This window comes from Apus apus, chromosome 6, assembly GCF_020740795.1.
Source record: "Apus apus isolate bApuApu2 chromosome 6, bApuApu2.pri.cur, whole genome shotgun sequence".
NCBI lineage: Eukaryota > Metazoa > Chordata > Aves > Apodiformes > Apodidae > Apus > Apus apus.
The window spans coordinates 37,719,104-37,999,310 of record NC_067287.1 but is presented as its reverse complement, the minus strand read 5'-3'; the positions used below and the strand labels follow the sequence as shown (position 1 = coordinate 37,999,310).

The following is a 280,207-nucleotide window of genomic DNA, read 5'->3' as shown; positions in this document are numbered from 1 at the left end:
GAACACCCAGCAAGAGACCAGACACTGTCCCTGAGTTAAAAATAAGACTCAGCCTACAGATTTCACAGATGGCTTTTAAGTTCTGGTTTGAATGCTGGGCCACCAGACACTGTGACAGGAAGGCCAAGGAGCTGCTGAAGCAAGAAGGGAAAGAGCAGCTTGCACCACGATCCACCTCTAGACTGGTTGGCAGTCAGCAACTACAGCACAGAAGAACCTCTGCTTGGATATTGTGACTTTAAGAAAGTTGTGCTAATGGAGGCTGGTAATTATGGGAACTGGTATAAGGGGTGGAGCTGGGGTAATTGGAAACTGCTGCTCTCCTAGGTAGGATTTATAGGAGGCTTTATGGGTTGCTTTGATGAAGGTGAAGGACTCAAACGCCTTTAAACAACAGAAAAGTCTTAAAACACAATGATTATAAGGGAAAATTCCTTTCCAGCTTGACAAGAAGTATCTGGAGGCACGTGTCCAAGTGCTAGGGTGGTGTTGAGATGTGAGGAAGACTGCTGGTCCACAGCCACAAAGGCTCAAAGGCTGCAGCAATGAAGAGGTGCTCAGAGATGCCACCAGGTACCAGAGCATGACCAGTGTGTTTCATCAGTCGTCTCTGCAAGATCCCAGACTGGTTTGGGTGGGAAGGGACATTAAAACCATCCAATCCCAAGCCCCCGCCATGGGCAGGGACACCTCCCACCAGCCCAGGCTGCTCCAAGCCCCATCCAGCCTGCCCTTCAACACTGCCAGGGATGGGGCAGCCACAGCTTCCCTGGGCAACCTGGGCCAGGGTCTCCCCACCCTCACAGCAAAGACTTTCTTCTGAATATCTAAATCTCCCCTCTTTCAGCTGAAAACCATAATCCCTTGTCCCATGACCCTTGTAGAAAAGTCCCTCCCCAGGTCTCCTGATGGCACCATGCTGAGAAGCCCTGGGCTGATCTTCAGAGCATCAACCTGTGAATCCCAGTGGTGTCTTAGCTACAGCACCCCATCTTCAACCTCACCCTAGGACCATGGGGAACAAAGCAAGATGCCTCTTGTTTCAACAGATGAATTTGAGGTACCTCCCAGTCCAGACCAACCTGAGGCTACATTAGCAAGTTGAAAACAAAAAGTTATAGATTCTATAGATCATCTATTGACTCATGAGACTTTCCCCTCCAAGCAGTGTCATGGAATAACATCGATACGATCCAACAGAAGACTTTCAGAAGCTGTTTCCACACTGATGCCAAGTGCTCACAAGCCAAGTGCTCAGTTGCTGAAATCTGCCCAAAATTAAGCCTTGCTGGTAAAAAAACTGTGTGCTGTGGGACAAGAAATGAGGGATGACTCTATGATTACATTCCAACTGCAAGCAAAACCAGGCTCAGAAAGGGCAGGAACAGACACAAAACCACCCTTCTTCACCTTGTGTCTCCTTAACCTTCTGTGCCTCCAACCAGCACAGCTCCCAAAGCCCTAAATGGCACCACCACATGGAGCCAGCAGCCCTAAATGCTTTTAAAGCCGTTTCTTAACTTAATTATCAGTTTATGAAGGCATTTTTACCATCCTTCAACTCTCATTCGCCTTGAGCAAACGCAGACCCCGCTTCGCCAAACGTTTAAATAAACCGATGTCGCCAGATTTATTAGAATTGGAGGCAAGTGCAGAGTTGGCCAAGGGAATCATGGCTGGAAACCAGCTTCCAAAATTCCCTTAGCAGCTTGCAGAGGGTTGTGGAAAGAAGCCATCAAAGAAAATGCCATGTCTTGCAAGCATCCCCTCACCCTGCTATGTTCGGAAAGCTTATGGGAAGTCTGCGCCACGGGGAGTGGACGACAAGGATCATCCCACTACCTTCTGGTCAAAGCCACCAGTGACAATGACTGTCCTGCTCCACCTTATCTATCTTGGCTTTATTTTTCTCTCTGACTTCCTAGGGACAGGAGCATCCCGTGAAAAACATTTGGAGATGCTCATCCCTGGGCCTTCCAGGTACAGCACCACATGCCACCGCTCCCTGCTCGCACTGAGGCTTCCTGGAACCTCGTGGGACCTCCCAGCCTTTGCCAAACCCAGATTTGATGGGAAATGTGATTTTTTTTTCCAGCATTTTACCTGTAGCTTTTCACTCCAGTGCAGCCTGTTTAGCCAGTGCCTTTCTGGGTTTGGATGTTTTAGTACCTTTTCCATTCTTCATGCCTTCAGGATCAGGACGGTGTCGCACGTGAACTCCTGGCAGGATGATTTATATTTTTTTCTGCTGGAAAGACCCATCGTGCATTTTACAAACACCAGATGCTCCAGGATGGGAAAATAAAGCACATTTTCCAGTAAACAAAAGCAGATTTCATTTGTCTCTAAAGCATAAACAACCAGAAGAAACAAAACAAAACAAAAAAAAGGTGAAAAAAAGTGTGTAAAATTAGAACAGTGCAGATCGTAGGAATGCTCCGGAGGGGAAGGGGGAAGCAGCAGGAAATGCAGGTACCTGGAGATGGGTTAATGAGCTCCACAGGGCAAGGGTGGTCTGAGGACCTCTCCTCTTCCTTCCAAGGGACACAGAGCTCCTTGGGGAGGGAAGACAAGGCTGAAGGAGCTGGTAGGGAATGAAAAGGGAAAAAAATTCAACGAGTAGGAGCTTCCCCGGCAGCGGCTGGGAAGTAAGGAAGTGCTTGGAGACTGCCTGGGATTTCCTGCAGTCTTGGGGGGTTCTCAGAGCACCCCCTTCCAGCAAAGGTCTGAGCATCACACCATGTGAGGCCAAGTCCAAGTGCTGCAGGAAAAGGGAACTCCACGTTAGATCCGAAGATCAGATTGAGGAGTGTGGGTGATAAAGGAGAACGTCGCGATTCCCCCCCCCGTTCCACAAACCACCAAGGGGCCGAACTCACCCATCAGCTCTTCTCCACAGCCACACATGAAACTCAGCCAGAGGTGACCAGAAACCCCTCAGGGGGGACAACCCTGAGGGGACAAGGTGGACAGCCTGCAAAACCTCCAGCAGCCCCTGGGACAATTCCACCTGCGTTGTCCCGGGGTGTGCAGCTCAGACACGAGGATCTCTCCCAGCTGATGAGCAACCTCCTCTCCTTTCCAAGCTGCACTGACCCACCACCCATGGATTTGGGTTTGGGATGTGGCTACTGGGGGGAGAGGCTCTGGGAGGACAGGAGGGAGAGGAACACTGAGGCTGGAGATGTTAGGATTTCAAATTAGGGCTTGTTTTGCTTTGGTTTTCATCCCTCTCCTTGTAATTCCAAACGGTTTGATCACTCTTCCTCCAATTTAGGAGAAACTCTCTTTCTGCCTTTAGAGGAAATGCTGGGACAAACATTTCCCAAGTGAAAATAGCAGGAATCCTAAAAAAAAATAAAAAAGGGACTGTGACCTTGACTGGAAACAGCCACGGGGACTAAACCCTGATACCCAAAGTGGTTTTTCTCCTAGTTGAGCACAAGAATGCAAATTGTCCAGGTGTCACAGACACCTGCAAGGAGAACATCTAGAGGAGAACAGAGCAACCATCAGACAAGTCTTGCAGCTCAAGCTTGTAAGGAGTTTTCCACTGAAGATGCCAGAAAAAAAAAACCCAACAAAACAACAAACCCAAACCAAACCAAAACCAAGTTATAATTCCGTGGAATTACCCTGCACTTTTATGCCAGGCCAGACTTGAGGAGCTACATTTCCAGAGCTGGGGAGGAAGAAAGCTGGAGGAGAAATGAGAGGCCAGGTCCCTCCTGGGTATTGGCCCAAGGGGTGGCAAGGCAGGAGCTGGCCCTGGAGCAGGGAAAGCTGTGCCCAGCCCCTGCCTGCTTGCCTGTCCCCCCCTTGCAGGCAGCACGGCTCTCCGGCCCCCTCCAGTGGCTGCAGAGGATGAGGAGGAGAAGGCTCCAGCAAAGCTCTTCTCCTTCCCTGCCACGGCGAGGTAAATAATCAGGCAGGCACGGTCTTGCAGGGGAACATCTTTATTCAGCCACACATGAATCCAGGCCCACCACAATACCTCCTGTCTCCTCCCAGGTCTCACCTGCCTGCCCTTGCACAAGCGTTTCAGCCTGGGCAAACCCAACAGGTTTGGGCTTCTTAAAAGTGGGGACTTGGTCAGCCCTGCTCTGTCCTGAGTGGGTTCCTTCACTGGAAAAAGGAAGGGCTGAAGAGGTGCTGGACCTCCGAGCCTGGTTGTGGTGTAAAAAGTGCTTTACTTGACTTTAGGAATGGGAAAAAAAACAAACAAACAAAAAAAAAACCCCAAACCCAAACACTTCAACCCAACAGATGCTGCTCCTCTGCTTTTTGCACAGCCCCCCCAAAGAGCAGGAAATGGTATTTGGGTCCCAGCTACCAGCATTCCATGCTCTGGAAATCCCCTCTAGCAACAAAGCCCACATGAAAAAAAAAAAACAACACAACAAAACCTGCTTTGGATCTGCTTTGCTTATCCCAGATCTGGTTTGGTTTCTTGAACCATTTTCCAAATCTTGTTATCCCATCCCACCCAGGCTCACAGCAAGGCCACACAATGCACAGCTTTCTATACTGTGCAGCAAGAAAACAGGTCTCATTTCCCACCCGTGACTTCAGGACACTCATTTGTTCTGTTATGCCCCATGGACAACATGGAGAAACCATTTTGCCACAAGAAAATGCTTTGCTACACAGGAGGAAAAGGTGAAGTCTGAGCTAAGGCAAAAAGTAAATGCTGTTCCTCCAGTGGGAAGATAAATAATATGCACATGTTTACTCAGATTTCATTTTGGAAGACTGTTGTTTCCTGGGTTGAAAAGGACAAGACAGGCAGAGGACACTGGTTTTGGCCCTACAGGACACCAAGGTCTGTGAATGTCATGAATCTATTTTGGGATTCATGATCATTTCCCTAGGAGGAACATTCCAGATCTTCCAAGTCTAGATATTAAGCCCTGTCACTGGGTTTATGTAGCCTCAGCAACTGATGTGCACAGGGATTTAGGGCTCAATACTCTGGGAGTTGTCCCCCTGAGTTGGAGCCCCTCAAGCCAGAAGAAAGACCATCCAGGTTTAATACCAAGACCTCTCTGCACGAGGCACAGACCTGCAGGTGAGATGGGAGTTGGGTGGGTAGTCCAGGCAAAATGTCTCCTGCACTTCAAAGCTTTCATGCAGCAAACGCCCAAGTGACTGCTGAACTTCAAGCTTGCTTGCTGCTGGGTTGGGAGAACCATCCTTTGACCTGTGGATGGGGGGGTGGAGATATCCATGGTAGGGGGGATGGAGACATTCATGGTCAGGGGAGTCCTTTGGACTCCACATCTGTTGGGACTTGAGAACCCAGGTAGTCCTTCAAGCTTGAGGTGAAAAGAAATCCCCATAAGCAGAAAGTCCAGCACAAGGTTGGTGCACCACCATCACCAAACCCCAAATTCTGAGCAAAGAACAAACTGGCAGGGGCCAAACTCTCCACCCTGAGCTCACCCAGGGTGGAGGGAACTACAAAGGAACCATATCAGCACCAGGTACTGACTCCGTGCATGGCCAGAAGCTGCTCTTCAGTCTCTCAAGACAACCTCCCTCATTGTCTGCCTTTGCACAGCAGAGCCAGAGGGCACATTCCAGCCCGTGCTTCTGCAAAACATTATGGTTCCACCAGCAAGGTGACAAGAGGCTTTACAACCTGTTTGCATCTCTCAGGCATGTTCACACTCCTATAAAAGCAAGAGTGCAGCTCTCAGGCAACATGCTCGTGGGCTGCCCTGGCCTCCAGCACAGTGAAAACCTAAACCATCTGCAAGCCTGAAAGGGAAACAGCACCAAAGTCCTGCCTTCTCACCTGGAAAGCACATCTGCAGATACATATCCCTGCTGCTATATCTCACCTGAGGGCTTGGGAAGTATCCTTTGCTTTGGTATCTGGGGAATGGATTAAAACTGGAGGAGGGGAGATGGAGGTGAGACATCAGGAAGAACTTCTGGGCTGTGAGGGTGGTGAGACCCTGGCCCAGGTTGCCCAGGGAAGCTGTGGCTGCCCCATCCCTGGCAGTGTTGAAGGGCAGGTTGGATGGGGCTTGGAGCAACCTGGGCTGGTGGGAGGTGTCCCTGCCTGTGGCAGGGGGGTTGGAACTGGATGATCTTTCTATCCCTTCCAACTCAAACCACTCCATGATTCAATGATCTGAGCACTGAGTGTTCAGTCTGTTCTTAGAAGTGCAAATTTTGCCACCTTATCCTAAAATCAGTGAGCAGAGCAACACAAGGGGCTAGCTGGGACCTTCCAGGCCTGGCCATGGAATTGAAATAACAGGAAACAACCAGGGACTGCACTTTTCCTGCCCTTCCTCCTTCTCTGAAAGCATCCTGGAAAGCCACCTGCTCTTCAGCAGGTAGTAAAACATCCCAAGAAGTCCATCATTGCTCATGGAACTCCATCCTAAATACATCCCATGGTGGGAGGACCAGAAACTGAACTGTGACTTTCCACTCATTTATGCCTCTGGAAAAAAAACACTTTGGAACTAGTGCCAAGACCAATGGGGCAAATCTATGGGATGTGCTCCTACAGAGGCAGGATAACCAGGGCTGTCAGGCAAAGGAATTCAGAGCCAAACTGGAAGGCAGCTGAACCCCAGTTCCCTGTCACCCTGGGGCGTCAAGGAGATGAGGGACCAGAGCAAGACCCCATTCCAAGGAGAAGCTGACTCACTGTCCTTGCCATCCCACACTCAGCTCTCAACCACAGGTTCCTAGGCACTGATCCCATACAAGAAACAAACCCCTGGCACCTTTAGGACCACATCTGGAAAAAATACCCCACTGCACGGGCAGAACATCTGGCAAAGAAAAACTAGTCCAAAAAAAAATCAAGTTTTAACACAGGGACTAGAAAGAATCAGTAAGTAAAGGCAAAAAACAGTTATCACCTGGATTTTTACTCAAGATCCTGAGCAACCATCATCTCTGTCCTTCTAAAGTTGCTATTTTGAGAATGTCTACTTTGCTCTCTGAAGGCAAACAGCAATAGAAGAGGCACTGGAAATCAAAAGTGCTGCTGGATGCAACACTGCATTTAGAAGCACACAACCCTCTAACTCTTCAAGAAAAGGCCAACAGTCCTTTCCTCTCCCTTTTCCACACAGCTGGTAGAAGCAGCACGCAAACAGAAAGACCTGGGAGGGTTTTCTCTGGCCATGCTGCCACCATGGGTTAGGGAGTCAAAGGTATGTAGGAACTTCTATGTGCTGTGCAATGTCAGCTGCTTTACTGAACCTTCAAGAACATCCAAATCACTGCAACACTGCAAGCATCTAGGGACCATTCATAGTGTCTTTTTCTTCATGATCACACAGATGAGAATCATCAGCTGCCATCCCACAGAGCAACACAACAGTTTAACTCAGCAGCTGCTCCCCTGTTGCTCCTGGTCGCTCCCAAATATCCCAACCTATTTTTCAGTGAGCAGGAGATTCTTACTTTAAAAAAAAACAAAACAATAAGCAGCTCAGAAATCTTTCAGGTTCACGTGGTGGCTTCATCTGAGCATAACAAGCCTTGTCCCACCAACACACAGAGTGGTGACTCAATCATAGGGATCATGGGCCCACAAGAGGCTGTGAGTTTCCAGAGGTGACAATTATCTTTTCCTCTCTCCACGTTTTTCCACCTGTGCTAGGGTGGTCACCAGAATTCCTCCAGCCCCAGGCAGTCAGGAGGAGGACCAGCCAACTCCCACCTTGTCCATCACAGAGCTGGAAGGAGAGCCAAGCTGCCACAGCAGACCTGGTGCTCTGCAGGAACATCTTAGACAGGGTAGGATGACTTGTTCTGCTACTCTCCCATTAGGGCCTCTACACAAAGAAAGCCAAGTCAGCAGCTTGGAGAGACACAGATACAATTTTCCAAGCACTGGGCAGGAAACCTGGATGCATTTCACACCAGCAGAAGACAGAAGAAGATACAGACTTCATAGGGAAGAGAAAGGCCAGGCACTGACAGCAGAAGGAGAAGAGTGCTGCTGTAAAACCCTCAGCAAGGTGAGGAGGGACTCCCTTAGATGCTACAGGAAGAGGAAAGGCTTAAATATGGACGCTTTCCCCAGGCAGATGAGCAGCTGAGACCCAAGGTGTGCATAGGCAGAGCAATAACAGAGGTGGAGTCACACCTAAGAGTCATTTACCAAGAGCTATAGGATATCTTGAAGTTGCTCATGTAACAGCCACACATACCTTAGTGGCCTGATCACCCAACCAGCTGCAAACAAGGGATCACCACTTAAGATAACCAGTAGCTTAAGAATAGACACACAAAATCACTGCACCCTAAATCTGGAGGGGAAAAAAGTCACAGGGGCAGGGCGTGATGTGCACGTCATGAGCACCACAGCATCTCCCTGCGGGGGGGAAGGGCTGGGATGGGCACCTGGCTTTATCAGGGCGCTCGTTGAACAAATCCAGCTGTCTCAGAGAGCAGCCAGTTGCCCTTTTAACTGTGTTGGTGAAGTAAAAATTGTTTAATGGGGTCTGGGATTGGAAGGATATGGATCAGATCCAGGCGAGATTTGCCAAGCGCTCCTCGGACAGCGATGCGGCAGAGGGACAAGAGGCTCCGGGGGCGGCCTGCAAGGAAGCAAGCAGAGAAAACCTGGTGAGGGAGAGGGGCCTCAGGGGGTGTGGATGGTGCTGAGCTCTGGCTGAGGAGCAAAGTAAATAAATAAATAAATAAATAAAATAACCTCTTTCATATCCTGAGGCCACCGTCCTGCAAAGCCAAACCTTTCGGGCAAGGGTTTGGAGCGATGGCAGGTGCCACACAGGTGGTTTGGGCAAGATGAGATGGAGGTTCCATGGGGCTATGACCAGTCCCTCCAGGACAGGGTTCAAGAGATCACTGCCAAAGCCACCCCAGGGGAGGCTGGGAGAGGCTTTATACCGTTTGGGTCGTTTTAAGGTGGCATGGACTTGATTTTTTTTTTTTTTTTTGGTCTAAATCACCCTCTGTGAATCAACAGCACTGAAAGAGAGGCTCAGGCCTTATCTCAGCTTTCCTCTGAGGGCTTCTTTGCATTCTTGGAGAGCTCTTCCAGCACAGGGACAAGAGGATGATGCTGTCCACGTTGATTCAGGGACTGGACCTCCAAGGCATCACTCCATTATCCTGCACCTTCTCCCCAAGGAGTCCCATTTGCCTCCCAAACCCAGGCTTAACGGAAACCACCTGCCCCAGCTTTTGTGCACCTCTTCCCAGCACGACTCCAGGCAGGTTTAAAAACCAGACACGTGCAAAACTGAGTGACTTTGGGCTGGGGGGCTGTGTCCCACAGCCTGAATCCCTTTGAAATTCCTCTGGAGTTCAAGAGGGAAAAAGCCCACTTCCGAGCCTGCTGCAAAGCCCTGGCCTTCACCAGCTGAGAGCCTGGTGGTTTTATGAGGTGCAGGCCTGGCTGGAACGAGGGTGTGCATGGGATTGATGTTGGTTTTGTTGTAAAATGAAAGAAAGAGCAGGTAAATTGAGGCACGTTCAGGCCTGAGGCTCTGCTTTACTTCTGTTGTAACTCGTTTGCTTCCCGGAGGATCTTAAATTCAAAAAGCCTTTTCAATTCAAAAAGCCTTTTCCCCACCTTTGTCCACCACTAGCTGAGCTCTCTCCTGCCACTTGCTCCCATCATCCATGGCTTTACTTCCCAAGTAGCCTCTCCAGACACTACCACCTCTTGGATCCCTCCCTGGGCACCCCAGGTCACTCAAGGACTGCCTTTGTGCAGACAGGCTTGGGGAGATCCTAGACTGGTTTGGTTGGTTGGAAGGGGCCTTAAAGATCATCTCATTCCAATCCCTTGCCATGGGCAGGGACACCTCCCACCAGCCCAGGCTGCTCCAAGCCCCATCCAACCTGCCCTTCAACACTGCCAGGTTGTTGCAGGGCAACCCCCAAGAGCGAGATAAAACCAGCACCACTTCAGTCAGTCAACACCACTTACCCCTTGCTTCCTTGAACACCTCCATAGCCTCAGGGTTGACTCTGATCCTTCCAGTGGATTCAACTCCCAAGGCCTCCACTTTCACCAGGTTCAGATTGGCTCCAAAGTCAATCAAGAGGTGGACAAAGGCAGGTTCGCAGCCGTGCCGCAGGACAGCGTCCATCACACATACCGGGGAGCCCCTGGAGAAGCCCTGGATGTTGATGGGCCCACAGCAGTTAAAATCCGGGTTGGCTCCAGCCTGGAGAAGCAGCTGGAAGCACTGGAGGTTGTGGTAGGCAGCACTGATGTAGAGTGGACAGACCACCAGGGTGGTGAGGGGCCGCAGGGAGAGGCTGGGGTCCCGGGAAGGGAGGTGATGATTCACATCCACGTCTGCTCCGTACCTGGGTGGGGGAGAGAGAAGAGGTTTGGGGACATGGGCAACAGCACCACCACTGCAGCCCAGGGTGACACAAGGGCAGGGGGTGAGGCTGAAGGACACCTGGAGGGGGAGCACCCTGCTTGTCTTTGGCACCTCTGGACCCCACCACCCAAGAACCACCTTGTATCTCTCCTCAGATGGGCCTGGCCGCGATTTTGGAGCGGGGATGGTGTGTATCCAGCCTGGCCTGATCCTCAAGGAGCAAAGATGTTCCTCTGCCAACAAGGCTTCAGAGAGAGGAGGAACAGCTGAGGAACACCTTTCCTTGCCCTCCTGAAGGAGCCTTGGCACAAGAGACAGCTCAGCCCTGAGCCAGCACCACGTCATGCCAGATGCTAACGAGCTGGCTTGGAGAGCAGGGATGTTTCCAAATGGCTCCGTTGAAGAGCTGCAGAGAAACCACTTCCCCACCAGGATGAAACAGGCCAAAAAGCAATCCTGGGCTGTCACAGGCAGCAGGGAAATGGAAACAAGGAACCTGCCCTCAACAGCAAAACATCTCTGACAAAACCCTCCTCCTGAAGGAGCTGGGGTGGTTGAAATCCCACCAGAAGTCCCACCAGCGAGCCAAAAAGAGGCTTTTTCCCTGGCATTTATCTCAGTATCTGGAGCAAAGTGAGCTTGCTGTGGGGCAGAGAAGGGGTGCAAGGAGGCTACAACCCTGCTTCCTGGGCTGCTTCTTTGGAAGTAGAGGAGGCACCATGCTGTGAAGGAGCAGGAAACAGGGCTTAGTGGCTTTGGATTCTCTCATTTTTTGGTAGGAAGCAAAGAGCACGGCCAAATAAATGGGAGCAAAAAGGCCAAGTGCAGCTCTCTGGAAAAGCAGGAAGGTTTGAAAACTTCCCCTCACAGAGGGATAAAAGGTTCCTTCCCCCCTCCAGTCACCCTCCCAAAATTGAGCACTCAGAGAACTAGGTTTTTCTGTCTTCCTGGAGAGCATTCTATTCCCTTGATAAATAAGGGAGCCACCTGGGGACCAGTCCTGCCTCAAGGCAGGGACAGATTTTACTGAACCCAGAAGGGGCTGGTTCCTGTCTAGCCAACACTTCACCAAAAGCTCTCTTTTTCACCATTTTTGCGTGGCAAAAGGGTCCTCTCATCCTGAACACACTGGGTCAGGCCTCAAGCTACACTGGAGGCACAGTGGAACAGATCCCATCACAGCATGGTCACACCACGAGTCATCTCCACCCTGGCATCACACCACCAACAGCTCTGCCAGCCATCCCAGAAAATGGGTGTATTTACTATTCATGGAGAAAGTTTCCCCTGTTCCTGGTTCAGCAATTGCAGCAGCATTCAGGAATCCTGAGTGTGCTACCAAAAAAAATCAGGAACTAGGTGATGTTTAGACACCTGCAACCAGCCTGATGGGGCTGGGCTTTCTCTTCAGGACACTCAGGCTCCCTCGAGCTGAGTATGCTGAAATATTCCCTCATACCTCAAGAAAAGTGTCTTCCTCATTGCATTTCCCCCTGCCATATCCTTTAGATTAACATTTTAAAAACCAAAAAAAAAAAATCCCTGAGTGAGCTCTGGAACAGAAGGCTGTGTTTTCAAGTCTGAACAGAGCTGTGAAGTCCAAGATATTTGAAATTTTGGGCAATCTGACAATTGGGTATTAGCTTAGCAGCCTTGGGAGAGACATTGCCTAATAAAAAAATAAAAAAGATCTTGGACAAACTCCAGTTAATTTTTAATCCTGAATGTTTTCCAAAATCTTGCTTTTAATATTGCTGGCGAGGTAGACACATAAATCAAAGCATCAGCTCTCCATGTGCTGCTGAAATCCCACTTGCTACATCTGCCCCCCCCCTGCCTCAGTGGATGGAGCAGGGGAGATTCCTGGGAATGCTGCATGGAAGCTGGACCCTGTACCAAAGCAGCAGGTGGCAATGGGGACATTCTGCTCCAAGCTTGCTGAGAAAGGAGCAAGGAGGGGGGACTGTCTCCTTGTCTTTCTACTTGCCAGCTCCCTGAAAGCTGCACGTGTCTGAAAATTAACTTCCCCACAAGCAAAAAGGAGAAAATCCCCACGTTATTTTCAACTTTTTCTATTCCAAGCTTTTTGGCTGTTATTTTCCAGCACTCCCAGTCACCAAAGGGATTCCCTGGGAGAACATTTCTGTGTGGATCCAAAACCACTTTCTTCGACTATATCTTTCTACAACCTTTATTTTCCCCTTTTGATCCCTTATTATTTGGCACCAACAGCCCGTGGAGTTGTTCAGCACAGTCCCTGGCACCAAAAAACCTTTCCATTTAGAAGAAAGTCACACCACAGAGGAAGAAACTTTGCACAGAAGGAAGAAGTTTGCACAGCTAAACTTAGACCTTCACCCCTGGTGCTGCAGAAGCTCCTTGAGGGACAGGAGGTCACCCACCACCCAGATCTGGTTCCTGGTGATCACCTCCTAGCCAGGGCTGCCCCTCTCTGCCCCAGAAATGACACATCTTTGAGGGGTGTTTGGAAAGGGGAGACCAAATCAGATGACACCAAGGGTGTCCCAGTGATGGGCAAACCCCAGGCAGCCAAGAACAGCCAGTGCCAAACATCTCTCCCCTCAGTGACAGGAGAGGTGTGATTCCTAACAATTTTTGGGTAATCATTTGCTGGGTGATCCACCTCACTCCTCAATTCAGCCAGGAACATGGAGCTGGCAAGAAGGCACAGGGGGGTGAAGGCACTTTGTGAGCTTTGCATCCAGCTGAAATGGTGGGCTCAGAAACAGAAGCTGCTCTTTTGGGCCTCATCCTAGGAGAATAGGCATGGGAGTCCCACAGCAGGGCCCAGACCTGCTGCCTGGGCCAAGCAATGGGGAACACAAGGATGTCCATTTGGGCACTTCTCCACCCTCTCTCGTGTCCATCTCTTGGCCAGCTTCACCAGGCCTGTGGAAGCACTGGGCATGCAAGGAGGGAACAGGTACACTGAGCCCCACGGGGGGGAAAGATCCCAAGGGAAGAAGAGAGAGAACGACCTGAAGTTGCAGCAGGGGAGGTTTAGACTGAATATTAGGAAGGATTTCTATACTGAAAGAGTGGTCAGGCACTGGCACAGCCTGCCCAAGGAGGTGGTGGAGTCACCATCCCTGGAGGTATTCAAAAGCCATGTCCTTCAGGTCATGCTCTAATGGCCAAGGTTGTGGGGTTTATTTGTGCTGCTGGTTGGACTTAATGACTTTAGAGGTCCTTTCCACCCATGACAAATCTGTGATTCTGTGAAGGAGGCAGAGCCACCCCTCTCCCCACCAGGGACCTGCTGGAAAGAGTCCAGCTCAGAGCCACAAAGATGCTGAAGGGAGTGGAACATCTCCCTGATGAGGAAAGGCTGAGGGAGCTGGGTCTCTTGAGCTTGGAGAAGAGGAGACTGAGGGGTGACCTCATCAGTGTTTACAGATATGGTAAGGGTGAGTGTCAGGAGGATGGAGCCAGGCTTTGTTCAGTGATGTCCAGTGATAGGACAAGGGGCAGTGGGTGCAAACTGGAGCAGAGGAGGTTCCATGTGAATATCAGGAAGAACTTCTTTGCTGTGAGAGTGACAGAGCCCTGGGACAGGCTGCCCAGAGAGGCTGTGGAGTCTCCTTCTCTGGAGACATTCAAACCCACCTGGACACGTTCCTGTGTGATGTGCTCTGGGTGACCCTGCTCTGGCAGGGGGGTTGGGCTGGGTGATCTTTCCAGGTCCCTTCCAACCCCTAAGACTCTGTGACCCTGTGACCACCTCCAGCCAACACTCAAGCTCTCACCTGATCAGCTCCTGCAGGATGTCTGCCCGTCCCACCCGCGCCGCGTGGTAGACAGGGGTGCTGCGGTGGTGCCGGCTGCCGTTGGGGTCAGCCCCAGCTTCCAGGAGGATCTTGGCACACTCCAGGTGCCCGTTGACCACGGCCACATAGAGGGCAGTCTGCCCCTTGACATCCACCAGGTCGATCTCGGCCCCTTTGCGGAGGAGGAACTCGACGCAGGGGCCGTGGCCGGCGGTGGCGGCGATGCGCAGCGGCGTGCAGGGCAACCAGCCACAGCACCACACCGACTTCTCATTGATCCGGCTGCCAGAGGGGAAGGGAAAAATCATGGAATCCTGAGAGCAGCTCCAGTTGGAAGGGACCCCACACGATTCCCCACCCCTCACAAGACCACCTAAAACTAAACCACGCGACCAAGAACATCGCCCAGAGGCTCCCTGAACTCTGACGGGCTCGGTGCTGTGAGCGCTTCCCTGGGGAGTCTGTTCCAGGGACCCACCACCCTCTGACAGCGAAGGAACCTTCTGCTGATGCCCAATCTGGACTTCTCCTGGCACAGCTTCATTCCATTTCCTCATGTGCCTGGCACTGGGCACCAGACAGAAGAGCTGAGCACCTCCCCCAGATGCTACAAAGAGATCACGCAAGAGAACTCAAGCTCATAGCATCATAGAATCAATCACAAAATGGTTTGGGTTGGAAGGAACCTTGAAGATCATCCAGTTCCAACCCCCCTGCCATGGGCAGGGACACCTCCCACCAGCCCAGGCTGCTCCAAGCCCCATCCAACCTGCCCTTCAACACTGCCAGGGAGGGGGCAGCCACAGCTTCCCTGGGCAACCTGGGCCAGGGTCTCATCACCCTCACAGCCCAGAATTTCTTCCTAATGTCTCACCTAAATTCCCCTCCTCCAGTTTTAATCCAATCCCTCCTCATCCTCTCACTACAAGCCCCTGTAAAAAGTCCCTCCCCAGCTTCCCTTCTTACATGGGTCTCAACCTGTGTATTCTGCACTTTCAACTAATGGAATCCAACAGAACCAAGCTTAAAAAGGTCTGAATTTTGAAAAGTTACCACAAAAAAAAACAAACCACAAACCTTGAGACTTCTTCCCTTAAGCACATAACCAAAATTCAGCTTCTAGAAGCTCATTTCAGCTGAATTTTCTTAAACTTAGTATCATAACTAATATTGACTTGACTAACACTGACTAGTCCTTTCTTGGTTGCTGTCCCACAACTGGTCTTGGGAGCCTGGATGATGGGCTTTGTCACACAGGTAAGTGAGGGACAAACCCTGCCTCAAAACTCAGCCAGATACCCCAGAATTCCTTTCTACAGGAAGATGCCCCAAACCAGCAGTGGCAACCACAATCATTTAATTCAAGCTGCTCCAAAAGGGGTCAGAAAGTCACAGAAGCAGCAAGGAAACAGCAAGAGGACATCCAGACCTTGCTCAGCTGTCAAGTGTTAGGATAAAATTGCTCCCTTTAAGCTTGGAGATCTCCACCCCCACATGCAGAGAAGTCACTTTTCTGCTCATTCCACCACCTGTGTGATGGTGCTGCAGGTCCAGCCCTCCTCCTCTCTCCAAACTTTTCCCCTTTTCCTGCAGGAAAGGATCCCCAGCCCTGCCGCTTCCCACAGAGCACAGGACAACAAAGAAGGCCAAAAACTCTCAAACCAAGGGTCCAGAGAGCCCCAGTTGCCCAGAAAGAGGGGCTGGCTCGTTCTCATTTTTTGCTGAAAGGCCACTTTTTTTTTTTTGAGCCTGGGAGATGTTTTGCATTTGAAGCAGTTTTCTCCACAGTGCAGGAAAATTAATTAACAATCCCCAGGGTCACAAACTTAACAGGGGGTGGATTTGGTAACAGGGGGTGTTTCAGGTTTATATTCAACTGTAATCCCTTTTGTATGGTTTTTCCATTACATTCCATCCTTTTTTTTTTGGTGGAATCATGTTTCTGTCCTGATCTGAGAAGAGCTTGGTGAGCTGTGAGCTCCAGAACTGAGCAGAGGATGAGGGGATGATTTTGGGGGGTGAGGGGAGATCCTCCCAAGCTGACACCTCTCTTGAAAGAGAAAACAAACAACAAAAAAACACCCAATAAAACAAAAAGGAGGAAGATGAGGTCTCCATAAAGGCGGGGGGGAGTTGGTAGCCAAAAATAAAACCACATCCAGGTGGGACCTGGTATTTGGGTGTCCCCCTTGTCCCCAGGAGGGTCTCCAGAGCAGAGGGTGCAGGTGATAGTCACAGGATATTCATGAGTAAATTCAATAGAAATATAGCCAAATAAAAATGCACTAAAATAATGAATTTGCTACATTCAGGGGTGACTTCTGTGTGCTTTGTGAAACGGTCAGTCAGTGATGCCAAGCATCCTGCAGGCTGTGGTAACATCAAGTCTTCTGAGAACCTGTGGTGCCTGCAGACACTGATGTGGGTTCTGACCCATCATGTGGGTTCTGACCCACCTGGGCAACCTACCAGTGGGAGACTGGAGACAGGACCAGGACAAGAGACAGGACCAGGACAAGAGACAGGACCGAGATGCCAAAGGACTAGAATCAACAAAGACCCCCCCGCAGGAGACCGTCGAGCAGGCATCATCACAAAGACAGCCAATCCCAGGGAATAAAATGCCTATGTACAAGAATTCTGGGAACCCATTGACATGGAACTGAAGATGCCTGGTTTCGGTGTCTTTGAGTTGGGGTGTTTGGCTCCCTGGTCAGAGCACTCATGGTGGAGAATCCCCATATAAATCCCTGTCGCCAGCTGGTACTGAAACAAAAACTGGGAGCTTCCAACCCCCCTTTGCTTTCTAACAGTCCTCACCGCAGTGGGAGGCTGGTGTGGCTGGGTGAGGATTCCCAGACTCAGACCCAATCACAACAAAGAAGCTGTTGCTGAGCAGGGATTGTTTATTGCAGCGCTGGGGATTCTCCACCATGAGGGCTCCGACCAGGGAGCCAAACACCCCAACTCATAGACACCAAAACCAGGCATCTTCAGTTCCACGTCAATGGGTTCCCAGAATTCTTGTACACAGGCATTTTATTCCCTGGGATTGGCTGTCTTTGTGATGATGCCTGCTCGAGGGTCTCCTGGGGGGGGTCTTCGTTGATTCTAGTCCTTTGGCATCTTGGTCCTGTCTCTTGTCCTGGTCCTGTCTCTTGTCCTGGTCCTGTCTCTTGTCCTGGTCCTGCTGTCTCCAGTCTCCTGCTGGTAGGTTGCCCAGGTGGGTCAGAATCCACATAACTTGTCTGTAGGCACCACAGGTTCTTAGAAGACTTGATGTTACCACAGCCTGCAGGGTGCTTGGCATAGTTGACTGAGAGTTTCACAAAGCACCTTGTTTTAAAAGAAACCCTTAGTATAGCAAATCCATTATTTTAGTAAACTTTTACTAGGCTATATTGCTATTGAACTTACTAATGAACATCCTCTGATGTATCAGTACTGGGGGGCTACCAGCTGCCAGGATACTTTTGCGACCCCTCCCCCCATTCTGATGTGAATCCCTGCTCAACACCAGCTCGTTTGTTGGGTTTGTTGTCATCTGGGCATCCTCCTCCCACTGCCGTGAGGAGCGTTAGGAAGCCAAGGGGGTTGGGAAGACCCGAGATTTTTGTGCGTGTCGTGGGGGGTGAGGGGATCCCAACCCCGTTCCCTCACCTCTGGAAGCTCTCCTCCAGCACTATCCTCACCTCTGGAAGCTCTCCTCCTCCTGCACTATCCTCACCTCTGGAAGCTCTCCAGGACCATCCTCACCTCAGGAAGCTCTCCCAGCACTCTCCTCACCTCAGGAAGCTGTCCAGCAGCACCATTCTCACCTCAGGAAGCCCTCCTGCAGCACCCTCACCTCAGGAAGCCCTCCAGGACCCCTCTCCTCACCTCAGGAAGCCCTCCAGCACCATTCTCACCTCAGGAAGCTCTCTACCAGCCCTCTCCTCACCTCAGGAAGCCTCCTCCTGCCCTCTCCTCACCTCAGGAAGCCCTCCAGCCCCCTCCTCACCTCAGGAAGCCCTCCAGCCCCCTCCTCACCTGAGGAAGCCCTCCAGGACCCCTCTCCTCACCTGAAGAAGCCCTCCAGCACCATCCTCACCTCAGGAAGCCCCCCAGCACCACTCCCCTCACCTGAGGAAGCCCCCCAGGACCCCTCCCCTCACCTGAGGCAGCCCTCCAGCACCATCCTCACCTCAGGAAGCCCCCCAGGACCCCTCCCCTCACCTGAAGAAGCCCCCCAGCACCATCCTCACCTCAGGAAGCCCTCCAGGACCCCTTCCCTCACCTCAGGAAGCTCCAGCAGCACCATCCTCACCTCAGGAAGCCCTCCAGCACCACCCTCACCTCAGGAAGCCCCCCAGGACCACTCCCCTCACCTGAGGCAGCCCCCCAGCCCCCCCCCCCTCACCTGAGGCAGACCCCCAGGCCCCCCCCCCCCTCAGCTGAGGCAGACCCCCAGGCCCCCTCCCCTCACCTGAGGCAGCCCCCCAGCCCCCCCCCCCCTCACCTGAGGCAGACCCCCAGGCCCCCCCCCCCCCTCAGCTGAGGCAGACCCCCAGGCCCCCTCCCCTCACCTGAGGCAGCCCCCCAGCCCCCCCCTCCCCTCACCTGAGGCAGCCCCCCAGCCCCCCCTCCCCTCACCTGAGGCAGCCGCCCAGGCCCCCTCCTCACCTGAGGCAGCCCCCCAGGCCTCCTCCCCTCACCTCAGGAAGCCCCCCAGGATCCCCCTCCTCACCTCAGGATGCCCCCAGCCCCCTCCTCACCTCAGGAAGCCCCCCAGGCCCCTCCTCACCTGAGGCAGCCGCCCAGCCCTCCCCTCACCTGAGGCAGCCCTCCAGCCCCCTCCTCACCTCAGAAGCCCCCCAGCACCACTCTCCTCACCTGAGGCAGCCCCCCAGGCCCATCCCCTCACCTCAGGAAGCCCCCCAGGCCCCCTCCCCTCACCTGAGGCAGCCCCCCAGGACCCCTCCCCTCACCTGAGGCAGCCCCCCAGGCCCCCTCCTCACCTCAGGAAGCCCCCCAGGCCCCCTCCCCTCACCTGAGGCAGCCCCCCAGGACCCCTCCCCTCACCTGAGGCAGCCCCCCAGGACCCCTCCCCTCACCTGAAGAAGCCCCCCAGCCCCCTCCTCACCTCAGAAAGCCCCCGAGGCCCCCTCCCCTCACCTGAGGCAGCCCCCCAGCACCATTCTCACCTGAGGCAGCCCTCCAGGCCCCCTCCCCTCACCTCAGGAAGCCCCCCAGCCCCCCCCCCTCACCTGAGGCAGCCCCCCAGCCCCCCCCCTCACCTGAGGCAGCCCCCCAGCCCCCTCCCCTCACCTCAGGCAGCCCCCCAGCCCCCCCCCTCACCTGAGGCAGCCCCCCAGGCCCCCTCCCCTCACCTCAGGCAGCCCCCCAGGCCCCTCCCCTCACCTCAGGCAGCCCCCCAGCCCCCCCTCACCTGAGGCAGCCCCCCAGCCCCCTCCCCTCACCTGAGGCAGCCCCCCAGGCCCCTCCCCTCACCTCAGGAAGCCCCCCAGCCCCCCCCTCACCTGAGGCAGCCCTCCTCCTGCAGCAGGCTGCTGAGGGCGGGCAGGTCCCCGGCGTGGGCCGCCTCGTGCAGGCGGGAGCCGCGGCCGCCGCGCTCCAGGGGCTGGTCACAGAACTGCTCCCGCAGCCACTCCTTCAGCTGCCGGCCTGCCCCGAGCAGCCACAGAAACAACACAAAACCAAAAACAAACCCACACCCCCACGTTAACCACACACCACGCACCCAACCCCCCCCCGGAAAAGGGCTTGGGGTTTTGGTGTTGTTTTACCCCTTCTCTCCCCTCCCCAGCCCGGCGTTACCCGCCTGCCCGCCCGGGCCGCCCTCCGCCATCACCGGCCGCCTCCTCCTCCTTTCCTCCTTCCCTCCCTCCCATCCCCCCGGGCTGGGCTGATTGGTGCCCGCTTCCTCCGCCTTGACTCTTGGGTGGGGTTTGGTTGTGGTTTTATTTATTTTCCGGGTTTTTTTTCCGCCTCCTGACGCCCCGCCGGGAGCTCCATCCCCGCACCCCCCCCCCCCCATCCTCCATCCCCATCCTCATCCCGGGTGTCACCCCCCGGCAGCTCCTCAGGAGCTGAGTTTCTTCTCCCTGCTCCTAAAAACGGAGCCGGGCAGAGCTCGGGAGCTGTTAGAAGGGGCCTGCGGGGCCAAACCCGCTTTCCCCGCCGCCTGGAAGTTGTGGGGCTGGTTTTTTTGGGGTCACTGTGTGAGAAAACGTTCTGTGGCGCCAATGACAGCCCCGCACGGAGCCTTCAGCCAAGCACAGTTTATTGACATCCTTGCAAGAAGGGGTGACCTAAACAAGCAGGCACACCCACAGCCAGGTGAATAACGGTTTATATTCCCTATTCCCAAAGTTCCCTGCCCTGTTTCCCCCCTGGCTGGGCACTCCAGGGTTTCCAGCCCCTCCGACGCTTCCAATTATCCTCTAAGTTTCCCGCCCCTGTTTACACATTCCCTTCTAGCAGGTCACTTTTTACCTTTTAAGGTAAAATTTTGATCTTTTTTGCCCCCTTGGCTGCCTTCCCCATTAACAATCTACTGGTGTCATCCTGCCCTGAGGAGCAACATAGAAGTAGCTTTCATAGAATCACAGAATCCCAGGGGTGGGAAGGGACCTGGAAAGACCACCCAGTCCAACCCCCCTGCCAGAGCAGGGTCACCCAGAGCACATCACACAGGAACGTGTCCAGGGGGGTTTGAATGTCTCCAGAGAAGGAGACTCCACAGCCTCTCTGGGCAGCCTGTCCCAGGGCTCTGTCACTCTCACAGCAAAGAAGTTCTTCCTGATATTCACATGGAACCTCCTCTGCTCCAATTTGTATCCATTACTCCTTGTCCTATCACTGGTCATCACTGAGAAGAGCCTAACTCCATCTCCCTGACACTCCCCCTTTACATATCTGTAAACACTGATGAGGTCCCCCCTCAGTCTCCTCTTCTCCAAGCTCAAGAGACCCAGCTCCCTCAGCCTTTCCTCATCAGGGAGATGTTCCACTCCCTTCAGCATCTCTGTGGCTCTGCCCTGGACTCTTTCCAGCAGTTCCCTGTCCTTCCTGAGCTGAGGGGCCCAGAACTGGACACAATATTCCAGATGTGGCCTCACCAAGGCAGAACAGAGGGGGAGGAGAACCTCTCTTGACCTACTAACCACACCCTTTCTAACCCACCCCAGGATCCATTGGCCTTCTTAGCCACAAGGGCACACTGCTGGCTCATGGTCATCCTCCTGTCCACCAGGACCCCCAGGTCTCTTTCACCTACACTACTCTCCAGCAGGTCAGCCCCCAACCTATACTGGGACATCGTGTTGTTCTTCCCCAAATGCAAAACTCTACACTTCCCCTTGTTGAACTTCATCATGTTTCTCCCCGCCCAAGTCTCCAGCCTGTCTAAGTCTCTCTGAATGGCAGCACAGCCTTCTGGTGTGTCAGCAGACATGAACAGTAAGAAGCTTTGTTCGGCCTTATCTTGGGCCTTAAATCCTTCTCCATTTTCAGATCCCCCAGATGGAGCCCAATTAAGTCCCTCAGTTTCTTGGCCCATAAACCACTCCAGGTGTCATTGGAATGTGTAGATATCTCTCAAACAAACAATTATATTTCTAACACTAAAATATATATCTCAAACAAACTATATATCCCTATATGTGGTCCTAATATAAATGGGGTCAAACAAACTATATGTGGTCCTAACACTAGAATATATATATACATGTGAACCAAACCAAACACTACGTTTCTAACACTAGAATGCAAAATCAACACTACAATTCATTTCTAACAACTGCTTCCCACAGGATGGGTTGGGTGGGAGCTTTGGGTGAGACTGCCTTGCTCCAACACCTCCTGCCAAACCAGCAGGTTGCTCCCCAATCCAACCTGCCCTTCAGCACTTCCAGGGATGTGTGTCCCCCCCATCCACAGCTTCCCTGGGCAGCCTGTCCCAGGGTCTCCCCACCCTCACAGCAAAGAATTCCTCGTATCCCATCTAAATCTCCTCTCAGGACTGTTTCCCCCTTATTATAGAAATGAAATGCAATGTTGACTTTGCATTCTAGTGTTAGAAACGTAGTGTTGGGCTTGGTTCACATATATATTTTAGTGTTAGGAATATATAGTTTGTTTGAGCCCATACATAGATATACTTCAGTGTCAGGAATATAATAGTTTGTTTGAGGTAAGTGAGGTATCTGCACATTCCAATGACACCAAGAAGCTGAGGGACTGAATTGGGCTCCATCTGGGGGATCTGAACATGGAGCAGGATTGATGGCCCAAGATCAGACCCAACAAAGCCACTTCTGTCTTGCTCCTCGGGGCAGGATGGCACCAGGAGATTGTTAATTGGGAAGGCAGCCAAGGGGGCAAGAAAAGGTCAAAATTTTACCTTAAAAGGTAAAAAGTGACCTGCTAGAAGGGAATGTGTAAACAGGGGTGGGAAACTTATAGGATCATTAGAAGTGTCAGAGAGGCTGGAAACCCTGGAGTGCCCAGCCAGGGGGGAAACAGGGGAGGGAACTTTGGGAATAGGGAATATAAACCGTTATTCACCTGGCTGTGGGTGTGCCTGCTTGTTTAGGGCACCCCTTCTTGCAAGGATGTCAATAAACTGTGCTTCCTTGAAGGATCCGTGCGGGGCTGTCATTGGCTCCACAGATGTTTCTCACACCCTCATCATCCCAGAGCGTCGCAGGGGCTACTGATGTGGGGCTAGACTGATGTGGGGAAGAAAAGAAGAGTTTCCCACATACAGCTACGTGCCCGTGGCAAAAGCCCCAGCCCAGCTTTCCTTCAGGTGCTCTAAACTCTCCTCGTCCTCTTTCCTTTTCCCCAGCACCTCAAGAGGACACAGACCCCGTTTGCCACCGGGTCGCTGCTCGCCGGAGGCAGAAAAGGGCCCGTGTGAAGGAGGAGGAAGCCCAGGTGAGGGTGGACAGAGCTGCTGGGAGCAAGGCAGGAAGGAAAGACGGTCTCCAAAATGCCAGCAAGAAGAAAGGCACTCACAGCAGTATGTGAGGTGCCCTGGGATAATATGACCATGAGATTTTGTGCTACCAGCGTAATGTTGATGCTCTGCTGCTTAGCAAATAAGTGTGAATTTCCTAGCATGATCTGGGTTTTGCTGTCTTGGAAGGCAGCTGGACTTTGTGGGCAGCCACAGTGAGACAAGGTTGTCTATAAGCACATGATATGATTCTATGAAACAGCTAGGAGCAAAGAAAAAAACCAAAAAAGCAAAACCCCCAACATCTAGCTTTCCTGCAGCTCCCCTCCTCGTCGCTCCATGGCAGGATCTGCAGGATCTGCAGACACAAGAGTGGCTGCAAACAGCATCTCATGTCAACGTCGTTATTTGGGCTGAAGCAACCCAGGGGAGAGGGGCACCGTCTGCACATGGAACCCCGGTGGAACATCAACAGGGGAAAGGAGTCGATGGGGTTTTCAGGAGCCAGCACTGTCACCTTGCCCAGCCTGCAGTCCTTTGTGCCACGAGACCAGGCAGACCCCGAGCCAAGAAACATCCCCTGGAATGAGCTGGCTCCCGGTCTGGAAACCTGACTCAGTGTCTGTTTGGCCTTCCTTGAGTCAAAGGGACTCTGGAGACCAGGAGCTCCAGCCCTCAGCTTGGCCCCTGCTCCCCCAGGTTTGTGCAAGGCTTCCTAGGATCGGGATGGGCTTTGGGAGGTGGGCTGGCCCTACCCATCTCCCACCCTTTAGGGGCTGTTGCTGAGTTTGCAAGCACCCCGTGTTCCCTGAGACTACAGAGCAGACCCACTGCTCTTCAGGGGGCTCCTCTGTGAGCAGCACATTCCACCCTTGGGCTCTGCAGCCCAGCTGCCAAGGGGTACAGGGCACGTTAGTCTTTCAGGCACGTGGCCATAATGCCTGTGTACCCAGGGGGACAGGGGCTGCAAGGGACAGAAACCTCTGTGCTGTAGTGCTTTCCCACCAAGGACACCATGCCACTTTTCAAAGCTCTTCAGAACAGGCTGCTCCAGCTCAGCACTGCTCTTTAAAACAGATTTGTTTACCCCCCCTGTGTCCTTTGTACTCTCCTCTCTTCTCCCATGGGCAGGATAGGGGGGCAGAGGATGCAGCACCCTTTGCCTGCAATACGGGAGCTGAACCAGCCTTTTTTTAATTCTCTCTTCCTATTTTTTTTGGTTAATCTTTTTGGGTTGTTTTGTTTTTTTTTTCCTTAACTGCACGTGGCAACCAACCCCTCCCAAGCTGAGCTAAGGACTTCTTGCACAGGGGTGGTGGAAAGGGAGGGACTTCATTGCTCTCTCAGCCTTGGAGATGGCCAGCACTGGGAATCTGTAGGTGTTTGGGAGAAATCCCAGGAAGGAAGCCACGGTAATTTAACTCTGTTATCACTCCCAGTGCAATGGAGGAAAGTCAGTTTGCTAATCTGCATTTGGCCAAGCCTGGAGAAGTGAATTTAGGTCCTGCATTGGGGTGCTCCTGCCAGACACAGCTCTTACAAGCTGAGGGCACAGGCTGTGGGCAGCCCTGGCTGCTCTTCCAGCCTGTCCCACCAGGAGGTTGAACTAGATGATCTCCTGAGGTTCCTTTTAAGCCTGAACTACCCCAGGATCCCAATAATAACCGATGACTTGAGCAGTGCTGAAGACCATGGACTGTTTCTAAAGCCTGCAAAAGGCAGCTGCTGCCTGTTTGAGGAACATCAGGCAGACCCACCGTGGCACAAGGCAGCCAGTGGAAGAGGCACCTGCTGGCTCACTGTCTTGGAGCAGGTGGCATCTTACTCCTTGGCACCTGCTCTGTCCAGACCCACCACCAGAAGGGACAAGCAGCCAGGGCAGGTGGGCTCACTTGAGCTCTTCCCTCCATGCCCAGCAGCTCCTTACCCAGGGGCTGGCCTCTAGGGCTGCTGCACTGATCCCACCCCACGTGAAAGCTGATCAGGCCAGCAACTGGGGCCTGGGACTCTCCAGGAGAGCTTCCAGCATCTAAAAATAGCCAGCAAGGACAACACAGCCAACACAAACTCACTCGCTCAGTAGGCAAGACCTTTTTCTCCAGCTCTGAACACTGAAAAAGCAAGGAAGGCAAGGAAAATTCTACTGAGTCTTGGGAGAAGCTCTCGGGCACGGGCTGCCAGCTCAGCCACCCCCCCCCCCCAGTCACTAACATCTCCCAACCATGCTCCTTATTCTCCAAGTGGAACAGGGAGTTCCTGGCCCCATCCTGCTCCTGCAGACAGGGTGCTGGGTGCCCACCAAGCACCACTCCCATCAGAAAGGAACCAGCCCATCTCTTGGGGCACCACTAGAGAGCCCCAGGACCTGGGCAAGTGTCCTCTCCAGAGGCACCACCTTTTACATCTCCCCGAGGTTCCTCCCAGAGCTGCCAAGCAGCAAAGCAAAAAGCTGCATCAGGAAAGATCTTCAGAATTGCAACAGCTCCAGTGGCAGAGAAACGGTTGGGAGGAAAAAGGGGGGGAAGGAAGAAGGGAAAGGAGAAGGGAGGGGAAAGGAGAAAGGGAGGGGAAAGGAAAAGGGAGGGGAAAGGGGAGGAAAGGAAAAGGGGGGAAGGGAGGGAAAGGAAAAGGGAGGGACAAGGGAGGAAAAGGAAAAGGGGGGAAAGGAAAAGGGAGGAAAAAGGAAAGGGGGGAAAGGAAAAGGGGGGGAAAAGGGGAGGAAAGGAAAAGGGGGGGAAGGGAGGGAAAGGAACAGGGAGGGAAAAGGGAGGAAAAGGAAAGGGGAAAGGAAAAGGGGAGAAAGCAAAAGGGAGGGAAAGGAAAAGGAGGGGAAGAAAAGGGGAGGAAAGGAAAAGGGGGAAAGGGAGGGAAAGGAAAAGGGAGGGAAAAGGGAGGAAAAGGAAAAGGGGGAAAGGAAAAGGGGGGGAAGGAAAAGGGGGAGAAAGGAAAGGAAGGGGAAAGGGGGGGAAAGGAAAAGGGGGGGAAAGGAAAAGGAGGGGAAAGGAAAAGGGAGGGGAAAGAGGGGGAAAGGAAAAGGAGGGGAAAGGAAAAGGGGGGGAAAGGAAAAGGGGGGGGAAAGGAAAAGGGAGGGAAAAGGGGGGGGAAAGGAAAAGGGGGGGAAAGGAAAAAGGGAGGGGAAAGGGGGGGAAAGGAAAAGGGGGGGAAAGGAAAAGGGAGGGGAAAGGGGGGGAAAGGAAAAGGGGGGGAAAGGAAAAGGGAGGAAAGGAAAAGGAGGGGAAAGGAAAAGGGAGGGGAAAGGGGGGGAAAGGAAAAGGGGGGGGGAAAGAAAAGGGAGGGAAAGGAAGAGGGAGGGGAAGGGAAAAGGGAAGGGAGGGAAAGGGAAAAAGGAGGGAAAGGGAAAAGGGAGGGACAGGGGGAGGGAAAAGAAGCCATAACCAGAACTGTAATTCACGCTTAGCTCAGTCTATAAAACTTCTCCCCTTCTTGGATCTAAGCCAAGAGCTTGAATTTTTTAGTGAACTCTAAAGTTAAGTTGCCCTGGTGCATGTGTGGGGAAAGAGGGGAGGGGGGGTCGGATCCCCCATCTCCAAACTTCAACATCTTTCTGCAGAATTTGTGTCATTTGGGAAGTGGATGTGAAGATGTACATGAAGAAGGGCCTGCAGCAGAAAGCAGGCATGAGAGGTGGGAGGAGAACTTAATCCCAGCATCCAGAACTGTCATCAAGTCCAGGGCTGTGATCACAGAGAGGATGGAGCCCACCCCTTGGCCACAGCTCCCCAGTTCATAGAATCATTAAGGTTGGAAAAGACCTCCAAGACTGTCAAGTTCAACTGTCAGCCCAATCCCACTGTGGCCACCAAACCATGTCCCCAAGCACCAGGTCTGCACAGCTTCTGAGCACCTCCAGGGAGGGAGGTGCCACTGCCCTGGGCAGCCCATTCCAGTGCTTGACCACTCCTTAGGGAAATTGTTCCTATTCTCCAATCATCTAGTGGATCATCTGGATGATCTTGAAGGTCCCTTCCAACCCAAACCATTCCATGATCTAAAGATCATCTAGATCCAACCCCCTGCATGGGCAGGGACACCTCCCAGCAGCCCAGGTTGCTCCAAGCCCCATCCAACCTGCCCTTCAACACTGCCAGGGATGGGGCAGCCACAGCTTCCCTGAGCAACCAGGGTCTCACCACCCTGGAGCAAGTTGATGGGCATGTTCTCTCTGGGCTACATCTCTGTGATCAGGCCAGTATCATCAACAGCTTGAGGCACCATCAGAGCCATCCCCAGAAACACCAGGGGAGCTTTCACCACTGTTTTCCAGGAGAAATGGCCTCCTGGAGCCTTCTCCTGATGGCAGATGTGGGAATATCAAAGGCAAAGCAGGCGCCTCCCTCACCTCAGCCAACAAAGGAAACACCTCCTTGCAGGCAGGTTTAGAAAACAACATAAAACCTGTTGAGGACAAGTTTCCACTGACAGCAAAGAGCTGCCCAGAAATGAGTCAGGCAGGAACATTTCAGTCAACCCTCCCCCAGTCCCACCAGGGGATTTGCAGACAAAAGGGATTTATTTCTATTTTGTGCTCTTATTTAATTATTTTTTTTCCTCCCTTTGTTTTTGCCCTTTGAACAACTTCTGTCACCACTTGGGTGGAATTGTCAGAAGAAATCCTTCAAGGGAAAGCAAGAGCAGGGAAAAAGGAAGGAGCTGTAAGAGCCAGGGAGGAGAAAAGTTCGTTCCAACATAGACAACACACGTGCCAAAACGATCCTCTGCAGCCTTCCACAATTTCCTTGGGCAACCTGGGCCAGGGTCTCACCACCCTCACAGGAAGGAATTTCTTCCTCATGTCTCACCTAAATCTCCCTCCTCCACTTTTAATCCATTCCCTCTTGTCCTCTCACTATAAATCCTTGTCCCAAGCCCCTCCCCAGCTTTCCTGGAGCCCCTTCAGGCACTGGAAGCTGCTCTAAGGTCTCCCTGGAGCCTTCTCTTCTCCAGGTTGAACACCCCAACTCTCCCAGCCTGGCTCCAGGGCAGAGCTGCTTGGAAGTGTTGATCAGAAGATGGATATTGTCTCAACATCGTCATCAGGGACTAGACCCCAAAATCTGGACTAACACAACATGAGTTTGCAGTGTCTTGCTGAACTGGCTGGTGGCACATGCAGAAACCACAGAGAAGGGGCTGAGCTAGGACCAGTGATGGTACCTGCTATGGGTCTGTCCAGTGGGAAGAACTGCTGTTGAGGAAGATGGATCACACTTGCTGTGCCAACACCCATGAAGCCTCAGTTGAACTTTCCTCATTCTAATGTTATCCCAACACAAAAACCCACCTCCTGGTAAGAAGCCACCCACAGCTGGCCAGGCTTCAGACACTCCTCTCTGGGCATGCCTGGAAGCCTGACTCCAGACAGCTGGAGACTGGCACATCTCCACGGGACAGAGGGGGAGTGGAGGTGGGTCCAAGGAGGAGCAAGGTGTGCTACCCAGGATAAAAGATGGCTCCTTAGTAACCAAACTTTGAAGATCTTCCCCACCAAGAGATGACGACGATCGAAGAAGCAGCAGAACACCTGCTGGATTTGGGACCATAAGGACACCTTTGGACCCGTGGTGGTAGCTGTTGTCCTCCTCCCTCCTCCTTTTTACCCCATCTTTCCTATTTTTCTTCCTTTCTCTCACATGGTTGGAACTGGATCATCTTTAAGGTCCCTCCCAACTCAAGCCATTCTGTGATTCTATGATCTGATTCTACTCACAAATGACCACGAGTTCTTACCTCTCCCCTCAAAAAGAGGTCTCAGGCTGGAGATGCACTAGAAATGTCACCCTAGTGACTGAAAATAGAGCCAGTCATGCCTGAAGGACATGGAAATGTTTGATTTGTTATCAAAATAGCAATAAAAACCATCATACAGCTGCTGTTAATACTGGTATAATGGTGTTCTTTAGGCTTTTTGCCTTCAGCTTGTATCTCCACTGAGAAAGAAGAAGAGGTGACAAGAACTAATCAAAGCAAAAAACCCAACCAGATGTAATGGACTTTGCTGCAGGAGCTGGTGGGCAACATCTCAAGAGGCCACTCCACCACCACCATCTCCAGCACCTCAGGCTATCCCAGCCCACCTTGGACAACACCAGCAGCATTTCCATGGGTCAGGAGTATCCCATCACACAGCCCTTCTGGTGAGAGAAGTGGGGAGGAAGGACAGGAGAGCCCCTCAAGAATATTTCAGTTGGCCTATAAATACTGCTGGAACAGGCTGCCTTCCCTTCCTGATGCTTCATGAAGCTTCAACAACAGGAAACCACAGCAGGAAAAAGCTCCAAGCCCATCAGGCTGCAACATCTCCTCACCTCTGAGGGTCTTTGCCCAGGCAGAAAAAGGGGGTGTTGCAGCTGAGGCACCTTTTGCAAAGCTGGGTGAGGAGATTTGCAGAATTACCCCTAATTCTCTGAGCAGATTTGGGAGCACCAAGGCACCCTGCTCAATGCAGAGATGGAGCAAGACAAACTTTTTCAGGCTTTGCTTCCCAAACCTTGAGAAGTTAAACTCTTCACACGATGCAGTTCCCTCTTTGCTTCAACAAAAGCTAAAACCAAAGAAAAGGGCAAGAAAAACCAGTCAGCAGCACCTGGTTATTCCCAGAATCCACGGGGTATGGAACCTGATACCCACTGCTTTTATCAGCTCAAGGGCTGAGGAGTCAGAAAAAGGAGATGATGGTAGATTTTCAAAGCCCTTTGAGCTGGAAAGCTGAGCTCTCCAGTCTCAGCCTTATTACAGGTTATTTTCATAACCATAAAGCAGCAGAACAATGTCTCATTTTCTAATTAATACCTATTGTTATTAATAGAGTTAAACAAAGCTGCCTTTCATTCCTCTAGTTAGTGGGGCATTTGGTGAAGCACTTAAAGGGGGCCACTCCAGTTGTACACACACCAAACTTGTTTTAATTACATCCTGTGAATTTATTTTTCCAGGGAGGAATATTTCTCGGGGAAAAAACGTCTAGAAAAGTAACTTTAGAAGCAAAGTCATTTTGTGTGTGTTTCCTCTAGGAAATCTGTTTAGTTTAAAGCCCCAGGTTCTAACACTCTCTTTTCTGCAGCAGCCTGACCTGAAGAATGCTGCTGACAGCCCTGGTAAACCTTTCTATCTCTTCAGAAATTGAATTGCTGATGGATTTTTTAAGTCATCTTGGCCTGCTCCCTTCTCAGCTGGGTTTCTTTTTGCCTTGCAGGATGAATCCCCTCCACAAGAAACCCCACCCAAAAGGAGGACACCTCACCTTAAGGGGGGTTGATTTCTGGTGCCCACGTGGGAGCTGGGTTTTACCATCATTTATTCAAGCAAGGGGCAGCCCCACAGGAGCTGGATTGTAGTTTCCCAGATAGAAGAAGAAAAACTTTATGGATTTCCCAGCCATCAAAGTGAGAGTTCCCAGGAAATGTATCCTCCAGGAAGGGAGGCTTGAGTCTTTCTTTCTTTCCCCTGGGAAGTGGCAAAGACAGCTGGAAACTCCAGCCCACAGCCTCTCTTGTCACCCTTAAACTGCTCATTTCTGGGGCTTGCACCTACTGTTTCACCTTCTAACTTCATCCTGGCCTTGGGGAGTTAGACCTTAGGGACACTTCATTCCTCTGCCAAGAGAGTCCGTGTTCTTCTGGGTGACTGAACACAACCTACCAGGAACAAGCACACTCCAAGTCCTTGGCCCTGCCTGTCTCTTCCCAGGCTGCTCCCTGCTGGGCACAACTCTCTGCCCAGAGACTTGGCTTGGGTTCTGCTTGTGCTTCTGCTTGTGGCCAGATCTTCAGCAGCTCTGATTTCTAACACAAGGTGGTGGAAAACCTGTGAGAGAAAGAAAAGCAAGCCAAGGGAAGGCAAAAGCCACTTTTCCTCTAGGTAATGACAAAAAATTGGACAGAACAAGTGTGACCCTCTCCAAGCTTAGGAGACAAGGGTCTTTCTTCAAGATTTAGTCACACTCTGCTGCATCTTTGGTGCTGATTGCCATGGGCTGCTTGGGCACTGCCCTCCCAGCAGCCCTGCTGTGCTGCCAGATCCCCTGCCAGAAATGTCCTCTTCCTTCCTCTTCCCCTCCACCATTAGAGCAGGAGAAGTAAATGCAGTCCTGGCAAGTAGGTGGGATCAGTTCTCTAGGAACTTCCTCAGCTCCTGCTGCTCTGAGGTTTCACCACCTTGAAAATTACAGAATCAACCTGACTGGAGAAGACCTTGAAGATCATCAAGCCCAACCATAACCTAAATCCACCAATTACATCCTTGCAGAAGAGAGAGGAAAGGCCCTTCCTGGAGAGGCTGGTGGAGAAACCTCAAGACCCATCCTGCTTTGCAGGGACTGAGAACAAAGCTGTGAGGGGTCCAAGGATGATGGTGGGGTCCTGCATTTCTGCCAAGGAGATGGGGAGAAAGGAGCAGCCAATGGGGCCAAAGAACAGATTCTTTTTATCCCCTGGGTGCAGAGGAAAACAATCTGCTTCTGAAAGAAAAGACAACTTCCCACTCCTTTCTGGCTGGTAAAGACAAGGTCCCAGGCTTGGCTCTGTTGGGTGCCATGCTCCTTTATTCATGTATTAATTGATTTATTAATAAACCCTCTTTCCACTGCTACTCAACCACACCAAGTGGACTTTTACAGCCCTGACACTTGGTTCTCCTGCCTACACCCAGGAGCTGGAGGAAGCCCTTGCAGGCTCTCATGGAGCCCACCACTAGTTCTGGACTTCCCAGGGAGATGCCAGCACACACTCATTAACCAAGGCAGAGAGCAGGGAGAAACTGTTTTACCAGCTTCTTCTGCAGAGAGTGGAAAGATTTGCTGTCTAGTGTGAAAAGAAATAGTGGTAACTCTTAGGACAAAGAATGCAACTCTTGGCCTTGGTGGAGGACTAGATGATCCCAAAGGTCCCTTCCAACCATTCTGTCATTCTATGATTCTCAGGCAAGAAGCAAACTCCCCATGGCTGGTAACAGCCCTCCTGGCTCTGTGGGAAAGGCAGGGACACCCACCTGCCCTGCAGCAGGGCAGAGAGGAGAAGTCAAGGCTTCATCTCCCACCACTCAAGCTAATCTCTCCAGCCTCTGGTTTCCCTCTCCCTTTTTTACTCCCTGGGCAACAACCATCCAAGAACAGCGCTGGGAGTTCAGTCATTTCCTTCCCCCTTCTTCTCCCCGAGGGGTTTTAATTAGCATGGCCATTGTACTCCTTAATTTGACCATACTCCTGCCTCCCAGTTGAAGGCCTTTTTTCTCCCCCCTCCTTAGGAGGCCTTTAAGACCCAGCTGTAAAACTCTGCAGAGCACATCTCGTAACACTTCATAATCACACTCACCTTTTAGCAACACGACCAAAATCAGCTCGTTCCTGGTGCCACAGGGAGCCTGAAAAGCAGCACTCCAGGAACCCTGCATGTTGCTGCAGCAACACTGCTCCTGCCTCCCTGGGCCTCTGGGAGGACCTTGCTGAGACCAGGCAGAACCCAAGGGATATTGGGGGGGCTGGGAGCAGCACCTCACTCCCCAGCAGGTCCTTGCTGAGCTCCACCAGGTCTGCAGAAAGGTGGAGGCGATTCCTCTTTGGCAGGGGCTCTGAGGCCAAGGGGTGGGATGAGCTGGGCTCCCTGAGGCACGTCGTGGGGGGTCCTGCAAGGAAGGGAGAAGACAAAAAGGGCAAAAAATAAATTCCTTTGATCCTTTGAGTGCCTAGGAAAACAACAGGCCAGCCTGGAAAACTGAGCCCAGCATCCTTCAGAGCACGTGCAGGCACGGTCACCCGCCTCTCCCTCACAGATCGTTCCACTAATTGAACAAGCAAATATGTTTTCTTACTTACTTTAACTTCATCCACCCAGAAGACGTGTTCCTGAGGCCCTGGGCTCCAGCAGGAGCACAGCCCCTCGCAAAGAGCCAGCCACACACTGTGCTCCCTGGAAGCCACCCAGACCCCTGCCACCCCCTTCCCTGTGCCCACCAAGGCCAGCAGGGCACAGGGTCCCTCTCCTCTCGCCCGCTCCCACCGCCGAGCCTTGATGTCATTAACCCCTTTGGCTCTAATGACCCTGATAATGGCTGCAAAGCCTTCCCCCCTGATCCCTCAGCAGCTGCAGACCTCCAACTCACCGTGCCTTTCTTCTCCCCAGGCCCCCATTTCCACCTCCAGCAGCAGCCCCCCTGCTCCTCACGCCGCGGGGCAGCGCGGTTCTGGCTCCGGCGCCGCTCCAGCCCTCCCTCCACCCTCTCCTTTGCCTGGTTTTCCTCCTCGGCTGCACGTTTTTCAGGCCCTGATCCAACACCAGAAGTCCACAGAGCTCTCGCCATCCACTCCAAGCAGGTTTTGGATCATGGGGCTGCAAGGAAATCTTGGCCCAGGGTGCAGTTTTTCAGACTGAGTTTAAACAGCGAAGCCCGGGCCTGGACTTGGCTCCTTTGCTGACCTTTCAGAAAGTCTCTTCTCATTTTGTTTGGCTTCTTCACCAGCTCTGGAGCTGCCTGTGGGTTTGGTAGTGGTTCAGGTTACTTGCTCATGGCCTGTTCTTCTCCCCCTGCCTTTCAAGAAGAGTTCACTCGAGGATTTATAACAGGTCTTTGGTAGCACCCGCTGTACTTAAATCTGTAAAACCATTTCAGTTTAACCACCTGTTTTCACACGCTCGTAATTTCACAAAGCATCCACCTTTTGGGATACAATTTTCCATGCTTCAGCTCTTGCCCAAGGTGCTATTTTTATTTATTCCCCACCCCCCCCCCCCCCTTAAATAAAATTCCAAATCCATTCCACATTTCTGAGCTCGGCCCGAGGCAAGAAACTTCCCCCATTCGAAAATGTTTCTAACCACCCTTCTCGTCGTGGAGCTCAAAGGGAAAAGGTGATGCTTGGGAGCTGCCACAAACACTCCAGGAGGACAAATGGAGCTTGGCCATGGGCTGCAAACCCTAATCCAGCCCACAGACCTGGAAAGGAGGTGCCTCCCCTCATTGTCAGGCAGTGGGTGGGATACAGCTGATGGAGCTCCACCAGCTTGGGTGCAGCCAGCATGCTGGCATCATGGTGTGCCCAGGTGGCCAAGGAGGCCACCAGCCTCCTGGCTTGTGTCAGCACTGGGGTGGGCAGCAGGAGCAGGGCAGGGATCATCCCCCTGTGCTGGGCACTGGGGAGGGGGCACCTCCAATCCTGGGGGCAGGGCTGGGCCCCTCAGCACAAGAAGGACATGGAGGGGCTGGAGCGTGTCCAGGGAAGGGCAGGGGAGCTGGGGAAGGGGCTGGAGCAGAAGGAGAAGGGGCTGGAGAACTTGTGAGGAGCAGCTGAGGGAGCTGGGGGTGTCCAGCCTGGAGCCAAGGAGGTGAGGGGAGACCTGCTGGCTCTGCAGCTCCTGAGAGGAGGTTGGAGCCAGGGGGGTCGGGCTCTGCTCCCCAGGAACAAGGGATGGGACAAGAGGAAATGGCCTCAGGTTGTGCCAGGGGAGGTTGAGATTGGATCTTGGGAACAATTCCTTCCTGGAAAGGGCTCTCAGGCCCTGGAACAGGCTGCCCAGGGCAGGGGTGGAGTCCCCATCCCTGGAGGGGTTTCAAATCCCTGGAGATGGTGCTGAGGGACATGGTTGAGTGGTGGCCTTGGCAGGGCTGGGGTAATGGTTGGACTGGAAGATCTGAGAGGTCTTTCAACCAAAAGGCTTCCATGATTCTGCTATTCCAAGGTGGCTCCTCCATCACAAGAGCCCACAGCCAGGCTCTGACCAAGCCTCTCCTGGCATCAGTGGGAGCTTTTCCACCAAAATGGACTTTTGGGCACATTTGCAAGTGCCTCACTACTTACAGGTGGGTTCAAAGCCTCCCTGAAGTCAGTAGGAACCTCTCCAGTGACCTCAGCTTTGGGAGCAGCTGTGGTTCAAAGGGCCAGTGGGATCTGTGGGAGAAACCAGCACAGCTTGTAAAACACAGGCCAGGTTTTTTGCTTTCATTTCTCACTCCCTGCTCTTCAAGACACCTCAGGAAATGAAATGCCAAGAAATAACACCAGGGAAATACTCAGGCTGGAAGATCAAGTGGTCAAAGTCATCAGGAAATTGTTTAAAAAATCCTCACGTTGCTCCAGAAATGTTGTCTCAGCTTCCCTGAGCTGGTTCTGGTTTCCCCCAGTGTTAAAGGCAACATCTCACTTCTTTACTTGGACCTGTCCCCATTCCTGTCACCACAGAACAGTGGTCCCAAGCTACCCCCCCCAGCACCCCAGACATGGCAAACAGATCAGTCCCCACCCCAAAGTTGGGGTCGAGCTGCCTCCAACAACATTTTGTCCAACATGTTGTCCAAGAACATTTTGCTCCTCCTGTCTTGTAAGAGGAGCTGGAGAGTTGTCCTGCCCTGGAGAGCTGTCCCACTCATCACCCCCACAGGTTCATTTCTGGTGGCATGAGTCTGTCTTTCACTCTGAGCTCTGGTTTGGAAACTCAGATGTCCACCTTGCAGCTGCCAGAAGACAGGAGAAAAGGGGATGGGAGAAAGAAATTCCTGGTAGCACCACTTGATCAGAAGAACTATGAGGCAAGAACAAAGGAGCAGAGATAGAATGTTCTGGGTTGGACCTTAAAGATCCTCTAGTTCCAACCTCCTGCATGGGCAGGGACACCTCCCAGCAGCCCAGGCTGCTCCAAGCCCCATCCAACCTGCCCTTCAACACTGCCAGGGATGGGGCAGCCACAGCTTCCCTGGGCAACCTGGGCCAGGGTCTCACCACCCTCATGGGGAAGAGTTTCATCCTAATGTCTAACCTAGATCTACTCCCTTTCAAGTGACCCAGCTATTTTGATGCCTCTTCTGCCAAAAAGTGAGTTTTCTCACTTTTCCCATTCTCTCCTCCATCCCACCAGGTGGAGCTTAGTTGCCAGCTGGGGCTAAACCACTGGCCATGAGACACCTGACACAAACCTCCTCTCTTCTCACCCCATTTCAGCCTTGGTTGGGCACAGAAATTGACACTTAACAGCAACGAAACCTCCAGCTCCTTTTCTGCAGAAGCACCAGGAGGTGACTAGGACATGGCCCTACATGACCATGAAGCCATCTCATCTACATGAACCTGGGAAGGGCTTTACACTCTTTCTGGAGAGGCTCCTTCCCTCTCCAAGCACACTTTTCTCCCACGGGGGACACATCCTGGAGTACTGTGTTCAGTTTTGGTCCTTGCTGTAGAGAAAAGATGAAGACAGGCTGGAGACGGTCCAGAGAAAGGTCATGAGGATGATCTGAAGGACCTGTCCAGAGAAGGGCCATGAGGATGACCTGAAGGACCTGTCCAGAGAAAGGTCATGAGGATGATCTGAAGGATCTGTCCAGAGAAGGGCAATGAGGATGATCTGAAGGACCTGTCCAGAGAAAGGTCATGAGGATGATCTGAAGGACCTGTCCAGAGAAGGGCCATGAGGATGATCTGAAGGACCTGTCCAGAGAAGGGCCATGAGGATGATCTGAAGGATCTGTCCAGAGAAGGGCCATGAGGATGATCTGAAGGACCTGTCCAGAGAAAGGTCATGAGGATGATCTGAAGGACCTGTCCAGAGAAGGGCCATGAGGATGATCTGAAGGACCTGTCCAGAGAAAGGTCATGAGGATGATCTGAAGGACCTGTCCAGAGAAGGGCCATGAGGATGATCTGAAGGACCTGTCCAGAGAAGGGCCATGAGGATGATCTGAAGGACCTGTCCAGAGAAGGGCCATGAGGATGATCTGAAGGACCTGGCATATGAGGAAAGACAGAGAACTGGGTGTGTTCAGCCTTAGAAGAGAAGGCTCAGGGGTGACCTTATCACCATGTACATCAAGGGTGGCTACCAGGAAGATGGAGACTCCCTTTTTACAAGGAGTCACATGGAAAAGACAAGGGGTCATGGGTGCAAGTTCCTCCTGGGGAGATTCCCATTGGACTCCAGGAGAAAATGTTGCACTATGAGAAGATTTAGACATTGGAATCATCTCCCAAGGGAAGAGGTGGAGTCCCCTACACTGGGCAGTTTTAAGACAGGGTGCTGGGCCACCTCATTTAAAGGATATTATCACCTAGAAAGGTTGGACCAAATGATCCATGAGGTCCCTTCCAACCTGGCATCCTATGATTCTAGGACCCCCTTTCCTCCATCCCAGAGCCCAGCCACCAGCAGAGCCAGCCCTGGTGCCAGCAGACATGGATCCCAAGACCAGCAGGCTGTCCCACCACCACCACCAGGGCACAGGGAGCAGCTGGATGCCTTGGGGTGGTCCCAGGCTGGGAGTTGCTCTCCAGGTGTTGAGAGCCCACAAAGCCCCGTGCAAACCCAGCACATGATACTTGAGAAAGTGACACTGGAACAAAATAACACACGTTTTAACACACCTTCCCACCCAGCTTCTGGTTGCTGCCACCAGCAGATAGAAAACACAGCACAAGAGCACAGGATTTAGGTGTGAGAGAGGCTGGTCTCTCCCCCTCCCATCCTGGCTCCAAAAGACAAGTATCCTGTGCAACCTTGAGGTTCCAGGGAGATGGACAAACCCAGACAAAGCCAGCCCTTTCTTGCCACTTCCATGGACAGGGGTGGAAAGCTGACACAGCCTAGGAGGGGCTGGGATGCTCCTTGCTGCACCACGAGGCTGGCAGATCCTGAAGGAAGAAGCCACATCTGGCTTGTTCCCCCTGAGCAGTTTGGGAAGTTTACAATAGAGAAGGGCTGGAGCTGGGCCCACCAGGCAGAACATTTCTCCTGTGCACCCAAACCTGGTCCCTTACAATGCCAGTGACCCCAGGGCCAGACCCCTTCCCCTTGGAAGCCTGATGCTCCTCATGACTATCACAAAAACAGACCAAAAATGGGGGGGGGGAAACCCCACCTTGCAGGGACAAGCACAACCTCCCCCTCACATCTGAACACACACGGTGCCACCAACACACAACCCAGAGCTTCAGTGGCCCAAAAGAGCACCCAAGCACAGGAGTGACCTGCAAAAGCAGCAAAAAAAAATGGGGAAAAAAATCAGTTTTCAACCCATTCCCGGGCAAGCAACAAAAGTTGAGGCTGTGGGACATAAAACCAGGCTAACCCAGGCAAACCTCTGCCTCACAAGTCGTAAATCTGGGGTGGAATTTCTCTCCCTTTTCTCCTTGGAAAGGCTTTCCCTGCTGTGGCTGCCAGATGCAATTGGAGGCCAGGCTGCCACCTTCTCAGGTCAGGATTTGGGTAGGAGAAGGAGGGACCTAATCCCTTTTTTCACCACATTGAATGAAACTATAAACCATACCTTTTAATTCCTTCTAATTAAATTTCTCCCTGGAAAAATGGAAATGCTGGTGCTTGGTATTTTTTTCACCCAAGGTGGCAGGAAGCCTTTTGGAAGAGGCAGCTAGCCAAGGAGCTGAGGGACATGCCTGGGGTTCTCTGATGGAGGAAGATCACCCCAAGGCTGCCATGTCCTGAGCCCAGAACACACAGCAGGTCACTCACCTCCACACGTGCCTTCAGACTCTGAGAGAGTGCAAATCCAGCTGAGTGCAAGTCCAGCTCTCCACATTCTGGTTGGAAAAGACCTTTAAGATCACTGAGTCCAACCATAACCTAACTCTGCCAACCATTAACCCAGCTCTGCCAAGTCCAGTGCTTAAACCATCAGCATCTTCTAGAATCACAGAATCCCAGACTGGTTTGGGTTGGAAGGGAGACCTTTAGAGGCCACTTAAACTCCCTGCCATGGGCAGGGACACCTCCCACCAGCCCAGGTTGCTCCAAGCCCCATCCAACCTGCCCTTCAACATTGCCAGGGATGGGGCAGCCACAGCTTCCCTGGGCAACCTGGGCCAGGGTCTCACCACCCTTGTGGGGAAGAATTTCCTCCTAATGTCAAAGGGCAAGGAAGGGGGAAAGGAAGGGGACAAAGAAGGGGGCAAGAAGGTTGACACTTCCAGGGAAGGGACACCCACAACTTCCCTGGCAGTGTCTCACCATCCTCACAGGCTAAAGAATTTCTTTAATGAAAATGAATTAATTACAAATGTCTGTATTTGACATCCTAAATACTCACCCTGTTTTGCAGTGATCCATTTGGTAGGGTTTTCAAGGTCCAGATACCAGGAGAAGAAACCAAGAAGAATAAAACCAAAACCAAAACACCCCACAGATTTCCCAAAGAAGGGGAAAAAAAAATCAAAAAGGACACCAGCACAACCCAGACAACCCAAACATAGGTTTGGGTTGGAAGGGACCTTAAAAATCATCTTGTTCCAACCCCCTGCATGGGCAGGGACACCTCCCACTGGACTAGGTTGCTCCAAGGTCCATCCAACCTGGCCAACATGGGAGGAGATGTGCTTGCAGCTGAGAAAAATCTGGAGACAAGAGCTTTGCAGGGGCCTAAAGGCTTCTGTGCTCAGTGCAGTGTCTGACAGTTGTGTCTACACTAATATGCTTTGCAGGTTTAGGAGTAAGTGAGGCTGGACTCTGAGGTGCAGCACACTCCAGAGGTCATTAGGAAACCAGTCCAGACATCTGCAGTTAACTAACAAAAATCAGGGGAATTCTTCACATCCCCAAAAGTTACAGGAACGTGCATTTGGGAGGAAGCAGGTACTTAAATTAATCCTTTCCAAATGAACAGATGCAATAAAAATGGAATTAACACCCCGTGCAGATAAAACCACTTCTGCTCCCTTCCACATTGAGGCTTGTGTTGCATTTCCAGTTGGTCCCAGGAAGATTCCTGATGGCTCTGAAATGGCACAAGGAACTGCAAAAGTCACACGAGGCTTTACCTCTTGATCTCCTGGCATGCTCTGGTAGATAATGTTCCCTGTTCACCAGGATTCAGGAACCTGCCAGCCTGTGGAAGTTTGGAATCTGTTTTTTGAAGGGGGCAAAAGAAGGAGCTCATACTCACTTTTCAGGACAGGGTGTGTTCCTTGGTGGAAACGAGGAGAAGAAGGAGGTGCTGCAGGGAAAAGTGGCTCAGAAACCCTGCTCAAGCTGCCAGGGAGGGAAGGAGGGCTGTGAAGACCTGGTCAGTGAGTAACAACACTTCACATCTAAACAAACAAGTTCTTTTTAATAACTCTGCAACTTGAGCATCCAAATGAATATCATTTTAACCTGGGGAGTATCAACATCTAAAGAGCAAAGCAATAAAGGGATTTTAGAGCTTTTTTACACTTCTGGCCCCTGAACAAGGCATAGTTGAAGTTCTCCCTGCTATTTTCTTCTTACTTGGTAGAAAAGTCAGTCAGTCCCAAGGCTTTTTTTCCCACCCCCCACCCCCCTCTTCTTCTTCACCTTCTTGAAGACATGTTTCTGTTCAGGATCATCCTCCGGATTTTCTCTTCATTCTTTAAAGTATTGGCTTTTACAGCACAGTTCTTGTCTTGCTGGTCTTTAATCAACTGTTCCAGTTCAGCCAGTTCAGCTTTTAATGGTTCTACAGCACTGTCTGTGATGCTGAAAAGAGACACAAAGAACATGATGTTGCTGGACACCTCGTGCTGCTTCAGGTGACCTGAGCCTGCAAGGAGGGACAATTCAACATCTGAAAGGTCACAAAGGATTTCAAGCTGTGTCCATCCTTCTTGAAGGCAGGCTTGGAGTAAGAGGCAGAAAGCAAACAACAGGGACAGAGGAGAATATTGGTCCAGAGAAATCACAGGAAAACAGTCTATTTCTTAGCTAATCTGATTTTTTTTTTTCCTCCTAAAAACCTGCTGAAACCAGCTTTGCAGTCACTCCCCCCCACTCCGTGCACACCATAAGCACTTAGTTAATTCTGCCCAGCCAGAAGCTGCAACCACCTGGCCCAGGATGGGACCTGACAAGAACCAGAGAAGCTGTGGCAAATCCATGGAAATCTTTGGATTGGAAAAGACCTCTCAGATCATCAAGTCCAACCATTAACCCAGCACTGCCAAGGCCACCATTCAACCATGTCCCTCAGCACCATCTCCAGGGCTTGGAAACCCCTCCAGGGATGGGGATTCCACCCCTGCCCTGGGCAGCCTGGGCCAGGCCCTGACAACCCTTGCCAGGAAGGAATTGTTCCCAAGATCCAACCTCAACCTCCCCTGGCACAACTTGAGGCCGTTTCCTCTTGTCCCATCCCTTGTTCCTGGGGAGCAGAGCCCGACCCCCCTGGCTCCAACCTCCTCTCAGGCAGCTGCAGAGCCAGCAGGTCTCCCCTCACCTCCTTGTCTCCAGGCTGGACACCCCCAGCTCCCTCAGCTGCTTCTCACAAGTTCTCCAGCCCCTTCTCCTTCTGCTCCAGCCCCTTCCCCAGCTCCCTTGCCCTTCCCTGGACACGCTCCAGCCCCTCCATGTCCTTCTTGTCCTGAGGGGCCCAGCCCTGCCCCCAGGATTGGAGGTGCCCCCTCCCCAGTGCCCAGCACAGGGGGACAACCTCTGCCCTAGTCAATAAACAGTTCTAGTATTTAATCTATAAATCCTATGCCAATAAACCACAAGTCCAGAGATGGACCTGAAGTTCTCAACTCCAAGTCGTTTCACTTTCCCCTCCTTTCTACCACGTCAGCAGAAATGACAAACAGCACCACTAGACATTGCACCAACATTCCCCCAGTGGGATCCTCCCGTTGGTCTTCCACAGAAGAAAACAAAGACATGCATCCAAATCCCATTCCAAATGGGAAGCATTGTCTTCTCCACTGATACCCTGAAATGAAGGGGTGGACATGCCTCAGCAGTACACTGATCTGATGAGGATCTCATAGGAAACCTTGGGAAGTCCAAATGACTTGTTTGGCAAGGCTAAAGGGGATCCAGGGAGTAAGGACAGGCCTGGAGCAAGGCCTGGGACTTCCTGGCACTGGGTGTGGTACCAAGGAGAGTCAGTCAGTGCCTCAGTTTCTCCAACCAAAAAATGAAGCCAAACCTCATTTCCTTTCTCCTTGCAGGGGAGGTGTGTTCTGAGGCCAAGCACCGTTCTTAAAGCCTGTCAAGGTTTTGGGCTGGCAGGTGCTATGTTAAGTGCAAGGAATTAACATCCTTGCACCTTAAATGGGAACCAAAGCCCTTATTCCCAGCCCAGCCAGCAGGCTAAGTCAGGCAGCTGTGAATTTCCAACATTTAACACCTTGTTGCCTACCAGGAAAGGACTTTGCTAAGAAACCCAGCCCTACTTGCCACCACCCAGTCGATTCAGGGAGCAGCAAATCTATCCAGGCTGATTGTGAGTCCAAGAAGATCCAGATCTAGCCCAGAGGAAACAATCTGGAAGGGACACTGTTCTTTCCAAGTAGCATAAAAACACATTGGTGAGACAAATAAAGCCAAAGAAACCATCTCAACCACCTTTTTTGTGTCATGAGCATCACCTTCTTAGCTTTCCAATGTTTTTTAACCTTGCACAGGCAACAACAACAGTTATTAACACCACTACAGAACACCTGGAATTCAATGGCACAAAGACACAGGTTGTGATTTAGGAATCCCCTCCTAATCCCCATTCAAAATCTAGTTGGTTTACTGAGCTCTTCCCTCCATGTGTTTGAAACAAGATCCCACCAGCATATGCATCCCTGCTGCCACCACCTCAAGTGAAATTGAGCTGGAAATGGAGCTTAACCCTTCAAAAAACAATTCAGACTTCAAAAAAAATACATAAATAGACAACCCCAAACCACACACACAAAAATAATGGCTGTTGGCAAATCTCCTGTTCTGGTTTGGTGGGTTTTTTGGTAGTGGAGGAAGGGCCCCAGGGTGGCTCTGGTAAGAAGCTGAGGAGCTGCCCCTGCTCCAAACCAGCCAAGGAGCCATTAGAGGGACAATGGATGAACCTCTGCCATTAACATATGGAAGGACTGAGACAACACCTGAGCAGAGAAGGACTTGAGGGAGAAGAGCTGTGCTGGAGGAGAAGAGCTGTGCTGGGGAAGGAGAGCAGTGCTGGTGGTTGGTGAGGAAGGAGGGGAAGAAGGTGCCCAAGCAGCAGTTTCCCTGCAGCCCATGGCGAGATGGCAGCTGTGCCCCTGCACTCGTGGAGGAACGTGGTGGGACATTCCCTGAAGGTGCCAGGAGGGGTGAACTTGGCCACTGGACTTGGATGTTGTGGCCAGAGGATTTGCTGCCAGTGGCCTGGGATGGTGCAGCTGTGGAAGCCCCCGGGCCAGGGGAGGTGCCTGTTCCCGAAGCCCCCGGGACTGGAGCAGCTCCAGTGGGAAGGACTCATGGAGGAGAGGTTGGTGGAGGCCTCTGCCATGGGAGGGACCCCGTGGGGAAGCAGGGCAGGACTGTGAGGAATCCTCCTTCCTGAGGAGGAAGGAGCAGCAGGAACCACCAGCCTGTGAACTGACTCTAAACCCCATCCCCATCCCCCTGTGCTGGGGGGAAGGAGGGAGAGAAACCGGGAACAAAGGGATTTGGGTGGGAAGAAGGGAGGGGTGGGGTGACATGTGCCAGCCCTGCTCTGGGTGTGTCTGTGTCCTCTGTGTGTTTGGTTATGGTGAACTTAAATGGTTGGTTTTTCCCCAAGGTGAGTATGTCCTTGTCCTTTGTCTCAGCCCAGGAGCTTTGTCCTCCCCATCCCAGGGTGTGAGGGGGGAGCTGAGTGAGCAGCTCCGGGCTCGTTCTTTGTTGTCCTGTTGGGCCCAAACCACGAGCCAGGCAGGAGAGAGACAAGGAACCACCACATCTGCTCTGCAAAGTGAGCAAAACTCCCCCCTCTCCTAAAAGCAGAAACGTGTCTTGAGAGAGAAACCAAGCTTTCCCTGCCCAGCCTCACCTTTGCTCTTTCTGCAGAGCTTCTGCATGTTGCCTGTTCTCCTGCCTCCACGTCTGCAGCTCGTTCTTCATGGCATCCATGTCTTCCTGAAGGTAATCCATGATCCTGCCCAGGGAAAGGGCACTCCTGCACAGGGTCTGAATACACACCTGAAGCTTCTCAATTTCTTTGGCTACCAAGTCTCTCTCTTTCTTCCTTTCTGCTTCGGATACAAAAGGCTTCTCCTAGAAGAAGGGATGAAGAAGGCACAAGCATCAAAAGCAGGAAAACCTGGAGTTGCCCAGGAGGTAGAGAATGATCTTTCCTGAAGCAGTGGGTGTAAGGGGGGGGGGAATGCCTTCACATTTTGTGTTTTACTTCATGCTGTTGGGAAAGGGCAATTTCTGCAGCTGAAGGTGGTATCATTAAGCAGAAGTCCTCAACAGACATGTCATACTCAACCCCACTTCTGTGATCAATCTGCTGATGGCACTGCCTGCCAGTGTGTTTGCTGTGTAAATCATAGACTCCCAGACTGGGCTGGGTTGGAAGGGACCTTTAAGATCATCTTGTTCCAGCCCCCTGCATGGGCAGGGACACCTCCCACCAGCCCAGGTTGCTCCAAGCCCCATCCAACCTGCCCTTCAACACTGCCAGGGATGGGGCAGCCACAGCTTCTCTGGGCAACCTGGGCCAGGGTCTCACCACCCACACAGCCAAGAATTTCCTCCTCATGTCCAACCTCAATCTCCCCTCTTTCAGCTTGAAGCCCTTCCCCCTCATCCCATCACTCCCTATCCTTGTCCCAGGTCCCTCCCCATCTTTCCTGGAGCCCCTTCAGGCACTGGAAGGTGCTCTAAGGTCTCCCTGGAGCCTTCTCTTCTCCAGGCTGAACACCCCAACTCTCCCAGCCTGGCTCCAGAGCAGAGCTGCTCCAGCCCTCTGAGCATCTCTGTGGCCTCCTCTGGACTTGCTCCAGCAGCTCCACGTCCTTCTGATGTTGGGGACTCCAGAACATCCTTCCTTCCATCCATCCATCCATCCATCCATCCATCCATCCATCCATCCATCCCTGCATAACCTCTGGGGTAAGGCTGGGCTGTCACTGTGTCACTCCAGAGCCCTGCAGCAGGACTTGCTGGATGGGCATTTACTCAACCCTGACACTGGAATAAAGGGCCCCATTAACCTCTGGATTAAGATGATTATGAAATCTGAAAGGCAGCACTTTGGAGAAGCACAAGCAGCCCTGCTCATAATGTAAAACCCTGCAGGCTGCAGACGTGGCCTCTAGAAGCTCCACCACTCAAGAATGATCTGCTCTTGTGCAGATCCTGTCCCTCAGGGTCAGTCAGCAGCATCCCCATCCTCTGCAGCCCCCTGGCTCACTGGGAGCTAAACAGAGGGACAGAGTTTTCTAAAGGGGCAGAGTCACCAAGAGCAGGAGGATTAAAAGAGCCAAGTGATGCCACGTCACTAACCCACTGTAATCATCTCATTCCAGCAAAGCCTTCCCTGAAAACAATCACCATTCAAAGAAAGTCCACTGGGTTTTGTCTGCCCCATCAAGAAAAACAGTCTGATATTCCTTTCTTTCCTACAGGCCTACAGGTTGAATTCCCAAACCAAGTTTTTTTCCTCGAGACACACAAATCTTGAAGAGAACTTCATTGAAAGTCATTCTGCTCATTTAAGGGACGCCAGAAAACGAGGAAGGTTCTGCTCTCCCACCCCAGCTGCAGGATCATCCACTTCCTAAGCACAGTTCCTGGTGGCTACACCAACACAGAGGTGACAGTGTGCTCCTCTCTCCTGCTGGGACACCAGACCTGCCAGGCTGTCCCCTCCTGCCCTCCCACCCAACTGGCCTGGCTTCCTGTGCGGGCTGTTTGTTCAGCTGCCTTTGGAGGCAGCAGGGACTAGTGCCAAACACATTTCAGCAGCCCCTGGCTTACTGATGAACTCAAATAAATATCTATATTTTATATATATTTATATATATATATATATATTTTAGAAAAAGACTTGAAGCTGAGATTTACTTTGGGCCTGGTGCTTGTGTTTTTTTACCACACACGCGGCGCAGGAAAACTGAGGGATTTGTGACTTCTCCTGCCATTTTAGAAGGCTGAAGTTGTTTAATTAGGAAGTGACAAATGCTGCTGAACTCCTGACCTTTGCTTCCCAACCTCAATCCAACCAGTGCTGCCTCAACTGTTAAAAATAACACCCATCTCAACTCCTTCTCGCCCCACCCGTTCCTGCCTCACGGAAGCAGGTGTTTCATTAGGTGACATGACACAAAACACATTCTTCAGCTCCTTGCTGGAGCCATCCACGGGTTTGCCATCTTAGGCAAAGATCAAAATGCTGCTCCTTGACCTGTTTCACCCCCTGAGAGTGGGTGAGCAGCCCTGTTCTGAGCACATCTGCTAAGGGTTGGAGAGATCTTCTCCCCTGGGTCTTCTCCTTGGCCACCCTCTGAGCACAAGAGCCACCAGAGTTCCCATCAGGGCTGTCCAGCTTCTCTCCCTGTTGGGCTTCCAGCTCCCTAGAGAAGACAGCTTTTGCCCAGCTGCCCCCATAGGCACAGATCCCAGGACACTGTCACCACACCAGCCACTTACTGGTGCTCAGCACACGTCTGAGGTTGACACCAGTTTCTCTCCTGGAACGATTTTTTTGCCCCACCACCTTGCTTGTAAAAAGACGTATGAACAGATCTGGGTTCTCACAGGGTTTCATAGCCCTTTGCTCTCTATTCCAGCTCAGTCTTCCTTGTCCTTCCTCCAGGTCGTGCTCCACCAAAGCCACAGGCAACCCTCACACACCTTCCACATGTCATTGGGAATTGTCAAGAAGGACAATCACCTTCAGTTCAGCAGCAGAGCTGCATCAGACCCAACAGCTTCCCAAGAAATCCTCTTGCCTCATTTTTCCTCTCCTCCTAAGCACACCAAACCCTTCCCACTTCCCTCCCTGCCAGCCAACATAAGAAGCCACAGCCAAGACAGAAGGAATTTGTTTCAAACACAACTATCTCAGCAGCAGAAGCCAGTCCCTCATCTGAGGAGATGGTTCTGTGACTGAAAACCTGAAGGAGGCTTCCTTTTCATTTTTCAAAAGCCAAGTTCAAGGCTTTATGCTCTTGTAAGGCCAGCATGAGCTCCCCTTGGTACCTAGACAGCCCAGGCAGCCACACTTCTCAAGACCAGCCAGCACGGGATGAAAACAGGAGAAGAAAAGCTGTAATCCCACCATCCAGTGAACAAGCAAACCAGAACTGTGTCCTTCAACACACACCTTTTGAAACATTCCATGCTAAAATACACAGCTGCCTGAAAAGCTGGAGTGGAAATAAACCACCCTGGAGTATTTTCTGTGAATCAGGAAGATGCCCTAATAGTGAAGATTAATATTTTATATATATATATCTGTATATATATATCTAAAACTGAATCGTATCCCTGTCACTTACTCTGTGTAGTTCAGTGGTTCAAACTGAGATAAGAAGGACAAAATATTATCCCACCCCAAGTAATTTCAAGGAGTGAAACACATTACAATTACAGCTCTATAAAACACTGTGCAGATTCAGACAGGTACATTAACAGGCTTGTTAAAAACCCCCTTTGAAACACAGACTGTGTGACATCCAAGTGCTGGAAGAACTGCAAGAGGTCTTTAGTGTGTCCCTCTAAAGGGGAAGCACTTCAAGCTTCCCAGAAAACTTCCCCAACACCTGGAGGTGCAGTGGGCACATTGTTGTCCTTCCTCACAGTGTTTAAAAAGAACCATCCATCCCTTCTGTCATTTCAGGACCACCAAGATGCCACCTAAGGTGTCCTGCAGTCTCCAGGAAGCTGAGAATTAGCACCATGAAGCACTCAAGCTTGACTATAAGTAATTAAGAAAGGGGGGGGGAAGCCATGCTGCCTGCTCTCAAGTTCTTAGTTACCTTTTATGGGTTAAAATCTAGGTGGGACACACTTTTAAATCACTAGGAATGATGGCAGATGGTTTCTCACCACAGGCAAGGTGGGTGGTAAGAGCCCCGGGTGCCACCTCGGCTCGTTCTGCACGAGCACGGAACAGGATTTATTCTGTTTGAAGAGAAATGCCAGAATCAGAGCTGTTCCAGTCTATTTAATTAGGTCATAACACCTCGATGAACTCTCCTTTCACAAAAGCCCAGGAATCCATAAATCACCCCCCTCTAAAGGGCTCTGTCACTCCTGTGGGCCCAACACGCCCCCTTTCCCGCGTGTTTTGCTCACAAGGCACCAAGACAAATGTTTGGTTTGGATTCCTGGGGAGCAGTCTGCCTTTCCCATTACCTCCAGGAGAACACAACCCAACGTGGACCCCGGGGGCAGGGACCTGAGAAATTCAAAAAGCAAGAATGTTGGGTTCTTTTTTTTCATCCAGAAATTAGCAACAGGGCTCCAGAAACCGCCAGAATCTCCTGGTGGTTCGTTTTTACCTGGCTGAAGGAATTTGACCTTGCTCTGGCAGGGGGGTTGGACTAGATGATCTTTCTAGGCCCCTTCCAACCCCTAGGATTCTGTGATTCTATGAATGAAGTGTCAATATTGCAACCTGCACAGCTCCCTCCATCCAATGGCTCATCCACAAGACATCCCATTTCCCACCGCCGGGCTGTCGAGGGCATTTCCAACACCTGATACCCACAGAGCTCAAGAGGTGATGAGATAAATTCCCTCCCCCAAACACTTTTGGAAAAGTTTCTTTCTAGAAGGAGTATTTGCTTACTTTTCTATCTGATCCATCTATCTATCTATCTATCTATCTATCTATCTATCTATCTATCTATCTATCTATCTATCTATCTATCTATCTTCTCCTGTGCTTCCATTTTTTAAATCAACAGCTTTAAAATCAGAATCAAATCAGAACAAACATCCATCAAGGACTTAATAGCTTCTACAGCCCCTTTTTAACCATTGTATTATGTCCCATTCTGAAAACAGACCCCTGTAATCACAGTTTTATGGAGCTATACCCATTTCCCCTCCCCCCCCTGCCTATTTCTATAGGACAGGGCAGAAACTTCATTTTGGACAAGCAATTTTGATACGTTTGATGCAAAAAAAAAAAACCCCAACAAAATGGGTTGTTGTTTTTTTATGGTGCAAAATATTTTTTGATCATAAAGAATGTTTTCTTTTCCTGGTTTTTACAGAGTCTGCATTTTAAGTGGATTGTAACTATCCACTAGGGATCACCATAAGAAACTCTTTCACAGAAACACAGGGAAAAAAACAGTAAATGTTAAATCATTTCAAATGAACAGGATGCTTTTTTTTTTTTTTTTTCTGCTTATGCCAGGTACTGAGTTCAGTAACAGGCCAAGGAATCTGAGACAAAATGTTCTTTACCATGAGATTGAACAGTTAGTCTGACCTGCCTCAGAGCTGGAAGGCACCAACAAGAAAATAAAAAGGATAGCTCCTCACACAGGGCTTTTTTTGAGGGCTGGGGGTGGTTTTTCTTCTTCCCCCAGTTTTTCTTCTTCTCACACACATACCAAGAGACAACCCCAACAGTCATTAACAGCAGCAGATGGTATTAATCCAGCCAGAATGGCACACTGGGTGCCAGCCCTGCCCAGTTTTCCTTTTCTGCTCACACTGCTGAAACTCTGGGTCCAAAACCACCTCCCCTTGAACCAGCAGCCTCTTCCCTGCTCAAAAAGCACTTGCAAGGAACCTCTTCCTTGTGTTACCCAACTGCTTTCACACCAGCCTGTGCCCCAGATGAGCTTCTTGAAACAAGGGAAAGTCACCTGCACTGTGTCCTCCAACGCCCTGCTGCACCACATCCCCTCGGAGGGATGGAAATCCCAGCTGCCTCACTGCACTTTTATAGACCCTTTTGCTTTTAACAGATCCATCTGCTGCCTCACGCTGTATTTATACTGCACCCACAGGAGGGAACAGTTTGAGTTTTGGGCTGCAAAGGAGCCACGACACCAGGAATACCACCAGAGTGACAAAAATCCCATTCTTGTGCTCGCAGCTTCTAACACGATGACACGGGGCCCACGGGGGTTGATTTTCTGAGCCCTGGCAGTTGTGTAACAAGGACACTCATGGGCACCCTCGCTCAGTTGAAGCTCCTGTGGTGCTTGGCCACAACCAGCCTGCTGGGCACAGCTCTTGTTTTTCAGGAATTGCATGCCTGCCCCCAAAATGTCTCACTGCAGCTTTGTTCAGATCACTGCCTGAATGTCACATCAGCACGAGCGGAGCTGCCACACGGAGGTGAAAGCCCTTCTTCAGCAGGGCTGGATCATGGAATGGTCTGAGTTGGAAGGGACCTTGAAAATCATCTAGTTCCAACCCCCTGCCATGGGCAGGGACACCTCCCACCAGCCCAGGTTGCTCCAAGCCCCATCCAACCTGCCCTTCAACACTGCCAGGGATGGGGCAGCCACAGCTTCCCTGGGCAACCTGGGCCAGGGTCTCAACCCCTCACAGCAAAGAATTTCTTCCTAAGATCTCATCTCAGTCTCCCCTCTTTCAGCTTGAAACTGTTCCCCCTTGTCTCATCACTCCCTATCCTTGTCTCAGGTCCCTCCCCATCTTTCCTGGAGCCCCTTCAGGCACTGGAAGGTGCTCTCAGGTCTCCCTGGAGCCTTCTCTTCTCCAGGCTGAACACCCCAACTCTCCCAGCCTGGCTCCAGAGCAGAGCTGCTCCAGCCCTCTCAGCATCTCTCTGGCCTCCTCTGGCCTCTCTCCAGGAGCTCCATATTGGAAGGAACCTTCAAGATCATCCAGTCCCACCCCCTGCATGGGCAGGGACACCTCCCACCAGCCCAGGCTGCTCCAAGCCCCATCCAACCTGCCCTTCAACACTGCCAGGGATGGGGCAGCCACAGCTTCCCTGGGCAACCTGGGCCAGGGTCTCACCACCCTCACAGCAAAGAATTTCTTCCTAATATCCCATCTACATCTCCCCTCTTCCAGTTTCATTCCATTGCCCCTTGTCCTCTCACTATCAAGCTGGCAGGATGCTGAGAAGCTGTGGCCCTGAAGGGTGAACCTCAGTGGTGTCACATCTGGTTAACACGACACGTTGCTAAACGGCCCCAACTGGAGGGGACAACCAGGGTCGTGCAGCTGATGGATTCGTGCAAAAATCAACCACCTGAAGAACTTTAAACAAACAGAATCAGCAGTGGTTGTGCTTGTTCTAAGCTGAGAGGGACATACTTCATTTATCACGTCTGTAATTAAAGTTAGTATTATCCAGGTGCTAAGCTATTTAATCACACTTGCTCCTCACAGGAACCTCAAAGCTGCTGCTTTTTCTGAAGCCCATGAACTGTATTTACTCATGGAAAGATGGGAATTCTGTGATCCCACTTGCCTAAACTATTTAATAACCTGCCTGCATTTTCCACACATCAAACAAATGACGTGGAACACAAAATGTAACATCTGCTTCCTTCTCTGGTTAACATTGGAGGGGCAGATTTTAAACCAATACATTTAGGAAGTCTTTTTTAGGAATCTGTGAGGCTGAACACAGCTAATCAGGGCAGCAAAAATCTTGTGTATTTCCAGACTGACCCCTCTTGTTTGACCTGAAAATGGTGTGTATTGTTTTTAAGTTCCTGCACATGCAAAAAAAATCTCACTGATGAAAGTCCTGGTCTTCTTTCCTCCTCTCTCCTTTTTCTGTATTAAAAAGCAAATTGCAAAAAGCAAACCAAAACAAAACAAGACTTCTTAAAAAGCAGCTGGGAAATGCAGCACATAAAAGCACCATGAGATGTTCCTCTGCAGTCAGAATAAAGGTGTGAAACACCCCCAAGAGTTCACCAGGGCATGAAGTATTAATTCACCAGCATCACCTAATATCCAGTCGATTAACCTGTAATAAATCAGGTAGATCCATTGATCTCATTTGGGTTTTGTTTTTTTTTTTTGGCTGAATATTGGACTTCATAAAGAATTAGCCAAGAGTTCCAGTGCTCAGACTACAAACATAGTTTGTCCTCTCTTCATTTTCCCAACTGGCAGAAGAACAAGGCTGTGGAGACTAATGACCATGACTGGGAATATGATTCATTTACTTCGGACAGATCGAATAGTTGAACAAAATGAGGGAAGATGAACTTTCTTTCTGACAGGACAACCTTCATTTCATTGGACATCATTTCCCAAAGCAAGGATTCTTTCCAATTTTCAGGAGATTTTTGGTTGCCTTACCCCAGAAAACAGAAGCACAAGGACATTTTACTCTCCAGTGTGTAAGAGGTTTTGGAACACGGTTGCGTAGCGATGTAGAAGATCTTTCTTCTGGAGAGTTTGGTGGAAAACAAATTAAAGAGCTGAAAGTTTGGGGAGAAATGGTCAAATCCCAGACTGATCCTGCTTCCCAGCAGACTGCAGAGCTAGACCTGGCACAAAACCTCCAGCTGACTGAACACACCACACTGGCCAGAGTCCACTGACCCATTCGCGCCGTCCCATCAGCGCAACGGGACGTGGTTCCACCTCCCTGCCTAGACCTCTTGGCAGGAATAAAACTCTTCCCTCTTTTTTAATTACTTTTGCTGCCTCCCTCCAAGGAGATTCCACAGACCAGGAACTATTCGTCCCAAAACTGCTGGCCTGCAGTCTTGCAAGAATAAATCTTGCCACTGCCTTCCTCGTGATGTGAGGAACATCCCTCAGGGATGAGACATGCTCATGACTCTCGGGCCGCATGAGCAACTCCAGGACCCCACCTACTGCCCTCTGCAAATCTGCTCCCTGAAATCATCCCAGGGGAAACACCACGTTGGGAATGCATGTTTTACTCCTGCATCACAGTGTCTCTACCCTCGAAATTCCCAGGATTCAGTAACATCTCCAGCTCGTGTTTTCTGAGCTACATCTTCCGAGCCCAAATCATTAAGACTCTGAACATGTTTCATCACCTTTTCCATTGATATTTTTGTGTGTGTGTGTGTGTCCCCTCTGCTGCCAGGAAAACTACACTTCTCCTCTCCGACTGCAACAACATAACTGGAAAAGCAGTAGCAGCAAAGAAACCTCCTGCAGCAGCAGCAGCCAGCTGCTTGGATATGAGATCAGATGATATTCCAGGAGCTTAGTGTTGTTTGCAGCTTTTCACGGGATGGACTGGGAAGTCAGCACGGTTGTTTCCAGAATGAGTTGCCCATTATCAGCCCTGCAAACACAGCTCAGGGCTTCAAAGGATGCAACAAAAGACCAACAGGGTTGGATGAATGTTTGAGAGGCTGGAAACAGGCAACGGGGCTCAGTGGGTTTTGTAGGAGGCCACAATTGTCTGTGGGCATTTAAATATCAGATCGTCTAAGGGGGTAAACAATTGGCTGTGGGCATTTAAATAAAAGACCATCTAAGGGGGTAAAAGGGAATGGTTTTAGTTAGGGACTCTTTTTTCAAAAGCAAACCCAGAAAATTTAGCACAAACACCAGAGGAAACTTCCCGAGGTTAAAATCCAAGTGGTTTTGTAAACTCTCCCCTCCTTGTTCCTTCCTATGCCCAGTGCTTAAGTTGAGAGGCCACAGGAGCGAGCAGTACAGCTGAGGTCCCAAAGCCACCCTGAAATGAACAACTACCAACACTCAGTCCTCGCAACCATGATCCAACAGCACCATCTAGGAAGCAAAGAGGGAACAGGACCGGCTGCATCTCCTGCTCTCCCCAGCGCCACCTCGACCCGCTGCCCAAACACAGCGGGGGCAGCTTTTACCTCTTCTGTTCTCCAGATGGTTTCTATCAAGACAGAATGGATTCGAGCAGGCACGCTGTCACATCAGGAGGAACAGAATCACAGAACGGAGTTTCCATCTGCCCTTCAGATCCCAAACCAGCCTGGCAAACCAGAGCAGAGGGAGCTAGAGGAAGATCAGGCACCAAATCAATGGAGTGGAGAAACCCAGACCTGATCTGGGGACATAGAATCATAGAATAAGGTTGGAAGGGACCTTAAAGATCATCAGGTCCCAACCTCCCTGCCATGGGCAGGGACACCTCCCACCAGCCCAGGTTGCTCCAAGCCCCATCCAACCTGCCCTTCAACACTGCCAGGGATGGGGCAGCCACAGCTTCCCTGGGCAGCCTGTTCCAGGGTCTCACCACCCTCACAGCAAAGAATTTCTTCCTAATATCATCTCAATCTCCCCTCTTCTAGATTAAAACTGTTCCTCCTTGTCCTCTCCCTCCCTGCCCTTGTCCCAAGCCCCTCCCCAGCTTTCCTGGAGCCCCTTCAGGCACTGGAAGGTGCTCTCAGGTCTCCCTGGAGCCTTCTCTTCTCCAGGCTGAACACCCCAGCTCTCCCAGCCTGGCTCCAGAGCAGAGCTGCTCCAGCCCTTGGATCATCTTGGTGGCCCTTCTCTGGACCCTCTCCCAACAGGTCCATATTTTGTGCTGAGGGCTCCAGAGCTGGACACAGAGCTCCAGGTGGGGTCTGACCAGAGCAGAGCAGAGGGGCAAGATCCCCTCCCTGGCCCTGCTGGCCACACTGCTTTGGATGCAGCCCAGGACACAATTGCCCCTCTGGGCTCCAGCCCTCACTGGTGGCTCATCTCCAGCTTCTCATCTCCTCCCAGCCCCAGGTCCTTCTCCTCAGGGCTGCTCTCCAGGCATTCAATGACTGCTACACAGATGCTGCACATACATAATGAATGGTACGTGATTCAGCAGGTTGGATAAAGTTTTATAAGAGCAGGAAACTAAAGGTGTTTCTACTATTTTAAGGAGGATTCATCTTCTTCATGAACCTCAGCCAACAAAAGGAATATTCTGCCAGGCAAGCAGGCCTGGATTTCAGACAGTTCCAAACTTCAGAGAGGAAGATACTTCCCCCAAGGGTGTGATCAGGCTTTCCCAGCTTTCTCAGCTTGGTGGGAAGAAGTGGCTGCTTTGTGGGACACCCATTACAGAATGACAGAATGTCTTTGGCTGGAAGAGACCTCCAAGATCCCCCAGTCCAGCCCTAGACCTAACACCACAAGCTCCCCACTAGACCATGTCCCTAAGCACCAGGTCCACATGCCATTTCAATGCCTCCAGAGATGGTGACTCCACCACTGCCCTGAGCAAACTATTCCAATGCCTGACAACCCTCTCAGTGAAAAAATGCTTCCCAATATCTAACCTAACCCTCCCCTGGCTCAGCCTGCATCCGTTCCCCCTGGTCCTACCACACGTCACCAGGGAGAAGAGCCTGTCCCCCTCATCACTCCAACCTCCTCTCAGGTAGTTGTAAAGAGCAATGAGGTCTCCCCTCAGCCTCCTCTTCTCCAGACTAAACAAGCCCAGCTCTCCCAGCTGCTCCTCACAGGGTTTATGCTCTAGGCCCTTCACAAGCCTCGTTGCCCTTTTCTGGCCACGCTCCAGCACTTCTATGTCCTTCTTATAGTGAGGAGCCCAGAACTGAGCACGACATTCCAGGTGTGGCCTCACCAGTGCTGAGGACAGGGGGATGATCACCTCCCTATTCCTGCTGGCCACAGTGTTCCTCATACAAGCCAGGATGCCACTGGCCTTCTTGGCCACCTGCACGTGCTGCTGGCTCGTGTCTAGTCGATTGTCAATCAATACCCCCAGGTCCTTTTCCAACCTGCTGCTTCCCAACCACACATCACCAAGTCTGTAGCCAACCACAGGGTTATTATGACCCAAGTGCAGGACCTTGTTGGCCTTGTTCAACCCCATACAGTTAACCTTGGCTCACTGACCTAACCTGTCTAGGTCCTGCTATGGAGCTTCCCTACCCTCCCTTCCCTACCCACCTGGCTTGGTGTCATCTGCAAACTCACTGAGGAATCATTCAATCCCCACATCCAGATCATCAATAAAGATAGTAAAGAGAACATAACCACTGGGCATAAAAGCTTCTGGAAGTATCTCAGTTTAAGAGCACAGAATTGCTGATTTTACCCTCCCAAAGTCCCAATCCTAAATTAGCACTTGGGCTGCAGATTGCAGAGACCATTATAAAGTCACTCAAGTCCCAGACAAGACCAGGTTTATAAAACAGTCTTCCATGGTTTTAGTCCCTCAGGGACACTTCTTTTTTCCTGCTGTATGCTTTGCTCATAACCTTCTAGAATATCATCACTTGCTGCCAAATTACTACAGGTGATCAAGCCCAGACAGGCAGTCAAGTGGTCAAGGCTTCCAAAGTCACTACTGACTTCAGGCAGCTTGATGCTCTGGGAGAAGCTGGACTCTTGAAGGTCTGAGTTGCAGCATCTTAAAACAGTTTGCCAAATTAAAAAAAAACAACATTCCTGGAAAAGGATGTAGGGAGCAGAAACCTCCAATACTGAATTAACATGAAAAAAATGAGATGTCATTGGAACTGAAGATGGAAGAGCTCAAGAAGAGCCTTTCCCCAACATTTCATACCTGTATTTTTACCACACTCTGCATTGCACTCCTCAGTGCCTCCTCACCAGCACCTCAAATTAGGTCAGGGATTAAGGACCTTTTCCAAGAGCAAATGGATCAGAAAAGTCCACCTAAATGCTCTGTCTGTTGCTGCTGCTTCTACCATGAGCTCTGCAAGGCTGAAAAAGCAACAGCTCTCCAGTTGTACAAGGAAGACACAGCAACAAGGGGGGTTCAACACTTTGCTTTTGGTTTGTGATCACTGCTAGACCCTTTCTAGGCTCTTTATAAGTGATCAAAACAACAAAACTCAGCCAAAGAAAAACACAGCAAAGGAAACAACCACCCTGTTTTCCCTTTCCCAACTACTGATTGGGGAAAAAAATCAAGTCAAAGAACTTCACAGACTCAGACTTGAATGCTGGGACATTCCCAGGCCAACCTTTGGTGATATGAAAACACTTTACATGGTTAATTGCACCCAACATCCCTTCTTTTATGTTTTTTTTTAGACAAAAATGATTGCTGGGCAATCAAATGCTGCTCTTCAAATGCCCAAAAGCCAGCTAAGGTGGAAATTATAAAAATGGAGCTGTACAAATGCACAATGTGTCCTACTACAGCAGAGGGAAGGGTGAAATCAGCAGAGTTTGCTCTGGAAAATGAAAGAATAGGTTAAAGAGAAAAGGTTAAAGAGCAGGTAACAGTGTCAGGCAGCCAAATGGAGAAGAAAAGCAGCAGCACAATGCTTCAAAGAAGGAATGCTTGACCACAACTGGACAAAACCCACACATCTGAGGCAGAGAAAAAGGTAACTGTTACAGTATTTAATATTCACAGTTGTTGGAAGTGAATCATCTTACCCTCTCTGTTGTCTTGGATGATTTCTGTGATGCTTCATAATCTTTCTTTGTTTCTAGGAGTCTCTGTACCAGCCCATCTGGTGGAAAAATCAGTGTATGTCTCAGCATTGGTTGGCACTAAAAGGTTGCTTAAAACATCCAGACAATGAAATGAAAACAAAACTGCTTAATTTTGAAATTGAAACAATACTTAGAGCAAGGTGAGAAGCACTAGTATGTATTTCAATTACAGAGATACAAGGTGTTTGTTATTTGATCTGTTTTCTCCTCAAAATCAAACTGTAGCATCAGCAGCATTTACTGAGCAGCTCCTGGCACAGAACCAGATCCCTGAGCTGTCTGAACACAGAGGCTTTTCCTTTGCACCCCTCTTTTGGAAAAAGTCAAGAACTGCAGAGGACAGGTATGGATCTATAGAGAGGTATTCCTTTGGGAGGAATTTCTGGATGCAGACAAGTCTATCTGCCTAAATCACACCCAGTGTAGCCACCATGGAAGCCCCTGAATTGGAGATCTGAGGTTATGAGGAAGAAGAAATGTGAAGAACCAGTTGTCCTAAAAGATTTCCTGGAACTTGCCTTGAACAGCCAATCCCATCTCCTATCTCAGAGCTGACAAGCTGGGCCTGACACTCTCATTTGTGATTTCTAGGCAGGATTTTAAATCCTGCTGCCATTAAAGATGTGAATCTGTACTTAACATCAGCTGCAAATCCAAAGGAGGCTGGTTGATCAGTTGCTCAACCAAACCAGACTGCATCTGAGAAGTAATTTCTGGTTTTCCTGAAAAGACCACAAGCCCATCTTCTCAGGAGGACATTTTGCTGCTTTATTCAGCTTTTTAAAGTGTTCTGCAGTTGGTTCAACCCCCTGTTTTTATTCTAGATGTGTGTATATATATGTAAAAGAAAACATACCATGCTTTTCATCCTCAACCAGCTCCACTTCTGGCTCCTACACAAGCAAGGAGAGACCTTTAGTTACAGTACCCATTAAAAACACTCAGCTAGAAGCTGCTGAAACAAGCAAGTGACAAAGTGTGGGAAAAGGTTCTAAAATGTGCAAAATTCACAGACCATTTTCATCTCTGGCATTTCTGGCAGCAGCACTGCTGCCTCCACCACAAACTCCTCATCCTCATCCTCAGAAACCTGCTGGTCCATGATCACGTTGGAGACTGTTTTGCCACTGCCACTCCTGCAAGAGATGCAACCAGATGAAACCTTCTCAAGATCTGCCCAAACCTTTTAAGGTCCACCTAGAAAACACAGCAGCTCCCTCCCATCCTCCATAAAATACTCACTCTGTGTTTCACAGATAGATTCTAGTGGTAGCTTAATGTTCTGGGGTTCCCTATTTCAGAGTTCTCAAAGGCAAAAATAAATTCAATCCTGGTTTTGAACTTCCAGATGTGGCCCCCAACCACAATTTGTAGATCATTCACTGCATTTGCAGAAACAATGGAAAGAAGAAAGCAGGCTTGAAGGTCCTGCACATGGGTTGGGGCAATCCCAAGCACAAATATGGGCTTGAGAGCAGCCCAGAGGGGAAGACTTGGGGGTGTTGGGTGATGAGAAGCTCACCATGAGCTGGCCATGTGCTCTTGCAGCCCAGAAACCAACCATGTCCTGGGGTGCATCAAAAGAAGTGTGGCCAGCAGAGCTAGGGAGGGGATTCTCCCCCTCTGCTCTGCTCTGCTCTGGTGAGACCTTCCTGGGGTACTGGGTCCAGTTCTGGGGTCCTCAACACAAGAACAATGTGGAGCTCCTGGAGCAAGCCCAGAGGAGGCCACAGAGATGCTCAGAGGGCTGGAGCAGCTCTGCTCTGGGGCCAGGCTGGGAGAGTTAGGGTGTTCAGCCTGGAGAAGAAAAGGCTCCAGGGAGACCTGAGAGCACCTTCCAGGGCCTGAAGGGGCTCCAGGAAAGCTGGGGAGGGGCTTGGGACAAGGGCAGGAAGGGAGAGGACAAGGGGGAACAGTTTCAAGCTGAAAGAGGGGAGACTGAGATGAGATCCTAGGAAGAAGTTCTTCCCCGTGAGGGTGGTGAGACCCTGGCCCAGGTTGCCCAGAGAAGCTGTGGCTGCCCCATCCCTGGCAGTGTTGAAGGGCAGGTTGGATGGGGCTTGGAGCAACCTGGGCTGGTGGGAGGTGTCCCTGCCCATGCAGGGGGGTTGGACTAGATGATCTTTAAGGTCCTTTCCAACCCAAACCAGTCTGGGATTCTGTGACTGAAGTTCCAATCTGAATCCATGAGATGTGAGGTGGTCCCTTCTCAAGCTGTTGAGCAGCAAGTGAAGCAGAGAAGATCTGAGCACATTGTGGCACGAGTGCTAGAGACACCAGCTCACCATCTTCCCCCATTCCTTACCTTTCTGGAGGCAAGAGCTCTGCACTGCCCTGCCTTCTGCCTCGGGGTGGTGCTGGTCTGGCACTGCTGGGACGGGGAATGTGCCTGCAACAGAAAAGAGGCTGTTTTCATTTAGGAAGCTTCACATGTCCCCCAGAGGAAGAGACACGTGAGGTGAGTCACAGAATGTTGGAAGGGACCTTAAAGATCATCCAGTTCCAACCCCCCTGCCATGGGCAGGGAGCAAGTTGTGTATGTAACACAATGTTCTTCTCAGACTCTCCACACGTCCCTCAGATTTTAATAACATCACATTAAAGCCCTTTATGGGTTAAGCAACTAAGCCCAAAACACTTCACAGTGTTCAAATGTTCTGCATGGAAGGAAATGAAAGTAAACAATGTGGGAGAAGAAAAACCAAGAAAATTTGGGCTGTTCAGCCTGGAGAAGAGAAGGCTCCAGGGAGACCTTAGAGCACCTTCCAGTGCCTGAAGGGGCTCCAGGAAAGCTGGGGAGGGGCTTTTCATCAGAGAAGACAGTGATGGGACAAGGGGGGATGGTTTGAAACTGAGAGAGGGGAGATTGAGGTGAGATATGAGGAAGAAATTCTTCACTCTCAGGGTGGTGAGGAACTGGAATGGGTTGCTCAGGGAGGCTGTTGATGCCCCATCCCTGGAGGTGTTCAAGGCCAGGTTGGAGGAGGTTTTGTGCAACCTGGTCTAGTGGTGGGTTCCCTGCTCATGGCAGGGGGGTTGGAACCTGATGATCTTTAAGGTCCCTTCTGACCTTAGTGATTCTAATATTTAATATGTGGTGGCACGAGCAGAAACATCCTGCTCCAAGTGGCCTTGCTGGCTGCAAACAGGCTGTATTCCCACCAGACACATCAGAGTTTGATTCCAAGAGTTTAAGGACATGGACAAACCTTTGGATGGGCTGAGGTGGAAGATCAGGAGGTGCTTCACCATCCTCAGGTACTGCAGGGTTTTCAGGAGCCACATCCTCTGCTTCTCCTTCTATTCAATGAAACAAATAATTTTGGCTTGGCTGGAGAGGCAAATCCAGCTGTTTTTACAACAGTACTTTTTGGATCTCCTCAGCACTCTACCTGAAATGGGAGCTCATGAAATACATCATCACATGGCAAACTTTTGACAGGAGAAATCAAATCCTGTAAGCCTCTATAAAAGTCAAGCATCTCATGAACTTTTAAACAACCCAGAGCATTCACATCCCAAAAGGGACACTGCAAAAAAAAAAAACACATTTCAACTTCCTGCCTTTTTTATTTCTTTCTTAATGGGGTGAAATTCCCTCACCTGTGAACATGGCATCATCTCACTCAGTTCTTCCACAGTTGCAGGGTTAACATTTGCAATATTTCAAGTTGCCCATTTTACAAAAGCATAAGAAGGGGGAAAAACAAGACACCCAAAAACCCAACTATCATCCCTCTGCTGGAGTTTTTTTAACCCTAACTTCTCCTCCTCTATTGGTATTCTTAGTTGCCTCAGGTTTGAGCAGGGGGCTGGACTGGCTGATCTCCATCTGTCCATCCCTTTCAACATCAAGGATTCTGTGATTCCAGGACTAAGCTCTCCACAGAGCTCACCCCATTTGCAATTTCAACCAGACAGAACCAGTTTAACCACTCCTTCCCTGTGGATAGGTTTCCCACTAGTTTCTCTGACCAGACCAGTTAAGAGCAAGAACCTGCTAAGCTCAGGGTAGATGACAGAATCATAGAATGGTTTGGGTTGGAAGGGACCTTAGAGGTCATCCACTTCCAATCCCTTGCCATGGGCAGGGACACCTCCCACCAGCCCAGGCTGCTCCAAGCCCCATCCAACCTGCCCTTCAACACTGCCAGGGATGGGGCAGCCACAGCTTCCCTGGGCAACCTGGGCCAGGCTCTCACCACCCTCACAGCAAAGAATTTCCTCCTCATGTCTAATCTCAGTCTCCCCTCTTTCAGCTTGAAACTGTTTCCCCTCATCCCATCCCTCCCTGCCCTTGTCCCAAGTCCCTCCCCAGCTTTCCTGGAGCCCCTTCAGGCACTGGAAGGTGCTCTAAGGTCTCCCTGGAGCCTTCTCTTCTCCAGGCTGAACACCCCAACTCTCCCAGCCTGGCTCCAGAGCAGAGCTGCTCCAGCCCTCCCATCATCTCTGTGGCCTCCTCTGGACTCTCTACAGGAGCTTCATGTCTTTCTTATGTTGGGGGCTCCAGAACTGGACACAGTGCTCAGAATGGAACTTTTTTTACAAGTCAGAAGACACTGGAAGAGCAAAATATTTGCCCCTCAAAGTAAATTTGCAAAGTCCCAAATGTAAAAACGAAAGGCCCAGAGGAAATTCAGAAGCAGTTCACAGAACATAATACTTTTTTTTTAAATAGTCCCAAGTACCTCCCCTAAACCCCTGAAAACCTTGTGGAAGAACTATCTTCAGCTTCTCTCTGACTAATCACTCCTCTCTTCTATTTTATGGGTATCTCCAGCTCTCTGAAGATGGGTGGTGGGAAAGAGAGACATCATCTTAAGGTTACTTCAAGATGTTACTTCACAAAGGAGCCTGGCACTCCTCCTCCCCAGAGAAGTGGCACTCCAAGTAATTCCCAGAACTGTGAGAAGATAAACTGCACTGTAGTGAAACCCCTTAAAAAAAAAAAGCTCATGGTAGAATGAGCTTTCAGAAAAACCTCACATGAACATCAGCCTCTTAAAATGCCTCCTGCAGGTCTGCACTTTATAGTGTGACCATGAAACCCAACTGTTCCTCCCTTTTTGCCACATGGATGTGCATGTCCAAAGGAAGTGGAACCTAAGCAGCTTCAGGGATGTGTGAGCAAATAGCAGAAGGAGGCCAAAGCATCTTTTAAACATATAGTTCTTATTTAAGAGGCTGCCATGAGCTGGCCAGTGATGATTCCTAAAGGAGGACATGAAAGGAGAAGAAGGGATATGCTGACAAATCCTCACTTAGAAACCAACAAACCACCCATCACAATGGAAATGTTCAAAGCCTCAGTGCTCTGAACCTTTCAGATTATAAGACTGTAGCAGAATGTAGAAATCATACTCTAAAAGATCCAGGAAAAGAAGCTGCTATCTTTTTTTTTTAATCCCATAAAAGATTCCTCCTTTGGAACCCTTCCTCACTTTCATTGGCAGTTGAAGACAAGAATGTTCTCTGTAAGACCTTCAGAGAAAAATCAGGCTTATGAATGCACCACTATGTTACACTGGCTTACTGAATGAAGCTGAAAACTTGGAGCAACCTGGGCTGGTGGGAGGTGTCCCTGCCCGTGCAGGGGGTTGGATCTGGATGATCTTTAAGGTCCTTTTCAACCCAAACCAGTCTGGGATTCTATGATAAGAGTCAATACAACACTTGGTTCTCATATCAGCTGAGAATCTAGTGCAAACCAGTAATGAACCTTGGGGTACTACTCCACTTCCATACATGCAAATTAGAAATAGAGGAATATCAAATTATATTCCATAATAGATACAATCCAATAGACAAGAGAGCTCCAAAAGATTAAAAGGAATTAGCGTGGACCCTCTCCAAGTCGTGTAAGGTCACACAAATGTCTTGGCCAATTGTCTACATCTCATGAGACTGCCACAGCCATGAGGCCCTGAAGGTCCAGAAAACAGCCTTTGACCTCCCACATCCATGGTCTCCACTCTCCTAACTAGGTCAAGCATGTGGAGCTGGAGAAAACAAACCCGCAGCTTTTTTGCTTCAATCTTCCTTCTTCCTCCTCCATTTTGCTCTGATGGCTCCATGGCTGCTGTAGCTGGGTGCAAATACCTCATTAACAAGGTGTGTCTCAGGAGCTATATACAACTTGGGGGGGGGGGGGAAAAGGGAGGAATAAGGCTGCAGAGGTGGAATTTTCCTCTCAAATCCTGTCGAATGCAAACACCAAGACTCCCAAATCCTTGTAGAAGAAGGCAACGTTCAATGAGTCAGTTCTTGCACAGAACAAGTTACTGAGGGGTCCAGAGACAGCAGCCCCCCCACTTTCCTGGGGCCATGGGAAGCACAGGCCTGTTGGAAAACTTGCTAAGAGGAAGGAAGGAGAGAATACAAAGTACCTGTTCTAACAGGGAATGTACCTTTTTCAAACCAGGACATTCATCACAAGACACAATTAAAGCACGAGGCAGCAGTTGGATTAAGTGCAAACCACCCTCCTTAAATCACTTGGCTGCACAGATTCAAGTTCAACCCAAAGCCACTCGAGTCAGACTTTTCCAAGGCAGCCAAGTTTTTCTTCTCCCTACCTTTCTGTTTTGCTGCAAGTGCTGCTTCAGCTTTCTCTTGCAGTTTGGCAACAGTGTCCTCTGACACCTCCTCGGCCGCGCTCTTCGTTTCCTTCAGCCCTGTAACAAAAAGGTTGACAGCCAAATGAAACCAAAGGTACCATCAACATTTAAAATCAAAGAAGCCATCCTGAAGACCTGACACACTTTCTTGAAAGGCTACCCTAGTTTAATAAACCACCTTGAGTGTAAATAAATAACATGCAAAGTTCACAGAGACTTTTTTTACCCGTCTGCTGCCTGAACTCCTTACGTTACTGCAAGGTGATGGCAACTTCTTCAGCTCAGAAATCATTTACAGATATTACTTATTAGCTTGACAGCTGGCAAAACAATACAATATTTACCCAATACAGTGGAGGGGATTGCTAAAAATACACAATATTGTCTGGATGCTACTTGGAATGCATAATGCCCTTGGGTTTGTCTCAATTTACACACATTTCACGCGAAAGCCGTTCAGAAATTTCAAGCCAGCAAAGCTGCTTTTGCTGGCAGCTGAGCTCCACAACTTGCTGCTGGTGATGCCACAGGAGAGCCTAGTCCACAAATGCTGTTCATTTTTCATCCTACCTTAAACATTTTTATTTTTCCAAAGAAATCAAACACCATTTCATCTCCCAATTATCTTAAATTAACTCCCCCCGGTTACAATCGGACAACGGTGACAAAAAGCAAAGTGACACACACTGGAATGAAGTTGGAATATTGGGGCATAGAGTTGATTTCTAAACCATCTGCACAGGGAAAAGAGACATTCAGGGCTGAGGGAGGCAAAGGAGAAATGATTCAGCACCATTGGGACATCATTCCTGAAAATATACCTGTGTTTTTAACACCTGTGGTCAAAAGCAGTTCAGCTATTCACACAGTTGGTCACAATGTGTGCAGAATAGGTAGGATCCTTAGTTTTATCATTAAACATATAAATATACACACCCCCCTCTTCACTTGGAGTAATATGTTCAGTTCCCACACTCCATAAAATGCAGCAGAAGCAGAATAAGTTCAGACACAGAAGGAGCAGGTGGGTCTAAATCAGAGGTGCTCAAGGTGCTGCCCAGGAACTGAGCCCAGCACTTCCAAGACACTTTCTCTGCCAAGAGCTGATACCAAGGGACAGAACAGACTCCCAGAGCCCCTGCCTGCAGCTAGGACACCTCAGCTAACATTCCCAGCACCAGAACAGTGTGCAGTGTTGATAGCAGGGGAAAAGGTTGACTAGATCAAGCCATGCAGAGGGGTCGGAACTAGGTGATGCTGAAGGTCCCTTCCAGCCCAAACCATTCTATAATGCTTGGGTTGAAACAGCCAACACTTCCAAAACCAGTGCTGAAATTCCTGCAGACAGCAAAACCAGAAAGGTTTCAGGACACACAGATGGAGGATAAACTCTTCCACCCATGCCCTGGGAGCACACAGAGACACACTCCCTTGCAGAAGTGCTGAGTTCTACCAGTTCAGGAGGAGATAAACACTCAGCAGAGAGAGGTCAACCAGCACCTCCCTTTGCCTGACCAGGGCCAGGATCAACTGTCATTTAGTAAAACTGAAACACAAGTTTCCACAAGTTACCCACCAAGCCTGGAGTGTAGCAGGAAAGCCAAAGCAACAGTGCAAAGTGAAGCATCATTCCCATTTGGAAGGTTAATTCAGCGTCCGAAAGGAAACCTGCTCAGATCTCAATTAAGAGCAAAAGCAAGTTTTTTAAAGAATAAAAATGGTCCATTTAACAACCAGTGATTGCAAGTGTTGCTGCAAGGGACCTTGCAACTACAGAAGCAATCATTGCCTGAGCAGTAACAAATGTCACATTGACTTCAAAGAACAAAACCATTAGGAATCTGCCCACAACAGAGGGGAACATGTGCTGCTATAATTTGCTTTAATTAGTGGATAGCAAATATACCTGGTTTTGCTTAACTCGTCCCTCCATTCACCACTTCAGTTTTGTTTATTACATGTTTAGCCATGACTCTAGTCCTGTTGTCTTCTCCTGTTGTGCTTTTATTTATCCTACCCTCTGGATTATTTACTGGAGAACCCAGGAGCCCTGCTCACCTATGAGTTAGAAGCCAAAAATAAGTGTTGATCATTTTGGCAAAATGAAATTTGAAAAGCCTGCCCTGGAAAGGGGAGTATTTTTAAATATTTACCTTATAGCCAAAGCACAGGGGAAGTTGTTAAGTGTGTTTCAGTTATCAGAAAAAAAACCCTGGATCCTGAGTTTAAAAGCAGGATTTAAAAGGGGGAGTGTCTGGGCACTGCAGTTGAACACCAGCTCATGCTCATAAAAGAAATATTCAAATCTTGGGAAATTAAAAAAAAAATAAAAATGAGTTCTAGGATCAGCTAAGGATCAGTCAGGAGTAAAATCAGACTGTACAGAATGGAATCCAGCTGGTACCTTCCAGCTGCAAAGTGATTAAAAAACCTCACAGCACAGAAGTTGAATTTTTAAGCAGCCACTTGGATTCAGGTCCTGAGTCAAGAGACGTTCACATCCAAAGTGCCAGATCTTTTTCCAAGGTGCTTAAACATTTTTCATGTTGTTGGTTTTTTTTTTCCCCAAGTCCCTTTGAAAGTCCCTTTGAAGTCCCTTTGATTGTTCAGGGCTGAGATAACTCCAGGATTTTGCCCTGGACACATGGGAACCTCTTACAACAGAAAGCCAAGGAAAAGGTGGGTGCTTGGGAAGACACACAGCAACACACCATCTCTTCACCTAAATTAGTGACATGGGCAGATTAAGTGTGTGAAGATCTTCATGCTTCATTAGTCTTTAGCCAGAATTAACTATTTTAACATTCACAGATGTTATTGCATCTTCTGAGGAGAGATTTATGTCCAGTGTCTTCTCCATCAGCAGGAAAATATCAGAACCCAGGGTACAAAACCATTCAAACAGAATGGGAGTCATAGCAAATAACCAGGCTTCCACTGGTTATCACAGTAAATAACCACTGTGATAAAAGTACTTGGGATGTTCTGAAGAGAATCTAGTTTCCAATTAGTATGCAAATATAATCTTCAGTACCCTTACAGAAGCTGGTGACAATTGCTAAGGAAGCACCTTAACAGATATAATTAATTACTTATTTGCAAAGCCTGCCACAGCTATTAAACTCAGTTAAAACCATACCAAGACTAAAATCTCCACTTTTGTCCATGACTGATGGAGGTGTGAGGAGGAATGTTCCCTGATGATGGCACCATTTGTTAAACAGCTCTGGGCAACAAAGACTCCATCTCAGAAAAGGTGCCTTTTTTGCTTTGTTGGTTGAGTTTTCTTGACAAAACACCATCTTTTCACTTCTAAACCCCCAAATTCTCAAGACCAAACACTAAGGCTTCACATCCTTGAGCAAATGCAGAAAAGAAGTGAAGTTTGGTTTCCCCAGCCAAATTTGGGAGCTCTGAAGTTGTGGCTGTGTGATTTATCCCTCCAGGAAAGCACATCTTGTCTCACAAAACCCCTTCATCTGCCTAAAACAACCTTGAATCTTAGATCTGACTGAAACTGAATATTGCTCTGCTGGAAACACATTGAATGTATGGAAAGGTAATGTGCAATAATTTTGAAGACATACTGTCCACTAACTTGTCCCTAATCCTCAGTGACAGGGAAATAAAAAAGCCCCAAAGTCTTACAAGGCACATCGGTCTAAATGTGCCAGATTAATAAGCAATTAAATAGTTCCTGTGAGAATAACAGAAGAAGAAATAGTTGTGGACCAACTAATAAAAGCCCACGTAGAGAGAACATGGTGAAAACCAAGAGCAGGGTGAATTTATTCTACCTGCAGTTGTGCAGGAGAAACAACCTGAACTGAGAACCACTTTCTACGGATCAAATCCATGCAGAAAAATTGCCTGTTGGGTTAATAAATGCAGACTGGGAGTCTCAAGCAAGCACTGAGGAGAATAAACACAGATATTTCAGTAGTTATGCTATTCCAATGCAATAACCCTCCAGCATATTTAATAGACATCATATCCTCCCTCTAGTTACCTTCTCCTCCAGGCTTGGCACGTTGCCTTGATCCTTTTGTTGAAGGTTGCCTGGATATTCCTGCAGGGCTTTCACTCTTAAAAAGAAAAAGCCACAAACTGATATAATTATCTCTTTTAAATTATTTATTTCTCTATAAAATCCCCTTCCACCTGTTGCTTTTTTTTCTCTCTATGTATTATACATGAAAAATAGTCACTTACAAACTGACCCACGTATAGAAAGATTATGTCAAAGTCTGTTTTCCTCCAAGTCTGCAGGTATTTTTCCTGTATCAAGACCCTGGAAAACCTAAGGAATGGGGCCTGCCAGACTGTCCAGCAGACAAGGAATGGATGACCTGAAGGTGCAGCTGGCAGAGGAATGAGTGTTAAAGAGTTGAGAAGTGGAGAAGATCAAAACTGGGGACATTTCTGAGGGCTCCCTGATGTCATGAGCAACATTTTTCCCTGAAGAGGAAGCAAGACACAAGAGCTGAAGTGCTCGTGATTTCTAGAACACCATTTGATGCTTCTGTGCCCTCTCTCCCTAGAATCCACCTCTGCATCTCATTCAAAATCCTGAAATCCTATGTTGCACCTCACAGGATTTTCCCCTAGTGTGCTTTTTTTTTTTTTTTTTGAAGTTTGTGTGAATTTAACAGTTGCATCCAAGATTTACTGTCAACCCTGCTGATAACGACCACGTTGGTCACATCAATGAGAATGACAAACCCCTCCTCCATTTCTATGTTAAGAGTCTATGGTCCAATAACCTGTAAGAGAAAATTAATAGAATCATAGAAGGGACCTCAAGGATCATCTGCTCCAACCCTTTCTAGGTGCCAATATAGTATAAATGAGGTGGCCCAGCACCCTGTCTTAAAACTGCCCAGTGCAGGGGACTCCAACTCTTCCCTGGGAGATGATTCCAATGTCTAAATCTTCTTATAGTGCAACATTTTCTCCTGGAGTCCAATGGGAATCTCCCCAGGAGGAACTTGCACCCGTGACCCCTTGTCTTTTCCATGTGACTCCTTGTAAAAAGGGAGTCTCCATCTTCCTGGTAGCCACCCTTGATGTACATGGTGATAAGGTCACCCCTGAGCCTTCTCTTCTCAAGGCTGAACACACCCAGTTCTCTCAGCCTTGTAAAACATTCATTTTCCAGATCTTGTATGTAGGACAATGGACCATACAGGTCACAAAGGAAAATAACACCACAAGATGTTCAGAAATATAGGGTATTGGTAAGTAATGTTACTCAAACTACTTCAGGTGACCACACAAGAGAAACATCCCACCTACACAAGCCAACAACAATCTACCCACCTGGAGACCCACCTACATGAAGGAGAGGAATGAAGTTCATGGACAAACAGACAAGTGGGACTGTTGGGAGGTGCTGTATGGGAAAGGGAGCAGGCTACACAAGAGTCACCTTCAACAGCCAGAAACAACATCTCCTTCCCCACAACTGGAATATAACAGGCATGCTCAGAAGTTCAGGCACTCAGTCACCCAAAAGACAGCCCTACAACCCACCCTGCTCAAAAATCCAACACAAACTGGCTTCCACTTGCAACATTTTCACTGGATTACTACAATTACTCATTGACCCACCAGCAGAGCTACCAGCACTTTTGTTTTGCTGTTCAGAAAACACTGGTGTGTTATAAAACACAGCAGAGAGAAGTCCAAACTGCATAGCTGATATCGAAGCAATTAATCTTCATCTCAGTTCAACTTAATTACTCCCATCTTTCCCAACTGCACCACCATGCTAGGAGCAAAAAGGAAGCTCCCACACCAGCAGAGTCTGGCTCTGTGGGCCCACAGGCCACATCTGGTGCACTCCAACTTCAGCAGCTCCTGGGGTGATGTAATTATTAGCACAGGTGGGGAAGGAGCTGAGAAAAGGTGCTGAGGCTTCTGGAGGAGTGGGTTCAGTCATTTATTTATGTCAGGTCGTGACTACAACCAGTTTGGTAGAGCCACATGTGCACACTGGCAACAGGTGCAAAGGAAAAGCTAACATTTAATCACTATGGTAGCCCAGAAAAACATACATTCCCCCAATATTGATGATTTGAGTCCTTCCAAAGGGAGACAGAACAGGTCGTGGTTCTTCTCACCAGCTCCAAGACTTGGAAAAGCAGCCACTGGGGCCATTAAAAAGAAATCTTACACTTCATCTCACACCATCCTGGAAAAAACATAATAAAGTGGAGTCCAGGATGGATGGACAGTTTTGAAGTTGAAGGCAGAAAAAACAGCCTCACCCAAGCAAAGGAGGAGGACAATTGTATCCATCAGCCATGGGGATTCTTCCCCCCTCCAATTAATCCAATCCACTGGAGAGCTGGGTAGTAAGAAACAAGAATGAAGCCTGGGAATAGGAATCTAATTCAATTAACCCTTCACAATACCTTTCTCCTAATTGGGCAGGAGGCAAGAGGTGTATCTGCATGTGTGCTGCTTCAAGTTTTAGAGAAATAAAACTACATATACGTTGTAGAAAAATAAAATTACATCTAGAAACACATTTTCATATTGTGCCACAGACTATTCCTCAAGAAATAAACACAGCTCCTTTCTAATGCTTCTAGTGAAAGCCACATCTCATCCCTCAAAGACCTTCTTTGCTCTGCCCCTCAAACCATCCTTTATTTCTAATATTTATTCCCAAAATGGCTGTCTTCATTAACAAGCACAATTTATTAGTGTGCAACAGCAGCAAGGGAAGACTTCTCTTTGCTAAGGTCAACTGGAGTGCTGTGGTGGTGGAACTTCTTAGGAAAATATGGATCATTTACCTTTTCCTCAAGTCAAGGCTGGCAAGATGGTGATCTGTTGGTGTTACCTTCTGCTAATGAAAAGCTTTCAAACACCAAAATCACTCTTAGAAAAACCCCTGCTTTTGAAAATGGAAGCTTTAATGATGGATTTCTATTCTATGAGCCAGTTGTGAATAACCAACACCATAAAGAGAGTGTCTTTCACAGCACTGGATGGGAAATGTTTGAGCCATATCCAGCAGATTTCCATGGAATGAGTCTCTCTGCTGCTCCCAGGGCAGTTATGTCCTGTTTTTTCCACTCAGCAGTTGTTTCATTATATAGTCAAGATGAGTTCCAGCAGTAAGAGAAGCTCATTAGATATGACTTAGAAGCTGCTGCAAGTGACCAGTTCCAGAGCAATACAGCTTGCAGGGCAAAAAGAAGAGTCATTATTAAAAGTGACAGGATATTACAAAAAGCTTTAGCCAAGAGTTTCTGTGAAATGGAAGAGACTTTTTGCAACATGTTTGGCCCGAGGGGTTAAATGACATACCTGTTCTGCAGCCACTCTGATAGAAACAGCTTCCAGAAGCTCTGTGACCTGAATCACCTTTTCTCAGGTTCTTTTTATTATTTAGAAGGTCAACAAAGTCATGCTGGGAAGTGTCCATTTTAAACAAGGTGGGCTGAGAGTTAACTGACCTGATCACAAACCACCTGAAGCAGCAAGAAGACTTCTTCTGCCTGCCATGTGTTAGCCAAATGTCTCTTCTAAATTCCTACTTACACTTGGTTTATTTTAGTTCCAGAGGGCTCTGAGCAACCTGGTTTAGTGGGAGGTGTCCCTGCCCATGGAGGGGGGTTGGAACTAGATGATCTTTAAGGCCCCTTCTAGGACTCTATGAAAATGATCAGTAGCTATGTGATGACTACATGCTGGGTAGCATCCAGTTGCTTTAGTACCAGAAAAAAAACCAAAACATATAGTTTAAAATAAAGAAATGAAGTCAAAATTGATGTAGCATTTTAAAGCTAGTCCCTGCTAATTAGCAGCCAGGAAAAAAATGACAACTTGCCTGAATACAGATGGAAGCTTATTGAGGGTCCTCATCTCAGAAAGCCAGGAATTAAACATCAAGGAATAGCTTTGTTCTACATGTAGAGTATTGGAAAGAAAACACCTTAAATTCATTGGTTGTCTGAAGTAAATGTAGCATAGAAGCCACTCAGCCTGAAATTCCACAGGCATTTCAAGTGGAATCACAGCTCCCCTCTCCCCACTGCTTTCTCAACCCACTGTTTTCACATCCTTGTGCTGCCAAAGAGCATGTCTGAGGAGAAGACCTAATTCCAATGGTAATTTCCAAGGAGAAAATCAAGTGGAAGACAAAATAGCTCATTCCAGTGTGAAGCCACGTAAGACTGGGCTTGGAGTGTGAGGATGAGGAAGGGACAAAGAAGAAAAGAGGAGGTTAATTCTATCAGCCACTGCTTGAGAGAGGCTGCTTCACGTTGTTTCACTCATTTACAAAAAGCTGAAGGCAGTTGCTGAAGATTTATTAATTATGCATTAGTCTGCCCCTCTACTCTGGTGAGACCCCACCTGGAGTACTGTGTGCAGCTCTGGAGTCTCCAACAGAAGGAGGACATGGAGCTCATGGAGAAACTCCAGAGGAAGGCCATGAAGACGATCCAAGGGCTGGAGCAGCTCTGCTCTGGAGCCAGGCTGGGAGAGTTGGGGTGTTCAGCCTGGAGAAGAGAAGGCTCCAGGGAGACCTGAGAGCACCTTCCAGGGCCTGAAGGGGCTCCAGGAAAGCTGGGGAGGGGCTTGGGACAAGGGTTTGTAGTGAGAAGATGAGGGGAATGGATCAAAACTGGAAGAGGGAGATTGAGGTGAAACATGAGGAAGAAACTCTTTGCTGTGAGGGTGGTGAGACCCTGGCCCAGGTTGCCCAGGGCAGCTGTGGCTGCCCCATCCCTGGCAGTGTTGAAGGGCAGGTTGGATGGGGCTTGGAGCAGCCTGGGCTGGTGGGAGGTGTCCCTGCCTGTGGCAGGGGGGTTGGAGTTGGATGATCTTTGAGGTCCCTTCCCATACAAACCATTCCATGATTCTATGTGCATAAAGATACAAGTTCCCCTTCTTTTTCAATACATATGCTTCACTGCCATGTGGCTGAAATGGAGTTACAGGAGCTTAAATCAGGGTAAATCCCTGGAAATAAAGGCTGTGAAGCTACTGTGAGGACAGGGGAGATCAACCCCAGTCCATTAGATGTGCTTCCCAATCATTTCATGCTGAAATTCCCTCTGAATCACTATCTAAACTCTCCAGCTCTAAATATTCACTGGGAACACTTCAGTTCTTCTCTTCCACAACCTTAAGACAATGACCATTTGTCAAACAAAAGGTGTTTTCATCACCAAAAAACTAAGCAGCACCTACTGTTACACAAGCAAGTCAGGGAAAACATTTCATCCACATTTAAGGTAATAAACCCACATGCCTTGGAATCCCTCCCAAAGGCACTTAAGAAGGGAAATGAAACTTTTATTTGATTATTATTGTTTTATTGTGGTGCCCAACAGCACTCCAATAGTTTGGGATGAGGCTCAGAATTTCCATGACAGATCAAATTTGAAGGAAGTTTAACCTGGCCATGGACATTTCCCTCAGGCTACAAGTTATTTCATAAGCTCTCCCTCCCAAGTGCCAATAATCTGAAAAGTTTGTCTGGATTTCAGTCAAAGAATAGCTATAAATTTGTCATCTCATGCAGAAGACAGGATGATGTCAGTGGCCCATAGACTCTCAGCAGAGACTCCTGCTAGACTTGGGATCCTGCCAATTTTTTTTTTTTTGCCCCCCCCCCCACCCCAGTCTGAGCTGCTTGAGGTTAATTTATTGAAGTCTCACTCTTTAAATATTCAGCCATATGGCTCCATCATTCCCCAGATTGCCTCAGGTCACCAAGAAGCAGCAGATGCAGCCACAGTGGTATCACAAGCAACAGCTACTGCTCAGAGTTGCTGTCCTGGCCCACCAACATCCAGCTGCACAAGACAGGTCCAGGTGCAAAACTGCACTCCTTTTCTTTCCAAAACAGTAACTTATATAAAAGAAACAACAAGAAAAACCAGCAACCTACTTGCTTTCCAGGACAGATTCAGAGGAATAAACTGAAAACTTGGAAACATTTTTCCTTAATTACCCAACATATCAATACACAGACAGAAAATCAGGATAATTAAATAAACTGAGTAGACATTTTTTTTGCTTTTTGTCCAACTCAGAGAAACTGCAAAGAAATCCTTTCAACCCTACATTCCTTTCATGCAGACTCCCAAACTACTCTAAATGCAACCATCTCAATATTCACCTTCCCAGATCTTCTCTGCTACTCACCTCATCATCTGGCTGGTTCTTGCTCTCTTTGGTTGCCCTCTGGGTTTTTCTAAGTGTGGATTCCTCAGAATCTGCAGGCTGGAAAGAAATGAGTTGCTTTAGATTCAGAACAGAAGTAGCTTTGAGGTCCACTAATCCTGAATTTCTACCACAGTAGCACAGAACAGGAGAGGAGGGAGAGAGAAGATAAAAGAACAACCAAATGGAAGGCAGGGAAGAGATGGCTCTTCAGGCAGGTTAGGACTTCACACTGAGAAGGCCTGAAGTATGGGGAAATGGTGGAGGTGTTCCTCCTCAAAGATGTGACATGATGTGAAGAGTCCAGTGCAAACAGGGCACCCTGGCAAGTATCTAGATGGGCTTCCCAAGTGTTCTTTCCAGGAAAAAAACCAAAAAAAAGGTCAAGCTGGAAGTGAGCAGCTTAATCTAGAAAGCCAAAAAAACCCCACAGATGTGCAACTCCATCCTGTGTGTCCTGCTTCAGAAGAAGCAAGCTCAAGAGAGACTAGTTATGGCCCAAAGGAACTCTCTTCTTGCCTAAAAGCTGGTGTGGCTGCACCAGCAGCACACACTACTGGGAAGACACCTGAGGATCCAAGTGCACAGCTCCAGCAGGCACTGCCACTTCTCTGCCAAACATCACCTCCTGTGGTCAGGAGGATTCAGACAAGAAGCTGCCTATGAGGTGTTCAAGCAGCACAGTCAGATGAGTCTGATGGCTCCAGTCAAGATGCACCACGACAGAGACATGAAGTTACACACACAGCCTCAGTCATGCTCTTCCCAGATCAAACCCACAGGGACAATTTTACCTCCTGAGATGAATCACTGTCCAAGAAACTACTTAACTGCTAAAGGAGCAGAGGACACCAACAAGCCAGGTGATTAGAACGAACCCTTCAGTCCCTAGCACAGCACGTTCTCAGCCTCTGAAACAAGATTTTAGTTACCTTCTTCTCTGCTTTCTCCTTCCCATGCTCCCTGAAGTGCTCCCCATCCTCCTCTCTGTCCCTCTGCCGATCCTTTTCCCGCTCTCTTCCTCTGTCTTTCTCCCGCGCTCTCTCCCGAGCCTTATCCTTGTCTCTTCCTTTCAGTCTGTCCTTTTCCCTCCCTCCTTCATTTCTTCTCTCTCTCTCCTGTCCTTTCCTTCCACGCTCAAGGTCATCTTCTTGTTCTGTGTCTCCTTTTCCCTTGTTTTGCTCTGTCTCTCTCCCGTGCTTGGTTGTTCTGCTTTTGTTTCTTTCCCTTTCTTGTTTTTCTCCTTCCTTAGAGGTGTCTCTTTCAGGCTCTTCATGCCTGTTTTCATCATCCTTCTCTTTATCCCTTCCTCTTTCTCCACTCTCTTTCAAATCTCCTTTGGGTTTGCTGTCTCTGCTTGAGCTTCTGTCTTTAATTACAGTGTCTCCTCTATCCTAAAAAGAAAGCAAAAGCCAGTTCATCCCAATCCATGACACTTCATCCCACAGTCACTTTCACAGACAAAAACGCCAACTAAAAAAGAAACTGAATGCAGTGGCAGCTCCTCTGCCCCACAAAAACCCACCTCTTTGTGTCTACGGTTTCTTTGCTCTTCTGGTTTGGATTCTCTGCTTTCTTTATCTCGAGGTTTAGAGTGTGGAGGTTTCTCTTTAGGATCAGGTCTTTCCCCAGCTAAGACCCTTTTCACAGCCACATCACTGGACAGCTGCAGGGAGTGGAAAAACATGACTACAACTAGTGCCTTTTCTTATGAAACATCTCCCTTCTTCTTAACTCTGTAATCAACATGGCTTGGGGTTTTTTTTCTGTCTGGTCGGGGTTTGGTTGGGTGTTTGGTTTGGGTTTTGCTTTTTGGCTTTGTTTGGTTTTCAGCTTTGTTGGGTGTTTCGGGTTTGGCTTGATGGGTGTTTTGGGGTTGTTTGGGTTTGTTGGGTGTTTCGGGTTGGTTTGGTTTGGTTTGGTTTAAATGAAGTTTGTATTTCTGCTCTTTTGGAAATATTGCTTCAGAAGAAAAAAAAAACCCACCTAATCCTTGCTCAAAAATCACCTAATCCTTGCTCAATCAGCACCAGTCACTAAAGAAAACTACCTTAAGAATTACTGCAGCAATAAGCTGCAGTTACACTGGTTAAAAAGCTTCTCTATCTGGTTAATTTCTTAATATGACCAGCAATTATTAATTTGATCATTTAGAGAGGAAGTGAACATCGTGTGTTCATGTCCAAGTGGCACAGAGTTTGATGACATTAACAAAAAAAAAGGGAAAAAATAATGAGATTGCCAGGGAAGTCTCCTTCCTGAATCAGGACCAGCTTTAGGTCACTCAAGCTGATGCTGCCCCAGGGCTTGACTCCTGATTCTCTCCTGGTTTTTAATGCTCAATCCAGTCTTGTTCAACAACTTCATCAAGGACCTGGATGAAGGGACAGGGTGTATCCTCAGCAGGTTCCCTGGTGATACCAAACTGGGAGGGGTGGTGACACTCCAGAGGGCTTTGCTGCCATCCAGGGTGACCTGGACAGGCTGGAGAGCTGGGCAGAGAGGAACCTCATGAGGTTCAACAAGGGCAAGTGTGGAGTCCTGCACCTGGGGAGGAAGAACCCCAGGCACCCATATAGGTTAGGGGTGAACCTGCTGGGAAGCAGTTCTGAGGAGAAGGATCTGGGAGTCCTGGTAGGCAGTAAATGATCCATGAGCCAGCAGTGTGCCCTCTTCTTGCCAAGAGAAGCAATGAAATTCTGGGGTGCATAAGGAAGAGTGTGGCCAGGAGGTGGAGGGAGATCATTCTCCCCCTCTGCTCTGCCCTGGTGAGGCCACATCTGGAGAACTGTGTGCAGTTGTGGGGTGCCCAGTTCAGGAGAGACAGGGAACTGCTGGAGAGAGAGAGAGGGGAACAAAGATGACTGGAGGGTTGGAGCATGTCCCTGATGAGGAAAGGCTGAGAGAGCTGGGACTGTTCAGCCTGGAGAGGAGAAGGCTGAGGGGAGACCTTCTTAATGCCTGGAAGTATCTAAAGGGTGGGTGCAAGGATGGATGTAACTCCAAGCAGTGTCTCAGCTCAGCACTGCAAGTACAAAGCTAGAGACTGAGGGAGATCTTGTCCACCATGCCCACATTTCTTCACACTCCTTAATTCCAGGGTTTCAGATAACTTTCTATTTCAGAAACCTCTCTCACACCTATCAGCAAAGAAGCCCCCTAACTTTTAATGACAATTATTTTCAGAAAGCAACCATTCTTTTCCCAACTGCCCCTGCAGTTATTTTTTCACAACTTACCACATTCCTCCCTTGCTGCATTTCCATACTCTAAATAGATAAATAAAGCTGCACATTGAAAAATAAAATCATTTTCATGACAGAATTTGACTGAAGTGATAAAGGGGAAAAAAGCCAAAGGTGGCAGCATCTGATCATATAATTCCTGTGCCTGCATCCAGAAGTTTTTAAAGCTCTGAAGGTTCATATTTTTCTTAAATCCTAATGATGTTACTAAATGACCAATGAAGAAGGTGAAATGGATAAACCAGTACACATTAAAAGCACTGCATGTGTTTGTGTGGGGGCCTGGCTGAAACTCTGCTCAGGATGAGAAACTGTCTCTGTTCCTTTTGTGGATTATTATCCTAAGTGGGGAGCCAAGGTTCATCTGGGGTAATTAAAAGCAGCAGGTGAGTGTGAATAATAAGCTCTGATAACAAATCACTGTGTGTAAAAAATACACAGGTGGTGTCATACCTTCTTTAAGCAACACTTCCCAATGGCTTGGAGGAATTCATTGGTTTTTTCAGGTTCATGTCCAGCCACAACACGTGCTGGTTTCACTGACAGAGGTTCTCCTGTCACCATGACAACAGTGTCAACTGCCTTCTGAAGGAAGCTGATTTTGGCATCTTTATCCTGGGGAAAGAGCAATTAGGAAATGATCCTGAGGCTCCAAAAGAATTCCACGTGCCACCTGAAGAGGAGGAGGACTCTGGTGGGAGTTGGAGATGCAGAAAGCATCTGTGCAACAGGAGCAGCAGGTGGTTTGGGAGGTCAGGAAGGAGGGCTGCCCCTGATTTATAGTGATAGCTTCTATTTCTGATTAAGAAATGACAGCTTGGATGGACACTGAGCTGGAATGACCCAAGAACTTTGTCTTTTGAAGATGGTTATTGCTTAGCTCCATTCAGCTCTATTTTCATGGATTCCATGTTAAAGAAGACCAATTTTTGAAGAACAAATCATGCCAGGAGCCCTAAAAGAATCATTAAAGAGTTACCACAGGATTGTTGCAGCAGATCCTGATGAAAAAGACACTTTTTGCCTTGAGGATTTTCCAGCTGAGAAGTCCCAAAGTGATGGCACTAATGAGAGCCTAAATTGAGGGACTCAGATCCTTGTACACACACTTTACCAACCAGACTTCACAGTGAGGAAAGAAATCACAGGAAAGGGGGTGGGAAAGAGACACAGGCAGATATTTTTATCTCCACAATGACCAGATGGGGGTTAGTTTTGCAATTTTACTTCCCAAACAACTTCCCTCAAGTGCCCTTGCCTGACTAGAGATGATGGCTTTTGGCAATGATGCAAAATCAAACCAAGACAAAATAAACCAACTCCCACCAAGTCAGATTGTCTTGGAGGGCTCTTGGTGACCTCCTTCTATTAAAACAGTTCATCCTTCCCAGGATGCCACCTAGTAATGTAGGGAAGGAGGCAGCACACTACTCTAAACCCAACACAGCAGATCAAGATCCAGAACTACTTCTTATGTCCTCATCCTTTTCCATAGGTACATTCTCAGTGTGTTCTGTCCACCTAAGAAACCCTTGTGAGAAACACAGAGCCAATGAAATTCCATCAAAATAGAAATAAACACCTACAGAAAGGCTGGAGCTTGAGAATATTTTTTTTGGGGGGTGGATATAAAAATAAATGCTATCCAAGCAGAATGTATTGGGTAGATTTAGGTTGGACATTGGGAAGAAATTCTGTGCTGTGAGGGTGGTGAGACCCTGGCCCAGGTTGCCCAGGGAAGCTGTGGCTGCCCCATCCCTGGCAGTGTTGAAGGGCAGGTTGGATGGGGCTTGGAGCAGCCTGGGCTGGTGGGAGGTGTCCCTGCCCATGGGGTTTCCCCAAACACTACAGCATTTTGATCTCCTCTGTCTCAGCTTCTGGAAGCCATGACCTCATGGAGGTACTCAGGACTGGTGCCACTTCACACCCCTCGTGGTTGTAGATACAAATAAATACTCAGGAGCTGCTAAGAAATGTGCTTTTTTGATCCACAATTCACCACAGAACCTATTGACAAGATTCAACAGGGACAGCACCAACAAGCACAACAATTCATTGTAAAACAACTGAAAATTTAATTATCCCAACAACAATAAGAACAGTCAAGAAAATAACCATACATGTCAGACCTGCCATTAGCTGCAAGAAGTCCATAAAACATCCATGCAGTTTGAGTCACAGAATCACAGAACAGTTTGGGTTGAAAAAGACCTTTCAGATCATCCAGTCCAACTATTCCCCCAGCCCTTCCAAGGCCACCACTGCCCCATGTCCCTCAGCACCATCTCCAGGGCTTGGAAACCCCCCCAGGGATGGGGACTCCACCCTGGGCAGGAAGGAATTGTTCCCAAGATCCAACCTCAACCTCCCCTGGGCAACTTGAGGCCATTTCCTCTTGTCCCATCACTTGTTCCTGGGGAGCAGAGCCCGACCCCCCTGGCTCCAACCTCCTCTCAGGAGCTGCAGAGCCAGCAGGTCTCCCCTCACCTCCTTGTCTCCAGGCTGGACACCCCCAGCTCCTTCAGCTGCTCCTCACAAGTTCTCCAGCCCCTTCTCCTTCTGCTCCAGCCCCTTCCCCAGCTCCCTTGCCCTTCCCTGGACACGCTCCAGCCCCTCCATGTCCTTCTTGTCCTGAGGGGCCCAGCCCTGCCCCCAGGATTGGAGGTGCCCCCTCCCCAGTGCCCAGCACAGGGGGATGATCCCTGCCCTGCTCCTGCTGCCCACCCCAGTGCTGACACAAGGCAGGAGGCTGGTGGCCTCCTTGGCCACCTGGGCACACGCTGGCTCATACTCAGCCACTGTTGACCAGCACCCCCAGGTCCTCTTCCACCAGACAATAAAGTTGGCTGTGGGGATGACAAGCCAGGCCCTCAGAGCTCACCCTGTGTGTTGCTAAGTCAAACAACCACCCAGGGATGCAGCTGACTAGCAACACACAAACACTGCCTCACCTGCCCTGAGGAAGCCACCAAAGCTTTCCCTCAGGTCAGGGGCTGGAGAAGTCAGCACCAGCTCATTAAAGAGGCAGAGGAGAGCAGTAAACACAGACTAACATCCCCCTTGCACCTGTGCACAGTTTATATCCAGCAAGAAACAAAACCACACATCCCACTGAGACACCACCAGTCTCTTCACAAAACTAAAGGCAGGTGCTCGAGGGCACAGGCAGAAAAGACCAAAACCACCTTGTGGCAAGTTTCAAAGAACAGTGATATTAAAGCTAAAGAAACAAGGCAGTTTCACACCCACCTTAACGTTCTCTGATTTCAACTCAAAATCTGTGTAAAGTCCTTTCATAAAACCTGTCACTCTAATTACCTGCAAAAGAGAAGGAGTTAAGAACACTTGCTGGAGGCCTCTGGTCCAGGAAGCTTGTGTGGCAGCAGGAAATATTTCAGCCTTGCTTGTTTTCAGAGATGATCCCTTGTGTACCACTACTCCTGAGGCAGCTTCAGAGCTCTCCTGTGTCTGGGAGCAACGAGCCTCAATCCTTGCTCAGGGCTCAGGCCTCCCTTCCTATTCCATTCCACCTTTAACCTTGATGGGTGGTGAGATTCCCAACACAAACACCAGGATATGCCTTTGAAACACTGCTCCCTCTTGCTCCTTTACTGGCTTCTTTGCAGGTGCCTTTACCCAGAAGCTCAGTGAACATAAACATTAAAACTTTTAATATGATTTTAAAAGAGAAGGTGGAAAAAACACCTACTCTCAGGCTTCAAATGCCCTTGTCTGGTCTTCATGACTGCCTGAAACCTAAAACCCCTCAGATTTACTCACTGCCCTAAAACCCCCAGGATTTACTTACCACCCTAAAACCCCCAAGATTTACTCACTGCCCTAAAACCCCCAGGATTTACTTACCACCCTAAAACCCCCAAGATTTACTCACTGCCTTAAAACCCCTCAGATTTTTTGCTGCCCTAAAACACCTCTGGTTTACTTACTACCCTAAACCCTGAGATCTACTCTCTGCCCGAAAAGCCCTCAGATTGACTTACTATCCTAAAACCTCTAAGATTTCCACACTACCCTAAATCCCCTGATATTCACTCATTGCCTTCAAACCCCCAAGATTTCCTCCCTGCCCTAAAAGCCCCGAGACCTACTCACTACCCTAAATCCTCTGAGATCTACTCACTGCCCTAAAATCCCTCAGATTGACTTGCCATCCTAAAACCTCCAAGACATACACTCACTACCCTAAACCCCCAAAATCTCCTTCCTCCCTCAAACCCCTCAGGCTTCCTCACTACCCTAAAACCCCCAAGATCTCCTCCCTCCCTCAAACCCCTCAGGCCTCCTCACCACCCTAAAACCCCCAAGATCTCCTCAGTACCCTAAACTCCTCAGGATCTCCTCCCTGCCCTCAAGCCCCTCAGATCTCCTCATGACCCCAAAACAACCCAAGATCTCACTACCCTAAACCCCCCAATATCTCCTCCCTGCCCTCAGACCCCTCAGATCTCCTCATGACCCCAAAACAACCCAAGATCTCCTCATCACCCTAAACCCCTCAGGATCTCCTCCCTGCCGTCAAACCCCCCAAGATCTCCCCCCTGCCCTCAGACCTCCTCAGAACCCCAAAACCCCCCAAGGCCTCCCCTCTGCCCCCAGACCCCTCAGATCTCCCCCTACCCTCAGACCCCTCAGATCTCCTCACGACCCCAAAGCAACCCAAGATCTCCTCCCCGCCCTCAGACCCCTCAGATCTTCCCCTGCCCCCAGACCCCTCAGATCTCCTCCTGCCCCCAGACCCCTCAGATCTCCTCCTGCCCCCAGACCCCTCAGATCTCCCCCTGCCCTCAGACCCCTCAGACCTCCCTTCTGCCCCCAGACCCCTCAGATCTCCCCCTGCCCTCAGACCCCTCAGACCTCCCTTCTGCCCCCAGACCCCTCAGATCTCCCCCTGCCCTCAGACCCCTCAGACCTCCCTTCTGCCCCCAGACCCCTCAGATCTCCCCCCTGCCCTCAGACCCCTCAGATCTCCCCCCTGCCCTCAGATCTCCCCCCTGCCCTCAGACCCCTCAGATCTCCCCCTGCCCTCAGACCCCTCAGACCTCCCTTCTGCCCCCAGACCCCTCAGATCTCCCCCTGCCCTCAGATGCCTCAGACCTCCCCCTGACCTCAGACCTCTCAGATCTCCCCCTGCCCTCAGACCCCTCAGATCTCCTCACGACCCCAAAACAACCCAAGATCTCCTCCCTGCCCTCAGACTCCTCAGATCTCCCCCTGCCCTCAGATCTCCCCCTGCCCTCAGACCCCTCAGATCTCCCCCTGCCCTCAGACCCCTCAGATCTCCTCACGACCCCAAAACAACCCAAGATCTCCTCCCTGCCCTCAGACTCCTCAGATCTCCCCCCTGCCCTCAGATCTCCCCCTGCCCCCAGACCCCTCAGATCTCCCCCTGCCCTCAGACCCCTCAGATCTCCCCCTGCCTTCAGATCTCCCCCTGCCCTGAGACCTCTTCCCTGCCCTCAGACCCCTCAGATCTCCTCACGACCCCAAAATAACCCAAGATCTCCCCCTGCCTCCAGACCCCTCAGATCTCCCCCCACCCTCAGACCCCTCAGATCTCCCCCTGCCCTCAGATCTCCCCCTGCCCCCAGACCCCTCAGATCTCCCCCTGCCCTGAGACCTCTTCCCTGCCCTCAGACCCCTCAGATCTCCTCACGACCCCAAAACAACCCAAGATCTTGCCCCTGCCCCCAGACCCCTCAGATCTCCCCCTGCCCTCAGACCTCTCAGACCTCCCCCTGCCCCCAGACCCCTCAGATCTCCCCCCCTGCCCTCAGATCTCCCCCTGCCCTCAGACCCCTCAGATCTCCTCACGACCCCAAAATAACCCAAGATCTCCCCCTGCCCCCAGACCCCTCAGATCTCCCCCTGCCCCCAGACCCCTCAGATCTCCCCCTGCCCTCAGACCCCTCAGATCTCCCCCTGCCCCCAGACCCCTCAGATCTCCCCCTGCCCCCAGACCCCTCAGATCTCCCCCCACCCTCAGACCTCTCAGATCTCCCCCTGCCCTCAGACCTCCCCCCTGCCCTCAGATCTCCCCCTGCCCTGAGACCTCTTCCCTGCCCTCAGACCCCTCAGATCTCCTCACGACCCCAAAATAACCCAAGATCTCCCCCTGCCCCCAGACCCCTCAGATCTCCCCCTGCCCTCAGATCTCCCCCCTGCCCTCAGACCCCTCAGATCTCCCCCCTGCCCTCAGACCCCTCAGATCTCCCCCCGCCCTCAGACCTCTCAGATCTCCCCCTGCCCTCAGACCCCTCAGATCTCCCCCTGCCACCAGACTTCTTCCCTGCCCTCAGACCCCTCAGATCTCCTCACGACCCCAAAACAACCCAAGATCTCCCCCTGCCCCCAGACCCCTCAGATCTCCCCCTGCCCTCAGATCTCCCCCTGCCCTCAGACCCCTCAGATCTCCCCCTGCCCTGAGACCTCTTCCCTGCCCTCAGACCCCTCAGATCTCCTCACGACCCCAAAACAACCCAAGATCTCCCCCTGCCCTCAGACCCCTCAGATCTCCCCCCTGCCCTCAGACCCCTCAGATCTCCCCCTGCCCTCAGACCTCTCAGACCTCCCCCTGCCCCCAGACCCCTCAGATCTCCCCCCTGCCCTCAGATCTCCCCCTGCCCTCAGACCCCTCAGATCTCCTCACGACCCCAAAATAACCCAAGATCTCCCCCTGCCCCCAGACCCCTCAGATCTCCCCCCACCCTCAGGCCCCTCAGATCTCCCCCCACCCTCAGACCCCTCAGATCTCCCCCTGCCCCCAGACCCCTCAGATCTCCCCCTGCCCTCAGACCCCTCAGATCTCCCCCTGCCCCCAGACCCCTCAGATCTCCCCCTGCCCTCAGATCTCCCCCTGCCCCCAGACCCCTCAGATCTCCCCCTGCCCTCAGATCTCCCCCTGCCCCCAGACCCCTCAGATCTCCCCCTGCCCTCAGATCTCCCCCTGCCCCCAGACCCCTCAGATCTCCCCCTGCCCTCAGATCTCCCCCTGCCCCCAGACCCCTCAGATCTCCCCCTGCCCTAAGACCCCTCAGACCTCCCTTCTGCCCTCAGACCCCTCCCTACCCCTCAGGGAAGCTGAGGGGTCCCCCCCTTCCCCCCACGTGCCCCCTTCCCCCCCCCCCCCCCCGCGCCGGCCTCCCCGTTGCCTAGCAACGGCGGCCGGGCCGCGCAGGCCGGGCGCCCGGGGCCCACCTCGGTGATCACGTCGTGCAGGTAGCGGAAGGGCGGCTTGCTCAGCAGGCGGTCGGTGAGCGGCGGCTTGCGGATCACCCTGCCCAGGGCCTCCTGCGTCCTCCGAACCACCGCCTCGTTCATGGCGCCGACCCCGGCCCCGCCGAGACCCCCGCCACCGGCGGACCCGGCCTTCCCGGCCTGCCCCGCGGCACGGCCGCCGCGCTGCGCATGCGCCGAGCCCGGGGTGGAAGGGGGGGGTGCCGTTGCCATGGACGCCGCGGCCTTAGCAACCGGGGCCTGCCGCCGGCCCCCAAAGCCCCTGCCCACAGCTCCTCGTGGCTTCTGCCTGGGTCTTTTTGAGCTGTTCTGGGGGTAAAGGATCACGGGGGAGAGTCACAGGATCCTCGTTAGTCGATTCGATGGAAATGCAGCCCAATAAAAATGTACTGAAGTGATGAGTTTGCTGTACTCATGGGGTTACTTTTAAGGTGAAACTGGTCAGTGATGCTGAGCACCCTGCAGGCTGTGGTAACATCAAGTCTTCTGAGAACCTGTGGTGCCTACAGACACACTGATGTGGGTTCTGACCCATCCTGTGGGTTCTGACCCACCATGTGGGTTCTGACCCATCCTGTGGGTTCTGACTGATGCTCACAGGACATTCATGAGTAAATTCAACACAAATATAGCCAAATAAAAATGTACTAAAATAATGAATTTGCTATACTCAGGGGTTGCTTCTAAAACTCTGTGTGCTTTGTGAAAGGGTCAGTCAGTGATGCTGAGCACCCTGCAGGCTGTGGTAACATCAAGTCTTCTAAGAACCTGTGGTGCCTGCAGACACTGATGTGGGTTCTGACCCATCCTGTGGGTTCTGACCCACCATGTGGGTTCTGACTGATACTGACTGAACAGCACTGAGGCTGTCGGGTGAACTTCCTTTGTTTCAGGACTCCACCACTGCCCTAGGTGGAGTGTCCTCAAACCCTGAAGGTTTTAGGTACTTGTCAGGCTCTGCCTTTCACAGGTGCCATTTCCACCATGGCCAAGAGCACAGATGGGATCAGCAGGGGAGAAGCCCTCACACCAGGTGCTTTGATCCAAACCAAGAGCCAGGCTTCTGGAACAGCTTTTGCAGAGGCCAAAGCTCCACAGGCAGCCCCACCAGCAGCTCCCACCCCTACAGAGCCATGAGAAGTGGGCCAGGAGGCCATGGTCCCACAACACAACCCTTCTGCTGCCTGCTGTCCTGCCTGCAACTGAGCTCAGGCACAGGCAGCAGGTCCATCCTCTTCCTCCCTTCCCTCCCTCCCCACTTCCCCACCAGCTGTTCCTTTGCACCTTTTTGCTTTGGGGCTTTACTGGTGCCCACAAAGCACCCTGAGGGTCTGGACACCCTGAGGGAAGGTGCCTGGTTTGTGCCACCTGATGACAAGTGTGGCTCCAGCTCCCCGTTCAGCAGAACATCCACATGGACCAGAAAACTAACTAAAGATGCTCTCAACAGGCAGGCAAGACACACCTGGACACCAGCACTTCAGCTCCTCAAGGACCAAATGTCCTTTCACTTGACCAGAAACAAGTCCTCCAAGCTTCAAGTTCCACCTGCACATCACAAAGTAGTGCCAGATATTTACTGGAGTATTTAGAATCAACACCACGAAAAGCAGTGCTCTACATTTTCTTTTTTTCCACCCAAATAATGTCTTTATCCTCTCCTTTTAGCTTTAAAGAAAGCATATGCTTCCTACCCCATAGATCCAGCAGGTGGCTCAAGAGGACTTTTATCATCCTCAATCTGACACTGTGTTTTCCAGCCACAGGTCATGTTCTGATAAAAAAAGGGGGGGGGGGGGAAGGGATTTTTTTTTTGGGAAGCTGGAGGAATCACCCCGACCTCCAGAAGGATCAGCTGAGGCAGAAAGACCCAAGTGGGCCATATTTCTGAGTCCTTGGTTAGCAATCAGAGCTTAAAGCAGGTATCTAAAACCACTACCCAGCTTTCTAAAAAGCCTGCTCCTTCCAGATGGACCTTTCCAGCCACCAAAAAAAAAAAAAAAGCCAATCCACACCATTTTAAAAGGCTTTTATCCTCACAAAGTTACTCACCACCCCCCTCCTTCACAAAGCTGGAGTTGATAGTATCTTGGGGTTGTTTTTTCCCCTCAAGATCCTTCAAGGGCAGCTTGAGCTGATCTAACTGGCAAATACAGGAACACGATGTACCCTTAGGAACCAGGAGATATCTGGGAGTGAAACGGGCACTTTTCTGATCTCTTTTTAACCATCTCAAGTTGATACAAATGTGGTTCCAACTGCCCCAAAATCCCTGTCCTCCAACTGAACGTGGCTCTTGTGCAACCCTGGATGGGCTGGGGGAAACTTGTCACCCAGGGACTGGAACGTTAGGAACATGAACAAAGTAAAGCTGCATGAAGGTTGTGCCCCATCCCTGCCAACTCCCAATCCGTGGACCCGTGACAGACACACAGGCCAACCAACCAGCTTGGCTAGAAAGGGCTTTTTATTTTGTTGAAGAACACTTGTAAAATAAAGGTGAAAGCTTTTTCCAGGCTTTGGAATAGAACCATCATCAAACTGGGGAATCGCAAAGACTCCGCTGTTAAAAACGTGTTCCCTCTCCCCCCACCCCTGCTTTTAGTGAACTCTCTCCTTGTGGAAGGACCCACAGCAGTTCTAAGAAAACTGTTGAGCCAACACTGGAAACGAATCCAAGGTTGGTTCAGTGCAGGGGATGCTACATGACACTTGAACAAAGGCACAGGCTAAAAAAAAAAATCCACCGGGTTGGGACTCGTCAGCTGTACTTGGAAGTTCTCCCAACCTGGTGTTTTCAAGGAGAGTCTGTAAAGGGAGATGGGAAAGGTTGAGCTCAGCTGCCCAGCCAGGAGGAACTGAAGTGACAGCAAAGTGAGTGCAATGCAAGTGGAACCACCTGCAGACACAACCCTCCCTTGCTTACCCTCAGGGAGCAGCAGCATTTCTGGCAGCCCAGAAGAAGACTTGTTGATGGGGAAGAAGGCAAGGTGGAATCAGATGGGGGAAGCAGCTGGCTGCCCTCAGCCCTGCCAGAAAATTGAGCCATAAAACTAGGATTTCAAGGTGCACGGGGAAATGAAAACACCCCCTTTCTTGAATGAATCAGCCTAAGGAAGCACAGAAGCACCTGCTGAATTTTCAAGATGAGCAACCAAATGAATATTAACCATGTGCTTCCAGGTGCTTCTCACTGTCTGGTGGTTTGTTCTGCTTGGTTGGGCTTTGGGAGCTGAGAGGGTCAAGTTCTGGTCTGAAGCACCAGAATGTTGTTAACCTGTAAAAGGTAGATGAGAGATTTTCTCCCAGTAGCCAAAATTTTAGGGGTCTGCTGGGCTGGGATTTCCTACCACAACATCCTCTACACGTACATGAAACAGGTTAAATGGTTCTGGTAGGTCTCTAAAGTGACTTGTCCTTTGTCCTCTCATGATCACAGATGTCACTCAGGATATTCAAGGCTACAACCTCCATGAAGAGTCTGGGTTAATTTGTCAGTTCAAGCTGTGCCCAAAGGAACTTCCAAACCAGATGGGAAATAAAACTGTGAAGAGACACGTGCAGTGGGGAAGTCCTGGAAGTGTTAGAAAAGCTTTGATAAAGATGCTGAAAGGTCAGCTTCTAGTGAACCCTAATCCCCAGCCTCAGGGGTAAGAAAATAGGGTTTCTCCCTTCAGCTGGTTCCAAACATTCCCAAGCTGGAGATCCAACCCCACAAGCATCCAGTAAACATTGCCCTTCAGAACATCCTGAGTTCAGCTGGTTGTCAGCAACATCCCTCCTGCTGTGGAGGCTGGACATCAGCTTTGGGACACCAAGAGAAACTTCTCCTGAAATGTGGCAAAGAAGATCACAACAGTGGAAAAGATAAGACAGGAGGGAAAGTCCTTGGAGTAAGGGGACTGAAAAGGCACACGAGCCTTTCTCCTGAGTACAAGAAAATTCACTGAAGACCAAACATCACATCTGCCAATTTTTTCCCCTCTGTTTCGTTTGTTAAGGAGCTGATGGGCAACCAAAAAGGCCCAGCAAGGTTAAAATATAAGGTTACTGCACTGTTGGTCCATAGCACAGAAGGTCTTCAGGCACTACAGCCTGGCAGATTCTGAACTTGGGTCTTTTTCGAGCTGATTTTGTACACTTTGCCCAGAGATTCCCACATTTCCTTCATTCCTGAAATCTGCCTCGAGCTCCTGCAGACTTAGGTTCATATCAAGAAGCCAACTGTGGTATCCTGAGTCACCTCAGTGACCAGAGATGGAAAAAAAAACACCCTCTAAAAAGAGATGTTTATGACTGCATGAAGGAAACCCAACTGACTCTCTAGTGATGGTGCGAGACACCAGCATCTGACCAACAACCAAGAGCATCTGGGGTGATTTACAAACCAGTCACCCAAAGGTTACACAAGCTAGGGAACCAGTTTTCTCATGGATAAAGTGCATTTTCCTGGCCTGAGAAGAACCACCACATTGATACAGGGAAGCTAAAGCCCTTCCCCAAGAAAGAACAGAAGGAAACCAGTTATCCTGAAGCCTAGATCCAGTTTCTCTAGGTGCTTCTTGAAGACACTTTGGGAAAGCCCCTCTTGCTGGTCCAGCTGAGGGCCTCCGTGCCCATTTAGTACATCAGTGGTAGGGTCTGGTCAGCAAATCCTCTCCTGGTGCTATCTGAAAACACCCACGTTGATAGAAAGAGCCACTTCTGGTTTACGGTGCTTCACCTGCAGCTTCTCCTCAGAGAACACCTGGTCCTGGGAGCGTTGGGCTTGACGACTATTAAAGACATAATTAAGGTGCCTGATTAATTAAGTGTTGAGCCTCAGCACTGCCAGCAGGTCACGTTTCATCTCCAGAGGCAGGGATACATTTTGCAAGGGGAAATAAAACTGAGGCTGGGCCCAGGAACGTGGCACTTCATGCCAGGAACTGGAAGCAGCTGAGCACTTCCCTCAGGATTACTGGAATTGTGGGTCCTGAGAGTACCCAGATGCTCCTGGTAAGCCAGGTATCACACCAGTTTGAAAAGCAGCAAAGAACAGCTTGTATATTTAATAAAAAATGATGTAAATCCTCAATACCTTTTCTTCTTCTCTAATGCCAGCTGCCTTTGTCTCTCTTTCCCAACGTCATCTCTCAGTGTGCTGAAGTCCTTTGTGTCATCAAGGAGAAGATTCTGTGGTGAAAAAGGGATTTGGGAGATGAAAATTATCACCTCACACAGTTCCCCACCTGTTGCTCAGCTGACACAATTACTTCCCAGTGCATTTCCTCTGACAAGTTTTTAGAGCCACTAACTCCAAGTCAAACTAAGACTCAAAAAAGCAAGAGGAAAACGTTCCAGCTCCTCTGTTGAGCTCTGAATGTGCCCTTATCTGTCACCTAAAGAAGCCCCATGGCCAACTCACAGCACAGGGTGCTGCTGGGGAATTCTGTTTTAAACTGTAATAATTCTTTGGGAAATGTTCCAGGGTTAAACTCATCATCTGATTTTTCAAGGATGCTCTTGGATTTTACTGCACGTTGGAAGCAAAAAAAAAAAGAGTCAATAAAATGAGGGCAAGGAAAAAGATGCACTTTCTCCTGGGTAGTGTTCAGCACAGAGCAGGAACTGACTGCCTGTGCTGGCATGAAAAGTCCTTCAGGTTGATAATAAAGAGCAGAAGAACAAGAAAAAGCACCAGAAGCACCAAACTTGCTGGTATGTGCAGTCAGGTGCCAGTACTTCCACAGACACTGCCAAGGGGACAGTGCTTGAACCTGATCCTGCTGCACCCATCAAAGCCAAGTGAACTTACCTTCACCCCAATGGTATCTCCATCTTTCAGGTGGTAAGGTGCTGACTGTAAACTCTCCTGTTTCTTCTTCCTCTTCCTCTTGGAAATCTGCTGTGTCTGAACAAAACCAAAAGGCAGATTTCTTTCCAAAAAAATCTGCTGAGATACCTTTGCCAAGAACCACAACCCAAACCAACACCCAACTTCTCTCCGATTCTCTCCTTCCAGGTCTTACCCAGCTGGATATTGGCAGCCACTCAAATTTCTCTGGGAAGTATTTGGCTATTTCAATTTTATCTACAGGGAGACCATAGTGAGAAGCCACTCGTTGCCTCAGTGCCCAGGCTGTGCATTCCCTGGAGATATCCCACACCACATCCGTGGAGTCACCGTAGTCCCTCTCCCCTGGTATCCCCATCTGGACCCGAAGGAGCAGTTCATGGGGGCTGCCATCAGGAAGAGAAAACAGTTCTTGTGAGTCATGCTTCCAGAATCCCACCATTCCAGGTTTTCTCTCCCTCCTGCCCTCCCTAATTTTGGTTTGTGGAAAGCAAAGCGAAAAAAAAACAAAACAAAGAAGCTCCAAACTCTTCTCCCATCCTGGTATCTCTGGTCCTGACAAAGCACTGAAGTTAAAAGCTGCTCAGTTCAGTCTTGTCTCAAGGTGGATGGCTCTAGAATGGAACTATCCTGAGACCACAGAAAGGTCAGGGTTGGAAGGGACCTCTGGAGATCATCAAGTCCAAGCCCCCAGCCAAAGCAGGACCACCTAGAAATGCATCCAGGCTGGTTCTGAAAGTCTCCAGAGAAGGAGCCTCCACAGCCTCTCTGGGCAGCCTGTCCCAGGGCTCTGTCACCCTCACATGATGAAGTGGACCTTCCTGTGTTCCAGCTTATACACACTGTTCCTTGTCCTACTACTGGGCACCACCAAAAAGAGACTGGCCCCTTCCTCTTCACACCCACCCCTCAGATATTTGCAGACATTAATAAGATCCCCTCTCAGCCCTAAGACTAAACAGCCCCAGGCCTCTCAGCCTTCCCTCACCTGACAGATGTTCCAGTCCCTTCATCATCCTCGCAGCCTCCCCTGGACTCTTCCCAGCATCTCCCTGTCCCTCTGGAACTGGGCAGCCCAGAGCTGGACACAACACTCCAGATGTGGTCTTAGGAGGGCAGAGTAGAGGGGGAGGAGAACCTCCCTTGTCCTGCTGGACACACTGTTCTTAATGCACCTTTGGCCCTCTTGGCCACAGACATATTGCTGTCCCCTAGGACTCCAGGGTCCTTCTCCATGGAGCTGCTTCCCAGCAGGTCCACCCCTAATCTGTACTGGTGCCTGGGGTTCTTCCTCCCCAGGTGCAGGTCTCTACACTTGCCCTTGTTGAACCTCATGAGGTTCCTCTCTGCCCAGCTCTCCAGCCTGTCCAGGTCACCCTGGATGGCAGCACAGCCCTCTGGAGTGTCACCACCCCTCCCAGTTTGGTATCACCAGGGAACCTGCTGAGGATACACCCTGTCCCTTCATCCAGGTCCTTGATGAAGACAGTGAAAAAAACTGGGCCCAGTCCTGATCCCTGGGGAACACCACTGGCCACAGGCCTCCAACCTGACCCTCTGCCCCTGATCACAACCCTCTGAACTCTGTTCCTGAGCCAGTTTTCAATCCACCTCACAGATCTTACCCCAAATGCTCCTCTTTTTGCAAAGGTTCCAAGCAGATTTCCACCCTGGCACCCAGCTTGTAGTCCCTGGAAACACAACAAGGATTATCCACATTACCAGACAGGTTCTCCAATTTCCCCAGAAGAAAAAAACACTGAGAAAAGCACAAAAAAAAAAATGACATCTAAAACCCTTTAAAATAAAGCTTAGCAGAATAAGCCTGGCAGGATCTCTTCATGCTCCCAACCTTCCCCTTCCACAGCTCCTGAATTCAATAAACGTGCTCAGTAAGAAGTGAAGTCACCAGAAATGAGCTTTCTGCTGCCACCTGACTGAGCTCACTTGTTTCCCCACCACCCCATCCCACCAGCCAGGCTGTTCCAATGCTCCTTGCACCTTCCATGACAAACCTACTTGAGTTGCTGCTTGTTGTTTCTTAACAGCTTGCCTGGGTGCTTGCTGTCCACTGTCCATGCTCTGAGGAAGGAGGGCAGTGGGACAACCTGCTCCTGGCAGCATGGCAAAGTCAGAGCCTGCAAGAAGAAACATTCCCTCCATTATTTTAGGATCTAGTCTCTTGGGGGAAAATAAAAAAGCCACCTGATCAATCCTGAGTGCAACACTGAAGCAATCAGAAAGAGGGCAAGGTATTTAGATTGATTCTACACCAGCTGTTGCTTGGGACTTGGAGGGACTGGCCAGGATCCACTTTTCAACCTCAAAGCAAGTTGGACTTCACTTCCTCCCAGTGTTTCTCAAGTCAACTCACACTTCAAAAGCACTGAATTTCTTTTTTTTTTTTTTTAACCCAAATTGGTGTTGCTGGGAGGGAATGAGGCTGAGAGAATCAGTGCCCCAGTCTCCAGCCAGGTGCTGGGCAAGCTCCTTGAAGCCCTCAGCAAGGACACAACCCCCTTTCCATGCTGAGACAATTCTCCTCTGTTCACAGATGCAAATGGGTCAGGTCTTCACAGCAGTGATTTGCCAGAGACTGAGCCAAGTCACACCCAAAAAAAGACTCAGTGGTGGCAGGGGTCAGAATCAGGTGAGCCATCCTTCCCCAGGCAGGTTCAAGTAGAACAACCAACTGGCTAAATAATAAAAAGCCTTCTGATCAGACTGGGTGATGTCTTGTTGGGGTGGAGGGTTTTTTGGGTGGGTTCTTCCAGTGTATTAAAATCAGCCTTCTATGGCTGAAAAAACACCACCAAAACCCAGCATAAAAAAGGTACCTGAGTTTCTGGCCAAAGAAACTAAGCTAGACCTTCCTGAATGACACCTCATGACCTTCTGTGCACCAAAAGCTTCACTTGATTCAACATATATTCAGAAAAAAAAGAAAGAAAAACTGATACAGGAACAAGGTGGAAATGGAAAAGTGGCTTTTTAGGAAGGGCTTGTATGTGTGTGCTTCTCATGAAGAGTCTGGACACTGTGGAAATAAAGAGAGGGCTGCAAGCCAAAGTTCCAGATGAAGAGCAACAAGGCTTTTGCAGGTCAGGACACATGAGAGGTAGGATGGCAACTGCAGGGGATGTACTAAGGAAGTCTCTGAGCTCCATGCTCCAACTGCCTCTTGGTACTTACCACTGAACATGGCATATAAGCAAATGCCATATCAGAACATACTGGAGACAAGGGAAAAGGAGATAAAAAAATAGGTATTAATAGAGCTCAATTAATCACACTGTTGCTGCTGTACATTTCCAAGCCAGGAGAACATCTAACCTGCATCTTCAGATCTTCCAGAGCAGCATCTCCTGCTATTTCTACACTGCCAGCGTAACAGAGATCCATGCCTGGGTGGATGTGCTCTGCTGGATCTTCAGGGAGAAGGGGAGAAAGAAACAACACAACAGTCAACAGGACTTCAACATCCTAAGAGATAAGTCACTTCAAGGTGAGATTGCACTTGGAGAAAGGGCTTGACCTCTATTTATTTTTTTTTTTGAGGGCAGCTCAAGGAACATTAACAACACCCTTGATAAAACACATGGTCAGTTGTGGAACAAGAAGGGTTCCAGCTGGTTCTAGGCTGCAGGTTTTAAAACTAAGACCAGTTAACCACATTGATAAATAGTCTTGGTTTTTTTGGTTATGGCTCTGAAACCTAGAGCTTGTTGTAAGGGAAGTCACATCTGCTTTGGCTCTGCTGCTGGAATCACCAGGGAGAAAGTCAAACCCAGGAGAAGTTGGTGAGGAAAGGAGCAGGAGAGGGGGCCCTGCTCTGCAACACACCTCAGCACCAAAGGAAGATTATTATTTCTCCCCCTAGGGAGAAAAATCTCTTTGTTGTCCCCACTTCATCTTCTTCCTCCTTCTCAACCCTCCCTTTCCTACCCTAGCTGGTTTTTGATTTGGACTTGCCCTCTAGAAGAACACACACAGGTTAAAACACTGTAGGTTGTGTCTTTTATTCCACGTCAGGTTCCCTCATCACTCCTGGCAAGCTCACCTCCTGCAGGAGACACCTGCAAAGCATCCATCTTGCAGGTCACCCCATTCACTTGCTCTTGTACATTGTCTCCATGTTTCTCATGACCTGAAGGCTTGAGCCACCAAATGGGTATTTTCAGGAAACCCTGAAAAGTGAACAGCAAATACTGGGTAGTTCTTGTGTTCCAGCACAATGAGACATTTTACCTTCCTCTCAGGAAGGATGAGAAGACTTGATCAAATCTGAGCTTTTGAAAGACATTCAACAGAGATCACCCAGCATGAAGGAGGGTGGAGAAGATGCTCAGAGGGTTGGAGCAGCTCTGCTCTGGAGACAGGCTGGGAGAGTTGGGGTGTTCAGCCTGGAGAAGAGAAGGTTCCAGGGAGACCTTAGAGCAGGTTCCAGAACCTGAAGGGGTTCCAGGAAAGCTGGGGAGGGACTTGGGACAAGGGCAGGGGGTGACAGGACAAGAGGCCACAGCCCAGCACAACCAGGGGAGGTGCAGGGTGGTCCCTGGCCCAAGGGCAGCAGAAGGGCCCAGGGGGGTGATGATCCCCAGAAAAAAGTCCCCCCAACCCTCCTCCTTCTCCCACATGTGGCCACCTCCAAGACCCCCCCACCCCCCCCCAGCAGGTAGACCTGCCCACACGCATCACGTGATGTCACAGAAGCCACCTCCTGGCAGGGGCTATAAATACGGGGGTCCCAGGAGCTGGCCCACAGGTCAAGGTGACCTGCGAGGCAGTCAAGAGCCAAGATGTCTGGTGGAGTGATGTTCAGCAGCAGCCAGGTGGTCGGGCACCCAGCTGGGAGCCAGGGAGCACAGAACTGGTGGCAGCAGCCCTGGAGGCTGGGTCGTGCAGCTGACAGGGTTGAGCCCATGGAGGTGGACCCACCCCCAGAGGAGCCCATGGAGGTGGACCCACCCCCAGAGGAGCCCATGGAGGTGGACTCACCTCAAGACCAAGAGGAGCCCATGGACGTGGACCCACCTCCAGCATGGCACCCATGGAGGTGGACCCACCTCAAGACCAAGAGGAGCCCATGAAGGTGGACCCACCTCCAGCATGGTGCCCATGAAGCTGGACCCTCCTCGGGATCAAGAGGAGCCCATGAAAATGGGCCCACCTCAAGACCAAGGGGAGCCCAAGAAAGTGGGCCCACCTCAAGACCAAGGGGAGCCCAAGAAAGTGGGCCCACCTCAAGACCAAGGGGAGCCCAAGAAAGTGGGCCCACCTCAGGATCAAGTGGAGCCCATGGAGGTAGACCCACCTCCAGCATGGTGCCCATGAAGGTGGACCCACCTCAAGACCAAGGGGAGCCCATGAAGGTGGACCCATCTCAAGATCCAGAGGAGCCCATGGAGGTGGACCCACCTCCAGCATGGTGCCCATGGAGGTGGGCCCACCTCGGGATCAAGAGGAGCCCATGAAAATGGGCCCACCTCAAGACCAAGGGGAGCCCAAGAAAGTGGGCCCACCTCAGGATCAAGTGGAGCCCATGGAGGTAGACCCACCTACAGCATGGTGCCCATGAAGGTGGACCCACCTCAAGACCAAGGGGAGCCCATGAAGGTGGACCCATCTCAAGATCCAGAGGAGCCCATGGAGGTGGGCCCACCTCCAGCATGGTGCCCCTGGCCCCAGATCACCATGCCAGGGCTCCCCTCCTAGACACCTCACCAACCACAGAGCAGGAGCACCAGCCCAGCCTCCACGCCTGGAGTTACCCAGGAGGTCCAGCCTCTGTGCCTGGTCCTACCCAGGAGGTCCAGCCTCCATTCCCAGCCATCCTGGGGCTCACCCATTCCACCCTCACAACCAGCAGCTCTGCTGTTGGTGGCCTTGGGCAGCAGGAGCCCTTCTCTCCCGTTCCCCCACCCCAACCCCCTACACCCCTGTTGTTAAGATCCCGTTTTGTTGCTTTGTTAAGAGTTTTTTCTCATGGTTGTTTATTGCATAATTAAAAAAGACTAGAAAGTTTCTCTCGTCTCTTATTTGGGATGTGGGAACAACCCAGGGCTTGGGAATTGTTGAGGTGCCTAGGACACAAGCCATCCTGTGCCCTTGGCAGTCACGGCCCTAACGTGGGGCTCGTTGGCTCTGGACAGTGACACTGAGGGGACAGGTGGGTCAGGGGGTATCAAAGGGGCGAGGGCAGCAGGTGGGCCCTTCCCTCCTCCCTGAGGGGGGCAACACTTTCTGCCTGGGACACCCCCCTGCTGCGGACACTGGTGCTGGGACCCTGCCTGCCTGCCTGCCCCGGGTCCAGCCTGAGCCTCAGCACCGAGCGTGCCGGGGTCCCGAGCCCTGGGGTCAGGGCTGGAGCCCCCTCCCCGTGTTGCTGCCAGTTGAGGGGAAACCAACGGCTGGTGCCCCTGCTGCCTGGTGCCCCTGCTGCTGAGAGGCTGCCCCTCCCACACCAGGGGCTGCAGACCTGCCACCGACCAACCGACCAACGGAACCGGAACAACGTGACATCACAGACACACACATTCCTTTCCTCATCCTCCACACTCAGCGACATCTTAAGGACTGACGTCGGGTTTCCTTCCCTCCTCCCCTCCTCCCTTTGGTCCTCAACCCTCTCCCTTAAAAGCACCTTTGCATTGCCTCCCTAAAGGACACTTTCTGACCACATCCATATTGATATCCCTGGGAGCCATTCACACCTGCATTGTCCCTAAAACATCATCCCTCGGTTTGTGTTAACCCTCAATAAACTGATTAGTTTGTGGAGCAAACCTTGGCTTCAGAGGCAATGTCTGAGCGTGGTGGGGTGGGGGGGCTTTCTAACTACCCCCCTGAGATATGGTCCCCGTGGTGGCCATTCCTCCGTGAGAGGAACCCCTAACCCTCGGGCTCATTCACAAACCCTTCCACATCGGGAGGGGGAGTCGCAAAAGGATCCTGACAGCCGGGAGCCCCCCAGTACCGGCTGGCGACAAGAATGCCTCCAGATTTTAGACATCAGGAAGAAATTCCTCCCTGTGAGGGTGGGGAGACCCTGGCCCAGGCTGCCCAGAGAAGCTGTGGCTGCCCCAGCCCTGGCAGTGTTGAAGGGGAGGTTGGGGCTTGGAGCAGCCTGGGCTGGTGGGAGGTGTTCCCTGCTTTGAAAAGCATTACCTAAATCATCTCAATAAAACCATGATTTGTTATTGCCAACCAGAAGGTTTCCAGCTGAAATTATTTTTTAAGTAAGCAAGAGAAAACCAAGAAATGGTGATGACATCCAAGTCCCCAGACACTCTCAGCTGACCAAAGGATACCACCCTCCCTGGTCTTACCTTTGGTGGCAGCTTCCCTTCAGTGATAACCAAAGTGTCTCCTCTGCAGACATTGAGCTCCTTCAGCGTGGCATTCTGCAGGGACAGAAAGCACAGCACACTTGGGAAGTCCACACATCCTTGTTTCCTGAAGTAGATGTTTGGGGGCTTCTTCTATGCCAAAGTTCCAAGGTGTTTTGCATCCTCTCCATGAAGGAGGACAACCATTGAACAGCCACCCCTTGGAGACAGCTTTGCAGCAAGTAGTGCTCCTCCAGGAGTCTGCTTAAATAAACTACTGCATGATTCAAGGCCAAACCAGGACCCTCTTACCTCCTGACTTAATGCTTCCCCTGCTTCATAGCACCAGTCCATCCTCCTCAAATGCCAGTTGTCACCTACCAAAAGACAAAAAAACAAAGAGAGAAATTAATCAGCCACCAATGCTGGGTCAAAAAAAGACATGACAGAACTCTTCACTGGGCTTCCCCTCCCCCTGCTCCTGGGCCTCCCACCTCCCTGCTCCTGGGCCTTCCCACCTCCCTGCTCCTGGGCCTTCCCACCTCCCTGCTCCTGGGCCTTCCCACCTCCCTGCTCCCGGGCTTCACCAAACACAAACAGAATCAAGTCCCACCTTCGTGTCCTTCCCCAGAGCTTGGAAACACTTGGCTGCTTGGAAATGGATTTTCCTGGTTTGTATAAAAGTCTCTTCCTCACCTACCTACCTCATTTCTGGGGTTTAAACCAAGGAACTGGGTTGGCAACATGTAGTTAAAAAAAAAGCAGTGGAAAGGAGAGAAAATTCAAAATGTTGAGAGGGAGGAAAAATGTGTGAAAACATTGGACGTGGACTGAAGATGAAATCCCCATGTCAATAGATGATTGAATCCATGACAGGCTCCTTAAAAGGAAAACTAAGGAAAAATCCAACTGTCTGGCCTGACTTCACATTGGACCAAAAAAACAAAGGACTGTGTAGTCCAGAAACTATAACACTTTAGGTTTAGCACCTAGAGATGAAGCCCATCAGGCACAGAAGGAAGAAATACCATGGAACTTTATCATTTTACCAAAAGAACTGATGAAAATGCACTTTGCTCTTTGCAAGGAACAAAATTTGACTTCCACAACAACCAAAAAAACCCCAACACAACAGTAAAACAAGCCCAAAAGGAATGTGACCAAGAAATTCTGTGTGTGTGGGGGGAAATATCTTGCAGTCTTTTTAAACAAGAACAAATCCTCTGAAGTCTGGCATTTCAGACCATGAAACTCCACATGAGGCCAAATCCAGTTGTTCAAAAATGGCAACATAAAATACAGCCACAAAATTAATGGCCAAACTGATCTTATTTTGAGTAAGTTTCTTTTTGCCAAGCAACCAAAACAAGAAATATATTTGTTCCAGTTCATCTCAGGCAGTGGTTCCCACTACCACAAGAAACTTGATCCAAAGGAGCCAAACACCTGCACCCAAGGCAATAGTTTGGGATTAGTGTGGATTTTTGTCACCCTTGGATTAAAGAGGAAGTCTGAAACTGATTTTCAACTGCACAACCAGCTCTTTTCAGAGCAAGTTTATCACTCTTCCCCCTCATCACCTTACATAGATCAGTGTAGCAAACTTCTGAAGGTTAAGGTTTAAGGCAGCAAGAGCTTAGCCAGCTGGAAATTCCTTTAAAAAATACACAAAACCCACAAAATATTAAAGGAGAGTAAAACACAACTAACCTGATAATCCAGATTTTTCCAGCATTAAATTGAGACACTGAAAAAAAAGAAACATACAGTGAGATTTGTCACAAGGCACAAGGTGGGAAAGAAAGTTTTCAGCAAATTCACACTTGAATTTTCTGTTCATAAAGACTGAGTGACTCCTTCCTAAAACAACATCATTACACAGCCACAGTGTGCTTGAGCTGAATATTCAACTGGTCAAGTAGGAGATGGTTTTCAGGCAAGGCATTCAGTGTGTCCATCAAGTCAGCTTTTACAAACTGTTCAAACAAATCAATCTGTGCTGTCAGTTCGTTGCTTCCCTTGGGCAAATTGTGCCTTTTAGAAAAATAAACAAGCTTTTAAAAGCTCTTTGAAGACTCACCTCTTTGACTGAGGCAGTCTCTTCCACGACTATCTCCATCTCAGGGCTTGCACTTTGGTCACTCCCAACAAGAAAATACAAGAAGAGCTAGAAATGAGAAGTATGAGCTATCAGAATGTGGCTTTCGTTCTGGAAATAGGGGGAAATCACCAGCTCTGCAACTGAGGGAAGTTGTGTGAGAGAAATACAATCCTCAGTGTCACTGAGCAGTGATTTCCACATTGTTTACAACCAATGCAAGAGTAAAAAGAGGACTGCATGAAACCCTGGGCAACAGAAACACAGCAGGAAAGCATCACAAGACACTTCAGTCCCAGCATGACTCTACCTGAGTGGAAGTTGGAGCTTTTCCACGGCACAGCCCAAGCAAGCTTCCCATTTTCAATTCTGCTTCCTTGACAGTATAATCCTCAGGCACTTCAGGGAGGAGAAAAACAGAGAGAACATCAGAAACTGCTGCTTTAGAGTAAGAAAAAAAATGTTCAGTGGCACTCAAAAAACTTCATCAGATCTGGAAGCCTCCTATGGTGAGAGCAAAGCAGTGTCTGCATAAAGGTTCCTCTCCACCACCCCTCATGGCTGGGTGACAGGAGAGCTTGGCTTGGGAGGGATCTTTGTAGGTTGCCTGCTCCAAACCCCTGCTCAAAGCAGAAGCAGCTCTGAAGTCAGGTCAGATCAGCTCTGGGCTTTTTTCAGTCAAGCTCTGAATATCCAGTGCCTGAAGAAGCTACAGGAAAGCTGGGGAGGGACTTCTGGCAAGGGTAGGGAGTGGTGGGATGAGGGGGAATGGTTTTAAACTGGAAGAGGGGAGATTTAGATTGGATATTAAGAAGAAATCTTTGCTGTGAGGGTGGTGAGACCCTGGCCCAGGTTGCCCAGAGAAGCTGTGGCTGCCCCATCCCTGGCAGTGTTGAAGGGCAGGTTGGATGGGGCTTGGAGCAGCCTGGGCTGGTGGGAGGTGTCCCTGCCCATGCAGGGGGGTTGGAACTAGATGAGCTTTGAGGTCCCTCTAACCCAAACCAGTCTGTGACTTTATGATCGAGTTGGACTCGATGATCTTATAAGTCTTTTCCAACCAAAAGGACTCTGTGATTCTATTCCATGACTTAAGGTGAAGCTCTAGCTTTGTCTTGGTGCTGTTAACAAACAGTAACCCTGGAACAAAAAAACCCCATAGCTGCATCAGTTAAGTCTGGAAATCAGGGGAGTTAGGTGGGTGTACTTCTCCCAAGAAAGGTCCAAGGGAAGACTTAAAGTCTCCTAGAGTTTAACTTTTTACAGAACAATGATTAATTAAATAAATTCACCTGGAGACAGAAGCTTCCCATTTCCACTGACAGGTCTCAGGCAGCTGTCACTGGCTGTAATAAAAAGGGCAGGAAAGAGAGATGTATTAAAGAAATTCAGAAGAAAGCCAGCTGAGAAGTTTGGACAGGTAAAATAGTTAAAAATCACCAACAAAAACCTTCAAGAAAGAAAACTGAGGTGACTTAAAAAAATAACAAGGTTAGAAAATCATCTCCAATTCTTACTACACTTAGGAAAGATGACATGATCATTCCTGTGATCATTCCAATCAGATTCTGAAAAATCAGAGCTTCCTACAAAGCATTTGAATCAAGACTTACATGGATTTATGTTTTTTTTAAGCTGGGAAAAATAACTGTATTCAAAATAAGGGTTCTTTGCACCCTCTTTCTTCCCCCAAACAAGTCCTGACAGGAATGGATTTGCTGTGTTAAACAGAGTGATGCAAAAAGCAAAAAGCCAGACAGCAAATTATCAGACCTTCAAGTCAAGCAGCTGAGGACTCACCTAGTTCCTCCTCGAGCTGAAGCTCCCGAATTGCTTTCATTTTGATATCTGACATCACCTGAAAGAAATCAAGATGAACACCTTTAATTAAAACCAGTAACACACCTGCTGTTGAGAGGCCAGTCCACAAGAGGTAGCCAACCCTTGCAATGCATCCTAGTCATGTTCTTACTGTTAGGACTTGAGAGAGCTGAGAAAATATTGACTTAACATTATCTAATAAATATATGCACTGATATCATAATGGTTTCCTCCTCCTCTTCTAGGTTTTGTTTACTGACATGGCCTCAGCAAACAGCCAAGCACAAATACAGCCTGGGTGGAGAATGGACTGAGAACAGCCCTGAGGAGAAGAACTTGGGGGTGTTGGGTGATGAGAAGCTCACCATGAGCTGGCCATGTGCTCTTGCAGCCCAGAAACCAACCATGTCCTGGGGTGCATCAAAAGAAGTGTGAGCAGCAGGTCAAGGGAGGGGATTCTCCCCCTCTGCTCTGCTCTGGTGAGACCTTCCTGGGCTACTGGGTCTAGTTCTGGGGTCCTCAACACAAGAACAATGTGGAGCTCCTGGAGCAAGTCCAGAGGAGGCCACAGAGATGCTCAGAGGGCTGGAGCAGCTCTGCTCTGGGGCCAGGCTGGGAGAGTTGGGGTGTTCAGCCTGGAGAAGAGAAGGCTCCAGGGAGACCTGAGAGCACCTTCCAGTGCCTGAAGGGGCTCCAGGAAAGCTGGGGAGGGACCTGGGACAAGGGCAGGGAGGGATGGGATGAGGGGGAATGGTTTTCAACTGAAAGAGGAGAGAACTAGGTGGGATATTAGGAAGAAATTCTTCCCTGTGAGGATGGTGAGACCCCCTGCCAACCAGACTCCTTACTGTTTCAATGGTGGCAGTAATTTTAACATGTTTCTCTTCATCTTCCACCCTGCAGAAGTTTTTCACTTGCAGCCAGCTGATGTCATATGTAAAAGCAGTCAAATTGCCACTTGCCACATTGACAAAGCTGTAAAAAGAAGCAAAGGTGTCAAAGACAGGAAAACTACACAACTGCTAAATACCAAAGCTCTCAAACAAACCAGCAATGCCTCAGTCATTCATAGTGATGTCAAGTCACACAGTGAGAGGCCTCATGGAACATCCAGGCACCTCTGGGCTGGGTAAACCATTACAAACTCTTTTGGTAACTGGCTTTCAATGGGACTTGAGCTTCTGAAGGCACTTCAGAGTCCAATTCTCTTTCTGAGGCTGGATTTAATGCTTCTGATAAAAATATTGTCAAAGCATTCCTAGTCATAATGAAAATGTGGCCTTTTCTCTGTCTCTGCTGGTGTATTTTAACCATGGAAACAGTTCTTGGGGAAGAACCCTCTCACTGCTCCATTTAATCCCTGTTTTTCAGTACTGTTTCAACTAGGAAGTCAGAATTTATGCAGCAAGCACACAGACATGTCAGAGCTGCACACTACAAAATTAAATGAGACCAGAAATTTGCCCCTGACAACTTCAGGTTCAGCTGGGAGATGCAGCAGAGTCCCACCCTCCTCTGCTCCTGCTCTGCTCCCACGTCCCACCAAGTCCCTCAGAATAACCACACCACTCAAGACCTCAGAAATTCAGGTTATGCCAAAGATGGGACAGTGGGCACAGGTTGTTCTCACTAGGTTTTCCCCCTTCCAAAGTGCAAGTCAAAGGGTGTTACAGCTCTGCACTTCAAGAGCAAAGAAATATCTAATAGTTGGCAAGGAACTGATCCCCAAGGCTTAAGATTCCCATTATCTTGAATGAAAAAGCTCCAAAGAGACAATGAGTTTAAAGAATAGATATAAGCAAGCAGAAAGTAACAGAACAGGTTTTGCCAAATTTGCTTTTTTTGCTTAAGCATACTTATAATCCAGATGGTTACCTCTGGTCATGGCTGTCCAAGATCAGGACTGAGCATCCATCTGTCAGACCAACACTTCTGACCGTTTCCTTCATATCTTCTTCCAGAAAGACTTCCCAGTTCTTGGCTTCTTTCTCTGGCCCCGAGCTGTTCTTCAGAATGATTCCTCCTGAGGGGGCTAAGGCTCTGTGGAGATCAGCCAGCTTTGTGCTGCAGGAGAAGACCTGCTGGGACTCAGTGAAGTGCTGGCCCTTCCCTCCTTCGTTGTGCTCCGCCAGACGAAGAACATTGATGACCACAGGCTCGTGGTCAGGGCCTGTCATCACCTTTGTTCCAGCAACCTGAGGTGAGGAATGGAAGATCTATGCAGTAGGGATCAACAGAAGACAGACTGGACAGCAATCATGAGAAGAATAAAGTTGTTGAGACTAAAATATGGGCCCTGTCTCCTCATCAGCAAGTTTGCTAAGGTGGCTGACATCCTGGAAGGAAGGGATCCATCCAGAGGGACCTTGGCAGGCTGGAGAGAAGGGCCAGTGCCAACCTCATGAGGTTCAAAAAGGCCAAGTGCAGGGTCCTGCCCCTGGGTCAGGCACAAATACAAGCACAAATACAGGTTGGGGGGAGAATGGCTGGAGAGCAGCCCTGAGGAGAAGGACCTGGGGCTGGGAGGAGATGAGAAGCTGGAGATGAGCCACCAGTGAGGGCTGGAGCCCAGAGGGGCAATTGTGTCCTGGGCTGCATCCAAAGAAGTGTGGCCAGCAGGGCCAGGAAGGGATCCTGCCCCTCTGCTCTGCTCTGGTCAGACCCCACCTGGAGCTCTGTGTCCAGCTCTGGAGCCCTCAGCACTGGAGAGACATGGAGCTGTTGGAGAGGGTCCAGAGAAGGGCCATGAAGATGCTCAGAGGGCTGGAGCAGCTCTGCTCTGGAGCCAGGCTGGGAGAGTTGGGGTGTTCAGCCTGGAGAAGAGAAGGCTCCAGGGAGACCTTAGAGCACCTTCCAGTGCCTGAAGGGGCTCCAGGAAAGCTGGGGAGGGGCTTTTCACCAGAGAGGGCAGGGATAGGACAAGGGGTAAAGGTTTTAAACTGAAAGAAGGGAGATGTAGGTGAGACATCAGGAAGAAATTCTTCACCACAAGGGTAGGAAGGCACTGGAACAGGTTGCCCAGGGAGGTTGTGGCTGCCCCATCCCTGGAGGTGTTCAGGGCCAGGATGGATGAGGCTTGTGCAGCCTGATCTCATGGGAGGTGTCCCTGCTCCTGGCAAGGAGGTTGGAACTTGATGATCTTTAAGGTCCCTTCCAGCCTTCACCATTCCATGATCCCATGATCAGAAATAAAACACCCTTGACCAAACACCTACTGAACAACCAGCCAGATTAACTCAAAGATGTTGGGAAGGGAAAACAATGCTGAGTTCTTCTCCAAGTCTGCATGCAAATATATCATTCTCAGGAGCAGGGAAACCAGTGGATACTTGGTGTCCATCAGATGAAGAACAGACAACTTTAGCCCCTCAGGATATTAAAGAACTACCCAAAAGTGTGACTGAGGCAGGTCAAAAGAATTAGCTTTTAAAATCTGGCCTTTCTGGTAGTCAACCTAGGCCAAGAATACAGTTCCTCAACAAAGACAATCTGACCACACAGGAAGCTGATCAGTCAGGATAAAAGCTGATCAATCTGGAAGAAGATGGATCCTTTTACAACAGAAACATTTTTAAATTAGTGGGTTTATTCCATTAGAGAGATGGAATAAAAGCTGTGTTACCACTGAGGCAAGTAGCTGAAAGTTAAACAGAAGCCTCAGTATCAAAGGAAGATGCAACACTGGAAACCACACACAGAAGCAGCTCCTGAGAGGTCTGATTTCATACAAGGAATGATTTGCTACAGGGCACATGTTTGTGTTATCTCATTAGTAGCAACCAATCTCCTTCTAAGAGGCCCCAGATGTTTTCAGGATACAGCCCAGGGCAACTGGCACTGGGGATCTACACCTATCAATGTGACCACAGTCTAATTCTATTCCTAACTGTACCAAGCAGCAGACTGTGCATCCTTCAGGATGAGGCTGAAGAGGGGGCCTCAAAGCCAGCAGCAGCAGCACAGCTGCAGAACACACCAGCATTTCCAAACCTGTGTCTGGAGATGGCCTCTGATCTCTTCAGGACTGACAAGGAGAGAGAACATTTGGATCTTTTACCTCTTTCCCATTCCACACGAAGATGTCTGCTCCATCCACCAGCCCGATGCCATCCAGTGTCAGCTCATCTCCTGAAAAGGGGCAAAACATTCACTTCTGCTCCCCTGGAAAAACAGGGGCAGCAGGTAAACTGGAATACTCTGACACACTCTGGCTCAAGTTACAGAAGCTGCAGTGTGAGTGACCTCCTGTACATTCCAAGCCCATTCTGTGCAACAGCAACACCCATCCTGCAGCTCCTTCCTGCTCCAAGTCAGCTTTTTTTTAAGTCACTTGTTTACCAAACTGTACTAACATCTGCAGGAATATTTCCAGCAGCTGTGAGCACCTCTGTATTTTGATGCCAACAGCATGGGAAGCTGGGTTAGGTTTTGGTAGAACCCCAAGTTTCTGAAACAGATCACAAAGACTGTAAAATCTAAGAAAGGCTGAACAGGCTTTTGAAGACAAAACACTCAGGACTGAGTAACAACACAAAGCTGGAGACAGAACTCACGACTTCAACGTGCTCATCAACTCTTAATAAATCATTTTACTCTTGATGTAACCATTTTCCTTTGCAAAATTCCTCCTTCAGCCTGAATCTAACCTGCATTTTTCTTTGGTGTCACCCTGGCTCCTCTCCTCTACCCACCAGGTTAACAGTAGGAAAGCAAACATGGATAAGCAAGTCAAGGTCAAAAACCAGACTGATGTATTTTTGTCAGCAAATGTGTTTAACTTGCATAAGATCTGCAGCCTCACTGCACTTCACAACAAAGATTACAAAGAAAAGCCTCTCTCAAATCCCTCATTTCTTTAGTAAGTGTGTCCTAAATAACTCAAAAGCAGTGAACTTGCAAGGAAGTTTGAGTTTGAAGAGTGTTCAGTAACACACACATTTTACAAGTGAAATCCTCAATGAACAAAACACAAAGAACATGGAAACCTTGGATGTGGAAGTCTTACCATCAAGCACCTGGTACAGATGCAGTCCTGCTGGTAAAGGCTTGGCAATACTGAGGGTCATGTCTCCTTCCCAAGATTCCAACATCTGATTGGGAAGAATAAAAATGATAAATACACCTTTTAACACCAGCAGGGAGTAACTCACGTCACTCCAAATCCGTTGCTGGAAGCTGTAACAGCCTGGCCACTTTGGCACTTAACAAGTCCCTGCTCAATGCTTCAAGAAGCCCAGCTACACAGAAGACACTCCAGCACTTGGGCCTCCCAGACTAGTCACCAGGTAGACAAAAGTTTCACCTGGACACCAAGCAAAGGCTGTGAGGCAGAGGAAAAGCAAACAGTATTTCCTGACATGCACTTAGCTTTGACTTCAAGATCTGTGAAAAAATAAATTGCCATGTTCCTTTAAAATGGTAGACAATAAATGCAGAGACACCACACTGAACAAGTTGAACTGAAATATTTCTTTTAATTAGCTTTCCTTTTTCCTAAACTACCCTGATGACTTCATTAAAGGCCAAGCTGGCTCCTTGAAAATACCAAGACAAACCTGCCACAAGCTTAAAGGATAAGAATAAGCCTGGAGTTCTGCCAAGTGTTAACCCAGGCTCATGTACATGCTGCCCCAATTATACATCATTAGCTAATGAGCTTTCACAGAATCCTAGAATGGTAAGAGGGCTGGAAGGGACCTCTGGAGATCATGTAGTCCAACCCCTCTGCTAGACCAGGTTAATCTAGAACAGGTTGAACAGGATCATGTCCAGGCAGCTTGTGATTGTCTCCAGAGGAGACTCCACAGCCTCCCCGGGCAGCCTGTCCCAGGGCTCCAACACCCTCACAGGAAAGAAGTTTTTCCTCACATTCCAGTGAAGAAATTCATGTGTTCCAGTTTGTACCTGTTGCCCCTTTTCTGTCACTGGGCATCACTAACAGCCTGGTCCCATCCTCTTAGAATCACAGAATGGTGAAGGTTGGAAGGGACATTAAAGATCATCAGGTCCCAACCCCCCTGCCATGGGCAGGGACACCTCCCACCAGACCAGGCTGCACAAGCCTCATCCAACCTGGCCCTGAACACCTCCAGGGATGGGGCAGCGACAACCTCCCTGGGCAACCTGTTCCACTGCCTTCCTACCCACATGGGGAAGAATTTCATCCTCATGTCTAACCTAAACCTCCCCTCTTTCAGTTTAAAACCTTTACCCCTTGTTCTATCCCTGCCCTCTCTGGTGAAAAGCCCCTCCCCAGCTTTCCTGGAGCCCCTTCAGGCACTGGAAGGTGCTCTCAGATCTCCCTGGAGCCTTCTCTTCTCCAGGCTGAACAGCCCAACTCTCCCAGCCTGGCTCCAGAGCAGAGCTGCTCCAGCCCTCTGAGCATCTTCATGGCCCTTCTCTGGTCCCTCTCCAACAGCTCCATGTCTCTCCTGTGCTGAGGGCTCCAGAGCTGGACACAGAGCTCCAGGTGGGGTCTGACCAGAGCAGAGGGGCAGGATCCCCTTCCTGGCCCTGCTGGCCACACTTCTTTGGATGCAGCCCAGGACACAACTGCCCCTCTGGGCTCCAGCCCTCACTGGTGGCTCATCTCCAGCTTCTCATCTCCTCCCAGCCCCAGGTTCTTCTCCTCAGGGCTGCTCTCCAGCCATTCTCCCCAACCTGGATTTGTGCCTGGGGCTGAGCCAACCCAGGTGCAGGACCTTGCTCTTGACCTTTCAAGTCTACTTGAAGTTTCATCAACTTCATGGCTTGTTGAATACTTCAAGAACAGCCCTCAAACCCATGTCTCCTTCCGTGTCAACTGACATTGTTTATAGCCACCCAAAATTCCATTTGCTGTTGAAAAATCTCTCTGTGAGCTAAAGGAATTTGGCATAAACACATCTGCAAATGTTGTTGCAGCCCAAGTAAAAAGGAAGAGCTGAGATACAAGTACCTGGAACACTGACTGGCGAAGGTCTCCTAAGGTTTTTCTTCTATCAATGGTCAAATCCACAACACTCTCCTTCCAAGTAAGCAAAGGATGCAAAGCCCCATTGTGAAATTGGTAACGGGAGCTCAAATGGAGATGCAAATCGATGCCATTGTTTGCTGAGTCACATTCCTCTCTGGGAAAGAACAACACAAGAACAAACCTGGTGAACTTAGCACCTCAAAGAGCAACACCAGAACAAAACCGGTGAGTTTGACACCCTCAAATGGCTGGTTTATCTCTGAGATGCTGCTGTTTCACAGGAAAGTTGATCATTCCCCCTTCTCCCCATGGGGAACCTCCTCCCCACAAGCATCATTAAAATAATTTCTTCCATTCTCCTTCCAGAAATGCACTGAGTGTCACCAGAAACCTGGGATAACTTGAAACTATCAGTAAGTTTCCTTGAAGCTCTGTAGAATGCCTAGTTTTGCCCCCAGCAGGGAGGCAGGGAACCAGTAAAGGCAGGATCCCAACACACAAGTTATATTCATCATAGAATCATAGAATGGTGAAGGTTGGAAGGGACCTTAAAGATCATCAGGTTCCAACCTCCCTGCCATGAGCAGGGACACCTCCCACCAGACCAGGCTGCACAAGGCTCATCCAACCTGCCCTTCAACACCTCCAGGGATGGGGTAGCCACAACCTCCGTGGGCAACCTGTTCCACTGCCTTCCTACCCTCATGGGGAAGAATTTCTTCCTGATGTCTCACCTACATCTCCCCTCTTTCAGTTTAAAACCTTTACCCCTTGTCCTATCCCTGCCCTCTCTGGTGAAAAGCCCCTCCCCAGCTTTCCTGGAGCCCCTTCAGGCACTGGAAGGTGCTCTAAGGTCTCCCTGGAGCCTTCTCTTCTCCAGGCTGAACAGCCCCAACTCCCTCAGCCTGTCTCCAGAGCAGAGCTGCTCCAGCCCTTTGTCTATACTACAATAAAATACATAGATGTTATTGTATCTGTCCTGTCCCACATTAGGATGCTCTGCAGACCAATGTCCAAAATGAAAACATCAGAATATATCCCTCTGTAACACTGAATCACTTGAATATCTATACCACACTGACTCTACCTAATGAGCTCCTTTCCTTTCAAATCACTTTGGAGATCTGCAGATGAAAAATGCTGTTGAAAAAGACTGGTACAGTTACATGAATATACCTCTTTTTTTGCAGCTCAGTATTAGCAGCATTCATTTCATTCAGAAGGTGTTCAGGAATTTGGTACCTTGGATTTCCTCGAGCTGCAACAAATAATACAGGCTGGTTTGGCCTCAGCTGCTCCAAAGGTGTCTTGGCAAACAAGAAAAGCAATCAAGAGGAGACACTGCAGCACAGGCACCACTGACAAGTCAGAGCAAACATGCTGCATCCTTTTCTAACAGAGAAAAATTACACTGCAAACGATACAAAGAACAAAACAAGTGCTTCTTCCATCCTCCCATCAATCTTTCCCTAAGGGAAAGTGACCCAGAAATGCTGTCAGCAACAACTTCAATTGGTTCCAGTAGATCTTCTGCTGGAATTTGGGAAATGTAGTAAGAAAAAGTGCCAGCTATAGCCAGTTAACTGCTCACCACCTCCTTGGAGCTAACCTCTGTCTATCTTAGTTAACTCTTTTTCCAAATGATCACTAGATAGAGAATTTTATCTTCAATTCTTGGCCCTCTGGAGAATAAACTGGCAATGAAGGAAGCCCCCAGAATGTCAAGAAGAGCTTTGTGTACCTTCAGGTGGTCTTTTCAACTGAGATTTTCGATAGAAGAGCATGTAGGCACTCTCTTTACCCTGAAACTGCTTCTCAATATCCTTCTCCTTGATGGGCTGGACCTTGGAATCGTTCAGATCAAACCAATGGGGAGCAGCAGAACTCTCCTTTAGCCTTGGAGGGGTTTTTTCTGAATTCCAGTGGACATCATTCTCCTGAGGAGGGCTTTGGAGACCTTGTCCTTCAGAATCTGACTGAAACAGGAGCTTGTGTTTTTCCCTCAGGCCAACCTTATTTTCATCAGGACTGAACTGAAATATCTGAGGATGGTTCTGCAAGTACTAAAAGGAAAGCAAGGACAAGATGAAGAAGACACCCAGGTTTCAACAGAGCTACTTCACCTGGTTTAAGATGACACACAAACCCCATCCCTTCCAACTTGGTTTTATGATTGCTCCTCATGGATTCCCTCAGTTTAGACAGGAAAATGTGATTTTTCCTCCCTCACTTCTCTGCCTGATCTTGTATGTGCTATTCCTGGCTTTCTTTACCCACTCTGCTCTAAGCCTTCATTTTAGCAGCATGGAGATACTTCAAACAAGCTTGGTGGCCAAATTACACAATACAAAACTGTGACTCTTGAGGGAAGGCAGGGGAGGGTGGGTGTGGGCACCAACCATGCTCCAATCCCCCGACAAAACCACCCAATCCCCTCAAAAAAAAAAAAACCAACAACAAACCCAAAACAAAACCAACCCTCCTTACAATCTTTCCCTTACAATCATAATCAAAACCATATTTGATACTCCAACAAAAAGTGTAAAATAATTTAGTTGTACCAGTAAGGCAAGTCCTGCACTGCTCCATGTGCTGCTCTTACAGATCTGGCACTTGTGAGAAGTCAGCCTTGGTAACATTCCCATTAGCTCTCCAACTTGGAAATGGTTAGTACTGGGTGGCTCACAACTGGTTTCTATCACTTTCCTGTCCATCTTCCAAGAGCAGCTACCTCTGAGGAAGACTCAAATCCAGGCTGCACAACTCCTTCTAGCTAATTAGTTGTGAAAACTGCACAGTCAGACAAGAATTTTCTACACCATCTCTAACACAAACTTCAAGTTTTCTCCTGAAAGCAGCAAAAAATACACTAAACCAACTTGGCAGACAATATTTTACTGGCAGTGTTCCTTTTAGAGACATGCCTTCATCAACCAGGAAGTGGCACACAGAATCACAGAATCTTAGGGGTTGGAAGGGACCTGGAAACATCTCCCAGCCCAACCCCCCTGCCAGAGCAGGGTCACCCAGAGCACATCACACAGGAACGTGTCCAGGGGGGTTTGAATGTCTCCAGAGAAGGAGACTCCACAACCTGTCTGGGCAGCCTGGCCCAGGGCTCTGTTACTCTCACAGGAAAGAAGTTCTTCCTGATATTCACATGGAACCTCCTCTGCTCCAGTTTGCCCCCACTGCCCCTTGTCCTGTCACTGGACATCACTGAACAAAGCCTGGCTCCATCCTCCTGACACTCACCCTTTACATATTTGTAAACACTGATGAGGTCACCCCTCAGTCTCCTCTTCTCCAAGGTCAAGAGACCCAGCTCCCTCAGCCTTTCCTCATCAGGGAGATGTTCCACTCCCTTCAGCATCTCTGTGGCTCTGAGCTGGACTCTTTCCAGCAGTTCCCTGTCCTTCCTGAACTGAGGGGCCCAGAACTGGACACAACATTCCAGATGTGGCCTCACCAATGCAGAATAGAGGGGGAGGAGAACCTCTCTTGACCTACTAACCACCCCCTTTCTAACACACCCCAGGAGGCCATTGGCCTTCTTGGCCACAAGGGCACATTGCTGGCTCATGGTCATCCTCCTGTCTACCAGGACCCTCAGGGCCCTTTCTCCTACCCTGCTCTCCAGCAGCTCAGCCCCCAACCTGTACTGGTACCTGGGGTGTTCCTCCCCAAATGCAAGACTCTGCACTTGCCCTTGTTGAATTTCACCAAGTTTCTCCCCACCCAAGTCTCCAGCCTGTCCAGGTCTCTCTGAATGGCAGCACAGCCTTCTGGTGTGTCAGCCACTCCTCCCGGTTTAGTGTCATCAGCAAACTTGCTGAGGCCACACTCTGTTCCCTCATCCAGGCCCTTGATGAAAATATTGAACAACACCAGTCCCAGTACTGACCCCTGAGGGACTCCACTAGTCACAGGCCTCCAACTAGATTCTGTCCCACTGACCACAACTCTCTGACTTCTTCCTTTCAACCAGTTCTTGATCCACCTCACTGCCTGATCATCAAGCCCATACTTGATCAACTTATCTACAAGGATGCTGTGGGAGACAGTGTCAAACACTTTACTGAAATCAAGATAAACCACATCTACCACCCCACCATCATCTATCCACCTAGTTACTTCCTCAGAGAAGGCTATAAGGTTGGTCAAACATGACTTCCCCTTGGTAAAACCACACGTTTTTAAAGCTCCATTTCTGTGATGAAATTCTGCATTTCTCCTTTCATTCTTATCAGGGCTTCTGTGTTCAAGTGGTGCTGGTGTTGCTGCTTCATCCACAGGCACGAGTGGAACAAAGCTCAGTAGGTAAGGTTCATTCTTTTCCTGACCAGCCAGATAGATGGAAAATAAAAGATCCAAGCTTTTAGGCAGATAATCCTGGGAGAATCTGATCTGTGTTCCCCAGTCTACCAATTTATCTTGCCAGCCTCTCTTACATGTGGCTTTATCTTGCTAGTCCAAGGATCTGTATTTTCAATTACCATCCTAGTGACTAATCAATAGCACTATAACATTATCTGAACAGTAAAAGAAACAAAACAGATCAGTGTGCATGCAAATTACCTTTCTTAACACTCCATATTGTTTTCTGTATTTCTTATTCCACGAAACCCCTTTTTTCTCCAATAATTTCTGCCTTAATTGGTTCACAGGAATCTGTTGAGATTCTTCCTGCAGAGAAATTCAAATCTGTGATAACAAAAGCTACAAAAGTCAAGGGATAAAGACATTTCTGAAGTGCTTAAATTATTCCTGTTTGTTAATAAGCCCAAGTAACATCACCTTTTGCAAGAGCTTAGATAAGCAATTTAAAAAAAAAATACTCAAAAAGGGCCATTTTTTGGTATGAAGAGCCACTATTAGTATTAAAGTCAGGTTAAGTGACAAGTTTTATCTGCTTGACAATAATTCAGCAGTTTTGTACACTAAACCCCTTCTTCCAGGTTCCCTAATATCACAACCAAAGCAAGAAACTCCTTACATACCATACCTCTGCTAAAATCCCTTTCAACATCATCATTGGATTTTCCACTTCTTTGGCATTTTGGGGGTCTCTTGAAGCCTTATCTTCAATCAGCCTCTGCTCTTCTTCCTGCACAAGTAAAACAGGAGACTCACAAAAGCTGTTTCACACACAACTAGAGGTTCTTGATTGCAGGCTGTCCTCACTCTAGCATCCACCATCCAGAAAGGTGAAGGAAGTTTTTGATAAGCTGCCTCTGCCACCTGCTACAGACTGGTTCTTTTCATACAGAATACCCATTATCATTTATTTGAACAATTAAAAAAAAGGCATCTGAATTATTTACAGAATTACTGGGGCAAACAAGGCTTCTCCATGAGGGAAGAGCCCAAATGCCTCACTAAAATATGGATGAGTTGGGATGTGCATTTCATCCCCTAGCTCTTCATACTTTTCTGAAAAGTGAGACATGTCAAGCAAGGAAGAAAAAGCCAACAGGACTTACTTGTAACTGCCAGTTTCCTAATTCATCCACATCTCTGATATAAACATGATAGTGTCCTCCATAGCAGCCACCTTTGTGTATAATAACAGAGAAGAGCTCATACATGTACTCTGAATCATCCATTTCAGTCTTTAAAAGGAAAAACAATAACAACAATCATATGTATCAGTAAGTCTGTCACACAAGGGTAGTTCTACACCACCTGGATGGCTCCAGGTGTTTCTCAGTGTGCATTCACATGAGTAGAGATTGGAAAGGTTCTTCAGTGCCAGGGAATACACCCATGGAGTGACACAAGCCATGGACAGAGCACAAGCTCATTAAGCAATCTTTTCACCACAGAACAGTGAAGGTTGGAAGGGACCTTAAAGATCATCAAGTTCCAAGCTCCCTGCCATGAGCAGGGACACCTCCCACCAGACCAGGCTGCACAAGCCTCATCCAACCTGCCCTTGAACACCTCCAGGGAGGGGACATCAACAACCTCCCTGGGCAACCTGTTCCAGTGCCTTCCTAACCTCGTGGTGAAGAATTTCTTCCTGATGTCTCACCTACATCTCCCCTCTTTCAGTTTAAAACCATCACCCCTTGTCCTATCCCTGCCCTCTCTGATGAAAAGCCCCTCCCCAGCTTTCCTGGAGCCCCTTCAGGCACTGGAAGGTGCTCTAAGGTCTCCCTGGAGCCTTCTCTTCTCCAGGCTGGATTCTCAACAATACTGAAATTTCAAAATTTAAATTAACAAGCCATTGATGCAAGTAATAGAACAGATCAACCTGTTTGCTCATAACCATGCTTCTTTTGTTTAGAAGACTAGAGGAAAAAATAACAAGCAACACTTTTATAGACACAAACCAATGAAAAAAAATAAATCCAAATGCTTCCTCAAATGCAAACACTGAGAAATTTCCAAACTTGCTCTGCAAGTAAGAAAAATGCCTTTCACAAAAGCACAGCCTCTATTAAAGATGTTCTGTACTTTAAAGATCAAAAATTGTCATCAAGCAGCTCAGCTGGTGACCAAAATTAACGTGTATGAATGCAAAGACAGATTCTTAAGAAAACTGAAACAACTACAAGCCCATAAAACATTTATAGCTCAATTTATACACGACCTTATCAGACAAAAACAATCCAAACATAAACTGCAATTTCCAGGTGACAGTCTTCCTTTCAAGGTTATCATCAGATCAATTTTGTACTTGTAGCTGATACAAGGTATTTCCCACTCAGAAAGTGGCCCTGTGGAAGCAAATTAGCATTCCAAGAATTTGGAGTTAGAGACAGTGCAGAACCCCACACAGTTTCTCAGAGTTTCTCAGTTTGCCCTGACAAAATGCAGAACAAAACTGTCAACAGTTTGACCAGCTCAACCCAGGACAAGAAGTTGTCCCCGAAATCCAGGTTCTCTGCCGAGCATATAGAAACTTTAACAGACCTAACAGTACAAACCTGCTCACAGAAAGGCCTCAGATTGATCTGGATGGGGAAGGTGTAGCAGCTTGTCTCCTTGTAGCGTTCACACTTCTCAAAGTCAAAGTTGAATCTCAGGAGGGACACGGTGAGGAAGGGCGGCAGCTTCCGCAGCTTCGCCGACTGCAAGAGGATTTTAACAACCAACTGTGAGCACACAGCTCTACCAGAACTCTGTTTCCACCTTGCTATGGTCAACTGGCCTCCAACCAAGCCTTGTTACAATCAGGCATTCTCCATTTCCCTACCAACTAGACAGCCTAAAAGGAATTGAGATCCTCTGTTAAGCCCTACAGCTTCCCCGAATGGTGTGATCACACTTAATCCTCTTACAGAAAAAACAAAGGAGGATGTGGCTGAAGTTCTAGCTGGTGATCACATTCCCATAGTCCATGTGTTCTTTGGGAGAGGATGTCCTTGAACTTTACACTAAGAACCAGCTGTCTCAGACCCCTGAGTTTGTGCTCACAGGTGAAGTCAGACCACACTTTCCAAGTCAGGCTCCAAATGCTGCCTACACGCTTGCTTCTGCTCCAAGTCCTCCTGCTCACCTCCCTGAGGATTATTCCAGTGACTTCAGAGAGGATTCCCAGTTCTCTGGGGTTGCAGCCTGTTGCTGAGAGACTGTTGGGCTGTCTCCAACAGAAACGGTCTGAAATATGTCACCAGAATATACCACAATGTCACCTTGCTTACTATCTGCCAGGCTGCTTGAAGAAAAGGGCCTTGACTAAGGTCTGTGGGCTAAGTGAGCAGGATGCTGTGCCCAAGTGGCATGAGGTAGGTGTGTCCTGGAGGACCCTCCAGCCAGCCACAGGACAACCAAGCAAGAGTTAAAAAAGACCTTCCAAGGCAGGAAAGCCACCACAAGCCTTTTTAGGAAGGAAGAATATTAATAGAGATCAAAAAATGTGGTGTGTGAGCACATCAGGAACCTTGGCAAAAAGCAAAACCAACCATTTCAGCTGCCCCCTCCCTGGCAGTGTTGAAGGGCAGGTTGGATGGGGCTTGGAGCAACCTGGGCTGGTGGGAGGTGTCCCTGCCCATGGCAGGGGGTTGGAACTGAATGGTCTTTAAGGCCCTTTCCAACCCAAACCATTCCATGATTCCAGAGTCCAGTGGCACAGAAGATTTTGCACATTCTTCCACATTTAGGGTGGGGGGGAAAAAAAAAAAAAAGGACTGTACCATGAAAATTTGCTGTAGTTCTGGGACATCAGACTCTTCAACTCCTAATACCTCTAGAGGCTAAGACATGAAAGAGCAAAAAATAACATCCATGGAGTATTGAAGGGAGGGAGGAATGGAATGGGTAGGAATGGGGCACCTTCACTTTGAAATAGACCTTCCTAAAGCTGCCACCAAGCCTAGAGTGACCTACCTGGGACCTCACCTGCTGCAAGTGCTGACTGTCACTGCAGGCTGCTGTGACCATGCCCATCATGCCAGCAATTGCCCAGCTATGTGCCTTCTCACCCACATTTGAAGCTGCCAGTGTCTTATCTTGCTCTGGTGGCCACATTGAAGAGTTACCTGTTATCAACTGTTATCTCGCACTCTGCTGAACCCAGCTAAGTTTAACCCTTATAACCAAGCCATGTGAGGCAGTGGCAAATGTTCCTCAACTCCCAAGTCACTGATTAACTTTGCTTGTCCTCAGCTTGCTTTTGCACCCACCCCCTTCCACAGGAAGGGTGCTGCAAGCTTTGGATTGCACTCCTCCTGCTGCAGAAGAGGGTCAGACTAAGAGGCCAAAGAGCTTTGCTGTTGTGAAGGTCACAGAACGAGTTGGGTTGGAAGGACCCTAAAGATCCTCTAGTTCCAACCCCCTGCCATGGGCAGGGACACCTCCCACCAGCTCAGGTTGCTCCAAGCCCCATCCAACCTGCCCTTCAACACTGCCAGGGATGGGGCAGCCACAGCTTCCCTGAGCAACCTGGGCCAGGGTCTCACCACCCTCACAGCAAAGAATTTCCTCCTAATATTCAACCTAAATCTCCCCTCTTCATGTTTTGATCCATTACCCCTTGTCCTCCTGCTACAAGTCCTTGCAAAAAGTCCCTCCTCAGCTTTCTTGTAGACCCATTTCAGGTACTGAAAGGCAACTATGAAGTCTCTGTCCACAGATAAAAAATAGTGGGAGTAGCAGGAAAAAGAAGCTACTTTTTAATAAAAACCTGAAGACGTGAAAAATTAGCACAGAAAAAAATCCAAACATCACTTTGTGTCATTTTGGAAAAAGAGCAACTCAATGACCTACAACTCTCAAAGATCCCACTGGGCTGTTCTTTTGGGATGTAAGACAGGTAAAAAGTCTTAAATTCAATCACTATGTTGTGGAAACCAGTCCAAAGTGCTGCAAAGCAAGAACCAGGGAGAAGCTGGCAGCACAAGGATGCTGCAGAATGCCCTGGCAGGCAGACCAGTGTCACCAACACAAGCCCTCTGGGGAATATCAGTGTCACCAAGTGTGAAACATCTGAAGCTTCCCCTGTTTTTTTTTTTAAAAAAAAACAACCCAATCTCAGCAGTTCCCACCCTCAGCTGAGCACTGATCAGAAATAATTCATTAGCTAGAAGATTATGACAAAGCAGCACAACTCAACAGATAAACAGATTGGCTTCCTTCTGAAGTACCTTCAAGCTCCAGCCTGAAGGAGAAGACTTTCAGTCCATATTCTGACCACAGGAACATGACTTTGTAGCTTTGCTGAGCCTGGATTTTTGTCCTTCTCCTGCCTGGCCTCACAGATGGAGGGAAACTCCTGGTGGTGCCCATGGTTGGAAGCCACTGGCTCAGCATGCAGCAAATGGTGGAAAAGCTCACTGAGAGAGGACACGAGTGTGCAGCAGAGCACTCTGCCTCAGTGTCCGTCTGTGACTCAGTTCCTCTCTGTCTCTGTTTCACTCCCCCCAGCCTGGAGCTGATTTTTAAGGCCAAAAAAACCCAAACCAACCCCAAAACTCCATCTGAAATCCTGTTCTCTCTAAAACCAACCCAGAGCCTACAGCTGCTCAACAGGAAGAAACAATGATGGAGCCAAACTTCTCTGGGCAGCAGGAAAGAAAGAGCCAAACAAGAGCCACAAACTGCAGCTGAAGAGATTTGACCTGAACATTGGGGAAAAGCTTTTCACTTCTGAGATGTTGAAGGTTTGCCTCTCCAACAGCTTGGCTGACCTGATGTGGAAGAGAGTCCCACGCCCAGGACTTGATTGGAGATCCAAATCAGGTTGGTTCGAATGGGATTTAAGTGCCTAATAATTCCTGAGAACCTGGGCTGAAGCTGCAGCAAATGATGCCATGGATACCCAGTGGGTAGATGGGTGAATGAAATTGGTGCCTAAGAACAAAGTGGTGTCCCTGCCTCAATGTCCTTGCCTCAGTTTCCCTCTATGGTTCAGTTTCTCCCTCTGTTTCACTGCCCTCAGCCTGGAGCTGGAGGGATCCCAAGGGAAAGCAAAGCACACAAACCCTGAACTGGTAACACCCTTCAAATACCAGTAGAAGGCCAAGCTGTAGCTGTGACACCAGCTGCTCTCCTGTGTTGAAGAACACAGGGCCCAGCCTGGTCCCAACTAGGCCAAATGGAGGTACAAGAAGAACAGGTAGATAAAGACATGAATTTGCTTAGTCAGGAAAAGGGCTTTCCTGGTTCTTTCCTCTGTTTCCTTTTGTTCTCCAACAGGGAATTCTGGAGGTATGTCAGGTAGTTAAATGACAGCAGCCAAGCCCTTTGTTCTAGAAAAGCTTGGTCCCATCTTTGACCAGGGAAACTCCTGCACACTTTCCCTGGGAGGCTGCTGGACCTTCTCCCCTCCAGCAGGGTCATCTGCTCCATTGGTTACTCCTCAAGAGGCTGAGAGAAAGGAACACCCAACCAAAATCAAACAAAGGGTAAGAAATATCACATCCCTACAGATGAATTCTTGCCCATCTCTTCATTAGCTGGCTTGAACATCTTAGAGAAAGCTTCAACTTTCAAGCTTTGGAACTTTAAGATTTGTGATTCTTTTAAAAGATTGCAATCATTGTCTTATCACCTTGCCTAGCAATTATTTTAATCACTGTTTTAAATCCAAATAAGGCCTATTACTAAGTTGCTGGCATAGAAATGGTTAATCTTTATGTAATAGTTGCCAACTATCTACCAGTCCTGTATTTGATTGTTAAGATACCTTCTTGTTTTATTACCTTAACATCCTGGTTTGCTGCCCTAATACCCCAAAAAATCACATAAATCAAATTTATGACTTTTAGCTCAATCATTAAGATTATTTACAATAAATCTTGTTTTGTACATATACATGTTATCTGTTATCTTGCTCAGGGCAGAGCCACACAAGCTTTTCTTGACACATTTGCTGAGGTTTAAAAAAAAAACAGGTCAGATTTTGGCACCCTCTTGTTATCAACGGACTAAAGATGGGGGGGAGTGTGTGTGTGTGTTTATTTTCAGAGGGCAGACACAACAAAGCAAACAAAGTTTCTATTCCTTAGCAAACTGAGCACTGAGAATCTACCTTTGAAGCTTCCACAAGTTTATCACAGGCTCCACAGCGGTACAAGTTCTCATTTTCAAAGTACTCTTCTTCCACATACATATTCCACAGGGCCTCCTCCAAGCCAGCAACACCCTTGACTGCCACTGTTAGGTCTAGGAAATCTTCCTGTGCAGAAGTACAACCAAAAACAAACGAGGTAGTGAGTGGTGTTAAGTTCATGGTACATCAGAAAGACACTCATCCCATTCACCACAGTGGATGTGAGCTGTAGTTGTTGAAGAGAGGGGGAGAACAAATCCCATATATCCACCTAAGATTAATTCATTTAAACAAACCCAACCAAACTAGGACTGTAAAGGTATGTTCTCCTGTTGTCACCTCACTGTTTCAGCTCTCTGATAAATACATCTACCCAAAGCAACACTTGCTGACTCAGAAGATGCAACACCACTTGTTTTTTTACCTCTGAGTCACAGCCTGAAGTAGGTGGTTTAGAAAATGCCAGCCCAAACTTCACAGATTCATGCATCCTTTTCATGTTTTCAGGTCTGCAGCAGCCTCACCAACACACACTACCTGGATTCAACCAGGCCACCAGCAACCCCCAAGAAAGATGTCATGATTTTTTGAGTTTAAGAAAGAAAAGCACATTTAAAAGTATCTTCAGCAGGGTGAACAGAAAGCTACAGGAAATTCTTTACTGTGAGGGTGGTGAGAGCCTGGCCCAGGTTGCCCAGGGAAGCTGTGGCTGCTCCATCCCTGGCAGTGTTGAAGGGCAGGTCGGATGGGGCTTGGAGCAACCTGGGCTGGTGGGAGGTGTCCCTGCCCATAACAGAGGGTTGGAACCAGATGAACTTGAAGGTCCCTTCCAATCTAAACCATTCTCTGATTCTACCCTGGAGCACCATCCAGCTTTACCTGTCTCTCACTGATATTCTTGCATTCCTTGCAGACAATCTGGTTGACCACAATCCCGTGGTACAAACGGTTGATAAGGTCATGACCAGAAGTTCCCACCAGGGAAGTTTCCAAAGCACTGAACAGGATCCGATTTAACTCCTGCACGTCGTGCTGCCTCATCTCCTGCAGGAGACACCAGAAAAGAAGGAAGCTGAAGGAAGAAATAAACCAGTGCCACTTGCTTTGCTTATTGCTTAAAAACATGTATTAAGGGTGACAAAGACAGCTGCCTCCATGACTACTAATCTATTTACTACTTTGAGTAGTCACTTACTATCTTTATTATCCTTATTCTTAATTTAGTTGTGCTCTCTGAGCAGCTCAAAGTACATAAACTATAACCCACACAGACACTTTCACCTGGGTAGACACAGATTAAACTCTTAAGATAAGTTACACAGGTCAGTTTAGGTAAGAATCTAAGTATTTCAGAACAAGATCCCTAATTACTATTGGAAAAACCCTGCTGTAGGAAACAAAGTAAAAGCTACTGAAATTGTATCTAACAAAACAATGATCTTCTGCTGGTTGTCAATAATTGGCATGTCCTTCAAGTGGAGACACATGAATACACACCAACAGTTGACCCAAGTCAACGTCATCTCCACAGCTTGAAGTACTTTCAGATACTTCAGACTTGAAAGACATAAAAAAAAAAAACCAGCAAATCTTCTCTGTTCAGGAAGAAGTGTCACTGATGGTGATTGGTACCTCATGGCTGCTCCACCCAAAGCTCTCAGTCAGGTCAGCTGTAGATGCAGCCTGCTGGTCCAAGAGCAGAAGCTGAGCAAACAACCGTTGAAGCTGTAATGGAATTATTCGAACCTAGAAAGAAAACCCCCCAAATAAACCCAACAGGTTAGAAAGAGGCTTCAAACCCATCCTTTAAATAAAAATAAGTTAGTACCACACTTGTCAGAAACAAGCACTGTTTGTGGCTTTCAGAACACAGGTTGCTCAATTCACACCTACACGTCATTCCCAAAAAAATGGGACAGGGCCTCATGTTACTGCAGCCAAAGGACAGAGTTTTGTGATCAAAGCCTTTTGGCTTTATCACAAAACTGGAAGGATTAACATGAAGCCATCACCACAGTGAAAAAGGACACCTCTCTGCTTTTTTTGGTAATACTAAACCCTAAGAAACCAGCTACAGAAACTTCATGACATACAGATTTAAGTGCTCCTTGCTCAAGAGAGGGCTTGGGGGTGGAGAAGGGTGCAGGTTACAAGTTTCATGAGCTACCTGTGCTTATCTTTTACTTCTACAAAAAGAAATTAGGAAAAATTAAGAACAATTTCTTCCTCAGAAGGGTTGTCAGGCCCTGGCCCAGGCTGCCACAGGACAGGGGCGGAGTCCCCACCCCTGGAGGGATTTCAAAGCTGTGCAGATGTGGTGCTGAGGGACATGGGTTAGGGGTGGATTTGGCAGGGCTGTGTTAATGGTTGGACCTGATGATCTGAAAGGTCCTTTCCAACCAAAACCATTCTAAGATCCCAAGGAAAAAAAAACAAACTATCTCCAAGCAACCAGCTGTACCACTTTAACTCAAGAACTACAGAATGAAATTCTGTAGCCACCTATAATGAACACTTCTGAAACAACAATTAAATCCCACTCTCATCCCACCTCGTGCATCGGTGGGCTGCTAACCTTTCAGATCCAGGTCACCTTGGCTGCTCAGATCTTTAGACTCACTTTTTTTCTGGTAACAAATCTAAAAAAAAGACTGTACAGACTTTGGAACTGTTCCTGATTGATCCTGCAAGGTTCTCCACCTTCCAATTCAGCAGAAGCAGGCCCAATCTCTCCCTTTTGAAGCAAAACTCATTCAGACTCCAAGTCAGGCTTTCATTCGTGCTCAGAAGGGGCTTCATGCAAATTGAAAACCAATCACCTTCCAAATCAGCCTTCAGCAGTGCCTGAGGACAAGGAAATTCTCCATACCTTTGCATCTGGTTTGCTGCTGTCATCCAGAGTCCCCAGCTCTTCAGGTCCCAGCGAGAACAGCGCCTCTGTTATTGAAAAAAAGCCTTTTTAAAAAAGGATAATGCCTCCTCTTTAAAGATTTATTGTATTTGAACTGTCAAGCATTATGCTGATATTCTTTTGGCCATCATTCATCTTATTGATTTTGCAGACCAAGAGCTGAGTGTTCTGTAATAACCTACTTGAAGTGAACTGAAAGAAACTGTTCCTGAAAACCCTGGATGTGAGTGGTGATCCCTGAATGAATAACTAGAAATATCACCATAAAATATCAACTCCAACATTATCCTAAGGAGACTGGGAGCACATTACCTCTAAATTCAGGTGTGAAAAGCAGGGTCTGCAGAAGGGAGTTGAGGTAGCAGGTCCCACCCTGATTTTTGATACCACTTAGGTTGGTGAAATCCCTGGGGGCTGGAGGCTCAGAATCTCTGGGCTTTGATTTCTTCCCTTTCCCACAATGGTTGGTTGAAAGAACAGAAAAATCCTCTTCAAATAAGTCCCCAAACATTGTGAAGACAAAACAGTCCTTAAAAAAAAGATACAGAACAACCTATTTAGGACAAAAACTGCAATTGAATCCACCCACTCCTATACCTCTGAGATGAATCTTTCAGCCCTGGCTGAAGAATTTGTTTATAAACTTGTTTCAGCTTCTTCTGTTCATCCTAAAAATGAACGTCAGGTCCAGACAAAAGGGTGCTCCAATGTAAGGAAAAAGGATGAACTGAAAGCATTTCTGTTGGCTCAGGTCTAAACAGACTCTTAACTACAACCAACTACATCACATTTGCATTTTGCAGAAGCAAAAACCTGCATAGTGAAATCAAATGGGTCCTTCTAAACACCTGGCATTAACTAGTGCTCAAGTTGCACAGTTTCCTGCAGGAAAGGCCTCTCAAACTCATCAAAATCCCTGAACTGTCTCCAACAAGTCCATGTGCACAAATAACCCCTCCTCTGTATTGGCTAGTTGAGATGGGAAAAGTGTAATAAATGCCCAAAAATGCAGTGATATTTTACACAAATATTATCTCTGCTTCCAGACATTTGAGCCACAAACTCAGTGACTACTAACTCTTCTAGTGGGATTGGGTTTTTTCCAGTCCTTTTTGGAAGCCTGGTGACCTCTTTGCATTCCCAACCTCAGCTCCCTTTTGTTTGGTCCTCACCATCCCATAATTTCATTCTGTATGCTGCATCTCTTCCATCAGCAGGGAACAACCAATGAGTTATAATCAAGCAGGGAATAATCATTCCCCTCTCTACCTCCATTCCACTTCCAAGCTTACAGCTCATGTTCCCCTCCAACATCTCTCCCAGACAAAAGCCTGCACAAAGACACATTCACTCTCTATCTTTGATTATCCTTATTTCCCTCCTCTGAATCCCTTCATTGCCTCCTTTCCCTGTTTTAGAAGTAAGAGGACCACATCTGCCTACAATGTTCAAGTTGTGTGCAAAGCATGGACATACATCTTTATTAAAATGTTATTTCCCTATATTTTAATACCTTATATTAAAAAAAAATATCAAACCTTAAAATATAATCTATCACTATTATAATTTATGCAGTTATAAACAATAAAGTTCTGGTTTGTTCTCTTTCTGTACAGCTGCTGAGCACTAAACTACTTTAAGCAACATTTATTACTACTCCAAGGTCTCACTCCCAGGTGTTCCCTTCAAGCTCCAGCACTACACACACACAGCCACCCATCAGGACTCTAAAGCTCCACTGATGGTACTTGCCTTTTTTGCAGCTGATTTCACAGGAAAAATTTATCCCCTCAGCTGATTTATCTCCCTCATTGTTGTGGTTTTTTTTCCCTTCTTCATGATCTCCTGAACACAGGCTCCATGAAAGACACAAAGAACCTCCCCCCTCACTCCCCTCTGAGACAGCTGATCTTCCCTTTCCTACCTTTGAGCTAATTAATTCATCAAGCAACAACTTTCTCCTCCAGTGCCAGCTGAGTTTCTTTAGGAGCCTTCAGCAGGAGAGCTTACGGAAGGCCTTGTTTGCCCAGGGAAACTGTGGAAGCTCCATCCCTGGAAGTTCTCCAGGTTGGATGGGGCTCTGAGCAACCTGGTCTAGTGGGAGGTGTCCCTGCCCATGCAGGGGGGTTGGATCTAGATGATCTTTTAAGGCCCCTTCCAACCCAAACCAGTCTGTGGTTCAAACAATAGCTTTTCAGGCATCTCCTAAAACTCTTTGTATAAATCATTAAGATCATTTTAGTCCTTTCCACAGTAGAGCAGTTTTTGGGCAAAAGGCCATGCTCAGTGTTCCCTGTGCTTGCTCTGGAATGCTTCTTCAGCACTTGATACAACACATTTCCCCTTATAAAGCCCCACAAAAATCAAATTATTTGGCTGCAGATCCTTCTTAATGAACATAGGCAGGAAAAAAACCCATTTTGATCTCTTCAAATTAGGCTTCTTTCTCCTCTGAATGCAGCTGTTCACCTAAAAAACCTCCAAAAACCTGTCAAGGTCCCACCTCCCATGCTCCACAACAAGGTTTAGCACCCCTTCCAAACTGTCCCACAGCCTCAATTCCTTTTTTCCAGTCAGGCCTGCTGCACTTTAGCATTTCACTACCTAAAGACTATAACCCTTCCTGTTTTCCACCATCCTCATTCCCAAGACTTGCTCCCAATAGGTCTGTTCACCAGAAAAAGGTACATATCTAGGAGCCAGTGATCATCCTCCTGAGAGCTTGCTGTACCACCCACCACTCCAGAGCAGCACTTCAGCAGGATAGTGCCAAATCCTCCCTCGCTCCTTACTTCAGCATCCTCCAAGCACTGTTGCTAGCAGCTTCCTTCCCTTAAAAACCCCACAGCAATACAGATTAGAAGGAATCTCTGGATGATGTCTCTGGTCCAACACCCTCACAATGCAGGGCCAACTACTGTGAGGGTGGTGAGACCCTGGCCCAGGTTGCCCAGGGAAGCTGTGGCTGCCCCATCCCTTTGGAAAAGTTGAAGGGCAGGTTGGATGGGGTGTGGAGCAACCTCATTTAATGGAAGGTGTCCCTGTCCGTGCAGGGGGGTTAGAGCTGGATGATCTCTGAGGTCCCTCCTAACCCAAACCCGCCTGTGATTCTATCAACTTCCAACACATCACTTCTTAGGGTCTTGCCGAATAAATCAGAGTAACTCCATGAAAGGAGATCCCACAAACCCTCCAAGCCCCCACCGTATATCCTGTGTCTCTGACTGGAACCTCCCATGTGGTAACTTGGCTCTGGCAAGTTCATCCCACTTCAGGGCACCCACATCCCACCCCAGGGCACATCCCACCCCAGGGCACCCACATCCCACCCCAGGGCATATCCCACCCCGGGGCACCTCTCATCCCACCTCGGGGCACCTCTCATCCCACCCAGGCTGCACCCACATCCCACCTCAGGGCACCCACATCCCACCCCAGGGCATATCACACCTCAGGGCACCCACATCCCACCTCAGGGCACCCACATCCCACCCCAGGTCATATCCCACCCCAGGGCACCTCTCATCCCACCCCAGGACACCTCTCATCCCACCCCAGGACACCTCTCATCCCACCCCAGGGCACCCACATCCCACCCCAGGGCATATCCCACCCCAGGGCACCCACATCCCACCCCGGGGCACCCACATCCCACCCCGGGGCACCCACATCCCACCCCGGGGCACCTCTCATCCCCCCTCGGGGCACCCACATCCCACTCCAGGGCACCCACACCCCACTCAGGCTGCACCCACATCCCACCCCAGAGCATATCCCCCCCCCGGACACCCACGTCCCCCCCCCAGGACACCCACATCCCACCTCAGGGCACCTCTCATCCCCCCCCCCGGACACCCACATCCCCCCCCAGGACACCCACACCCACCTCAGGGGACCCACACCCACCTCAGGGCACCCACATCCCACCTCAGGGCACCCACATCCCACCCCAGGGTATATGCCACCCCGGGGCACCCACATCCCACCCCGGGGCACCCACATCCCACCCAGGCTGCCCCCAACCCCCTCCCCACAGCAGCCCCGCTCCCCACCCCTTCCTCAGGCCGAGCCCCCCCGGCTCTCCCTCCCTCCCTCCCACCCCGCTGCTCTCCCCCACCAACCGGCGCAGGGCCCGGTCTCACCGGCACCGAGGAGAGGCCGAGGCTGCGGCTCAGGGCGCGGGGACGCGGCGGCCCCGCCGGAGGGCGCGGGGAAGCGGCGCCGCTGCCTCCCGCCCCGGGGCCGCCGCCGCCATCTTGGCCGTGGCGGCGCGCGCAGCCGGGCGGGGCCGGGCGGGGGGGGCGGGGGAACCAGCGGGGGGTGGGCGGGGGGTGGGCGGGGGGGGGGGCGGCCCCTGGGGGGCCTGGAGCCCGGACCCCTGGGGGGGATGGAGCCCGGACCCCCTGAGGGACATCAGCTCCAGCCCCCCTGAGGGACATCAGCTCCAGCCCCTCTGAGCGTCCTGGAGCCCAGACCCCCTGAGCGACATCAGTTCCAGCCCCCTGAGGGTCATGGAGCCCAGCCCCCCTGAGGGACATCAGTTCCAGCCCCCCTGAGGGTGATGGAGCCCAGACCCCTGAGGGTCCTGGAGCCCAGACCCCTGAGGGTCATCAGTTCCAGCCCCCCTGAGGGACATCAGCTCCAGCCCCCCTGAGGGTCCTGGAGCCCAGACCCCCCTGAGGGTCATGGAACCCAGCCCCCTGAGGGTCCTGGAGCCCAGACCCCCCTGAGGGTCATGGAACCCAGCCCCCTGAGGGGCCTGGAGCCCAGACCCCCTGAGGGTCATGGAACCCAGACCCCTGACGGTGATGGAGCCCAGCCCCCTGAGGGTGATGGAGCCCAGCCCCCTGAGGGTCCTTAACCCAGCCCCCCTGAGGGTCCTGGAGCCCAGACCCCCTGAGGGACATCAGTTCCAGCCCCCCTGAGGGTCCTGGAGCCCAGCCCCCCTGAGGGTCATCAGTTCCAGCCCCCCCTGAGGGACATCAGCTCCAGCCCCCCTGAGGGTCCTGGAGCCCAGACCCCCTGAGCGACATCAGTTCCAGCCCTTCTGAGGGTCCTGGAGCCCAGACCCCTGAGGGACATCAGTTCCAGCCCCCTGAGGGTCATGGAGCCCAGACCCCTGAGGGTCCTGGAGCCCAGACCCCTGAGGGACATCAGCTCCAGCCCCCCTGAGGGACATCAGTTCCAGCCCCCCTGAGGATCATCAGTTCCAGCCCCCCTGAAGATCACCAATTCCAGCTCTCCTGAACAGCATCAATTCCAGCCCCTCTGAAGATCATCAATCCCAGCCCCCCTGCTGCAGCAGGAGCACCTGGGGCAGATCCCACAGGAACACATCCAAATTAGTCTGGAAAGTCTCCAGAGAAGGAGACTCCACAACCTGTCTGGGCAGCCTGTCCCGGGGCTGCTTCAGCCTCACAGGAAAGAAGTTTCTCCTCACGTTGAGGTGGAACTTCCTGTGTTGTCACTTGGTGCCGTTTCCCCTCGTCCTGTCACAGGCTCCACTGAACAGGGTCCCTTCCTGATGTTGGGAATTAAATTTAGTGTTGTTTTTGCATCCTGGTGTTAGAAGCAGAGTGCTGGGGGTTTTATTGTCTATCCCCTAGTGTTAGGAACACAATAGTTAGAGAGAGAAGGGAGATCTCTGCACATTCCAAGGACACCTGGGGTGGTGACAGTGCAAGAAGCGGAGGGACTGAACTGGGCTCCATCTGGGGGATCCCGACAGGGAGCAGGATTGATGGCCAAGCTCAGACCCAGCAAAGCCACTTCCAGCTCGCCCCCCCGGGGCAGGATGACACCAGGAGGTACAGATCGTCGTGGTGGTTGGGAAGGCAGGAAAGGTCAGAATTCCAGGTGAAAAGGTCAAAAGTACCTGCTGGAACGGAGGGTGTGAGCAGGGGGGGAACTGACAGGATCATTAGAAGCCTTGGAGAGGCTGGAAAGCCTGGAGTCCCCAGCTAGTGGGGAAACAGGGGAGGGAACTTTGGGAACAGGGAATATAAAGCCTGTTCTTCCCCTTGGTCTGGGTGTGCCTGCTTGTTTAGGTCACCCATTCCTGCCAGAGTGTCACTAACCTGGGCTTGGCTGCAGGACCCGTTTGGGCCTGTTTGTTGGTGACACAAACGTTTCTCACACTGACACCCACCCTGCAGGTTTTTGCAGACATTCATCAGGTCCCCTCTCAGTCTTCTCCTGACTCAACAGCCCCAGGCCTCTCAGCCTTCCCTCACCTGACAGATGTTCCAGTCCCTCCATCATCCTCGCAGCCTCCCTTCGACTCTTCCCAGCATCTCCCTGTCCCTCTGGAACTGGGCAGCCCAGAGCTGGACACAAGACTCCAGATGTGGTCTTAGGAGGGCAGAGTAGAGGGGGAGCAGAACCTCCCTTGTCCTGCTGGACACACTGTTCTTAATGCACCCCAGGATACCTTTGGCCCTCTTGGTCACCCATCCTGCACTTGCTTCTGCCCTCCCTTCCCAATGACCATTTTTAACCGTGTGCTATTCAAGTGTGGACATAACATGTTATAGTTATTATTCTTAGTTTTTCTTTTTTCCAACCCAAAATATTTGGAGTGTGTTTTTTATTCCTTTTTACCTCAGAGCATCCCCTCCTCCCCCCCTCTGGAGAAAATAAATCCTTTTCTTTTCTGCAAAGTTATCCTGCAAGAAAGCAGCTCTCTGCCAGATTTCCAGGGGATTCTCTACACAAGGAAAGAGCTACAGACATGTGTAAAGTGGGAAAAAGAAATAACACTGAAAGGAAATCAGGGAGAGGATGACATGCAATATCGTTGCAATCACCACAGTATGGAAAGGAGAGAAAAGAAGTTGTGTGCCAGAGGGACAGAGGCTGCAGGGCTACAAATGTGCTACTTTTCATTATATTTCCACGTCACGTTCCCAATTAGGCATCTCATCTCAGCATCAGTAACAGCAGAAAGCCATGCTGTGAAGCTGGTGGCCCTTGGACACCCATGGTTGCTCTGAAGCTGCTCGTTGGCTCAGGCAGGTCAATACCTGGACTCACCCCTGAATCTCTGCTGGACAGGCCAAGCCATGCAGGGAGCACTGGGCCTTAAAACACATTTAGAACATGGCTCTGGCCTCTCCTCGATGGTTGGGCAATTAGTGGTGAGGAGATTTCAACAGCCTGAGGGACATCTTGTATTGCTGCTCTGGAGCAAGAACCTGGGCTTCAGCTTCACAGAGCTCTGCCTCAGCTGCCAGGTCAGTCTCTCTCAGTGTCTCTTCTGGGTGTCACTGGAGACTGTGACAGACTCAGAAGAGCTGGATCATCTGCCCTCTCCCCTTATCCTGAGGATCTCCTCTCCTGTCCTCAGAGAAAGTTTCTAACCATCCATGTCTCCAACCACAAGGAAGTTTGTGGAGGCTGCTTGCAGTTGTCATTGGCCCTGGCCAAGGGAGAAGACAGGACACACCAAGGACCAAGAGAGAAGTCCCGTGCAACCTGACTTGTATGTTGAGGAGCTACTTCTCCACTGAACACTGAGGAGCTCAAATCACTTGGCACAGAAAGAGTTACCACATTTGGCTTAACAAGTAATGGGGAAAAAAAAAACCAAACCTAAAAACCAACTCACTAATCCAGAGCAGTGAATCATTAGCTAGAAGATTATGAAACGCAGCAGAACTCAACAGATAAACACAATTTCTTCCCTCTAACGCATCTTCAAGCTCCAGCCTGAAGAATTATCATTCGGTCCCTACTGACCACAGGAACATGACTTCACAGCTTTGCTGGGCCTGGATTTTTATCCTCCTCCTGCCCGGCCTCACGGATGGAGGGAAACTCCTGGTGGTGCCCATGGTTGGAAGCCACTGGCTCAGCATGCAGCAAGTGGTGGAAAAGCTCGCTGAGAGAGGACACGAAGTGGTGGTGGTGATGCCAGAAGTCAGCTGGAACATGAAAGCCTCTCAGGCATACAAGGTGGTAACACACCCCGTGTCCCAGACAATGGAAGACCTGGATAATGCCTTTCATGAGTTTGTGGCAGCTCACCTGAAGGTCCTGCCTTTCCCTCTGAATATTGCAGAACAATTCAAAGCCTACAGGCATGTCTTCAACACATTCTTTCTTCAGTGCAAGGACCTGTTCAAGAGCAAGGAGATCCTGCAGTCTTTGAATCAAAGCAACTTTGATGCTGTCCTGACAGATCCCTTCTTCATGTGTGGAGCAATTGTTGCTAATTATTTGTCTCTTCCATTTGTGTTCTTCATGAGAGGACTTCCTTGCAACCTACACTATAAAGCACCTCAGTGCCCAAGCCCTCTGTCCTACATCCCACGAGTATTCACCTTCAACTCGGACCAAATGACTTTTTTCCAGAGAGTGGAAAATGCCCTGGTTGACTTCCTGGAGCTTGGGTACTGCAATGCCTTCTATGAAGAGGGCATCAAGTTCTCCTCTGAAGTTCTTCAGAGGGATGTGTCCCTGATAGACCTCACAAACTCTGCCTCCGTTTGGCTTCTGAGGTATGACTTTGTGTTCGAGTACGTCCGACCAGTGATGCCCAACATGGTCTTTATTGGAGGTATAAACTGTGCTCAGAAGAAACCACTGCCTAAGGTAGGTTCTTCTTCCTCTGTATTATATAATTTGCCAGTGCAATGTGACTGTGTAGCTTCTGCAAGGTCTGTGCTATTGAACTTGTCTACCTCTGGTAAGGGTTTAACACAGCCAGGTTTTGGTAATTGTTTTCCACAGGCTGAAATAAAATCATCTCCTATTTCATCATTTCATCATGTCACATGTTACTTCTGGCGCTTGACCAAAAACCTACAGGCAACATGCTCAGAGTCAACTTTTGTTTTTTATGCTCAGCAAAGTCAGTTATTTGCTTTGGTTGTGTTTCTATGACACAGGGCTCCCAAACGGGCTGGTTGTGTGAAGTTCATTCTGTTGGTAGGTGCTGGTGGAACAGCAATGTCCTGCTGCAATGGGAGGTTGATCTGAACTCGTGTGTCTGCTGAAAGGCACTTGTGTGCAAGGCTCAGCTACGTTTTCATTCCTCTTTCCTGTCTTTGGCTTTCAACAGAAATGTCCTGCAGGGTTTTTACAGCTCATCCAGACCTTTACATCTCCTTTGATAGTTGCCTGTAGTCTCTCAAGCAATGACCAGCACTGGCATTTCTTCCCAGGCACAGAGCAGGACACAAACCTCTTTCCCACAAAGTTACTGCCTCACTGCTGAGTTGTGCTCACACAGCATCACTGCACAGGTGCAGAACTTGATCTTGGAGCTGAAGGGGCTTTTTCTTTCTTCTCTCAGATTTCCTTTGGACTCTTTGACAGGCTCATGCAGAGCTTCATAAAGAATACAGGCAAATAAAGGATCAGATGATAAAGCAGAAGATTAGCATCATATCAGAAGTAAGGCATTCTCTGGTGTTTAGTCTCATGCAAGTGGCATTTGGCAGCTTAAGAGGTAAATTCTTGCTGGTTTCATGACATGACTCTTTACTTGTATATCTTGAAGGCCTGGGAGCTGCTACCAGCTTGTCCTTGCCACGAGGGTGGAGCCACCCTGCCCTTCTTTTATACCTGGTGTCTCTTGTCTTCACACTGACGTTGATCATTTGGTGGAAATCTCATGTTCCCAACCTGGAAAAGCCTTGTGTATCCTCAGCCTGCTTTCCTAGCTCCATTTCTCCAGAGAGAGCAGAGGGATTTCCTCTATTTCACTTTCAACAGTGGCCAGCAATGAGGCAAGAGTGTAAAGAGATGTGGAGTGAATCCTACGGGAGATAAGATCTACCTCTCTGTGCAGGGTAAACCCTGGGTTGATGGTTTCTCTTCAGAAATATCATCCTGTGGAAAGAGCAGCTTGTTTAGGGTGAGAGGAAATGGCCTCGAGTTGCACCAGGACAGGTTTAGATGGGATATGAGAAGAAACTTCTTCACTGAAAGGGTTGTCAGGTCCTGGCCCAGGCTGTCCAGGGGGGTGGTTGAATCCCCATCCCTGGCAGTGTTTAAAAGCTGTGGAGATGTGGTGCTGAGGGACATGGTTTAGCAGTGGACTTGGTAGAGTTGGGTTCATGGTTGGACAGACCTCTCTGGTGAGTGGTTCTCACCAACAGCCAAACCCCAGCAATTCACAGTCCAGAAGGATCTGGTCCCACTGTGTCCATGGACTGGATCAGCCATGAACTGACCTGACACGGGCCATGAAAACGTGAGTTCAGGGGTTAGAAACAAGTTGTTGAGTCACATTAACTGGGGTACAAAGGTGAACTGCTCTTGTGCAACTTAGTTGTGTAGCCAAGGGGATGAGAGGTCAGGTGGAAGTTGCATCTAGAGCTGGGGACCAGATTGTCTATTGGCTAATTCCCTTCAGAAAACTGCAGGTCTACATCAGTGAGAAGAAGAATTCCTTTTTCTCTGCTGCACCAAATAGTGTTGGTTATTCAAAGTGTTGGTTATTAAAAAACTGCCCAGACCCCAGCCCAGGCACTTGACCTCTGACTTCTCACCTTCCTCTTGCCTGTAAGTTTCTCTGAAGAAAACTGCATTTTGCCACTTACTCAGCAGTTGCTCTACACAAGGAAACAGAGACAGTGTCTCTTCAGGGTGTCACTGGAGACTGTGGAGGTGCCTGCCAGCTCAGAAGAGCTGGTTCATCTGCCCCCTCCCCTCATCCTCAGGGTCTCCTCTCCTGTCCTCAGGGAAAGTATCTAACCATCCTTGTCTCCAACCACAAGGAAGTTTGTTGAGTTGTTTCCCCCAGACTTGCCTTCCCTGGCCCTGGCCAAGGGAGAAGACAGGACACACCAAGGACCAAGAGAAAAGTCCCATGCAACCTGACTTGTATGTTGAGGAGCTACTTCTCCATGGAACACTGAGGAACTCCAGTGACTCAAAAGAAATATGATAAGGCCAGTTCACTTTACATGTAATGAGGAACAAAACCCCAACAAGCCTATCCAGCTCAGAGCAGGGAATCATTAACTAGAAGGGGATAATGAAGAAGCACACGTCACCAGATAAACCCATCTGCTTCCTTCAAAAGCACGTTCAAGCTCCAGCCTGAAGAATTATCATTCGGTCCCTACTGACCACAGGAACATGACTTCACAGCTTTGCTGGGCCTGGATTTTTATCCTTCTCCTGCCCGGCCTCACAGATGGAGGGAAACTCCTGGTGGTGCCCATGATTGGAAGCCACTGGCTCAGCATGCAGCAAGTGGTGGAAAAGCTCGCCGAGAGAGGACACGAAGTGGTGGTGGTGATGCCAGAAGTCAGCTGGAACATGAAAGCCTCTCAGGCATACAAGGTGGTAACACACCCCGTGTCCCAGACAATGGAAGACCTGGATAGTGCCTTTCATGAGTATGTGGCAGCTCACCTGAAGGTCCTGCCTTTCCCTCTGAATATTGCAGAACAATTCAAAGCCTACAGGCATGTCTTCAACACATTCTTTCTTCAGTGCAAGGACCTGTTCAAGAGCAAGGAGATCCTGCAGTCTTTGAATCAAAGCAACTTTGATGCTGTCCTGACAGATCCCTTCTTCATGTGTGGAGCAATTGTTGCTAATTATTTGTCTCTTCCATTTGTGTTCTTCATGAGAGGACTTCCTTGCAACCTACACTATAAAGCAACTCAGTGCCCAAGCCCTCTGTCCTACATCCCACGAGTATTCACCTTCAACTCGGACCAAATGACTTTTTTCCAGAGAGTGGAAAATGCCCTGGTTGACTTCCTGGAGCTTGGGTACTGCAATGCCTTCTATGAAGAGGGCATCAAGTTCTCCTCTGAAGTTCTTCAGAGGGATGTGTCCCTGATAGACCTCACAAACTCTGCCTCCATTTGGCTTCTGAGGTATGACTTTGTGTTCGAGTATGTCCGACCAGTGATGCCCAACATGGTCTTTATTGGAGGTATAAACTGTGCTAAGAAGAAACCACTGCCTAAGGTAGGTTCTTCTTCCTCTGTATTATATAATTTGCCAGTGCAATGTGACTGTGTAGCTTCTGCAAGGTCTGTGCTATTGAACTTGTCTACCTTTGGTAAGGGTTTAACACAGCCAGGTTTTGGTAATTGTTTTCCACAGGCTGAAATAAAATCATCTCCTATTTCATCATTTCATCATGTCACATGTTACTTCTGGCGCTTGACCAAAAACCTACAGGCAACATGCTCAGAGTCAACTTTTGTTTTTTATGCTCAGCAAAGTCAGTTATTTGCTTTGGTTGTGCTTCCATGACACGGGGCTCCCAAACTGGCTGGTTGTGTGAAGTTCATTCTGTTGGTAGGTGCTGGTGGAACAGCAATGTCCTGCTGCAATGGGAGGTGGATCTGAACTCGTGTGTCTGCTGAAAGGCACTTGTGTGCAAGGCTCAGCTACGTTTTCATTCCTCTTTCCTGTCTTTGGCTTTCAACAGAAATGTCCTGCAGGGTTTTTACAGCTCATCCAGACCTTTACATCTACTTTGATAGTTGCCTGTAGTCTCTCAAGCAATGACCAGCACTGGCATTTCTTCCCAGGCACAGAGCAGGACACAAACCTCTTTCCCACAAAGTTACTGCCTCACTGCTGAGTTGTGCTCACACAGCACCACTGCACAGGTGCAGAACTTGATCTTGGAGCTGAAGGGGCTTTTTCTTTCTTCTCTCAGATTTCCTTTGGACTCTTTGACAGGCTCATGCAGAGCTTCATAAAGAATACAGGCAAATAAAGGATCAGATGATAAATCAGGAGATTAGCATCATATCAGAAGTAAGGCAATCTCTGGTGCTTAGTCTCATGCAAGTGGCATTTGGCAGCTTAAGAGGTAAATTCTTGCTGGTTTCATGACATGACTCTTTACTTGTATATCTTTACTTGTATATCTTGAAGACCTGGGAGTGGCTACCAGCTTGTCCTTGCCATGAGGGTGGAGCCACCCAGCCCTTATTTTATACCAGTTCACTTTACGTGTAATGAGGAGCAAAATCCCAACAAGCCTACCAGCTCAGAGCAGGGAATAATTAACTAGAAGGTGATAATGAAGAAGCACACGTCACCAGATAAACCCAACTGCTTCCTTCAAAAGCACGTTCAAGCTCCAGCCTGAAGGAGAAGTCTCATTCGGTCCCTACTGACCACAGGAACATGACTTCACAGCTTTGCTGGGCCTGGGTTTTTATTCTTCTCCTGCCTGGCCTCACGGACGGAGGGAAACTCCTGGTGGTGCCCATGGATGGAAGCCACTGGCTCAGCATGCAGCAAATGGTTGAAAAACTTGCCAAGAGAGGCCACGAAGTGGTGGTGGTGATGCCAGACGTCAGCTGGAGGATGGGAGCAGCACAGGAGTACACGGTGAAAACATTCCCAGTGTCCTACACACTAGAAGAGCTGGATCATGCCTTCAGTATATTCTATGAGGCTCACCTGAAGCAAGACCCTTTCCCACTGAACATTCTAAAACTGCAGGAGAGTGCAAATGAGATGTTCAGTTTATTTTCAACTCAGTGCAAGGACCTGTTCAACAACAAGGAGATCATGCAGTACTTGAATCAAAGCAGCTTTGATGCTGTCCTGACAGACCCCATCATTCTGTGTGGAGCAACCCTGGCCAATTATTTGTCTCTTCCCGTTGTGTTCTACGTGAGAGGACTTCCTTGCAACCTACACTATGCAATACCCCAATGCCCAAGCCCTCTGTCCTACATCCCAATGTTCTTCACCCACAACTCAGACCAAATGACTTTTTTCCAGAGAGTGGAAAATGTCCTGGTTGCCTTCCTACAACTTGGGTACTGTCATCGTTTCTCTGAAGATGCACTCAAGCTCACCTCTGAAGTTCTTCAGAGGGATGTGTCCCTGGAAGACCTCCTGAGTCGTGCCTCCATTTGGCTTCTGAGGCTTGACTTCGTGTTTGAGTACAGCCGACCAGTGATGCCCAACATGGTCTTTGTTGGAGGCATCAACTGTGCTAAGAGGAAACCTCTCTCTCAGGTATGTTCTTCTTCCTCCAGATTCTACTTTTTCCCAGTGAATGAGATCAGGTCATTTCTGGAAATGTTGTTGAATTATTTCTCCTATCTATTCAGGGTTTAACACAGCCAGGTTTGGGCAGTTTTCCACAGGTTGAAACCAAATGACCTTCTTTCAGTTCATGAGCATTTTCTGAAAAGTCCAACAGGAACTTCCCTTCTCATCACATCTGACAAAAACCCCTGAGAGCATCTGCTCAGAGTCGTCTGGTGTTTCTCACTCTAGGCTCAGCAAAGTCAGTTATTTGCTTTGGTTGTGTTTCCATGACACAGGGCTCCCAAACTGGCTGGTTGTGTGAAGTTCATTCTGTTGGTAGGTGCTGGTGGAACAGCAATGTCCTGCTGCAATGGGAGGTTGATCTGAACTCGTGTGTCTGCTGAAAGGCACTTGTGTGCAAGGCTCAGCTACGTTTTCATTCCTCTTTCCTGTCTTTGGCTTTCAACAGAAATGTCCTGCAGGGTTTTTACAGCTCATCCAGACCTTTACATCTACTTTGATACTTGCCTTGTAGTCTCTCAAGCAATGACCAGCACTGGCATTTGTTCCCAGGCACAGAGCAGGACACAAACCTCTTTCCCACAAAGTTACTGCCTCACTTCTGAGTTGTGCTCACACAGCACCACTGCACAGGTGCAGAACTTGATCTTGGAGCTGAAGGGGCTTTTTCTTTCTTCTCTCAGATTTCCTTTAGACTCTTTGACAGGCTCATGCAGAGCTTCATAAAGAATACAGGCAAATAAAGGATCAGATGATAAAGCAGAAGATTAGCATCATATCAGAAGTAAGGCATTCTCTGGTGTTTAGTCTCATGCAAGTGGCATTTGGCAGCTTAAGAGGTAAATTCTTGCTGGTTTCATGACATGACTCTTTACTTGTATATCTTGAAGGCCTGGGAGCTGCTACCAGCTTGTCCTTGCCACGAGGGTGGAGCCACCCTGCCCTTCTTTTATACCTGGTGTCTCTTGTCTTCACACTGACGTTGATCATTTGGTGGAAATCTCATGTTCCCAACCTGGAAAAGCCTTGTGTATCCTCAGCCTGCTTTCCTAGCTCCATTTCTCCAGAGAGAGCAGAGGGATTTCCTCTATTTCACTTTCAACAGTGGCCAGCAATGAGGCAAGAGTGTAAAGAGATGTGGAGTGAATCCTACGGGAGATAAGATCTACCTCTCTGTGCAGGGTAAACTCTGGGTTGATGGTTTCTCTTCAGAAATATCATCCTGTGGAAAGAGCAGCTTGTTTAGGGTGAGAGGAAATGGCCTCGAGTTGCACCAGGGCAGGTTTAGATGGGATATCAGAAGAAACTTCTTCACTGAAAGGGTTGTCAGGCCCTGGCCCAGGCTGTCCAGGGGGTGGTTGAATCCCCATCCCTGGCAGTGTTTAAAAGCTGTGGAGATGTGGTGCTGAGGGACATGGTTTAGCAGTGGACTTGGTAGAGTTGGGTTCGTGGTTGGACAGACCACTCTGGTGAGTGGTTCTCACCAACAGCCAAACCCCAGCAATTCACAGTCCAGAAGGATCTGGTCCCACTGTGTCCATGGACTGGTTCAGCCATGAACTGACCTGACACGGGCCATGAAAACGTGAGTTCAGGGGTTAGAAACACGTTGTTGAGTCACGTTAACTGGGGTACAAAGGTGAACTGCTCTTGTGCAACTTAGTTGTGTAGCCAAGGGGATGAGAGGTCAGGTGGAAGTTGCATCTAGAGCTGGGGAAAAGATTGTCTCTTGGCTAATTCCCTTCAGAAAACTGCAGGTCTGCATCAGTGAGAAGAAGAATTCCTTTTTCTCTGCTGCACCAAATAGTGTTGGTTATTCAAAGTGTTGGTTATTAAAAAACAGCCCAGACCCCAGCCCAGGCACTTGACCTTTGACTTCTCACCTTCCTCTTGCCTGTAAGTTTCTCTGAAGAAAACAGCATTTTGCCACTTACTCAGCAGTTGCTCTACACAAGGAAACAGAGACAGTGTCTCTTCTGGGTGTCACTGGAGACTGTGGAGGTGCCTGCTAGATGAGAAGAGCTGGATCATCTGCCCCCTCCCCTTATCCTGAGGGTCTCCTCTCCTGTCTTCAGAGAAAGTTTCTAACCATCCATGTCTCCAACCACAAGGAAGTTTGTTGAGTTGTTTCCCCCAGACTTGCCTTCCCTGGCCCTGGCCATGGGAGAAGACAGGACACACCAAGGACCAAGAGAAAAGTCCCATGCAACCTGACTTGTATGTTGAGGAGCTACTTCACCACTAAACACTGAGGAACTCCAGTGACTCAAAAGAGATATGATAAGGCCAGTTCACTTTACATGTAATGAGGAGCAAAACCCCAACAAGCCTATCCAGCTCAGAGCAGGGAATCATTAACTAGAAGGTGATAATGAAGAAGCACACGTCACCAGATAAACCCAACTGCTTCCTTCAAAAGCACGTTCAAGCTCCAGCCTAAAGGAGAAGTCTCATTCAGTCCCTACTGACCACAGGAACATGACTTCACAGCTTTGCTGGGCCTGGATTTTTATCCTTCTCCTGCCCGGCCTCACGGATGGAGGGAAACTCCTGGTGGTGCCCATGGATGGAAGCCCCTGGCTCAGCATGAAGTGTCTGGTGGAAAAGCTCACTGAGAGAGGACACGAAGTGGTGGTGGTGATGCCAGACGTCAGCTGGAGGATGGGAGCAGCACAGGAGTACACGGTGAAAACATTCCCAGTGTCCTACACACTAGAAGAGCTGGATCATGCCTTCAGTATATTCTATGAGGCTCACCTGAAGCAAGACCCTTTCCCACTGAACATTCTAAAACTGCAGGAGAGTGCAAATGAGATGTTCAGTTTATTTTCAACTCAGTGCAAGGACCTGTTCAACAACAAGGAGATCATGCAGTACCTGAATCAAAGCAGCTTTGATGCTGTCCTGACAGACCCCATCATTCTGTGTGGAGCAACCCTGGCCAATTATTTGTCTCTTCCCGTTGTGTTCTACGTGAGAGGACTTCCTTGCAACTTACACTATGCAATACCCCAATGCCCAAGCCCTCTGTCCTACATCCCAATGTTCTTCACCCCCAACTCAGACCAAATGACTTTTTTCCAGAGAGTGGAAAATGTCCTGGTTGCCTTCCTACAACTTGGGTACTGTCATCGTTTCTCTGAAGATGCACTCAAGCTCACCTCTGAAGTTCTTCAGAGGGATGTGTCCCTGGAAGACCTCCTGAGTCGTGCCTCCATTTGGCTTCTGAGGCTTGACTTTGTGTTTGAGTACAGCCGACCAGTGATGCCCAACATGGTCTTTGTTGGAGGCATGAACTGTGCTAAGAGGAAACCTCTCTCTCAGGTATGTTTCTCTTCCTCCAGATTATACTTTTTCCCAGTGGAATGAGATCAGGTCATTTCTGGAAATGTTGTTGAATTATTTCTCCTATCTATTCAGGGTTTAACACAGCCAGGTTTGGGCAGTTTTCCACAGCTTGAAACCAAATGACCTTCTTTCAGTTCATGAGCATTTTCTGAAAAGTCCAACAGGAACTTCCCTTCTCATCACATCTGACAAAAACCCCTGAGAGCATCTGCTCAGAGTCGTCTGGTGTTTCTCACTCTAGGCTCAGCAAAGTCAGTTATTTGCTTTGGTTGTGTTTCCATGACACAGGGCTCCCAAACTGGCTGGTTGTGTGAAGTTCATTCTGTTGGTAGGTGCTGGTGGAACAGCAATGTCCTGCTGCAATGGGAGGTGGATCTGAACTCGTGTGTCTGCTGAAAGGCACTTGTGTGCAAGGCTCAGCTACGTTTTCATTCCTCTTTCCTGTCTTTGGCTTTCAACAGAAATGTCCTGCAGGGTTTTTTTAAAGCTAATCCATGTATTTCATTCTACTTTGATACTTAGCTTTTAAGACAGTTCTATGAATCCACCTCATACTGCAGTGGCAAAATACACTTCAGGGAAGTATGAAACAAAGTTCAACCTCTGTGCTTTGTGCATCTTCAGGGCACTGTGTGTATCAACCTGCAATGGCTGCTCCAACCACGCAGCTCATCTCACTGTCCTCTCCAGTCTGCTTTTGTCCACATCCCTCTGCCTCCATCTTTTACTGCACAGATCTTGAAAGCAGCTGCAAAACATGTTTCTTTTCCACAGCAAGTTTGTCTTCTGGTTAAATTGTAACATCTTCTCTCATGTGAGTCTGAAGGTACAATATTTGACAAGAGACTGTGCACACAAATCTAGAGAGATTCTGAGCGTATTATGTCTAGAAATGTCAAAGCAAATGTCAGGGTATGTCCAGAGCTGTGGAAAACATCAGGGGGGAGTCAGACAGGGTTATGTTTAGCAGCCACCAACCTGCACTTCACTGTCACCCTCTTGCCTGACACTGTGTAGCACTAAAAAAGATACTTGGATTTAATTACACAAGGGTTCCTCCATGCATAAGCCTGATCCATCTTTCACAAAGCTGGGAAATCAAATTACATCCTTACTCATGCATTTGAGCAGCCCCTTCCTGCTCGCCAGGGCACAGGGGGCTGAGCAATCTCACCCAACAGCAGGCAAACAAATCCAACACTTCATCACAGGCTGCCCCAACAAACCTGGGGTTTTAGGTCTAGTGTTAGTGCTGCTCATTTACCAAGGAGCTGCTGAGCCATCTCCTCGCTGCCCTGAGTGTCACCCACTCACTGCTGGTTGCTCAGCTCAGAAGAAATCCACACATCACAACCAGTCCAACCCAGTGATCAGCACTTGGAGAGAGTTTGAGTATCTTTTCCAGCTGAAGCAGCTCTATGGTGAGGGGTGAGCACCCCTGCAACCAAACCCTTCAGTGAGGTTATGGCTTAAGATCTAAGGAAGCTTAGCTCCTCAGAGCTGCTCCCTCAAGAGGGAGGGAGGGAAGGATCAAAGCTTTCCCACCAGACATGTGTAGAAACTACACGTGACAGAAAGCTCCACCAGTGATGGAGAGCCCTGGATGTCTGGGAGGGGCAAACTGGGTCCCAAAGGCCCCTGCCCAGCCTCCTACTTGCAGACCTCTCTGGTGAGTGGTTCTCACCAACAGCCAAACCCCAGCAATTCACAGTCCAGAAGGATCTGGTCCCACCGTGTCCATGGACTGGTTCAGCCATGAACTGACCTGACACGGGCCATGAAAACGTGAGTTCAGGGGTTAGAAACACGTTGTTGAGTCACATTAACTGGGGTACAAAGGTGAACTGCTCTTGTGCAACTTAGTTGTGTAGCCAAGGGGATGAGAGGTCAGGTGGAAGTTGCATCTAGAGCTGGGGAACAGATTGTCTCTTGGCTAATTCCCTTCAGAAAACTGCAGGTCTGCATCCATGAGAAGAAGAATTCCTTTTTCTCTGCTGCACCAAGTAGTGTTGGTTATTCAAAGTGTTGGTTATTAAAAAACAGCCCAGACCCCAGCCCAGGCACTTGACCTTTGACTTCTCACCTTCCTCTTGCCTGTAAGTTTCTCTGAAGAAAACTGCATTTTGCCACTCACTCAGCAGTTGCTCTACACAAGGAAACAGAGACAGTGTCTCTTCTGGGTGTCACTGGAGACTGTGGAGGTGCCTGCCAGCTCAGAAGAGCTGGATCATCTGCCCCCTCCCCTTATCCTGAGGGTCTCCTCTCCTGTCCTCAGAGAAAGTTTCTAACCATCCGTGTCTCCAACCACAAGGAAGTTTGTGGAGGCTGCTTGCAATTGTCATTGTGGTGTTGGAGCTATTTGCCCTAGACTTGCCTTCCCTGGCCCTGGCCAAGGGAGAAGACAGGACACACCAAGGACCAAGAGAGAGGTCCCTTGCAACCTGACTTGTATGTTGAAGAGCTACTTCACCACTAAACACTGAGGAACAACAATGACTCAGCACAAATCAGGTCACCACTTTTGGCTCCACAAGGAATGAAAAAAAAAAAATACCCCCCAGTAGCCAGAGCAGTGAATTATTAACTTGAAGATCAGGACAGCGCAGCACAACGCAACAAGATAAACCCGTCGGCTTCTTTCAGAACTGTTATCAAGCTGCACCCTGAAGGAGAAGACTCTTTCAATCCATACTCCAACCACAGGAACATGACTTTGCGACTTTGCTGGGCCTGGATTTTTATCCTTCTCCTGCCTGGCCTCTCGGATGGAGGGAAACTCCTGGTGGTGCCCATGGATGGAAGCCACTGGCTCAGCATGAAGCCAGTGGTTGAAAAGCTCACTGAGAAAGGACACAAAGTGGTGGTGGTGATGCCAGACGTCAGCTGGAGGATGGGAAAAGCACAGGAGTACACGGTGAAAACATTCCCAGTGTCCTACACACTGGAAGAGCTGGATAACAGCTTCAATGAGTATGTGACAACTCACCTGAAGGTCCTGCCTTTCCCAATGAACGTCCTAGCACTATACGACGCCTCAGTGAAGATCTTCCAAATGTTGTTTGCTCAGTGCAAGGACCTGTTCAACAACAAGGAGGTCCTGCAGTACTTGAATCAAAGCAGCTTCGATGCTGTCCTGACAGACCCCATCATTCTGTGTGGAGCAACCCTGGCCAATTATTTGTCTCTTCCGGCTGTGTTCTTCATGAGAGGATTCCCTTGCAACCTACACTATAAAGCACCTCAGTGCCCAAGCCCTCTGCCCTACATCCCAAGGCTCTTCACCTTCAACTCAGACCAAATGACTTTTTTCCAGAGAGTGGAAAATGCACTGGTTGACTTCCTGGAGCTTGGGTACTGTCATGCCTTCTACAAAGAGGGCATCAAGTTCTCCTCTGAAGTTCTTCAGAGGGATGTGTCCTTGCAAGACCTCCTGAATCCTGCCTCCATTTGGCTTTTGAGGTTTGACTTTGTGTTTGAGTATGTCCGACCAGTGATGCCCAACATGGTCTTTATTGGTGGAATAAACTGTGCTCAGAAGAAACCACTGCCTAAGGTAGGTTCTTCTTGGTCCACATGCTTTGTGCCAGTGCAATGTGACTGCGTAGCTTCTGGAGGTGCTGTGAGACTGAATCTTGGAATTTCTGGTAAGGATTTAATACAATCAGAGTTTGGCAGTTGTTTTCCACAGGTTGACACCCAGTTACCTTGATGGAGGCAGGTAACTTATTTCAATTAATGAGCATTTTCTGACAAGTCCAAGAAGAAATGGACTTAATCTGCTAGCAACAAACTACCATCCTCAGTGAATGTAGGTATGATTCACCAACCAAACATAGCTTTGATTTAGTTTTCATCAAGGCTGACATTATTTCTGGCACTTGATCTAAAACCCACAGACCACATGCTCAAAGACATCTTGGGTTTCTCTACTCCAGGCTCAGCAAAGTCAGTTTTTTGCTTTAGTTGTGTTTCTTCCCCCAGATTCTACTTTATCCCAGTGGAATGTGATCAGGTCATTTCTGGAAATGTTGTTGAATTATTTCTCCTATCTATTCAGGGTTTAACACAGCCAGGTTTGGGCAGTTTTCCACAGCTTGAAACCAAATGACCTTCTTTCAGTTCATGAGCATTTTCTAAAAAGTCCAACAGGAACTTCCCTTCTCATCACATCTGACAAAAACCCCTGAGAGCATCTGCTCAGAGTCGTCTTGTGTTTCTCACTCTAGGCTCAGCAAAGTCAGTTATTTGCTTTGGTTGTGTTTCCATGACACAGGGCTCCCAAACTGGCTGGTTGTGTGAAGTTCATTCTGTTGGTAGGTGCTGGTGGAACAGCAATGTCCTGCTGCAATGGGAGGTTGATCTGAACTCGTGTGTCTGCTGAAAGGCACTTGTGTGCAAGGCTCAGCTACGTTTTCATTCCTCTTTCCTGTCTTTGGCTTTCAACAGAAATGTCCTGCAGGGTTTTTACAGCTCATCCAGACCTTTACATCTCCTTTGATAGTTGCCTGTAGTCTCTCAAGCAATGACCAGCACTGGCATTTCTTCCCAGGCACAGAGCAGGACACAAACCTCTTTCCCACAAAGTTACTGCCTCACTTCTGAGTTGTGCTCACACAGCACCACTGCACAGGTGCAGAACTTGATCTTGGAGCTGAAGGGGCTTTTTCTTTCTTCTCTCAGATTTCCTTTGGACTCTTTGACAGGCTCATGCAGAGCTTCATAAAGAATACAGGCAAATAAAGGATCAGATGATAAATCAGGAGATTAGCATCATATCAGAAGTAAGGCATTCTCTGGTGTTTAGTCTCATGCAAGTGGCATTTGGCAGCTTAAGAGGTAAATTCTTGCTGGTTTCATGACATGACTCTTTACTTGTATATCTTGAAGGCCTGGGAGCTGCTACCAGCTTGTCCTTGCCACGAGGGTGGAGCCACCCTGCCCTTCTTTTATACCTGGTGTCTCTTGTCTTCACACTGACGTTGATCATTTGGTGGAAATCTCATGTTCCCAACCTGGAAAAGCCTTGTGTATCCTCAGCCTGCTTTCCTAGCTCCATTTCTCCAGAGAGAGCAGAGGGATTTCCTCTATTTCACTTTCAACAGTGGCCAGCAATGAGGCAAGAGTGTAAAGAGATGTGGAGTGAATCCTACGGGAGATAAGATCTACCTCTCTGTGCAGGGTAAACCCTGGGTTGATGGTTTCTCTTCAGAAATATCATCCTGTGGAAAGAGCAGCTTGTTTAGGGTGAGAGGAAATGGCCTCAAGTTGCACCAGGACAGGTTTAGATGGGATATGAGAAGAAACTTCTTCACTGAAAGGGTTGTCAGGCCCTGGCCCAGGCTGTCCAGGGGATGGTTGAATCCCCATCCCTGGCAGTGTTTAAAAGCTGTGGAGATGTGGTGCTGAGGGACATGGTTTAGCAGTGGACTTGGTAGAGTTGGGTTCGTGGTTGGACAGACCTCTCTGGTGAGTGGTTCTCACCAACAGCCAAACCCCAGCAATTCACAGTCCAGAAGGATCTGGTCCCACTGTGTCCATGGACTGGTTCAGCCATGAACTGACCTGACACGGGCCATGAAAATGTGAGTTCAGGGGTTAGAAACACGTTGTTGAGTCACGTTAACTGGGGTACAAGGGTGAACTGCTCTTGTGCAACTTAGTTGTGTAGCCAAGGGGATGAGAGGTCAGGTGGAAGTTGCATCTAGAGCTGGGGAAAAGATTGTCTCTTGGCTAATTCCCTTCAGAAAACTGCAGGTCTGCATCCATGAGAAGAAGAATTCCTTTTTCTCTGCTGCACCAAAGAGTGGTGGTTATTCAAAGTGTTGGTTATTAAAAAACAGCCCAGACCCCAGCCCAGGCACTTGACCTTTGACTTCTCACCTTCCTCTTGCCTGTAAGTTTCTTTGAAGAAAACTGCATTTTGCCACTTACTCAGCAGTTGCTCTACACAAGGAAACAGAGACAGTGTCTCTTCAGGGTGTCACTGGAGACTGTGGAGGTGCCTGCCAGCTCAGAAGAGCTGGTTCATCTGCCCCCTCCCCTCATCCTGAGGGTCTCCTCTCCTGTCCTCAGAGAAAGTATCTAACCATCCATGTCTCCAACCACAAGGAAGTTTGTTGAGTTGTTTCCCCCAGACTTGCCTTCCCTGGCCCTGGCCAAGGGAGAAGACAGGACACACCAAGGACCAAGAGAAAAGTCCCATGCAACCTGACTTGTATGTTGAGGAGCTACTTCTCCACTGAACACTGAGGAACTCCAGTGACTCAAAAGAGATATGATAAGGCCAGTTCACTTTACATGTAATGAGGAGCAAAACCCCAACAAGCCTATCCAGCTCAGAGCAGGGAATCATTAACTAGAAGGTGATAATGAAGAAGCACACGTCACCAGATAAACCCAACTGCTTCCTTCAAAAGCACGTTCAAGCTCCAGCCTGAAGGAGAAGTCTCATTCGGTCCCTACTGACCACAGGAACATGACTTCACAGCTTTGCTGGGCCTGTGTTTTTATCCTTGTCCTGCCCGGCCTCACGGATGGAGGGAAACTCCTGGTGGTGCCCATGATTGGAAGCCACTGGCTCAGCATGCAGCAAGTGGTGGAAAAGCTCGCTGAGAGAGGACACGAAGTGGTGGTGGTGATGCCAGAAGTCAGCTGGAACATGAAAACCTCTCCGGCATACAAGGTGGTCACACACCCCGTGTCCCAGACAATGGAAGACCTGGATAATGCCTTTGATGAGTATGTGGCAGCTCAACTGAATGTCCTGCCTTTCCCTCTGAATATTGCAGAACAATTCAAAGCCTACAGGCATATCTTCAGCACATTCTTTGTTCAGTGCAAGGACCTGTTCAAGAGCAAGGAGATCCTGCAGTCTTTGAATCAAAGCAACTTTGATGCTGTCCTGACAGATCCCTTCTTCATGTGTGGAGCAATTGTTGCTAATTATTTGTCTCTTCCATTTGTGTTCTTCATGAGAGGACTTCCTTGCAACCTACACTATAAAGCAACTCAGTGCCCAAGCCCTCTGTCCTACATCCCACGAGTATTCACCTTCAACTCGGACCAAATGACTTTTTTCCAGAGAGTGGAAAATGCACTGTTTGACTTCCTGGAGCTTGGGTACTGTAATGCCATCTATGAAGAGGGCATCAAGTTCTCCTCTGAAGTTCTTCAGAGGGATGTGTCCCTGATAGACCTCACAAACTCTGCCTCCGTTTGGCTTCTGAGGTATGACTTTGTGTTCGAGTATGTCCGACCAGTGATGCCCAACATGGTCTTTATTGGAGGTATAAACTGTGCTCAGAAGAAACCACTGCCTAAGGTAGGTTCTTCTTCCTCTGTATTATATAATTTGCCAGTGCAATGTGACTGTGTAGCTTCTGCAAGGTCTGTGCTATTGAACTTGTCTACCTCTGGTAAGGGTTTAACACAGCCAGGTTTTGGTAATTGTTTTCCACAGGCTGAAATAAAATCATCTCCTATTTCATCATTTCATCATGTCACATGTTACTTCTGGCGCTTGACCAAAAACCTACAGGCCACATGCTCAGAGTCAACTTTTGTTTTTTATGCTCAGCAAAGTCAGTTATTTGCTTTGGTTGTGTTTCTATGACACAGGGCTCCCAAACTGGCTGGTTGTGTGAAGTTCATTCTGTTGGTAGGTGCTGGTGGAACAGCAATGTCCTGCTGCAATGGGAGGTTGATCTGAACTCGTGTGTCTGCTGAAAGGCACTTGTGTGCAAGGCTCAGCTACGTTTTCATTCCTCTTTCCTGTCTTTGGCTTTCAACAGAAATGTCCTGCAGGGTTTTTACAGCTCATCCAGACCTTTACATCTACTTTGATAGTTGCCTGTAGTCTCTCAAGCAATGACCAGCACTGGCATTTCTTCCCAGGCACAGAGCAGGACACAAACCTCTTCCCCACAAAGTTACTGCCTCACTTCTGAGTTGTGCTCACACAGCACCACTGCACAGGTGCAGAACTTGATCTTGGAGCTGAAGAGGCTTTTTCTTTCTTCTCTCAGATTTCCTTTAGACTCTTTGACAGGCTCATGCAGAGCTTCATAAAGAATACAGGCAAATAAAGGATCAGATGATAAAGCAGAAGATTAGCATCATATCAGAAGTAAGGCAATCTCTGGTGTTTAGTCTCATGCAAGTGGCATTTGGCAGCTTAAGAGGTAAATTCTTGCTGGTTTCATGACATGACTCTTTACTTGTATATCTTGAAGGCCTGGGAGCTGCTACCAGCTTGTCCTTGCCACGAGGGTGGAGCCACCCTGCCCTTCTTTTATACCTGGTGTCTCTTGTCTTCACACTGACGTTGATCATTTGGTGGAAATCTCATGTTCCCAACCTGGAAAAGCCTTGTGTATCCTCAGCCTGCTTTCCTAGCTCCATTTCTCCAGAGAGAGCAGGGGGATTTCCTCTATTTCACTTTCAACAGTGGCCAGCAATGAGGCAAGAGTGTAAAGAGATGTGGAGTGAATCCTACGGGAGATAAGATCTACCTCTCTGTGCAGGGTAAACTCTGGGTTGATGGTTTCTCTTCAGAAATATCATCCTGTGGAAAGAGCAGCTTGTTTAGGGTGAGAGGAAATGGCCTCGAGTTGCACCAGGGCAGGTTTAGATGGGATATCAGAAGAAACTTCTTCACTGAAAGGGTTGTCAGGCCCTGGCCCAGGCTGTCCAGGGGATGGTTGAATCCCCATCCCTGGCAGTGTTTAAAAGCTGTGGAGATGTGGTGCTGAGGGACATGGTTTAGCAGTGGACTTGGTAGAGTTGGGTTCGTGGTTGGACAGACCTCTCTGGTGAGTGGTTCTCACCAACAGCCAAACCCCAGCAATTCACAGTCCAGAAGGATCTGGTCCCACTGTGTCCATGGACTGGATCAGACATGAACTGACCTGACACGGGCCATGAAAACGTGAGTTCAGGGGTTAGAAACACGTTGTTGAGTCACATTAACTGGGGTACAAAGGTGAACTGCTCTTGTGCAACTTAGTTGTGTAGCCAAGGGGATGAGAGGTCAGGTGGAAGTTGCATCTAGAGCTGGGGAACAGATTGTCTCTTGGCTAATTCCCTTCAGAAAACTGTAGGTCTGCATCCATGAGAAGAAGAATTCCTTTTTCTCTGCTGCACCAAATAGTGTTGGTTATTCAAAGTGTTGGTTATTAAAAAACAGCCCAGACCCCAGCCCAGGCACTTGACCTTTGACTTCTCACCTTCCTCTTGCCTGTAAGTTTCTCTGAAGAAAACTGCATTTTGCCACTTACTCAGCAGTTGCTCTACACAAGGAAACAGAGACAGTGTCTCTTCAGGGTGTCACTGGAGACTGTGGAGGTGCCTGCCAGCTCAGAAGAGCTGGATCATCTGCCCCCTCCCCTCATCCTGAGGGTCTCCTCTCCTGTCCTCAGAGAAAGTATCTAACCATCCTTGTCTCCAACCACAAGGAAGTTTGTTGAGTTGTTTCCCCCAGACTTGCCTTCTCTGGCCCTGGCCAAGGGAGAAGACAGGACACACAAAGGACCAAGAGAGAGGTCCCATGCAAACTGTCTCTCATGTTGAGGAGCTACTTCTCCATTGAACACTGAGGAAGTCCAGTGACTCAAAAGAGATATAATAAAGCCAGTTCACTTTACATGTGATGAGGAACAAAACCCCAACAAGCCTATCCAGCTCAGAGCAGGTAATCATTAACTAGAAGGGATAATGAAGAAACACACGTCACCAGATAAACCCAACTGCTTCCTTCAAAAGCATGTTCAAGCTCCAGCCTGAAGGAGAAGTCTCATTCGGTCCCTACTGACCACAGGAACATGACTTCACAGCTTTGCTGGGCCTGGATTTTTATCCTTGTCCTGCCCGGCCTCACGGATGGAGGGAAACTCCTGGTGGTGCCCATGGATGGAAGCCACTGGCTCAGCATGAAGTGTCTGGTGGAAAAGCTCGCTGAGAGAGGACACGAAGTGGTGGTGGTGGTACCAGAAGTCAGCTGGAGGATGGGAACATCAGAGACATACACGGTGAAAACATACCCCGTGTCCTACACTCCAGAAGAGCTGGATAGCACCTTTGAGGAGTATTTGGAAGCTCACCTGAAGGACGTGCCTCTCCCAGTGAGAGTCCTGGCAATACTGAACATCACAGAGAGGATTTTTCGTATGTTTTTCATTCCATGCAAGGACCTGTTCAACAACAAGGAGATCCTGCAGTACCTGAATCAAAGCAGCTTCGATGCTGTCCTGACAGATCCCTACTTCATGTGTGGACCAATACTTGCACAGTATTTGTCTCTTCCTGTTGTGTTCTTCTTGAAAGGACTTTATTGCAACCTATTCTATGAAGCACCTCAGTGCCCAAGCCCTGTGTCCTACACCCCGAGGCTCTTCACTCTCAACTCAGACCAAATGACTTTTTTCCAGAGAGTGGAAAATGCACTGCTTGCCTTCCTGGAAACTGCATTCTGTGACTATTTCTTTGAAGATGTGACACAGTTTGCTTCTGAAGTTCTTCAGAGAGATGTGACTGTCCTCGACCTCCTGAGCCCTGCCTCAGTCTGGCTTCTGAGGTTTGACTTTGTGTTTGAGTACAGCCGACCAGTGATGCCCAACATGGTTTTTATTGGAGGCATCAACTGTGCTAAGAGGAAACCCCTCTCTCAGGTATGTTCTTCCTCCACTTCATACTTCTTTCCACTGAAATAAGATGACGTCGTTTCTGCGACTTCTGTGCTACGGGATTTTCTGTATGTCTGTAAGGATTTAATACAATCAGGGTTTGGCAGTTGCTTCCCACATCTTGACATTGAATTTAACAACTAGGCAACTTGAAATACGACAATAACCCCAGGATTTCAGTAGGTAGGTAGTCAAGTAAAAGAGAAGTGAAACTAAGAACTCCCCCTGTGACTGGTCCCTCTACAACAAGCTTTAAGGAAGCAGGTCCTGTTCTGAAACCCTCCTGCCAGAGCCAGCAGCATCAGGGAAGTTCTGGCAAGGAGACATTTTTGACTGGTGCCCTGTGCCACCTACCCTGTGGTGCTCCTCTGATCATCCAACAGGAGCTGGTAACGAGCACCGCTCCCTTCAGACCTGAAAGTGCTCCAGGTGCCCTTTGCTACTGGGTAATGAACTAGAAACACGTGTAAACCAAATCAGGTGGGTTTTAAAGCATAAACCAGTCTCTTCATTTTCTGAATAATAATTACCCAGCTTAGATCTGACCTCAGGTGATTCTGTACTTACCTAAGAACTTCATCCTTTGTTTGGCTGTTCTGTTTACCTGTGATTTATCTTGTTGGTTTTGTTGGGTTTTTTTTAGTTCTGTCCTTCCTGTTGCTGCTTCACCTTTTCCACAGTCTTTGCTCTGATGCTCTGGTACAAAAAGCAGGGAGTCAGTTGAGTCTATTAGAAAGTGTAGCTAAGCTAGCAAGAGACCTTGTGCTCTTACTTTGGAAAAGGAACTTTACATTGGCTGTTTTCAACCAGTTAATTTTGCTGTTTGTGACTGTATCCAAATGCAGAGGAAAACAACCCACACCAAACAGCACATTCCACATCAATTTCTTCAGTTCCCATGACAGCACTTGCAGGAAACTCTTTATTTCTGAATCACCAGCATTTCATTTGAATGATCTATAAATCTGTCCAGTCTGTGCCTGACCAAACTGTCTCCCACCTCTCACCTCCCATATTTGGCCCTCTCTAGAGACAGGTTCTCTGTCTCCTAAAGGGGGTTTCTCCATGTCAGGGTGACAGGGTGGAGCTACACAGAGCAGTGCTGGCACCCTGTGGGTGTCTTACTGAGACAAACCCCATTGCCTAGAGCTGTCAGGGTTGGTTTCTCCAGACTGAAGGTGCTGGAAATACCACCACCACTTATAAAAGGAAGGACCAGGACAAACTTGGGCTGCTGATAGTTTTGCTTCAAGTCTTTCCTTCACAGACACCTCTTCCTTTGCACCATCCAGAAGGCCTGGTCTGGCATTGCTTTTACTTGCACAAAGACATTTCTCCAGCTAAGGCCCAAGAGCCTCAGTTTGCTGCAGGTTCCCAGAGGACAGCAGTAACTGCCAACAAAAAGGGGTCACACCACCCTAGTAGAGCTTTCTTTGGAAACCCAGGTTGGGGTACTCCAAACTGTTACACCTGTGTGTCGTTGTGTATGTTACCACCTGTAGCTGGGAAGGGAGGGGAGCTCAGAAGCCTAGTTGGCTTGTTGGGAATTTCCCTGTGTGTGTTCTCAGTGGGATTAGTAAAAGATATTGTATCTCCTCCTAAATTTTGTCTTGCTCACTATACATGACAAGGGTTTTCAGGGCAGTGACCAAAGACCAAGGCTCCTCCTTTGTGTCCCTAAAGGTTTAGGCTGGCCTCCTTTCCCTTCCCTTGCCCTGAACCCATCCTTTAGTTCATTTGGTTTTTTGTCTAGTACCATGGGAAGAAAAGCCAAACAGGATTGTTCTCCTCCTGAGGTCTGGGTACATGGTACATCCTGGTAGCTGTGACAGGTTCATAAGACATGGAGGTCTGACTCCTTCTGGGAGGTGGGAGTTTAACACCAGCCTTCCACACACTGCTTAGGTGTTCTCAGGCTCAAGAGGTGGTGTTGCAATTTCCATTCATTCTGCTGAGTGTACTGCACAGGTTGCCTTTTGAAAGCAAACCTGGGCTTGTTTTCCCACTGGGTACTTACCAAGTCAATGCTACTAACCACAAGTAGTATTGCAAGATGACATCCCTGGTCTTCTCAGTTTCATGAAGGAAGGAACGTGCTGCCAAACTTCCAAGCTTAAAAATTAACAAAGTACAAACAGGGACATCTTTTCTCTACAACAGTGTGATCCCTTTCCATGTTACACGAGCAATTGCGGTGTGAAGGGTTAACAACACCACTGCTGGGAAGTTAAATATTGATTTCTGCAGTCAATAAGTTCCCTGCAGAGAAGTGAAAGCTTGCAAGAACCTTCAGATAAAGGACTGCACTAGCTCCAGAGCAGAACTCTCTGGTTGATGTCCACCACCATGGCTCTTCCATTTCATTCTTTTTACCAACGTGGTTGGATGTTTCTTCTCCTGGCATCATCACCAATCTTTGCTGAGGGTGGGAAGATCCTGGTGATCCCTCAGGATGGAAGTCACTGGCTCAGCATGCGCCCCGTGGTGGAGAAGCTCCAGCAAAAAGGACACGAAGTAGTTGTGATTGTGCCGTCCTCAAGTTTGTACATGAAGCCAAAGGAGCCTCAGAATTACACCGTGAAGTCGTATCCGATCCCCTACACGGAGGAACATCTGGCTGGTACACTCAAGTCATTCCTCGGCGCTCATTTTATCCAGCAGCCTGTCCTGAAGATCATCCTCACGATGTATCGAAGCGTGCTGGAAATCTCCAACCTCTTTCTCACCAACTGTAAGAGCCTCTTGCACAACGAAGACATGCTGCAGTATTTGAGGGAGAGCAAATTTGACCTGGTTTTCACCGACCCGATTCTGATGTGCGGCCCCATCATCGCCGAGTATCTCTCCGTTCCTTCCGTCTACTTCTTGCGGGGCTTTCCTTGTGGCATGGATTATAAAGCCACCCAGTGTCCAGAGCCTCCTTCCTACGTCCCCAGGCTCTTCCTGAATCATTCAGACAGCATGACGTTCACTCAACGCCTGAAGAACGTGCTGGTCCACCTGCTGGAGCTGGTGTACTGTAAGCCCCTCTTCGCTCCCTTTGAGGAACTTGCCTACGAGCTGTTGCAGAAGAAAGTGACAGCTACAGACCTGCTGAGCCAAGGAGCTGTCTGGCTGATGAGGTACGACTTCGTCTTTGAGTTCCCCAGACCAGTGATGCCAAACATGGTTTTTATTGGAGGGATAAACTGCGATCAGAAGAAAAAACTCTCACAGGTATATGGTTTTATTTGCTTTTCCTTGAAAAAGCGAGAGCAGAAAAGTTTAAGCGTCCTTACATCAAAAAGTTAACTGAGAAGATCTTGGTATTTTAAAGGTAGAAAGCTAATGAGACGTCTGGAATATTGTGTCCAGTTCTGGGCCCCACAGTTCAGGAAGGACAGGGAACTGCTGGAAAGAGTCCAGGGCAGAGACACAGAGATGCTGAAGGGAGTGGAACATCTCCCTGATGAGGAAAGGCTGAGGGAGCTGGGTCTCTGGAGCTTGGAGAAGAGGAGACTGAGGGGCGACCTCATAAGTGTTTACAAATATGTAAAGGGGGAGTGTCAGGAGGACAGAGCCAGGCTTTGTTCAGTGATGTCCAGTGACAGGACAAGGGGCAATGGGTGCAAACTGGAGCAGAGGAGGTTCCATGTGAATATCAGGAAGAACTTCTTTCCTGTGAGAGTGACAGAGCCCTGGGACAGGCTGCCCAGAGAGGCTGTGGAGTCTCCGTCTCTGGAGACATTCAAACCCCCCTGGACACGTTCCTGTGTGATGTGCTCTGGGTGACCCTGCCCTGGCAGGGGGGTTGGGCTGGGTGATCTTTTGAGGTCCCTTCCAACCCCTAGGATTCTGTGATTCTGTGATCCTGCCTGATGCAGAGATGTTATTTCCTGGTGTCCAGCATTCAGCTTAAATCCTCTCCTGGCAACCCCAAAGTCTCATTAGGCACAAAGATTTAAATGGTACAGTACTTTCATGCAAATGTTAAGTTGTTGTGTTGAACTAAAGTCCACTTGAACTTTGGTGAGTTGCAAATTTTCCCTCCCAAGAGGAGCCAGACGTGTTGGCTTCTGTTTCATCTAAGTCTCTTAGGCCATGTCCATCTTCACAAGAGCTGTCCCTGCAAGCAAAGCCAGGCTTGGAGGACCTGGCAATATTGCTCTGAAAGAGCAGCCTGAGGAACAGCCATAAGCACAGTCTGCTCAAGGTGTCCTCCCTTCCCAGCTGTCGCCTGGCCTATCCATCCATCCTACTCTCTACACACTCTCCTTTCAGTCCCAGTGAAAGTTTAGGACTTTCTAAGATTTCAGCTACTCATCTAGTGTTTTTCTGTCGTGTCCACCTCCCAGATTGGTTCATTTGCATCTTTCCTGTTCTGTCAAGGTGTCAGTATCTAGCCCCAACAGAAAACCTGTTTTTATTGTATCCTCCCCTTCTTTTCTAGGCTATTGAAGTAGGTTTTAAACTCTTCTGGGTACAGATGACTCCTGTAAAATCCCCTTATGATGATCTTTAAGGTCCCTTCCAACCCAAACCATTCTAGGATTCTATGAGTAGCCTCTGTGAGTCCAAATCAGCATGTGGAGTTGGAAGCAGCAGAACCAAACCTCTTCCCAGGACACTCTTGTGCCACTTGGTTCACTCTTACTGGTTTTGTATGTTGGAATGAAGGAAAAAGGAGCAACAGCTGCTCACAAGGGGTCTCCCAAAAGGACATGGAGTAGAAGAGGGAAAGATTGCTGATAGATATGAAAGACCCAAGCAGATGGCTGTAAGTGTCCCACCTGCCCAACCACCTGCTTACAAAGCTTTATGGGGAGTGGTTATCACCAAGAGGTAAAAACAGAACTCATGTGGAATTAGAAACACATTGTTGGTTCGTGTTATCTGGGGTACAAGGGGGAATTGCTCTTGTGCCACATAGATTTATGCCCAAGGGGATCAAAGGTTGGATGGATGGTGCATCTAGAGATGGGGAAAGACTTCCTCTTGGATACTTGCCTTAAAAAAACTACGTGTTTACATCAATGAAAAAAACCCCTCATTTTTCTCTGCTGTGCAAACTGGATTTGGTTATTAACAACAAAAGCACAAACCAAATCCCCGGAACTTTACCTTTTATTTCTCATCTTAATCTTTACTCTCATTTTCTCTGAGGCTCAAATATTCTGTTTTCTGAAAAAGTTATCAAGGTCCTGAGGGAAAACTGCGTTTTGCCACTTAACACAGTAGATTCTTGACACAAGGGAAAAGCCATGCTGTGAAGCTGGTGGCCCTTGGACACCCATGGTTGCTCTGAAGCTGCTCGTTGGCTCAGGCAGGTCAATACCTGGACTCACCCCTGAATCTCTGCTGGACAGGCCAAGCCATGCAGGGAGCACTGGGCCTTAAAACACATTTAGAACATGGCTCTGGCCTCTCCTCGATGGTTGGGCAATTAGTGGTGAGGAGATTTCAACAGCCTGAGGGACATCTTGTATTGCTGCTCTGGAGCAAGAACCTGGGCTTCAGCTTCACAGAGCTCTGCCTCAGCTGCCAGGTCAGTCTCTCTCAGTGTCTCTTCTGGGTGTCACTGGAGACTGTGACAGACTCAGAAGAGCTGGATCATCTGCCCTCTCCCCTTATCCTGGGGGCCTCCTCTCCTGTCCTCAGGGAAATTATCTGAACATCCGTGTCTCCGACCACAAGGAAGTTTGTGGAGGCTGCTTGCAGTTGTCATTGGCCCTGGCCAAGGGAGAAGACAGGACACACCAAGGACCAAGAGGGAAGTCCCGTGCAACCTGACTTGTATGTTGAGGAGCTACTTCTCCACTGAACACTGAGGAGATCCAGTCACTCAGCACAGAAAGAGTTACCACATTTGGCTTTACAAGTCATGAGAAAAAAAAACACCAAACAACAACCTAAAAACCAACCCACTAATCCAGAGCAGTGAATTGTTAACTAGAAGATTGTGAAATGAAGCAGAACTCGATAAATGCATCTGCTTCCTTCAAAAGCATGTTCAAGCTCCAGCCTGAAGGAGAAGTCTCTTTCAGTCCCTACTGACCACAGGAACATGACTTCACAGCTTTGCTGGGCCTGGATTTTTATCCTTCTCCTGCCCGGCCTCACGGATGGAGGGAAACTCCTGGTGGTGCCCATGGATGGAAGCCACTGGTTCAGCATGCAGCAAGTGGTGGAAAAGCTCGCTGAGAGAGGACACGAAGTGGTGGTGGTGATGCCAGAAGTCAGCTGGAGGATGGGAACATCAGAGACACACACGGTGAAAACATACCCAGTGTCCTACACTCCAGAAGAGCTGGATAGCAGCTTTGAGGAGTATTTTCAAGCTCATCTGAAGGACGTGCCTCTCCCAGTGAGAGTCCTGGCAATACGGAACATCGCAGAGAGGATTTCTCGTACGATGTTCATTCCATGCAAGGACCTGTTTAAGAACAAGGAGGTCATGCAGTACCTGAATCAAAGCAGCTTCGATGCTGTCCTGACAGACCCTGTCTTCATGTGTGGACCAATACTTGCACAGTATTTGTCTCTTCCTGTTGTGTTCTTCTTGAGAGGACTTTATTGCAACCTATTCTATCAAGCACCTCAGTGCCCCAGCCCTGTGTCCTACACCCCGAGGCTCTTCACTCTCAACTCAGACCAAATGACCTTTTTCCAGAGAGTGGAAAATGCCCTGGTTGCCTTCCTGGAAATTGCATACTGTGACTATTTCTTTGAAGATGTGACACAGTTTGCTTCTGAAGTTCTTCAGAGAGATGTGACTGTCCTCGACCTCCTGAGCCCTGCCTCAATCTGGCTTCTGAGGTTTGACTTTGTGTTTGAGTACAGCCGACCAGTGATGCCCAACATGGTCTTTATTGGAGGCATCAACTGTGCTAAGAGGAAACCCCTCTCTCAGGTATGTTCTTCTTCCCCCAGATTCTACTTTTTCCCAGTGGAATGAGATCAGGTCATTTCTGGAAATGTTGTTGAATTATTTCTCCTATCTATTCAGGGTTTAACACAGCCAGGTTTGGGCAGTTTTCCACAGCTTGAAACCAAATGACCTTCTTTCAGTTCATGAGCATTTTCTGAAAAGTCCAACAGGAACTTCCCTTCTCATCACATCTGACAAAAACCCCTGAGAGCATCTGCTCAGAGTCATCTTGTGTTTCTCACTCTAGGCTCAGCAAAGTCAGTTATTTGCTTTGGTTGTGTTTCCATGACACAGGGCTCCCAAACTGGCTGGTTGTGTGAAGTTCATTCTGTTGGTAGGTGCTGGTGGAACAGCAATGTCCTGCTGCAATGGGAGGTTGATCTGAACTCGTGTGTCTGCTGAAAGGCACTTGTGTGCAAGGCTCAGCTACGTTTTCATTCCTCTTTCCTGTCTTTGGCTTTCAACAGAAATGTCCTGCAGGGTTTTTACAGCTCATCCAGACCTTTACATCTACTTTGATAGTTGCCTGTAGTCTCTCAAGCAATGACCAGCACTGGCATTTCTTCCCAGGCACAGAGCAGGACACAAACCTCTTCCCCACAAAGTTACTGCCTCACTTCTGAGTTGTGCTCACACAGCACCACTGCACAGGTGCAGAACTTGATCTTGGAGCTGAAGAGGCTTTTTCTTTCTTCTCTCAGATTTCCTTTAGACTCTTTGACAGGCTCATGCAGAGCTTCATAAAGAATACAGGCAAATAAAGGATCAGATGATAAAGCAGAAGATTAGCATCATATCAGAAGTAAGGCATTCTCTGGTGTTTAGTCTCATGCAAGTGGCATTTGGCAGCTTAAGAGGTAAATTCTTGCTGGTTTCATGACATGACTCTTTACTTGTATATCTTGAAGGCCTGGGAGCTGCTACCAGCTTGTCCTTGCCACAAGGGTGGAGCCACCCTGCCCTTCTTTTATACCTGGTGTCTCTTGTCTTCACACTGACGTTGATCATTTGGTGGAAATCTCATGTTCCCAACCGGGAAAAGCCTTGTGTATCCTCAGCCTGCTTTCCTAGCTCCATTTCTCCAGAGAGAGCAGAGGGATTTCCTCTATTTCACTTTCAACAGTGGCCAGCAATGAGTGAGGCAAGAGTGTAAAGAGATGTGGAGTGAATCCTACGGGAGATAAGATCTACCTCTCTGTGCAGGGTAAACCCTGGGTTGATGGTTTCTCTTCAGAAATATCATCCTGTGGAAAGAGCAGCTTGTTTAGGGTGAGAGGAAATGGCCTCGAGTTGCACCAGGGCAGGTTTAGATGGGATATCAGAAGAAACTTCTTCACTGAAAGGGTTGTCAGGTCCTGGCCCAGGCTGTCCAGGGGGTGGTTGAATCCCCATCCCTGGCAGTGTTTAAAAGCTGTGGAGATGTGGTGCTGAGGGACATGGTTTAGCAGTGGACTTGGTAGAGTTGGGATCGTGGTTGGACAGACCTCTCTGGTGAGTGGTTCTCACCAACAGCCAAACCCCAGCAATTCACAGTCCAGAAGGATCTGGTCCCACTGTGTCCATGGACTGGTTCAGCCATGAACTGACCTGACACGGGCCATGAAAACGTGAGTTCAGGGGTTAGAAACACGTTGTTGAGTCACCTTAACTGGGGTACAAAGGTGAACTGCTCTTGTGCAACTTAGTTGTGTAGCCAAGGGGATGAGAGGTCAGGTGCAAGTTGCATCTAGAGCTGGGGAAAAGATTGTCTCTTGGCTAATTCCCTTCAGAAAACTGCAGGTCTGCATCCATGAGAAGAAGAATTCCTTTTTCTCTGCTGCACCAAATAGTGTTGGTTATTCAAAGTGCTGGTTATTAAAAAACAGCCCAGACCCCAGCCCAGGCACTTGACCTTTGACTTCTCACCTTCCTCTTGCCTGTAAGTTTCTCTGAAGAAAACTGCATTTTGCCACTTACTCAGCAGTTGCTCTACACAAGGAAACAGAGACAGTGTCTCTTCTGGGTGTCACTGGAGACTGTGGAGGTGCCTGCCAGCTCAGAAGAGCTGGATCATCTGCCCCCTCCCCTTATCCTGAGGGTCTCCTCTCCTGTCCTCAGAGAAAGTATCTAACCATCCTTGTCTCCAACCACAAGGAAGTTTGTTGAGTTGTTTCCCCCAGACTTGCCTTCTCTGGCCCTGGCCAAGGGAGAAGACAGGACACACCAAGGACCAAGAGAGAGGTCCCATGCAAACTGTCTCTCATGTTGAGGAGCTACTTCTCCACGGAACACTGAGGAAGTCCAGTGACTCGAAAGAAATATGATAAGGCCAGTTCACTTTACATGTAATAAGGAGCAAAACCCCAACAAGCCTATCCAGCTCAGAGCAGGTAATCATTAACTAGAAGGGGATAATGAAGAAACACACGTCACCAGATAAATCCATCTGCTTCCTTCAAAAGCATGTTCAAGCTCCAGCCTGAAGGAGAAGTCTCATTCGGTCCCTACTGACCACAGGAACATGACTTCACAGCTTTGCTGGGCCTGGATTTTTATCCTTCTCCTGCCCGGCCTCACGGATGGAGGGAAACTCCTGGTGGTGCCCATGGATGGAAGCCACTGGCTCAGCATGAAGCAAGTGGTGGAAAAGCTCGCTGAGAGAGGACACGAAGTGGTGGTGGTGGTACCAGAAGTCAGCTGGAGGATGGGAACATCAGAGACACACACGGTGAAAACATACCCAGTGTCCTACACTCCAGAAGAGCTGGATAGCAGCTTTGAGGAGTATTTTGAAGCTCACCTGAAGGACGTGCCTCTCCCAGTGAGAGTCCTGGCAATATGGAACATCACAGAGAGGATTATTCGTATGTTTTTCATTCCATGCAAGGACCTGTTCAACAACAAGGAGATCTTGCAGTACCTGAATCAAAGCAGCTTCGATGTTGTCCTGACAGACCCTGCCTTCACGTGTGGACCAATACTTGCACAGTATTTGTCTCTTCCCGTTGTGTTCTTCTCGAGAGGACTTCCTTGCAACTTACACTACAAGGCATCACAGTGCCCCAGCCCTCTGCCCTACATCCCAAGGGCCTTCACTCTCAACTCAGACCAAATGACTTTTTTCCAGAGAGTGGAAAATGCACTGCTTGCCTTCCTGGAAACTGCATTCTGTGACTATTTCTTTGAAGATGTGACACAGTTTGCTTCTGAAGTTCTTCAGAGAGATGTGACTGTCCTCGACCTCCTGAGCCCTGCCTCAATCTGGCTTCTGAGGTTTGACTTTGTGTTTGAGTACAGCCGACCAGTGATGCCCAACATGGTCTTTATTGGAGGCATCAACTGTGCTAAGAGGAAACCCCTCTCTCAGGTATGTTCTTCTTCCCCCAGATTCTACTTTTTCCCAGTGGAATGAGATCAGGTCATTTCTGGAAATGTTGTTGAATTATTTCTCCTATCTATTCAGGGTTTAAGACAGCCAGGTTTGGGCAGTTTTCCACAGCTTGAAACCAAATGACCTTCTTTCAGTTCATGAGCATTTTCTGAAAAGTCCAACAGGAACTTCCCTTCTCATCACATCTGACAAAAACCCCTGAGAGCATCTGCTCAGAGTCATCTGGTGTTTCTCACCCTAGGCTCAGCAAAGTCAGTTATTTGCTTTGGTTGTGTTTCCATGACACAGGGCTCCCAAACTGGCTGGTTGTGTGAAGTTCATTCTGTTGGTAGGTGCTGGTGGAACAGCAATGTCCTGCTGCAATGGGAGGTTGATCTGAACTCGTGTGTCTGCTGAAAGGCACTTGTGTGCAAGGCTCAGCTACGTTTTCATTCCTCTTTCCTGTCTTTGGCTTTCAACAGAAATGTCCTGCAGGGTTTTTACAGCTCATCCAGACCTTTACATCTCCTTTGATAGTTGCCTGTAGTCTCTCAAGCAATGACCAGCACTGGCATTTCTTCCCAGGCACAGAGCAGGACACAAACCTCTTTCCCACAAAGTTACTGCCTCACTTCTGAGTTGTGCTCACACAGCATCACTGCACAGGTGCAGAACTTGATCTTGGAGCTGAAGGGGCTTTTTCTTTCTTCTCTCAGATTTCCTTTAGACTCTTTGACAGGCTCATGCAGAGCCCAGAGAGCTTCATAAAGAAAAGGAGAAAGGATAATATGACAAAATAGAATATTAGCATAATATTCTATATAAGGCTTTCTCTTCACGTTTAGGCTCAAGGAAGTGGCACTTTGTGGTATCACTTTTGAGACATGTCTGTGGGCACTGGTCATTTGCTGGGAGCAGCAGAGCTACAGGGGAGCTCTTCACTTCCTTTCAGGTTGGAAAAGTCCTCTGAGATCATCCAGTCCAACCTCTGAGCAGCCCGAGGACACATCATCATCTGTTGATTCTGCTTTTGTAAAGGCTTTTGAGCACCTGTAGTCCTGACAATAACGTTGCTTGCCAACCTGCAGTCAACATTTCATCACTTGTGTGGGTTGGTTTTCTTCTGAAGTCACACTAGCCACACTACATACGACCTCATCCTGTGCAGGCACATCTCCATAACTTTGTAAAATACAAGGGGGGGAAACCATCTTCTCAGTATCCATTTGGGAAAAATGCATGGCTTTCCTTCTTCATCTGTCAGTCTAACTTGAACTCATCATCTTCTCATGTTCATTTGTCAGCCTTTTCAGAGGCGTTGAGCAGCAGGTCTCTTTCTGTGCACCACCTTCTCCCGAGCTGTTTGGATGTTCCCATTCTTCCTGTGGGTTAATCTTGTGTCATAAACTACTGATATGGGGAGGGTGCAGGTGGTGGAGCTGCTCTTTTTGGAGGGCAGGTTCTCAGCAAGGTCAAAGCTTTCCCACCAGGCTTAGAATGATCTTGCAGAAACTGCACATGACAGAAAGCTCCACCAGTGATGGAGAGCCCTGGATGCCCAGGAGGAGCAAACTGGGTCCCTAAAGAACCTGCCCAGCCTCCTACTTTCAAACCTCTCTGGTGAGAGGTTCTCACCAACAGCCAAACCCCAGAAATTCATAGCCAAGAAGCATGTGGCCCCACTGAGTTCATGAGCTGATTCAGCCATGAACTGACCTGATATGGAATTAGAAACCTGTTGTTGGTTCATGTTATCTGGGGTCAATTGCTCTTGTGCAACTTAGTTTTGTACCCGAGGGGATCAGAGGTCAGGTGAAAGTTGCAGGTAGAGCTGAGGAGAGATTTTCTCTTGGCTAATTACCCTCAGAAAACTGCATGTTTACATCAATGAAAAAATTTTTTTTAAAAAAAAATCATTCGTTTTTCTCAGTTGTATCAACTCATGTTGTTTTGGGTTTTTTTAAAAGCAAAAATCCAACCCCTGGGTGCTTTACCATTGACTTTTCATCTTCATCTCTACCACAAGTTATGTTTCACTGGACAACTTGCCTGAGCTTCTTTAGAAAAGAGAGTGCTCACAAAAAACACCAAATCCCTACACTTTCTTTGAACTCTGACAGCCTTCAGTGACATAGAGAACTACTGCTTAGGTGGAGAAAGGTCGTTTTGGTCCACTCTTCACAGAGCCACTGCTACCACGTGGGGTAATCCCAGACAGCGTTTTTCTTCATCCACTCTGTGGATGCATTTCCTTCATGGATTCCCATGCTGTCAGGAAATGTCAGCAAGGGTTGCTGGCTTCCTGATGGCAAGAAGGGTCATGAGGCTGTGGTGGAGAAGGCTGAGGCAGTGAGCTGAAGTCACAGCTTAGGAGAGAGAAGTGTGGTAGGAAACACACGTCATGCTCATGCAAGCCCACTTTTGAAGTACAAACTTCACCTCAACCTTTTATAATCATGGAATCATATAATGGTTAAGGCTGGAAGGGACCTTAAAGGTCATCTAGATCCAACCCCCTGCATGGGCAGGGACACCTCCCACCAGCCCAGGCTGCTTCAAGCCCCATCCAACCTGCCCTTCAACACTGCCAGGGATGGGGCAGCCACAGCTTCCCTGGGCAGCCTGGGCCAGGGTCTTCCTATGCTCGTGGTGAAGAATTTCTTCCTGATGTCTAACCTAAACCTCCCCTCTTTCAGTTTAAAACCTTTACCCCTTGTCCTATCCCTGCCCTCTCTGGTGAAAAGCCCCTCCCCAGCTTTCCTGGAGCCCCTTCAGGCCCTGGAAGGTGCTCTAAGGTCTCCCTGGAGCCTTCTCTTCTCCAGGCTGAACACCCCAACTCTCCCAGCCTGTCTCCAGAGCAGAGCTGCTCCAGCCCTTGGATCATCTTTGTGGCCCTTCTCTGGTCCCTCTCCAACAGCTCCATGTCTCTCCTATGCTGAGGGTTCTCACCAGAGCAGAATAGAAAAATATATAATATTAGTTGAATATTGTGTAGTTTAATGATTAATCACCTTCTGATAATTCCGTTGCGTGCGAACCTGCTTAAACATGAAATATGGGGTGACTCCAAAGGGCAGAGGAAGTGTTTGTGCAGGCAGAGCACAACTACAAAAGCTTGCCAGCCACCCCTGGCCTTGCTGGGGGATGGGTTCTCCTGACTCCCAACATGCTGGTGGCAGTGCTGCTCCCCTTCTGGTGCTGCCTGAGCCTCGCCACTGCTGGGAAGCTGCTGCTGGTCCCCATGGAGGGCAGCCACTGGCTCAGCATGAAGGACCTGCTGGTGGAGCTGAGCAAGAGAGGGGCATGGGATCGTCATTCTGGCACCTGACAGCAAAGTGCTGATAGATTCCTGGGAGAGCTACGACCTGAAAACCTACCCTGTACCTCTCAAAAAGGAAGCCCTGAAAGATCATTTCCACTCGCTCAGCTTGCATTGCTTCAGCCAAGATCCTTTGCTGATCCGATTTTTCAATACCTGGAATCTCATCCGGAACGGCTCTGCCATCTTCCAACTGTTCTGCAGCTCCTTACTCTACAACAAGGAGATGATGAAATACATCAAAGAAAGGAAATTCGATGCTATCTTGACAGACCCTCTGACACCCTGTGGAGCAATAGTTGCTTTGAGCTTTTCTGTCCCCACCGTGTGCATCCCGTGCGCCAAGGACATCCAGGCTGCTCAGCGTCCCGTCCCACAAATGTTCTCATTCAATGCAGACCACATGGTGTTCCCTCAGAGGGTGAAGAACTTCCTGCTTAGCATTTCAGAGTCCTTCTCCTGCAGCGGCTTCTTTTCACCTTTTGAGAGCCTGGCCTCAGAATTTCTCCAAAAGCCCATCACAATTACACAGCTTTTAGGTCATGGCTCCATTTGGCTGAAGAGACTTGACTTTGCCTTTGACTATCCCAGGCCTATAATGCCCAATATGATTTTCATTGGAGGCATCAGCTGTGCACAGAAGAAACCATTATCTCAGGGCAGTGACCAGCTGGGAAAGGTGTAACAGGGGGGGAGGTTCTGGCAGTCAAACCCCTGCGTGAGCTGAGGGAGGATTTCATAAGGTGTTTGATATTGACATTCCTTACTTTTGTGCTTCCTGTGCAACCAGGCCAGGAGAACAAGATGTGATTCCATCTCCTGTCCTTGGGTCTGCCCAACACGGGGATTTTGTTTGGTGAGGGGATCACATGCTGGACTCTGTTTCATCCCAGCTGAAATCAGGTGAACAAACACCATCTCACTTGGAAATTAATGCAAAAAGGGCAGGTGATTTAGTCCAAAAATTCTTTTGCCCCACATAAGAGGCAGTAGAATATTTCTTCCAGAGTATTTAGTTGCTTCTTCAGTCAGGAAAATAACTCAGTGGGTTGTGTGCAGTAGCAGCACGTCCTTTTTGTTCTGCACCAGCTGTCTTGGGTTTGAGTCAAAAGCTGTTGTCTTCTGGTGGAGGTTTTGGTCTAACAACAGCTTTTGGTCGGCAGCAGCTTCCATCACAAAAACTAGACAAGCTGAATTCTCACCTGCATCTTTAGGAGACATCCAGTTTGGGTAAGGAAGTGGTTAGGTGGAAAAGGAGTTGAAGGAGGAGACAGCTCTCCTCAGCAGAATCTGTAGCCAGGATCAACCCAGCCACTTCAGCCATGAAAGAATAGTTTTATCCTTAACAGTACTTAAAAATAAACAGACTCTTCTCTGTTCTTCCCTTTTCAGCCTTCCCTGAGTCTTAGGGCATGGATTCCTCCTCCCTTTCACCACTCTTGCTCTTCCCCCAACTTCAAAGGCCTTTGTGAGTGTGAAGGAGTGAAGCTTCAGGACAGAATGGATTTGCATTTTACAAGCCTGGCCCATCTTCCCCAAAATTCCCTGCCCTCAGGCTTTGGTGCTTCATTCCAAGTCCCGCTGATTGCTGTTAAGCTGCTGGTGTTCATATCTTGCTTTTTCACAAAAGTCTCTTTCAACCCCCATCCCCCCCCCCAGGACCACGTTTATCAAAGCTGGTGCTTTTCCCTATCTGTTCAGTCCATCAGAGCTGCTTAATGACTCCTCAAGGGCAAACCCTGGCAGATCCTCTGGGAAAGCAGCTTAAAAATCAGACTCTGCTCTGAAGACAAAGCTCACTCTCACCTTGCTTAGGGGCTAGAGGTCACAGTCCAGCAGCAATATTCGTTGCAGATGCTGGTTCTTCACTCCTGATTTCTTCTTGTCTTCTGCATCACTGTTAGACCAGGCAGCAAAATATAATCCTATGGGTTGAGGAGCTTATCACAAGCACTTGTGGACTGCTCAGACATGGGATCTTACTTTTAGTTTTTCATCTTAAGTCCCACCAACACCTCTCACAATTTAAAATCAATCCCTGGCCTGAAACAAGAGGACTCTCAGTGCCTATTTCTGTCCAGGCTTCCCTGTATTTAATTAAGTACAACTGAGTGACTTTTCCTCCCTGTTGGTCCTGGAAGAAGAAAATGGTCGAGAGGGGCACAAATTTAGGTCAGGATGAGAAAAAAGACCTGTTGGGCATGAACAACAGGTATTCAGTGCCTTTCCTCCACTGGTCCAAGCCTCTGCTGCAGCCTTGCTTGTTGCAATACATTTGTACCTGGGGTTAGAATCATAGAATCAGGGTGGAAAAGACCTTCAAGATCAAGTCCAACCGTGTTGTACCTGGTGATTCCGAGAAACCCTGTTTCACTGGCCCCAGTGAAGGGAAACAATCAGAAAGGACCCATCCCAAGGGATCCTCAGATACCAAGCCCTGTTCTGCCCAACCCAAAATGGTTAATTGCATTCCTTGAATGACTCGTTAACACCTCGAGTTAACACCTGGGTTACTGCTTGACTGGTTGTGCTGGGTCGTTAAGGGGGAATGTGAGAATTTGGCAGGGAGCTGGGGGTCTACTTAAAATCTGCTGGTCAGGGCAGACAAACAGACTTTGGATTTGTAGCAACATGGCTCGTGTGAGTAAATGCAGTTCCTTAGTTGCTACGGGGGTTTGGGTTCTCCTCTCCCTGCTCTGCCCAGCCAGTGGTGGGAAACTGCTGGTGGTGCCGATGGACGGGAGCCACTGGCTCAGCATGCGCTCCGTGCTGGTGGCCCTGGGCCAGAAAGGGCATGAAGTGGTCGTGGTTGCACCAGAAGTAAACCTGAACGTGAAGGCGTCCGAATATTACACCCTCAGAACCTACCCAGTGCCTTTAACCAGGGAAGAGCTGGAGGCGAGGGCGCGTTCGTTTGCCAATGATCTTTTTGAGAGAGGAGCTTTTCTCCGGAGAGTTGCTGCGCTCTACGAGAAGGTTCAAGTCATCTCCAGCCTCTACGTCTCCTCCTGTACCAGCTTACTGCACAACAAGGACCTGATGCAATACCTTGAAGGCAGCCGATTTGATGCTGTCCTCACGGATCCTGTCGTACCGTGTGGACAAATCCTGGCTCTGCATCTTTCTGTCCCGTCCGTTTTCTTCTTACGGGGACTCCCCTGCAGTTTGGATTTGCAGGCTGCCCAGTGTCCAGACCCCCCTTCCTACATCCCAAGAACTTTTACAGACAACTCGGACCACATGACATTTATCCAGCGTGTGGAAAACATCCTCCTGAAATCATCAGAGTCCTTCCTTTGCCATTTTGCCTATTTGCCCTTTGAACTCCTGGCCTCAGATGTTCTCCACAGACCAGTAACAATGAAGGAGCTTTTAAGCCACGGATCCATCTGGCTGAAAAGGATGGATTTTGTTTTTGAGTACCCCATGCCAGTGATGCCCAACATGGTTTTCATTGGAGGTATAAACTGTGGGAGGAAAAAGCCATTCTCTCAGGTCAGTGATTTCCTTGATAAAACATGTTAAGGTTTGAAGGGGAAAGGCTGTTTGCAGATGCCCTCTGTGTGTATAATCATACGGGTGAGTTTGTGTCAAGACCAAGAAAATGGGTGGGAAAACTGGGTTGATTTTCATTCTCTCCCAGCCCTGTAGGCCCTCTTCTGTAGCATTAGCAGGCTCAAAGCATTTTTGGCTCACAGAATTGTTTACTTTGGTCTAGGTGGAAGGAGTTTATCACTGGAGGCACACACCCAGCAGTGAGGGCAATCCCCAGCTTAGCATGCAGGTCTCTCCTGGCTTAGGTTTGCCAGATCAGTATTTGTTTTGCTGTCACAGTTGATTTTTAAAAACAAGGAACCTCCCCAGTTACAAAGAACCATCCTTTCAGAACTTAGAAATCAAGTCTCACAAGGCGTCAGTTGGCAGGTAATGTTCTGGTTGCTCTGTCAGTCTAGGCTTCTCCTTTCACTGCATGGATTCCTCACACCACTTTCTGCAGAACTGGTGGAGGTTTTTGGAGCTGCAAGCCAGCACTGAGCCATCTGCTACAGCTCACCCTGCCTTCTGAGAAGTTTCCCTACAAAGGGTGGGCCGAGGGAAGAAGTAAGTCAGGAAATGTCCTTCAAAAAAATTCTGGTGCATCCTATCAGCCTCCATAGGACATTATTGTGTGGTCAGATTTACTGCTGGGCAATAATTTTCATCATTAAGGTGGACTGTTTGCAAATCTTTTCTGTGCATTAGTGTTGTTTGCTTCCATGGTCCTGGGGCATCCTCTTCCCAGGCTGATCCAGAACTGTATTTCTGAGTGGTCAGTCCAGTTCTAAATATATCTGGCAAAAAAGCACCTCCTTGTCCTTCCTACTTCCAGCCCCTGTTTCATCCTTATTCCAGGGGAAAGAAATTTTTTTAGCCAGTTTTCCATTTTCATTTACAGTGTCAAGATAGAAAACTGATAAAGAAAACAGACTGCTTCCCTTCTGAAGCATTAATGTCCTTCTGATCTTACAAAAGAGAAAATTATTTGGATTGGTAGGAGGGGAGGAGTTTTCCTTCCAGGACCTGGAGGGGCTACAGGAAAGCCAGGGAGGGACTTTTTACCAGGGTGTGTTGTGAGAGGATGAGGGGTAAAGGCTTTAATCTGGAAGAGGGGAGATTTAGGTGAGACATTTGGAATAAATTCTTCAGTGTGAGGGTGGTGAGAGTTTCCAGGGAAGCTGGAAGTGTTGAAGGGCAGGTTGGATGGGGCTTGGAGCAGCCTGGGCTGGTGGGAGGTGTCCCTGCCCGTGCAGGGGGTTGGAACTGGATGGTCTTGAAGGTCCTTTCCAACCCAAACCAGTCTGTGATTCTTATACTGAAAATTCTTGCTTGGAAAAGGAACGATCTGTTAAGCAGCACTTTTGAGCAGACCACTTGCTGAAGGATGCCTCTCTTCCTGAAATCCCACTGTCCTCCAGTACAGAGGTGGGTGTTTCCTGAATCTCTGATTACCCTCTGCCAAGCTGGCTGAACTTTACCACCTCTTACACCTTTGCCACATCCATGATTACACATTTACCATAATGCAAATAAGTCTTAAGGTCATGCAGGGAATCACAGCACAGGTTGCTTAAAAGCAGGGAGCTGGGGATAGGGCAGCACTCGCCAGGCTCCTGCAGAAATGGCCCAGCTGCTCCCTGCTCCTCCACAAGTCACCACCACGCTGGTTCTGCTCCTGTCCATGCTCCATGTGGCTGCTGGGGGGAAGCTGCTGGTGGTGCCAGTGGATGGGAGCCACTGGCTCAGCATGAAGGAGGTGCTGGACAAACTCAGCCTGAAGGGCCACGAAATAGTGGTGGTTGCACCTGAAATAAGCATGCATATAAAACCATCAGAGAGCTTTGTGATGAAGTTGCACCCAATCAATTTCACCCAGGAAGAGATGGAGGAGAGTTTCCAGGCATTTGTACAAGTTTTACTTGAAGAAGGAACTTTTCTGGGAAGATTTATTACAATATACCAACAGATGAAAAGACTCTCTGACATGGCCATCTCCAACTGTGCACGCTTACTCTACAACACAGAGCTTATGCAATATCTTCAGGAGGCCAACTTTGATGCTGTCCTAACAGACCCTGTGCTACTCTGTGGGCCGATCCTGGCTGAGCATCTTTCCATCCCTTCCATGTTTTTCCTGCGAGGGGCACCGTGTGGTTTAGATTACGAAGCCCCTCGATGTCCCAGTCCCCCTTCTTATGTCCCCAGGGCATTCACGAGCCTCTCGGACCGCATGAACTTTCTCCAACGGGTGAAGAATTTCATCTTTGAATCCCAAAATTATTTTCTGTGTGATTTTGCCTTTCGACCCTATGCCAAACTGGCTTCTGAGTTCCTTCACCGGGAGGTGACTGCGCTGGATCTCCTGCGCCAGGGTTCCATTTGGCTCATGAGGATAGATTTTGTGCTGGACTACCCCAGACCTCTGATGCCCAACATGATTTCCATCGGAGGGATAAACTGTGCTCACAAGCAGCTGCCTCAGGTGGGTGGTGCTCTGGTTTTGATTCTTGCTGGGATAGGCTTCTGTGTTTGTAAAGGGTGAATTTTGTCTTGCAGAGAGGAGTCCAGGTCCCCTTTGGGGTGAGTTAGGCAAAGAGCTAGGAAAGAGGTCATTCTTCTCTCACTTTCCTCCTCACTGTCTCTTTTCTCTGTAGGCAGGAATTCCCTTCACTTGTGCATCATGCTCAGTGAGTGCAATTTTCATTCCGTGCATCTGGAGCCATTTTGCTTAGTGCTGAGTATCTCAGTGCCCTCTTTCTCCCTTAGTGAGTGATGGATGAGCAGCAGGGAAGTGTGAGGAGTTGTCAAAGCCTTGCAGGAGGTGGAATCTGTGCCACTTTGGAAAATGATGTAGTAGGGTTTGGTATTTCCAGAGAAAAGCACATCAGGCTGCTGCCCTGGGGCACCCTTGCTGCCTTACCACTTCTTTCTTTTCTCAGTGAACCTCTGCTCCCTCACATGGGTATCTCCAAGGCTGGAATCAGCAGGCATGTGGCAGGTTGTGGTCTCTCAGGCTAAGCAGCAGTGCTGACAGGCAGGGAAGGTTTCACCTTGGCGAGGACTGTGTGAGATGTGAGACCAAAATCCAGCTCAGTCAGGCTGAGGGGGCTGTGATGGCTTGGCAGGTCCTGCTCCAAGGCAATATTGCTGCCAAAGCTTTTCCTTATCTGCTGCATCCACCTCATGTACCACTTGCCCGGGTACACTGCTGGACTTCGATGCCTGTTTTACAGCCTTTTATCAAATCACTGATGATAGCAATATTTTGAAGGATCAAAAGTTGTGCAATAGCACCCATACAAGCACAAGGCTGGTGCCATTGCTCCAGTGCCACCAGGGCTTCTCTGCCTGGGCAGCACTCACCAGGCTCCTGCAGAAATGGCCCAGCTGCTCCCTGCTCCTCCACAGGTCACCACCACGCTGGTTCTGCTCCTGTCCATGCTCCATGTGGCTGCTGGTGGGAAGCTGCTGGTGGTGCCAGTGGATGGGAGCCACTGGCTCAGCATGAGGGAGGTGCTGGGACAGTCTCCAGCTGAAGGGCCATGAAATAGTCATTGTTGTATCTGAAATAAACATGCACGTGAAACCATCAGAAAATCTTGTGATTCACACAGGAAGAGCTGGGTGGAAATTACCAAGTGTTTTTATAGGCTTTATTTGAAGAAGGATCTTTTCTGGGAAGAGTTGTTGGAATTAAACAACAGTAAAAAAACAAAACCCAACCAACCAACCCTCTCCCATGTTCCTGTCTACCTGTACACACTTCCTGCACAACAAAGAGAAAGTTTGATGCTGTCTTTCCAAATCAAGTACAACCTTGCAGGGGGGTCCTGGCTGAGCATCTTTCAGTCTCTTCCATGTTTGTTTTTTTTTCCCAGCAAATACTGTGTGGTTTAGAATTGAAAGCCATTTTATGTCCCAGTCCCCCTTCTTATGTCCCCAGGGTATTCACAGGCCTTACAGACCACGTGAACTTTCTCCAGCAGGTGAAGGATCTGATCTTTGACATCCCAGCTTCTCTGTGCTGTTTCTGTTTCAACCACACACAAAGCTGGCTCCTGAGTCCCCTCAGTGGGACGTGGCTGTCACATCTCTTAACCAAGGCCTCCCTTTGACTTCTGCAGTTAGAATTTGTCTTCCATTAGCTCAGACCTTTGATGCCCAACATGATTTTTACTGGAGCAGTAAAGTGCACTCACAATAAGCCACCTCTGGTGGGTCATGCCTGATTTTTTTTTCTTCTCTCAAGCCCCTGTGTACTCAAGAGGACTTTGTATCACAGATTTTGTTACAAAGGTCTCTTTAACTGAGTGGCAATCAACTGCTTCAACCTTTGCCAAGAGGTGCCAGTGCCCATTTCAATGAAGATACCTTGAACAGGGTACAGCTTTGTTGAAGTCCATCTAGATTTGGGAAGGTGTGAATCCAATTGCTTTGCTCAGAAACCTCCCTCCAAACACCTCCTGCCACCAGCTGGTGAGTTCAACTTCTTTGCCAGAGCTAGGAGACATAAAGATGGTGTGAAAGGCGTAAGATGGTTGACTATCCACGGGAGCACTGTTTATGGTCACCTGTGAAAATCCCATTTTGCTCTTTCACATTTGTCTCTACTGAGGGCAGCACTTTGCTTCGTGGTCCTTCTCTCCCTGTTGGTAGGAGAACAACCCATTTCCTACAGCAGATTCTTCTCTTGACTTGCTGCAGCAAGAGCCCACGGCAACGTTTGCTTTGTGAACCTCCTTCCCCTGATCATGTGGACTCTGCTTCTCCAACTGTGCTTCTGCTTTGTGGGAATTGCCTGTGGACATAAAGCTAGCTGCTGGGATGGAGGCTGCAAGTTCTGTGCTGGCATTTAATTCCATTATGGGGCTTACAATGCCTTGAGAGAACCTACCAGGTCTCAGCTTGTGCCATCCTCCTCACCATTTTTTGCCCTGCCTGAGCTGATGGGTGTCTGAGCTTCAGCTAACTTCTTCTTTAGAACTAGTAACCTCTCACTGCCAAGTACTCGCCAGAAAGATCAGTGTTTCTGTTGGTTTAAGGCAGAAGACTCTTGTTTTTCACTGCTATGGATGAGAAGTTTCTTTTCTCTCAGCCCTGGCTCCCAATTGCAGTAGCACTTCTCTTCTTTCCCAGCATTGCCCGAGGGTGGAGAAGCCTGTTACAAAACCCAGTGAGTGGAAGTCCCTGGCCCAGCATCAGTCAAGTAGTGGAGGGAGATGAAAAGCTTGATCTTCATTCCTCAGCCTTTTTATTTTATAAAATCTTACGAAGGTTTCCCTGAAGGTTTGAGATATGACAGACTCAAAAGAGAAGCTCATTTGGAGGGTGCCACCAGCCACCAGAGCGCTTGATTTCCAGGTGGATAAGCCACAGGGTGGCAGTTTCTCTCATGAATTCTGCCAGATTGGGCAAGGCACAACTTCCCAGTCAGTCCTCTCTTTGCCTGAAGAAACATCCCCTTGTTTTGCACATCCTAGGCCAGCCTTACTGTGTCACTGCAGGACAGTAGGAATGTTGTTCTTGACCAGAGCTTCTCTGTGCATCCCTCAGCACCGTTTGTTTGAGAAGGTGCTGCTTTCTTCCCTAATCTCATATCACTGCAGGGATGATTCTCTCCGAGGCCACTTCCCCACACCAGGAGCTGCTGATGGTGCTGCTAGATGGGACTCGGGGGCTGTTGCCTGCTCACAGTTGAGTGCTGGTAGGAGTGGTGTGAAACAGTTGCCCTGCATCTGGAAGAACAGGTCTCCTGCTAAACATCAGGGGGAAAATAGGAAGGAAATGGACCCAGCACTGGTCCCGAAGGAAGACGTGGATGGACCTTTCCCATCTAGGAGGTCTCAGAGGAGGTGTCATTCTAGAAGAAGTCTTAGAAGGCTGAGGAGGGAACAGGTCTATCCTCCAACTCCACAGTCATTGCATAACAGAAGGGCACACCTTCTGCACCAGCCTCAAAGGGTTCTTCTGGGTCCAGCTCTTCAGGCTGTCACACATCTTATGGGGGACCTTCAAAAATCCTCATTCCTATGCGCCTTTGCAGGAACTTGCAGTACTTCCACATTGCTTAACATACCTTTTTTGGTGCACTTCCATCCTCGTCAGTCTTCTCACCCCAGAAACCACCTTAAACAGCTCTTCCACATCTGCTCTGGGGCCACAGGCCTCCTAGAGATGAGTCTTCAAAGAGGGGGCTGGAAGGGACAGGTCTTGGCCTCTGCTAGGGTGGATGGTGGTGTGGATGTGACACACCTGCAAAAGGTTCAGCCAGAGGGATGCAACCAGAAGTGCAGTCCCACCTAGAACCACCCCTGCCTCCTTCCTGGGAAGATCTTCACCCTTCCTCTACTAGAAAGAGACTGGGCTTATCTCATGCACCCACCACACACCACCAGCCCGTGGAGTTACCTGAACTTAGTACTCATAAAGTAGCCTTTTACCAAACGAATAGTTACACATTTACCAGACAGCAAATCAATACGTGCAAGGATCACAAATCACGTTGTAGCACAGAGTGTTTAAAAGCACGGGGGCTGGTGCCATTGCTCCAGTGCCACCAGGGCTTCTCTGCCTGGGCAGCACTCACCAGGCTCCTGCAGAAATGGCCCAGCTGCTCCCTGCTCCTCCACAACTCACCACCACGCTGGTTCTGCTCCTGTCCATGCTCCCTGTGGCTGCTGGGGGGAAGCTGCTGGTGGTGCCAGTGGATGGGAGCCACTGGCTCAGCATGACGGAGGTGCTGGACCAGCTCAAGCTGAAGGGACACGAAATAGTCGTCGTTGCACCTGAGCATAATTTATACATAAAGCCAAGAGAGAGCTTTGTTATGAAAAGCTACCCAGTCAGCTTCACTCAGGAAGAACTGGAGCAGACTTTCTGGACAACTGCTCAGAATGCCTTTGCCAAAGGACCCCTCCTGGAAAGAATTCTGAAAACTTACGAAGGAGTGAAAAATACTTCTGCCATCTTCCTGGATACCTGTACAAGCTTACTGCACAACAACCAGCTGGTCAGATACCTTGAGGAGAGCAAGTTTGATGCTATCTTCACAGATCCGATCCTACCCTGTGGGCAGATCCTGGCTGAGCATCTCGCTATCCCTTCCGTAGCTTTCTTGCAGCAAATGCCATGTGGTTTAGAATTTGAAGCCACTCAGTGTCCCAATCCCCCTTCTTATATCCCCAGGGTGTTCACAGACCTTCCAGACCGTATGAACTTTTTCCAGCGGGTGAAGAACTTCGTGTTTGACTTCCCAAATTATTTCATGTGTGATGTTCTCTATCAATCCTACGAAAAACTGGCTTCTGAGTTCCTTCATCGGGAGGTGACGGTGATTGAGCTCTTAAGCCACGTCTCCGTCTGGGTGATGAAGCTAGACTTTGTTTTACACTACCCCAGACCACTGATGCCCAACATGATTTTAGCTGGAGGAGTGAACTGTGCTCACAAGAAGCTGACTCAGGTGGGTCGTGCTCTGTTGTTTGTTGTCAACCTTGTGGGCTCTGGCCGACTCTGAAAGTTGGCAACACTAGTTTTGTTAGGAAGGGCTCTCTCTCTCTGGGGGACAGTGGAAGGATTTCCAACTGCTTTTGCTTTGCAAAGAGGTGCCAGTACTTGTTTCACTGTGAAGATGGAGAAAGTGTTGTGTATGGAATTAGCTCTGGGAAACACCCCATTGGTCCCGTGCCTCTGCTCAGAGCCAGAGCACGAGAGCAAGTTCCTCAGTGCCTGCTCACTGAGGGCTGCTGATGTGCTGCAAGGCAGCCTTTCATTCTTTAAGACCTTCCTTCATCCTCTGGTCCAACCTGTTGTTGCTGATTTCCTCGACGTTCCTGACTTTTTTCCTTTAAAGAAGGATCCCATGTGTTTCAGATTGTCATGGACTCATAAAACACTTCTTATATGCAGGCCTGTCGGTGAACCTCCTGGTCAAAGTAGGTCCAGTCAGTTCAGGTTGTTCCACTCCATGTCTTGTCAAGTTTTGAGTATCTCCTGTGACCCTTGTAATGAAAACACTTTATTATAGCCCATTTATTATTGTATGCAGCTTGGATTTTCCAGGCTGTGGCCTGTGTCTGTTGCCTCTTGTTCTGTCACTGTGGATCTCTGAGAAGAGTGTGGCTTGCTCTTCTTTATGCCTTCCTGCTAAAGGTGTTTGAGACAGCAATAAGATCTCATTAGCCTTCTCTTCTGAATCCTGAGCCAGCTTCTGTTGGTCCATTTTCTCTATGCCTCCTTGTTTAAAGCACCTTCAGAATAAGAACTAATTCTGAAGCATTTTTCAGAGGATTCACACTTGGCACTGGGTCTAGAGAAGCAGAGATGGAGTAAAAAGTATCACTAAACCTATGAAGAGAACTCTGACAGAGACCTCTGAAGCCCTGAAAGGTGCAGCAAAGGTGAAAGGGGAACTGATATGTGGCCTCTCCCAATATTTGACCTGTGACTTATGCCAAAGTGAGGCAGCAGCACGTTTGAAGCAAAGAACAGGCAGAACCTTTTCACACATAATCAACAAACCTGCCCCTCAACACCAGCAGGACAAAAATCTATGAGTTTAGAAAGTTAATAAGAGGTACATTCTGACTGCCAGGATTTGTGGACTTAGAAATCATGGGTTCCCCTAACTGAGGGTGGTCACTGTACATTAGTGGTGGGGTGGCTTTTTTTGGTCTGTGTGTGGGTTTTTTCAGCTCTTTTATGTTCTTCTATAGCATGATATTAGTGTTGTACAGATAATACATGCCTGGCTGAGATGTTAGCAGAAGTTAAAGCCTCCGTGGAAGTGACTTTACATCAACTGTGAGATCTGAGGGCCCTCATCTGCTACTCCAGGGTGACTACCTGAGTGTGTAGTGCCACCTTAGGGCATATGTCATGCTGCACCTCCTGCTTACTGAGAGATCTTCTCCTCTGTATGGCTGAAGAGGGAACAGGCACTCCCAGGTGCTGCAGCTAACTCCTTCTATCCACCTCCTGCAGTTTATGGTCTGTTCCTATCACCTCACTGTCAGCTAGAGAGAAAGTTCTGCTTCAACAGGCTGCAGAATGGGACTGGAACCATGTCTGAAACTCCCTCCTCCTTAATGCAGTTTCCTTAGATGTTACAGTCCTTCCCGATTGGTCTTTGTTGTGGTTTTTTTTTGAGAATCACTTTTTTTAACACGCCCCATGGAAAAACCTCCTGTCAAAAAAACCTACCTTCTTAGGACCTTCTTAGTATTAGCCTTGGATGTGCTTATCATAGAATGGTTTGAGTTGGAAGGGACTGTAGATATCATCTAGATCCAACCCCCTGCATGGGCAGGGACACCTCCTACCAGACCAGGTTGCTCAGAGAACAACCAACCTGGCCTTCAGCACTTCCAGGGATGGGACTTGCATACCCAGGTACATTTGGAAAAGGTAGATATTTGATGAACCAGATTTCCCATCACTCCTACCTGCTTCAAGACAGCTCTTCCAGGCTGCTGCACATCATGAAGAAACAGAGCTTCCTCCCACTAGGTGTGCTTGGCTGGGGGTCTAAAACAAACAGCTCCTCCTCTCCAGCCAGTGTTCTGTGCAGGGCAGGAAAGCAGATCAGATATATATGCAAAAAGATCTTAAAAGTTGGACTAAAAGGTACAAATCTGATTACCTGAATGTTCGGATATCAGGGAATTAGGGTAACAAACCAACAGAGTATGCAAATAACCAAATAACCAGTAACTGTTACAAAAAGACTTAATTGTTTGAGTGTTAACTTATGAATTGGACTTACACTGGATATGGAAAGATGACTAAATCCCTTAAGGCAATGTGGTAAGACAATGATTGCAATCTTCCCTCTTATGTTTAAAAGGATCCCAAATCTTAAAGTTCCAAAGCTTGAAAGTTGAAGCCTTCTCTAAGATGTTCAAGCCAGCTAATGAAGAGATGGGCAAGAATTCATCTGTAGGGATGTGATATTTCTTACCCTTTGTTTGATTTTGGTTGGGTGTTCCTTTCTCTCAGCCTCTTGAGGAGTGACCAATGGAGCAGATGACCCTGCTGGAGGGGAGAAGGTCCAGCAGCCTCCCAGGGAAAGTGTGCAGGAGTCTCCCTGGTCAAAGATGGGACCAGGCTTTTCTAGAACAAAGGGCTTGGCTGCTGTCATTTAACTACCTGACATACCTCCAGAATTCCCTGTTGGAGAACAAAAGGAAACAGAGGAAAGAACCAGGAAAGCCCTTTTCCTGACTAAGCAAATTCATGTCTTTATCTACCTGTTCTTCTTGTACCTCCATTTGGCCTAGTTGGGACCAGGCTGGGCCCTGTGTTCTTCAACACAGGAGAGCAGCTGGTGTCACAGCTACAGCTTGGCCTTCTACTGGTATTTGAAGGGTGTTACCAGTTCAGGGTTTGTGTGCTTTGCTTTCCCTTGGGAACCCTCCAGCTCCAGGCTGAGGGCAGTGAAACAGAGAGAGAAACTGAACCATAGAGGGAAACTGAGGGAAGGACATTGAGGCAGGGACACCACTTTGTTCCTAGGCACCAATTTCATTCACCATCTACCCACTGGGTATCCATGGCATCATTTGCTGCAGCTTCAGCCCAGGTTCTCAGGAATTATTAGGCACTTAAATCCCATTCAAATCAACCTGATTTGGATCTCCAAACAAGTCCTGGGCGTGGGACTCTCTTCCACATCAGGTCAGCCAAGCTGTTGGAGAGGCAAACCTTCAACATCTCAGAAGTGAAAAGCTTTTCCCCAGTGTTCAGGTCGAATCTCTTCAGCTGCAGTTTGTGGCTCTGGTTTGGCTCTTTCTTTCCTGCTGCCCAGAGAAGTTTGGCTCCATCATTATTTCTTCCTGTTGAGCAGCTGCAGGCTCTGGGTTGGTCTTAGAGAGAACAGGATTTTGGGGTCGGTTTGGGTTTTTTTGGCCTTAAAAATCTTATCGTAGCACAGATCAAAGGAGCTCAGAAGCTCTGTCCTCCCCTTCTTCTGGCAAGTGCAAGTGTGGACTTCTCTGGGCTCATAATCTGGTATTAAGAACTTTCAAGAAGGTTTGACCTCTAGCCTCTTTGCCTCTGAACTCTTTGAGGCCCCTCTTGAGCAAGAACCACACTTTTTTTGCTGCATCAGTGTTGATATCAAAAGGTGTTTGGTTAATATGTTATCCAAACTTTGGTGACCACCACTCCCTGACGTTGGCTCCTGCTTCATGTGTAGAACATCATGTGGTGAACTCCAGGCACCTTTCTGAGGAAAGGTGAGGAGAAGGGAGAAAGTTGAAGGTCTAGGTCTTGCAATATCAACAAATTCAACACACCTCTTGTACTATCAGCTCCCTGGAGAAGCTCAGTGGCTGTGGAAGCTGGGAGGCAGCACTCCTGACGTTCATCTGACACAGGACAACCAAGCACACAGGGCCTCGTTCCAAACAGAATTCCTGATCCAGAAAAATCCCTTGGCAAACAACTGCTAATCCAAGGCCCTGCTAATTGTTCAGAACCATTTATGGTAAGATAAATGCACGGAAATGCTTCTTGCTTTAGATCCCTTGGGAGCTATCTTATCGGTGCTTTTATTACCATTTAATAACATGGTCTTTAAACTCCAACAACCTCTCTCAGTAAATGATTTGTGGAGATAAATATTGAAGACCATCGAGTTATAAATGAGGTGCCACTGTTTGTTTGCTCTCACATTCTGCCTGGAAGGAGCAGCTCATTTTTTTTTTCTCCTGTCAACGGCCCCGTGGCAGTTATGTGGAGACACCAGATACAAGCTGGGCTTCTTCTTTTCCTTTCCTGCTGGAGTTTGGCAGAAGGTGGGAAGCTCTTGGTTGTGCCTCAGGATGGAAGTCACTGGCTGAGCATGCGTGTGGTTCTGGAGAGACTCTGGGAGAGGGGCCACAAAATCGTTGCGGTGGTTCCTGAAGCTGCTTTGTTCTTGAAAAGCTCCCAACGTTTCACCATCAAGACGTACTCTGTGTCTTACACACAGGAGTTTGTGGAGAGATTCTATAATTCCCTTGGTGAAAAAAGTTTTGTGAACCCCCCCTTTCTAGAAAAAATCCGTTTTGTCCTCAATAACATCTCAGAAGTGACCAGCATGTTCTCTTCCAGTTGTCGGAGCCTCTTATATGACGAAGAACTAATGAAGTACCTCCAGGACAGCAAATTTGATGCTGTCATGGTGGATCCTGTGTTGCCCTGTGGGCCAATTCTTGCGGAACATCTCTCCCTTCCATCAGTGTACTTCATGCGTGGCCTTCCATGTACCTTAGACTACAAAGCCACCCAGTGTCCCAGTCCTTATTCTTACGTGCCAAGGTCTTTCACCGAAAATTCGGATCACATGACGTTCACGGAGCGTGTGAAGAACCTCCTGGTTGGGTTTTCAGAGCAACTGCTCTGCTATGTGTTTTATTTAAAACATGAGAACTTAGCTTCTGAGTTTCTCCAGAGAGAAGTAACAGTCCTGGAACTGTTTAGCAAAGCATCCATTTGGCTGATGAGGTATGACTTCGTTTTCGAGTATCCGCGCCCAATCATGCCAAACATGGTCTATATTGGAGGCATCAACTGTGAGCAGAAGCAGCCTTTATCAAAGGTTTGTCATTGCTTACCTTGAGGGCAGAATGCATGAGTGATTATTTAAGCTTTTCCTTTTAAAATTGCTTCCTACAGTAGCATTTGTGTTGGAGGCAATCGGTGACGGGTCCCCAGGATGGTGTGATTTGGGAGTGGGAATCTCAGGTTCTGAGAGATGACCACAAGACTTGCACTGAAGGGTTTAGCTCCAGGAGGGCTCAGGTGAAGTTGGCCAAGCTGGGCCAGCTGCCTTAGCTTAGCTTGTGGTGAACATAACACCACAGCATTAGACAATCGTGGCACTTCTGCTGTATCAGATAAATTCTTAAATAATCCTAGGTCATATGATTTAACATCCTGAGCAACCTGGTCTACTGGGAGGTGTCCCTGCCCATGGCAGGTGGGTCGAATGAGATGATCTTGAAGGTCCCACTCAAACCATTCCATGATTCTATGAATACTGATTAATTGCAGGGCCAATAATGGAAAAGTGGGATTAACTCTGTGGACATAACCAGGCCAAGGCAGTAGAGGGAGCTCTGAAGTTGTGTAAGCAGCTGCGTGAGGTAGCAATTCAGAGGATGATTGAAAAAAGAAGCCTTCAGGATTCTATTTACCCTCCTTCCCCAAAATGTTCTTCCCTAAAGTGAGCAGCTGCCAGTCACTTATTCTGTTTTCCAAGCCCACAGTCACGTTGCAGCAGCAGCAGTTCTTGCTAAGCTTGTATTATTGCTATTGCAGACTCAGGGCTTTCACTTGATAATGGAGGGACAAATCTGAAGATAAACCTTATCACCAAACACATGGCCTATCAAATCTCTGCCAATCATTGCTTCTTGTGGAGACTCTGAGAGGGCAAAGTAATCTGAAGGTCAGAGTTTGGCTCCCAGTTTTGCCTCCAATCCGTGGAGCAGACTCGAGGTGGGGAGTTCATCATCAACTGGGTGATTGCTGAGTCAGGTGGTGCCTCCCATTCATAACTTGGTTTCAGTGGGATCCGTGGCTTGGCACTTCATGAGAGGGCAAGGGGTGGTGGATTAAAACTGGAGGAGGGGAGATTTAGGTGAGACATGAGGAGGAAATTCTTTAGTGTGAGGGTGGTGAGACCCTGGCCCAGGTTGCCCAGAGAAGCTGTGGCTGCCCCATCCCTGGAAGTGTCCAAGGGCAGGTTGGATGGGGCTTGGAGCAACCTGGTCGGGTGGGAGGTGTCCCTGCCCATGGCAGGGGGGTTGGATCTAGATGATCCTTAAGGTCCTTTCCAACCCAAACCATTCCATGATTCTAAGATTCGAACCCTCTTATTTCGAGCATTCAACTTCCCCTCCCTGTGCCCAGATGCCGAAAACCTTCACCCCGTGCACAGATAAATCCAACCTTTACCCACAGTTAAAAATTACTCTCCTTTCTGCCCACAAACAGACAGTCTGTTAAAAATTAAACACGTAACCTTAACTTAAGATTAAAGTGCAAAGTGCCCCACGATTCGCTTCTTGTCCCCCGCGCTCGTTTTGCGGCCGTTAGAAACTTTGGGGGCAGCAGAAGGAAAATGGCTTCTTCCAATCCAGGCTTTAGTTCCTTTGCCTCTTGGCTCGTGTCTTTCCTGCTCCTGTGGACCTTTTCTGAAGGTGGAAAGCTTTTGGTTGTACCCATCGATGGCAGCCACTGGCTCAGCATGCGCCCGGTGGTGGAGCGGCTCAGCCAGAGGGGACACGGGATCGTGGTGGTTGCTCCAGAGGCAAATCTACGGATAGGCTCCTCAGTGCATTACACCCTGAAGACATACTCTGTGCCTTACACCAAGGAGTATCTGGAGGCAGAGTTTAAGAAGTTGGGCTACAGGAGCTTCACACCTCAACCCTTCTTGGAGAAATTCTCCAAAATGGCAAATATTTCGAGCGCCTTCTTTGAGTCCTGCCAACGCCTTCTGTCCGACAAGGAGCTGGTCGAGCACCTTGAAGAGAGCCAGTTTGATGCTGTCTTGATGGATCCCTTTTTCCCATGTGGACAGATAGTGGCTGAACATCTCTCCCTGCCTTCCGTGTACCTCATCCGGGGCCTGCCCTGCAGCCTTGACTTCCAAGCCACCCTCTGCCCAAATCCTCCTTCTTACATTCCCAGGTCCTTCACCCGCTTCACGGACCGCATGGCGTTCCTGCAGCGCCTGGGCAACCTCCTGGCTGCCCTGAGCAGCTCCTTGCCTTGCAGCTTTCTTTTTGCCCCCTATGATGGGCTGATCAAAGAGTTCCTCCACCGAGAGGCCACACTGCTTGAGCTGTTCAGCCACGCCTCTATCTGGCTGATGAAATATGACTTTGTCTTTGAGTACCCCAGGCCCCTAATGCCTAACATGGTCTTGGTTGGAGGGATAAGCTGCACTCAGGAAAAAGGATTATCTCAGGTTAGTGACCTGCCCCCTCCCTGCCCAGTTTAGCTGGGCTAAACATCTCACCATGGGGTGGAGCTCCTGGCAGTGACAACAAGAGGAGAACACCTGCCTTAGGAAAGGCTGAGAGACCTGGGGCTGCTCAGTCTAGAGAGGAGAAGACTGAGGGGGGGACCTAATTAGTGTCTATCAATACATGAGGGCATCAAGAAGGCAGGGACAAGCTCTTGTCACTTGTGCCCTGGGACAGGACGAGGGACAACGGACTCAAAGTTGAGCACAGGAAGTTGCACCTCAACACTAGGAGAAACTTCTTTCCTGTGAGGGTGACAGAGCCCTGGGACAGGCTGCCCAGAGAGGCTGTGGAGTCTCCTTCTCTGGAGACTTTCCAGACCTGTCTGGGTGCCTTTTTGAGTGACCTGCCCTAGTTTTTTTTGGTCCTGCTCTGGCAGGGGGGTTGGACTTGATGATTTTCAGAGGTCCCTTCCGACCCCTGACATTCTGTGATTCTGTGGAAGAAGGAGGTGGCAGGGGCTGGGGAAGCACTGTGCCCCTCTGCACCCCTTGTGCAAGGAGGGGTTCTGTGAGACACCTCCAGGTTCCCAGACGAGCAGGCAGGAAAAGCTGGGCTTTTCCCTCAAATTTTTCCTCAGCAGTTTCTTTCCAGTAGTTTCATTTTGTATTCCAGGACTGGGTGCCAGCTGGGGAGCTGCAGCAGCCCAAATCACACTAGTCTTCTGCCCTTGAGAGAAGGACCATTTCTTCAGGGATTTCAGACCTGGGTGAAATCCCCACCACCTAGTGAAGCAGCAACAGATCTCCCTCTTTTGTGGAAAAGACCCTGTCCCAGACCTGGACTGCAACTCTGTTTTGCTTGAACTTCCTAAATGTGGGATATTTTCCATTAAGAAATCCTCCTAATTCTTAGTGTTCTCTCTCAGTGGGTGTCCCCTGCAGGTCATGTGTTGCACCCACCAGCACAAGCAGATGCTGGTCAAAAAGGACGTGAGTGAAAACAACCCATCTACTCCCAAAGCAGGGCTACAAAAAGTTCCCTACTGGTTGTGGTGTTTCTGAGCAGAAAGTCAGACCTTGGCACATGGGAACATCTAAAGAACAAACTAAACCTGACGTGGCTGGTCCCGAAGAACAGAAATAGGGTTCAACGTGCCCTGAAATAGCTGCACGTGTCCCACTGCAGCAGGAACTGCCAAAGAATTCCATCCCAAAAGCATGTTTGTCATTTGGGGAGGATTTTGCAGTTCCCAGATGAGCCCTGAGTTCCCCACCAGGCATCCATGCCACCTTAACTCAGAGTGTTTCTTCAGAGAAATCTGGTAAAGACAGAACCAGGTGCTGAAATTGAAGTTCCAGTTCACCTCCTTTGCCCCCAGAGGAAGATCAGGTCTGCTTCTCAGGGGGCACAGCCCTCACCAAACCTCCCACAGCTCCTCCTCTTTGGCATCCAGTCTCCAGCAAAGGGCCACACACTCTGGTCAGCCTCCAAGGTACCTGATGGAGTGTGAACCCAGAGGGTCAATCTCAGTTATCCTCTCAGACCCTAGAGAGAACATTCCAATTGCCAGGCTTATGGAAACATCTAGTTAATGTTATCCCCTCATTTCACTCTGATGCTGCAACAATTCCCTCCAGTTTTGTCTCTCCTCTCCTGGCTTTACCAAGGATTTTTTTTTCTATGCAATAGGATTTTTCCTCCAGCCTTTGGCTGGTTTTGTGCTCCATCAGAATCCTTTTGTTCTCGGATCCAAGCGACAGATCTCCTAGTTCTTCTTTTACTGTCAGTCAAAGGAAATGGATTTAAACAAACCAACTGGCAGCAGTTCAATATTATCCTACTCAGAGCAGACCCAATGAATCCAGAGATAAGTCAGAGATACCTGCTCTCAGAAGACTTTTCAAAAGCCTCAATCTCTCTTGCAGCTGCACGGCCTGAGAAGAAGAGCATCGGCTCGAAATCCAGAGCATCTGAGTGGCAACGACTGTGAAAATAAACCACCATGAGGGGTTGGGGTTTGGGGTTTTTTTGGGGTGGTTCTGGGACTCGTTTTCACACGGAGAAGTAATTTTCCTGATGGTGGAACTGTTGTGTCGCCTGTTCATGTCGTTGCCTTCCCATCTAGGGGGTTATTTTGGGGGGCACGTGACAGATGTTAAGAGCTTGTGACGTGGAAGGGGCTTTTTGGCTAAGGATGTGCTTTTGTGTTGGCAGGAATTTGAAGCTATTGTGAATGCCTCTGGAGAACATGGCATCGTTGTCTTCTCGCTGGGCTCCATGGTCTCCGACATTCCCAAGGAGAGAGCCAAAGAAATCGCAAAAGCCTTGGGAACAGTCCCTCAAACGGTACGATTTCCATCCCCCCCCCCCGCCCCTTCCCAGCACAGCAGGTCCATGTGGTTTTCAAACACAGCACCTGGTCACCTCCAGCTTTCAGTGCCCTTGGTCCTCCCTTCTTTCTTCTGCTCTGTGATGCCAGAAGAGACTATCATCCCAGCTCCTCTGCGCGATGAAACGGGTTTCCTGCACCACAAAACGGGTTTCCTGCACCAGAAAACAGGTCTTCTGCACCACAAAATGGGTCTTCTGCACCACGGATGTTCTGAGCTGTGCTTTTTGAGGAGCAGCAAGAGGCCAGCTGCTGAGAACTGACAGGGTGGTTACTTCTCTTGGCAGGTTTTATGGCGCTACACGGGAGAGGTGCCCCCCAACCTGCCGAAGAACGTAAAGCTCGTCAAGTGGCTGCCACAGAATGATCTTCTAGGTAGGTCTGAGATACCTTGAGTGGTACCAGTGGGTTTCTGGTAATGCTGTTGTAAGGCCCCATCAGCATCATTGTGTAGATGTCGTGCTGAGGGACATGGTTTAAGCACTGGACTTGGTAGAGTTAGGTTTATGGCTGGTAGAGTTAGGTTGTGGTTGGACTCAGTGACCTTAAAGGTCTTTTCCAACCAGAATGACCCTGTGATTTCAGCTGACTCCCCCTGTCACTGTGGGTCACAGGAATTCCCAACAGCCTTTGCTGTTTGAACCAGAGCTCATCTTTTAGAATCATATCTGATTGCCCCTTCAAAATTATGAAACGACACAGTTTGGAAAGGTGTTCCACCACTGGACAAGCTTTCCTGTCAAAAATGGGGGTCTTTATCTCTGACGACAATCACAGAATGTGTGGGGTTGGAAGGGGCCTTCACAGGTCATCTTGTCAGTCCAGCCCCCCCTGCAGTGCACAGGGACCTTTCTAACTAGCTCAGATTGCTCAAAGCCCCATCAAGCCCCACCTGGAATGTCTCCAGGGATGGGGCCTCCACCACCTCTCTGGGCAACCTGTTCCAGTCTTAACACCCAGACATGGGTGTTTTGTCTACTGACCTGAAAAGGAAATGGAAGGTCCCTGAGGGAGCATTTCCAGACAGGTTGTTGGGCTTTTCAAGTGGTGCAAATGGCTCGTGCTGTTGCCAGGGGTTGCACTTGCTGGTCAGACAAGAGGGCTCAGCTGTGGGGGGGCTCTGCAACACCAGCAAGTGGCAGACACAGTAAAGAAACAAGCAATGATGACACCCTCTTTAACCTCGTTTGGCTCTGGTTTCATCCTAAAAACCTGAGAAGCTTTGGAGGATTATCCAGGGCTTTCCAGGGATTACCCAAACTAGGGCAGAGCTCTACAACCCCAGGTTCATTCAGTCCTGTGTCGTGTCCTGTCCTCTGCAGCCCTCAGCCTGGCCCCATCCTCTGGATCTGTACCTCCTTTGGGTGCAAGTTTTCCCCCAGGGACGGATCACTGTGCTGTCAACAAACCCAAAAGCTCAGCAAGCCTGTCTTTCCTCCACAGCCCACCCCAAGACTCGTGCCTTTATCACCCATGGAGGCTCCCATGGTGTCTACGAGGGCATCTGCAACGCAGTCCCCATGGTCCTGATGCCACTCTTTGGAGACCAGATGGACAACGCCAAGCGAGTGGAGTCCCGAGGAGCAGGACTGACCCTGAATATTCTGGAAATGACCTCTGAGGACATCTCCACAGCCCTGAAAGCAGTTATTAATGATAAAAAGTCAGTTGTAGAAGCACAGCCTTTCTTCTTCTCCTCCTCTTGTGTAACTCCAGCTTCCAGCTTAGCAGATACTACTAATCTGTTCTTAGGTGCCTCCTCGTGTCAAAGTTACATCTTTGAGGAGCTGGTGCTTGCCCTGGGTTAACCTCATCCTGGCCCTGCAACAGCTCCATCCTCTTCCTCACTGCCTGGGATTCTAATCATTGGGTGACAAGAATTGGCTGATAGGAAAGGCTGCAGAGAAGATGAGGAGGGAGGGGGTTGGAAGTGGAAGGGAAGACATCATGTTGACACAAGATGTGTCACCTGCTTGAAGCCAAATTTGACACACTTGGCCACAAGGGTGGTGCAAAAGGCAAGTGGTGAAGGGAGATGTGGCAAACTCCTTTGATTTCCCCCACCCCAGGGGTGGCTTGGGTCAGTGAGGAGCATGGAAAGGTTGGAAGGCTCAAGTGCCTGGCTGGTTTTCTTCTGCACAGCAGCAAGTGGCAGTGGCAAGTGCCTCAGGATAGTCCAGATTCCTTCCCCAGGGAAGGCAATTTGCCCAGGCTGGGTAATTCCAGCAGGGAGCAGGAGGAATATCTACTGAGGAGGTCCAGGGAACCACTCCAGGTATTGCAGCCAACCTACCCAAGGTGTTTGAAGGCACCACAGCTTTAAGACACACCCTCCTTTTCCCTGCTCCTGTTCCCAGTCCTTGGCGTCCCCTTTCCCCGCCAAGTTTCCAAAAACCCAGCACCTTTTTTGGGCCTGTTTCCATCCTTCCTGCAGCAAGACTGCTACTCATGCATCTTGTTCTTTGCCTGGACAGCTTTTCTCCAGCCAGCCTCAGGTTCCAGCCAGGTGCCTCCATCCTTCAGCCCATTTTGCTGAGACCTCCAACGAAGCTTTTTCTGACTCCCTTTCTCTTTTATCCCTCGTTGGAAAGCAGCTCTTTCATGGGCCTGTAGCTTCCCCATTATCCTACTGGTGGGGTGGTGGGGAACACCACCAGAGGAGCCCCCAGTGGGCCACCAGACAACTGACCCTGCACCCCCTTTTTTTTTTTTCCTCTGGAGAGGGGACACAAGCCCCTGCAAACACCCCATGTCTTTTCTTGGCAGGTACAAAGAGAACATCCAGCGCCTCTCGGACCTTCACCTGGACAGGCCCATCCACCCCCTGGACCTGGCCGTGCACTGGGTGGAGTTTGTCATGAGACACAAAGGGGCCCCACACCTGAGGCCTGCTGCTCACGACCTGAACTGGATCCAGTACCACTCCCTGGATGTCATGGCCTTCCTCCTGGCCGTGGTGCTCCTCTCCCTCTTCATCTCCCTCAAGTGCTGCCTCTTCTGCTGCCGCAGGTGCTGCTGTAAGAAGGGAAGAACAAAAAAGGCAACCAAAGCAAAGTCCCACTAGCAGATGAAACCAATGCTAGGGAGATAAAGCCTCTGCTCCAGATCAAAAGGAGCAGAGAACATCTTAAATGTCACTAAAACAAATTGCTGACATTCAGTCAAGAGATAATACTGTTGTTTTTAAACGAGCACCACGGGAGGGGCTGCTTCACTGATATGATTCTGGCTTCCCCCTACCCTTTAATTAAGAATTTGGTTGTTCAAAGTAATTTGTGCAGGGAACATTTCGGTCACTTGGGAAGGTAGAAGTGTGAAGCCCAAGGCTCCTGGCTTCCATGTCTTGGTGCACAGAGGACTCACAGTGACATTTCTTTCAACCTCTGTACACAATGGAGAGATGAAGGGTTCTCATAAGAGTTTACTGCAAGGGCTTTAGGAGAACCTTAAGGATTCTGTAGGAGAACTTTAAGGATTCTGTAGGAGAACCTTAAAGCATTAGCAGAGCACAAGCCCAGCCCATCTTACCTGGGGTTTGTGTGTGTTTACAATCTAAAAAAGGTTTGAGCAGGAAAGTGGTTATAAAACCACTGGTGTTTTACCCAAATTCCCCCTCGGGCAGAGTGGTGTCTCTGGAGCTGACCTGGGAGGTGATCAGACCTTTGCAAGCAATGCTTATAAAACCCAACTGATCTACTCTTCATAAGTGATGTTCAGGCGAAGACCCAACCCCAGCCCTATCAATAAATCCCCCAAACTAACCATTCATGGCTCTTGTGTTTTTTAACCTCGAGAGAAGTGGGGCTGGATGCTTGTCAATCACAGAGGGAGAGGTGGAGAAGAAGCTGGTTCTGTGCCTCACTGCTTGGTCCTTGCTGAGAGGTTACCTCCTGGGGCTGCCCCAGACCCCACCACTGGGGACTGAAGAAGTCAGAGAAGAACTTCAAGGTAATATTCCAGGCTCCAAACAGGCTGGAGGAGCCCATCCCAGCAGCCTTCCTCCACACAGGAGCTGGGAGCTGTTGATTTTCTATTGCTGGCTGAAAAAGCAGGTACTTCAGCTGTCCCATCCAAGCAGACAGTCCTTCTCCTCCTCATCTCCTCAGTGCCCCCTCCTCGTGGGCATCCTCACCACCTCCAAACCATCCAGGACCAATGCCAAGGATTGCTTTTCATCCTCTGTTTTCCCCTCCCCTTCTCCTGCCCCTGGGAAACAGAAGGAAACTCTTATTTGGGACACGGGGAAGAGTCCTCATGGTGTGTACGAGCTGATCTTGCAGCTCCACTTGTTCCTGAAGTGACAGCTCTGGCTGTCCTCACGGTCCCACCTGGAGCCAGGACATCTGTGCCTCTGGAAATGAGACCCAGAGGGACCTGGCAGTGTCCATCAGACCCCCCAGCTGTGGTGGGTTGTCCTCTCTGAGCGTGGGGCTGCCTTCCAGCAGATCTGCTGCAGGAACACACTTTGCAGTGTCCTCAAGGAGAAGTTCTCCGAGTACCCGGCGGCAAACGGGCTCTGGGTCAATCCTGTGATTTTCTCTGCTTTGACAAGAGAAAAACCTCCTTGACTTCAGCTCAGATGAACAGAACGAACTATAAATAACCAGGGAGGGACTTTTGGCAAGAGCAGGGAGTGACAGGACAAAGGGGGGGACGGTTTTAAGATGCAAGAGAGGGTGTTGAGGTGAGACACGAGGAGGAAACTCTTGGCTGTGAGGGTGGGGAGAGCCTGGCCCAGGTTGCCCAGGGAAGCTGTGGCTGCCCCATCCCTGGCAGTGTTGAAGGGCAGGCTGGATGGGGCTTGGAGCAACCTGGGCTGGTGGGAGGTGTCCCTGCCCATGCAGGGGGTTGGGATCTAGATGAGCTTTAAGGTCCCTTCCAACCCAAACTAGATTTGATGTGGCTGAGGCAGAAGAGAGAAAAAGTGATGATGGCCAAGTGGACGTGCAGGGCACCTGCTGATCCCTCCCTGATGGGGATGTCACCGTGGGAAGGACAGGAATGTTTCCTTTTATAGCAACACCTTTGGAGCACGAGTCCCACGGGATATCTGTCCCCAGTGCTGACCTTCAAGTGACTCCAATATAGAGGGGAAAGAACTTTTCCTGCAGGATCTCCTGCTGCTGCACCATCCCAGCACCCACCTGCTGATCTTCCAAGTCAAACCAGGTCTGTGATGATCCCCATTTCAGTTATTTGTTTTAGGGTTTTTCCCAACTTCAGCCCTCTTGTGTGGGAGGAGAAAAGGAGTGAAGAGAAAGGGAGAAGGAAGAAGCAAAATGCTGTCGTGGTTTGGGCCCAACAGGACAACAAAGAACCAGCCCTGGGGCTGCTCCCTCAGCTCCCCCCTCACACCCTGGGATGGGGAGGACAAACCCAACCAGAAGCTCCTGGGTCGAGACAAAACACAAGGAGGGATCTGCACTGATTAAGGTCCCGGGCAAAACAGACTCAACTTGGGGAAAAACCAACCATTTAAGTTCACCATAACCAAACACACAGAGGACACAGACAACACAAAGAGCAGGGCTGGCACATGTCACCCCACCCCTCCCTTCTTCCCACCCAAATCCCTTTGTTCCCGGTTTCTCTCCCTCCTTCCCCCCAGCACAGGGGGATGGGGATGGGGTTTAGAGTCAGGTCACAGGCTGGTGGTTCCTGCTGCTCCTTCCTCCTCAGGAAGAAGGATTCCTCACAGTCCTGCCCTGCTTCCCCACGGGGTCCCTCCCATGGCAGAGGCCTCCACCAACCTCTCCTCCTTGAGTCCTTCCCACTGGAGCTGCTCCAGTCCCGGGGGCTTCGGGAACAGGCACCTCCCCTGGCCCGGGGGCTTCCACAGCTGCACCATCCCAGGCCACTGGCAGCAAATCCTCTGGCCACAACATCCAAGCCCAGTGGCCAAGTTCCCCCCTCCTGGCACCTTCAGGGAATGTCCCACCACGTTCCTCCACGAGTGCAGGGGCACAGCTGCCATCTCGCCATGGGCTGCAGGGAAACTGCTGCTTGGGCACCTTCTTCCCCTTCTTCCTCACCAACCACCAGCACTGCTCTCCTTCCCCAGCACAGCTCTTCTCCTCCAGCACAGCTCTTCTCCCCCAAGTCCTTCTCTGCTCAGGTCTCACATCAGTCCTTCCATATGTTCATGGCAGAGGTTCATCCATTGTCCCTCTAATGGCTCCTTGGCTGGTTTGGAGCAGGGGCAGCTCCTCAGCTTCTTACCAGAGCCACCCTGGGGCCCTTCCCTCAAACCCACCAAGCCAAACCAGAACAAATTTCCTCCCCCTGGCTATCATGTCAGAACCATCTCCAACACAGCCAAAGCAAAACGGCAGAGGGGACCAGGTATGGTCTTCCTCTCCTTTTCCCTTCACTCTCCTTAGCCTCAACTACTTTGTCCTGCTCTTTGTTTCCCCTTGGCTCCCCCACAGAAGGGTCCATGGGGACCTTGGGGCCAGGACTGGACAACCATCCCACCCTGCCCAGCAGAGGACACTACAACACCACTAACAGGAGGGAGCAAGGAGAAGGTAGGTTGGTGGAACTCCATAGCTCCATACTTTATCCACCCAGCCTCCAGGAATACAGCCCCAGCTGCAGAGGGGTCGTTTTCAGAGGGAATTAGGGGCCAAACTCCAGTGGGACAAGGGGCTTTGGTGCAGAGGAGGGAGCCAGAGGGGCTGCAGCATCACCACAGCACCTGGGGCCTTCCCACCTCGAGGGCAGGGTTGCCCTGGGGATGTCATTCCATCTTCTCACTCCTTAAACAGATCCATCCAGAGAGCCCAAGGCCCTGCTTCCCTTACAGGGAGAAGGAGGAATTGTCACCCACGATGCGTTTCTAAGCAACAGAGCTGAGCTTGGGCCACTTCCCACAAGGGGAAACTGAGGCAGGAGCTTGGGGACACAGCAGCCCTGGCTCTTCTGGTGACCCTCAGAACCTCCCACGGCTGCAAAACACGAGCAGGAGCCTCTTGGGCTTTGGGATGGGGGGGTTGTCCTGGGGGACACAGCAGCCCTGAGGAAGTATTTGGCATCTCCTGCTGCTTCCCACCAGCCAGGGCACGGGAAGTGACAGGAATGAGGGACATTTTTCTGCAGCCAGAGGGTTTCTTCAGCCTCAGCCCAGCCCTCCAGGCCCCAAGGGCAGTGGTGAGGGAGGTTTTCCCACTGCCAGGGGAGCACTGGGCAGGTCTCAGGCTGCTCCACCAAGAAGACCCTTGGACCACGGGGACACAGCTCTCAGAAGGGGACTCACCTCCTTGCAGGACACAAGAAGAAGGTGGATTTTGCTCTTTATCAAAGGGCAGAGCAAGGAACAGCAACGACCTGCAACCAAACTCTTCTTCCTCCTCCCCTGTGCTGGGCTCCCAAGACCTGCAGGTGGATCCTTCACTTGGACCTTCACACTCAGGAGCAGCACCAGCCTCTTCAAAAAAGCAAACGAAGAACCAACTCAACCCAAAACCACCTCCCCCCCCCCCCCCCCCCCCCCCACAGGTACAACAAGGCTGCTTTGGGGCTGCAGGAGTGCTGACCACCACCCCCCTGCCCTCCTCCACAGAAGCCTGAGGAGCAGTGCAGGGGTCACGCTGATATGGGCAGCACCAGGAAACCCCCCCACCCTGGGAAGTGGTGGAGGTTGCCCCACAACTTATCTTGGCCCCAGCAGCCTTCTCTGGGACCCCCGTGCAACATCCCAGGGGAAGAGCTGGACCCCACAGCCTGGGGCTTGGCACTGGAGATGTCCCAGGGGCCCCAGCTGTGGCAAGGAACTGACACTAAGGAGCCATGAACTTCCAGCTGGATTAATTATCACCTGCAGAGCTGTTCTTCAGGAATTATTTATAGGTGAGCCTGATGAAACCTGGGGAAAGCAGCTGCCAAGGGGAACCAGGCACAAGATGTGGGCCAGCCTGTCCCTCCCCAGGGAGGAACGTGCCCTGCTGGACCCAGAGAGGGAGCAAACTGCTCTTCTGGCTTTGGCACTGAAGCTCCAGGAGCCAGTGTGGCAGCTGGGTTTGGGCCACAGCTTGGTCCATAGCCCTGCTGGGAAAAAAAAACCAAAACCCACAAGGAACTCTCCATCCACAAACATCTCCTCCCTGCCTGAGCACCTTCAGGGAGAGGTGACACCTCCAAGCTCACCTTTCCCAGACAGAGCTCCTGCCCTGCTCCTTGGAAGGGACTTCAGTGTGAAGATCACAAGAGGAAAATGGGTTCTCTCCTGGCTCCAGCCAGGACACCAAGGCAGGAGGAAAGCTGCTGTCACCCCATCCTGCTTTCCCAGGAGCCACCAAGTGCTCCCAGCATCCATTCCCCTGCTGTCAAGGATTTGGGGAAAGGTCTCATGGGCCAGAGGTTGGGATGATCAGAGCGACCCAGCTGTACAACCAGCAGCAAGGCCTAAATCCCCTCCCTGGCCAGAGAGTGGTTGGCTTATCTAACCATCAGACCTCCCTTCAGAAGCCAGCTGGAACCAGTGGAGCAGATGGCTTCCCTGAAATGCTACCAGCCTGGATTACCTTGGAGGGGGGACACATGGTGTCCCCCTCTTTGCTGGGCCAGATCCAAGCAGGCTCCATCCATCCTGGGCATCTCTTTGAGAAGGAAGGAGGAGAACCCCAGACTGGTTTGGGTTGGAAGGGACCTTAAAGATCATCCAGTCCCAACCCCCTGAACAGGCAGGGACACCTCCCACCAGCCCAGGTTGCTCCAAGCCCCATCCAACCTGCCCTTCAACACTGCCAGGGATGGGGCAGCCACAGCTTCCCTGGGCAACCTGGGCCAGGCTCTCACCACCCTCACAGCCCAGAATTTCTTCCCAATATCCCACCTACATCTCCCCTCTTTCAGCTGGAAACCCCTCCCCCTCATCCCCTCCCTCCCTGCCCTTGTCCCAAGCCCCTCCCCAGCTTTCCTGGAGCCCCTTCAGGCACTGGAAGGTGCTCTCAGGTCTCCCTGGAGCCTTCTCTTCTCCAGGCTGAACACCCCAACTCTCCCAGCCTGTCCTCTTTCCAGCTCCAGACAGCCTGGAACGAGCAGGGAGCAGTGCTCCCTGCACTTACCAGCCACCACTCTGCATCCTTCTCCAAGACCCCTCTTCTTGGAAGGAGAAATTGAGGCTTTCAGGACAGAAACACCCACCTGGGCTCAGGTGGCACAAGGTCCCAAGCAGGGTCCTTGAGTGTGACACACCTTCCCTGCCACCACATGCCTCCTCGTGCTGAACCTCATGCCAAGGATGAAACCAAAGCATCCCAGCTTCTTCTTCATCCTTGCCAAACTGAAGCCATGGCCAGATGTTGGGATATTTCCCTTCCATGGCTTGGAGTCTGAACTTGGTTGATACACCAAACCCCACAGCCACCTTGGCTGTAACAAGGATGTCTTCTCCATCAGGAAACAGCCAGGAAAACATCTCCATGCCAAAACAGATCATGGAATGGTTTGGGTTGGAAAGGACCTTAGAGATCATCCAGATCCAACCCCCCTGCATGGGCAGGGACACCTCCCACCAGCCCAGGCTGCTCAGATCTTGCCACCAGCTCTTACCTACTTTCTTTAGTGCTTGAGCATGAAGAGCAGCTCGGGAGGCTGGATCATCCCCAGTGACCTTCCCTCAGAGAAGGCAGGATGGAAAGGTGGGGAAAAGTGCCAGGAGAAACACACACAGAGTGGTGGACAAACCCAGTAGGTTGCTCCCACCCATCCAAGCTGCTGTGAGATGAAGAGCCAAGAGGAGGTGACATCTACTTGGGAGCACTGGAGAGTAGTAACAGCTTCAATTGTAGCATTGTTTTCCCAAATTTTTTTTCTTCAAAAAACCAAAAAGGACCATGAAACAGGAAGTAGAATCACCAGGCACTGCAGAGAGGGTGGGCACACAAAGCCCAGGTGGAGCTTCTGGAGAAGAGCTTGAGGCTGAGCGGGCAGGAGGCATCTTGAAGGACACAGGCCCAGTCCCTGCACGGGAGGAGGGACTGGAATTCAGACCAAGGATGGGGATAAATGAATGGGGGGGGTTCCCAAAACGTGCCAGCTGTGCTCCCACGGGTCCCAGGGAGGGGACACACCACCCAGGAGCTGAGCATGGCCCCTCCGAGGCTGCCGAGATGTGAAGGTGGGGACACCAAGTACCTGAGGTAGTGAGAAATAACCCAAAACATAAGCAGAAAAACCCAAAGAAGCTGCAATGATTCCAGGAGAAAAACCTCCCCTCTGCCTGCACAAACCTTCCTGCAGGAGTTATTCCTTCTTGCAGTGGAGATTTTTTCTTGCCTGGGCATGGAAGAACGTGCCCTTGGGAAAAAAAAAAATGGGATGGCTGGGATGCTGGATCCTCCCTGTGCCACGTTGAGTTGCACAGGAAACCCCTGGAAGCCCCTCAGGAGAACTTCAGGGGCTGTTTACTTCTGGTGGGGGGGTCCAGGAAGAGAGACTGTTCCTAGGGAAGTGATTTTTTTTGGGAAAAGAGAACAGCCCCCCTGGAGGCTGCTGGTTGCCCTTCCCCTTTGTTGTTGTTTGGCTCCACCTGAAGGAGGAAAAAAAATCATCCTGCCCCAACTGACCTGCCTGGGTTTCACCAAAAAGAGGAGCCTTTGCACTTGGAAATCATCTTCCTGTGCAAGCAACACCTCCCTGCCCTGGGAAAACAATCTCTGAGAGGCAGGGAGAGGGAGGAAGGAGGGGAGCTCCTTCAGAAGACATGGCTGAAAAAAGCAGCAGGGAGCAAATAGCATAGAATCCTAGAACTGTTCAGGTTGGAGAAGCCCCTTGGGATCACCCAGTCCAACCACCATCCTACTCTGCAAAGCTCTCCCCTAAACCACCTCCACCAACACCTCATCCAAACCACCCTTCAACACACCCTGGGGATGGTGACTCCACCACCTCCCTGGATCTGGGCACTTGGTGCTGCAAACACTGAGCTCGATGGCACCAGGATGACAGCTAAAGGCTTCTACCAGTTCAACTGGGCTGCAGGAAGCTTGAAGAGCCTCGTTCCAAGCCCTCTTGAGATCAATGGCAACGGAGCAGCAACATCTGGGGCACCTCCAGTGAACCTGGGGTTCAAAGCAGGAGAAGCTTCTCTCTTTTCCTTCTATTGTGTAAAAGGACACGTGGGTGGCACCGGTTTCGTCCCCTTTTTTACCTCTTCCCCCAGAGCAGGAGCAGCAGGAGAGGAGCAACCCAAGCAGCCATGGCAGGGGGAGCCACTCTCACCGTCCTCCTGGGCTGTCTCAGCAAGGAGGTCTCTGCTGAACCCCAAACCTTCCTCCAGAGAGGTCCTACACGGTCCGAGGGTAGGATGGAGCACAAGGGGCAGAGGCCTCTTCTCCTGGTTAAAAAGGAGACACGTTCCTCTGAAAACAGGCAGCCAGCATCTCCTCTTTCCAGAAGTGAGAAACCCCCTGTTTGCAGACATGAAGATTAACCAGAATCACACACACACACACAATGGTGGGGTTGGAAGGGACCTCTGCAGATCATCTCGTCCAACACTCCTGCTAGAGCAGGATCCCCAGGAACAGATCCCACAGGGCCACATCCAGGCAGGTTTGGAATGTCTTCAGGGATGGAGACTCCATAACCTCCTTGGGTAGCCTGTCCCAGGGCTCTGTTACCCACAGAGTAAAGAAGGCTTCTGTTCAACTATCTTCTTGAAAGCTCCAGCTTCCATATCACAACATACCCAACCCTAAACCCAACATTTCAGGTGAAAGGCAAGCCCCATAACTTTTAACTTCTTGATGAGAAACAGGTTCCACGCAATCAAACTGAAGAGAACAGGCTGTTTCTTGCTCAACAACAACACCATTTGAGTCTAAGCTCTCAACTTCAACATCAATGACCTAAATGCAAAGAAAAGAAATCAACCCAATGGGGGCTGGGGAACCAAGCTCATCTTTTTGGTGTCAGAAGCTTCTTGCGCCGAGGACAGCCCCAACTTTTCTCCTTTGCAGTCAGGCCTGGGAGGCTGCCAAGGCCTGACCAGGGTGGTGGGGGAGGAGGGAACTGGAATGTACTGGGTTTCCTCTTCAAGCATCAAACCGTGACTCATGGTTTTGTCTCCAAAAAAAAACCAACAACCAACCAAACCAAAACACCCACCACGTCCAAGCGGTTTCGACGACGTTAAAAACCCCAGAGAACCAACCCACCCACCCGTGGCTCCTTCCCCTCCCCCCAAAAGTGGTTCCAACCTTTTGCTGCTCGTTACAAACATTAGATTTTTTTTTTATTTGTAAATGCCTAAAAAGAAAAAGGTGATTCCTTTTGTGTGTGTGTCCCCAAGTTGTTTCTGTTGAGTAAGAAAACAGTTCGACTGGTGTCGACGCCGTATGAAAAGCCACCCCTCTCTGGGGGGGGCCTCCCCAGTCCATGTCTCCTGCTGGTGTCCAGTCCTGGTGGAGAACTTCCAAACTCTGGCCTCTTGAAAAACCCAGCGAGAGGAACCTCTTCTTCTTTTCAAGTCAACTGCTTTAAAAAAAAAAAAAAAAGGGGGAAGGGGGGAAAAAAGCACAGGAAAATGTAAAAACAACCCAAAAAAACAACCACCCAACAACCCCCATCCAACGAGATGGGGGTGGGAAATCAACCACAAAAAAATCCCCCACAGGAGCTAAATGGCAAAGTCCTCGTGGTCTTGTGGGCTGAAGGCAGCTGCCCTCAGCATGTCCAAGGAGTTGACGAGGATCAAGGTGCCAGTGAGATGCTTCCAGCGCTTGGTGATGGGGTTCTTCATCTTGTCCAGCCCCGTGTGCAGCTCCTGGATCACATCACGGTAGCTGTCACCCATCTGGCTGCTCCAGGTGAGGAGGAAATCATATGCTGGCTTCCACATGGCCTGTGGAGCAGAGGAGACCAGAGCTGAGCTGGATAGTCAGTGATGATGTCCTCAACACCCCCCCCCCACACACACACCCTGTCCCAGAACAAGGATATTCCCAGGGAAAAACACCCCCAAGTTTGCCCAGCACACCCAAATCCCTTTATCTCCCAAAGGTGCCTCAGAAGAATGGGATCTGGGGGTATCTACAACCCTAGGAGGACCCATGGAGACCCTGGCCCAGGTTGCCCAGGGAAGCTGTGGCTGCCCCATCCCTGGAAGTGTCCAAGGGCAGGTTGGATGGGGCTTGGAGCAACCTGGGCTGGTGGGAGGTGTCCCTGCCCATGCAGGGGGGTTGGAACTGGGTGATCATAGAATCACAGAATCCTGGAATGGTTTGGAAGGGACTTTAAAAACCATCTAGATCCAAAACCCTGCCATGGGCAGGGACACCTCCCACCAGCCCAGGCTGCTCCAAGCCCCATTCAACCTGCCATGGGCAGGGACACCTCCCACCAGCCCAGGCTGCTCCAAGCCCCATCCAACCTGCCCTTCAACACTGCCAGGGATGGGGCAGCCACAGCTTCACAATCTGTTCCAGTGTCTCATCACCCTCACAGGAAGGAATTTCCACCTCATGTCCCACCTCAACCTCCCTCTTCCAGTTTTAATCCATCCCTCTCATCCCATCCCTCCCTGCCCTTGTCCCAAGCCCCTCCCCAGCTTTCCTGGAGCCCCTTCAGGCACTGGAAGGTGCTCTCAGGTCTCCCTGGAGCCTTCTCTTCTCCAGGCTGAACACCCCAGCTCTCCCAGCCTGGCTCCAGAGCAGAGCTGCTCCAGATCTACAAGGTCCTTTCCTCCCCAAACCACCGATTCATTCTATGAAGACCCATCTGCTCTCACCTCACTGTCCACTGCCCCCATCTTATCCCTGTGTGGGGCCTCATAAGCATCCATCTGCTGCTTGGAGACCTTGGCCAGCTTCTCAGCCAGCTCCCTCCAGCGTTGGGCCACCTCCACAGCCGTGGTCAGCAGCACAAAGTCCTGGATGAGCCGGACAACCAGCCCCTGGCAGTCCATCTTCAGCAAGGCCTGAAGGACAGGGGTGAAAACCAGAGTCAGGAGATGGCAGGTGACCATGCAGGGAAGTCCCTCAGGAAGCCATCCCCCCCCCAAAAAAAAAAACCCTCCCACCTACTTTCTAGTGGTGAAATGAGGCCACCAGGCTTGAGAGAGGAGTAATCCCACTCATTGGACACAGCCCCTCAAAAGGACAAGACAACCTTCTGGTCCAGGCAGGCAAAGCCCTCCTCCTGTCTCATGTATGGACCTACAAGCTGAGATGTTCCACAAGTGGTTCTGGAGAAGTGGGGAAGAGGAACTGCAGCCCTCACAGTTTCCTGGCTGCCAACAGCTGAGCCAGGAGAACAAAAAACCACGAAACATCTGCTGGTGGTGGAAAGCAACTTGCAACAGGGGGGAAAGTCCACAAGCCAGCCCAGCAAAGGATGGGTTGAAGTGGCAATGAGCAGAGGACAGGATCAGCATCCCACTCACCAGAGCTCCAGAACCCCTGGATAAATCCCACCTGGAACCTCAAGTGGCTCCAGGAAGGTGGTTGGAAGGGGACATCCCCGTTTTAGAACATGGAAACCAAGGCCCAGGATATGCCTTGGGTGATGGGCTGCTGAGCCTCCTTGTTCTCCAGATCCAGAGTCCTGGCACCAGCAGACTCAGGATGGTGGCTCCAGGATGGGTGAACACCAAGGGGTCCCTGCTATAAGAGGGGCTCCCACTGCAATCAAGACCATCCACAGCTCAGGGATGAAGGGGACATCCCTCCAGGGATGCTGAGGACCTCAGGAAGCCTGGTGGCACACGTGCCCCCCTCGGGGACATCACCTACACACCTTCACAACAGCATGGAACTGGCTAGCAGAGAAGCCACGGATGTTGTGGGCCACACGTGGCCAGAACCTGCCCACTTTGCTGCTGCTGTGGGTCCCAACATCCCCTCCTGGCACACGGGGGGCTGGGCAAAGCCCAGGCTGGGGAGCAGGAGAAGGGTTAAAACTCTGCCCAGCTGGGAGAAGAAGGGAACATCTGAAACCACCCAGGCAATCTGCAAAGCAAATGAATGTTGCTTGCTCCCTTGTCTGCTTCCAGCTTCAAGCTGGGCTGGAATCCCATCACAGCTGCAGAGCAGAGGTTGTTTGCTCCTCAAGTGCTCACACTGGTTTCCTGCACCAGGAGAGGAGCAACGACCCCTCTTGCTAAGCAAGCAAGGAAGAGACATTTAAAAGAACATCCATTTTGGTGGTTTGTTTTGTTTTTTTAAAAAAAAGGGCATTAAGAAGCATTTAGGGCTCCCACCTGGGCCCTCTCAGCCTTCTCTCCAGCCAAGCTGCCTTCCCACCCAGCCCCCAGATCCATCCCCCTCTCCTCTGCAGATGGAGGAGCCGGGTGGTCCCGAGGAAGGGTGGGCTCAGCACCCTCAAACCTGAGCTCCCAGGCAGCTCCATCGCTTGCCTGCAATCCCCAGGACCACCTGGTGTTTGGCAAAGCAGGTGAGATGAGCTGCTCTCAGCTCTTGCCAGAGGCTGAGCAGCTCTGAGGCCACCAGGAGCGACCCGCGCCGCAGGGGTTCAGGAGGACAAGAGCTGCAGGAGGCAGTTCCCTCCTGCTCCAAGGGAAACAGCAGCAAATAAAGCAGCTGGGAGGCCAGGGAATACGAGAACTGCATCATCACTCAAAGCAACAGCTTTGGAAGAGCTGGGATTGCTCCTCACAGGGCAGCACGTTAACTCTGAACCCTACTGATGGCCACAGCAACACATCCTGCACTCGGCCCCTGGTTGACCTAAGCCAGGGAGGCTCAACATGCAGCCTCCAGGCTGAGGAAACGTGGGTGACTGCCTAGAGATGATGGGAGGCAGGGACAGCACCAAAGCCAAGTGGGGACAGGCTGCAGGAAGGACAAGGGGCCACCAAGCTAGAAGCCCAAGGTGGAATATCAGTGGTAACAGCATCACAGGTTTCTCAGTCTGGGCACAACTCACTCCTTTTGTCACAGAAATCCATGAAAGCCCCGTGGGCTCTCCTGGAAGCCCTGGCTGCCCAGCTGGGATGATCAGGACTCACATCAGACTCAACCCTCCAGCAGGTGCTTCTGGGATTAGGCTACAATTTCTTCCCAGCCTCCTCCTTTAGCCTGGACAAACCTCCCCAGGAGGACCCACCTGGAATGTCTCCAGCCCTGCCCACCCAGCCCTACTCCCCTGCCAAGGCACGACCTGGGCTGAGCCTCACCAGCACTCTCTGAAGAATTAATTAACCTCCAAAGCGTTAATGAACCTCAGAGAAGCTCCCAGCCAGCTAAGGAGGTGGTTTGATATTCAAATCCCAGTTCAAAGCAGCAGGGAATTGTCTCCACTTGAAAGGGCATCCAGGGGAGGCTGAATTTGCATCCCGGCTCCCAATCCCGTTTCCCATCCCTCTAGTGATGGAAACCAGCAGCTGGGAGCACAGCAAGCCAAGGCAGAAGGAAGAGGTGACCCCAAAGACCACCTGAAGATGCACGGCCACCCCTGCCCCGTGCCCATCACCACAACCCTTCTGGGTCAGGAGGGGCTGTGGGAGGCTCCAGCCCTGCTCACCCTCCCACGCACCAACGTGCAGCTCTCACCCCCGTGCACTCTGGAGGAGACATCCCAGCTGGAATGGTCATGGTTCTTCCCCATCTGGCCCAGGCTGCCCAGGGCAGGGGTGGAGTCCCCATCCCTGGAGGGATTTCAAAGCCCTGGAGATGTGGTGCTGAGGGACACGGTGGCCTTGGCAGGGCTGGGTCAGGGGTTGGGCTTGATGACCTTCAAGGTCTTTTCCAACCCAAAAGGTTCTGTGATTCAATCATCTCCAGCCAAACTAAAGGAGCAAGACCCTTCCTCCTCTGCCCCAGGAACAGAAAGCATCACCAAGTTCATGTGGGCCCACCAAGCACGGTGCAAGACCTACCATGAAGCTGCTACAGAAAGGGACCAGTGAGACCTGTGGGGTGAGAGGATCCTCGTGCACCAGCTCCTGCCTCTTTGATGTCTTCTCCAGGATGCAGCTCAGGTTTTTGGCCTGGACAAGCTGGCTCTGGACAAGGGCTCCCCAACATAGCACTTGCTTTAGGCATATGTGTGTGGTGGGGATCAGGAATCAGGCTTTTCCCTGGACCCAGATTCAGCAGAGGGGTGACCAGCAGATGGCTTTGGGATGGAGGAGCTGGCCTGGATGAGCCAGCACCAGGTCCAAGCAATGCAGGCCCAGTTCTGCAGGACACCAAGGTCTGCTTGAGCCCACCAGCACAGAAGGACAGAATGTCTTTGGCTGGAAGAGACCTCCAAGATCACCCAGTCCAGCCTCAGACCAAACACCACAAGCTCCCCACTAAACCATGTCCCTAAGCACCAGGTCCAGGTGCCATCTAAATGCCTCCAGAGATGGTGACTCCACCACTGCCCTGGGCAAACTGTTCCAATGCTTGAGACAACCCCTTGAGGTCTGCAGACCTCAGGGAGAAGCAGTATCTTTTGGCAGAAGAAAGGCAGCAGAACAAAGGGCTGAGGTCTTCTCCCACCACCAACTCTGCAAGGGCAGAGAGGAGGGAGGGGAGAGGCAGGTTCCTCTCTGGTGACTCGCTTCAAAGCTACATCCCCCCAGGTGACCTTCACACGCCGCTGATCAGGCCAGATTAGGAAAAAAAGAATAATTAAAAGCAGATGACTTATTAACTAGACCCCAGGACCAGGCTCTTCCACACTTGGCTGCTGGAGCAGCCAGCTGCAGGTTTGTGTACTCAACCTTGAAGCCAGATAAGGCTGCTCACTGCTTCTCCCCCCTTTGAGGTGAGACAACCCACTCGGAGCTGCAAGGGCCAGAGCAGAGCTTCATCCAACCTCCAGCTGAGCAGACACCAGAAAGGGACCCCGTTTCTCAGGAATAAAACCAGATTTGAGCACAAATAAAACACATTCTTGCTCCCTCCTCCTGCCCTGAAGGCTCCATTTTCTCTCTTTTAAAACTAGTTCCTCCAGAAGCTCAGGAGGACTTGGCAGCAGCAAAGGGTTGGGAAGCACCAGAGAAGGGAGCTCGTCCTTCATGGACAGGCTCTCCCAGAAGAGGAAAAGGAGCCAAAGCTCCAGATTTGCCTCCATTTACACGTGGAAAAAACCAACAACAACCTGCTCTGGGATTCTGCACTCCAGGCATCCCTGGGGAAGAGGGATGTTCTCCTGCCTTGGGTTTGCTGCTCCCTGAGGATCCAGGAGAGCCTTATCTTTCCTTTCGTGTCCCCCCCCTGCTGAGGCCTGGCAGGAATTTTCCATCACCTACAGACTTCCTGGGAGGCCTGGAGACAAAGGGAATAGAGATGAAAGAACCTCTTGACAGGTTTGCAAAGGGATCAGGCCACCAGCAGGAAGCCCTGGGATGCATCAGGAAGAGGAGCACAGGTCTCATCCCATCGCTCACCGCGGCCAACGACCAAAGGAGCAAACCCTCCCCTGAGGGAACCACACCAGGTGGGTATTTTCCCCCTCCCTGGATGACCCCAGGGAGAAGAACAACCACCCAGGAACAACAGGCAGAAGAAGCAGTGCTGGTGGCTGCTGCATCTTGCCAACCTGGCACCTGCATCCTACCAAGAGCCAGAGCTAAAATACTGCCCCACAAGCCGGGGAACTCACTGGAGAACATCTCCATGAGTCACAAAGTGCTCTGTACTCTTCCTAACACCTTCCACCTCCTACTCAATCCTGACATTTCCCCCTTCCTGTTCACGTTTGGGAAATGAGAGACTCCCTTTGGCTCCAGCCCTCTGAACCTGACCCATAACTCCATCCTGCAGGAGCCAAGATCTCGCGACCCCGTCGCTCCGTGGGCACCTTCAACCAGGAGATCAGCTCCAACTCACTCATCCTGCTTCCCTGGGAGAAACTGTCCAGAGGAGAGAAGCTGCACATCCCTCCCAGGCACTTCATCCTGGCTTTCCTTTGGCTCACTTCCCACAAGGTGCTAGAAATGACCATGAGGATGATTTCAACCATGGAAGGGTTGGGGTTGGAAGGGACCTTAAAGATCCTCTAGTTCCAACCCCCTTCCATGGGCAGGGACACCTCCCACTAGACCAGGTTGCTCAAGGCCCCATCCAACCTGGTCTTGAGGACCTCTTCAGATATTGGAAAGCTGCTATGAGGTCACTATGGAACCTCCTCTTCTCCAGGCTGAAGAACTCCAACTTCCTCAGCCTGTCTTCGTAGGGGAGGTGATCCCCTGATCATCTTTGTGGCCTCCTCTGGACATGCTCGAGGAGTTCTACGCCCTTGGTTTCTCCTAAGAGATTCCCTAACAGCACCCTGGGAATAACCTGAAGGCTGCACTTCCCCAAACACCTCCTAGGACAGAAGCAAACCACACACTTTGATCTGCAAACGTGACCCACAGTTGGGACATCAAGCATCCCAGCTCAGAGGTGCCACTCCCGAGAGAGATGGGGGCAGAATTCCTATTATGGAGGAACTGGAGGTGGTTCCATCAAGGCCAAGGTGTAGCACCATCCTGCACAGCAGCCACAAAGCCCCTCTCCAGCACACTTTGACCCATCCATCATGCAGAGGTGCAAGGATCTGTGAGGTGGCTCCTCCACCCCACCCCATGCAGGAAAAGCTTTTGTGTTTCTTGCCCTTTTTCCCCAGTTTTCCACCAGTGTTCCCTTCAACAAGGCACCCTTTGACACGGGGGTTGAGAAGACCAGCACCTCAAAGTAACATCATTGAAGGCTGAAACATAAAGACCCAGGTCCCCAGGAAGGACCAGCTGGGTGCTGAAGAACACTGGACCAAAAACCACCTTGGATCTTGAGGGGCTTCCCCAAGAGCAAGCCCGCTGGCCACCCTCACTCAACACACACCTGTGGCATTTCACCCAGCATGTCCCTCTCCATGGCCACGGTCCCATCCAACCAGGAACCCAGCCAACAGGAGGGCTGGACTTCCACTGCAGCCTGAAGACAACCCTCAGGATGGGCTTCATCTTCTAGAAGCAATGAGGGAACCTCCACCACCCGCTCACCCTCATCCCTCCGGATGGCAGGGAATTAAGACCCTCCCCAACCTGTGACCTCAGACTCACCGTCATCAGCTCCTTCTGGAAGGACTTCCTCTCCTTGTTCTCCGTGTTGTTGCAGTCTTCCTTCAGCTTCTCCAAGACAGAAGCCACTCTCTCTGGCTCGCTGTCCAGCTCCGCTCGGCAGAAGAACGTCAGTGGCAAGTTCAGGTACCCCAGGGCGTCAGCAAAGGACCTCCAGCTGCTGAGGTTCTCCATCAGCAGAGTCCTCACAGAGGCGTAGATGTAGGTCAGGAACTTGCAAGGCCTCAGGATCTGCTCCAGCAACAAGCTGGTGGTGAGATCTGGCCCGGAGAAGTAACTGGGCTTCACCTTCCCAACCACCAGCACGTTCTTGGTGTGCACGAGGCCCACCTTTCCCTGGTAGTAGCCAATGTACCACTCCTTGGTCCACAGCTGCCCTTTTAACCTGATCTTCTCCTCACTGAGCAGGGCAATGACGTCTCCCTTCTTGTACTCCAGCAGATAGTGGTTCTTGCTCTGCCTCACCACGGTCTTCAGCAGCTTGCCATACTTCAAGCTCAACACCGGCCTGTCCTGAAAAACAGGATACTTGGTGGTGGCAGCCAGAGGTGAGAGGATGATCTTCCCCACCTCGTTCTTCTTCAGGAACCTCCTCTGCCCCGTGGGTTTGATGGCGCTTTTCGGGGGCGGCTGCGGCGTCTGGACGCAGAACTGGGTCAGGATGGCACCCGTGTCATCCTTGACCTGCACCCTCAGCGTGAAGTCCGAGAGCTCGTTGGGGTCGTGGGACGCGATGGGGAAGATGAGGCGGCTGACCTTGCCCAGCTTCATCTGGAAGCCCCTCACCATCCTGGCTGCCTCGCCGGCTTTCACCTCGTAGTTGGTCATGTTGGAGAACATGCAGAGCTTGAGGTCCTGAGGCCGGGACAGAGCAAACTGGTGCTTGCCCCAGAGCTGGAGGGCAACGGGAGCTGGGCTGTGGGACGGCCTGGTGACCTCGTTCACCAGGAGGGTCTTGGGAGCACATTCGTGCCCAAACAAGGCCACCACAGTTGTAAAAGAAGGGTGAATGTGCTTTGGGCCGTAGACACCGACCGTGATCTTCTTGTGGATGTAATCCCAAACCGTGTAAGGGTAGAGGATGTTCTGCCCCTGGGCTACAGCTGCAACGTACATGCAAGGCTCCAGGTTCTCCAGCTGCACCTGGATGGTGTCCCCGTAGGAATAGCTCAGCTGCAACGGCGTGTAGGGCCCCTCTTTCATGTCACTCCTCAGGCACTGCAGTCCCACCAAACTCTTGCTCACCATGTCATCCTTGACCTCTGCCGACACCTTCATCTCCAGAATGATGAAGGTCTTCACCTCCATGTTGCTCAGCTTGATCTGCAGGACCGGGCTGATGGTGCTGCACTTGTCACTGTTCAGCTCCAGCGGTGGATCCAGCATGGCTTTCATGGAGATCTGCTGTGTCTCCCCAGGGCACACGTGGCCCTCTGGCACGTGGATGCTGATGTTGGTGTCAGGAAGCTGAACGGCCCCACCAGAACTATCCAGCTTGCAGACAATGTTGGTCTCCACCGGCTGAGTCTGTCCCCAGCCAGGGTTTTGACCGAGCAAATCCAAGTCATGGCAAGACCGAGCCAGCTTCCTGTGGTTCAACCACGCTGTCCTAAAATCCTCCCGGCTCTGGAACTGCTCAGGGGTGGGAGACTTCAACCCACTGAAGAAACCCGACGAGGCCGGAGCCTCTGACTTGGCCTGAAGAACCGACAGTTCGGACAAACTGTAGGAGCGTTTACTCCTGAAGAAAGGGTTGTCCCTTCTCACAGGCTGCTCCAGATCCAGCCTGTTCGTGGATGGAAACTCATCAAAGATGTTCCCCAGGCTGCTGTTAGCAGCCGAGCTGGAGACCCCTGAAGCAGGAGCCCCCGTGTCAAAGAGCAACAAGTCAACGGCGACGTTGGAGTTGGACTCCAGGTCCGAGCTGGGCACCGTTTGCCCACCATTCCCATCGAGAAACGGGTTGGTCTGGACCCCGTTCAAGAAAGGGTTGTTATGGTAGGTTTTCAGAGAGTTTCTTTGGGCTTCAGTCCATTCTCCAAGCAGGTCCAACTCCCTGACCCCCTCGTCGGGGCTCTCCAGGAGGTTGTCGATCATCCCGCTGTCCGTCAAGGAGGAGTTGCGGTGGTTCACCGGCTGGACGTAGGAGGAAGGGATGTAGCCCATCTCCGTGGTGTTGTGAGCGTACCACCACTCACCTCCTGAGGTGTCCAGGACGTACAGGTGGTCCCCTTTGGAGAACTTCAAAGTGGTGAAATTAGTCGGGCAGTAATCCTTGATGGCTACCACTTCCTTGGCGTTCCCAAAGGATGCGGGGTTGTCAACCAGCAAGGCACTAGGAGAAGGCACTGCAAAGCCAAGAGGAACACTGTCAGAAGGCCACAAGCAAGACAACCCAACGTCCTTGCAACCCTTCATTTCAGGTCAGCAAGCCAAGCAGTGAAAACACTTTTAGAACCTCTCAAACCTGCAGGTTTTCTTCCTGTTTTTTGCCCCTAAAATTTGAAAACAGAATGTCTCCACTTCTGAAACATCCACCTTCCTCCTGCCCAAAGGGGTCCTGTCCTAAAGGGATGGGCTGGGAAGAGTGGCAGGAGCCAAGACAGGAGAAGCAGCAACTTGTGACCCACCCCCAGGACAGCCAGGTGCCCCAGCAACAAGGCTCCCCATGCAGCTGATCCTGTAGGAGACACTGGTGTCCCAACACCTTGCTAGATCCCTGAGGAATGATGGGCAAGAATCCATCCTAGAATCTCAGACTGGTTTGGGCTGGAAAGGGCTGGAACTAGATGATGTGCGAGGTCCCCTCCAACCCAAACCACAAGGGGTTGGAACTAGATGATCTCTAAGGTGCCTTCCAACCCAAAGCATCCAATGACCCTATGATGACGTGGTAACCCAAGGTAACATCTCACTCCTTTTACACAGCACCCACATTGCAGCAGCACAGTGTCACCCTCCTTCTCTGGAGACATTAAAAACCCCTCTGGGCATCTTCCTGTGTGTGGCCTCCTGCAGGTGATCCTGCTGGAGCAGAAGGGTTGGACTAGTTGATCTCTAGAGGTCCTTTCCAACCCTGATGACTCTATGACTCCTGCTGTGGTCCTGGCAGCATCTCCAGTGTCCCCTTCAGCAGTGCCAGCTGAGAGCTGCCTTGCCAGGGAACCCAAGCCAAACAGACACTCACACTGGCACCTATTTATGGGCTTTTCTCACATTTTTAGGACCTATTTCCACCAAAAAAAAAACCCAAACAGGCCCTAGAAAGAAGCCACGGGTGAGGTTACATCAGTGTTCCAGAAGAAAACAAGGAGAGCTGGATCTGCAGTGCTAGGGAGCTGAGAGAGAAAGGGGATGGCTCCTGCCTCCAGAGGGCTCCCTGGAAGGAAAAGGTTGATTTGAGAAACACAGGAAGGCCCTAAAATCCTGGGAATGAGGGGCTGGCAGATCAGCCTGCACCTCCCCGGGGTCAGGAGCCACGGGCTGGCAGCACTGCTGGGACATGGGAAGCACCAGGAGAGGGAAGACAGAGACAAGCAAAGAGAAGTCTTTAAACAGTACCATGAAGGTCGGAAGGGACCCTAAAGATCATCAAGCTCCAACCCCCCTGCCATGAGCAGGGAACCCACCACTAGACCAGGCTGCACAAAACCTCCTCCAACCTGCCCTTCAAAACCTCCAGGGATGGGGCATCAACAGCCTCCCTGGGCAACCCATCCCAGCTCCTCACCACCCTGAGAGTGAAGAATTTCTTCCTCATATCTCACCTCAATCTCCCCTCTCTCAGTTTAAAACCATCCCCCCTTGTCCCATCACTGTCTTCTCTGATGAGAAGCCCCTCCCCAGCTTTCCTGGAACCCCTTCAGGCACTGGAAGGTGCTCTAAGGTCTCCCTGGAGCCTTCTCTTCTCCAGGCTGAACACCCCAACTCTCCCAGCCTGGCTCCAGAGCAGAGCTGCTCCAGCCCTTGGATCATCTTGGTGGCCTCCTCTGGACCCTCACCAACAGGTCCGTATCTTGTGCTGAGGGCTCCAGAGCTGGACACAGAGCTCCAGGTGGGGTCTGACCAGAGCAGAGCAGAGGGGACAATCCCCTCCCTGGCCCTGCTGCCCACACTTCTTCTGATGCAGCCCAGGACACAACTGGCCCAGAGGGCTCCAGCCCTCACTGGTGGCTCATCTCCAGCTTCTCATCTCCTCCCACCCCCAAGAGTTTTTACACATCCTAAAACCTCCTCATTCCTCCACTTCTCCCCCCCCCCCAGCAGAGAGACAAAGTCGTGAGGACATTTATTCAGTGTAAAAACTGAATAAACAGTCAAACTGTCTCGCAAACTCTGCACTGAAGCTGTTTTGACACCCTGCTACGAAGCCCCTGCTGCCTCAGACCTCTTTGGTGTCCCCATCCCTTCAGACCAGACCTGGCTGACCCCGTGTCCCCCCGAGCTGTGTGTCCACAGAGGGATGTGCTGAAACCTGGAGAACAGCAGCAGCTCCTGGGTTTGCACCAAAAAACAACCTCGTTTGCAGCGGGAGCGTTTGATGTTCACAAGCTTTTGTGCATGTTTATTTTTAGAGGCCCTCTGAGCGTGCCAAGATCCACCTGGATTGATTCCTTGGGATCCGTTCCTGCCGAGGGAACAGTTAATTCCCCTCTCACCTGAAAGGCAGCTTTTCTGCTGGGGAAAGGTAAACACAGCTGAGGAGAAAGCAGGAAAAGGATTATTCCAGCAACCTGCAAACTCCCAGCTCTGGGGAAGGGGAGAAACAAAGCCCTGCAAGCACCTCGTTGTTGCCACCTCTCTTGGCTGCTGGAGCTCTTGGTGGCAGGGCCACAACCATCCTTGCAGTGGTGGGCACGATCATCAGCACCTTCTGATCTTCCCCACCAGCTGCTGCCTGCTCATTATTAACCAGCACCCTCCTGGGGCCCATGGGTGAGAGGATGCAGTCTGTGCTCAGAGGATGCTGGAGCAGCTCTGCTCTGGAGCCAGGCTGGGAGAGTTGGGGTGTTCAGCCTGGAGAAGAGAAGGCTCCAGGGAGACCTGAGAGCACCTTCCAGTGCCTGAAGGGGCTCCAGGAAAGCTGGGGAGGGGCTTGGGACAAGGGCAGGGAGGGAGGGGATGAGGGGGAAGGGTTTCCAGCTGGAAGAGGGGAGATGTAGATGGGATAATGGGGAGAAATCCTTTGCTGTGAGGGTGGGGAGACCCTGGCCCAGGTTGCCCAGGGTAGCTGTGGCTGCCCCATCCCTGGCAGTGTTGAAGGGCAGGTTGGATGGGGCTTGGAGCAGCCTGGGCTGGTGGGAGGTGTCCCTGCCCATGTAGGGGGTTGGAACTGGATGGTCTTTAAAGTCCCTTCCAACCCAAACCCATCTGTGAGTGTCACCAAGGAGGGGGCACCATCCCCCCCAGCCCAGGGGGTGTCCCCCCAGCACCTTTGAGGTCGCAGAGGCTGCTCTCAGCACAGCCCTGTGCCAGGTCGATCAGGGTCCCCTCGGAGCGGCACCGCGGCAGCCCCCCCGAGTTGGCCGCCCGGATCCTCTGCGCTGCCATCTCCTGCCCGGCCAGGCCTAGGCCACCATGGCCTCTCCACCAGCAAAACCAGCTACAAAGGACCCCGACGTCACCTCCGGGAAACCAAGCCTGCAGGGGAAGAGAAACAAACCCCAGCAGGTTAGCAAAGGCTCCGGTTCCCAGCTCCCCACCCAACGCTCCCCCCGGGCGCCCGCCGAGCCCGGGACCTCCTCGTGTTCTCCTTGAAGATGCACCATGGAAGATGATCTGGGTGGGCCTGGCAAGGACAGCACTGCCTGCAAACCACCAATCTCACCCCAGGCTGCTGGGGGCCACAACCCCCTTGCAAAGCACAGCCCTCTTGCTTTCCAGAGTCATTTGGAGGTAACGTCGCCCCTGAGGTGATCAACGTGTCCTCCTCGTTCCATAAGAGCTTCCAAAATGTTTGCTGGAATCAAGATTTATAAAAGCATGGGGTGCTCAGGTGGCTGTGGGAGCCCGGGGCAGTGGTTGGTGAGCATGGAGGGCACAGGGGACCAGGCTTTTTGTGCACGTTCAGCTGGGTCATCACTCCCTCCTCCCATAGCACGGGGATCTCCTGGGATGGAGACTGGATCTTCCCACCCTGGGCAGGGACCAGGCAGAGAAACATCCCTTCTCACACCAACTGCCCTGCTTCACTTGAGGGAAAAGAAAAACAAAAGGTGGGGTTTTTCCCCTCCTTTTTTTTCTCCCCAGAAACACTCCCTGAAGCCCCCTGGGAGAGCAGCTGCATCAGCACGTCAGAGCCCAGAGGAAAATGAACCCCCCCCCGCCTGCAGAGCACACAGGCCCTTCCACCACCACCACTGTGGCTGCTGCAAGCTCTGGTGAGACCTCCTCTGGTGTCACCTGTGTCCTCTGGAGCTTGGAGGGAGGCCGGGAAGGCCAGGAGCCTGTGGGCAACCCCAGTGCCTCTCTGCTGGCTGGAGGCACAGCCAGAACGTAGAGCCCAAGCTTTGCTCCTCCAGGTTTCTACCAGGGAGCAGGTCCACGAGACACTTGGCATCATCCCAGGCAATCCCACCAGCCAGCATTCCCTCCATCCTGCCACCATGAAACCATTCCAGCCTGGCTGCAAAGTGCTGACAGCTCTGAAAAACAGAACCCTGTGCAATTCCCTTCTCTGGAATGCAGGGGAAGAGCTCCAAGCAGGAGATATTCCAGCCTGCCTGAAATGATTTCCAAGCCATCCCCTGGGCTGGTATGCCAGGAATGCTCTGCTAGCTGGAAGGGATGCACCAGGCTCCAGCCAGAAAAGGGAAGGGAAAACTGGTGTGCAAAAGACTTTTCCCTTTGAGGAGAACGTGGCTTCAGGTCCTGCTGGGAACACTCCAAAGAGAGAGGGCTTGGCAGGCTGGAAACACAGACAAACCAGGCTCTGAGTCAAGATTGGGCTTGGTGGGACAAGGGGCTTGGGGCTGCAGCAAGGAAAAACAAGGAGGAAAGATGCTCTCCTGACCTAGCAGGGTCCCCCACCCATCCAGCTCAGCCCGTGGTGGGCAGGGTGGTGTTTCCCACCAATTCCAGGCACCGGGTGGGATTCCACATTTTCCAGCAGGCATCTGAGGCCTGAAGCTGCTTCTCCCAACAGGGACCCTGCAGACAACACCAGGCAGGCTCTTGGAGGGTGTTTTTGGGGTTGTTCTTTTTTTCTCCCCTCCTTAGCTGGAAGGTTTGAGCCCTCCAAGAGCTCCACAGGCAGAAATCTGTCATCACAGAAATAGCTCAAGTGACAAAGCTGTCACCAGTTTTAGCAATCACAGAATCCCAGGCTGGTTTGGTTTGGAAGGGGCCTTCAAGGTCATCTCATTCCAACCCCCCTGCATGGGCAGGGACACCTCCCACCAGCCCAGGTTGCTCCAAGCCCCATCCAACCTGCCCTTGGGCACCTCCAGGGAACACCTCATTGGCCAACGTTGCTGAAGGTGCAGCTCTTTGAGTGGCACCACCCAGCCAGCTCCTTACCCACCCACAGCTCCATGGATGGAGGTGCTCCATCCAGCAATTCCACATCTCTCCAACTCAAAAGAGATGAGGATACCAGGTGGGACAACATCACATGCTTGGCTCACAACCCTGTTAAAAAAACCAAAACCACTTTGAGACCCCAAAGGTCAAGCCCTGCTTGGTGAGCACCACACAAAGCAAGGAAGGGACAGGAAGGTGATTTTTCTCCCCACCAATCAAGCCACAGAGATGGTTTTCAGAGCCTGCCTGGTAGCCCAGAGTTAAGTCACTTTGTTTTTCTATCAACCCCTGGAGCTGTGCACTGACAACTCTCACCAAGGTCGTCCTGTCCCATATTGATGTAACTACGTGGGGAAGCTAAAAGCCTGGAGAGATGTGACTGTGTGGAAAAACAGCTGGAAAAATCCACCCCCCCCCTACACACACCCTACAGTCTCAAAGGGCAGCAAGAAAGCCCCTCAAAAATGAAGGAGGATGAAAAGGTGTTTTCTCACCCAGCAGCAGCACCTTGGCTGCACCTCAGTCCATCCTGGATGGAGCAACACGTTGACACCCAAGAGATGAGAGGATGGGGGTGCACGAGCCCCCCCATCCCAGGGTGGGAGCCTTGTTGGGAAGCTGACAATCCCTGGGGACAAACCTGTGACCTTTCTGAATGCAGAGGCAGGGCAGAGAAGCAGCAAGGATGAACCTTCACACTGGGGCTCCCTGAGAGTGAAATACAGAGGGGACAGGTGGGAGCAGGGTTGGGGGGGGGGGATTTGCTTAGACATCATGGTCTGCTAACTCCTTGAAATGAAGACCAGGGTTAAACAGAGACCATGAAAAAAAAAACAAACCACACAGCCCCATCTCTTTACCCAAAGCCCATAAACATCTGAAATGAATGGGAGCTGGGGAAGGAAACTTGGGAGCAACCACTCCACGCCAGCAAGGAAGGTGGTGCTGGTGGCATCTCCTGGTGCCAGCAGCTCCAAGGCATGATTTTTTTTTTTTCCCCCCCACCCTCCCACCAGGAAAAGGCAAAGCTGGAGGGGAAAAAGCCAGGAGGACCTGCTGCCTGCCTCCCCCACCCCCAGGAATCCAACAGGCAGCAGCTGCCAGGCTGGGGCTCCGTGGTGGTCACGTCCCACAGTACCAGCTGTCCCACCAGCCTTCCCAAAATCCTACCCAGGCCTTGCTGAGGGTTGGGCAAAGCTTTAGGGAAGCCTTGAGGAGCATGTCACCACGGCTGCTGGATGGCCCTTGCTCCCATGGGTGGCACAGTCATCTCCTCCCCACCCCATCTGCCAGGCTTCTGCTGGCCAGGGGACACCACAGGACACCCCCTAAACGAGTCACCCCCCAGGGGAACAGCAGAGCTGCCTCCAACAGGGACTTGCAAAAGCACAGAGTTCACTGGGGATATGATGTTCATCAGGTTTCTGGGGAGGGACAGACAGGACGTGGTGTCCCAGCCCATGGCAGAGGGGTTGGGACTAGATGGTCTTTAATGCCCCCTTTCCAACCCAAACCAGCCTGGGGTTCCGTGCCACGTGGGCAGGCTTCCCCATGCTCCTGGCCACTTCTCCAGGCATGGACACACTGCTGAGGGCAAGCAAGGATCCCCAGGGTCTCAAATCAGAGCCCTACCTACTCCTGGATCTCCTCTCCACCAGGCATGGACCAGCAGCAGCTCTGGGGAGGCTCTAGGGTTGATGACAGTGCAGCACCTATTAAAAAAACAAACAAACAAACAACTCCTGAAAGCTCTGAAACCCACCCCAGATACCCTTTTTGCTGTGGCATCTGAGCACAGGGTGTTCAGCTTTCTCCCAACAGCAGCACGTCCTGGTGGCCACTGGCACAGAGAAGGTGGGACAACTTCTGCAAACTGTCTGGGGTGGCTCAGCCCAGAAGCTCCAACCACAGGTTTTCCCCTCCTGGCCCCACAGATCCCAGGAGTCCCCCCTCCCTGGCTTTTTTTTTCCCCCCACCCAGCACAAGCTGCTGGTGGTGCCAGGGGGCTGGTAGCACAGCCCTGTCCTCCCCAAGGTTCCATCCATCATGCCAAGAAGTGCAATAAAAACATGGGGACACCTGGAAATGCAAAGCCCAAAGCAGGAACCTGCTGCTGGCCGAGGGGAAGGTCTTCTCCAACCAGCACAGGAGGGAAACTCCTTCAAAAGCCTCAGTGATGGAAAACCTCTGACTGCCAAGAATTTGGGCTGATGATAACCAGGGAGAAGTGGGGGGAGGTGGTGGGGCTGGGTGGTACCAAGCACCATCAGGGCTGGAGATGGAGCCAGGTCCCTCCACGGGCAGCCAAAGGAAAGGCAGCACAAAGGGAGGTGATGATGCACATCCCTGAGCACCCTGGAGCTCAGCCAAGCCAGGGAGCTGCAGGGTCCATCCCACCACAGCACACACATGGCCCTGGGGGGCACCAGGAACAGGAGCCACCCAGACACAAAGACGGGTCAAACCTGCCATAGCTACTACCAGAGCTGCACCCCTGCTCTCCCCAGGGAGCACAAAGAGCCCACCAAGCCCTAAAGCCCCTGGTTAGAAGTTGAGGGCAAATCTTCCATGTGCCCTCAGCCACTAACTGAAAGGAGGGAAGAGAAGAAAAGAGCTTCTCATCACAGAGTCACAGGACAGTTTGGGTTGGAAGGGACATCAAAGACCATCTAGTTCCAGCCATCTGGGCAGGGACACCTCCCAGCAGCCCAGGTTGCTCCAAGCCCCATCCAACCTGCCCTTCAACACTGCCAGGGATGGGGCAGCCACAGCTTCCCTGGGCAACCTGGGTCTCACCACCCTCAGAGTGAGGAATTTCTCCCTAATATCCCATCTACATCTCCCCTCTTTCAGCTGGAAACCATTCCCCCTTGTCCCATCCCTCCCTGCCCTTCTCCAAAGTCCATCTCCAGCTCCTTGTCCTCTCCACACCAAAGCCAAGCCCAATTCCAAGCACTTGCTGCTAAAGGCTTTTCATTTGCTCCTTCTTTCCCCCAAAGTCCCTCAGCTCTCCTACAAACACAGGGGTGTTTCTGGAGGTTGCTTTCCAAACCAAGTCAGCTTTGCTTCAATCCAAAGTGAATTTTAACTCTTTGTGGCTAGAAATCCATTTCCCAGAGCCACGGCCCTGCCCTCAGACCACGTTCAACCACCACAAGGGATCTAAGAACTTGGTTTTGCCCTTCAGATTATTCTCCACCAGCAAGAGCTTCCCAGTGAGTAGGTTCCAACCCAACCTTGGCCAATGGGCTGCAGTAGCTCAGCACTCTTCCACCCACCAGCAAGCCACCCCACCATCTAGAGATGTGCCTGCTTGTGTTAAAAGATCTTCCAGCACATGTGAAGAACACAACATCCTCTGGATTGGTAACCTCAGCACAGACCCAGCCAGGCCCTCTGCAGCCTCCTGGGACAGCTTTTGAAACTGCTGGTGGTGTCTTGCTGCCCCTGGCAGCAAAGGAGACGAGGAGATGCTCTTGCAGCTGGTGTCTGAGGTCAGTTCCAGACTGGGGGTGGGTTTGTGGCTGACTCCCCACTTCCACCAGTGGGCACGTAGTGTACCCACCACCAGCTGCATGCAGCTGTGAAGGTAGCATGGACCAAGGTCCTCTCAGGGTAGATGCAGCACTGGGAAAGACCACTTGGACTTGTGCAACCCCATCAAGCCACCTCCTGCCCCACCAAACCACTGCAGGGCACCATGGAGATGCCCTGCAGCACATGTCCTCTGGCTGTGGGACGTTCCCACGTACCTTGTGGTAGTTAAGAGCCAGCAGAGAAGGTTTTGGTGAGAAGGGTGGATGGGAGGACTCCTCCATGCAATCCTTTGTCCTGTAGAGACAAAGCATCTTGCTCCCCAGGATCTTGGCCCCTCCAGTCAGGCAGCTGGGGAGCTTTGCTGGTGAAGATGGGTGGAGAAGAGCTGGTTGCTGGGTTGGGTTTAAGCCCCCCCCCCCCAGAAACCTGGGCCAAGCATTTTGCACTTCTGATGCCAGCAGGGCCACATACCCTGCTGACACCAGACCTTGTCACCTTCCTCTTATCTCCTCCTCCTCCTCCTACTTTTCACCACTCATGTTTGCAAAGCAAGTGCTTTAATCTTCAAGAAACAAACCAAAAGACAGAACAGGGCCCAGCCACACGTAAACCACCCCTTAAGACAACACAAAACACAAGCTCTTTGTACCAGAAAGAGCCTGAGTTGTGAACTCACCTACATCCCAGGACCAGCCTGGGAGCTCCCAACGTGCCAGAACAGAAGACAAGTCCCTTTTGTCCCTTTTCCAGCAAACAAGGGACTTGTGGAAACATCAGGACCCTCCCCCAGTGCCTCCATCTCACAGGGTTTTGCTTTGGACCTGATGCTGGGAGGGCAAGTCAGACATGGCAGGTTTGATGGGAGGGGATCCTCCCCCTCTGCTCTGCTCTGGGGAGACCCCCCTGCAGGGCTGGGGCCAGTTCTGGGGTCCCCAACACCAGAAGGATGTGGAGCTGTTGGAGAGAGGACAGAGGAGGCCCCGGAGATGATGGGAGGGCTGGAGCAGCTCTGCTCTGGAGCCAGGCTGGGAGAGTTGGGGTGTTGAGCCTGGAGAAGAGAAGGCTCCAGGGAGACCTTAGAGCACCTTCCAGGGCCTGAAGGGGCTCCAGGAAAGCTGGGGAGGGGCTTGGGACAAGGGCAGGGAGGGAGAGGACAAGGGGGAAGCAACTAAAACTGGAAGAGGGGAGATTTAGGTGAGACACGAGGAGGAAATTCTTGGCTGTGAGGGTGGTGAGAGCCTGGCCCAGGTTGCCCAGTGAAGCTGTGGCTGCCCCATCCCTGGCAGTGTTGAAGGGCAGGTTGGATGGGGCTTGGAGCAACCTGGGCTGGTGGGAGGTGTCCCTGCCCATGCAGGGGGTTGGGACTGGATGGTCTTGAAGGTCCCTTCCAACCCAAACTAGATTTGATGTGGCTGAAGCAGAAGAGAGAAAAAGTGATGATGGCCAAGTGGACGTGCAGGGCACCTGCTGATCCCTCCCTGATGGGGATGTCACCGTGGGAAGGACAGGAATGTTTCCTTTTATAGCAACACCTTTGGAGCACGAGTCCCACGGGATATCTGTCCCCAGTGCTGACCTTCAAGTGACTCCAATATAGAGGGGAAAGAGCTTTTCCTGCAGGATCTCCTGCTGCTGCACCATCCCAGCACCCGTCTGCTGATCTTGGCCACCTGTGTCCCATGCCATCAAGCCACTGAGGCAGGAGAAAACAGCCTGCAGAAGCCAGGGAGGCTGGGTTGGGTATGGCCTGAGAGCTGCTCCTGGTAGGGAAAGTTGGATGTCCTGACATCAAGCAGAGAGAGAGTACCTGGAGATGCTGGTACCACCCTCAAGCATCCACAGCAACTTCTAAGGCACCCCCCAAAAACCACTCAAAAGGGTGCCAGAGCCTGGGAGTGGAGGAAGGTGCTGGCAGGGCTGCACCCAGCAGGAACCCTCCAGAGGTCTACAGGGCCATGAAAAGCCCTCCTGGGCTGAGGGCCCCAGGTCCTACTACCTGCCAGCAACAAACCCATCACACGCACGCGAGTCCTGATCATGCAGCAGGGGAAGTAAATCATGTGGTACTTCCCTCCAGGGTGTCAAGGCTACCATGGGGTGCAAGCCCAGGCACCCCCTCTGGCCTCCCCAACAACACAAGGCAGAGGGATGTCTCCATTGGCACTGCTGCTGGAACCTGGCATGGAGAGGAGGGCTCCTGGCATGGAGAGGAGGGCTCCTCCTGGCACACCCTGAGGACAGACTTCTCTGATCCACAAAACTCATTTAAAAGCCCAGGTATCTGCCTAAACATCTCATGGTGGAGGAACGTGTCTGATGGAGAGCACCTCCATGGAGAGGAACCTCAGCCTGAGAGAGAGGGGAGAACCCCAGCCTGAAAGAGAGGGGAGAACCCCAGCCTGAAAGAGAGGGGGGAACCTCAGCCTGAAAGAGAGGGGGGAACCTCAGCCTGAAAGAGAGGGGAGAACCTCAGGCACAGAGAGAGGGAGAACCTCAGGCACAGAGAGAGGGAGAACCTCAGGCACAGAGAGAGGGAGAACCTCAGGCACAGAGAGAGGGAGAACCTCAGGCACAGAGAGAGGGAGAACCTCAGGCACAGAGAGAGGGAGAACCTCAGCCTGGGATGCTCTGCCCATTTCACAACTTCAGCTGGACCTCTTGTCCAAGGTCCAGTCTTCCCTTTAACCCACGTGTGCTCTTTGGTTCCATGATGTCCTTCAGCAAGAACTCCACGTGCCTGCTGCCCAGGTGGTGGGAAACCAGCCTCCACCAGGAACAGGCTCTCAACTGGCTGATGTCTACCAGCCCTCAGAGCAGAAGAGGCAGAGCTCAGTCCTGATCCACCCTTTCCCTGCTCCCTGTTCTTCCAAGAGAAACCACACTTCCTAATCCTGCTGGGCAGCCCCAAAGGTGAGTTTGGGTTTTTTTTTCCTCTAACAGGGAGCTGTGGGTGGACCTTCCTCTGCCAGGGCAAGGAGTTTGTTCCAGCCAAGTCCCCATGGGGACCAAGGAAAGCCCAGAAACCCGGGATCACACCCAGCACCCAACTCCCAGGGGTTAAATGCAAAAGCTGCAAAACTCAAGTTTCAAAACCCTTGGTGAGAACAGGAGCCCAGGAGAGCATCTTCCTCCAAGCCAGGGCAGCTCCTCCAAAGACCTTTGGCAGCCCAAGAACTCGGCCAACAGCCAAAGCAAGGCAAGGACCTGCCCAACCAGGGGAGCTCAGATTTGAGCTGGATCAAGCAACACCACAAGCTCACAGAGGCAACTGGTGGTGGATTCAACCCACCCCCCCTTCCCCACCTCAAGACACCAAATTAATCAGGACAACAAGAACTTCAAGCAGGGCCAAAGGCTTTCACTGAGAAAATCCTGGAGCAAGTCCCTGTCGTGCTGCTCCCAGGGCTGCAGCCCCAGCAGTGTCTCCTCACTTAGATTATTTGGAGGCTAATTTGGACTTCAAGAGCAGTCAAAAGCTGAAGAGACCGAGTCCCTGAGAAGCTGTTCTTCCCCGAAGTGGAGATGATGGCAGAGCTTTAACTTCATCCACACTTCAGAGTCTTGTCTCCATCACCCTTCCCTAAGTCTGGCGTTGCCTGGTGGAAAGAAGCAGCTGTTTCCAGCTGAATTCCTGGCACAACGAGCAGAGCTCTCCTTGGGAAACCAGTCCCACCAGCATGACCAGAGAAGGGCAGGCCCAGGGGAGCCACTCGAGCTGCTGGGTGGGGAGGTTGGAACCACAACTGATGTGGCAGCACACGGAGAGGACAACAAAAAGCTTCAGAGACGATGAGCGAGCCCACCAGAGATGAGCCAGCCCACCAGAGAGAGATGAGCCAGCCCCAACTTGCCTCTACACCAACACATTGCCAACTCCATGCAGCTCTCCCTGCCCAAGTAATCCACCAAGACCTGTCTTCTCCTCCCCACTGACCACCTCCTCGTGCAAAGAAGGTCAAAAGGCTGAAGACAATCGGTCTTGCTTGGTCCTCCGGACTTACTTGACCTGCTCATCATTTCAAAAGAGCATTGTGTCCCCAGCTGGTGGCCTGAGCTGGGCCACCCAGCATGGCCACCCAGCAGCAGCCACCACCACCCAGCAGCCAGGTTCTCTCAGTAACTAATAAAACCTTTTTTGGATCCTGGAAGTGAAGAACTCGGTCGAGCGAGGAGCTCGTGCAAGAGCTCACCCTGGATTTCATGTTCTCACACCCCTTGCAGATCAGCCCAGGTCCTGATCTGTTGGTGGATTAGGCTCGGGGGTCAAACCAAGCTGTGGGTTGTTTCCTCCACGGGATGCTCCGTGTTTGACCCAACCCCTGGCCTACAAACTCGTGTCAGGAGGAGGGCAAGGTTGCTGGGAGCAGCACTGTACCTGGAGAGCAAAGGCCCAGGGTTCAGACCATCCAGGAGGCATGGAGCAAGAAGTAGAGGTGAGGACAGACATCTGCTCCAGCCCACAGCGAGGATTAGGACTTAAAATCATTGATTGTTTTGATGGGAAAAGACTTTTCACATCACCCAGTTCAATCATTACCCCAGCCCTGCCAAGGCCACCCCTGCCCCATGTCCCTCAGCACCATTTCCAGGGCTTGGAAACCCATCCAGGGATGGGGACTCCACCCTGGGCAGCCTGTTCCAGGCCCTGACAGCCCTTTCCAGGAAGGAATTGTTCCCCAGATCCAACCTCAACCTCCCCTGGCACCACTTGAGGCCGTTCCCTCTTGTCCCATCCCTTGTTCCTGGGGAGCAGAGCCCGACCCCCCTGGCTCCAACCTCCTCTCAGGCAGCTGCAGAGCCAGCAGGTCTCCCCTCAGCCTCCCTTTCTCCAGCCTCAACAACAACTTGCTGCAAAAAGCCCTGCTCTTCCAGTGTGACCTCACCTGCACACCCAGTGGGGTGCAGGTAGCCCCAGAACACCTTCCTACCTCAACCCAGAGCACACTCTTCAACCCCACACTCCTTAGGCCAATTCCAGGCAGCTTCCAACACCCAAAAATCCTTGCCTTCCTTTAGATCAGGGCTCCTCCGGAGCTGGGAAGTAGCTTCCCAGGTGCAGACCCCACCTCTGCCAGCCAGGAGGGTGTTGGGAGCTCCACCAAAAAACAGGCCGAGTGTTTACACAACACCAGAGCAACCACCGCGCCTGCTGGCTTAATTAGTTACCCCTGCAATTAAAGCTCATCAAGCTGCAGGGCGTGCAACCTGCAAACGAAGGGAGAGGAAGGTGACCTGGGGGTGAGGGATGCCAGATGCAATCCAAGCAGTTGCCTCCCAGCACTTTTCCACACCTTCAAGGGTGCCAGGAAGGGAGAAACCCAAAATAACGCCACCCACGTCAGCTCTCTGTACTTCAGAGCTCCTTGTCTGGGCCCTCACCAGGGGTTAAAAAGCTGCTCAGAGGGCTGAGAAGGAACCGATTTCACCATTTCCAGAGCTTACTGGAAGGGTTTATCTGCATAAAAAGACACGCTTTGAACAGTTTGGTTTCACGGCAGGTGGAAAAATGCAGGAGGTCCCGGGGCTGGACGCTCTGAAACGGACGCGGCGCGGAACGAGACCTTCAACCTCCTGCCTGTGTGAGGCCGTGGATGGGCTGCTTCTCCTCGCCTGGACAGAACCTTCCTCAGGGTGAGGAAACACCTTGCTTTAGCGAGCTGCTTGGGCACAGAAATAGGCTTGTTTTTTGTCCACCAACGTGACAAAACTCTTGCCCTCCCTCAAACCGGCTCCCGTCGCCGGGCAGAGTCCTGGACGACGGCTGGAAATCACCTGGAAGTGATGGTGGATTTTCCCCTGGCCCAAAAAGCAGAGGGTTTGTGGTTGGGGAGAACCAGTTTCTACAGCTTTGTGGGTCACGCTTCTTGCAACCACAAACCCCCCCCCTCTGATCAAAACCATGGTGACAACTCTTCTTAAGAGCATCCCCTACCAAACGGGCAGCTCTAGGCCACCAGAGAGGGAATATCTCCAAAGGGCACGTTATCCCCACCATGCTGTCTCCAAAAAGTCAGCCCTAGAGGAGGCTGGAAGGAGAAGGACCTGCCCTGAGGAACCTGAGAGCTTCCCCCACTTCTCCAAGGAACCAAGAGCTCAGTGCTCCTTCCCTTCCCAATGAAATTTGAGGTGACAGCCCCCCCCGAGGAACCAAGAGCTCAGAGCTCCATTCCTTCCCACTGACATTTAAGGTGACAGGACCCCACCATCAAATTTTGGATTATTGCAGGTCAATTATCAGCCACGACATGGGGCTCCCCCAGGCCAACCCAGAAGCAGCTTTAGTAGAGGAAAAAAAAGAGGAGGGGGAGACAGAGAAGCCCAAACGAAGTCTCGTTTTAGAAGGTAAAGACTAAAATCAAGGTTAAAATGTCCCACCTACCCCAGGACTGATGCCTTGGGCTGGCTGCAGCCAAGAACCTGCTGCCTTTATTGATCTCTGTGGAGAGCAGCTTCAATCCCACCACCAGTTCTCCTTCCAGGCTGCTCTGATAACCACGGCGCCGGGCGTATTGTAATTTTGGCTCCGGATCTAAAGCAGGGGTTGGGATCTACAAGCAGGCTCCTGGCTAAAGGAGACAATTCCAGACACGACCCACATTGCCAGGGCACCATCCAAGGCCACCTCGCCCAGATACCACCTCCTTTTCTCAGCATCTTTCACAGCAACACCCCAGGTTTTCTTCCCCAAGCCCTCCCATCCTACTCACGCCCAGGAGGGCAGCAGATCCTGGGGCAAGGAGAAGCAGCAAGAGCTCTCCCTGAGGAACATGCAGCCTCGCAGGACTTGGCTGTCAAGGGGTCAGGCCAGAATTAAGACACGCTTTGGGTGGGAAAAAGAGAGAGCCTGAACATCAACCCCACGCAGACGGAGACTCTTGTAATTAAAAGCTGCTTGAAGTGCCACATAAAAGAAGTGACACCCTGACGCGCTCGGGTGGATTTGTCCTCAGAAGAACAACTTCAGCACCAGACCCACAGGAAAGAAATGGAAACTTCCTTGGCACTGCCCAGGAGGGGCAAAGAAAACCCAAAGAGAGTCACCCACCACCTCCCATCATGACTAAGGGCAACATCCTCACTCAGGGCAACACCCACCAGCATTTCCACTCTTCTCCACCGGATTCAGCTGCTTTTTGCCACCCTCCCAGTAAACAACACATACTCACAGGGCCCATGAGAAGACTCCCAACCAACAGGCACCACGTGCAGTCACAAGACAGCTGGCATTATTTTATTTCCCTTCCATTTAGGGCTTACTCCTCTCAGCTTCTCTTTCAACAGGGACGTGTTGGTCCTTCAGCATAAAACCAAACATCCCGAGGTGATAAAAAGGGAAGAGAAAAAAAAAAAAAAAAGAGCCATTTCCAAGTTTTGCAGAGTGAAGTTTCAAGGGAGATAAAGAAGAGCGACCAACATAAAATATAATCCTTCAGGATCTGCTGTTTATCTGCTCCATGATTCCTCTGGGAGCTCTCAGCTCAGAAGGCAGAGCCGTGTGCTCAGCCGGATTTCCGATCCCCCCCCGCTGGGCCCCAGCCCAAATTTCTCCACCATTACTCACATTTTCTGTCTGCAGGAAGAGGGGTGAGGATTTTTATACTCCAAGGCAACAGGGAGGATGAAGTTGGCAGCCCTCTGGAGGAACGCTAAGGGGTCAGGCTCAGACTTCTTGGGCCCAAGTGATTCCCACACATCCAAAGCAAACGGGGCTGATGCTTGGATTCCTCTGCACTGCCCGGGATGCAGGGATGAGCTGGGCCGTGGATACTCAGCACCCCCTGGCCCACCAGCCCCCAAAATGGGCAATCACAGCAGCTGCCCAAAGCCAAACACCTCCCCTTCCCTGCTCCAAGTGCCCACCCGATGCAGCACCAGCATTTCCAGCCACCTCCACACGAAGCCAAAACGCAGACTTCTCTCCCTTCTTATCTTGCCTGACCCCACGACTGTCCAGACATGGTGATATATTATTTTTCCTCCCCTCAATGCACTTGTCAAGTGATTCGAAAGCACGTTTTGGGATGCCCACGACTCCAGAGCCTCAGGGTTGGACCCTCAGCTGGTGGCCCTGCTGCATGAACGGAGCCAGCAGTGACGCTCCGTGCCTCAGTTTCCCCCCAGCGTTATCCCACTGGTACCAAAAACCCTTCAGGAACCCGCATCCCACCCCATTCCCTAAAGGATGCATCTCTGCCTTCACATGCTGGCCAGGCAGCAGAGCTGGCAGCAGGCTGGCCCAGCAGCTTCCCCCAGGATGCTTGGGAGGGGAGGGTTTCAAACAAGAATCAAGTCGCAGAGGGGGTTAAACACTCAGGGGGTTAAACACTCACCCTCCCCAAATCCCTGCTGCAGGGCCCTGCATTCCTCTGGGCTAAAGCTTTTCTCTTTTGTTTTTTTGGCTCCCTGTTTTCCATGCCTGGTCATGTCCTGCATCCCAGAGTTGGTGCACATTTTCATAACCCCTATGAATAGGCAGAGCAGGAGCTGCAGAGGCACCAGCTGCTCTGACCTGTCCCGCTGTGGGTCAAGGTGCTAAAAATCAGGCAGAGGAATGAAAAAAAAAAAACCCCAAACAAACCAACAAGCCAGCCCTGCTCACCCCAAAGCATTTAGGATCCACCTCCACACACTGGTTTTCCCACACCTCCTGGGGGAAAAAAACCATCTTGCATTCCCTCCAAGCCCAGGGATGCAGCAGAGACCCCAGCACGGACCCAGAACCGGTCGCTGTGTGTCCCACCCACCCCCGGGCTGGAGCTGTGACCTCCTTTCATGGGATCTCACCCAGAGTCCAGATGGACTGTCTGGCTAATTGAGTTAATTAAAGCCTTTTTCAGCAGTGATTAACTTTCAGGCCCGTTGCTCCAGTTCTCTCTGGGGAGCCCGGGCCACACCTCAGGAGAAGCAGATGGGGGAGAAACGACTGGGAAGCACTTCTTGATGGCACCAAGCTGCATCCCAGCAGCATTTTGCTGCCTAAATTCAAAACCCAAACGCACCCTGAAACCGTCCCCAAAACTCCCCTGAGCTCTATTTCCTTCTCAGCTCCAGGCTGAGCGTGTCAGACCCCACATGGAGAAGACCCAAAAGGGGACGGACGAAAGGCAGGAGACCCACCACCCTTGATGTCCCAACCCCAGAGCATCTCTCCCATCATTCCAAAGCTGAGGAGCTGGAGCCAGCAGCACGAGTTCCATCCCTTGTGCTGGTGGGATAACGGCCACCTGGCAGGGACAGTAAATACTTTGTCCACAGCCCTTGCCTGGAGATAACCAAGCAAAACGCTGGCCAAGGCCAGAAGAAAGAAGCTTTGTGGCTGCTCCTCCCCAGCAGGGACTCGTGCTGCTGCGAAGGAGACGTGGCCAGGGAGGGGAAGAGCACAACATAAACACCCACCCACCCAAAAAAAACACACCCAAAAAAGGTCTCCTCCTCTCTTCTGGGGGCATGCACCCCCCATCTCCTCCTTTTTTGAGGGATGCACCCCCCATTTCTTCCTCTCTTCTGGGGGGATGCACCCCCATCTCCTCCTCTCTTCTGGGGGACACACCCCCCATCTCCTCCTCTCTTTTGGGGAATGCACTCCCATCTCCTTCTCTCTTTTGGGGGATGCACCCCCCATCTCCTCCTCTCTTTTGGGGGGATGTAGCCCTGCCATCTCCTCCTCTCTTTTGGGGGACACACCCCCCATCTCCTCCTCTCTTTTGGGGGATGCACCCCCCCATCTCCTCCTCTCTTTTGAGGGATGCACCCCCCATTTCTTCCTCTCTTCTGGGGAGATGCACCCCCCATCTCCTCCTCTCTTCTGGGGGGATGCACCCCCATCTCCTCCTCTCTTTTGGGGGATGCACCCCCATCTCCTCCTCTCTTTTGGGGGGATGTAGCCCTGCCATCTCCTCCTCTCTTTTGGGGGGATGCACCCCCCCCATCTCCTCCTCTCTTTTGAGGGATGTACCCCCATCTCCTCTTCTGGGGGGATGCACTCCCCATCTCCTCCTCTTGTGAGGGACCTCCCCCCCCCCATCTCCTCCTCTCTTCTGGGGGATGCACCCCCCATCTCCTCCTCTTTTGGGGGATGCACCCCCCATCTCTTCCTCCCTTTCTGTAGGATGGATGCACCCCCTCAACTCTTCCTCTCTTGAGGGGATGCACCCCCCATCTCCTCCTCTTGTGTGGGACACCCCCCTCCCCATTTCTTCCTCTCTTCTGGGGGGATGCACCCCCATCTCCTCCTCTCTTTTGGGGGGATGTACCCCATCTCCTCCTCTCTTTTGGGGGACACACCCCCCATCTCCTCCTCTCTTTTGATGGATGTACCCCCATCTCCTCTTCTGGGGGGATGCACCCCCATCTCCTCCTCTTTTGGGGGATGCACCCCCCCATCTCTTCCTCTCTTTCTGTAGGATGGATGCACCCCCTCAACTCTTCCTCTCTTGAGGGGATGCACCCCCCATCTCCTCCTCTTGTGTGGGACACCCCCCTCCCCATTTCTTCCTCTCTTCTGGGGGCATGCACCCCCCATCTCCTCCTCTCTTTTGGGGGATGCACCCCCATCTCCTCCTCTCTTTTGGGGGATGCACCCCCCATCTCCTCCTCTTGTGAGGGACACCCCCCTATCTCCTCCTCTCTTTCTGCAGGATGCACCCCCCATCTCCTCCTCTCTTTTGAGGGATGCACCCCCCCATCTCCTCCTCTCTTTTGGGGGATGCACCCCCCCATCTCCTCCTCTCTTTTTGGGGGATGCATCCTCCTATCTCCTCCTCTTGTGAGGGACACCCTCCCCCTCTCCTCCTCTCTTTCTGCAGGATGCACCCCCCATCTCCTCCTCTCTTTTGGGGGATGCACCCCCCTATCTCCTCCTCTCTTTTGAGGGATGCACCCCCCATCTCCTCCTCTCTTTTGGGGGATGCACCCCCCTATCTCCTCCTCTCTTTTGGGGGGATGCACCCCCCATCTCCTCCTTTTTCCTTGTGCCTCCAGCTGCAGTGAACCACCCCAGCCCGGTCGCTCCCATTCCACACACACCAGGGACCATTCCCTGCTCTTTCTTACAAACCTCAGAAGCTGAACCTGCACCAAAGGTTCAGAGAGAAAAAAAACAACCCCAAATTCCTGACAACCTTTGTTGTCAGAGCTGCCACGAGAGGGGCTGGGAAGGGAGGCTGGAAAGGGGGGGAAAGAAAGCAAGGAAATGCCACAGAGCTGAGGAGGCTTTTTCTGGCCGGGGTGAAGGGTTTGTTTGGTTCCCCCCCTTCTTTTCACCCTCCCCTCAGCGAGCTGCCACTTTCAGGAAGCTGGATCAGTTACAATCAAAATAAGAACTTTCTCATTGTTTAATTATAGCTGAGGGAGCCCTGGAGCCCAGGGGACCCAGCATCCCCTCCCAGCTGCTCTGGGAAAGGGTGAGAGTGAAGATGGAAGCCCAGCAGAAAGGAACAAGCCAAGAGTCAACACTTGAACGTCTCCCCCACACACACAACCCGAGCTCAGATGGATTGTTTTTACTTCCCTGAGACCTGGAAGACTTTGGTCTCTGCGTTGGGTATTCCAGTTCCTGAATATATTCCTCTTTTTTTGCTCCACTCCACACCTGGTGGGAGTATCCAGGAGACTCGAGCACCTTCTCCTGCCGGGCTGAGCAAACCCACGGATGCTCCAGCCAGCCTGAAGCCACCTCTGCACCAACACCAACCTGGGAGAGCTGCAGCCAAAGAGGTCCAGCCAAACCCAGCCAGGGACTGATTCCCAGCTCAAACCCCTCTCACTCAGCTCAACATGGCTTGTGCTCCCCCACAACCCTTGGCTGCTGGCAAGGCCATCAGGCTGCCAGCCCTGAGTGGAGGATGCCACAACTGGCAATGACCCCTGCAAAGCCCTGGACAGCAAGCAGTGCCTGTAAAACACAGAATCACACCCTGGTTTGGGTTGGAAAGGACCTTCAAGATCATCTAGTCCAACCCCCCTGCATGGGCAGGGACACCTCCCACCAGCCCAGGTTGCTCCAAGCCCCATCCAACCTGCCCTTCAACACTGCCAGGGCTGGGGCAGCCACAGCTTCCCTGGGCAACCTGGGCCAGGGTCTCACCACCCTCACAGCAAAGAGTTTCTTCCTAATACCCCATCTACATCCCCCCTCTTTCAGCTGGAAACCATTCTCCCTTGTCCTCTCCCTCCCTGCCCTTGTCCCAAGCCCCTCCCCAGCTTTCCTGGAGCCCCTTCAGGCACTGGAAGCTGCTCTAAGGTCTCCCTGGAGCCTTCTCCTGCCCTGCCTCTCTCCAACCCCACCGTTCAACTCTAAACCAGCCTTTTCTGTTCCTAAGGGACCAGCTGGTGTTGCTCACAGGTGGCCACACACCACCCCAACACCTCCCACCAAAGAGACAACCCAGAGCCCTGGCCCAGCACGGAGGGACCTGAGCAGAGGTTGAATGTGCTCCTGGGAAGCAAGGGCTTTCCATGGGCTTGGTTGCCAGCAGGGGACAAGCCACCTGGCCTCCCAACAGCTGCACAAAAGCACCCAGAGGATGAAGAAAGACAGGGGGGGCTTCAAAAGCAGGATATAAAAGAAATGACTCGGCCACCTTCTGGGTTTTAGCAGACAGGGGTTGGAGGCTCAGAAGCTGCTCACACACCCACCACCTCACCACGTGCCAACCACCCTCCTCCTGATGGGTCTGAAGCAACATCTGGCTCCTGGAGAAGCAGCTGGAGGAGCAGCTGGAGGATGCTGAAGCAACATCTGGAGGAGGAGCAGCGCATGGAGGAGCACCCAGGAACGTGTAGCCCTAGGACTTGACATTGCTCCTCTTCTCTTGGCAAGCAGATGATGGTCCCCAGCAGCCTGGCTGGGAAAGAACTCCTTCTTGGCACCAAAAACAAAGCCTTGCCCAAATCCGAGTGAAACCAGGAGGTTAAACATAGAAATATTTTGTGGGGGTGGTTGTGGGCAGGGGGGGGGGGGGGGAGTCTGGCCCCAAGGGGTTTGGAAGGGAGGTGCAGCAGACTGGCCAGCCCACAGACACTGCTAAGTTTCCACCCAAAAAATGGGATTAAAGACAGGAGGTGCTGCTTGTGGGACACTGGTAGCTTGAAGAAACGTGCAACCCACCCAAAATGTCAAAAAGGGGAACAGGGGAAAAAAGAAAAAGCTGAATCCAAAGACAGGGGGAAAGAGAGTTGGAAGCTTTCTGGTTGGCACTTTGACCCATCAGAAACTGGTTTTACCCTGGAAACACACAGGGGAGCTCCCTGCTGGGCCTGCAAACCACCCCGAGCAACAAAGGGACTTCACGAGTTCCCTCATCCTCCTGCTGCTCTGAGCCACCCGAGTTTGTGCCCCCCTGTACCCCCAGACTTTTCTTTAGGGCCCCAGAGGAGCAGAAACACACAGAAACCACTCGACTCCAAGGACCACGGGGAGAAATCAAGGTCCACCCCAAGCTGCAATGAGGACCATGGGAGGGGACAGATGCCACAGGTATTCTGAATGAATCACAGAATCACTTGGGTTGGGAAAGACCTCTCAGACCATCACATCCAACCCTTCCCCCAGCCCTGCCAAGGCCACCCCTGCCCCATGTCCCTCAGCACCATCTCCAGGGCTTGGAAACCCCTCCAGGGATGGGGATTCCACCCTGGGCAGCCTGGGCCAGGGCCTGACAACCCTGGCCAGGAAGGAATTGCTCCTCATATCCAAACTAAACCTCCCCTGGCACAACTTGAGGCCATTTCCTCTTGTCCCATCACTTGTTCCTGGGGAGCAGAGCCCGACCCCCCTGGCTCCAACCTCCTCTCAGCAGCTGCAGAGCCAGCAGGTCTCCCCTCAACTCCTTGGCTCCAGGCTGGACACCCCCAGCTCCCTCAGCTGCTCCTCACAAGTTCTCCAGCCCCTTCTCCTTCTGCTCCAGCCCCTTCCCCAGCTCCCTTGCCCTTCCCTGGACACGCTCCAGCCCCTCCATGTCCTTCTTGTCCTGAGGGGCCCAGAACTGACCCCAGGATTGGAGGTGCCCCCTCCCCAGTGCCCAGCACAGCAGAACGTCCCTCAGCGCAGCTCTGCAGACAGTTCTGCTGTTACTGGGACATCACTCAAGCATTCAATGAAAACCAGATGCTGCCATCTGACCTGCTGGAAGCAAGTCTCTCCACCCTGCTTGGAAAGCCAAGGCTCCAGGCTGGAAGCAAAGAGGCTTGTCAGGACATGCCCGTGCCCACTGGAGGACCTGCTCCCACCAGCCCAAGCTCCAGGTCCTGCAAGCCCTCTCTCCTTTTTGATTATATATTTTTTTTTTTTCCAAAACCAAACCTGATTCAGGGCCAGGAAGGGCTGAACTTTGGAATGTGACAAACCCTGCAGCTTCGTCCTGAAGAAGAAAGGCTGCCCCTGTAGCCCCAAACCCACCCGTCAGGTCCTCCAGGGAGAGAGGTGGGACCCTGGTGAGAAGCAACCCTCCCGTTGCTCCTCAGGATTTTGCTGCCTCTCTGGGCTTCACGTCCAGGTCCTGGCAGCAGGTTTTAGCCCGTGCCAGCTCCAAGAGCTCCACATAGTCCCTGCTCCCAGCCAAGGCTGGCACAGAGCTCTGGATGTTTCCCAACGCGGGGTGAACGCCACGACTGGTCCCAACGAGCCAGCAAAAGGGAATTGTCCTCTGCTGGCACAGGGACCAGGAGCAGGCCCTGCATGGAACAGTGCTGGGTGGGGGGGGGGACACTGGTTTTGTGGTTTTTCAGCCCAAATCCCATTCTGCAGATTTCAGGGAGCAGCCTGAACGAGTCCACCAAGGACCATCCACAGCCAACAGGCAGGAGATGCTCAGCCCTCTGCCTGGATAACACCTCTACTGCTGTGGACACCCCACCACTGCCGTGGACAACCTTTCCAACCCCTGGGGACATCTCCCCACGCTGCTACTGTGTGCTTGAAACACCCAGTCAGGACCATCCACAGCCAACATGCTAGAGGTGCTCAACCCTCTGCTCGGGGAACCCCTCCACTGCCATGGATACCACACCACTGCTGTAGACACCCTTCCACCACCTTGGACATCTTCCCACCACACTGCTGGGTGCCAGAAGATCCAGCGAGGACCATCCACGGCCAACACGAGCAAGAGATGCTGAATCCTCTGCCTGGAGAACACCTTTTCTGCTGGAGACACCCTTCCACCACCGTGGACACCCTTCCAACTTGGTGCCTGAGCATCCAGCAAGGGCCACCCACAGCCAACACACATGAAACGCTCAACCCTTGGCTTGCAAACCTCCAACCTGCTGGAAACCCTTCCGACCTGCTGGAAACCCTTCCCACCTCCTCAGCACCTCCCCCGGGCAGCTTGCCAAGCTCAGGTGCTTTCGAGAAAGCACTTGGGAAAGGAGAGAAGGCGGCAGGTGCCCAACCTGAGGCGGAGAGGCTCCCGAGGCGGGGCTGTTTGCATCGGCTTCGGCCTCAGAAATCCACCCACCAGCCCAGAAGGCAACCTGCAGCCCTCTTGAAAAGCAGACAACAAGAGGAGGATGCAAATTCCCCTCCACCTCCTGACCTCCAGAGCTGCCAGCTCCCTGGGCACAGAGAGGCCACCAGAAGCTTCGCGCCGCTTTGTCGTCTTCTCCTCATCGAAAAAAACCCAAGACAATGAAAAATGCAGCATCTAAACCACCCCCTCGAGAAGGAGGCCAGCTCTTCTGAACCAACCCCGCCAGGCTAAGACAAATATTTTGCTTGGCCAACCAGTTTTCCCCTCATTAAGGGGCAAACATAACGAGGACGTCGAGCCCAGAGGGGAGCGATCGCTCCGCGCCGCTCGGACTTGATTTGATAAGTAACAACGCGGCTGGTTTCGAAAGGCACGTGCTCTTCCACAGCCCCATCTGAGTTATTTTGGAAAGATAGGTGTGTATTTATGGAAAGCTGGCCTCTTGGCCAGCAGAAGGAAACCCAGACAGGTTTCGTGGCACGGGGGGGGGGGAGCAGCGAGCGTTGCGAGGAGGCTGCGTCCTCGTGGTGCTCCTGGCTGGGGGTTCTTGCTCCCCGTGGGGAGTGCAGAGTGATCCCTGCAAGTGTCTGACCTCTGGGAAGGGTGGGAGAAGGAAGTGGGGGGGGAAAAAGGAGCCAACAAGGGCAGGGGGAAAAGTGGAGAGCAAAGGTGCTAAGGGAGCTGCTGCCTGAGGACACCCGTGCAGGGGATAAAAGCCAAGGCTGAGACACAAACGCTCAGGGCTCCAGGACATCCCAGGAGGACAAATGTTCTTCTTCCTGCAGTTTCTTTTCTGACTGGCTTCAGCACAGGGAGCAGCAAGGGGGACGAGCCCTTCTCCCAGAGGCCAGGGGGACACTTGGCTCTCTACCCACGGAGGGAGCAACTCGTCCACGCAACGCGCTCCTCCCGCGCTGCTGCTCTGCTCGTTAGCAGCCCCAGCTTAATGACTGCCCCTCTCAGGTCGTGTCAGCCAGGAAGGTCAGGCCGGAGGGACAACGGTGGGAATCGCACACCCTTCCTCAGCATCTGCAGGCTCTTGCATCCATCCCACGTCCCCTTTCTAGAGGCCTGGGTCTGGAGCAGCTTTGTGTGGGGCAGAGGGACAAACACAGCGTCGCGGTGGCCACCACCCCCCTTCCAACTGAAGTGGCTGTGAGTTGAAGCTCTGCTGAGCTGCTCTCGTGGCTGAAATGTTTGCTCCTGAACAGCTTTATGGCCAGGGATCTCCCCCCCCCCAAAAAAAAAACCCCAAAGGGGTACCCCAGCACCTCAGCCTGAGGCTGCAAGTCTCACCCCTCCATCCATGTCCCCCTCTAACACACCTTCTGCACGAGCCCACCTCTCCCACCAAACACCATCCTGCCAGCCACCCAACCCACACCCCTGGGGTTGGAAGGGACCTGAAGTCATCCAGATTCATCAGATCACCCAGATCCAACCCCCCTGCCATGGGGCAGGGACACCTCCCACCAGCCCAGGTTGCTCCAAGCCCCATCCCACCTGCCCTTGGACACCTCCAGGGATGGGGCAGCCACAACTTGCTGCTGCAGCAACCAAGCTTTGACTAACCCCCCCCTTGCTTGCAAAACAACCCCCCTTCCCCGAGCAGCCAGCAGGGAGCAAAGAGGTCAGGGACACCACGACACTGGTGACCTCTGACCATGCAAACCTTCCTGGAAAATAAATTCCAGACAAGGCTGCTAAAAACAGCCCCAAGCTCCCCGGGAAGGGCTCAGCCCCGGCCCACCAGACCAGAAAGGAAAGAAGGAAACAGCCTCAAGTTGCTCCAGGGGAGGTTGAGATTGGATCTGGGGAACAATTCCTTCCTGGAAAGGGTTGTCAGGGCCTGGCCCAGGGAGTCCCCATCCCCGGAGGGGTTTCCAAGCCCTGGAGATGTGGTGCTGAGGGACACGGGGCAGGGGTGGCCTGGGGTGACGATGGGACTGGATGATCCGAGAGGTCTTTTCCCACCCAAACCATCCCATGAAAACCCAGCCTGGCCCCTCCAGCCATGGATGCGGGACAGGAGGGCTGGTGGGACGGGTCAGAACCCCGGGAGCAGCAAGCAGGGGCACCCCCGGGGAGCAGGGGCACCCCCAAGCAGCAGGGTCTCCCCAGAAGCAGCAGGGACCCCCCAGGAGCAGCAAGCAGGGACCCCCCGGGAGCAGCAAGCAGGGGCACCCCCAAGCAGCAGGGGCACCCCAGAAGCAGCAAGCAGGGACCCCCCCGGGAGCAGCGAGCAGGGACCCCCCCGGGAGCAGCGAGCAGGGACCCCCCGGGAGCAGCGAGCAGGGACCCCCCCGGGAGCAGCGAGCAGGGGCACCCCCAAGCAGCAGGGTCTCTCCAGAAGCAGCAGGGACCCCCGGGGAGCAGCAGGGACCCCCGGGGAGCAGCAAGCAGGGACCCCCCGGGAGCAGCAAGCAGGGGCACCCCCAAGCAGCAGGGTCTCCCCAGAAGCAGCAGGGACCCCCCGGGGAGCAGCAAGCAGGGGCACCCACAAGCAGCAGGGACCCCCCGGGAGCAGCAGGGGCACCCCAGAAGCAGCAGGGGCACCCAGAAGCAGCAGGGGCACCCCGGGGAGCAGCGAGCAGGGGCACCCCCAAGCAGCAGGGGCACCCCAGAAGCAGCAGGGGCACCCCGGGAGCAGCGAGCAGAGGGACCCCGCGGGAGCAGCAAACAGGGGCACCCCCAAGCAGCAGGGGCACCCCCAAGCAGCAGGGGCACCCCGGGAACAGCGAGCAGAGGGACCCCCCGGGAGCAGCGAGCAGGGGCACCCCGGGAGCAGCGAGCAGGGGCACCCCGGGAGCAGCGAGCAGGGGCACCCCCAAGCAGCAGGGACCCCTCGGGAGGAGCAGGGACCCCTCGGGAGGAGCAAGCAGGGACCCCCCCGCGGTCACGCACGCGTGGCAGCCGCGGGGCACCCCCCGGGCACCCCCCGGGCACCGCACACGCCTCTTGCACACGCAGCCCTGCCCGGCAACCTCTCGGGGCGCTGCCCACCTCCCCCCCCCCCGCCCCACACCCCCATGCCCAGCCCCGCAGCCCCTGCTCCCCCCTCCCCGCAGCAGCAGCAACAACAACAACAACAACAACAGCAGCAGCAGCAGCAGCAGCAGCAGCAGCAGCAGCAGCAGCAGCAGCAGCAGCAGGAGCCGCATCCACCGCCGGTTCCCCCGGACCCACCCGAGCTCCCCCCGCCGCTCCCCAGCGCTCCCAGCCGGGGCTGGAGGGTGGGAGGCGGGGGCTGGGAAGCGGGGGCTCCCACAAACTTTCCCCCGGGACCCCCCCGCCGCACAGCCCGGCTCTTACCTCCTCCTTCCCGCCCCGCCGGCTCCGGCACCGGGAGCGGGACCGGGACCGGCTCCGGGACCGGCAGCGCCCGGACCCCGCGCGGCCCCGCCGGGAGCGCCCGCCTGACGTCCGGGGTGGGGGCGGGCCCGGGGGGGGGGGGGAGGCGGAGGCGGGGGGGGGGTCTGGTGTGAGGGGCAGGGCTTGGGGGGCGGGGAGTGTCCTTGTGCAAGGGGCAGTGCACGGGGGGAGTGTCCTTGTGCAAGGGGCAGTGCTGGGGGGGGGCACTGTTGGTGCAAGGGGCAGTGCACGGGGGGAGTGTCTTTGTGCAAGGGGCAGTGCACGGGGGGAGTGTCCTTGTGCAAGGGGCAGTGCACGAGGGGGGCTTGTGCAAGGGGCAGTGCACGGGGGGACTTGTGCAAAGGGCAGTGCACGGGGGGGGCTTGTGCAAAGGGCAGTGCACGGGGGGCTTGTGCGAGGGGCAGTGCACGAGGGGGGGCTTGTTGCATGGGCAGTGCAACGGGGGACTTGTGCACAGGGGCAAGTGCATGGGGGGAGGGTCCTTGTGCAAGGTGCAGTGCAACAACGGGGGAGTGTCCTTGTGCAAGGGCAGGTGCTGGGGGAGTGTCGCTTGGTGCACGGGGGGGAGATGTCCTCTTGTGCAAAGGGCACTGCACGGGGGGGGCTTGTGCACGGGGGGGATTGTCCTGTTGGCAAGGGGCAGTGCACGGGGGGGCTTGTGCACAGGGCAGTGCACGGGAGGAGTGTCCTTGTGCAAGGGGCACTGCACGGGGGGGCTTGTGCACAGGGCAGTGCACGGGAGGAGTGTCCTTGTGCAAGGGGCACTGCACGGGGGTGTCCTTGTGCAAGGGGCAGTGCACGGGGGGAGTGTCCTTGTGCAAGGGGCAGTGCACAGGGGGGCTTGTGCAAGGGGCAGTGCTGGGGGGAGGGCTTGTGCAAGGGGCAGTGCACCGGGGGATCTTGTGCAAGGGAGAGTGCATGGGGGGATTGTGCAAGGGGCAGTGTACGGGGGGGGCGTCCTTGTGCAAGGGGCAGTGCACGGGGGGGCGTCCTTGTGCAAGGGGCAGTGCACGGGGGGATTGTCCTTGTGCAAGGGGCAGTGCTGAGGGGAGGGCTTGTGCAAGGGGCAGTGCACGTGGGGGGGCTTGTGCAAGGGGCAGTGCACGGGGGGAGTGTCCTTGTGCAAGGGGCAGTGCACAGGGGGAGTGTCCTTGTGCAAGGGGCAGTGCACGAGGGGGCTTGAGCAAGGGGCAGTGCACGGGGGGGCGTCCTTGTGCAAGGGGCAGTGTACAGGGGGGGGCTTGTGCAAGGGGCAGTGCACGGGGGGGCTTGTGCAAGGGGCAGTGCACAGGGGGAGTGTCCTTGTGCAAGGGGCAGTGCAGGGGGGGGGCTTGTGCAAGGGGCAGTGCACGGGGGGGTGTGCAAGGGGCAGTGCACGGGGGGTTTGTGCAAGGGGCAGTGCTGGGGGGAGGTCTTGTGCAAGGGGCAGTGCACGGGGGGAGTGTCCTTGTGCACGGGGCAGTGCACGGGGGGGGGCGTCCTTGTGCAAGGGGCAGTGCTGGGGGCAGGGCTTGTGCAAGGGGCAGTGCACGGGGGGAGTGTCCTTGTGCAAGGGGCAGTGCACGGGGGGAGCTTGTGCAAGGGGCAGTGCACGGGGGGATTGTGCAAGGGGCTGTGCACGGGGGGAGTATCCTTGTGCAAGGGGCAGTGCACAGGGGGGGGAGCTTGTGCAAGGGGCAGTGCAGGGGGGGTGTCCTTGTGCAAGGGGCAGTGCACTGGGGGAGTGTCCTTGTGCAAGGGGCAGCATACAGGGGGGCTTGTGCAAGGGGCAGTGCAGGGGGGGTGTCCTTGTGCAAGGGGCAGTGCACTGGGGGAGTGTCCTTGTGCAAGGGGCAGCACGCAGGGGGGCTTGTGCAAGGGGCACTGCATGGGGGGTGTCCTTGTGCAAGGGGCAGTGCATGGGGGGAGTGTCCTTGTGCAAGGGGCAGTGCTGGTGCAAGGGGCAGTGCACGGGGGGGAGTGTCCTTGTGCACGGGGCAGTGCACGGGGGGGGCTTGTGCAAGAGGCAGTGCTGGGGGGAAGGCTTGTGCACAGGGCAGTGTCCTTGTGCAAGGGGCAGTGCTGGGGGGGGCAATGCTGGTTCAAGGGGCAGTGCTGGGGGGTGCAGTGCTGGTGCAAGGGGCAGTGCTGGGGGGGGCAGTGCTGGTGCAAGGGGCAGTGCTGGGGGGGGGCAGTGCTGGTGCAAGGGGCAGTGCAGGTGAAGACCCCAGACCCGCCACCTTCACTCCCCACGAAGCCCCAGGTCCCACAACCCGACATCCCCGCCCCCCCCAGGGGCTCCAACCCCCAGGCAGCCCAAGTGTCCCCCCCAAAAAAAAAACCCAAAGGCTTCATCCTCGTGAAATCCCGACGGATTCACTGAGCATCCCACCCTGGGGGTGCCTTAGGAGAAGAGGACACCAGGAGCAAGGCTGGGGATGGAAGGAGCACACAGACCTACACGCCCCCCCCACCCCCCCCAAGCTGTTCCCACCCCCCATTGTTGTTTTTTCCTGGTTGGAATCGGGACACGATGATTAAATTTCCTCTTCCTGGTGTTGGCTCCTCCTGAGCCCAGGCTTGCAGCAGGAGACAGGCCCTGGAAGGGAGGGGGGCTGAGGGTCCTGGGGAGGGGGGGGCCTAAACCTCCCCACTCTCAGCCCACCCTCTGTTGGGAGGGGTGGAACCACCTCAGAGCACCCCTGGGAGCTGCTGGTTCCTGGTGTTGGGAGGTTTGGGGTTTTTCCAGATCATGGAACCATTGAGGTTAGAAGGGACCCTCAAGACCATCAGGTTCCAACCCCCCTGCCATGAGCAGGGAACCCACCACCAGCCCAGGCTGCACAAAACCTCCTCCAACCTGCCCTTCAAAACCTCCAGGGATGGGGCATCAACAACCTCCCTGGGCAACCCATCCCAGCTCCTCACCACCCTGAGAGGGAAGAATTTCTTCCTCATATCTCACCTCAATCTCCCCTCTCTCAGTTTCAAACCATCACCCCTTGTCCCATCACTGTCTTCTCTGGTGAAAAGCCCCTCCCCAGCTTTCCTGGAGCCCCTTCAGGCACTGGAAGGTGCTCTCAGGTCTCCCTGGAGCCTTCTCTTCTCCAGGCTGAACACCCCAACTCTCCCAGCCTGGCTCCAGAGCAGAGCTGCTCCAGCCCTTGGATCATCTTGGTGGCCTCCTCTGGACCTTCTCCTACAGGTCTAGCTCTTTCTTGTGCTGAGATCCTGCAGTTCCCTCATTGCAACAGGGCCAGGTTTCCTTTGCTCCTCTCTTGAGCTTCTGGCTTCTTCATCCATCATTAGGCCAACTTCGTGTCCCTCTCACCCTGTAAGGTCCCAAAACATCTTGTCACGTTCCGTATTTTCATATTAGAAAGGCTAAATGATCACATCTTGCTGCCTCAGCAGCTTCTGATGGCAACCAGCTGATGTTTCACAACATCTATTGTCCCGTTTGGCTCTTAAACCAATCAGCCTGTGTCAGGGGTGGATCCCAACCATCCTCTCCTGTCCCTGGTGCTGCTTGAATTGACTTTTTTCCCTCTGCCTTCCAACCCCCTCCTTTATTCTTAGTCACACTGATCATCTCCTGAAGAGCTGGAGCCCTGGAGGTGATGGTGGAGATCTCTGGGTCCTCCCAACGAGGGCAGCTCAGCAGCCTTGTGATCCCTCCGTGCTCAACCCAGGGAGGGTGAAGCTGAACTGGTGCCTCCAACCTGTTGGTGAAGAGCAGCAGTTCTGCCCGTCCTGGTGCATCCTGCTCTGAGGATGCACCTTGGGCAGGTGGCTGGAGGGGAAGGTCAGGCCAAGCTGGGGGCAGAGGGATGTCCATCCCTCCCTGCACCTCCTCCCTCGCTCTGCTTCATGAGGAACGTTCTGCCACACCCAGAAGCAGCTCAGAGAAAGAAGGGGATCAGGTTGCCAGGTGAGAGGTGGATGTGGCAGGGACCAAAACCCACGGGGCTGGAAGAAGATGCTCCCTCAGTGTCCTTCCAGCAGGTGTGGGGAGCTGCTCGGCTCCTACTCCTCTCCAACCTCCTCTGTCCCATCACATCTGCTCCTGCTGTGGCCCCAGAGAGGCAGGCAGAGCCATCCCACCTCTGGGGCTGTGCCATTCCCGTTTTCCCCTGCCCTCAGGAAGTGATACTGGTGAGCGATTAGACCCGGACAGGATGTCCTAACAAGCTCAGTCAGGCTGGGATACGGTGCTGGGAGGGAATTTTGCAGGAATTCCATCCGAAAGTTCGACCGAAGTCCGGTCCCTGAGCCTGGGCCGAGGGTGTTTGTCAAGCCCTGGCAGGGAACTGGAAGGTGCCTGTCCCTGTTGGCCTCAGAAGGGCTTAGGAGAAGGGCTGGGCTGGGGGGACACGTGGAGCACAGAACCCCAGCCTGGGTTGGGTTGGAAGGGACCTTCAAGATCATCCAGATCCCACCCCCCTGCATGGGCAGGGACACCTCCCACCAGCCCAGGCTGCTCCAAGCCCCATCCAACCTGCCCTTCAACACTGCCAGGGATGGGGCAGCCACAGCTTCCCTGGGCAGCCTGTTCCAGGGTCTCACCACCCTCACAGCAAAGAATTTCTTCCTATATTCATCTCAATCTCCCCTCTTCTAGATTAAAACTGTTCCTCCTTGTCCTCTCCCTCCCTGCCCTTGTCCCAAGCCCCTCCCCAGCTTTCCTGGAGCCCCTTCAGGCACTGGAAGGTGCTCTCAGGTCTCCCTGGAGCCTTCTCTTCTCCAGGCTGAACACCCCAACTCTCCCAGCCTGGCTCCAGAGCAGAGCTGCTCCAGCCCTCCCATCATCTCTGTGGCCTCCTCTGGCCTCTCTCCAACAGCTCCACATCCTTCTGGTGTTGGGGACCCCAGGACTGGCCCCAGCCCTGCAAGGGGGGTCTCCCCAGAGCAGAGCAGAGGGGGAGGATCCCCTCCCATCACCTGCTGGCCACACTGCTGGTGATGCAGCCCAGGACATGGTTGGTTTCTGGGCCACCAGCTCACATGGCCAGCTCATGGTGAGCTTCTCATCACCCAACACCCTCAACTCCTTCTCCTCGGGGCTCCTCAGGGACGTGAATGTGACTTTTGGGAAGAGAAGGACTCATCTTCGCTCTGATGCCGCCTTTGAAGTGGCAGGTAGAAGCTGGTCCTCTGCTCACCTTAGAGCCAACCTGGCCTGGTGGGAGGTGTCCCTGCCCATGCAGAGGGCTTTGAAATGGATGATCTTGAAGGCCCTTTCCGACCCAACCCAGCCTGGGATTCTGTGCAAGGGCTGAAACCAACTGCCCTGCAAACCAGCCCCAAACCCAGCACCACCAACCCCCTCACCAGGGCTGGAGGTGCAGGAGGCTGCTCTGATGGACAAAGTGGTGGCTCAACCACCAACACTGAGCTCTTGAAACCTTGCAGACCGGAGCATCCCCACATCTAAACCCTGGGAAATCCCCTTCCCACATGGAATCCAATAAAGCCCTGGCCCTGGGTGGGTGTCTCCAAGCTCCCACCAGTTTGTTGCAGCCCGTTGCTATGAGCTGGAGGGAGTGTTTTTTGGGGTTTTGTTTTTTTTTTTTCCACCACCCTCCAATTTTGGGAGGACTCCAGCAAATCCCTTGGCCTGGATCCTGCTCTAGCTTGTTTTCCAGAGCTGGGGAAGGGAGTGCTTGGCTGCCAAGAACCAGTTCATTACGCTTCGTTAGCACAACCTCCCCGGGGTCAGCTCTTCCAGGCCAATCTTCCCCTTGCTGGGAATTCCTGACAGGTAGGGATCACTGGTGGGTTCTGATATCCCTCTTGGAGGTCTTCTCTGGAGGAAGATGGCCCAGCTATTCCTGGGAAGCTGCAGCTCTTTATTTACTCTCATCCTCTGGCCGGGAGCAAGGTGGGCTCAGGAGCATCTCCAGCACTTCCAGCTGCTTGGTCAGGAGGCTCAGGTTTTATGCTGAGGAGAAAGTCAACAAAAGATGCAGACAAGATGAATGATGGATCTAGAGCTTCCTCCCTCCAAAACTCCATCATCACCCACTGGAGGTCCCAACCAAGAAGCCCTGGGAAGGGACCAACAAAGCATGGACTTCCTTCTGCCAGGCTTCCCTAATGGATTTTATTTTCTTCTCCTTTTCCTGAATCAGGTCACTCTGGGTGGTGATGGGCAGATTTCCTCCTCCAACACCCCCCCCCCCGATTATCTTTTGCCCCCCCCAGCCACAGGCTGCAGGTTTCCCAGGAGATCTCCAAGCCCTTGGCAAAGCTGCAGGGGAAAGCAGCTGCTCCCTGCCTGGTGTCTGCAGGTCTGGCCTCTGCTCCTGCTTCTCCTCCAGCCTCAGCAGCCCCCAGGCACACCCCACGGGGTGAGGGCTGCAGGGGGGCACCCCCTCCCTGCCTGCACTGAGGAAACGGTTGGTGCCAAAGGGGAAGGAAAAGTTGGGGGACGGGGCAAGTTGTGGGGTGGGAGCAGCTGTGGGGTGGGAGCAGTGGTGGGGTGGGAGCAGTGGTGGGGTGGGAGCAGTTGTGGGGTGGGAGCAGTGGTGGGGTGGGAGCAGTTGTGGGGTGGGAGCAGTGGTGGGGTGGGATCAGTTGTGGGGTGGGAGCAGTGGTGGGGTGGGGCAAGTTGTGGGGTGGGATCAGTGGTGGGATGGGATCAGTGGGGGGTGGGATCAGTGGTGGGGTGGGGACACTTGTGGGATGGGGTAAGTTGTGGGGTGGGATCAGTTGTAGGGTGGGGACACTTGTGGGATGGGATCAGTTGTAGGATGGGATCAGTTGTGGGGTGGGATCAGTGGTGGGGTGGGATCAGTTGTGGGGTGGGGACACTTGTGGGATGGGGTAAGTTGTGGGGTGGGATCAGTTGTGGGATGGGGACACTTGTGGGGTGGGATCACTGGTGGGGTGGGATCAGTGGTGGGATGGGATCAGTGGTGGGATGGGGACAGTGGTGGGATGGGACCAGTGGTGGGGTGGGATCAGTTGTGGGGTGGGATCAGTGGTGGGATGGGATCAGTGGTGGGGTGGGATCAGTTGTGGGGTGGGATCAGTGGTGGGATGGGATCAGTGATGGGATGGGATCAGTTGTGGGGTGGGATCAGTGGTGGGGTGGGATCAGTGGTGGGATGGGGACAGTGGTGGGATGGGGACAGTGGTGGGATGGGATCAGTGGTGGGGTGGGATCAGTGGTGGGGTGGGATCAGTGGTGGGATGGGGACAGTGGTGGGATGGGATCAGTGGTGGGATGGGGACAGTGGTGGGGTGGGGACACTTGTGGGATGGGATCAGTGGTGGGATGGGATCAGTGATGGGGTGGGGACACTTGTGGGATGGGATCAGTTGTAGGATGGCATCAGTTGTGGGGTGGGATCAGTGGTGGGGTGGGATCAGTGGTGGGGTGGGATCAGTGGTGGGGTGGGATCAGTGGGGGGTGGGATCAGTGGTGGGGTGGGATCAGTGGTGGGGTGGGATCAGTGGGGGGTGGGATCAGTGGGGGGGTGGGATCAGTGGGGGGTGGGATCAGTGGTGCCCCCCGTGCCAGCTGCTGAGCCCCGCTGTGTGGTGCTGCTGAGGTGACAGGGACCCCCCTCCCAGGCTCCCATCTCCCCAGCAGGGGATCAGGGGCTGGTGAAGCTGCTGAGGAGGAGCAGGAAGCCCAGGCCAGGGCTCCCTGTCCCTTGGTGCCTGGCAGGGCTGGAGGGGCAGAGGAGGGAGGAGGAGGTGAGAGATGAGAGAGGCCCCTGGGGGACCAGCCTGGCACCTTCTCTGCTCCTCCAGGTGAAACCTACACCTTTGCTTCCACAGCCCTCCCTCCAAAACACCCCCTCTTGTGCCAGGAGCCCTTTCTTCTGACACCATTTCCAGTTGAAAGAGACCAAACCACCAGCCCTCCTCCTTTTCCCTCCTCACCCCAGGAGCCCAACAAGCCCTGGCCCACACCTCCCACCCTGCCTGCCTAAAGCCAAGTGCTGCTGGACACAGCAAGCTCCTTCCTGGGACCCCCCAAAAGCCTCTCTAGATCCTTCCTGGTCCCTCCAAAAAGCCCCTTCAGATTTCTCAAAATTCTTCATGGGACCCTCTGTACCCCCAGATCCTCCCTGGGACCCCCTGAGCTTCCCTACATCCTTCCTGGGACCCCCTGAGCTTCCCTAGATCCTTCCTGGGACCCCCTGAGCTTCCCCAGATCCTTCCTGGGACCCCTCTAAGCTTCCCTAGATCCTTCCTAGGTCCCCCTGAGCTTCCCTACATCCTTCCTGGGACCCCCTGATATTCCCCAGATCCTTGCTGGAACCCCTCTGAGCTTCCCTACATACTTCCTGGGTCCCCCTGAGCTTCCCCAGATCCTTCCTGGGTCCCCCTGAACTTCCCCAGATCCTTTCTGGGACCCCCTGAACTTCCCCAGATCCTTCCTAGGTCCGTCTGAGCTTCCCTAGATCCTTCCTGGGACCCCTTGATCATCCCTAGATCCTTTCTGGGACCCCTTGATCATCCCTAGATCCTTTCTGGGACCCCTTGAGCTTCCCCAGATCCTTCCTAGGTCCCTCTGAGCTTCCCTAGATCCTTCCTGGGACCTCCTGAGCTTCCCCAGATCCTTCCTGGAACCCCTCTGAGCTTCCCTACATCCTTCCTAGGTCCCCCTGAGCTTCCCTGGATCCCTTCTGGGACCCCCTGAGCTTCCCCAGATCCTTCCTAGGTCCCTCTGAGCTTCCCCAGATCCTTCCTGGGACCCCCTGAGCTTCCTAGATCCTTCCTGGGTCCCCCTGAGTTTCTCTAGATCCTTCCTGGGACCCCCTGAGCTTCCCTGGATCCCTTCTGGGACCCCCTGAGCTTCCCCAGATCCTTCCTGGGTCCCCCTGAACTTCCCCAGATCCTTCCTGGGTCCCCCTGAACTTCCCCAGATCCTTCCTAGGTCCATCTGAGCTTCCCTAGATCCTTCCTAGGTCCCTCTGAGCTTCCCTAGATCCTTCCTGGAACCCCTCTGAGCTTCCCCAGATCCTTCCTGGGCCCCCCTGAGCTTCCCCAGATCCTTCCTGGGCCCCTGTGAGCTTCCCCAGATCCTTCCTGGGACCCCCCCAAGCCTCGAGCCACAAGTTAAGGCCACCCTTTTCCCACAGAGAGCTTCTTTCCCTCCCTGTGTCCCCCCTTGCACAACATAAACCAGCTTTTGTTCCCAGTGAAGATTCTCCTGGCAACAGAATGACGGAAGCTGCAGGAAAACTGCCCGGGCTAAATGACAGCTCTGTCTGAAACCAACCCCTGAGATGAGTCTGATTTATCAGTGTCAGGGGAGAAAGTGCCAGGGCCAACAGGGAGGGGGAAACTGCTGCTGTTTGTGGTGGCTTCAGAGAGAGACAAATGTCCCTGGATGCGTGGCTGTCAACCTTGACGTGAGGTTGAGAGAGGAGAGATGGGGTCTCACCTCCAGCCTCTGCCCCCAGCCAGCTGAAAAATTGGTTATGGGATTTGCAGGGATTGCTGCACTGAATCACAGCCTGGTTTGGGTTGGGAGAGACCTGATCCACTAGAACAGGTTGCTCCGAGCCCCATCCAACCTGCCCTTCAACACTGCCAGGGATGGGGCAGCCACAGCTTCCCTGGGCAACCTGGGCCAGGCTCTCACCACCCTCACAGGAAAGAATTTCTTCTTAAGATCTCATCTAAAATCTCCCCTCTGCCAGTTTTAATCCATCACCCCTTGTCCTCTCCCTCCCTGCCCTTGTCCCAAGCCCCTCCCCAGCTTTCCTGGAGCCCCTTCAGGCACTGGAAGGTGCTCTCAGGTCTCCCTGGAGCCTTCTCTTCTCCAGGCTGAACACCCCAACTCTCCCAGCCTGGCTCCAGAGCAGAGCTGCTCCAGCCCTCCCATCATCTCCGTGGCCTCCTCTGGCCTCTCTCCAACAGCTCCACATCCTTCTGGTGTTGGGGACCCCAGAACTGGCCCCAGCCCTGCAGGAGGGTCTCCCCAGAGCAGAGCAGATGGGGAGGATCCCCTCTCTTGACCTGCTGGCCACGCTGCTGGTGATGCAGCTTCTTTTCCTCCTCATGGTGTTGAGGGATATTTCACCACCAGGCAGGAGCAAGGTCTTGATTTTGCTCCTCCTCTGACAAGCCAAAGCCTTGTGTGGGACCCGGGTGTGGCTCTGGGGGGGGTGGAGGTCTCATCCTAGAGATGCTGAGCTCAGCCAGGACCCAGAGGGCTCCCAAGACTCTTCCACACCAGATCCCTGCAGACTTGCAGTCCTTCCTCTTCTTCTTAACCCTGGCTTCTCCAATCCCTGCTGCCACCCTCACCCAAGTGCTCTCTCCCCAGGGGCTTCCAGCCCCACCACCCCTTTCCCCCCCATCTCTCCCACTGCCTTCAGGTCTCTCTCCCCCCACAGCTGCCTCTGAGAGAAAACTGGGGTCACTTATTGCTGGGGACAACTGGGGGACGATGGAGTGATGCTGGTGTGTGTGGTGGCTTCTAAATCCATACCCACCTGCAAACCCACAACCTCTCCCACCTGGACAAGGCACCCCCTGCTCCCCACCACCTCCCTGGAGCAGCCAAGCCCCCTGAGGACACTTGGGCAACCACCAGGAGTGATGCCCTAGGGGTTACCTCCCAAAGCCACGAGCACCAGGGGTCAGGGTAGCTCCTTATCCAATGACCAACCTCAGGGGCACCCCAGGGGCTGCTCTGCAGAGCCCCCCAAAAACCCACTGCACCTCCTCCAACAAAAGGGGGGGCTTGTAGGAAGAGCTGCCTGGATCAGGTTTAACCCACAGGAGGTAACCACAGGGCTGTTCCTCACCCAGAGCTGGGTGCCCCCTCTCCCCTGGGGGAACACCCTCCCTCTCTCTAGCTCTGGATTTGCTTTTCAATGCTTCATGATGCTTCAAATGCTTCATGATGCTTCAAATGCTTCATGATGCTTCAAGGTCACGGCGGATCCAGCCCTTTGCTCAGGCTGCCCTGCAAAGAAACAAAGTCACAGGCACTTTTTTGCTTTGCTTCCTCTCCCAAATGCACTCCCAGAGCCTGAATTCCTTTCTCCTGAGCACAGAGAGAAGAACAGAAAGCACTCAGGTCTATATGATGACTATTTTTCCCCCCCCCCCCTCTCCATCTTCTAAGAGTCCATGATTCACTCCTTTTTCTCCAGCATTTCTTTAAAGGGGCATTTCTCTCACATGCCCAGTGCTCTGCTTTTCCAGCTGGCCCTCATTTCACTTCCCAGGGCCCCTGGGGTTCTCCAGGTGGGTTCTTCACCAGCCCAGAAGCTGAGCTTGCCCCTGAGGGCCCATCAGAAAAGTCCCCACCAGCAAGAAAGGCACCGTTTGCCTTTGAAAAGCAGGCAAAAAAAAAACCTGGGGCTAGAGGTTGGGAACTGACCAGTTGGGTTGGTTGTGTGCTGGTGGGCAGCAGGAGGAGAGGACACAGGGGCTGGGCTCTGTGCTGGGGCTGCCCAGGAGCAGCAGCCTTGGCTTGAGGCTTTGGGGCAAAACGTGGGTTTCTTGGAAGCCTGCGGTGAAATTCCTGCCTGGTTTTCACTGCCAGCCTCAGTGTGTGAGCAGGGCTCTCATGGAGTCTTTTTGGTTGGAAAGACCTTTAAAATCATCCAGTCCAACTGCTCACCCAGCCCTGCCCAGGCCATCACTGCCCCATGTCCCTCAGCACCATCTCCAGGGCTTGGAAACCCCCCCAGGGATGGGGATTCCACCCTGGGCAGCCTGGGCCAGGGTCTGACAACCCTTGCCAGGAAGGAATTGTTCCCCAGATCCAACCTCAGCCTCCCCTGGCACAACTTGAGGCCGTTTCCTCTTGTCCCATCACTTGTTCCTGGGGAGCAGAGCCCGACCCCCCTGGCTCCAACCTCCTCTCAGCAGCTGCAGAGCCAGCAGGTCTCCCCTCACCTCCTGGTCTCCACGCTGGACACCCCCAGCTCCCTCAGCTGCTCCTCACAAGTTCTCCAGCCCCTTCTCCTTCTGCTCCAGCCCCTTCCCCAGCTCCCTTGCCCTTCCCTGGACACGCTCCAGCCCCTCCATGTCCTTCTTGTGCTGAGGGGCCCAGCCCTGCCCCCAGGATTGGAGGTGCCCCCTCCCCAGTGCCCAGCACAGGGGGATGATGATCCCTGCCCTGCTCCTGCTGCCCACACTTTGCAGACCTGCTGAGGGTCAGACCCATGGCTGGAGCCTGTCTGGTGGCATCTCCTTGCCACCCTGTCTGCAAGGTCTGCAGCCCCCTGGCTCCCTGCAGGAAGGCACAGGGATGGAAAGGGAGTTCCCCTGAAACCTGTTTCCCACCTTATTGTTGCCTCTGACAGTGCTTGGACCCACCACGAGTGATGCTGGGGCTCCCGTGGCTCAGAAATGATGCATCTCAGTGGCTTTCTGGGGGCCTCCATGTTCCACGGGGTGCAGAAACCTCCCCCGTGGCCCTGCCCTTCCTGCTGAGACTCCAGCTACAAAGCAAAGCAGCAGGAATAACAGGTTCTCCACTGGCAAATTTTTGGCAGGTGTCCCGACACCAAGTCAAGGGTAGAGCACTTCTTGGGTCCTGCCACCTGGCCGGGGCTGGAAGCCTGCTGGCCCAGGGACCACATCCCCCAGGTATCCCTGGGAAGCCCTCTGCCATCTTCTGAAGGTGAAGTCCATGCAAATTCTTCCCCCTGGCTCTCATAACTGATGGGTATCAACCTCTTATGAGCTTCCAGTGCTCCTGATGCTTGCAGAGGATGAGGTCCAAGCCACCACACTGGGTGGCAGGCTGCTCTCCTCCCTGAGGAGGTTAAGTACAACCAAATCTGACCAAAGCATGGCAACGTGGAGGAGAAACATGTCTTGGCAAAAAAAAAAATTGTGTGTTGAATAACATCTGGGTTGAGCAGAAGGAACCTGGAAATGTCTCAGTGAGGAGAGGAACTGGGTGAGGTTGGAGAGGGATTATTTACAAGGGCAGGGAGTGATGGGGGCACAGATTCAAGCTGAAAGAGGGGAGATGTAGGTGGGATATTAGGGAGAAATTCTGGGCTGTGAGGGTGGTGAGAGCCTGGCCCAGGTTGCCCAGGGAAGCTGTGGCTGCCCCATCCCTGGCAGTGTTGAAGGGCAGGTTGGATGGGGCTTGGAGCAGCCTGGGCTGGTGGGAGGTGTCCCTGCCCATGCAGGGGGTTGGATCTGGATGGTCTTGAAGGTCCCTTCCAACCCAAACCAGGCTGGGATCCTGTGATCCTATGACCTTGGCCAGGGCTGACAGGTTCCCACAGGTGTTTGCTTGCACGTTGGCAGCAGGATCTGCTGTTAAATTCCCCGGGGCTTTAACGCTGGCACCTTCCCTCCCTGCCTTCCTCCTTCCACCCCTCTCCCCACCCAGGGGCATGAGGAGCACCTTGCCACCCCAGCCCCGGGGGATGCAAAGACCCCATCTGTGATCCTGGAAGAGCCAAGACTCCAACCACACAGCTTCATCCCCTGCCTGCTGCTGCTGCCCCATCCCACCCCTCGGAGCTGGGGGTGGCAGGGCTGCCTGTCCCCCTGCAGCACCCCCAGCCCTTGCTCCATCTGCCTCCCCCAGGGCTTGGGGACAGGCTGTGTGGCCTGAGCAGCTGTGGCCACGTCAGGCTGCTTGGGATGAAACCCAAGCAGGTAAGAGAGGTTCGTAACCTCCCGTCACGGGAGAAGGTTTCTCATCTCCAGCCAAGCTCTCCTGCCTCTGAGGTTTGCTTGCAGCACCCAGAGGTGGATGAAATGCTTCTGCTGGGTCTTCTGGTCAGCCCCATCGGAGGAAATCTGTTTTGACAGCTTTGTGGTAGAAACATCTCAGGCCGAGCTGATAGCATCATGGAATCCCAGAGCAATTTGGGTTGGAAGGGACCTTAACATCACCCAGTCCCAACCCCCCTGCATGGGCAGGGACACCTCCCACCAGCCCAGGCTGCTCCAAGCCCCATCCAACCTGCCCTTCAACACTGCCAGGGATGGGGCAGCCACAGCTTCCCTGGGCAACCTGGGCCAGGGTCTCACCACCCTCACAGCAAAGAGTTTCCTCCTAATATTTCACCTACATCTCCCCTCTTCCACTTTTCATCCATCCCCCTCATCCCATCCCTCCCTGCCCTTGTCCCAAGCCCCTCCCCAGCTTTCCTGGAGCCCCTTCAGGCCCTGGAAGATGCTCTAAGGTCTCCCCACATCAACTAACCCTTGGCTGAAGCTCCCTGGGGTCGGTGGGGCTGGCTCTGGCTCTGGCTGGACCAATACAAACCAGTCACAAAAAGCCTGCAAGCAGAGTAACCTGGACCCAAAAGCCTTTTCCCAGGTCGTGAGGGACGGGTTGGCCCACATCACCCTCTGGAGCTTCAAGGGCAGCTGCAGGGAGGGACAGGAGGACAGAGACTGGCTGCAGATGGTGCTGCCCCCCCATCTCCTCAGGCTTTCAGCTGGTGCAGAAACACAACCTTCAAAATCATAAGCACACCATCCCAACCCCCCCCCACACACACACACGCTGCAACTGATAGAACCAGCACCACTTTTCCTGGGAATTCTTTCTCCCAGGGCTCTGTGGAGAGCTGAGGCTTTGCAGACACAGAGATCTGGACACCCCAAGCACCCAGCTCCTTTCTCGGGGCCAAGCTCTGGAGCTGAGGGAAGTCTCCCCCCAGCCCAGAGGAGCTGGGGAAACACCAGACGTGCCCCTCACCCCTCCCTGTCCTGGCTTCAAAAGGCTTTCAGCTCCCTGAGAGCACGTTCCTTGCTCCTGCCTGGCCCCAGCAGCTCCTCAGGAGCTGGGACAAACAGGAAAGCAAGGACTGACTTTGATCCCAGCCTTGAACACCACGAGGCTGGGGCTGGTGCCGTCGGGGTGGGAAGTGGGTGCTGGAGGAGCAGCCTCCCCAGGGGATGCTGGGGCTCCTCAGGCCTTTTTGGTGTCTTTTCTGACCCCGGGGAAGGGCAGGGGGACTGGGTGGTGGTTTCTCAGCCAAGGGCAGAGGGATGCTGCCTGCTGGGATGAAGAGTTCCCAGACCAGGCTTCAACGCCACCCGTGGAGGCGACTGGTTTTTTTTTGGGGGGTGGCCATGAGAAATTCCACTCGCCTGCCTCGGGAAAACCACTGGAGACACATTTTGGTGGCACAGCCCAAATGGTGGAGCCTGAGATGTTGTCCCTGAGTGGGCTCAGCTGCATTTCTCCAGCTCCCTTGATGGGCTCCAGACACACCGCACGAAACCGAACCCCTTAGAGCCACAGCCTGGTCAAGATGTCACCCCTATTTGGACCCAAATTCTTGGCTGTGAGGGTGGGGAGAGCCTGGCCCAGGTTGCCCAGGGAAGCTGTGGCTGCCCCATCCCTGGCAGTGTTGAAGGGCAGGTTGGATGGGGCTTGGAGCAGCCTGGGCTGGTGGGAGGTGTCCCTGCCCCATGGCAGGGAGGTTGGGACTGGATGAGCTTTAGATCATGGAATGGTTTGGGTGGGAAGGGACCTTGATGACCACCCAGATGATCCATTCAACCATCTTCAAGGTGGCTGCCCCATTCCTGGAGATGCTGAAGGATCTAATGTGGGGTTTGGAGCAGCCTGGGCTGGAGGGAGGTGTCCCTGCCCACGCAGGGTGGTTGGATCTAGATGATCTTTAAGGTCCCTCCAACCCAAACCACTCTGGGGTTCCATGAGTCTATGAACCTGTTTGATTTGAGCCTAAATCCCCTTTTTTTTTTTTTCCTTTCAGCTCTAAAGACACAGAGTAGGCAGAGAAACGTTTCTATGACAAACTGTTCAGTTTCCCTTGGTGGCTTCATCTTCCCACCCCGTGGAAGCCCCAGCTGAGCAGGAAGGAGGTGCCAGGTACATCCACTATTTAGCAGAAGACACTTCCAAGGATTAAAGACACGAGCTGAATCATTTGCTTCCCTACAGATGGTCTCCCTGAGCACAGCCAGGTGGCTCCTTTACCACACCTCAGCTTGCCAGAAAACTAAAAAAACCCCCCCAAATCCTCCCCCCTGATGTGAAACATCAGAAAAGCAGAAATCTGAGATAGATGCCAAGACTCCATCCCTCTGCTCCTTTCCTCCCAACGCCATTCCCAGCTTTGCTGCCCATCCTTTCCCCCCCCATGTAGGCTTCCTGGAAGATCCCAGTCAATCACCAGCAGAGTGGGAAGCCTGCCAGTTTGCCTGCAGGTTCTGGGCATGTCTCACTCCCCTGGTCACCTCCTTCACTGGCTCCAGGCTGCAGGGAAACAGGCCAGCAAAATCCATGGGAGAAACGTGGATAATGGGAAGGGAAAGTTCAGTCCTTATTCCAGGGAGAGCTCGTGGGCTTCTGGAGTCAGTTCATTCAAACATATCAACTGTTCTTTGTCAGACAAATGTCATTTTTATATGTATTTGCACATGGTTTTGGAAGTTTGTAGGTATATTTAGGTCCACACTTGCTTGGAAGCATATTAGTCCTTCCTAACCTAGCAGGACTTTGGCTCTTTGGGGTCCTCCAGGATCTCAGCCATTGAATCCAACCCCTCTGGGACAGGCTGGGCCACCAGGGCAAGAGATCTGGATCTCCTGGTGGACTTGGCCAGCCCCAGGAAGGAGCTGTGACCCTCCTCAGACAGGAGGCAATGGGACATCCCTTCCAGACCTGGCACAAGTCCCAAAGGGCTTTCAGGTGCCTGTATCACCCACTTCCAGACCCTCCCACCTTGTCTCAGTCCTGAAGAAACGACTCAGCTCCATATTTTACCCATCCCCAAACACCACATCTGGCTCGAGTGGCATTTCCAGTCACCCCAGCATCCTGGGAAAGGATCTCCAGGGACCCTCATCAAACTGACACCATCTCCTTGGCAACGAGCAGCCTCCCTCCCCTGCAGCCCTTCCAGGTGATTCCAGGGCAACCACCTCCTGGAAAGTGCAGGTGTGATCACCTTTCCTGACCAGGGTCACGCTTCCCTGGGCTCTTTAACTCATTCTCCATTAATATTCATGTCACCATCCATAAAACTCTTGGTTAGACAAGCCTGGTGGATCATTTACTGAGGGCAGGAAAGTCTCGAGATTTTTACCTGGGTCTGTTGGGGTGTTTGGTTTTTTTTTGGAAGCGTGGGCTGAGGAAACTGAACTTGCCACTTTTTTTGGACCCTTGGAGAAAGCAGCAGAGCTGTGGGCTTTTCATGGAAGAGAATGTTGGCCCAGGTTGCCCAGGGAAGCTGTGGGTGCTCCTCCCTGGCAGTGTTGAAGGGCAGGTTGGATGGAGCTTGGAGCAGCCTGGGCTGGTGGGAGGTGTCCCTGCCCGTGCAGGGGGTTGGATCTGGATGATCTTGAAGGTGCCTTCAAGCCAAACCAACCTGTGATTCTATGATTCAGGGCCATGGGGCTTGGACAAGCCATGCAATAGCTCTGCAGCTCCTTTTCTCCATGCATGGGCTTCAAACCAAGCTGGGGAGTGTGGCTCCAGCCAGGTTTATGAAGCAAGGAAGGAACAGGAACAGGAATGGCAGCTCCATGGGGTGAAAGGCTTCTTTAGTCCATCTTCCTCCACCGTTTTAGCTGAAGGGTGCTTGAAGCACCACCTGCAGCCAAGAAAGAAGCTCCCAAGAAAACCAGGGGTGTTCCCCTTCCCTCCGGGGCAACGTGACTCCAAAACTTCGTGGCCCAAAGAAGAGAAGCTGTGGTTGCCCCGGGGCTGCCCCTGAAGGTGAACCCTAAGCCAGGACCCACCTCACTGGAGCAGGAGCTGTGCAGGGCAGTGGACATGGCCCAGAGATGCTGGAGCTGTTGCATCCACACAGGTTTTGCCAGTGGTCTGCAGCCAAACCTGACCTGCCACCAATCATCCAGACCCCGTCCCCCCAACCCAGACAGAGAGTTCTTCTTGTTCCAGCCTCAGGACTGGAACACTGTGCCAACAAAGGGGTCACACAGACACTGCCAGAGTCAGAGGAGATGCCTGGAGAGCATCTTCTCCCCAGCAAAGCCAACCCAGTGATGCTGGTGGCCCCGTCACACCCAGTGACTGCAGACCCAGGGAGGGCTGTGGGCTCTCTTGGCAGCCAGAGAGGTGAGGTTTGCTGACTTCTTCATGGGCTTTGCCCTTCCCTGTTCCCACGCAGGTTCCTGGAGCTGCTGTGCCACCTCAGCAAGCTCAGCACAGGCCTTGCTTTCAGAGTCTTGCCTTTCCACCCTGGCTCGTGTCTCTGCTTGGAACACAACCCCCCACGTGGCTCTTTCCCACTGAGGTTCTCCTTGTTTCTCCCTTCACAGGAAAAGCAAAAAAAAAAAAAACAACCCCAGCCTGTCAGGGGTTTTTTTTTTAAGCCATTCATTCAATGCTTCAAAGTGCTTCTCCTCCTGGTTGGGGTCTGGAGATGGATGTAGCTGCTCCAGCTCCATCCTCCCTGCAGGAGCCCACACAGGGTGACAGGGGCTGCCCCTTTCCCTTTCTGCTGGTGGCAGCCTTTCCTGGGGAGCCCAACAAAACCCCCACCTTTCCAGAGGCCAAAAAGGGTGATTTTCTGTTTACAAACACTCCCTCATCTCCTGGTGGGCCCTGAAAACAGGGCACCTTCACTGTTCAAGGCACGTGGGGGGGCCAGAGGGATGCAGAACACCCTAGGATCATGAAAACTCCTTCATTCTTGGCTGCTTCACAACCTGGAATCTCACCTGGCTTGGAAGGGATGTCCCCCAAGGAAGGGGAGGTCACCAACAACCCTCCCTCCTGCCCAAGCTGGGCTTGCAGTGGGATTGCCCAGAGCAGCTCTGCTTTGTGTGACAAGCAGGGGAGGGAGGAGAAGCCTTTCCCAGGGGTGCAGCTAGAAAATGCCTGAGGGCAGGAATTGGTGCCCAGCCCCACTGGTTTGGGGGGGGGGGGGTCAATCTGCTGGCATGGCAGGGAAGCTCCTTTTTCCCAGGTGCTGAGGTTGCTTGACAAGCAGGGAAGTTCTTCACCTTTCTGTCAAAGGAGGCATAGAGGGGGGGGTTTATTTCCCTGCAAGAAAACCAGTCAGTTGTCAGGGTTCTAAACCTTTCCACAGTGGAATTTCCCCCCCTCCCCTCACCCCCAGGTTCCACCCAGATTTGTGCCTTAAAAATACCTGTCCTTGGGGGTTAGATTCTTCATCCATCCCTGGATGCCTTGGCTATGATCACAGGCTCCTCAGGCTCAAATACCTCATGTGAACCAGAGCCAGAAGAGACACAAAGACTCGTCTGGGCTCCCTGGGAGAGGGAAGAATAAAGCATCAAGCTGTTGTTTTCTCCTGGCCAGGGGAGCTTCAGGTGGCAAGGCCTGCAGAGAAAGGAGGGTTTGGGATGTGGAATGGGGAGGTTAGCCCAGCAGCCCTCCTCCTCAGCTGGTTTTCTCTGCTCAGAAAAGGGGGATCAATCAAGTGATCTTCAGACTGCACTAGCTGGGACAGCAGGGAGCAGCCCCCAGGCCCCTGGAGGTGGTGAAAATGGAGCCAACCACAAGGGACCTGAACTATGGCTTCCCAGCCACTGCCTTTATCATGCAAATACCCTGTGGAGAAACAGGGGCCAGGAAACATGCTGGAATTCCTCCCCGCAACAACAAACCCACCAGAGCCAAACCCTGGGACCCCACACACTTCTCCTGAGCTGGGGCATGGCTGGTGCTCCCCTTCAGGCTCCTGGTCCTGCTGGGCATGTTCTCTTTCTCCTCCCAAGCCAACAGCTCCTGCTTGCTCCTGCTTGGTGCCAGCTTGGTGGCAGGCACCTGCCTGGTGGTCCTCCCTTCCCACCCCATGCCCCAGCTCTCCCTGCCTCCCCCTGGCCTCTCCTTCCCTCCCCACCACTTGCAAAGCCTGGAGCTGATACTGGTGGGAAATGGGGGAAAACAATGGAAAAAGGAAAAGGACCCTGGGGGTGTTGGTGGACGGTGGCTGGATGTGAGTCTGGGTGTGCCCAGGTGGGCAAGAAGGGCTTGTGTCAGCACTGGGGTGGGCAGCAGGAGCAGGGAAGGGATCATCCCCCTGTGCTGGGCACTGGGGAGGGGGCACCTCCAATCCTGGGGGCAGGGCTGGGCCCCTCAGCACAAGAAGGACATGGAGGGGCTGGAGCGTGTCCAGGGAAGGGCAAGGGAGCTGGGGAAGGGGCTGGAGCAGAAGGAGAAGGGGCTGGAGAACTTGTGAGGAGCAGCTGAGGGAGCTGGGGGTGTCCAGCCTGGAGACCAGGAGGTGAGGGGAGACCTGCTGGCTCTGCAGCTGCCTGAGAGGAGGTTGGAGCCAGGGGGGTCGGGCTCTGCTCCCCAGGAACAAGGGATGGGATAAGAGGGAACGGCCTCAAGTGGTGCCAGGGGAGGCTGAGGTTGGATCTGGGGAACAATTCCTTCCTGGAAAGGGCTGTCAGGGCCTGGAACAGGCTGCCCAGGGTGGAATCCCCATCCCTGGAGGGATTTCCAAGCCCTGGAGATGGTGCTGAGGGACACGGGGCAGGGTGGCCTGGGCAGTGCCCTGCCTTGGGGGGCTCCTCCTCCAGCCAGCAGCCCCCCCACCATTGCTGCTTCCCACCCCGAGCTAGGAAGGCCCGAGTTCCTTCCAGGTGAACAATTAGCTCCCATGAAGACACAACGAGAGGGCCTCCATTCCATCACAACCAACCAGTGGAACCAGAGCCACTAATCACGGCACAGACGTGGCAGCAGCCCAGAAGATTGCAACCCTGGGCTGACCCTGTCTCTGCAAGTCCTGCCAGCTTCCTGCCCCAGGTCCACAATTCCCTTCTCTCTCATGCTGCTCTCTTTAAGGAAGCTCCACTTCTTGGAGAGGATCCATTCCTTGGCCTGCTCTGCACCCAGATGAGTAAATTCCCACACCAGGGAGCAAGACACTGGCACTGTAGCTGGATGGAAAAGCAGGGAGGGGGGGGGGGGAAAAAGTCCCACTGAGCTCTTGTTCCTGTATAAATCTGACAAGAATGAGAACATAAAGCAGCAGGAAAACACTTTCATGTGGGTTCAGCACTTCATTCCAAGGCAGGCATGGTGTGGGGTGTTTATCAGCCCCTCAGTTGTCTTTGGCTCCAGGGCCAGAAACAAGAACAGAGCAGCACCAAGCCTCTGAAGTCCAGAAGAAGTCATTTGGCTTTAGAAGGACTCTGTAAATATTAGGACAGGCACTATCTTAAAAGGCTCCATGCCTTTGATGGCATTCCCATGTCCAGCTTCCTCCACTGTTTTGGTGGGGGTGTTGTGGTTTTTTTTGTCTCCTCCTCTCTCCTGTTGAACTGTGGTGCCTGGAGGGAGGGTTGTGAACTGGAACACCAGGGCAAGTGATCTTCTGGTGGAGCCTGAGCTCCAGCAGAGAAGTTGGCAGGTAGGCTGGGAGTGGTGCTTCCAGTCACGGGCTCAAAAGCTGGTTTGTTTTCTAATGGTAGAGCTGTTGTGGCTGTGACAGCCCAAGGTCACGGGGTAAGGGAAGAGCTGGGAAGAGAGCTAATATCTTTTTTTTAGCCCAAACCACCCCAAATGGGAAAATGTTGGAAAAAATGAAGACATGCTGGGCTTTCAGAGCACCTGTCTCACCATGAGGAGGTAAAACGTGCCTGATATGTTACAGCAATTCCCCAAAAAGGCTTTAAAAAACAGGAGAGTGGAGGTTGTTTCCTGTCCACATGACTCTGGAACCTGGGGCTCTCAGCAAACATCAGGTAGGGTTGGGCACACAGCAACATCATGGGTGCTGGCAACACTTGTGTGGCTCTAGGGATGGGTGTAGGACCTGTGGGTTGGATGGAGAAGGACCTGAAGGTTGGGAAGATACAGGACCTGTAGGTTAGATGGAGAAGGACCTGTAGGTTGGGAAGATACAGGACCTGTAGGTTGGATGGAGAAGGACCTGTAGGTTGGGAAGATATAGGACCTGAAGTTTGGGAAGGTATAGGACCTGTGGGTTGGATGGAGAAGGACCTGTAGGCTGGGAAGATACAGGACCTGTGGGTTAGATGGAGAAGGACCTGTAGGCTGGGAAGATACAGGACCTGTGGGTTGGATGGAGAAGGACCTGAAGGTTGGGAAGATATAGGACCTGTGGGTTAGATGGAGAAGGAGCTGTAGGGTGGGAAGATACAGGACCTGTGGGTTGGATGGAGAAGGACCTGAAGGTTGGGAAGATACAGGACCTGTGGGTTGGATGGAGAAGGACCTGAAGGTTGGGAAGATACAGGACCTGTGGGTTGGATGGAGAAGGACCTGAAGGTTGGAAAGGTATAGGACCTGTGGGTTGGATGGAGAAGGACCTGTAGGTTGGATGGAGAAGGACCTGCAGGCTGGGAAGATACAGGACCTGTGGGTTGGATGGAGAAGAACCTGTAGGTTAGGATGGTGTAGGACCTGTGGGTTGGGTGGTACAGACTGGGGCAGCCCTGTGGCTGCAGCTCTGGCTTAGACCAGCTGATTCAGACTGACTTTGGAGATCCTGTGCTCTCCTGCATCACTGGTGTGCTCAGAACTGCTGTTCAGCTCCTGTCCCACAGGCCACCAAACGGAGGCTGGCTTTGCCCAAGTGTCCCCCAAGAGGAAAGGGGTCCCCCCACCACCTCCTGAGCCACCACAGCTCCTAATGCTCCCCAGGCCAGAGGGCCCTGCTGGTCTAATCACCTTCTCCTCCAGCCCATGGCAGAGTTCCCACCAACTGCAGTGAGAACAGGGACCCAGCCATTGTCTGACACCTTTGATATTTGCTGTGACCGAGAGGAGCTATTTCTGGGGGAGGAAGGTGGAAGGTGGGAGGAGGGTGGACAACTTCAAAGCTCAGCTCTGAAGTCCCTACGAGCAGGAGCCCACAGAGCCCTGTGGAGATAAGCAAAGCAGAGCCAAGCAGCTTCACTTTGAAGAAGGATCCCAAACGCTGCTTTTAGGGTGGAAAGGTCCTTCTAGAAGAACATTTTGGAACTCCCCAGAGGGCATCAGCCACTTGGCTTGCTCCTTCTCTGCTTTAAGTTCAGCCTGATCTCCTGGAACTGAAACTCCCAGGGAACTGGTGGCCCAGGAGCAAAGAGATGCAGGATGCCACCAGATCCTTTCAGCCTCACCCCAGGCCTGGGGAAGTCTGCTTTGATGCTTGCTGGGCTTGCTCCCTGCCACCCCCTTGACTCCTCAGTTGTCCGTGGACCTGTGGTAGGACCTGGGGGTGGGTACAACGAGGCTGCTGCAAGTGTGTCCACCTCCCTCCCCGCTGCCTCAGGGCTCCAAAGCTCGAGAAGGGAAGGGGAATTCACCCCTGGGTTCTCACGGAATGCTCTCCTTCTTTTCTTCTGCAGATGACTTTCAGCTTTGGGCTGAGGCACGAGAACATTCTGTTCCCTCCAAGGGCACTCCCAGCAGAGGGGTCTGGCTCCCTTTCCCCTCCCTTAAGCCTTGGGCTGGTGGCTGGACAACCCCAAACCCTCACAGACACACCTTCCACTGCAGCTGAGAGCCCAGCTTCCCATTTCCAAGGCAGGGAGAAGCCTCCCAGGGCAGGGGGGTGGTCCCTGGGGGTGCAGCCCAGCACCCCTGCCTGATTCCCACTGCTCACACCCCCCCCCCCCCCCACCAACCTGCCTCTTGCTCCCTCCCAAAGGGTCCCTGTCCCTTTTGCCAGGGTTAGGAGTAAACTCCCTGCTTTCCCCCCTCCTGAAAGAGCTGCCCAGTGACAGCTTTGGGAGCTCCTCCTTGCCAAAACCTTCCCCCTTGGAAGCTGGTTCCTGGGAAATTAATTCCCTCAGAGCTGCTTCCAGCTCAGGGTGAGCCTCCCACTAAGGTGGGCTGCTGGCAAAAGTCCAGCCCAAGACCACCCAGTGTCTCCTGCAGCTCATCTGGGGTGGAGACAGTGTGCCTGGGGTGGTGGTGGGGGGTCTCTGGGACATCTCTCCAGTGGGGAGCACCAGGTGAGAAGCCCACTTGGCCAGCCCAGCATCAGGTGGCTCTTCTAAAACCATCACACCCGGTGGTTTTGGTTGGAAAAGGCCTTTCAAGATCATCAAGTCCTACCTTGAACCCAGCACCGCCAAGCCCACCACTCGACCATGTCCCTCCTGAAGTGGGAGCGGGCTCCACGAGCCTGGAATGATCTGGAGGGAGTGAACTGCCTTGGGGATCAGCTGGGGGAGACAACCTGCCTCCCTCCTGGCACCCCAAAATCCTGTGAGCTCCACTTTCCTCCCCGAAGGCAAGGCTCCCCTTCCAAAACTGCTCCTGGTGGCAGCACCTGCCAGCTAACTTGGGCAAGAGGAGGGGGGGAGGTGGCTCTTGGTGGCTTCTCTTTCCCACTGCAAAGAAGCTTTTGGCAGCCAGGCAGCCCTTCTCTTGGGAGGTGTCCACCTTCTTGCACAGAAAGCCTGGCCGGGAAGAACCTGGGAGCATCCTGGGCTGGCACCCAAGGTGTGGACAGCAGGGGAGAGGGGTCCAGGGGCACTGGTGGCACCCTCGGGGTCCCTGGTGTGGCAAACAGGAGTGGTGTAGTGGGGGGGGGCCTGAGCTGAGCCACCTGGAAGCTTCTGTCCTCCTCCCTGGGCACCAAAGCCCGTTCCCACCAGCTCACAGCCCTGGCAGCCCGGGGCAGGGGGCTGTGCAGACCCCCAGGTGACCCTCAGCTCCTGAGCTCCTGCATCCCCAGCTCCCAGCAAGCTTCCTGAGTGCCATTCCCCAGGGGACAGCTCCTGTTCTCCAGGGATGCTCTGACCTGGCCCGTGTCACTAGCTCCCTGGAGGACCCACATGCCTGGCAAGGCAGGTTTGCAAGCAATTCCTTTTATTTCTTTTATTGCATTTTTTTTCCCCCCCCCTGCTTGTTCTTTACCCTGCTAATAAATCAGCACATTCCAGAGGTTTGACATCACTTGAGGGAACAGAAGAACGAAGGTAGGAAATGAAAACACAAAGGAGAGCAGAGCCACAGGCAGAGGAATTGCTCCTTACTTCATTTCTTGGCCAGTTTTCCAACTGCCAGGCTCTTCCAGGATTAGTTGTATCCCAGTTCAAGCCAACATCTTTCCTTTGTGCAGCTCTTGGGCAGCTAAAATATCTCCTTCCCCCCCCACCCCCCCCGAGGCCACAGCAAGCACAGGGGACAAGTGTTACCTCCTACCAAAAGGTGGGAGCTGTGAGGAGACACCAAAGGCTCCATTTCTGTCTTTGGTAAGAGGGGACTGGAGAGCTGGCATCAGCTCCTGGTCCCAGCAGCTCAGAGCTGCTCTGGTTTACAGACCTGGCTCTGGTGGAACCCAGGAAAATGAGGAAGCTTGTGGAAGTCAGGGCTTGGTTTGTTTGGAAGCCTGAAGAGGCAGCAGAACTGAGGGCAGGTGTATCCAAGTTCTCCTGCTCCAAAGTCCTTCAGCAACCTGGTGAGGAGGGAACCACCAGGCTAACCTCGCAAGGTTAAGGTCACAGAATCCCAGCCTGGTTTGGGTTGGAAAGGACCTTAAGGATCATCCAGTTCCAAACCCCCCGCACGGGCAGGGACACCTCCCACCAGCCCAGGTTGCTCCAAGCCCCATCCAACCTGCCCTTCAACACTGCCAGGGATGGGGCAGCCACAGCTTCCCTGGGCAACCTGGGCCAGGCTCTCACCACCCTCACAGCAGAGAATTTCCTCCTAAGATCTCCCCTAAATCTTCCCTCTTCCAGCTGGAAACTGTTCCCTATCACTATGTGAGATGGAGATGAGGTTTCAACATAAGGTCCCCTCCCTTGCTCCCCCGGGGCATGAGCTACTTGAAGAGCTGGAAGAAACCTTCCTGGAACAGTCATCCCATGCCTGCCCACTTCCAAATTCTTTCTCCCTTGTTCTGGAGGCACGGGATGCCAGCAGGCTCGGGGGATTTGAGAGCTACTAAACTACGGATTATTATGGGATGTTCTCCTGAAGGTCTCTGCGCAAGCAGATGGTAAGAAGGGTTCACAGGGGACTGCATGTAATGCAGGTTTTTGACTCTAGTGCTCTTCATCTCTTAGCTAACAAACTCCCACAAGCTCAGCCCTCCCACCAGAACCAGGCAGTGCTTGATTTCACCTCGATGAACCCCAAGAGCAGCCTGTTTGGTACCTCCAACTCCAAACCACCGGCAAGGTGCTGATGACAGGGAGAAATAATTGAAGCCCGTGGGCCTCGACTGACCAGCCTGTTGAAAATTCATGCCCACATTTCAGCTGGTGAAGGCAACGGGGCCATTCCTGAGCTGGAAAGGAGCTGAAGGCTTAATTCTGCTGCTGCACCAAGGGCTCCCAGCCTGGAGAACTCGGATGTCAAACGCCAGCGCGAAGGCGGGTTCCTGTGGCCAGTTACAAATCACTAGGATTTATCATCTCTTTCTATCCTGGAAACGCTGACAGCTTTAAATATAGCCCCGTGGCTGGGAGGAATGGTTGGCATTTTTCTTGTTTTTTCCCCCCCCCTGTTAGCCTTTTGTGGCTTCAGTTGAAGGAGGGATCCATTTCAGCCCGAGCCAACGGTGGAAGAGCAGTGGGAGCGGCTTCCCCTGCGAGGGGCCACAGCTATTTTTGGCCTGTGGAGCTTGAACTCTGCATTTCTGAGCTCCTGATTTATGGCAGCCTTTAAATGAATAACAAGGCATCTCTCCACAGGCACATATTTGCCTTGCCAGAGCCATTCAGCACGGGCTGAGCAGGCAGCCAAGGCTTCCTGGGCAGCCAAGATCCAGTTACAGCGACAGCCCAGGTCCTGTTTCAAACATCTCCTGCCCTTGCACAGCCACCATCATCAGCTCCTCCTCCCCAAGGAGAGCCTGGAACTAAGCACGTCGCCCTGAACTACCCAAACCCAAGAGATTCATTCCTGAGACCCAACGAGAAGGCTGCATTTTAGGGAGAAGTGCAGCCAGACCACAGCATGGGCCTCCCTGGCTGATGGGCACGATGCTGTGGGTGTCTCCAGGGACAAAAGGCAGGTGTCCTGCCCCTCTGGGCTCCAGCAGGCAGCTGAGCATGCACAGAGCTGGCCCACATCCAGTGCCAGGGGAGGTGCAAAGCTGAGAAGGGAGAAGGAGAAATCCTTCCCAGGCTGGGGCACAAGCCTGGGGACACAGGAGATGTGGGATCCACTCTGCTCTTAGGATCACGGAATCCCAGACTGGGTTGGGTTGGAAGGGACCTTCAAGATCATCCAGTCCCATCCCCCTGCATGGGCAGGGACACCTCCCACCAGCCCAGGCTGCTCCAAGCCCCATCCAACCTGCCCTTCAGCACTGCCAGGGCTGGGGCAGCCACAGCTTCCCTGGGCAGCCTGGGCCAGGCTCTCACCACCCTCACAGCAAAGAATTTCTCCCTAATGTCCCACCTAAATCTCCCCTCTTCCAGCTGGAAACCCTTCCCCCTCATCCCATCCCTCCCTGCCCTTGTCCCAAGCCCCTCCCCAGCTTTCCTGGAGCCCCTTCAGGCACTGGAAGGTGCTCTAAGGTCTCCCTGGAGCCTTCTCTTCTCCAGGCTGAACACCCCAACTCTCCCAGCCTGGCTCCAGAGCAGAGCTGCTCCAGCCCTGGGATCATCTTCATGGCTCTTCTCTGAACCTTCTCCAACAGCTCCATGTCCTTCTCATCTAAGATCTCATCCAAATCTCCCCTCTATTGGTTTGCTGGTTGCAAACAGGCTCCTTGCAGCCAGACAGGGGGTTCCTCCAGAGCCTGACAAAAGGTTCCCTCCACCCCAAATGCAGTTTGGGGAGGAACTGCAAACCAGTTCTGGAGCTGCTTGACCAAAACTGACTCGGTGAGCCCAGCCTTGGGCCGTGGCAGATGCTGGAGTCCCTGCTGCAGAAGAAAATCCTCCAGCCTGAAGCCTCCAGCAGCTCCAGCTGCTGCTGAAGGGACCTGCCATCTCACAGCCCAGCTTGTCCCCAGGCACAGCAGGGAAGCATCAGGCACCACCAGCACGGGTGTCCTCTGCTGGCCTCACTCACTTCTGCGTCATTAATTCAGCATCACTCACTGCTAATTAACATGGTTAATGCAGCACAGCCTCGTGACACCACTTCACCCTCCATCTGCTCCCCCCCCAGGGGGGGGGGGGGATGGTTTTCTCCCTGATTTTCACACCTTCTTCATTCCCACCCTCCTTTCTCCCCCTGGCTGCTGACAAACCCAACCCCAGGCTGGCACACACCAAGGTCAGGCCTGGCTGACAGACCTGGAAAGGTGGGCAAGCATTTGGTACAAGACAGCCTGGTGCTGGTGGGGCCAGATCAGAGAATCATCCAAACCTTTTGGCTGGAAAAGACCTTTCAGATCATCCAGTCCAACCCTTCCCCCAGCCCTGCCAAGGCCACCCCTGCCCCATGTCCCTCAGCACCATCTCCAGGGCTTGGAAACCCCCCCAGGGATGGGGACTCCACCCTGGGCAGGAAGGAATTGTTCCCAAGATCCAACCTCAACCTCTCCTGGGCAACTTGAGGCCATTTCCTCTTGTCCCATCCCTTGTTCCTGGGGAGCAGAGCCCGACCCCCCTGGCTCCAACCTCCTCCCAGGCAGCTGCAGAGCCAGCAGGTCTCCCCTCACCTCCTGGTCTCCAGGCTGGACACCCCCAGCTCCTTCAACTGCTCCTCACCCTCCCCTAGGATTTTGTTTAATGAAAGCAGCAATTTGGTTTGTCCACACAGGAGACAGAACGAGCAGGTGCCAGGGCACTTGCTGGTGGGGTTTTCCCTCTCCCTGTCTGAGGGTTCAGCAGCAGCAGACAGAGACAAGCTCCTCTGGTGGCACTGCCCATCTTTCCTGCAGCCCCACCGTTGGTGAAAAGCCACGTCCAACAGCCACGTGTGGTCCCTCCCTTCCCTTAAGGATGAACCCAGAGCTCCTCACCTCTGCTCAGAGCCTGAAAGCAGCAGCAGGGACAGAACAAGCTGCAAACCTTGCAAGGCTGATGCTCAAAAGCAAACCCAGAGACACCTGCAGGCAGGAGGGAGCCCACCACCCCTGTCCCCAGCAGCAGGCAGCACTGCTGGAGCTGCAGAGCTGGGGCCTGCTTGGATTCCCAAGGAGCTCATTTATTCTCTCCTCCCCTCCAGACTCTGCCATCCTTTGTCCTTGGTTTCCCCAGCTCAGCCCATGTAGCCTTTGCTTCTACCCTCTTGCAAATCTTGGGGTGTAAGGGGCAAAGCAAGCCCTGGCAGGAGGGACAGGAGCTCATAGAACCAGGAAGGTTGGAAGGGACCTCAAAGATCATCAAGCTCCAACCCCCCTGCCATGAGCAGGGAACCACTAGACCAGGTTGCACAAACCTCATCCAACCTGCCCTTCAAAACCTCCAGGGATGGGGCATCAACAGCCTCCCTGGGGAACCCATCCCAGCTCCTCACCACCCTGAGAGTGAAGAATTTCTTCCTGACATCTCACCTAAGTGCATTCCCTGGCCCCACTCAGAAATCCAAGCCTCCAGCAGGGATTTGCAAAGGCCCTGCTTGCTTTTCAGTCTCTTCCCTGACCCCTTGGAGCTCCTTGCTGGCCAAGCCATGCCCTAAAGTGTGGGCACCATTCTGAGATGGTCTGCTGCTCTGATGGTGGCTCCACCACTGCCCTGGGCAGCCTGGGCCAGGGCCTGGCAACCCCTTTGGGGATAGAATTGTTCCTCATATCCAATCTAAACCTCCCCTGGCACAACTTGAGGCTGTTTCCTCTTCTCCTGTCACTTGTAACCCGGGAGAAGAGACTGACCCTTCCTCCATCCAACCTCCTCTCAGCTTCGTTTCTTAGGAGCTCAGGGATGCAAACTCTCCCCCTGAAAGGCCATTGCACACTCAGGAGTGTGCAGCTGGGCCTTGGGAGCGTTGACCAGACAGCCCCAGGACTCTGTGATGACTTCTCATCTCCTTTGCAGCCTGCCTGGGCCAGTTCTGCAGGCACAGGGTCAAAGGAGCCCTTCCAGGTCCTGTGGAGCTGTGTGTGACCTTGAAGATCAGCTCAAACGATGTCAAGGGAGCTGATGGGTGCTGCCCTCTCTTTAGTAAAAAGATTTCCTACTTGAAAGGGCTGTCAGGCCCTGGCCCAGGCTGCCCAGGAAGGTGGTGGAGCCCCCATCCCTGGGAGGGGTTTCAAAACCATGTCAATGTGGTGCTGAGGGACATGGGGCAGTGGTGGCCTGGGCAGTGCTCATGGCTGGACTGGATGCTCTGAAAGGTCTTTTCCAACCCAAACAACCCTATGATAAAGACACCTTTTCTTATCAGCAACTGCTTCAGGGAAGGATCAACCCACAGGTTAACTTCTGTGCCAACCTGCCCCTTGTGAAGTCACTTCAGCTTCCAGAGAGGTGAGGGTGACATCTCCTTTCGCAGCCACAAACCTCTGTCCCCGAGGGCCACGACAGCAGGGAGCAGCAACTGCAGCCCTCCAGCTTCCCTGGCCTCTGGGCAGGAGGGAAAAAGACCCTAAAATGCAGACAGCAAAGCCAGCAGGGCAGAGTTTATTTCAACACAACTCTCGCGAGTTGAATAATCCGGGCTCTGATTAGCCCTGGGGATGTCACAAATGTAAATATTTACCAGATCAGCCTCCCTGTCCTCCCGGAGCCAAAAGGCCAGTGTGTGTGCAGCGTGGCAGCACTCCTCCCTGTCACAAGCCCTGGGCTTTCAGCACTCTCAGACAGCTTCTTCTGCAGGGAGTTGAAGGGTAATTGTGCTTCTTGCAAAGCCGGAGGAGTTACAGTTTGATTCGCTCTCGGTCCTGGGTTTCCATCCTGCCTTCCCTCTGCATCAGACTCAGCAATGTCCCTTCACAAAAGCTGGGATTCCCACTTCACTCGGGGAGCTGGATTTCATAGAATCATAGAATGACAGAATCCCAGGGGTTGGAAGGGACCTGGAAAGACCACCCAGCCCAACCCCCCTGCCAGAGCAGGGGCACCCAGAGCACATCACACAGGAACGTGTCCAGGGGGGTTTGAATGTCTCCAGAGAAGGAGACTCCACAGCCTCTCTGGGCAGCCTGTCCCAGGGCTCTGTCACCCTCACAGGAAAGAAGTTCTTCCTCATATTCACATGGAACCTCCTCTGCTCCAATTTGTATCCATTACTCCTTGTCCTATCACTGGTCATCACTGAAAAAAGCTCAACTCCATCTTCTTGACACTCACCCTTTATGTATTTGTAACCATGGATGAGGTCACCCCTCAGTCTCCTCTTCTCCAAGCTCAAGAGACCCAGCTCCCTCAGCCTTTCCTCATCAGGGAGATGTTCCACTCCCTTCAGCATCTCTGTGGCTCTGCCCTGGACTCTTTCCAGCACTTCCCTGTCCTTCCTGAACTGAGGGGCCCAGAACTGGACACAACATTCCAGATGTGGCCTCACCAGGGCAGAACAGAGGGGGGGGGAGAACCTCTCTTGACCTACTAACCACCCCCTTTCTAACCCACCCCAGGATCCATTGGCCTTCTTAGCCACAAGGGCTAAGAATTGCCCCAAAAACCAGCCAGCACCCCGATGCCTGCAGGAACTGGGGGCTGTGGGATCCACTCTCAGCCCCCCTTGGCTCTGGGCTGGCTGCTTCCCTGCCTCCTTCACTTCAGCAACCTTTATGTTCTAGCCCAGCACGTCTGCACATCAGCTGCCAGCCTTTCTGCTCCAGGAGGGGTGAGGACCAGCTGTCTGTACCCACCTCACGCACACGAGGAGTCCTCACCTGCCTCATTTCAGCACGACTTTCGAGCAGACAGCTCAGGTCTTTTGGAGCCAGACAGGGTGAGCAGATAGTGAGGGTTTGCTCTGCCATGAGGGAATGTCTGCCCTGGGAGGCTGGTGGCCTTGGTTCCCAGCAAGTTCTGGATACACAGGTCAATCAAAACCAACCCAGTGGCCTGGCTCCTGCACCAGATGAGCAGGGACCTTATCTGAGGAGGCTTCAAGCTAGGCTTAATTAAAGGGCTATGAAAGGGCTAGGTCCTGTCTCAGCCTGGGGGATAGGGTTGCACCTCAAATACCTCACCACGGGCACAGAACCTGGTGTGTGCAGCTGCATTTGGGGTAGGCTGTGAATCTGAGTGAAGGGACCTTCAAGATCATCCAGTCCCAACCCCCCTGCCATGGGCAGGGACACCTCCCACCAGCCCAGGTTGCTCCAAGCCCCATCCAACCTGCCCTTCAACACTGCCAGGGATGGGGCAGCCACAGCTTCCCTGGGCAACCTGGGCCAGGGTCTCACCACCCTCAAGGTTGTTTACCCTGCAGAATAAGAGGCTGAGGGGAGACCTTCTCACTCTCTGCAACTCCCTGAGAGGAGGTTGGAGCCAGGGGGGTGGGTTCGGTCTCTTCTCCCAAGGAACAAGTGATAGAATAAGGGGAAACAAGCCTCAAGTTGTGCCAGGGGAGGTTGAAATTGGGTATTATGAACAATTCCTTCCTGGCAAGGGTTGTCAGACCCTGGCCCAGGCTGCCCAGGATGGAGTTCCCATCCCTGGAGGGGTTTCCAAGCCCTGGAGATGGTGCTGAGGGACATGGGGCAGGGGTGGCCTGGGCAGGGCTGGGGGTAGGGTTGGATGTGATGGTCTGAGAGGTCTTTTCCAACTAAAACCATCCATGTTTCTAAGCTCCTGACCTGCAGAGGTGGGCAAAGAGGATGCCAGCAGCCAGGACATCTCTCCAGCCTCTCCCAAGCATAAGCAAGAGCCCCAGGAAGCAAACTCCTCCCAAGCCTGGAAAAACCACCACCTTGCTGGGATTCGAGTGGCAAAACCCGCAGGAAAGAGGGTGCCACCTGCAAAGACCAGGGCTGGCAGAGCTTAAAAGAAAAAGGAGGGATCAAATCCTCCTGCTGACACCCCTTAATGCATCAAAAAGGTCCCCACAAGCCTTTTTATCTTGTAATCAAATCCCGTTCCGAGGCGAGACGAGCTCGTTTCGTGTCATGGCTGCTAAAAATGGTGGGTTTGCTGTCAGGAACGTCCAGCTGAGAACAGGGCATCTGAGGCAAGGAGGGACTTTTTGACCTGCTCTGTGGTTGGACCTCTTCCCACTGAAAGTCTTCGCCTGTTCTTCAGAGCAAGCCAACCCTCTGGTTTGGCCGAGGCGCTCGGGCCGGACCTGCCTTTTAAGTCGTGCTGAAGCCGTTCGAAAAGCAAACACCCAGCTCCTCAGAACAACAAAACCAGCTGTTCTTGAACTGCAGTCAAGAGGGACAATAAGTCTTCTCATGTTGGGAAGAATGAGCAAGCCCCTTCCTTCCCAGCCAGCCACGAGGAGGAAGGGAAAGGCCCCAGCAAAGGGGTGAGCAGCGCCGGCGCTGCGAGTAAACAGAGGTGAGGAGCTGGAAAGTTGTCTCCGGCCTGAGCCCTCAAACAATGGGGCCCTGAGGGAAATGGAAAAGCAAATATTGATGTTTTGCCATTCAGCTTGGCTCCGGAGAAAAGAGAACAATGGCTCCAGGGGGACACCACCTTGACGTCTTCCTCCTTCTCCCCTCTCGGCTCTACAAACGTCACCTCGGGACCTGTGGTTGCTTTGGGTGAAGCAAGTGACTGCCCCAGGGCTGCCTGCTTCCAGCACAGCCTGCTTTCCCCATGCCAGAGAGGACAACTGCACTATAAATCACCCCCCGTGACTCCCACCCCAAAGCCAGGCTCCTCATGAAGCCAAGAGCAGAAGCAAACGAGAACCCCTTTTGACCTTGGCTGTAGCAACCGTCTCCCACCAGTTTGTCCCACCAGCCAAACCTTTGTCCCCAGGTTTGGAGCACCCAGCTCCTCTTCAAGCAGGGAGGGAGGGCGAGGAAAATGCCAGGAGACTCCACAAACTGGCAACACCCTCCAGGAGAGGGAGAGATGAGGTGTTGGCTCCTTCTTCACCTCTTCTCCAGCAGCAGGGGGTTGCTAATCCAGCCCGGATTTATCAGACCTGCTGCTCTTCAGCTCATCCCTGGGGCAGCTAGGAGGATTAAAAGGTCTTCCCCTGGCCAGAGGACCTGTGATGGTCCCACTGAAGGGTGAGGTTCAGCCTCCAGCCAGGCCATGTGTCAGGGGGGAGGATGTTCCCCTGGATGCCACCACAGTGGGGACACCTGCTCAGGGTTGAGCTCTGGGAGATCTGTGCAGAGAAAAGTGCTTCTCCTGGCTGCACCAACAGCACCTGGGAGGGCTTTGCCATCAAGGCAGGTGATGAGCAACTGCCATGGAAACACGGAGCAGGCTCCTCGGGCCCCTCTCTGGAGCTCAGGGTGGAGGGGGAGGCACCAGGGCTGTGCCAGCCTCACCAAGATGCAGCTGGGCTCTGACCTCGTTGTTCCAGAGGCAAAGGAGACCAGGAGGAGGAGGAGGAGAGAGCCCTTGTGCTTGGCCAGCTGATAGAGGGGGTTGTCATGGAAACTGGTGGAGAATGGAAGCCTCCCTCTCTGCTCTGACACGCTCTCTGGCTGTGCAGGAGATGGGCTGCAGCATCTGGGGCTTCTCACTTCTTGCTGCTGTCATGAAGAGAGCTGAGACCCTCTCCTCTTGAAATAAAGGCTGTTCCAGCAACGTGGCCATGTCTCAGAGAGGATGGAGCATTGTTAGACCTTTGCTGCCTCCAAACAGGACCAGTTATCTGCTGCTTATCAGTGGCCATCACCTCTCCTTTAGTCCCATCACCTCCAGAGCAGCAGCAAGGACAGCTACTGGTGGTGTCCCAGAACAAGGTGCCCAGCAGGAAGAACACCCTGCCTGTTTGGAGTCCAGTTCATACTTAAGAGGCCAGGCCAGCAGAGTAAAGCTTTTGGAGTGGAGTGAGTCCAGAGGACACAAGGATGCTCAGAGGAGACAGGCTGGGAGAGTTGGGGTGTTCAGCCTGGAGAGGAGAAGGCTCCAGGGAGACCTGAGAGCACCTTCCAGTGCCTGAAGGGGCTCCAGGAAAGCTGGGGAGGGGCTTGGGACAAGGGCAGGGAGGGATGGGATGAGGGGGAACAGTTTCAAGTGAAAGTGGGGAGATGTAGATGGGATCTTAGGAAGAAATTCTGGGCTGTGAGGGTGGTGAGACCCTGGCCCAGGTTGCCCAGGGAAGCTGTGGCTGCCCCATCCCTGGCAGTGTTGAAGGGCAGGTTGGATGGGGCTTGGAGCAGCCTGGGCTGGTGGGAGGTGTCCCTGCCCATGCAGGGGGGTTGGAACTCGGTCTTTCAAGACCCTTCAACCTAAACCCTCCAGTGATCCTGTGATTCAAGGGCAGAACCCCACGTCCCTGCTGATTCCTGCTGTGCAGGCACCCGCAGCACCCAGGCCAACAGCACAGCCCAGATGCCTTGTCCCCACCACCAAGGCACCTGCAGGGGAACCCTAGGGTCACCTGCCAACTGCTGAAGCACTCCCAGCCCCAAAAGTATCCCAGCTGGATCCTGGTGCAGGAAACTCAGCCCCTAGAAGAAGACATCTATGTGAAGCCCTTCTTTCCAGCCCTTCTGCAGCAGCTGCTCCCTGGGCTGGCACTGGGGAGAAGGGGGGGGGCACTAAGGATGGGTTGGGGTTCACCCTCTGGCAGAGAGGCTGGGGAACCAGGGCCACCCTACCTCCTGCTCCTGCTAGATGATCCACAAGCCTCACTGCCTGCCCCTGCTTTTGCTGCCCAGCTGGGCCAGAGCCTGCCCTGGCCCTGGCTCTGCCAGGGTCACCCCTCTGGAGGCTTCGATTACCTGCTGGGAGTTAATTAATCACTCAGGTCGCCTGGGAAACAGCCACGGGCTAGAGGGGGGGTGGATCTCCCTCCTGGCCTTGCTGAAGTGATGACCCTTGGTCAGGGACATCAGGACACACTCTGCAACCAGAGAGGACAACCTGTGCCATCTCCCCCCAAACCACTGTGCCTGAGCCTTACGTTCCACCACGTAAAGAACCTTTGAAACCACCATTTCCACCTCCCCCCCTCCTCTTTTTTTCTAGATGTAGCTGAAAACTCAGCATTTTGGGCCTTTTATTTAAAAAAAGAAACCTCCCAGGGTGGGATGAATCACTGCTTTGCAGTCCCACCTCTCACCTTCTCTCCCCAAACAAGTCTGAAGTCCATAAAATCCAGAGGAAGAGGGCTGGTTTTTCTCCAGCACAGAAACAGAGCAGGGTCAATAAATGGTGCCACTCGGATGCTCTCTCTCTGGCTGGGGAGACACGTGATGCTTCCAGCTGGAAAACACTTGGGTTTGCTCATGAATATGCACCAAAGCCTGGGAGTCAGTCCTCTCCAGGCACACCGAGCAGCTCTGCTGTCAGGTGAGAAGCAACATCCAGCCAGCAGCTGTCCCCAGAGACAGAGACCTCTTTTTGCAGAGACCTCCACCCACACCCCCGTCTGGGTGCAGCCCGTGGGGGTTCAGGGCTCTCCCACCAGCTTCTGGAGCAGCTTTGTGCAACCCAAAGCAGCTGCAGGTGCCTCCTCTCCCCAGCCTGCTCAGCAAAGGAGCTTCTGGCTCCTCTGGGGCAGGCAGACAGGAAGGGAGGAGACTTTTGGAAGCATTGAATCGTTTGGTTGGACCAGGCTTTTCGGGTCCCCAAGTCCAACTGTTAACTCAGCCCTGCCAAGGCCACCACTAAAGCATGTTCCCTGAGCCCCACACCAACCACTTCAACCCTTCCACCACTCCCCTGGGAGGGCCAAACCTGCCTTTTGCTGGGCCACGTTCAATGAAAAGCCCTGTTTCTTTGGAGAAAAAACCATGGGGCTCCTCATCTCCACTGGTGGAGACATGCCCAGCAGGTGCAGAGCTCCTTCCCCGTGCATGCCCAGTGACAGCTCTCCTGCCCAGCCCTGGGTGTGAGGAGCAGCCTAGCACCCTGAGAAGTGCTTCTCAAAACAGGTGAAGCCCATATGGTGGTTTTATCCTGAGGGGGAGTGTCCTAAAGCCAAGGAAGGAAGAGATGCTGGGGCCAGAAAGACCCCCAAGGACGAGGAGTGGGAAGAGGAACAGCAGTGAGGAGGATGGGTGAGCAGCACCTGGGCTCCTTACCTGGGGAAGGTGAGGAGCTAGGGCTGTGGGGAGGTCTCCTGAAAGGCACAGAGCTCACACCCTGGAGGCAGAGACATCACAGTGTGAGAAGTGGCTGTCAGGCCAAGGAAGAGGCCCAAACTTCAGCCAAGCCCAGGTTAGTGACACTCTGGCAGGAATGGGTGACCTAAACAAGCAGGCACACCCAGACCAAGGGGAAGAACAGGCTTTATTTTCCCTATTCCCAAAGTTCCCTCCCCTGTTTCCCCACTGGCTGGGGACTCCAGGCTTTCCAGCCTCTCCAAGGCTTCTAATGATCCTGTCAGTTCCCACCCCTGTTCACACATTCCATTCCAGCAGGTTCTTTTGACCTTTTCACCTGGAATTCTGACCTTTCCTGCCTTCCCAACCACCACGACGATCTGTACCTCCTGGTGTCATCCTGCCCCGGGGGGGCGAGCTGGAAGTGGCTTTGCTGGGTCTGAGCTTGGCCATCAATCCTGCTCCCTGTCGGGATCCCCCAGATGGAGCCCAGTTCAGTCCCTCAGCTTCTTGCACTGTCACCACCCCAGGTGTCCTTGGAACGTGCAGAGATCTCCCTTCTCTCTCTAACTATTGTGTTCCTAACACTAGGGGATAGACAATAAAACCCCCAGCACTCTGCTTCTAACACCAGGATGCAAAAACAACACCCCATGTCATTCCTAACAACAGCGAGTGGGTGAGGTAGGTCAGGAGAGATGGACCATCCTTTCCCACTGCACCTCCAGCCTGGTGTGCAGGGTGAGGACACCAGGCTGCTGGAGAGCCCTGGCAGGTCCCAGCTGACATCCTCCTCAGCAAACAGGGTGCTCAGCTCCAGGCTGGTGTGCAAGGGGAGGACACCAGGCTGCTGGAGAGCCCTGGCAGGTCCCAGCTGACATCCTCCTCAGCAAACAGGGTGCTCAGCTCCAGGCTGGTGTGCAAGGGGAGGACACCAGGCTGCTGGAGAGCCCTGGCAGGTCCCAGCTGACCTGAAGGCATCATCTCTCCCCCTGGCTGCAGCAGACAGAGCCAGGGATGTGCTGGTTCTCGGAGGGGCTACCTGGGAGAGCTGCAAAACACCACCGAGTGCTCAGGTCATCAATCAGGAACCAAGGCAGCCAAACCACTGGTGGCCCCTCAAGGTGAGGAGCCGGGTCCAGCTGACCCACCTCAGCTCTCTCAGCCTGTCTCCTGAGCTGCTCCAGCTCTTGGATCATCTCCATCGCCTCCTCTGGATTCTCTCCAACAAACAGCTCCGTGTTCTTCTTGTGTTGGGGGCTGACCTGCTGGAGAGCAGTAAAGGAGAAAGGGACCTGGGGGTCCTGGTGGACAGGAGGATGACCATGGGCCAGCAATGTGGCCTTGTGGCCAAGGCCAATGGCCTCCTGGGGTGGGTTAGAAAGGGGGTGGTTAGTAGGTCAAGACCTACTGTGTAAACCCAGGCATGGAGATTGGAGCTCCTGGGTAACTCCAGCCATGGAGGCTGGAGCTCCTGGGTAGGACCAGCCATGGAGGCTGGACCTCCTGGATAGGACCAGCCACGGAGGCTGGACCTCTTGGGTAGGACCAGCTATGGAGGCTGGACCTCCTGGGTAACTCCAGCCATGGAGGCTGGACCTCTTGGGTAGGACCAGCCATGGAGGCTGGACCTCTTGGGTAGGACCAGGCACAGAAGCTGGATCTCCTGGGTAGGACCAGCCATGGAGGCTGGACCTCTTGGGTAGGACCAGCCATGGAGGCTGGACCTCCTGGGTAACTCCAGCCATGGAGGCTGGATCTCCTGGGTAGGACCAGCCATGGAAGCTGGACCTCTTAGGTAGGACCAGCCATGGAAGCTGGACCTCCTGGGTAACTCCAGCCATGGAAGCTGGACCTCTTAGGTAGGACCAGCTATGGAGGCTGGACCTCCTGGGTAACTCCAGCCATGGAGGCTGGACCTCCTGGGTAACTCCAGCCATGGAAGCTGGACCTCCTGGGTAACTCCAGCCATGGAGGCTGGACCTCTTGGGTAGGACCAGCCATGGAAGCTGGACCTCTTGGGTAGGATCAACCATGGAGGCTGGACCTCCTGGGTAACTTGAGCCATGGAGGCTGAACCTCCTGAGTAACTCCAGCCATGGAGGTTGGACCTCCTGAGTAACTCCAGCCGTGGAGATTGGAGCTTCTGAGTAACTCCAGGCATGGAGGCTGGACCTCTGGGGTAGGACCAGGCACAGAGGCTGGACCTTCTGGGTAACTCCAGCCATGGAGGCTGGACCTCTTGGGAAGGACCAGCCATGGAGGCTGGACCTCCTGGGTAACTCCAGCCATGGAGGCTGGATCTCTTGGGAAGGACCTCTTGGGTAGGATCAGCCATGGAGGCTGGACCTTCTGGGTAGGACCAGGCACAGAAGCTGGATCTCCAGGGTAGGACCAGCCATGGAGGCTGGACCTCCTGGGTAACTTGAGCCATAAAGGCTGGACCTCCTGGGTAATTCCAGCCATGGAGGCTGGACCTCCTGAGTAACTCCAGCCATGGAGGCTGGGCTGGTGCTCCTGCTCTGGGGTTGGTGAGGTGTCTAGGAGGGGAGCCCTGGCATGGTGGTCTGGGGCCAGGGGCACCATGCTGGAGGTGGGCCCACTTTCATGGCCTCCTCTTGATCCCGAGGTGGGCCCACCTCCATGGGCACCTCTTGGTATTAAGCTGAGTCCACCTCCATGGGCACCTCCTGATATTGAGGTGGGTCCACTTCCATGGGCACCTCTTGATCCCGAGGTGGGCCCGCCTCCACGGGCGCCACGCTGGAGGTGGGTCCACGTCCATGGGCTCCTCTTGGTCCCGAGTTGGGTCCACGTCCATGGGCTCCTCTTGGTCTTGAGGTGAGTCCACCTCCATGGGCTCCTCTGGGGGTGGGTCCACCTCCATGGGCTCAACCCTGTCAGCTGCACGACCCAGCCTCCAGGGCTGCTGCCACCAGTTCTGTGCTCCCTGGCTCCCAGCTGGGTGCCCGACCACCTGGCTGCTGCTGAACATCACTCCACCAGACATCTTGGCTCTTGACTGCCTCGCAGGTCACCTTGACCTGTGGGCCAGCTCCTGGGACCCCCGTATTTATAGCCCCTGCCAGGAGGTGGCTTCTGTGACGTCAGGAGGTCATTGTGATGCGTGTGGGCAGGTCCACCTGCTGGGGGGGGGGCTCATGTGGGAGGAGGAGGAGGGTCGGGGGGACCTTCTCCTGGGGATCATCACCTCCCTGGGCGTGATCTTTCTGGGTCTTGGTGTTTGGCCAAAACTCAAGGCATCTTCTCCTCTGCAGCCCCACGAGTGCAAGGCAGTCCCCAGGGAGCCAGCTTTCCTGGGAAGGTGCTGCCTTTCCTTCCTTCCTGGCACCTGGAAGCAGCTCCAGGGCTCCCATCTTCATGGGAGCAAAGCTGGGCTCCCAGCTCCTCCTCCACGGGCAGCTGAGATGGGTCCTTTTGAAGGACTGGGCTTTCAGGTCTGTTCCCCTGCCCTTTCTCAAGGGGTTTGGGGGGGGAAGATGCTGCCTCCTCCACGCAGACTGGATGATGTTCCCAAGGAGGACATCAAGTCAAGCTGAGGGGCAAAGCTCAGCTCCACCAGGTGACTCCTCCAGGGAAGCTTCCTCGTGGAAGTCAGTGATGGGTTCTCAATTGTCCCCTGGGCTCCAAGGGAGCTGAAAAGAGTTGGAGGAGCCAGAGTGCCTGGGAGATCCATCACCCGTTCCTGCCACCATCTCAGGTGTTGACCATCCACCAAAAGGTCTTTTTCCCAGTCTTGGAGGACCAAGGAAGGTGAAGATTCCCAATTCTTCACCCCTCCCAGGGTTTAAACCAGAAAATCCTGCCAGAAATACAGGAAGAAATGGTGCTGACACCACCTGGGCTTCCACAGCCCTGCCTCCTGGATTGGGCTTGGTCTCCAGGGATGGACCAGCTTCCAGGTGAACTGCTTTCAACCCACTTGGGGTCGGGAAGGTGGGCTGGGAACAGGTCTAAAGCTGCAGCAAGAGCAGCAAAGGGGCACGTGGGTGATGGTCCTTCTGCAGGGCCACGCTGGGGCCATGGAAGCCACATGCAGGTCACAGCCTGGCTGAGGCTGGAAGGCACCTCCAGAGGGGCATCTGGTCCAACCCTCCTGCTCGAGCAGGGCCACTGAGAACTGGGCCCAGCTCTCCAGGGGTGGCCTCAGCCGTGCTGAGGGGAGGAATCACCTCCTGGGGTCTGCCAGCAAGACCTCCTCATTCATCTGATGCAGCTGGCTCAGCTGCAGCTCAGTGTCCAACCACCACCACTGTCAGGTCCTGGCTCCTGCAGACCTGGTTTCCATCCAGGTGACCCTCAGCGTGTCCTGCTGCCCCGGGGCTTGCTCCTCCCCAGCTGCAGGACTTGGCACTTCTCCCTGTTGATCTTCACCAGGTTCCCCTCAGCCGAGGTCCCCTCTGGACGGGAGCAGCACAACCCTCTGGTGTGCCACCCAGTCCTCCCAGTTTGGTGTCACCTGCTGGGGGCACCTCCTGCTCCATCATCCTGATCATCCATCGAGCAGGATCAGACCAAGGACTGTCCCCTGAAAACAAGGGCCAGGCAAGCTGGTGGGGACCTGTGGGGCTGGACATGTCCCGCCTGTCCCAGCCAACTGGGAGAACTGGGGCTGCCACCAGCCGGGTGGGGACAGCAGGGACCCTGCAGGCACCATCAGCTTCATCAGCAGTCAAAGGCTTCCCCCTAGTGACACCAGAGCACAAGAACCAGAGGTGGAACTGCAGAGCTCTGCTCTGGAGACAGGTTGGGACTAGAGGATCTTTGAGGTCCCTTCCAAACCATTCCAAGATTCTGTGATCCTATGGTCATCCAGATCCAACCCCCTGCATGGGCAGGGACACCTCCCACCAGCCCAGGTTGCTCCAAGCCCCATCCAACCTGCCCTTCAACACTGCCAGGGATGGGGCAGCCACAGCTTCCCTGGGCAACCTTGGCCTTGGTGTCCACAGGTCCTCCTCGGGCAAACAGGCTCTGGGTCAATCCTGTGATTTTCTCTGCTTTGACAAGAGAAAAACCTCCTTGACTTCAGCTCAGATGAACAGAACCAACTATAAATAACCAGGGAGGGACTTTTGGCAAGAGCAGGGAGTGACAGGACGAGGGGGAAAGCTTTTAAGATGCAAGAGAGGATGTTGAGGTGAGACACGAGGAGGAAACTCTTGGTGTGAGGGTGGGGAGAGCCTGGCCCAGGTTGCCCAGGGAAGCTGTGGCTGCCCCATCCCTGGCAGTGTTGAAGGGCAGGTTGGATGGGGCTTGGAGCAGCCTGGGCTGGTGGGAGGTGTCCCTGCCCATGCAGGGGGTTGGGATCTAGATGAGCTTTAAGGTGCCTTCCAACCCAACCCAGGCTGGGATGTTTTTGGTGTTCTGGGTGCTGTGGGTGCTGCCAGCAGGGTCACTTGCTGCCAGGAGAACTCACCTCCCTTCCCTCCACAGCGTTGCTGGCTCCCCCTCTGCTCTTGGCTCCTCACATCCTTGCTGCTTCACACCCCAGCTGTGGCTACTGGGACCAGTGCCCCTTCAGGTGGATAAGAGAGAAGCTGCTGCAGGAGGTGGAAGATGAAAACTTCCCCATTTGAGTCAGACACAAAGGCCACCAAGAGAACCCACCTCCGACCACCCTTGGTCCCCACAAAACCCTTTGGTTTGTCACTCAGAGCCACCAAATCTGACGTTACGTTTGGCCTCAGGGTTCCTGCCCTGCTGTGGTCCTTCCTTGTTATTTCCTTTTGCACAGTCTAGAAGGTCTAAAGGAAAACTCCCCTGGAGTCAACTCACCTGCCTTTTGCTCTTGCACAGCTTCTTGGGGTTCCTGGCTTCCAGCTGCACCTCAGGTGGGCAGAGCATGGAAAGCCACACTTCCCGAGGGAACTGGAATGAAGACTTTCAGATGAGAAGCAAAATCTGATGGGAAGAGAAGGCCACACACACACACACCAGGTGCCAGGGGCTCCTCTGAGCTCCTCAAGTCCAAAAGCAAGGCTGGTCTCCAGGCCATCACCAGGTGGCCCTAGACAACAGCTGATGCCTCTTGCTGAACCTGCCCTGCTTAAATCCCACTGCTTTTCCTTTGGTTTTGGTTCATCTGAAGAGCAGGACAGAGGCCAGTGCCACCTGTCCCTCTTCACCAGCATCTCTGGGATGTCCCCTTGGCCCACTTGGAGTGGTTGTGGTTCCACTGCCAAGCTGTCCAGGCTCCAGGAGGGAGGGGATCTGGATTGATCCCTGCTCCCAAGACCTCTTGGCTCAGCCTGAGCTTCATCTTTCTCTAGCACCAGGCTCCACCTGGGAAGCTGAAGATGCTTCCAGGTCTCCTGCTTGGCCCTCACCTGGCAGCAGGGGGGGTGGGATGAAGTGCTGGCTGTCCCCAGTAAGGAATTCCTGGCCCAGCTCTCTTCATCCCACCCGCTGGAGGAATTTAGGTCGGGAAATAGGAAAAGGCCAAAAGGGGGCAGCTTTTAGCTCCGGTTCCTTCCCTTCTTCAGCCCCCAGAAGGGTTGGCAGGGGCAGAAACCAGCTCTTCAAGACCCAATTTGCCCCTCACCCCAGTCAAAGAAGGGGTGTTCAGTCTGCACCCCAGCACAGGACACCCCACCAGGGATGAATCCAGGTGGGAGCAGGTTCTTTCTTCCTCCCTCCCTGCCCCCAATTCCCCATTTCCCCCTTGGCCTCAGGGAAGAGATCCCTGCCTTGTGTCCCAAACTAAGGCAGTGCCCTGGGGCAATGAAACCTGCAGGGTTTCAGTCTCTTCTCCCCTGGCCCCAGGATGCTGGTGAGGACAAAAGCAGCCTCCCCAGAGCTGTTATTGACCCAGGTGGAAGCCAAGGAAGGAGCTGAGGGGTTATTCCCCACCTCCAGGGGGGAAGAAAAACCTGCTCCTCCTTTGCTCTCAGCCCAGGGAACATCTTACCCACCGCTGAGTGTGTCCCCTGGGGAAGCAGAGCTGAGCTGAGAGGCTTCCCTTGGTCCAGGGGGGTTTGCAGAAGACATTTCCAGGCAAGTTTCACACCAAGGAGATGCCTCGAAATCCACCCAAAACGGACAAGCTGTGACGTCCTGCCCCAGGATGCTGAGGAGACCAAAAAGCTTGTGAAGCTTTCAGAGTGGGTTTGCATGAATGAAGGGATGGGGGGGAAAAAACAACAACCCCACAACTAACAAAAGACCCACCAAAAATTAGACTAGACATCTGTCCTGCTCTTGTGCTCCTCCAGCAGAGGTGGATGTTGTGCTGGTAGCACCTCGACCCCTTTTTGGGTTGTTCTTCCCCAGGTTTTGGGGGCTGGTTGAGCACTTGCTGGGGACGCTGCTGTGAAGTCGCCCTTAGGCTGGTCCCTGGAGGACTTGGCTTGGCCTGAAGGGGGGAATCTGAGGTCATGAGATGGAGCTGAGCTCCAGCTGAAACGGGCTGCAGGTGGAGGGGTTATTCCTCACTGCAGAGCTCTGTGGCTTCTGTCGTTTTCTCCTCTGTGATGCTGCTTTCATCCATCCCTGTCTCCATCCCTCCTACCCAGGAACCCCCAGAGACACCTCAGGACTATGTTCCTCTGGTCCACAAGATCTCCTTGGCCCCTTCAGCCTGCGTGTCCTGATGGGCAGGGATGGAGAGCCCTGTTCCATCAGAACCCTGCCCCTCCCAGCACTGACCCCCATGAAAAAGCCCAGGAAAACCCACCAAAAAGCCCAGGAAAACCCACCAAAAAGCCCAGGAAACCACCCAAACGAGGCTGTCTCCAGGAACCACTGGTCCCAGAGGTGTGAATTAAGGGATAATGTCCTGTGAAATATCCAGCATCTCTCTGCCTCCCATTTATTCTCCTTTTCTCTCCCCCTTCCCTGCAGGTACTTGCATCTGTCCCAGGAATTTGCAGGGATTAAGGAAATGAGGAGGGTGGGGGAGGGCTGGAAGGAGAGGTGCACAAGGAGAGGGTGCTGACCATGGCAGGAGCAGGTGCCCTGTCCCCAAAAAGCCTCCCTGAGGGTCTCCCTCCCTCATCAGGGCTCACAAAGAAGGTCGAGACTTTCCTAACACAGCCAGGAAACCTGCCCCTCGGG

At 51.7% G+C, this 280,207-nt stretch overlaps 9 protein-coding genes across 40 annotated transcripts; 4 read left to right on the top strand and 5 right to left on the bottom strand.

Moving 5' to 3' along the window:
- Nucleotides 1-3,940: 3,940 nt before the first annotated feature.
- On the bottom strand, nt 3,941-19,998 carry ASB1 (ankyrin repeat and SOCS box containing 1). Its single transcript, XM_051623851.1, has 5 exons — nt 19,949-19,998; nt 19,651-19,795; nt 14,111-14,413; nt 9,938-10,323; nt 3,941-8,576 (listed from the first exon to the last, which is right to left on the bottom strand). Exons 1-5 carry the CDS (start codon nt 19,977-19,979, stop codon nt 8,443-8,445), a joined length of 999 nt encoding a protein of 332 aa, XP_051479811.1. The 5' UTR covers nt 19,980-19,998; the 3' UTR covers nt 3,941-8,442.
- A 20,343-nt stretch (nt 19,999-40,341) lies between these two features.
- Nucleotides 40,342-84,572, bottom strand: TRAF3IP1 (TRAF3 interacting protein 1). Of its 3 annotated transcripts, XM_051623797.1 has the most exons (15): nt 84,396-84,572; nt 80,430-80,498; nt 77,634-77,795; nt 75,461-75,601; nt 74,868-75,329; nt 73,918-73,995; nt 67,757-67,832; nt 63,706-63,804; nt 60,340-60,430; nt 59,436-59,519; nt 58,146-58,266; nt 57,987-58,023; nt 57,071-57,147; nt 43,830-44,053; nt 40,342-40,537 (listed from the first exon to the last, which is right to left on the bottom strand). In XM_051623797.1, the coding sequence occupies exons 1-15, from the start codon at nt 84,516-84,518 to the stop codon at nt 40,372-40,374; spliced, it is 2,010 nt and encodes a 669-aa protein (XP_051479757.1). In that variant the 5' UTR covers nt 84,519-84,572; the 3' UTR covers nt 40,342-40,371. The 3 variants fall into 3 exon arrangements, with proteins under 3 accessions (XP_051479757.1, XP_051479759.1, XP_051479758.1); XM_051623799.1 differs by lacking the exon at nt 77,634-77,795; XM_051623798.1 differs by lacking the exon at nt 80,430-80,498.
- Nucleotides 84,573-86,883: 2,311 nt separating this feature from the next.
- Nucleotides 86,884-127,138, bottom strand: USP40 (ubiquitin specific peptidase 40). 5 transcript variants are annotated; one of them, XM_051623776.1, is made up of 32 exons: nt 127,020-127,138; nt 123,190-123,406; nt 122,836-122,903; nt 121,599-121,712; nt 120,846-121,010; nt 119,946-120,092; nt 115,402-115,545; nt 113,953-114,081; nt 113,475-113,576; nt 113,048-113,155; nt 110,211-110,532; nt 109,646-109,727; nt 108,452-108,623; nt 106,520-106,604; nt 105,572-105,642; nt 103,390-103,709; nt 102,363-102,489; nt 101,494-101,551; nt 100,986-101,039; nt 100,007-100,095; nt 99,679-99,765; nt 99,309-99,345; nt 97,911-97,975; nt 97,599-97,673; nt 94,331-94,457; nt 93,604-93,698; nt 92,290-92,408; nt 91,896-91,961; nt 90,446-90,656; nt 90,232-90,327; nt 89,515-89,609; nt 86,884-89,209 (listed from the first exon to the last, which is right to left on the bottom strand). In XM_051623776.1, the coding sequence occupies exons 2-32, from the start codon at nt 123,386-123,388 to the stop codon at nt 89,101-89,103; spliced, it is 3,738 nt and encodes a 1,245-aa protein (XP_051479736.1). In that variant the 5' UTR covers nt 123,389-123,406; nt 127,020-127,138; the 3' UTR covers nt 86,884-89,100. The 5 variants fall into 5 exon arrangements, 4 of the variants coding, with proteins under 4 accessions (XP_051479736.1, XP_051479734.1, XP_051479735.1 ...); XM_051623774.1 differs by lacking the exons at nt 105,572-105,642; nt 106,520-106,604 and having other exon boundaries at nt 127,020-127,100; XM_051623775.1 differs by lacking the exons at nt 86,884-89,209; nt 89,515-89,609; nt 90,232-90,327 and having other exon boundaries at nt 90,452-90,656; nt 92,324-92,408; nt 127,020-127,100.
- A 3,398-nt stretch (nt 127,139-130,536) lies between these two features.
- Nucleotides 130,537-189,124, top strand: LOC127386564 (UDP-glucuronosyltransferase 1A1-like). 22 transcript variants are annotated; one of them, XM_051623819.1, is made up of 6 exons: nt 130,537-131,375; nt 134,718-134,811; nt 185,186-185,317; nt 185,648-185,735; nt 186,804-187,023; nt 188,127-189,124. In XM_051623819.1, exons 1-6 carry the CDS (start codon nt 130,624-130,626, stop codon nt 188,422-188,424), a joined length of 1,584 nt encoding a protein of 527 aa, XP_051479779.1. In that variant the 5' UTR covers nt 130,537-130,623; the 3' UTR covers nt 188,425-189,124. The 22 variants fall into 22 exon arrangements, with proteins under 22 accessions (XP_051479779.1, XP_051479780.1, XP_051479777.1 ...); XM_051623820.1 differs by lacking the exon at nt 134,718-134,811 and adding an exon at nt 150,850-150,884 and having other exon boundaries at nt 130,537-131,434; XM_051623817.1 differs by having other exon boundaries at nt 130,537-131,434; nt 134,777-134,811.
- Nucleotides 134,840-138,083, top strand: LOC127386572 (UDP-glucuronosyltransferase 1A8-like). Its single transcript, XM_051623854.1, has one exon. It carries the CDS (start codon nt 135,991-135,993, stop codon nt 136,936-136,938), a length of 948 nt encoding a protein of 315 aa, XP_051479814.1. The 5' UTR covers nt 134,840-135,990; the 3' UTR covers nt 136,939-138,083.
- On the top strand, nt 138,956-149,819 carry LOC127386574 (UDP-glucuronosyltransferase 1A8-like). The gene is made up of 2 exons (XM_051623856.1): nt 138,956-142,177; nt 149,319-149,819. Exon 1 carries the CDS (start codon nt 139,351-139,353, stop codon nt 140,239-140,241), a length of 891 nt encoding a protein of 296 aa, XP_051479816.1. The 5' UTR covers nt 138,956-139,350; the 3' UTR covers nt 140,242-142,177; nt 149,319-149,819.
- LOC127386573 (UDP-glucuronosyltransferase 1A1-like) lies at nt 165,172-169,396 on the top strand. The gene has a single exon (XM_051623855.1). It carries the CDS (start codon nt 167,106-167,108, stop codon nt 167,997-167,999), a length of 894 nt encoding a protein of 297 aa, XP_051479815.1. The 5' UTR covers nt 165,172-167,105; the 3' UTR covers nt 168,000-169,396.
- Nucleotides 189,125-197,564: 8,440 nt separating the features above from the next.
- SH3BP4 (SH3 domain binding protein 4) lies at nt 197,565-235,273 on the bottom strand. Of its 5 annotated transcripts, none has more exons than XM_051623792.1 (6): nt 235,221-235,273; nt 214,534-214,613; nt 210,813-211,020; nt 205,363-207,728; nt 199,093-199,281; nt 197,565-198,207 (listed from the first exon to the last, which is right to left on the bottom strand). In XM_051623792.1, exons 3-6 carry the CDS (start codon nt 210,928-210,930, stop codon nt 197,983-197,985), a joined length of 2,898 nt encoding a protein of 965 aa, XP_051479752.1. In that variant the 5' UTR covers nt 210,931-211,020; nt 214,534-214,613; nt 235,221-235,273; the 3' UTR covers nt 197,565-197,982. The 5 variants fall into 5 exon arrangements, with proteins under 5 accessions (XP_051479752.1, XP_051479751.1, XP_051479753.1 ...); XM_051623791.1 differs by lacking the exon at nt 235,221-235,273 and adding an exon at nt 223,605-223,672; XM_051623793.1 differs by lacking the exon at nt 235,221-235,273 and adding an exon at nt 222,818-223,579.
- LOC127386571 (serine/arginine repetitive matrix protein 1-like) lies at nt 223,648-228,590 on the bottom strand. Its single transcript, XM_051623853.1, has 2 exons — nt 226,618-228,590; nt 223,648-226,448 (listed from the first exon to the last, which is right to left on the bottom strand). The coding sequence occupies exons 1-2, from the start codon at nt 226,662-226,664 to the stop codon at nt 225,500-225,502; spliced, it is 996 nt and encodes a 331-aa protein (XP_051479813.1). The 5' UTR covers nt 226,665-228,590; the 3' UTR covers nt 223,648-225,499.
- Nucleotides 235,274-280,207: the final 44,934 nt, after the last annotated feature.

Coding starts and splice junctions, on each gene's coding strand:
- ASB1 (XM_051623851.1), bottom strand. CDS start 19,979: ATGGCGGAGGGCGGCCCGGGCGGGCAGGCGG. Junction 10,324..14,110: donor ATCCTGCAGGAGCTGATCAG/GTGAGAGCTTGA, acceptor TCCCCCACCCAG/GTACGGAGCAGACGTGGATG. Junction 8,577..9,937: donor GGTGTTCAAGGAAGCAAGGG/GTAAGTGGTGTT, acceptor GCTTCCTTGCAG/GCCGCCCCCGGAGCCTCTTG.
- TRAF3IP1 (XM_051623797.1), bottom strand. CDS start 84,518: ATGAACGAGGCGGTGGTTCGGAGGACGCAGGAGGCCCTGGGCAGGGTG. Junction 59,520..60,339: donor CCACCTCAGCCCATCCAAAG/GTTTGTCCATGT, acceptor TTTCTGTTGCAG/GCACATTCCCCGTCCCAGCA. Junction 58,024..58,145: donor AAATGCCAGAGATGAAAATG/GTCTGTGAATTT, acceptor TTGCTTGTGTAG/GAGCCAGAAGTGGAGCTGGT.
- USP40 (XM_051623776.1), bottom strand. CDS start 123,388: ATGTTTGGGGACTTATTTGAAGAGGATTTTTCTGTTCTTTCAACCAAC. Junction 91,962..92,289: donor AACAACAAGCAGCAACTCAA/GTAGGTTTGTCA, acceptor TTGTGTTTCCAG/GGACTACAAGCTGGGTGCCA. Junction 89,210..89,514: donor GCATTAGAGAAGAAGAAAAG/GTATTGAGGATT, acceptor TGTCTTTAATAG/TCGTCAAGCCCAACGCTCCC.
- LOC127386572 (XM_051623854.1), top strand. CDS start 135,991: ATGACTTCACAGCTTTGCTGGGCCTGGGTTTTTATTCTTCTCCTGCCT.
- LOC127386574 (XM_051623856.1), top strand. CDS start 139,351: ATGACTTCACAGCTTTGCTGGGCCTGGATTTTTATCCTTCTCCTGCCC.
- LOC127386564 (XM_051623800.1), top strand. CDS start 156,862: ATGCATCTGCTTCCTTCAAAAGCATGTTCAAGCTCCAGCCTGAAGGAG. Junction 157,789..185,185: donor AGAGGAAACCCCTCTCTCAG/GTATGTTCTTCT, acceptor TTGTGTTGGCAG/GAATTTGAAGCTATTGTGAA. Junction 185,736..186,803: donor GCCACAGAATGATCTTCTAG/GTAGGTCTGAGA, acceptor TTTCCTCCACAG/CCCACCCCAAGACTCGTGCC.
- LOC127386573 (XM_051623855.1), top strand. CDS start 167,106: ATGGCTCGTGTGAGTAAATGCAGTTCCTTAGTTGCTACGGGGGTTTGG.
- SH3BP4 (XM_051623790.1), bottom strand. Junction 199,282..205,362: donor TCCAGAAGGAGCTGATGACG/GTGAGTCTGAGG, acceptor CCTGTCCTTCAG/GCCTTGCTGAAGATGGACTG. Junction 198,208..199,092: donor TGGGGGCAGTGGACAGTGAG/GTGAGAGCAGAT, acceptor TCTGCTCCACAG/GCCATGTGGAAGCCAGCATA.
- LOC127386571 (XM_051623853.1), bottom strand. CDS start 226,664: ATGGGGGTGCATCCCCCCAGAAGAGAGGAAGAAATGGGGAGGGGGGT. Junction 226,449..226,617: donor GAAGAAATGGGGAGGGGGGT/GTCCCACACAAG, acceptor GGGGGGGGGGAG/GTCCCTCACAAGAGGAGGAG.